Source organism: Rattus norvegicus, chromosome 1 (genome assembly GCF_021556685.1).
Source record: "Rattus norvegicus strain SHRSP/BbbUtx chromosome 1, alternate assembly SHRSP_T2T, whole genome shotgun sequence".
In the NCBI taxonomy this organism is placed as follows: Eukaryota; Metazoa; Chordata; class Mammalia; order Rodentia; family Muridae; genus Rattus; species Rattus norvegicus.
Window position 1 is genome coordinate 179,244,499 of NC_141534.1, and position 235,627 is coordinate 179,480,125.

The window sequence follows — 235,627 nt, forward strand, 5'->3', positions numbered from 1 at the left end:
CACATACACAACATACACACACATACACAACACACACACACACACACACACACACACACACACACATATGCATGCCTGCAATCTAAGACAGGTAGAAGAAGGAGAATTGGAAAATTCTGAGTCATGCTGGGTGTTATGAGAATCCCTTCCCCAGGGAATTGTAAACCACATCTTTCTCCTTTCTCCTAAGACTCCTGTAACTGAAGACCAGCTCACTGAAGTTCTTCATGGAGAAGCAAGGAGTTCACTGGGCTTACTTACAGAGTGGGTGAGTGTTACTGACCAGAGCGCAGATGGTCCCAGAACAGACACACTGGAAACTCTCCACCTGCTAGGGAGACAGCATCCCCATAGCCACATAGATAAAGTGAATCTTCCATAGCCTATACACTTTAGCATTTCCCTAAACTCCCTAAACTAGAGCAGAATTGCATATAGATGTCTGAAATGTGAGGGTGGGTTAAATATCAGGTCTATGGGCACTCCCCCCTCCTTCCGTACGGGAAAGCTCACAGCAGCAGGACACTATTTAAAGATGTCCAGATGGGAAGCAATGTATGGGCACGCGCCTGTACATAGACCTTCACAGGACAGATTCAACTGCTCAAAAATGGGAGTGGTGGGGACGCTGTAAAGTGCTTGCTGAGGAAGCATGAGGACTTCAGTTTGATTCCCAGCACCTGAGTAAAAGTTAGAGATGGTGGAGAGTGCCTGCAATCGGAGTGCTGGGGAGTCAGGAAGAACAGGGGCTGGCTGGACAGACAGTCTGACCAACTCTGTGAGGTCTCAATCAGAGACCCTGTCTCAAAAAATAGTTTATAGAAAAATGAAGGAAGAAGCTCAGTGGAGACTTCTGGCTTCCATACACATGTACACACATGTGTACATGCACACACGCACACACAAGTGCACATACACAAACATTTGTATGTAAATTCATTTTACTCTTAGTGTAATTTGGCCATAAGGACAACTTGGTATTGTATCCTAAGCAGTAATCCAGATCCTTCAAAAACTCCTTGCAAATACTGATTTTAATGACCATTCAGACGTCTTACCCTTTCTTAGTAATGCATTATTTCTACACTATTTCTAATCATTTAGAGTGTTTCTAGTTTTTCCATTAACTCTGAAAAAGCATTGTTATGAGTTTACGGATTTTGTGTGTGTGTGTGTGTGTGTGTGTGTGTGTGTGTGTGTGTGTGTGTGTGTGTTTAATGATGCCCTTAACATGGATTACTTGGTTCAAGATAAGAAAAACACCTTCCTTGTAGTTTATTGAGTTTAATGTACATGATGTATAAAACCCACCCTTTGTAAGTACAGAGTCCGATGATTGTTAAAATAAGTCCATGGCCTGGAGAGACGGCTCAGTGGTTGGGAGCAAGACTGTTCTTGCACACCATTGGAATTTGGTTCCCAGCACCCACATCAGGTGGCTCACAGCTGCCAGTCACTCAAGCTCCAGGGGATCTACTGCCCTCTTCTGTCCTTCATGAGCACTGCAGACACACACATAATTTAAAACAACAATAATGTCTTAAGGCTACGCTGCCATTTCTGGATTTTAGAATATTTTTATCCACCACACACTCTTTAACCCAGGGTAACTATAAATCTACTTTCTGTCACTAGAAGTGCGTGTGTGTGTGTGTGTGTGTGTGTGTGTGTGTGTGTGTATCAAATGGTGATATATACACATATATATCACCAGTCAGTATCTCTGCTGGTTTAGCAATCAACATTTGAATATTCAGAGACAACCTTCACACACTGTACCCCAACAGATTTGAAAGAAAAGGCCCCATAGGGAGTAGTACTAATAGGAAGTGTGGCCCCATAGGGAGCAGTACTAATAGGAAGTGTGGCCCCTTTGGGAGTAGAACTAATAGGAAGTGTGACCCCATAGGAAGTAGTACTAATAGGAAGTGTGGCCCCATAGGAAGTAGTACTAATAGGAAGTGTGGCCTTGCTGGCGGATGTCTGGCTTTGTTGGAGGAAGCTCATCACTAAGGGGTGGGGTTTGAGATTTTGGATGCTCAAACTAAGCCCAGTGAGGCATTCATTTTCTGTTGCTTGAGGATCCAGACAGAACTCTCAGCTACCTCCCACAGCACCATGTCTGTCTGCATTCTGCCATTGTCCATGCCATGATGACAATGAACTAAACCTCTGAACTGTAAGGCAGCCTCAATTAAATGTCTTCCTTTATAAGAGTTTCTGTGGTCGTGGCGTCTCTTCACAGCAGTAAAAGCCCTAAGACCTCCCCTAAACAGTGTTGAATACAAATGTGGTCCAGAGGCTGAAGAGAGGACTCAGTAGTTTAAGTGCTTGCTAATACATGCTTGAGGACTGGGGTTCAAATTCCCAGTCTTCACATAAATGCCAAATGGGTGTGCAGCCTACCCATAATTCCAGCTGGCCGGCTGGGCTACCCATAGTAGGAGACTCTGGGCTGACTGAGAGCCTTTGGCTTGTTGAATAAGAATGATCAAGGATATTCCAAACATCAACCTCAGGTCTTCATATGCATAGGCACACACGTGCCCACTCACCCCCACACACGTGTGCTCAAATGCATGCAAACATTAGTACTACTTCCTATACACAGTACATAATCAGCACACATCAGATTACATAGTAAAATGGAAAAAGAGAGGAAAAATGAGTGTAGTCCAGTTCCTTGACTCCTGGCATGGAGTGACCACCCTGAGCCCTGCTCAGAGTTCTGAAGGCAGCAGTGGAGGCAGGGCGTTGGAGGATGTCTGTCCTAGCAGAGCCTGGGTAGTAGACAAGCAACCAGGCCTTTCCCTCCAGAGAAGCTGACATTGTTTGCAAACCTGGAAGTCACTTGGTTCTTGGCTCCAGAGCAGGTCTGACATCAATCTCTCAATCTCCAGGCCACTTTTAGATGCAAGGCTGCTGGTGCAGGGACTTTACGAGAACAGGACTGCCTGGCTGTGAAATCACTGGCATTTCATGGAGTGAGGGAAGATTTTACAAGCACTGTGCTGAGCTGGGCTCTGAATACGGGCCAGGCAGTTATGTAACCAGCCTGGGAGGTATAGCGCATGTGGGGCGGGGAGACAGGTGGAAAGAAGGGGGGGCCTTTGGTCTCTGTGATCAGGGAGCTCTCTGGTCCCATTCAAACACCACAGGGGGTGGACCATTCAACCATAAACTCCACAGGCTTCCTGAAAGTTGTTAATGACGTATCTCATTTTTCATGAGTGTGTGTCCATGTGTGTGTACAATGTGCATATATGTGTATATGCCTGTCTCTCTGTGTTTTCACATGCGTGTCATGCAAATGCTCTGTCTGTCTGTCTGTCCCCTCATTCGTCACTACCAGAATGCAAGCTTCCTAACAGTGGGAGCTAAACCTGCACGCCGATTTTCATACAAATAGAGCAGAGGGCGACTTGTAAGGTGCTGAGCTCCCTGCTTCTGGAAATATCCAAACATCCATTCACTCAACCAATTGTGACAATTTGACCTTTGCACCTACCCCGGTCTCCTAAGTTCACTGGCAGCCTTGGTGTCCTGATGTTAAACTTTACACATGGACTCAGTTGAGTAAGGATGCATGCACACATCTGGGGTGGGGCAAAGAGCCATCTGGGACAGCTCACACTAGGTCCAGGTGGCCTGGCTGTTGGCTCTGCCTTGGGGTCAGCTGCTTTGACCTCCAGGTGGCCATCCCATAGTGTTCCCACTTGGGGGGGGCTGTCTGTGTACAAGCCCATCCCTCCTGTCCTCAGAATCCCCCAAGGATCTGAAAGCAGGGCCATGTGCTGTTCAGGACAAGTGTCCCATGTCTTTGAGCTGTCTCTTGTGTGTCATCGCCATCCTAGTCACTGTCCTCAGAAGGGTGCTAGTGAGTCACTGTGCCCTAAGTGAGTGACGTCTTAGAAACCTCAGTGAGTCTTGGCAGTTTGTAGGTTTTGACACATTGTAGCAAATGTTTAGGTCATGTTTCCCATTTAGACTTTTTAGCTAGAAAAAGAGTCAATTAATTAACAAAAGAGAAACACTTACCCACCCACCCCACCCCTGTTTATTTATTTATTTTTGAGACAGGCTTTCCTTTTGCTTATCAGTCTGTCCTGGGACTTAATTCATAACCCAGGCTAGCCTAAGACTTACCAATCAATCCTCTTAAAAATAATCATGACATGGTGATATCACACACACACACACACACACACACACACACACACACACACACACACACACACCAGAGCTATGCCTGCTGACCCACGAGAGGATCAGGAGTTTTAGGTCGTCCTCTACCACATAGCAAGTTCAAGGCTAGTGTGAACTTCATGAGACCCTGTCCTAAGGGTGAGAGAGACACACACTGGATGTGACAAGCAGTTTCTTGGAGATCCATTTTCTGTCACTGCCCACCCCCAGGATCCAGGACTCTGGCTACGATTGTCAACTCTGTTCATGTGATCCTCACAGAGACAAAATTTTATTTGGAGGCATTTGTTCCTACTGTTCACACACACCTATAATCTGAGTACTTGGAGACAAAGGAAGGAGGGTCTCACATCTGAAGGCAACCTGAGGTACATGTATCCTATACTCAATAATCAGACTCCTCATGGGCACATTTGAGGACCCCAAAGTACGGGTTTCTCAATCCTCCCCAAGTTTTGAGTCCCAGTTTGAGTACCTACCTCTCAGTGCCTTGGTTTACCCACTTTTCCCAGCATGTTTGCACAAGAACTAACCTGGTAGGCTCATAACAGCCACTGTTGAATAAACAATGAGAGGTTCAGGCTGTCCCTCAGACCCTGGTGCTGGTCCAGAAGGTATGTGTCATGGAGCCTGTGAAATTTGAGGACCAAAGGCCCAGTAAACACAGAGCACCTTGTCCCCTGCCATCCTGGAGCGCACGCCCTGTACCTTGGCTTCCCAACTCCTTGAGATGTCGCACCTACTCCCGGCCAAGGTCAGTGGTTTCACTCTGTAACATTTATAACCGTGACTGTGGCAATGAGGACCATAGCACCTCTGTGATCTGGTCTATTTCAGTCAGAGTAGAGTCAGGAGGGGGGCATCTGACTGTTGTGGCTCATAAGCCCAAAGGTTGGGCTCTCAGCAGGTGTCTGCGTACGTGGCCACTTGGGATCTTACCCCAGTTCTCTGCAAACGTCCAAAGACTGCGTGCTCTTTGGACTAACTTTCCTACCACCACTAAAACTCAACTCCTTATTTATAAACTGGGGGGTTAACACCTGCTGCTACATGGGGCTATTGTTTTAAATGAACTATATCCGAAGGGTCCTACTCCATGCTTGGTACAAAACAAGGTTGTTGCAAATGAGACTGTCCTGCCGCCTCTACTGGAATGGCAGATGTGTGAGGTGGTCTGGGTGGGACTCCCTTGCTACCCAATCCTTGTATACATCCTCATCTGTACCTAGAACATCAGATTCAAGCCAGCATCCCCTTCAGTGCTCTGTGCACTAGGACCAGGGAGCAGGCTCTGTTCTCTGATGGCAATCACAGGAAGCCTCACTATTGTTCTAACCAGGCATGTGGTCATCTATGCCAGGCTTCTGAAATTTTTCTCACCCTAAGCTCCGTACTTCTAAGAAACTTTTACATGACCCCAGGTGTGTAGTGTTCTAAGACAGAGGGGCCAGTCAAACATTTGTTACTGATAACAAATCATGACGGACGTTATTTTAAAGCAATCCTTTGGGAGCTGGAATATGGCCCAGTGGGTGGAGTGCTTTGCCAGCATGCACAAAGCTCGTGGGTTGAACCCGGAGCCACATAAACTGTGCCTGGTGGCACATCCCTGCAGTCTGGCACTTGGGACCTGGATACCTAAGAATCAAATGTTCAAATTCATTCTCGGTTGTATAGCAAGTTGGCGGCCAGCCTGGACTACATGAAAGACTCTATCTCAAAATCTAAAACAAAACAAAAACCCAAACCCAATAATTCTTTAGTACTTAGCATATACTTTTAACCATAAAAAGAAGAAAGAAAACTTGCATACTAATGAAGTGGATAAACTTAATTGTTTTTCCATAAGAACTTCAATACTGAGGATCGGATGCTGCAAAATCCCAGCAGCTTTAACATTGTTTTAAAAAGTTAATCAGACAGCGAGGGGAACACCCATAGAGAAGGGGGAGGGGGAGGGGTTAGGGGGATGTTGGCCCGGAAACCGGGAAAGGGAATAACAATTGAAATGTAAATAAAAAATACCCAAGTTAATAAAGATGAAAAAAAAAGAATACCTTGGACTTATCAAATATTCAATTAATATTCATTGAAAAAAGTTAATATTTTGAGTTGATTTTTTAATCAGTGCTGAGAATACTGCTTCACATAAATATATAGTGCCAAATGGCTCAAGGATGTTTAGAGACATTTCAGAAACTGTCAGAAATTCTGCTCTAATCTCAAACTAACATTTATGAACCATTTTTTGTTAATTAATTAATTTTAATGAACCTCAAGCCAGCAACTCAACCTGAAGTTCTAAATATTTATTGTTATTATCTTAAATTATTTGTGTTGTGTGTACGGACAGACATGTGAGTAATGCCCATAGAGACTAGAGGCATTGGATACCTGAAATCTGGAGTCACGGATGGTTGTGAGTTGCTGTGTGGGTGCTGGGATTGAAACTCACGCCTGCTGGAAAAACAAATTCAAGATGCAACTTTTAAAATCAAACATCTTTTAAAAAAAAGATTTATTTAATATATGTGCGTATACTGTTGCTATCGTCGGACACACCAGAAGAGGGCATCAGATCTCATTACAGATGGTTATAGCCACCATGTGGTTCCTGGGAATTGAACTCAGGACCTCTACTGAGCCATCTCTCCAGCCCCAAATACCTTAATATGAGTACCAAAGACACACTAATTTAACATTTACATGCTTAGGCATGATGGTAGGAAAAGATTTAAAGCCTTTGTTTTTCATAATTAAACCAACACATTTTTTACAAGAGTGGAAGACTGCACAGTAAAATCCTGCCATCCATAACATGCAGTCGTCTCAGAAGTGAGCCAGTCTACAGGCAGTATCTGTTGACACTGTGTGGTCTGACAGCATGGACACTGCAAACGTGCGTGTTTGCACACCCAGAACCAAGGCTGCAGCAAAATCTGCCGGAAACATGGAGTTTATTATTATGTGCATAATTTTGAATCATATCTGATCATAGCGCACACAGAAACCTTACACTACTGTCAATTTTTTGTGACCCACACGTGTTGCAATTCACAATTTAAGAAGCTGGGATCTAGATAAATGTTCAGACATTTAGTTGTAGGGACGAATTTGGAAACTTGGCTACAGGTTTCTAAGACCACGGCATCTTTCTGCCTAACTGGGTCCACTTCCCTCTCCCTCAGTGTCTCTCCTCTTTCTCCTCTTCCTCTTTTGTAGTACTGAGATCAAACCCCGGGCAGGGATTTAACACATGCAAGTCAACCATTATACCCCCGAGTCACACGCCTATAGTCCCAGCAAGCACGTGGGAGACAGAGGGATTGAATCTCTTTATTGGATTTAGAATCACCTAGGAGATACATCTCTGGAAGTTTCCCAGAATGACGTAACTAAACATGAGAGATCCTTCCTGAATGTCGGTGTGGTGGTACCATCACGTGGGCTGGGGTTCCAGGCAGAATAAAAGGAAGGAAAAGAGGAAAAGAACTGAGCACTAGCATTTTTCTCTCTCCCTCTCCCTCTCCCTCTCTTTCTCCCCCATTTCCCATCCTGGCTGCTGACCTGAGCTTCATCTCCATGCCTTCCCCTACATGATGGACTGTATCCCTTCCAACCAAGAACCAAAGCAACTCTTCTTTAAGTTGTTCTTGTGGTTCTCTTGTCAAAACAATGATGTTTATTCAAAAAATAGTTCTGGAAGCAAAGAAGTTCGATATCTAACAAGGACCTTTTTTGCATTATAACATGGCAGGAGACACTAGGCAGGAGAAAGGGAAGTAGTGGGAGATGAATTCAGCCTTTGGATGGACCTCTCTTGGACATTCATGGATACAGCCTGTGTTAGTGATTTCAACGAGGGCAGAGTCCTTGCAAGTTAATTACTTCCAAAGGATGCTACCCTCAGCATGGTGGCATTGGGGGGTATCCTATTCTGGCTAATCTTTGCTTGTCGACTTGACCCAGACCTGAGCTCCTTGGGAAGGGGAACCTCAGTTGAGGAATTGCCTCCACCAGATTGGTCTATGGGGGAATTTTCCTGATGAATGATTGCTGTGGGAGGACCCAGCTCACTGTGGATGGTGCTACCCATGAGCCGGTTGTCCTGGGTTGTAAACAAGAACAAGCTGAGCAATCCTTGAAAAGCAGCCCTGTGAGCGCTTTCTTGGTGGGCTCTGCTCCAGTTGCTGCCCCTGGGTTTCTACTTTGAGTTCCTGCCTTGGCTTCCCTCACTGAAGAACTGAAACTTGTAAATGAAATAAAGCTTCCTTCCCCTGGCTACCTTTGGTCGCTGTTTCATCGCAGGAACAGTGAAGCAAACTAGGGCAGCTCTCAAGCCATTAACTTTGGGGACACATTCAAATCAAGGAAAGTCACATGGTCAAGCCTGGAAGAAGGATGGAGAAATAGACTGGATTCACCAACCAGCCATTCAGGAGTGGAGCGGGGTGGGAACCCTGGCAGTTTTCTGAAACAGTGGCTCAGAAAGGTTCCTGAGGCACTCACTCTCTGCCCTCCTTGGTGAAGCTTTGACCCTAGGCTCTTAAGGGGCAGATTAGTTACTTTCTTATGGCTGGGGCAAAATGTCTGACAAGAGAAAGCTGAGGAAGGAAGGTCTCGTTTTGCCTCACAGTTGCAGGATACATTCCATCGTGGTGGGGAAGTCATGGCGACAGGGGTGTGAGATGACATGTCGCATTATGTCCCCAGTCAGTAGGCAGAGAGGTGAATGCTGGTACTCAGCCCATGGTCTCCTTTATATTCAGTCTAGGCCCACAGCCTAAGGGATGGTGCTGCCCACATGTAGGGTGCTAGGTCTTCCCACTCCAGTTTAACCAATACAGAAACTCCTTCTTGGGCACTCCCAGAGGTATATCTCCTAGGTGATTCTGAATCCTGTCAGGTTGATAATCAGAATTAACATTAAGATTAGCACAGCTGGACTTGAGCAACTCACAGAGCTACCTAGGCGTTCCTACAGCTCCATGGCAAGGTCTGGGCAAAAGCCTTGGAATTGTAAGCACTATTTCCTAGTGCTGCTGCAACCAACTTGGGCACACTTGGTGGTCTAAAGTCACTGAAATGTACCTTCCACACTTTAGATGATTAGACGTTCTTCCTCCTGGCCTCTGGTATGGCTTGCTGGCTGCACTTAGCCTATCTTGGGTGCTGCCCCAAATTCTTCTGTTATCCCAATTCTGTCTTCAAGTGATGTCTTGTGACATTACACTCACATCTACCTTATGTACTTCTGTCTGCTTCTCAGTGTCCCCTTTTCATAAGGATACCAGATATACTAAGTCTCCCCTTAATGACCTCAGTTCAACTAGATGCCTTTGTAAACTCCTTAGTTATTAATATAGTTGTGCTCTATGTTACCTACCTTTCCAGTTGTTGTGATGAAACAATGAACAAGAAGCAGCTTATGAATGGGCTGGGTCTGGGGGTTAGCTTATAGTTCAAGGGTACAGAGTCCACAATGGCAGGAGCATGAAGCAAGAACCCCGTTGTGTCCTTAGTTAGGAAGCAAAGACATTGCAGATAGGAAGTGCCCCCAATGTCCCCCTTCCTCCAGCAAGGCTCCATTTCCTAAAGGTTCTACAGCTTTCCAAAACAGCAGCACCTGCTAGGGTCCATGTCTCCAAATACATGAGCCTAGGGGCTACATTTCACATTCAAACCACAACGCTCTCCAAAGTACTAGTAGTTAGGATGCTGATATATCATTTTGGGAGAACTCAATTTAGCCCATAACCCTATCTTAGAATACTGCTCTTTTGAGATGAGCTAGATGTTAGAGGAAGCTACAATGGCCCCTAAAAACCCTCAAAAGGGTGGATACATAGGAAAATAGATAGATAGATAGATAGATAGATAGATAGATAGATAGATAGATAGATAGATAGATGAGTAAAGGTATGGATAGGTGAGTGAATCAATATGTGAATGGATGGATGGATGGATGGATGGATGGATGGATGGATGGATGGATGGATGGGCAGATGGATAGAAGGATACATGGGTGGGTGAATGGATGGATGGATGGATAACCTGGTAGATGAATAGATGTGTGAGTAAATGGATGAGTGAGTAAATGAACGTAGAACCCAGTGTTAGCTTTGCAGTGAGGCTGAAGTACAATTTTAGCTGTGGAAGTCATGAAGGATACCCAACACTTGTGTCTTCAACTCATGGCAGTTCCTCAAGGAGACAAATGCTAATCCCTTGGGAAGTTTTGACTACCTATGACATCTCGTCTGAGAATGCAGCACCATTAAAAAAGCCCAGTCAGCTAATACAGAAGCTTACCAAGGAGGCACACACTATCACTCTTTGTACACACAAACCATCATCACTAGGGTAACCACAGGCAGCAGCATGTTACCTAGTAACAATGCCTCCCTCCTCCCACATCACTCTTCCTTCTGATGCTAGGTACTCTGGGGACCTCATTGCCTTTTACGGTAGCTGTGGGTGGGATGATCGGAGTTCCTGGGTGGGGGACAGTTCTACTCTTAGAACTGAGTGGGTTTGCCACTCTATAATATCATTTGTTTTCTTTTGATGCTGGTGAGGACTGGCCACCATTTAGACCAGGCACTGAGTCCTCTGCCTGATTTCTTTTAAGGAGTTGGGGGAACAGGATGAAAGGGAGGTTCACAGAGCCTCTGAAAGGTCCAGAGTTTAAAATCTGGTTAGAGATTAATGCCCATATATCTTTGGAAGATTGTCAGTTATTTCTGTTTGGTTTCATACTCTGGGATAAGGGACTAAGGTTCATATTTTACATATCAAAGTCGACCTGGCGTGCAGGTTCTCCCAGCACCCCTCAGGACCTATCTGGCATACCCTGTCCCCAACCCTGAACTCTCTGGCCCAGGGACTGCTCTGCTCTTCCCCCAGAGGCTCTTCCCTATATAGTCCAGACATTTTGGTCTCTCCCTCTCCCTCTCCCTCTCCCTCTCCCTCTCCCTCTCCCTCTCCCTCTCCCAAACCCTCTCCCTCTCCCAAACCCTCTCCCTCTCCCAAACCCTCCCCTCCCTCCCCTCCCCTCTCTCTCTCTGCAAGAGTGCCTTTTCTCTCTTTCCCTCCCCCCTGCCCCACATGGTGACTCCCCTGACCTCCATCCTTGGGGACAGTGAACTCACCAGAGAGCGACTTCTCAATAAACCTGCATATATATAACCTATTTGGCTTGAATTGGCTCATTTCACCTAGCACCAGAAGCAGATAACATGATGGGGTCTCTAAAGAAAGAGACCAGAGTCTACACAGCAGAAGAAGGGGTCTTGAGTGTGGGGGAGATTTCACAGTGTAAGCCCTTAGCATGGCTCTTTGACTTCCAGGCAGGAGGCAGGGAAGGGGGTCAGGGAATGGGGCAGGGAGTAGGATGTATAACCACTAATATCTGCTTCTCCTAGAAACTCACTTCCCAGGTGAGAGATTCCGACCCTGGGGAGTCTGCTAGTTGGAGAGTCACAAAACAGTCTTAGTAGGAGGCCTGTTTGTATCTGGGGGGGGGGAAGGAGAGGAGAGGAGAGGAGAGGAGAGGAGAGGAGAGGAGAGGAGAGGAGAGGAGAGGAGAGGAGAGAAGAGAAGAGAAGAGAAGAGAAGAGAAGAGAAGAGAAGAGAAGAGAAGAGAAGAGAAGAGAAGAAGAGAAAGAAAAGGCTGTGGCCTCAGCTAGATTCTAGCTTCATATTTTCACATTCTTACCTTCCTGACTTAGGCTGGACTTGGCCAATTTTGTCAGGGAGAAGAGAGCTGAAATTTGGCTTCTCATGGTGTAATAATCCCAGGTCACAGCTCCTCTCAAGGAGACCTTCCCCTGACTCCCAGCAACCATTTCTTCCCTCAGCCCCTCTTGCCTCATCATCTTTATGTAGACAATACTACACTGCGTGGTCAGGCCTCAGTAAACAGTTCTTCACGAACGCTCCCAGGCCATCCAAGATGAGCTCTGTTGCTTTGTCCTGGGTCCCTCAATGACTCAGCTCTCCTAATCAAACCCTTCTGTGGTTTCCACTGGCTTTGAAAATGAAGTCCATGTTGAAGACCTTGGGAAGGAGGTCTCTCTCTCATCGTGCAGCCCCATCTGGCCTCGCCTCCACCCCCTACTCCCACCTCCATCCCAGACTTGCCACTGGCTAAGGCTCACTGTATAACTGACCCCTAACAAGCTTCTTACCTTTGTTCTCAGAAATTCCTATTCCTCACACTCTCCCTCTCTCCCTTCCTCAGCCTCAAGCATGGATGGCCATGTTCTAAGGCCTCATATAGAGATGCTAATGGTCTGTCTGGTACAGGGTCCTCAGACCAGTACCTACCTGGTAACTATGGGACAAATGAGCAATCCCCAGTAGAGGTTGAGCAAGAATTTCTGAGAGCCTTGCACTTCCCTCCAAGGTCAATGTCCCTCAGAGGTGTGTTTAGATGTGGCTGAATGCCTTTTAGTTTATTTTTCTTTTTAAATATTATTTTATTTCATCTTGAGTCAAGGTCTCTGTGGAGGTTTGAATGAGAAACGTCCCCACCAGCTTGGGTATTCAAACACTCTGGTATCCAGTTGGTGGTGTTATTTGGAGAGGTCTTGGCGATGTAGCCTTGCTGGGGGAACTGCCTCAGGCAGGCTCTGAGAGTTTAAACCCTTCTTCACTTCCCATTTGCTCTCTCTGCTCCACACCTTCGGGTGAGGATGTAAGCATACTGACCATTACGTCTGCTGGCGCAATTTCCCACCATGATGGACTCTTCTCTCTCTGAAACTATACGCCCAAGTAAACATTTCATGCCATAAGTTGCTTTGGTATTTTGTTACCACAACAGCAAAGTAACTCTTACAGTCTTTCTTTCTTTCTTAAGATGTATTTATTTTATCTATAGGAGTACACTGTAGCTGTCGTCAGACACACCAGAAGAGGGCATCGAATCCCATTACAGATGGTTGTGAGCCACCATGTGGTTGGTGGGAATTGAACTTAGGGCCTGTGGAAGAGCACTCAGTGCTCTTAACTGCTGAGCCATCTCTCCAGCTCCTACTACAGTCCTTTCATGTGACTCTGGCTGACTTGGAACCTACCCAGGTAGAGGAAAGTGGCCTTGAACTTGCAGCAATCCCCCTGCCTCTGGTATTACGGGTTTTCAAGGACACTACCATGCCCGGTCTGTATATTTAAGCAAAAGGCTTTGATGCTAATGCCACCCTCTGGCTTGTAGTTTTCTGTCTTGAGTTTTGGGATGAAGAGAAGAGTGAGTTCTGAACTCTGAGTTATGTAACCCTGATCAAAGCTAGGGCAGGAACACAGGCATGGTCCCCATCAGCAGCTCTGATGACTCCTGGGTGAGTCACTGTTGGAAAAACAGAGCAGAGAGAGATAGTCTATGTAATCAAGAAGAAATCCTTTCCCCTGGGGCATTCTCCCTAGTAAATAGTTCCCCGCCAGGAGCCTTTGTGATCCTTTACCCAGCTGCTGAACTGCTGGAGGCTGGGGACTGCCTGGAGCTTTACCTGAGGGGAAGGGGCTAGCAGGCTTGGGGGGTACTTCTCAGGGCCCCCCTTGTTCAGGGGGAACAGCCAGCCAGTTGTCTCTCCCATCCTCCTTTGCTCTTATGTCGGGCAGCTGAAAAAGAAGTTTCTAGAAGAAACTCAGCCCTAGTGGGTCCATGTAGGAGAGCAGCTAAGAGAGGGGGTTTGGTGTTTTTCTATAAGGACGGGGAGGAGGGAGGAGGAAGAGGGAGGAGGAGAAGGGGAGGAGGAAGAAGGAGGAGCTTGACTAAAGGTATCTTTCTCAGATGTTCTTTTTTTTTCTTTTCTCAAAATCCTTCATCGCAGCCCTAAGGAGAGAGTTTGTGCTGGGTGCTCACACCCCTTCTCCCCAATTTCCCAGTCCCCTGGGACCCTGTCTCCTGGTCCTGAGCCCTGGCTGAAGCAAACTTATTCTTGACTAAGCCTGACTCAGCCACCCCTGATGGCGTCTTCTGGGCTCGTGCCCTTCCCGGGATGTAATCGTGTATGCTCTGTGGGCAGACAGTCTGTAACAAATTTCCTAGGATGGAAACCAAATGAATATAAAAATAGTTGGGCCAGATTGCTGGCATGCGCAGTGGCTCAGGAGTAGCCTGCGTACGTCTGGGCCAAGCCAGTGCTCGGCAAACAGGAGTAGCCTGCGCATGTCTGGGCCAAGCCAGTGCTCGGCAAACAGGAGTAGCCTGCGCACGTCTGGGCCAAGCCAGTGCTCGGCAAATGAGGCTCATACCCACTCTCTTCCATCTTGCCTACTTCAAGGCACCCATTTCCAGGTCAGCCCAAATGGGAGCAGAGGGGGATGTGAGCCAGGGCACCCCTCTCAGAAGCTCTCTCTGAGTATGCATTGCCAGAAAAACCGCCTGGTACAGATCAGCCGCTCTCTGACCGCCTGGCCTACCTGAGGTTGGTGTCAGAGGCCAAAGTTCCGAAGGAGACGGCTTGGACTGAATTATCTCGGTAGCTCCCAGAAGCTTGGTCCAAGCGACAAGTCCCTTTTTGGGGGGACTGGGGAGTGGTAAAGCCAATCTGGAATGAGTTTAGTCTCTGGAATGCTGGCCACCTGAAGATGTGCTTCTCAACTAGACTGTTCCCCCTTCCTGCCCCTCCTCTATCCCTGTAGGACTGAGAGTTAGAAACCTACACTCCCCCTCCTTCACCAGGGATTGCTGAAGGTAGGTCAGTCAAGAAGGCCAGAAAATGTGGGTGGCTGTGATGGGTAATGTTGATGGTCAGCTTTCCAGAATATTGAATTGAAGAGACAACCCCCTGGGTGTGTCGTCTGTAAGGGGCTTTTCTGGATTCAGTTGATTGAGGTGAGAAGACGCCACCCTAATGTCGGAGGGCACCACCAGAACTCCATTAGTCATCTCCTTGCTTCCTGACTGCAGATGTGATGTGCTCAATCAGCTGGCTCCCCCTATCATGATGGCTCGAGCCAGAATAAAAATAAACGGACCCCGTTTTCAAGTTGATTTTGTCAAGCATTTTGTCACAACAAGAAAAGTAACCAACACAGTGGCCTTTCGGAGAGTCTTGGTGATGGATAGCTTGACACATGGTCCAGGGTATTCGTTCCAGGCCAGAGTCAGCAGGAGCAAAGGCACAGGAAAGCAAAGGGTTTTGAGGTGGAGTTTGTCAAACCCTGGCCCAAGTCTCCTCTTCCTCCCTGGGTGCAGGAGCTGCTCATGAACCTGTGGGCACAAAAAGTCAGCTAGGCAGGGAGCTTCCATCAAATGCAACCAGTTCGATCCTGGCACCAGCCGTGCATGGGGAGGTCTGAGTATGAGGGCTTTGTTTGTTTGTTTGTTTGCTTGTTTGCTTGCTTTGCACAGACTAAATTAAAGGCAAGGATGGGACATGTGGGAAGGATCCCGGGCACTGCTGCAGCAGGAAGTCTCAGTGGTGAGGCAGTGGAATCACCGTATATGGCTTGAGAGGAAATCCTCAGCAAAGATGCAAATAGGTCATCAAGTAATAGCAAAAGTATGCGGCTGAATGGAGGTACTCTGCAGCCTCTGCGGCTGAGCAAACTCCAGGACCAAGAGGTCCACAGACGATGGGACACTGGAGACCCCGCCTTGCGCCCCCCCCCAGCCAGCGTCTAACCCCCTCTTCCTATCTCCCCATTGGGATCTGCCCCTCCAGCATCCCCTTGTTCCCAGTGGCTTGAGATCAGGCAGGGACAGGAGATTGTTGGAGGCTCTTGCTGGTGACTAACGCCGTACTTGAACAGGAAACAGACTGCGAAAGACTTAGGAGACGCTATAATTAGCTCATGTCCTAAAAACACTCACTTGGGAAGAAATGGAATTAACACACCGGGAGGAGGAGATGCAGCTCCCAAGCGAGCCCTGAGTGCATCACTGTGCTTTCCTCTCAGGCAGCACCCCGGCCGCACTGAGGGCACCCAGCTCTGCTCCCACAGTCCACCACCAGGCCCTGCTTGCTGCCAATAAGGTGTCCTGGACGGTCTGTGTCTCTGGTTAACCCAGCTTCATCGGGAGCATGGTATGTTATGATATGCACGAAGGGCTGAGATTCAGAGCTCTAGAGTGTGAAGGCTCGTACTTGGGGCTATTATGGAGTGTATGTAAAAATGTCCTCATAGGCTCATGTGCTTGAGCACCTGGTCCCCAGGTTTTGGGAGACTGTGGAACCATAGGGACCATGGCTTAGAAGGAGGAAGTGGATCTTTAGTGGCTTCCCATATCCTTCAGCAGTTTCTCTTCTCAACTTCGTGTCTTTGGTCATATATTTTATATATGCTTGTGTGTGTGTGTGTGTGTGTGTGTGTGTGTGTGTAGTGGATCCACCCACTACAGCCTGAGAAACCTACCAGTGGCCACATCCTTAAGGAAGATTGATTCACATTACTGTGGCAAAATATCTGGGGTGGGGGGAACCAACTTGAGTGGGGGTGGGACTGTATTTTGGCTCACGGTTTGAGGGTATACAGTCCATTACCGTGGGAAAGTGTGCAGATGGCCCGTGGTAACAGAACGTGTGGCAGCCGCTTTGCACCATGTAGCGCGAACTGTAGAGCATGTACAGAAACCTTCATTTAACCCTTAAGGCCCCCTGCCCAGAGGCCTGCGGCCTCCACCTGGATAGTTTCCCCAGCAACTATCAACCGCTAATAGCTCTTCAGTAAGGTGTGGGGCCTGGGGAACTCTGGCTGGTTCGATCCTGTGCAGGCAATGACAGCAACTGCAAGTTCACAAGTACAGTTGCCATGTCAGGTCCAGATGGCAGCATAAGCAGAGCTCCTCCCCATCCTCTTCTGTGATGTTTCCTGAGCCTCCAGGCACGGGTAAGGGGGTAGGGCTGAGTTGATATAGACGTCTCATTTGGCACTCAGCACTCTTGTTAAGTATTTAATCACAATAACAAGAAAAACATTAATATCCTAGAGAAGTGCAAAACAGAGGTGGTGATACTTTAAAAATATCCCTTATGATCGCCTCAGTTTCCCCTATGTGCCAGGCTGCAGTGATCCTAATAGCCTGAATCCAGTGATGGAGGGGAGAGCAAGTCAGGAGAATTGGCCTTGGATTACAGGCGGCTTGGGGTTATAGTACTTGCCAGGACACTCAGTCCCTTGGTCCCTTAGAGTGGACCTTTGTAAGACTACTGTCTTTCTGTGTTTTGCTTTTTTGTTTGAGATGTTGATCTGGTCTGCTGAGCTTCAAATCTTTATTTTTTCAAAGCCTTACTGCTTGTTTTCAAAGAAAAGCCCAAGAAAGAAAGGGAAAATAGATCTATCCTGAATCGGGTGGGGGACCCACATTTCCTGTCGATTATACAAAGCACCCATTCCCTACAGTGTCCTGAGGCTCCACAGAGCACTGTTCAGAGACCACAGACCTAGAGTCCTGACCCTTAGGGCTGCCACCCAAAACTCTTTCTCATGGTCCTTTTACTTCCTCCACACAAAAATAGTTGCTAACATTGTGAAAAGCAGTGACTATTCCTGGATTGGCGTTGTCCAGAAATGTCAATCAACGCAGAAGGACGATTCCTGTCTCTCAAGCCCCTGCCAGCATCTTAACAGCCCCGAATCTGTGTGATGAACAGCATGCAGACTACACTTAGTTCTCCCTCTCCCCAGCAGCTGCCTCCTCTGCCATGTGATCGTGCAGCACCTCTGTTAAGGGACAGGTGCCATTCCCTACCCGGTGAATGTGAGCGGGCATGGGGATTTGCTCCAGACAGTGTTTAGTGGAAGTGGTGGAGCAAGCTCCAGGTAGGCCTTCCTGTCCTCCTCCTCCTCTTCCTCCTTCTTGCCCTTCTTCCCCCAACCCCACATTCCTGCTACTGCCATCAGAACAGTTGTTTCCTTTGTGCATGACTTACCCATGCTGATAAATGGACTAATGGTTGTGAGTGATTTGATTGTCATACATGAAGCATGCAGAAAACATCTCTGCCCTTCCCCCTCCAACCCATAACTAGCTTTTCAGGGAATACCAGAGGACAAGGGGATGATTTTTCCAATATTCCTAACACAAAACAGAACATTCTAGGTTACCCTGCTGAGGACAGAGCTACATAAAGCAGAGGTATGTCTGGAGAGGCTACCCCAGACCGGCCATCCCCAGTTCACCTGCCAGCTGCCTGCAGAAGCGTCAGTCACTAGACTCCTATAGGATCATTAATGATGGCTTCTCTGAGGCCTGTGCTTTGAGGAGTCTACTCCAGCGCTCTATTTCTGAGTTACAAACCGCCCACTGCTGAGTACTTTATACTAACTGCAATCTGAATGTGCAATGTCCTTTACAGACTCATGGGCTCAAAGGCTTGGTCCTCTCCCTGGCAGTGTCGATGTGAGAGGAAGGATCCCCTTGAGGCAGTAGACCTCTGGACTGACAGCCTCAGGTTCTCTGGCCTGTAATCTGATCCCTGTACCAAGCAGTAGCTACAAGCTCCTGATACCATGGGCCACTTTTTCTCCACCATGATGGACTGAATACTCTTAAACTGCAAGCCAAATAAAGGCCCTCCTTCCTTAAGCGGTTTCCATCGGATACTTTGTCATAGTGATGAGATAAGTGACTAATGCAATACTCAAATACAGCTGGGGGTGGGGTAGCTCAGTTGGCAGGGCACTGCCTAGGATAATAGTGTTAAATGTCAAATATAGGATCACCTTGGGTTAGTGTCTGATTAGGTTTATGGGAGATTACAATGAGGCATTAATTGAGGTATGAAGTTCTGCCGGATCTGTAGGAATGTCGAGCGTTGCCTACCAAGGGCAGAATGGAAGAGATGGCCACCTGGTATATATGAACTCCTATCTTTTACTCCTCTTTGCCTGGATTGCTCCTACCCACAAATTCCCTAACTTTTAAGGCCTCTTTGGTATGGCTGGGAGGAAATGCAGTTGCCTGGCTTCAGAAGTAAATGGATACAATCCTGTCAGCCAAGCCCTCTGCCAAAACCAGAGTGAGAAAAATCAGATTATCAACATGCTTGATCCTTGTCTAGTGAGGAGGATGAAGGTTGTCTATCTGCCAGCCCCAGCCAAGCCCATCTACAGGAGCTGGAAGGTTTTCAACCATCTTGTTTAGCTTCTCAGTCTCATGTACCAGTGACACCAGGTTGGCCCCAGCAGGAGTCGCCCCAGCAGGGTTGTGGGAAGAAGATCAGTGGTTGTTGCCCAATTCCAGACAAAGTTCCCCTTTGGGCCAGCACCGGAATATCCTCTCTAGCCACAGCTCAGTCTGGCAACCAGACTTCTGCCTCAGTTCTCATGGTGTCTTAGTCACTGTTGGGGGTGGGTGGGACAGAGAGAGACAGAGACAGAGACAGAGAGACAGAGACAGAAACAGACAGAGAGCTGGTATGGGCTTTTGAAACCCCAGAATCTATGCCCAGTGACATAGTTCCTCCAACAAGGCCACACACCTCCTCATCCTTCTAGTCATGTCAAGTAGTGCCACTCCCTGGTGACTAAGCATTCAAATATGTGAGCCTACAGGGACCATTTTTACTTAAACTACTGCACATGGTTTTTCCTGCAAGGATGGAGCTCCCTGGATCTCATTCGGCTGAGACCCCAAGGTCATACTACCTTCCTTTATCCTTTGCCCTTATTCAGGCCAGACCTGGTTCTGAATCCAAAACCACTTCCCGGTTTCAAACAGGAAGTTCTCTCAGAAGTGAGATGCCCCTGCCCACCTGGGGGCAAGCATGCTTGCCAAATGTCAGAGCCTCTTCCTGTCAGAGCTACTGCCAAGAAACTTGCCAGGTCCTGAAGGCAGGGAGCTAACTCTCCTGAGAGCCAGAAGCCTCATATTCCTGTTCTGACTGGCCTTTAGCTGGGGAGTTCTAATGGGAAACTGTCAGATACCACCCGTATTGACTTGGTTTTTGTCTTGCTTTGGCACCAAATCCTGTCTGCCCTGTTTCCTATGGAGGGGCAAATGAGTGAATTTTAATTATGCTGGTATATCACAGAGCTTGGGGGAGAGCTGGCTTCTTGGAACTCCTCTGGCAGCTATCAGAAGAGGAAGGCGTCTAGGGGCCGAGGCAGGAGGGAGGGAAGTGAAGTCATAGGGCCAGAGGCTTCCTTCCTGGCTGAGGTAACACCTCCGTATGTATGTCCTGTAGTAAGCAGCTTACCTGACCCTCCAAGCTCAGGAATAACAGTCCCTCCTGCAGGGGCCTCCTCACACCCAGCTCTACCCTGGGCACAGGCTCCCCTTCTTGTCTCATCCATCCACTAAGCAAATATGACCTTTGAACAAGGCTGCAAACTCATCAAGGTGAAGGGAATTGTGTGTACCCTGGCATAGGCTTGCTAGAGAGTACTTAAGCAGAATAGACCACCCCAAGTGCTGCCTGCAGGAATCCTGGAAAAGAGTGCTTATTTATTTATTTATGTATTTATTTATGTATTTATTTATGTATTTATTTATTATGTTTACCAATCCCCACTCTTTAGCTCTAGCTTTTTCTTTGGTCTTGAACCTAGGCCCTCTGCCAGGCTGACAGGGGGGGTCACAGGGTTGCTGTGTTTTTTTCTGTTCCCACCACAAAGCTTAGAGGCCTCCAAGGTCATTGGTCTTGGGATTCTCCCCTGTACCCATCGGGCCTCGAAGAATCCCGTCTACCTTTAGGGAGGATCCTTAGCTGAAAGTGGCTGTGGTTGTCCTCCTCCTTTTCCTCTCCTCCTTCCTTCTTCTTCCTCTTCCTCTTCCTCCTCCTCCTCCTCCCCTTCCGACTCTCCTCCCTTCTCCTCCTCCTCTGCCTCTTCTGCTTCCTCTTCCTTTTCTTCCTTTTCTTCCTCTTCCTTCCTCTTCACCCTGCTCCCCATGACACACAAGACTACCCTGGATAGACAACACTGTGGAATCCGTGACCACAGACCAGTCTGTAGACTCTGGGAAAGAGGAAATCACCTTTTCTCTGACAGGCCTGGGGCTTCCAATTCCCACCGCCTCCTCCTCTCCTTTCCTCCTATCTCCTAGTCTGTCAATGTCCTCAGTCCCCTTTCTTCCTTTCTCTGTCTTTCTTGTCCCTCTTTCTTCTCCTTCACTCTCTCTCCCTCCTTCCCTCTCTTTCATAACAAGCAGCAACTGGCTAGGTGCCATGGTCACAGGTCTGTAGATTCTGGTCACAATCCTATCAGAGACAAGCTATGCTTGTGGGGTTGAGATGCTTCGGCACCCTGAGCCCGTGTTCTCATGCACAAGGTGGGAACCCCCTGCCCTGCTTCTAGGCAGAGGATTCAGACGGTTGGGATCCCTTCAGCACTGCGCCCAGGGCTCAGCAGGAGGATGCTCTGCAGTGTTCGTGAACTCTGTGTGGGATATGGCAAGTGTCCTTCATGTGCTGAGTACAAAAGGAACAGCAATGGGCCCAGCAGAAGACTCTAAACAAACTCCGGGTGCCATCTCTGTCATAATATATGACAATTAATTTTCCATAAGCATAAGAGGAGACATAAATAGTTTCCCCAGCAAAGCTTGCAAGGGCAGATTTTAAGGGCTGCATGTTGAAATTAGAGACATACAGTGGCTTTGAGAAACCAACCCCGCATCCTGTGTGAAGATTTCTTTACATATCTCGTAGGGGTTGTCAGATTGCCATGACACTTCTGTTTCTTCCCAGAAAGCAACCTTTAAAATTGGAGGTGACCTTTTTATGTCTGTAAGGCAAGGCAGGCTTTGAGCTACACAGGCCTAAGAAGCCCCTGAAAGCCCACACATGGGGTGGCCATAATGTCCCAGCAAGCATGAATCCACTTAGCAAGACTGTGGCTGTGTGGAAGGATGGTCTTCCAAGGCAGATTAGTTCTGACTGATCAGGGGCTGTCTACAGCGTCTGGATGGCCAGGAAACTGAGAGGTGTGGGGCAGGAAGAAGACACTGTGGTGAGTAGGAGAATCTACCATAGGAGGTGTTAGGACCTGGAGCAGGGAGCGTTCCGGGTCTGTGTCATCTCTGATTAGCTGACATCGGCCATGACTGTGAGCAGCCTGTCTCCCTTCCTGCAGGAAGTTCTCAGACTTCGCCACTGGGGTTCCTGTGGGAGGATGCTCAGGCTCATTACCAGATCCTGAACGGCTGGGGAGCTGGATCCGGTTCCCAGATGGCAAGGCTCTGTGTGCCATCCAGAGAGACCCTCTCTCAAACATGTGAATGCGAATCGGAGATTCTATAAGCCTTTACAAGCGGATGCTAAAATCCACAGGGAAGGTAAGAAGGGCGAAGGAAGGGCTTATGTGACTTTGAAGAACAAGGACAGGCTGACACTGACAGCCACCAAGACTTGCTACCAAGGCCCCAATGTTGAAGGTTTAGTGCAGACATAGACAGTAGATAACGAGATAGAACAAAGAGCCCAGAGGTGAGTCTGGAGCTCACCTGTCTGGACGACAGCAAGAGGCAAAGCAAGGTGTAGTTCCATGCACAGCGCATGAATATATGAAGTTTAAAGGTTCGATGTGTTCTACAACACATTGCTTATGGTGGATACTTTCTTTTGCAGAGAAGATGCTAACACCACACCAGTCTGACAAATATCTAGTTGGAAGGAAAGGCATGAGGGCCTCTAGGGCTCAGAGTATGGACTGATGGGTGGTGTTCATGCCTAGTGGTTTAATTTAATTTTATTTTGGGTTTTGAGACAGGATCTCAACCTGGCCCAGGTTGGTCTTGAACTCCTGATTCTTCTGCCTCAGGCTCCTGCATGCTGGGATTACAGGCATGTGCCACCATGACAGGTGTGCTTCTGTCTTCACAGAGGAAAAAGAAAAGTGTGTGAAGTGAATGTCACAAAGTATCACAGTCATGAAGCTGTGGGCAGCACACGAGTTGTGGCTACTTTGTTGCCTTCTGTTAGGAATATTGGAAAAATCATCCCCTTGGCCTCTGGTATTCCCTGAGAAGCTGGTTATGGGCTGGAGGGCGAAGGGCAGAGATGTTTTCTGCACGCCTCATGTATGACAATCAAATCACTACAATCATTAGTCCATTTATCACCATGGGTAAGTCATGCACGAAGAAAACAAACATCATTAAGGTCTGTTCTTCCCCAATGTAAGAAACAGGCAAATGGCCACACTGTGAGAGATGTACTTGAAAGCCTTAAGGGTTTTCTTCTGCTCAGTGTGTGTGTGGGAATGAGGCAAGCATGGGGTTGGGCCTTGAAGAGTGACTAGGACTTTGCAATGAGATAAGAGAGTGGTGTTGTGTAAAGGCCTAGAATATGAGCAGAGCCGGGACATTGTGAGGATGGAGGGCAGCCTGCAGCTTGACTCGTGCTTCAGAGGGAACGTCTGGCGGTAGAAAATGCTTGAGGGCAGGAAGACTGGTGACTTAAGTGAGAGGCAATTAGAACACTGCCTGTAGCTGAGAGCAGTTTGGGGCTCTGCATCTGTGGTTTCTATGTCACAGATTCAACCAATTTGCCATGGAATGTATAACATATGAGATATTATATGTTGTACACAATATCTGTATTTTGGCTGGCTATTCTGAGGGAGCTGAAGCAGTGACTCAGCAGTTCTTGCTTCTTTTGCAGAGGACCAGAATTCTGTTCCCAGCACCTTTGTCAGGCACACATGTGCATATAAACATGCACTTAATTAAAAATGTTTAAAACAATTTTCTCAAATAATAAAGTCCCCCTCCCCCATCATTATTTCCCAAAGAATACAGTAGATCAGTGAGTTCTGGGTTCAGTGAGAGCCCTGTTTCAAAAGGTATGGTGGAGAGCCACAAGGAAGACACCATTGATGATATACGGTCTTGTTCATGTACAGGCATGCACGCACACAAGCACACACACACACACACACACACACACACACACACACACACACACACACACACACACCAGGGCTCAGGAGGTAGAGGAAAGAGAATCAGGCAGGACTTTAAGCTCCATCCTTAGCTACATGGTGAGTTTGAGACCAGCCTTGGTTACATGAAACTCCATCTCAAAAAGCCACAATAACTATAGCGAGAGGGCATGCGTAGGTTATAGGCAAACATATCCCGGTTTTACATAAGACACTTGGGCATCCTCCGCAGATTCGGGCACCCGAGGGACCCCTGGCCATGGAACTGTGGGATGTTTGTATTCTTCTGCAAAGCTGCACATTCGCACACAGGGACAAGGTCTCGGTTAGGCTTGCTTCATCTCTGTTGGGTTTCCTTTAATCAAGCTGTGTTTATCTGCCCGATGTACCCACAGGCCTCCCTGTCTGCTGGAAGAGCTCAATAAATACATGTTGGTGGCCGGGCAAGGAGGGAGGCAAGAAGCAGACAGAGTCAAAGCCGGAGAGAGGAGGGATTTCTGGAGAACAGTGGTAATGCTGGCTACTAGCTTGCTCAGCACCTCACCATCTAGGAAGGGAAAGGCCCCGCAGGCTACCCAGCCTGCTGACAAGTGTGTGAGCAGGCGTACTTCTAATGAAAGGAGCTCACAGGTGTAGGCCTGTTGCACTGAGTGAGCCCTGTCATGAGGTGTTGGTGTTGCATGGTGCCACAGGACTGCCAACCCAGCTCTCAGAAGATTGCTTTGTGTTCCAGCCTGGCCTGGACTACCTAGCAAGATCCTCTCTTTACAAAAAAAAAAAAAAAAAAAAAAAAAAAAAAAAAAAAAAAGTGGTGTTATTTATAAAGAAGTGTTTTCCTTTCTCCCAGGGCAAAAAGACCTCGCATAAAATAAAAACAAGTTCTCTCTTTGATGAATAAGACAAAACAATAAGCGCAGCTGGTGGCGCTCCAGCTGACAGGCTCTGTTCAGGTGGCGGAGAGCACCTGCCCGCCCCGTTGGCTCTGTGGGAGGGGCAGGGCCTGCAGAAGCCCCGGGGCTTTACAAGTCTTTGCTCTGCGTCCCTGAGTCAACCCCAGTCACCAACCACAATTCACTTCAGTTAATAAACTGGGCCCAAAGCAAACAGGCCCCCAGGAGTGCTCAGAGGTGAACACATGGCAGTCCACAGCCTCCGTGGTCCGAGGCTCCTCCTGCCTCCTCTCCTCCTTCCTCGCCGGGCAGTCTCTGTTGACTCTCCTGTTCTTCTCAATTCAGCCTCTTTCTGGGCCGGTTCTTTCTTCCTCCATCTGACCACACTTGAGGAAGGTGGTGGAAAATCTAAGACACCAATCCCCACCTACCCCTCCCCCACACACTCCCCGCTCTGTTTTTCTTTCCTTCCGTGTCCCCTTCCATCAAGGGAGAGAGAGCAGAGCCATCATCCCCATGCTGGCTCACTTCCTGGTCACCTATGAGACAATTCAGTGAGCCCAAGAGTGTCAGACTCATCTCTAGGAATTAATGTGCAGAGATATTGACATCATTGCATTTGATGGGTTGGATAGTCTGATTTATGAGCTCCTGCTAACTCCATTGCCATTAGATTTCACAGAGGAGGGGAGAGAAGTAATGGGAAGCTGAGTATTTGCAGAGGCTGCCCCTCTCTTGTTCCTGGATTTTTTTTTTTTAAATGCCTCTCTTATACCTGGTACCCATGACAAAGGACCCTGAAAGAAAAGTTGTTCAAGAACATGATGTGGCCCCATCTCTTATGTGGGTGCTCAGCAGCTCACACTGTTCTGGGTTCTGTCATGGACACGGCAGGGAAGGTTGAGCATCTGCTTTTCCAATACTGATAGTGCAACAGTGGGGTGGGGCTGAAAAGGGAGGGGAGTGAAGGAGCCCAGAGGAAGCAGCACACTTGGCTTGGAGCAGGGGCTCCCTAACTCTGCTGTGCACTAGAATCTCCTATAGTGGCCATTCCTGTGACCTCAGGACTTGGGAGGGACAATCTGGAGCCCAAGGTTTTTCTTGACTACACCATCAGTTCAAAGCTAGTCTGAGTTATGATTATTCTTTTATTTGCTGATGCTTGGCCCATTCCCAGACCTATGGATCGATTGACATTGGGAACTCTAATACTCAATAAAACTCGGGAGAGATCAGCTTCAATACTAATAATAAGTAGCAGTTTGGTTTGCAAGTGGCACAAAGCCAGTCAAGCCTGGTTTCACGCAGCTGTAATCCTCACAGCTGGAAGTCTGAGGCAGAAGGATCAGTGCAAGTGTGAGGGCAGCCTGGGCTACTTGGCTAGACACTGTCTCACCCTCTCAAAGCAACTAGACAATCTCATCTACATTTTCTTAAGTATAAAAGAAATCAGGGAAGGGGTGCTATACATTGTATCACATTTAAACAACAAAGGGGGGGGGTGGTTATAGCTCTGCGTAGAAGGGCCTTGAGAGGCTCTGGAGAGACAGCCCAGCGTTGAACAGCACCGGCTGCTCTTCCGGAGGACCCAGGTTCAATGCCCAGCATCCACATGGCAACTCACAACCATATATAACTGGAGGATTTAGTGTTACCTTCTGGCCTCTATAGGCATGCTGTGTATATGGTACACATACATTCAGGCAAAACACCCATTACGCTAAAAACAAATAATATTTCTTAAAAAAAAAAAAACTAATCTGTGAGGGTGAAGGGAGGCTTGCTTTTTCTCTAGGTCGCTACAGCTCTGGCTCACCATGTTTACAGAAAGTCATAGTCTTGTTCTCTCTGTCTTCCTTCTTTACAGCTAGTGCAAGGAGGCCTAGAGTCCTCGGAGCTCAGACAGAGCCAGAACAACTTCACAGGCTCTGACTCGGTCTGAGTCGATCCCTGCAAGAACTGGAAATGGCTGATTGGCTTAGCCCTGGACCAGGACTATTTTCCAGTGGGCATACACATTTAAATAGACCCACACCATCAGCTTTTATCATATGATTTTATGTACATTAATGTTTTACTTACATGTGTGTCTGTGTGAGGGAGTCAGATCCCCTGAAACTGGAGACACAGACAATGGTGAGCTGCCATGTGGGTGCTGGGAATTGAACCTGGGTCCTCTGGAGAACAGCCAAGTAGTTAGTCTTAACTGCTGAGACTGCCTCTCTCTCTCTCTCTCTCTCTCTCTCTCTCTCTCTCTCACACACACACACACACACACACACACACACACACACACAAAATAAAGACAGTCTCATAGTCTCATATAGGTCAGTCTGGCCTCCAATTTACTATAGCACAGGTGAGCCACGAACTCCCGACCACCTTGCCCCTTACTGCTGAGATTAGAGGGATGTGCCACCGTATCCAATCACATTTGCATTTTAAGGTATAATTTCTTAAAACTAAAACATTACCTTTACCTATGTATTTGTTTATTTGTTTTGTTAAGAGGGTAGAGTGCTTACCCCAGGATGTGAGTGGAGGTCAGAGGACAACTTTTAGGAGTCGGTTCCCTCCTTCTACCCTGTGACTCCTGGGGCCATAACCCAGCTCGGCAGCAAGAGCCTTAGCCACTGCGCCATCTGCCCAGCCCTTAAGGTGTAATCCCTGTATCTGGAGAGATGTCTCGCAGGTAAGAGCGCTGGCTGCTTTCAGAGTGGTCCAGGTCAGTCTCCAGCACCCTCTCCCTGCCACAGGTCATAACTGTTCTGTAATCCCAGCCCTTGAGGATTCAACACCTTCTTCTGGCCCTTTGAGGCATTGTGTGCATGTGGTGCACAGACATCCACACAGGCAGAATAACCAGACACATAAAATAAAAATGTAAAAAGATGTAAGTCTTGACAGTTATGGGGAGGTCTTTTAGGGGAGAGATCCTGGGGAATCAAGACCATGGAAATTGAGGTAGGTAAGCAGGAAGGAGTGTTTTGGAGATTATAGTAGATAAGGTTTATTATCCTAATAGAAAGAACAAGTTAGTAAAAGAGAGGATCCACAGGCGACTGAAAGCTTGAATTTGTAATCAAGTAGATACTAGTCAACCCAATTTATATATGTCAACTCTGAAATCTTGTCTCAGTGTATGTCTGTACCTAACTGGACAAACTGGGTACTTAATAGAGACAAGAATTATACTCAAATCTCTGGAGGCTGAGCTGTCCAAGATCAAGTGCCGGCATCTTGCCTTTATCCTGAGGCAGAAGGTGAGAGGGCAAGATGGAGCAGAAGGGGCTGAACATACTTGTGTAACACCTACCCTTGAGGTTACAAACCCATTTCTGTGACAGAGACATCAGTCGGATTGTAACTTAATCACCTTCAGCAGGTCCTCAAACCTTCAAACTACTGCACAGAGGCTTAACCTTGCCACACTACCAATTTGGGAAGACATTTAAAACATCTAGAAGTCTTAAGATTAGCAGGGGTGATGTGCAATCCAGAGACCCTGGGGAAGGGTTGGAAGTCACCAGAGTCCAGACAACGGAGGAAGCAGAGGCCAGGGGTGTGGTCCCTGAAGGAAAGAATTCGGAAACGGGATTCCTACAGCCAGGAGCCTGGGTGGACATGGGAGAGAGAGGGTGGAGGAAGACCAGTCTTACAGCACAAGGAAACAAAGAGAGGGGGGCAGGAGCTGGAACTAGAAGATGGGTTTAGCTCCTAGGAAGAAGTCTCACTTCAGCAAGAACTAGGCTATAGGATTTCTAGTGAGCAGGATGGAGAATGCAGAGGACGTTTCGTGGAAGACGTTGAGCTAGGTGTGGTGATGCACCCTTGGCTATATAGCAAGCTCAAGGTCAGTCCCGGCTGCCTGAGACTTGTTAGAAAACCAAGAAGTTGGCTGGTGAGAGTCGGGGTAGTCAGTCTCCAAAGGAAGTATGAGAAACAATTTCTTCATGTTCGGTTTTTAGTTTTGTTGTTATTTTCCGGTTTGTTTTCTTTTTAAAGCTTGATTTTGTTGTCTTCATGAGATTAAAGCTACCGGCCAAAACAAAGATGGAGAGAAAAGATGAGGGTAAAAGGTAGTGATTTTCCATACACCGGGAAAGCAGATGTCCAGATGTCAGAGGCTCGGAGGAAGTGGGCAGGGGAGTGACTGCTCCCTGGGGGCGGGGCTTCCTGCTGGAGTGATAAAATGTTCAGGAACTAGATAAGAGTTCTGAAAGTTGCGGGACCTCAAAGATTTATGATGTGCTCCTGGGTTTTGCACTTTGAAATGGGTGGATTATTTTAAAATATATATTTAATCATGCTCACAGAAATAGTGGCCCTCCATGCCCCATACTCTGTGAATTTTACATCTTTCATATAAGCTGATATCCACACCCTTAGACAGGGTACCATACCCATTTTACGGGACTAGATCATGCAACCGGATTTAAGATTTCAACTCAAGCTGATTTAACCCAAACTTGGAACCACTTTTTCATATCGTGTGTCTACATTTCATAGATACCTGTACTGATAATGTGAATTGACTCGTATCCACTGATGACATTTTTCAGTTTGGGTCGCTGTAACACATAATACCTGTCATTTATTTTGGTTTACTGCTTTTTGAAGTTTTAATCTGTGGTTTGTTGGTCCTGTTGATTTTTGTCATGTAGCTAGGGTAGCATTTTGAGGCTGTCCTATATGGTGGAGGAAGCTGTTTATTTCAAAGACGTCAGGAGACGGGGAGGAGGGGAAAGGGGAGGGGGAGGGGGAGAAGGAGAGATTTTCCGCCTACTCTTAAAGTTCTGCCAACTCCTAACAGCACCTTTAACGTGAAGGCCTCTGAGGAACAAACTATAAATCCAAATTATAACAACTAAACTATTATGGTCCAAATATCTGGGTGATAAACACATCTACCCTTTTTTCTTTGAGACAAGGTCTCCAGTAGCACAGGCTGCCCTTAAACGTGACTGTGTGGCTGAGGATGACTTGAACTTCCAAGTCCTGGGATTAAGATACACACCAGTAGGCCTGGGTTATGTGGTGCTGAGAATTGAGCCCAGGGCTTCATGCATGCATGCTAGGCAAGCACTCTACCAACTGGCCGGTACACAGAGCCCAGCATCTAAACGTGTCTTTGTCATTGTTGTTATTTGCTGGTTTGCTTTTTGAGACAGGGTCTCACTGTGTAGTTTTAGGTGGCAAGGAACTCACAGTATAGACCAGCCTGGCCTTGAACACAGAGAGATCTACCTACCTCCACCTCCTGAGCGCTATGATTAAAGATACGTTTTACACACACACATATTGGGGACAGCTGTGATTCTAAAAGTTACTAGAATGTTCAGATTTAACATGTGGAGGGAAAGGAGGCTGACTCCTTATAGAGTGGAAGAACATAGCCAGGTGACAAGGAATCTTCTCTAGGTGGTGACCTACAGCACAGTCTGAGAGGGAGTGACAGCAGTCACTGGGTAGGGAGGAGGAAGGGCTGTGGAGGGGAAGGTAACACCAAGCAGACATCTTAGATCTGGCAGGGATGGGACCAGTGAGCACCTGGCTAGATCCTAGAGGCCTGCTCTAAAAGCCAACTCTTTCCCGATTCCCACGCTGTTTGGCTTCCGGACTCCATTTCTCTCTCACTGACCAGAGAGAATCCCTTTGGCATGAACTTGCTTTGCTCCAAAGGACAGCCACAGTCTTGTTGGAAGACAGCCCCTTTCCACCAAGTCCCTTATCTTTGCTCTCCGATCCCCTGACGGCTGGCCACACACCTGGGGCAGCCATTACTTCTTTGTGACTTTTATTTCCTCCCGGTTGGAGGGTGCTGCTGCTGAATGCTGATGGACCCGCGGAGAATGATTTACATCTACCCAAAGTAAGGAACTGCCTGTGCGCGGAAGTCAGGTCAGGCATTTGAGGCTTTACTTAGCCTGCACTCCTGCTGGAGGGCTAGACCGACCTGACCTGCCATTCCCCCTTCTCTATGGGGGTCGGGGAAGAAGGGAGGTGGGTTCCATTTGAGAGCCTAGCCTACTGTTATGTTTTGAATACATTATGTCTCCTGTCTCCTGTGTGCGCTTGTGTTTGTCACATGGTCTCTAGTTGGTGGTGCTGTTTTGAAAGGCTGTGGAACCTTGAGAAGGTGGAGTCTTACTGGAGGTAGTGGGCCACTGGGGCCCGACTTCCTGTCTACTCTTTGCTTCCTGATTGTGGCTGTTATGTGACCATCTGTGTACCCACAACTCTGCGGCCATCCCTTCCATCCCATGACGCATTGTACCCCTTCTTAAACCATGACCCCAAATAATTAGCCTTCCTTCTTCAAGTTGTTTTTGTAAGTTTTTGTCACAGCAGCAGCAGCAGCAGCAGCAGCAACAACAACAACAACAACAACAACAACAACAACAACAACAACAACAACAACAACAGCAACTGAATTTCCCACTCCCTTTATCTGCCTATCTCTCCCTTGCCCCACGTTGAAGAACTTCTGGGCCCTGAGCATGCGCAGCAAGCATTCTGCTACAGCGCTAAGTCTTAGGCAGAGGCGTGGACTTTTCTAGATGAAAACCCAGCTCTGTGAGGAATCGCTTGGAATGGACGCCTCCTGCAGGTCTCGCTGATCTGATACAAAGAGGGGGCAGCCCCTCCTGAACGCCCAGGGTCCGGGCTGTCCTAGAGAGTCCCTTGCTATCTAAGCTGCTCCGGAAGAAAGATGACGAGCAAAGCAACCAGGCAAGAACTTACTGCAGTTTAAAAATATTTATCCGTTACAAAATTCACCAAAGGCTTATCTGGGGTGCTGGTGTGTGGGTGGAATGGGAATGTAGAACGGATCGTAGAGGAGGGTGTCAGGGTGACATGACTTTTTGAGATATCAGAAACACACAGTTATTTCTGATAGACCGTGCAGGCCAGAGTTGTGGGTAGAATCCAGGGTGTTAGAGAATCAGCGTATGGGGGCTACAAAGACCTCACTCAGAGGCTTATTTACTTCCGGTTCTGGGGTTTGAACCAAGGGCATTATGCACGCCAGACAAACACTATCTTTGAGCCACATCTGTAGTTCTCTTATTTGTTTGTTTATTTATTTATTTATTTACTTACTTATTTACTTATTTACTTACTTATTTGCCTTTCAGAAAACCAGTTTTTTAGGGCAGTGAGTGGGCCACACAAACCATAGAAGCCACGGTAAGAAGTTGTTTCCTCAGTGTAGTCCTCCACTAAACATGTAGCCATCTACTGCGTGTGGGTTTCTGTTTAAGCAATGTTCACCTAACTTCTGGCCACTGGGGTGACCGTGGTAAATGCTCTACTGTGACTCCTTCAGGAGGTCTGATTTTAGGAGCTCAGATGAGCTGTGTGAGAGACAGATTTCTGAGGCTGTGAGGAGAACAGCTGAGAATGATGATAAGAAAGGAAGGTTTGTTTGGACTCACGGTTTCCACTCAGAGCTGATTGGCTTTGTTGCTTTGAGGCTGTGGCTGCATATCACATCATGGTAGAAGTGGCCCAGGGGCCTGTTCATGGCAGCTGAGAAGCAAAGAAAATAAGAAAGGATTTGGCCATGGTGACTCGTTTCTGTAATCCTAGCAGAGGGAAAGATGGGGCAGGAAGATTACCATAAGTTTGGGGCCAATCTGGGATACATTGCTCTGGGTACAGTGAGACCTTGTCTCACACACACACACACACACACACACACACACACACACACGTACATATACTCACATACTAAACCCCAAAACAGAAATGACTCAATTGACCAGTGCTCACCTTGCAAGGCCCGGCACCTGAGTAAGATCCTTAGCGTCCATATAAAGAAAGTTGTGCACTGAGGGAGGCTCAGGGTTCTCAAACAAATGTGAAGCCCTGCACTCAGACCCCCACAACCCACATACAGCCGGACACAGGAGCACACCTTTATGGTGCAGCAGTCCTACAGTGAGATGGGAAGCAGGAGGACCAGCTGACCTGGCATAGCCATTAGCGAACAAGAAACCTTGTCTCAAACAATGTAGAAGGCTGGGATGGGCACCGGAAGTTATCCCCCGACTTCCTCAGTGCTGTGGCACCTGCAGCTACATTTACTCACACACACCACACACACACACACACACACACACCACACATACAAACTCTCATGCACACTCAGATGCACACCACATGCACTCTTGCATGCACACTCACAAGCACATTCAGAGATTTAAAAAAGTGCACAACACTGGAGCACAGGCTTGACAGTGAGACACTTGGGTCACTCCTCTGTTGTGTGCTGGCTCCAAGGAGCTGTCAGGTAGGAGCTCCATTTCTACATATATGCTGTGGGACAGATGTGTAATGGACAGACAGACAGATAGAATGTGAGTCTCCTTGGTGGACCAGAATAGAGAAGGGGGTTCTTCTTGGCCCATTTAGCTGCTGTGTGGACAGTTGGGTAGCACTGCTGAGAGCTCTCTCCAGGTTCTACTCAGCTCCTGCAGTACATTCTGGAATGGGCATCAGCTATTTCAACAACTGAAGCCCAGCGCACCGTGAGGGTCCCCGAGTTTGGTAGTCTGATTCCATTTCTTGTGTCTCTGGGGACCACGATGGTGTCATTGGATTTTACAGCTGACTTTGAAGATCTGTGTTGAAGTCAACCATGACAGCACATGCCTGTACTCCTAGCTCTTGAGAGGTAGAGGTGGGGGATCCAGTGTTAAGGCCATCCTTGGCTCTGTAGTCAGTTTGAGGCCAGCCTGGACTACAGGAGAGCAAACAAATAACTGAAACAAAACCACCAAAAAAGCCCAAAATACACAAGCTGGGGGGTGGGGTGATATCTTCAGTCTTTGGGCCTGAGGCTGGACTATTTGTGAGGCCCTTTGTTCTCCCAGCTCCTGTGCACACCCACACTGCCTTTGTCTGTCACAGTTGGAGTGGCACTTTCTGCTTATAGCAGAACCTCTTGACTGCCCCAGCGCTGACTTTGTCACATGTGCATATATCCCCCAAAGTGTTGTGGGGTTCCCAAGAATAATCCTGACTGGAAACCCCCAGACACGCTCCTCTTTTTCCCCGCATTGTCAGCAAAGTCTCCCTGAAGGTGTGCTGGGCCCGATGGGTCCCTGATGACCTTGAATTCTGGTACTTATATCTAGGAACAGTGGTGAGGCTGTAGCCTGTGGGCTGATAGAGGCTTGGACAAGTTGCCATGATTTTGTTTCTCATACACTGGCGTGTATGCCCGAGGGAGGCACCGCTGCTCCCACTTCCTGGCTTAGAAAGTCCCCTGAAGATAGCTAGCTGTCAAGGCAGCCTGGGGCCCATCAGCCTCTTTTCATCACTTGACAAGGTCACTGGGCTCCTCTTCCCCCGAAAGCCAGGGCACTTTGATGTCAGCTCTGGAGAAAGCCTGGGAACCACACACTCACAGTGTCACCCCTGCTGGGGAAATACTTGAAAGCAAGGGGAAGACCCCAGAGTGTGTTGTGTGGAAAATATCCCTGGGAGGGGGATTCTCTAGGCTCCACATCCACCTTGTTTCTAGCATACTGGGAGGCTGGCCGTGGGGGAGGCAGTCCTGGTCTCTCTGCAGCCCCCTTTCGAAGTGGTCAGGTGGATGCTGATAATGACAGGGCCACCAGCTGGGGCTGCTTTGAGATGAGGATATTTTTAGGGCTGAATCTGGGTCTTCCTTCTCTCCCTCCCTCTGATGCTAAGTAGCCATCTGTATCTCCCAGGCAACCTCCTTAAGCTGCATCCTAGAAAAGCAGGATGGGGAAGTGACTAATGTTAAGTACAGAGCATGGGGCTGCTGCATCATTCATTCACCCATTCATTCATTCACTCACTTATTCATTCCTTCATTCACTCCTTCATTCGTCTGTTAAGAAATGAGCCAGGTACTATTTTCCCCTAACACAATATAAGGCTTTCTTTGAAGCAGAGTCATATGTACCCCCAATCCAGCTGGCCACCCTATACTGAAGGCTTTGAGTTCTGAGTTTTGACACACCTATCCCCAGTCTTCCAAAAGCCACAAGACTTACCTAATTCCTTTACTCAGTCAGCCCCATCAAAGCCCAGCTTGCCCTATCTCAGAGTTAAAATTCATTCCACCACACCCACCTAGCAAGAGTTTCTTGGCAGAGCCCCCATGAGATCAAAGCTTGGTGGGCAGCAGAAGAGAGGTGCAAAGGATGCTGGGAAGTATTGGTAAATTCTTATTTTTGAGCGGTCAGAACTTCTGCCCTAGTCCAGACCTGTGGTACATGCACAGGATCGCCACATTTGGGAGGATGAGGCAAGATAATTGTTGAGTTTGGAGACCAGTCTGGAGTACACACTAAAATCTCGTCTCGAGAACCTTCTACCACTGCTAAACTCAGTTGGCCTGCAGGGCTCCTGACCCTGTCAGGCTTGCTTTGATCTGAAGGCAGAATGTTGTGCTATGTGAGACCATGAGGCTGAACAAAAAATACTGCAGGATTTGCTTCCCATGCAGTCACCCGTGTCTGATCAGTCACCTGCTACAGAGTGACAGCAGCAGGTTGAATGAATGACTCTCCTCCGTCTCTATGTCCACACTGCCTAGCCTGGGCTCAGGCAAATAGCTATGAGCCTTGTCCGCTGAAGTGAAGCTTCCTATATTACATTCCTACATAAAAGGCAGGGACAGTCATTCCTCTCTCCCTGACAGCAGCCAAATGTGAGCTCTACAGTACGCTCAGATCACTTGGCAGTTCTTTGAGAGAACTTACCTGTCTAGGGTCTCCAGAAGCCCAGAAATGGCTATAGAGGCCCCACACCAGGGTTGTATATGTTGACTTGGAATCAGTTCTGGGCTTAAATACAGACGCATTAATATGCACATGGTCTTGGTAAATGACTCTTCATTACAGATCTCAGTTTCCCCTGTCTGTGAAAGGGGATGATGATATTGAAAAGATCTATCTCTAGATCTGGGTTTAAATGAGATGGTTCATGGAACATGTTCATTGGTGGTGTCATGGTTGGAGTCCCACCAGAGCCAAGTACTACCCCTGTTAGAGTCAGTGATGAGTTTTGCAGGCTGAGTAGGGTCGAGTGCTGGGGCTAAAACTCATCCGCAGAAGTGGAGTGAATTCTAAAGATGCTAAGAGACAAACTTGGAGAAACCCCAAGAGCTAAGTCGGAGCAGTAAAGAGTATAGAGAAAGAAACAAACAAAAACCAAAAACGGGCCCCAGGTTTGGGGGTGGAGGAATTGCTGCCCACACTTGCCTGGCCAAGGGGTGTGCTCTCCAAAGGGTGGTACCCCAGGGAATTCTAGCAGCCTGGAGTCACGGTACTGTTTGCCTTTGCCACCCATGCCTGCTTGCTCCCCGCCCCCCCCGGGCAGCTCAGTTCCAAGAACATTTATGGACTCTGCATTGGACCAAGCTGGATGATGAGCTTTGGGCCCCAGGTGTGAGTCAGCCCACTTGAATCTTATTTTCCTGGTCTCTGCTGTCACGGTGTCCGTATGAATTTCTCAGGACTTCCAGGCCTGAACCATTCATTCATACTTTTCTCTGAAACTGTGAGAGGCACTCATGAAAGCGATCTGAAACAGAGGCTAGCCATCCGACAGCCAAAAAAAAAGAGAAAATGCGACGGATGGACCCAGATAAAGTGGTTGGTCTGCGTCACCACCCCATTTCCTCTAGCTTTAGCACAAGCAAGGTCAGTTCAAGAGAGAACCCAAGCAAGGAAGACTGCAAGCAGAAAAGCAAGAAGGGAGGGCTCAAGAAGACCAAGCAGTCCTAGAAGTCCTTCGATGCTCCTTCCAGTCCAAAAGTGGACAGTGAGGCTGGCTTTCCAGATGCCTAGGCCAAGCTTCTTGAGGCCCAGCCTTCCCTCTCCCTTGACACCAGAACACCAAGGCCCGGTGTTCGTCTCGCAGCAGCCCAGGGCTGGGTCTTCGACCTGTGGCCAGGGTGGGAGCGGCTAGGGTAGGGCTTCAGCCCACGTGCGTCCGAGGCTGCAGTGGTGACAGCCGTCCCCAGCCCGGTCTAACTGGGAGGGTGTTGGGGTGGGTTCCGCGCTGCACGACCATTGGCTGTGCGTCTTCGGCCTGGGGCGGGGCCTCGTCTTCGGACGCCCTGTCATTGGCTGAGCCTTAGGTGGGGGCGTGCCCCAATCGGGTCCTCCGCAGCTCGCAGAACCACAGGCACCCGGCCGGCTCAGCCTGCGCCGGGCCGCCTCGCTAGCTCCGGGCTCGGCAGGCGGCCCGCGGGGTCCCGAATCTCTGCGCCCTCAGACAGGGGCCAAGCAAGGCAGGCGCTGACCTGAAGCCCGGAGGCCCGCGAGACCTTCGGTAAGACCGAGTGGGAGTGGGCTCCGGGGTGCGCAGGAGCGGGTGGGGACAATACCAGTCCCTCCGGGCTGGACTCTGCTCCCTGCTGGACGCCCGGGAGGGTCAGGTGCGGCAGTTCCGTCCGGGACCTCAGACCCACCTGCGGGGCGCGCCGTGGGCTCTCCACCAATCAAAGCTGTCATTCTAACCCCAGAAAACCTAACACACAAGCGCAGAGTAGGCGCCCTTAGGCAGCAGGGTCGCCTGTCATCGTTCAGAGGAACGTCCCCAAACTTTGCTCCGTGTGATCTGGGCTCCCGTACCTTTCCCATCCTATAACAGAGAGCCTTGCTTATCTTTATTTTATTATTATATTTTTCTGCCTCCCTTCTTCTCCTCCCTCCTTGATAACAGGAAGTTGGGCCAAATGTCAGTGGCCTGGCCAGTGGCGGGCTGGAACACGGGCTGGTTGCTTGGACGGTGGTGACGCTCTGAGGGGCCCGCGCTGCTGTCCCCTCTGTCCCCTGCGATCCCTGGCAGCCTGTGCGGGTCCCCGCCCAGGAGCACCCCACCCTGGCGTCCTGCCCTGTCACTGGCTGGCTGGCTCTGGGTTGGTAGGGGGAGGGGGGGTCTCCCTTGCAGCCTCTGCCTGCTGCAGCTGTCCGGAGAGGGCGGGGTTAATTTATCCCAGGCCAGCCTCAGTCTCAGCCTCACCCTCACCGGCAGAGCTGGGAAGGGCTTGTACTGGACCGGGAAGAGGCGTGTTGAAACCAGAGTTCTCTCGTGTCTCCTTCCACATTGTTTATTCTGGGCCTGGGTTTCTAAAGCGGAAAGAGCTTTCGTTTGCAAGGCCTTTCGCTGTCCACTGTGTCTTACTTAGATGGTTTAGTGGGAGGATAAAGTCAGTAGCCGTTATGGACAGACCCGGAGAGGAAAAAAGCCAGAGGCTAATTGGCCTTCCGCATTTGCCTCCCTGAGTTCTCTGGCACCTGTGTCCTCTGCGCGCCAGCAACCTCTGCGGGGGCAGTGGACCTAACAAGTGGGCCACCAGGATAGCCCCTGTTCATGTCCCAGGGATTTTAAAGGCGATCAGGGCTGCCTTCTTCGGGTACAGAGAAGAGGGCATAGGTTGGATCCCAGTGGTTACTCTCCAAAAAGCTTGAGTTGTGTCCTCTCTGTTTCAGGGACCCGGAAAGCAGTCCTGGCTCTAAGCCTGCTTCCCACCAGTTGCCCTGTGGCTGTGGGAAGGAGCTCTGTGTGCATGTGTCTTGAGGCCCTGGCTTTTGGGAGATTCTGGGGATCACAGGAGTTTGCAAAGCGCCAGGTGCTTGAACAGCACAGCAAACTGCTCCTCACTGTGGAGTCCAATGTGGAGGGGCTCTGGCAGTGTTCTTTGTGGTAGAGAGGGACTGACTGCGCTGCTGCTTCAGAGGAAAGCCTCCGTTGGCTTTACCTCTGCGGTCCGGGCTTTTCCAGTAATCTCGAACTGAATTCATTGCAATAACTTTGACCCTCAGGAACTCCAGTCTTGTTCTGTCTGCAGTAGGGGTGGGACAGGCTTTGGTATATGTTTCTTTTGTTTGCTGGGTGACAGAAACCCACAGTTTGAACAGCCCCATTCCTAGGAGCTGCAGAGAACAGCCCCAATCCTTCCATCTTGTGATGGGGGAGGGGTCTCTCCACCATGTCCACACCTCTCTCTGTGTGTTTGCCTTTCAGGTGTGGGCCTGACTCTGCTCACTCTCCACAGCTGGCTGGTAGAGTTCTGCCTTACTGGTCAAGGACTTGACTGGGCTAACCCAGCCTGGGTTGAACATGGCTAACCCAAGTCTGTGGAGTGCTAACACTCCCTGTCCTTTAAAGAGCCTGAAAGAACATCCTGAGACTGCTCATTTTTTACCCACATTAGCCCTCTGTAGTAGTTGGTGCCACACCCATTTTATGGATGAGAGAACTGAGTCACAGAGATATTGCTACTGGCCACAGCAGACTTTTAGAGTCTCACGATGATTTCATCTTCTAGGTGTGGGTATGTGGTAATGCCAGCCTCGAGGAGGCAGAAGCAGGCGGATTGCTGAAAGTTGGAGGCCAAACTGGTATACATAATGAGCTCTAGGTCAGCTACAACTGTCTCAAAAAACAAAACCAATGAGGCAGTGGTGGTGTATGCCTTTAATCCCGGCACTTGGGAGGCAGAGGCAGGAGGATCTCTGTGAGTTTGAGGCCAGTCTGGTCTATGGAGCAAGTTCCAGGACAGCCAGGGCTACACAGAGAAACCCTGTCTCCAACTATCCTCCCTAAACAAAACAAAACAAACAAAAACCAACTAACCAAATATATAAATATAAATACATAATATGTTATATTTATAAATGTACATATAATTATTATATGTAAATATAATTTTCTCAGAAAACTAGGATAGTGTAATGAGCTCTGCCTGCACCTTCCCCAGCTTCCCCTGTTGTTAAAATGATGTCGGGCTATGCTAACTTGGCTTTCTCTTTTACTTTTCTCTCTGTTCTCTTTTGTTTTAAACTTCCATTTATTCTTGTTTGTTTTTCTATGTGTGTATATGTATAGGCATGTGTGACACAGTTCCTGTGCAGAGGTTAGAGGACAGTTTGGGGGAGAAGGTTCTTTCCATCAAGTATGTGGGTCCCTGAAATTGAACCCAGGTCAGTGGACTTGGCAGCAAGCACCTTTACCTGCTGAGCCCTTTTGCTGGCCCCTTGGATGTTTCTTTCTGGAGTATTTTAAAGCTGATTTCTGGTGCCATTGTTTATGTCATATTTTTCTCTACACCGCCCAGCATGCGTCACTTAAAAAGAGCATTGCCTTGTAAAACTACGGTCATTACTGCACAGGACAGAGACGGCAATATCATATAGTGTCACCTGTCCACATCGAGATAGGCACACAGGCCAGCTTGTCAGGAGTGACATCTCCAATGTGGGAGTGAGGACCCACATACATTCTGTATTGGGTCACCAGTGCCTTGCTGCCTGTTATGAACTGGAGAAGGCCCCCTCCTCTCCATGAGCAACTAACCTCTGTTTCAAGAGCTTGTCTCTCCTGGGAGCACAGCGAGCCCCTGGAGACTGGAGTCTACTTCAGTCCCTCTCTGAATCCTCAGGAACAAAGCCTGCACACAGCAGACACACAGCAGAGGCTTGGCGAGCATCTGCTCAGTGGCACAGCAGCCACTCAAAGGGCGTGTTCTGAATGAGGGGACTGTCAGGGGCTCGTGTGACTGGTGCGTTTGGAATGATGGCTCGCTTGTGCACGTGCGGCTGTCAGAGTGGTGAACGTCAGTCCATAAGCATCCTGAAATCATAGGAGAATTATTTACAACGCTCATCCTCGCCACTCTGGTCTGTGGTGTGGAGCCCAGATGGCCACGTGTGTGCCCTCAGCCGCAGCTGGCCTTGCACATCACACGTGGCTGACAGCTACTGAGGTCATTCTGTTCAGGCTTTGAGTTTAGTTCCATTGAGACCAAGTTGTAACTCTGACAGTGGGCCAGGTAGAGAACAGGGCTCACCCGCCCCTACCCCTTACTCTTACCCTGTCCCTTCTTTGAGCAATACCTCTCTGTGAAGACTTAAATTTTTCCTTTCGTTACCTTAATTTTTTTTTCTTTAGCTTTTCTAAGAAAAGGTCTTATGTAGCTCAGGCTGGACTTGAACTCAGTATATAGTGACAATGGTCTCAAACTCCTGAACTCTCCTGCCTCTACTTCCCAAGTGCAGGACTGCAAATGTGTACCACTGTGTACAGCTAATATAAACCATTTTTCCGGCAACTGTAACAACATTCTAATGCTCCGGTTGTGACAGTATTTGAGTTGGTATTTTTCCTTTCTGATTACTTCTTAGGGTCTTGGGTTGCATGGTTTTTACACTGGAGACGATAGCCTGAGCCCTCCCATGCATGTTAGTCAAGCATTCAACTTCTGGGCCACACTCCCTGCCCGCTCATGTTTTTAATCTTAAGAGAGGGCCACACTAAGTTGCCCAGGAAGGCTTTGAACTTAAGTTCCTCCCGTCTCCCAGAGAGCTGGGATTGTAGGTGTGTACTCCTGGGTGTGATATTACTCTTCGCTTTTGTCTCCCTCAATTGTTTATAGTAAAAATTTTTCATGATTGGAAATCCACATTATATTCTCTTTAGAAACCTGACCCCCCAACTACATGGGCACCTGTAGGCAAGCTTAAGTACCTGTAGGCAAGCGAGAACTTTTCACACGTATTGGCTACGGCTATGTATATTGACAGTGCTTCAGAGCTACTGGGATTCTGAAATTTGCTCAGATCGTAGTATTGTTTGTATAGCAGGTTCACTTTGTTTCTCTGGAGGCTGAGCCACCAGAGATGGCAGAAGAGCAGGCAGGCCTGAGCTCCAGGCTCTAACGGCCTGTGCTGCCTCTTGGGCAAATCCTTAAGGACAAACACCTATGCGGCTCATGCTAGGGGACCCTGGCCTTCCCACACTAGCACCTGCCCCAGGCGTAGAGCACATGCCTGGTCCCTGATGACACGACTCCCCTTCTAAGACATTGATCCTCTGTTTGCTGGTGACCAAAATTAAACTGTCTGGAGTGACGGTGACAGGGCCCCTCTGGTCTTTAACTGCTGCTGCAGCCCGATTTGGGATGCTCCCTGTCAGATCTTGAAGACTCATCCTCCCCAAGTACACAACACACAGTCTTTTGTGGTACCAAGTGGCCTGCTTTCTTCCATTCTCTTGCTGTGTCCCTGTGTACATATCTGAGCATTGCTGTAGGCATCATGGGAAAGATTCCCTGACTCAATGAGTGTGCAGGCCACTGTATCCACAAGGTTAGTACTGTGGTTGTCATGTCGGTGATTTTAGGGGTTTCGTTTTGTCTTGTTTTTATAGGGTCTCATTATGTAGCTCTGTATGGCCTGAAACCATATAGACTAGGATGGCTTCATTCACAGACATCTGCCTGCCTGTGCCTTCCAAGCGATGAGATTAAAGACCTTTGCTACAACTCCAGGCTTGTTTTTATTTTAAAGACAGGGTCTTATGTAGCCCAGGCTGGCCTCAGACTTATTTTGTATAGGTGAATGAACTTGAGTTTGTGATTTCCCCTGCCTTCATGTAATCCCTGAGTACTAGGATTATAGATAAGCACAGTGGCCATTTTATACAGTGCTGGGGTTCCCACTCAAGGAGTTTTCTGTTAGGGGCAAGCACATTCCCAACTGAGCACAACCCAGTCTCTTAGCATGTTCTTTGTGTGAATTAATGTTTCTACCCAGGACTGTATTCCTTCCTCCCGAGGTCTCCACCTCTCTGTAGCATTCCTCCTGTAGCTTGCCTACCTTTCTTTCAGGGCATAGAAATTCTACAGCAGAACCTTTCCTGGGCAACCGGGTATGTCCAGAGCTCATGTCCTTTCAGCTGACTGCAAGAGCTGAACAGCAAGGAGCTAGTCAGTTGTTGCTGGCCCCTGCCTGCTAGAGCCACAGGTTAGTGGAACATTCTCAGGCCCAAGTTTCGGACACACCCAGCCTGGAAGCTCAGCACATGCCAGAAACAGGAGTGAGTGTCTAGAACACTGTGTCCTGGACTCACCACCTTCATATCACAGTGCTGAGCCGTGGAGATCGCTTCTTTGCTCACAGATAAATGCTGGCCTTGGCTATTCGTGTGAGCCCTGGGAGCCAGGCACAGGAGGAGCAGGGGAGGAGGATGACACGCATGGAGAAGAGTTACTCAGATCTTTCAGTCCCTAGAGAGAGCTGCTTCCTGGGGCACAGTAGACCTGGGTCTGTGGGGATCTGGCTGCTGACTCCTATGTTGGGTACCCACTCATCCTAAGGTGCCATGCGAAGTATTCATGGGGTTGATAGCTCCATGGATGGGAACAGCTGGACCTGTCCTAGTTGGATGCAAAGATGGTAACAGGCAAGAATTTCTTCCTGAAGGAAGTGGGGGTCTGACAGCCAAGGGAGAAGGTAAACAGCATGGAGGGGCACACGTGCATGTATCACTCTAACACATGCACATGGATTCACTGTACTCTCCCTCTACACACACACACACACACACATACACACACACACACACACACACACACACACACACACACTGAGAGACAGAGAAGGGGGCACAGTACTTGCCCCAACACACATGTGTAGATGCATGGTTCTCACCTCCACACACAAGGATGTGTGGCATTCCCCATCACAAACATACAGACATATAGAACTACACCACATGCACACGTCGATACAATGCACCATAAAACACTCACTCCATACAAAAGCAACTGGTGAAAACCCAAGCCATGTTTCTTCCCTCAGCCTTCATCCTTGGGCTCTCTTCTCACAATGGTGGTTGCTATTCCAAGCCACCTGCGGACATGGTGTGGGCACATTCCTCTGCTACCTGCCTTGCTTTTCCTTCTAGGAAGTGGCCAGAATGAACCAGAGGGTCCACAGGATCTCGGAGACTCAGTAATGAATTATCCAAAACTCAACGATAGCCTTCTCCATGTATTTCAGCGCTGCTTCTTGTCAGAATCCTCGTTGGGGGTTTGGGACATGTAGGCACTGAGGATAAGCATCAGGAACAAGTTCTCCATGCAGATGATAGAGGCAAAAACGAGCAAACAGACAAACCAAGCATGCTAAGACAGACATGGGTTCGAATCCTAGCCATGTGGCCTTGTAAAGTTCATTAACCCCATCTAAGCCTTTAAAGAAGAGTCACCTTGAGATTTTAACTTGATCTCGAGACTGATAGATGAAATTAAAATATTTACAAAGCCCCCTGCACAGGCCTGCATTCCAACACCTCTCTCGTTTCAATGGTCAATTTCCACAATGAACATCATGAATGGGTCCCTCCAGAAGCCCCCTCTAGGTGTCTGTAAAAGTCAGCTACTTCTTCATTTTCCCCCACACTGAGAACTCCTTCCGTCTGTCTGCCTCCTGCTCCTGTGGCACCCCCTCCATCCCACCCAGCCTCTCAGCACCCCATCCTCTGCCCTTCACTCTCCACAACCTCCTCCTCACTTCCGTCCCTTCTTCCCTGGCGAGCAGTAGCTTCCTGGAGAAGGCTCCTTGTTTATGGTTGCTCCCTGGGATGTTTATGCTGCCTCTCTTCTAGAGCTCCTAGCAGATGTCTGTTTATTGCTGAAACTTCATCTTCAGCCAGAGAGGAACAGCTTTTTTTTTTCAGATCTCTAATTGTGGTGGCTGTACAATACAGCTTAGATTGCCTCCAAGTCTAGTTCCTCATTGCTCTCCAGCTCTACCCATTATGAAACTCTTCAGATGCAGGCAGAGAGGCCTTATATGTCCCGATTTCAGAGCGGCGTTTAAATTTAGCATCCAGTTGTAATCCGTTAGAAAGGTAGGCTAGGGGAGTGAGGGCAACCAACAGTTTGTCTTCTCTCCTGGCTCCGACAGATGGTATGAATGAGAGGAGCATTTTTGGTATCCATAGCAACAGCAGCCCTCCCTCACGACCCCTCTTGCCACCTGCAGGACTGAGCAAGCAGTCTCAGGCTGTTTTGAGATTAGCTGGCAGTTCAGGATTTCTCTTTCCCTTTGGACCCCAGTGAGGCTTGAGGTGCTCAGGGAAGGGCAACTGGGGTGGCTTTAGATGATTCTGACCTCTCTGCTGGAGGAAGAAGAGAGAGAACATGAGTCACAAAGCCCGTGGGATGTCAAGTTGGAAGGGCCCTATCATGTCTTGGTTATGAAGTCCTCAGTCTGCCTTGAGTTTACATGCTTAGAATAAGAGGCTCAGACGATCTGTTATTATTTTTTTATTTTTACTTTTTTGAGGAGGACCTTATCATGTAGCAGAGATGGGCCTTAGCTTGCAATTCCTTGCCTCAGCCTTCTGACTGCTGAAATTTCAGGCATTCACCCAAGCCCCAGCCTTCATTAAGGAAAGTCTTTTTAAGGATAGTCTTGACCTTGAGATCGTTTTATACCAGAACACATTTCCAGAGCCTTGGGGACAGAATTTCTACCTTTGTTTTCTTGGTCTGTGATACAAAACCAGATTTTATTCTGTGTTTGTTTTTTGTTTGTTTTTGTTTTTGTTTGTTTGAGACAGGGTCTCATATGTAGGCTTGGCTATCCTGGGACTCATTATATAGAACAGGATGACCTTGAACTCACAGAGATCCAACTTCCTCTGTATCCCAAGTGCTGGGATTAAAGGTATATACGACTGACTATACCCAGCTCACAAACCCGGATTTTAACCAAGAAGGACAACTATCCATGGGGATTTGTTTGTCTCCAGTTGGCTATTGGCTGAACCTCGAGAGAATACACCGACACAAGCCAGTTGGGAGTCACAGAGGGGGACTATAAATAGGTGCTGGGGTGGCTACCAACAGCTGGGGGCTCAGGCTTCTTAGTGCCCAGCACAGCGTGCAGTTGTTGTGCTGGGGCCCAGATCTGGTTGCTCTTCTGCCTGGAGTGAGGTATGCAGGACCAGCTTTCTCGATGCTGCCTGCACACTGGGATTGGGTATGGAATGCACAAAGTGGGGGCCAACCAGGGAACTTCTTGGAAGAGGAAGGGGTAGGGCCAGCTTGTTAGTCACAAAGCACCTCAGAGGATGACTAGGATGTCCTCAACAGAAATGAGGAGAGGCAAGAGCACACAGGCGTGTGGACAGGTGGCATGTGTAGGACGTAAGCAAACCCAACAGGCAGGAGGAGGCCACCAGAGGAGACTGGGCACCTAAGCCTTGGACCAGGTAAATTTAGGAAGCTTGGGCCTCTCACCAAGGACTTAGTGCTAACTAAATGGCTACCCTTTGTCAACATGGAGGGGTGCCCTAAAAATGGAGTAGAGCAATTAGAGCAAGGCCCCAAGACAGGCTTCCTCTGTGCCCTGGCTTTTGTCTCTTACTGTTCTTTGTGGTTATAGGGTCTGTGCATGCAATCCCATCTTTCCAAGTACAGTGACCCATTATGAAACCCCCTGGCTAGGGTTGCAGAATATGGACCACCCATTTTTTCCTGCAGCTTGTATTTTGTAGGGAAACAAACAAACAACAAAAGACCTGCTCCCTTACACCCTTCCTTCCCTTCTTCCAGGCCATTTTTAGGAGAGGAAATGTGGACATAGAGGGACCTGACCCCAGAAACAGACCAGGAGGCTCCTGCTTGCCTGTGGTAAGTCAAAGCAGTGAAGCTGGGGTGGATTGGAGGCTGAGGGACACCCTCTTCCAAAGGAGCAGCCTTCTCTACAGAAAGAGTCGTTTCTGTAGGGCTCAGAAGCTCGCAGAGCCCAGCATCTTGTCTGAAATGCTGCCTACTCTCCTGCTTTCCTGGCCTCACAGCACCAGAGTCTCCTTTCCTGCCATCTTGGCCTGGCAAGGAGGTGAAGGCTGACCCCAATCTCCACCAGCTTGGTGGGCGGGCAGCATGGTAACTCGCTGTGTTTACAGCTTGGACATTTGAGCAGGCCTGCTGGCACCTGTCTCTCATATATGTCTTGGGGACATCTTGGGTTTATTTTGGAATAAATTGTGCCTGCCAGCTGTACGTGGAAAGAATTGAATACTTATTGGCTCTTTTGAGGGGGCTGAATACTCTCTTCACTTCCTCCTTCCTTCCTCTGCCTACCCCCTCTCCTTCCTCACCATTTCACTCCCATCCTCCACCTTCTTCCCTCCTTCTCCCCAGTCCCTCCTTCTTCCTTAGCCTCAGTTGTCCCGGTGGGAGCCAGGTTGGCTCATCCATCACTCAGGACATCTGATCTGCCATTTGAGACCTCTGATGCACCGTCTACCAGAGGCAGGCTGTCACAGGCAGAATTGGATTTTCAGTTAGGTTTAGTGACACCATTACCCTCACAGAATGCGTGTGAGGATTAAACAGGGCAGTGGGCTCAGCAGTACCCAATGCACAAGTCAGGCCATCCTTCTGCCCGCTCTTGAGTTGGTCCAAGGAATCTTGGAGCACAGATGGGATTAGAGTTTCTCTTGCCTTCAAACCTTCCATTTGGATTGTTCCCTAAGTGACTTTTGCCATTAAGCGGTGGCCCTTTAAAGAGTGTTTCAGTTGGCACTACCATAGACAATAAAGAGCTGTGGGAAGCTTGCCTTCTTGGTGACACCACTGGACTCAGAGCTGTAGGGTGAGGAGAGTCCCAATGTCACTGGGGACTTTATTCATTCCCTTATCTGCTGATACTTAAATATTACTCTAATGGGCATTAGACAAATGTCTTTATATTACTCCTGAATTTTGCTTGTTTAGGTTTTTTTTGAGAGTAAGAATCTCATTCTGTGCTCTTTGAGGGTTAAGATCTCATTGGGTTCCAGGCTGGCATGGAACTCAAACCCTCTGCAGTACGAATGCCTCAAACTCATTCACTATGCACACCAGGCTGGCCTCGATCCTCCCACCCCAGCCTCCTGCATGCCGAGGCGTGTACCACCATAGCTCGCTTATTTCAGATTCTTCTTGCGCGCACACAAATAGAGAGTAAAAACGGTTACGGCATTGCTGAACCTTTTCCACACTCATGATCTAGCTCTTCAGAATCTCATTTGGCCCTGCTGTAGTCAGAATTAACTGTCAACTTGACACAGCCTGGAATCACCTGAAAAAGCTCTCAGTTGGGTAATTGTCTCTCTCAGGTTGACATGCAGGCATGTTGGCGAAAGATTGCCTTGACTGTGAATTGAATAATTGTGTTGGCTAATTTTTTAGATTACGTTTTTATTTATTTATCTCTGTGTAGTACGGAGGTAGGAGCGCCTACCATAGAGCACATATGTAGATCAGAGGGCAACCTGCAAGCGTTGGTCCTCTCTCTACCATGTAGGTCCCAGGGATTGAACTCAGGTTGTCAGGCTTAGTAGCAGATGCCTTTACCCCATGGGCCCTTTCACTGTTACCCATTCTGGTTAAATTAGGACTTGGTCTTGTTTTTCTTGAGACAGGGTCCCAATATGCAGCACAGGGTGTTTTGAACCAGCAGTCCCGAGTGTTGGGATGCAAGCATGTACTGCCTTAAATGCTGGCAGCCTTGCTCATTTCAGCTTTACACACCATGATCACAGCATCCCCCATGCAGGGTCACCTCCATGCAGGGTTATCAGAGAGCCCTCTGGTGTGGTACTACAGAGCATCCTTTAGGGGACCTCACACTTAAGCCAGCTTGCTTTGAGAACATGGATTCAAATCCCCTGTTGGCTCCAACCTTTGCCTACCTATAACAAGGTACCTAGGTAGCCAGATGAGATCTGACTCTTGCAGCTCTCCCTGTTCTTTGACATCGAATGACCCCAAATCCCATAGGGCTACAGAACAACCTTCAGGTCTGGGCTGCCTCTCAGATACAAAGGCCACTAGGCCACTAGGCACCTCTTCTGAGGATGTGTGTGCAGTGCTCTAGGCTAGAGGTTTTCTGGCCTGGAGGACTTGAAGTCATTACAAAGTTCAGACATCCTTTAAAAACAAAATGGGGCTGGAGATACCAGTCAGTGTTAAAGTGTTACCCTCACATGCACACAGCCCCTACACTGAAGATCTGAAAATGATAACCAACGATAAGAAAAGCACATAAAACCAAACCAAGCCCATGTGGTCTAAGTGCCCCGTGTCACCTCAGGGTAGATTCATGTGTCTGCCTTCTTTGTCTCTCTCCCACTTCTCAGTCTGGAGGCTGGACTCACATCTCTGAGACTTATGAGTCACTTGACTCCTCAGTCTAGGTCCTGGAGCCTTTTCTCCCCGAGCTGTTAGGAAGGTCTGTTTTCCTCACATCTCATATATCAACTTCCCTTCTCTGGTGCACAAATTTCACAGGAAGTGGTTGTTTTCCCTCCACACATCCAGTGTCCTGGTCATCACTGGCTTTGCTGTTGCTGTGAGAACTAGGGAAATAGGCCAGTCCTGATACCATGGAAGTTGCCCCCCTCTTCGGAAGATGAAGGTCTCAGAGAGGCTAGGTAGCCCTGGTCAATGGCCACTGGGGTTCACTCACCTCTCAGGACTGCCAGCTTTCTCTGTCAGCTGCTTCCATGGCAGCAGTTGGCTTGAGGCTTCTACCTGAGGCAGCTTTTTGCCTCAGTCCTGTCACATGTGAACTCTGTGTCCCAAAGTCTTTCCTCGTGAAGATCAGTTCTCCTTCTGCCCTAGTGCAAATCCATCTTGTGTAAGGCTAAAGTGGCCCCAGCAGTGTGTGGAGTCAGCTGTCAGTTACCTAAGGGAATGGTGATTTCAGTTTGCAAATGTCAGGGGGCAGCTCAAAGCAGTTTACCTCTTCGATTGGTACCTGAGCCGAGGACCAAGAGAAGGGAAAATGTCTTTGAGGGGTTTCCAGGGTTTTGGACTTGAGAATTTGGTGAGTATATTTTTCTTTCCTTCCCAAAGTGTCAGGTAATCTGGGAGTATGATTGGCTAATTAGAGTTTATGAGGCTATGTGGAAAGAGTGTGGCTTATAAATCTGAGTCAGGCTTCTGTTGACTCCTGCTCACCTGGCCTCAGCTGCTCAGGTGCACAGCGGTCGCTCCAGCCTTCTGCCCTTGCAGAGGCCGGCAGAACGATCATTCTGAATCCCAGTGTCCAGCCCAGGCCCCACACAACATCTTTAAGACATGACTTCCTCCATCCCACCTGACTCTCATCTCCTCTGAAGAGCAGAAGTAACTGGAAAACAGGTTTTGGTGGCTCGCACTTGTACTCCCAGCACTGGGGGAGCAGGGTGGGGGTAGGGTGTGGTAGGAGGATCCCTGGGAGTTCAAATCTAGCTTGTGTTATGGCGTGAGTTCCAGCCCAGTCTGGGCTATAATGTGAGATCCTGTCTGAAAAAGGAAAAGTCACTGGAGGTTCTGCCAGTCCTTGTGATGTGGGTTGGCTGAGAACTGGTACTCAGCAAGCCGAGGCCCCAGTTTTGGTTTCAGACGTGCGTCACCTCACTTCCATCCTCGTGGTTCCTCTGTTGGACTCCGGTTTCTGAAGGAATCAGCACTCGGAACCCCTGGTTTGCCAGAAAGAACCAGACACTTAACTTTTCCAGACCCGTGGTGCTTTGCAAACCATCTAGGTGGGTCCTATCCAGGGGCCTTTGAAGACACAGGTCCACAGCTGCCTATGCAGATAAGCAAGCAGCAGCTAGGCTGGGAGGAGAGGTGCAGGGTGTGGGGAGAGGCCAGGCCAGGGAGAGGCTGATGAGAAGATGGCTTGTTTACATTGGGAGGTGAATTGAGAAACATTTATGGAGTACCTACTATGTGCCTGTTCCTCGTGCTATGAGGACATTGGAATCCACCAGGCTTGGCAACTCTTCCCAGAAGGTCTACAGTGCCAGGAAAACAAGACACACGTGTGTGTGTGTAAACAAGTGCGTGGCAGCAGGGGATTTAAGAAACCTCAGCTCAGTCACCAGGAAGTTCATGACTAGTCCAGATGACAGGGGGAAGGCCTAGGTGTCAGGAATGTTTTCTCTGGGCTGGGAAGACCTGGAAAGTTCCCTAGGAGAGGAGAAGGCGGCAGTGGTGTTTGATGTGGATCTTGAGGGGTAGGCGGAATGCAGATGGCAAGTGGGAGGAAGCAAGCAGAGAGCATCTCTCCCTCTGTGCATGCTGGAGGATGGGGAAAGAGCCAGTGGGATGGTGGAATAAGCAGAGATTCTGAGTGGGTGAGTGACTTTGGACATATGTGGAGGATCTTCTATTTAAGACAGGGCAGGATACCCAGAGACCTCTAGGGCCCAGTAAGACAAGCCAGACATAGTTTAGTGTCCACCTATTCCAATCTCGGCCACTCCATAGTGCTGGGGAGCAGGAGGGCAGGAGGCTTGCTAGCTACACTTTACCATCGCTCCTCTGGGATTTGACATTTTCATTCTGTTTTGTTTTAGACAAGTTGCATGTGTTTAAGCTGGCCTTGAACTTTGCTATATAGCCAAGGATAACCTTGAGCTCCTGATCTTCATGCCTCTGCCTTCTGAGTACTAGGATTACAGGCACACACCGCTGTACCTGCCTTTATACATTTGCTCAGGATCAAACCCAGGGCTTCATGCAAGCTAGACAAGCATTTCTTCTACCACCTGAGCAAATGCCCAGCCCTCCCAAGACATTCTAAAGTCTGTTCAGTCATTCTACCCGTATTTACAAGATGGCTCTATTCTTCTAAAACAAGCCAGCCACTGCTCTAAGCTCTGGGTTTACAACAAAGGAAAAAAATAGCAGGACAAAGCAGTACCCCATCTCACAGCTCCTGGAGCTCTTATCCAAGGAGAGAAACAACAAAAGGTCAGTACAAAAGGATGAGTCGTCCAACAGATGCCCCTTAACATACTGGGGTCTGGCTCTAGGCAGTGAGGACCCATGAGTGTCTACAAGCAGAAGGGTACCAAGAAGAAGTTGGGTGTTGTGTGCACACCTGTAACACCAGCACCTGGGAGGCTGAGGTAATACTGCTGTGTATTCAAAGCCACATGAGCTACACAGTGAATTCTGGGTCAGCTTGGGTTATAGGCTGTCTCAAAAACAAACAAACAAACAAAAAGCTAGTAACAACTGTTATTAAAGTACATGAGCCGTGCAAGAGGCTGAGGCAGGAGAATTACAGTAACTTAAAGACCAGTCTGGGCTATGTCTAGATTTGGGCTATGTCTAAATTCAATTTTCCCAAACACTTAAGATGAAAAGAAGTGACTAGGATGTCCCTACTCATCCCAGGAGGCCTTGGGACATCATTTCAGATTGGCCACACCCGATGAATCATATCATAGCCCTTTCCTAGGGAAGGTGGGGAGGGGGTAGACTACCTGCATGCCTTAATGAAGTCTTGAGTTTTGCTTCCCACCCTTTGCTCTCTGGCCCTGTCATTCTCAGACCAAGCACACACTAAAAGCTTGGCCTAAATTGATCATTGGCTGCCCTATTTCCCTTCTGTGCTCTGATGTTGGGGCTGGAACTAGGCACTTAGGGCCCAGTGAGGAGTAGAGACAGTGGGGCCTAGAGATAGTTTTGGGGAACCTTGCAGTTGGAGAAGGAGGGGGCAGGAAGGGGCCTAGGCTTCACTGAGGAGGAGGAGGAGGAAGAAGAGGAAGAGGAGGAAGAGGATGAGGAGGAAGAAGAGGAGGGCCATGGGAGTGTGATGCCCAGAGGATGCTGGGGACTGAAGCAGAGACAATGGGGATGTTTCCTTCTTGGGGAAAAATAGGTAATTACGTTGTTGTCAAAAATGTGGCTAAGCCAGCCTTTAAAATGGTGCTATGGCCCACGGACCCTCAGCAGGAAAGTTCACTCGATGGAAGGGTCCTGAAGAAATGCTTGCAGCAAGAAGAACACCCTCCACCCCTGACTGGGAGGAATCCAAGCCTCCAGCTTCGCTCGAGCCTGCCTCCCTCCCTCCCTTCTCCCTAGCAGCCTTGAACACTGGGGCTTAGACACTCCTTCCATACATGCGGCAATCTTTTAGATTCTCGGCTTGGGCTTGAGCCCACGCCTGGCAGGTCAGCAGAGCAGTGCAGACTGGAAGCTCAAACACCCCCGCTATGGAGTTTTCATCTTGCCATGGGAGAAGAAGCTGCTGGGTTTGAAGTGCACGTGCTTCTGAACACACTCCATAATTTACTAAAGAACAGGTCATGAGGGGCCTCCAGTCTCTAGGTGACAGAGATCCCACTAGAATTGTTCCCAGGGGAGAAGCTCAGATGCTTTCCACCCCGAGGTGAACACCCTACTTCCTAACCTCCACGCTCGCCTGCCTTACTAGCATTCACAGCCCCACTACTTGCAGTGTCCCTGTTTCAGCTTTTTGCCTTGGCTCTGCAATACTTCCCTTTCCCATCCTCCTCCTCCTCCTCCCAGGCTTGGCTCCAGCATTGCCTACTTCAGAGAGACTCTTTACTCTCCTTTCTACCCATTCTCCATCTGGCCTTCATGGTGGGAGCCAGCAGTCCCAGGTTCAGAACTCAGCAGCTTCTGGAGTAGAGCATTTCCCAGGGTTAAGTTTTTTGCCATATCCCAGGTTGTCAGGCAGAGGCTGGGACTCTAGTGGAGCGTGCCTGAGCAGGGCTCATGTTCTCCCCCTTCTAAGGTATGTGACTTAGTATAGATGCTTTTGTTTTCTTGGTCTCTCTGTCCTCATGTGGAGAGAGCATATGGTGCGGGCTCACATGTTGGAAGCATTGGATGGAATGATTTGCGAACAGTGCTGTCTGTCCAGTTCCAGCCTCGCTGGAAAGGGCTGACATATGGCAGCCTTCATCTTAGCGTGTTAGTTGTTGCCGTTTGCTTATGAGCTGTCTCCCACAGGGCTCTATGTTTGAACACTTGGGTACCCAGATGGACAACCTTTTGGACAGGAGGTCTAGCTGGCAGACCTTGTAGGCAGTAGGGACCGTGACTGAGGGGTCTAGGCCAAACCTACTTCTGCTTCTTGATCTGCCAAGATGTAATAAGCTATAAATCAACATCCTGCCACCACTGATGGACTCCCAGCTGCCATGCTTTCCCCGCCATGATGGACTAGTTTCTTCAAACTGTGAGCCAAAATAAATCCTTCCCTCCTTCCGTTGCCTCTGTCAGGAAATCTAGTCACAGCGGGGAGAAGAGCAGCCAAGAGTTAGCTCTCACTCCAGCCTTATAAATAGACACCATCCCCCTGCAAAGGGCACCACTTGACTCAGAGCCGATGTCCCTTATGGCCTCACTATAGGGCACCTTCCTCCTGCTCCCTCTTCTTCCTGAGCCTCAGCCCCAGCTTGGCCTCCCTGCTTCCTCCTCCAATACCAGACAGTGCTATGACCCTGTCACCAGTTCTCACCAGCCAGCAGGAGTGAACCAAGTCAGGTCATGAGGAAAGAGAAGCCAGTTTCTTTGACTGTTTGAGTGGCAGAGAGAAATAAGGAAAAGGATGGAATACTTACCTGGGGGATCCTTGTCATGGGGTAGCTAACACCCCCTCTGGCTGTCAGGCAGGTTGTAAGCTGTGCATATCCTCTGGGGCTTTGGTGACCCCCAAGCCTGGCTCACAGGGTAGACCCCGCCCACTGCTTGCCTTTTACCAATTGCTATGTCAGGAGAATTTCACATCATTCCAGACAGTAGCTTTCAATTTCATTCGTCCGCAAATGTTGGAAGTTTCCACCTCTGCCTCTGGCTTTGTCCCCTTTTGTGCCAGGCAATGTTAATGTCTGGACTGGCCTTCCCCAACTGGTTGTCTGGGTTACCCCTGTACACTAGGGTGCTAGGCTTTCTGAGAACTGGGAGGCTGGCAGCTAGCGTGCTTGTCCAGGAAGCTAAGGCTGCAGGAGAGGGGCTAGTGTGGCTTGGTCTTTGTTTTTGCTGTTAATCTAGATATCTTATTATTCTTGGCAACTTTAAAAACTCACCTGAAGGGGTATATAAGTGGTGAATAAAGCTACAGGAGACTCTCACTCTTCTTTCTCACTCTCACTCTTCCTTCCCATCTCCCCCCCCCCCCCTCTCTCTCTTCCTCTCTTCCTCTCTTCCTCTCCTGGCTTGACACGATTAAAAAAAAAAAAACTCACCTGAAGGTAGAGCTTCCTTTCCTGGGGAGAGTTAAGAGACCACTAGAAGGCTTGGGTCAGTCTATCTAAAAATAGAAAAGTAGATTATCTTTGGGTGCTGGCCTGGAAGGTAATGAAACAATGAGACCAAGCAAAGATAACTTTGTTGAGCTCAATGCCAGGCACTGCAGTCTCTCTACCTGGTAAGTCAGACTCTCCTGGGACAGACAACGAAGAACAAAAACAAACGCCCAACTCCCCATGGGATCCTCACAGGTGTGCTTCATCATGTAGTCCCCCGAGACTTACATAGAGCTCTGGGAGATTAAAATCTTTCTGTGAATGTTCAGGGGTGTGTGTGTGTGCGCATGTGCACGCACTCATGTATGCATGAATGCTTGTGTAAAAGTCTTGGGTCATTCCTCAGGAGCCATCCATCTTGTGTTTTGAGATATGATCTCTCACTGGCCTGGGGCTTGCCAAGTAAGTGAGGTTCATTGTCCAGCGAACCCCAGGATCTGCCTGTCTCTGTTCCCACAATACTGGATTACAAGTCCATGGCACTATGTCTGATTTGCATGTGGGTGCTGGGGTCAAACTCATGGGTCCTTGTGGTTTGGTGGCAAACACTGAAGCCACTGAACTATCTCATCAGCTTCCGAAATTAAAAATTCTTAGGTGGAGAGAAGGTGCCTTGCCCTGAAGCACACCTGGGTAGCTGAAGCTACCTACCTCTTCTGTGCCTTCAGTCAGTCACTTCCTCTGGAGGGGTGCCACTTCCTGTGCCAGCTGGTCAGGGAAGAAAGAACACAGCAGGACCACTGTGTCCTCCAGCCATTCTGAGCTCAGGAATTAGTGTCAGCAGAAATGATCTGTGAGAGGAGACCCCAGGCAGGGGCATTAGAATGAAAACAAGACCTGGGGAGGCGGAGGCAGGAGCCCTGAGGTTGGTGAGTTTGGCTGTTGATCAATGTAAGCCTCAGTCCTTTCGTCTGGAAATGGGGCTAAATGATCAGGTGACTGTCCAGACAGCAGTGCAGGCTGGGTAAGGTCCTAGAAATCAGGCAAGTTTTCCAAGGCAGTAGTTTTTCTTCCCTTCCTCCCCTTTTCTCCTCTTTCTTCCTCCTCCAAAGATCTATATTGAATAGCTATTTTAATTTTGAAGGATGGGGTACCACTTTGAATTCAGTGAAAATCACCTCTAGCTTCCTTTTGTCTTTCTCTCCTACTTTCCAAATGCTTATGGCAAAATCTGAGGCTGGGTTGTTGCCAGGGTCTGTGGGACCAGGCTGTTTGGTCTTGTTCTAGCAGCTTCTTATATCCTGAGGGTACTAATCCAGGGGCTTGCAGTGCTCACCTCTCTCTGCTGCATACAGACCCTTGCTGCCTTTGTTTGCTTTGCCCCGGCTGCCTGGGTCTTGCTGTGGTTGGACAGCTAGCTCTCCTTCCTGGGCAGATCCGGTAGTGATAAAGCAGCCATCTGTTCAGGGATGTTGTTTGTCAGGATTCTCTGTTTAAGGAACAGGCACTTACATAAAGAGGGAGTATGGTGGAAGATACCAGAAGAGGCTCTGAAGGATCTGGCCCCAGGAGGAGGATAGCTGACTGACAGCCTTCATGGGCCATTGTCCCCTTTCTAGAGGCTCCCTACCTACAGGCAGCTCTCAGGTTAACCCACCCAGCCTAAGGGGTGACTTGACCTAGGGAGAACCAGACCTCCCTTGCTCAGGCTTTTCAGAGAAGACTGCATATATACCCAGCCTGCACCTTGGGCTGAGGGATGGGAGATGGGTGGACTCTGTTATAGGAAGATAAGGAAGAACACCAAGTCAGTCTTTACCTCCTGCGTAGTGACAGCTGCTATTCTAAGGTAACTCTCACGTAACTCTTATTCTGTAGTGTTGGCCAACTTTCATGGGCCATGAGACTGAGGCATAAAGGTTAAGTAGTTTGCCCAAGAATGCCTCCTCCTCTTCTAGAAGGATCGTCAGGAAGAGGGCTCCAGGTGTGTCCCTTACCACCAACTCTAAGGAGGCTACGCCTTCTCCAATCACGTGCTGAGAACTAGTGTTGGGCTAAGTTCTTTACCACATTATCTCACTTAACCTTCAGACTGTCTTTATAGAGTGGGTATTAGAATTAAGTTAATTATAAATTAAAAAAAGTTTTTTGAGACAAAGACTCATGGATCCTAGCCTGGCCTCAAAGTGACTATGTAGCTGAAGATGACCTTGAACTTTCGAGGCTCCTTCGTCTACTTCCCAAGTGCTGGGATTACAGGCACACCCCATTACTCCTGGTTCTGTGTGGTGCAGTGCTTGGGGTCAGGTGTCAGGGAAGCACACTCCAACTGAGGTGCATTCTCAGCCCGTAGCATCAGTTTAGCTCAGAAGCTCAGAGACTGCTTTCCCAGGAACCACTAACTATGTAACAGTGAAGAAACCATACTACTGTAGAGCCGCAGATGTTGACTGGGAAAACGTTAAATGAAGGCATTTCTCTTGCTCAGCTGGAAGCTCTGGCTGCCTGAGGTAAATCCCACAGTTGGCTCAAAAGCCAAGCCTTTGTCCTCTGCCCAGCAGGCTGGGGTGTGGAATCTTCAGTTTTTACATGCTGGCCTTGAACCTGCCTTGTTGTCTCTAACTAAACTCACACCAAGCGGCTCCTGAGCCAGCCATGTTCCCGTACATCCACGCTCTAAATTCATACACTCCCCACCCCCCTTTTTTTAATGCTACCTTGCATGTGCCAAGCAAACGACTCCCCTCTTGAGCCACACCCCCAGCCTTTATTCAGCAAGTTGTTGCTGAGTGCCTGGAGCATTCCAGGCCTCGTCTAAGTTCACAGAGTCCTCAGGGAAGACCCTGATTCTATGCAGCTACATGTGGAGGGCATCAGAGAGGAAGACCGTAGAGTTCCTTTCCCTTGGGCTTCTCAAGCTCTTGGGTTCCACGGGGACACATGTACCACCAAATCAGGTCCACAGGGAACCAGAAGCCCCCTGCTTCTTAGATTTTGCCTGGCATGATGTCAAGTTCCCGGGAGATGGCATTTCTTCATTCTGACTGATCACAAAGGGAGGCTTTGTCAAGGAACGAGTATGGGCCTGGGCTTAGGGTGCTCCACCATGGATCCTAGGATTACTGTGGTTAGCACTAGTTGGAACTTTGGTTCAAGCACATGACAGAGTTCTAGCTCTTTCCAGGGTAGGTGGGAGGATTTGCCAATGCAGAACATAGTAACCAGCCAGAGCAAAGCCTGTTCCACAGGTAATTCCATGACTAGTCTATTAACAGTCATCTGTGTCTTTAAAGCCAGTGAGGCATTTCCAGTTGGAAAGGGAATCACTGGTTATGTTAAGCTCTTTATTGTATAGCTAGAGAAACCTAGGCCCCTGGTAGCAGTGGAGTCTGAGACCGTTCGGTCAGGTATGATATATAGAACATGTTTGGCTGTTGGTCAGAATGTAGACTGGTTGGTCTTTTGAGTGGCTAGATAACAGTGTGCAGAGGCCTCTGGGAATCTGACTAATGTTGTTCTGACCCAGCCATGTTCAACTTCCTGCCGCTGTGTAGGTAACCCAAGCAGACCTTCAGAGAGCCCCTTATGTCCCTGCTGTTCTTGGTATATCTTGTGAGCTCTAGGGAGCAGGATGTGATACCAGGCTTCTTAAACTCTGGTTAAGCTGACAGTAGACTTCCAAATTCAAGATGTCTAACACTCCTACCTACTGTTCCTGGAAGCTTCCCTTGAGAAGCAGGCTAGATGTGGTGAGGCCCCTGCCTGCTCTGACTTCTCCAGTGAGGCATTAGTACCAAGCCTACAGCTCAGGCTGATAAAATGTAGCCAAGGCAGGCTAGCCTGTTCGTCAATTGGCACAGGCCCTGAGGGCTCTGGGCATGGCAATGGGGATGATGATGGACGGGTGTTGACTCCTAGTCAGGTGACTGCTCTCAGAACTTGCCAGCCTCAGAGCTGCATCAGGCTTTCATGTTCAAGGTACCCTAGCTTGGTTGGAAGGACCCTAAATGTTAAGCATGTCAGCCTGGGCTTGAGGCCTACCATGTTATAACAGGGCCAAGACAGGTGCTACCCAAACCTTGAGGCCTCAGCCTCTAGTCTGTGTGGAGCTGCTAGGATAAAGCGTGTCTGGTCCTGGTGTTGCTGACTCTGTATGTGGCCAGCACTCAAATAGTGAATTTCCTCTCATAAGTGGTGTGAGCAACTAGACAGGGGATCCTTCCTCCTCATATTCTAAACATGCCTTTTATGTACTAGAGAGAATATCCATGCATGAGGGAAGGGTAGCAGGTCCTTCGCTTCTCCAAAGCATAGACAGATCCCTGGTAGATCTCAGATTTCACATCTGTGTCTGTTTCATCCTCTTAAAGTCTCTGAGACATTTTGATTTTCTTTGAATGTGAAAATAAATCACTAGAAATATTTTATAACTCTGAGCTCTTTCTTCCAACCAGGTGTGGAAACATTTCCACAGCAACAATTAGAATGTAACCAAATCTTGTGGGTGGTCACCGGAAGCCAATGTAATCATTTGGTTAGGAAACAGCCGTGCTCAGCTGGCTTGCTTCTGTAGCTTTCTCGCTGATTTATCCTCTGGGGACCTTTCCCCCCTTATTCAAGGGACAGATTATACATTGGCGACCTGCTAAGTGTTATACCAGTTGGACTTGCTGTCATTCTGTCTTGAGCTTAGAAGTTCTGGCACTTTCTCAGTAGACTAAAGCAAACTTAGTGTAAAGATAATATGAAGCCCCAGGGTGATCCTCCTTGGAGACATACCTGACTGACCATCTTGTGGGCCTTTCCCCTCGCCACCCATACCACTTCTAACTGTCCTGCCTCATTTTCCACCCCTTCTCCATCCCTAACTCCATCCCCAACTCCATCCCCATGGTTCTGAAGCAGTTCACCAAGTCTAAGACATGTTGTTCCCCTAAGAAGCTTTCTTTGCCTCCCAGGAGGGGCTGGTAAAACTCCTCTTCCCATGGTGCTTTGTGGGTTCCTTAGACATACCAGTATGCTGTCTGTACTTGTCTCTCACCTACTGGCTGAGGAAGACTTTTGTGCAAGAAACCACCATGCAACCTTCCTGTCTGAGCAGAACACAGCTCCAGCCCAGGGAAGCTGGGTAGTACATACTCACTGGCTCAAGGATCTGAACCCTGAGTTCATTTAGGGCTTATGATCCCTGAAGTTCTGTCACACAGTACTCCACATGAAAAACGGTTGTATTACATTCCCTTGTTTGTGGCCATGTCTGATGTGACAGATCTCAAACTTTCAGGGCACTTGCCCCAGGTCATACACACATTAAGACCAGACCTCCGGTCTGTGTCCAGGGCTCATCTGGCTTCTCTAATATAAACCTTTATCATGAGAGAGGTTATTTAGAATAAACCCCTCATTATCAAGTGAATAAACTGAGGCCCAGCCTGAAAAGAGTTTCTGCAGGTTGTAAGACTAGCCAGTATAGAGTGGGGAACTGGACCATAGGCTATGGACAAGCATTAAGGCCTTTCATCTGCTCCCTGTTTTCTTCTCCTTTGCCTCTCTTTTGTGAACTCCACTTTGAGAACATTTTGAGGCCTGTTGTCTGCCTTTGTTGGCACTCGCCCGGGGCCCTGAGCTGGAGGGACACGGGAATATGAGCTGCCTTTCTCATAGGAACATTCAAGAATTGGATTTTGTTGAGGGAGGGGGGAGGGTAGGGGTCAGGGAGGAACAGCAGGGTCCATGTGACCACTGGTGACATGTTGGTGCATTCAGAGCCGGCTTGGTGGGCACACAGGGGATAGTATGAGGGGTGGATTGGACTCAGAGGAAGGCTTCTTTAGAGTTCTGATTTGTGAGTATTAGGCACAGATCCAGGCAAAGAGGTCCAGTCGATCAGTGTGTGCCAGCCTGAGATACCTCCCGCTACACACAAACACTATATCCACGGAGGAGTGTTGGCAGCGAGCAGTGAATTCCAGCATTGTCTGAAGCAAGTGTGGGATGAGGCATGTATGCCTTTCTGGCCAGCTCACTCCTCTTATGAGCCCATGAATTGTCTTGTTTTGTTTCTGAGTGATCATGTGCTCTCTCCCCACATTGCATTGTGGGTCTCTCCTGGCTCATTCATTCAGTCCTGGCTTGACACAGGGCCAGGCAAGCTCAAATGTGAACTCCACCCGTAAGCTCTGCCTCCAATTCCAAGTTGAAACATACAATTTGCCCAAATTACAGAGAATGTGATGTTGGCCAAATAGTTACCTTGAGTCGTTTCTCAAAACATTCCCAGATTACACATTTCTTCAGGGCAGGGAAAGTGTGTGGTGTTACATGATTATGGCTTAAATTCCTAGTTCACATTGCACTTTGCCATTTACAAAGACCATGCCATCTTCCCCATCAGGCAGGTGAATTTACCCCCCATTGTCCAGATGAGAAACTTGTATTAGGCAGGCAGCAACCTGCCCAGGCAGCATCATTTGAGGGCTGAACTGGGGCACCGCTCAGAACTCTATGATCTCTCTTCTCTGTTGAACTCCAGCCATAGCTAAATCCTAGAGGGTCTGGAAGGGCCATTTAGCCATAAATGGATTTTCTTGGACAATCAACAAGTCATTTCCCCACGAAATGTTTGGGTTTCTTGCTGCAGTGGAGTAACCAGTGAGCTCCCTTCTCGCCCAGCCTCACCCCCAGGAACTGGGTCATGGTTTTGAATAATTGATTCCTTGACCTTGCTCTTCTCTGGAGCGTCCTCCTGTTGCCAAGCAGCTCTCTCACGCCCCGTTTTGTTGGTTGTCCTAAACCCTGAGCTGGCCTTGAAATTGCCCATTCGTGATGTTCTCGATCAAAACAGGTCAGATCTCGAGTAGGTTAATTTGCCATCATAGCTATCCCCTCCTCCTACCCCATCCCACTCTTTTTCTAGACCTCGAGACCAGGAAAAGGAGATAGTGAGGGTTTCTTATCTATTTGGGTCTGTGGAGGGACAAAGAGGCCCAACTCTTTCTCACACTGACTTCTGATCTCCTCATGATTTTGTGATGAGTGCTGGAGAATAAACAAACAAAAGAAAGAAAGAAAGAAAGAAAGAAAGAAAGAAAGAAAGAAAGAAAGGCAGAAGGAAAGAAGGAAAGAAAGAAAAGAAAACCGTGGAAAGATAACTCAGTAGACAAAGGTGGTGCTACTAAGCCTGATGATGGTCTGTGTTCCACCCCCAGAAGCCACATGGTGTCGGGAGAGAACAGGCTCTCACAAATTGCCATTTGACCTCCACAAGTATGCTATGATGTATGTACATGTGCATACACACACATACACAGAGTTAAGTAAATATACGTGTATACACACACACACACACACACACACACACACACACACACACACACATTGGCAACACGGTCTCACTATGTATCCCTGGCTGGCCTAGAACTTGTCTTATAGTCCAGGCTAGCATCAAACTCACAAAGAACCACCTGTATCTGCCTCCTAAGTGCCAGAATTAAATGTGTGTGTCAAATGTCTGACATGTAATTTTTCAAGAGAAAAGAGAACCACGGGGAGTCAGGAAGGAATCCATGAAGTGGGGAAGCAGTTATAACATCTCCTGGGCCACTTATTCTCTGAGTGGCACTTGGGTTGCATTTCTCAGCATCTGTAGCAGATCTGCTGACCTCATTAGACTTTTGAGGTCAACAGAGTTGAATGGAAAGAACAGTAGGCTGAGATCCAGAGATCCACCCGTGATCCGCTGGTCCCAGCTTAGTTACAGGACTTTGGGCAAGTCAGGCTGCTTCTTCTGTCTTGGCTTCTTAGGCAGGAAATGACAGACATGTAGGGTGTGGGGGATATCTTAAAAGAGCCTCCTAGGCTTCAGTGGTCCCTCAGTGCCCACTCTTATACTGTCTTCTTGCTCTACTTTCTCTTCTTCCTCCCCCTTCCTCCTCCCCTCCCTCTTCCCTCACCCCTTCCCCCCCTCCTCCTATGAGGATTGTTTGTAAGAAATTCTCTCCTGGCCTATGTAGCTCTGCCTTGTCTCTGGGCTCCACCCAAGGTTATGTCTAAGCTCAGATAAGAGCAGCCTGTTACTGCTCTGGTCTCCTGCCAGGCTCCACGGAGGACTGTAACTTGGAAGTGATGCTGGAGCTCTAAGGAGAGAGACTGATCAGTAAACAGGCATGGGACTGGAAGGAGATGCTTTCAATGTCCTAGGTTCCCAGACTCTGCTGTTATTGAATAGAGGTTAATAACTATGTGGACCTGGTGGCTCAGGCCTGTGGTCTCAGCTGCTCAGGAGCCTGAGTGAGGCCTGATGAGGCTACAATAAATTCAAAGCCACTCTAGGCAATTTAGTGAGAACATATCTCAATAAAAAGTAAGAAGAGGTCTGGGATATAGAATCATGGTACTTTCCTGGCATGGGCAAGGGTCCTAGATTCAAACCCCATGATGACCACCACTAAATAAAAAAAAGTACATTCCAAGTGACCAGACCTTGTGGCCATGGCTTGGGGGGGCATTTTGTAACAGTAAAAGTAGAGACATTTGGTAAATAGGACATAGCCTAGCTAGAAAGCTAATGGAAGGGAAAAGACTTGGGAGGGGGAACCTATCATTAGGATATGCAGTTGTGTAGAGATTCACGATAGAAAGAAATTACAGATCAGATCGTCTAACACAACTTTCACTTTTGTGAATATGGAACCCAAGACCTGGGGACAAGACTGAAACAATCCCAAGAAACCAGCCATTGGCAGGACAGAGAGGGGAGGGATATCTCCATGTCTCCCCGAATAGCTTTTCCCAAAGCCACATTCCTTTCTCACATGAGTTCGTACTCTGTGCCTGCCATCTACTTGTCTCTTTGACCCTGAACTCGACTGTGTAAGGTGTTAGTAGGGCCCCACCTTGTTGTTTATTGAGACCTAATAAAGCTTGGGCACAGCAGTGTGGAGAGGTGGAACTGCTTCGGGTCTGTTGACTTGTACTCCGTACCTGACGATGCTGAGTCAGCAGGAGTCCGTTTTACAATGTGTCTTGGGGTGCAAGGTCGATTTTGAAGACAGGAAGTGAAGGGAATGCCCAGCTTCAGCCCTTGTGGCCTCTTGTGGGTTAGTCATTCAGATAACTACTGCTTGGCTTGTGAGGCAGCCTTGTTCTGGGGCAGGACTGAATACAACATGCACAGGCTCACGGAGGGACTCTTGGAGTGAGAAGTGGGTGCCTGTTCCACTGCTGTGATGGTCTCTGTGAGCCAGGCAGCAGTATCTCACTCTCCTGAGGACTCCTCTTGCCCCTTCAGCTCTGACTAAGTGAGGATAGAGGGCAGGAGTGGAAGATTCTGTGCTGTGCTCCTTTAGTTGGGTGAGCCCTGGGTTCACATGCAGCCCCTTGCCTTTCCCTCCCTCCCAAGAAGATTGGAGGATGAATAGCAAACTGTGGGGCAGAGCCGGCAGAGGGTTGTCCAAGAAAGGGTACAGCAGGAAGGATCGCATTCTGAATTTTAGAACTGAAGAGGGCTGTAAGCATGTTTTCTCTTCAGCAGAAAGCGCACAGAGTGGAACGTCACCTGAGCCATCTAGAACTAGATGGTCAAAATGCTACAGTGGGAGACCCTGGAGACCAGTGTCAACTTTCCAGATGTGACGTCTCCATGCATCTGCAGTTTAGACTCAGGCAGTTGTGTTTGTTTTCTACTTTTTGGCTCTGTTGCAGCAGTGAGGGTGGTTATTGGTAAAGGAAGGACAGTGAGGTAGGACAGCCCATATTAAAGGTTCATATTTAAAATGTCTTGGGTTCCTTGTGCCAAATAAATTGAGAGCAAACATCCTTGTGAGTTCATGGCAGACAGTCCCTCCCAGGACTGCCACATTCCAGACAGGGTGTCATTCCACAGGAGTTGGGGCACGGGTGAGAAAACTATTTTTTTTACACAAAGGCCAATAAAAACATACCATCATTTATAAGGCAAAATTACCCAGGAAGCAGATTATTGGTCATAAGGACAAGCTAGAAATTAAAGAAAAATCTAGATCCTTCAAATGGAGAGAGGCAAGAGGATAAGGAGTCCTCCAAGAATTCTTCCCTCTGGCTTGGATCTCCCCTCTCAATATCTTGCTGAGGTCTGCCTCCTGGGAACCAATTTTAGAGACTAACATTTGAACCCTTGTGGAGTGATTTGGAGTCTAAGGCTTTCATGGCTTCCTTCCAAGGGGTGCATTGTTGCCCCTGGACTTTTGTTTTTACTTTCTTTGCAGTTCCTGGGATTGAACCCCAGAACCCAAGGCCTTGAACATGCCATTCGAGTCCTCTGAGCTATAACCCCTGCCCTTGGTGGCTTTAAAGTGGAATCTCACTGGATAGTTCAAGATGTCCTTGGACTTGCCTTCTTCCTGATGCAGCTTGAGATCTTGAACACAAGCAGCTAGACTTAGCTCAGTAGCCCCGAGGTCCACGTCTTGATGAGGAAGCTGAGCGTTGCTTCTGATACTCACTACTTATTTTAGTGTGTGTGTCTTTCAGAGCATGAACCCAAATACCAAGGACGGAGGTTAGCACCTTCTCAGAGCCAACACAAATGCATTAGTCTCCTACCAGGGAAAATCCATCCTTGGTCCCACCTCTGTGGTCCCTTTCCCTGAGGTTGTGGTGGAGTTTGGGGGTCACTGAGAGCTACTTCAGCCCAGCAAATGTCAAGACATTTGCTAAGTTTGGTTCATTTACCCTAGCACCTCCAAGCTCAGGAGATGTGGCCTCTGGATGCCCCCAAAGAGTCAGTCAGGATCCCAAGATTGTTGTCACCCCCTCCTTCACAGTCTGTTGCTCTTAGCAACCAGCCTTGTAGCTACTTGACTTTCAAACTCAAGTACTTAGGCATGGGAGGATGCAAAAAAATCTCCTCCAGACTCAGGTCCCAGTGAGAGGATTGCAGGCAGGCATTCTACCCTGTCTGATGATAAAGCCTTTCTATTTTAGTTTATACAACCTAATTGACTTTGTAAGTCTTTGAAGAAAATAGTTCTGTGACTTCTCTTCCCCTATCCAGAAAAGGAGAGGGTCACTGTTGCCTTTGTCTGTCTGTCTCTGTCTCTGTCTCCCTCTCTCTGTATTTCTCTGTCTCTCTTCCTCTCTCAGTCCCCTCTCCTGATCAGACCTTCCTAATGCCTGCTAACCACAGCAAGCACATTTCCCACAGGCAGGGTGCTCCTCAGCCTTGGTGGAGGGAAAGAGAACTTTCTCGGAGCTGAGCAGCCTCATCTCTTTGTGTGTGATTGGCTTGCTTTCCTGGGATTGTGGGTGGGACCTGTGAACACACTAGTACAAACATCATCACCAGTGTTTTTAGAATGGATTGATGTGCATATGAATGAATGTATAAGTTAGTTGACGGGTAGAGAGATGGATGAATGAGTGTATGGATGGATGGATGGATGGATGGATGTGTGAATGGGTATATGGATGAATGTGTAGTTAGTAAGATGGATGAATGAATGAATGAATGAATGAGTGAATGAATGAGGGTATGGATAAATGTATGGTTAGATGCATAAGTGGATGATTGAAGGTATGGGTGGATGAGCAGCAAAGGTCTCTTTCTTCCAACAGAAGCATAAAGGAAGTGAATAGGTCCAGACCAAGTTCTGCCTACCTGCTATCTAGGATTCAGCATATACTTCAGAAGAAAGCCATTTGGTTTTGGAGGAAAGAAAGTTATATGAAAAGCTATTTCCTAGAAAGTAGAAGGGCAGGGCAGGACAGGGCAGCTAAGGCTTGAGCCATAACACCTCAAGACCTGTTTCCAGGACTTAAAGCAAACGTCAATCACAGTTCCATGGCTCTGGAATAGCTGGCCACAGCAGAAGTAGGTTAGAGTCTGTTCTGGTGGCTGTTTCTGCTTGTTCAACCCACAAGATGAGATTCCCTACTGCTGGACACATGTCACAGGAACCTCCCTATGGAGTGCTTGCTTTGTCCATTGGCTGACATAGAGGATTTCACACTGACACCCTAGATCCTGCCCTTCCAATATACTGACATGGTTTAAGCCACCCCAGAGTCCCTTCTGACTCAGAAAGGGACCACCCCTCTGTGCAGATGGCCTCCTCTGCTCATAAAGGCTGAATGATGTGCATGGGCCCCATAGAAAGATGAGAAGGAATGTGCGGCCAGCTGCATAGCTACCTGGGCAGACATTGGATGGAAGGATCAGACAGGTGCTGCCCCTATCCCTGGGCCTCAGCATGCTCACAGAGGCCACCTGACTGCTAAGAGCCAGGTATTTATATCATTAGTTACATCAACCATGGTGTCAGCAGCAAAGCCATGGACTCGTGCATCAGAAAATCACGCTGAAAGGGAAGTGTGCAAGCCAAATTTAAAAAATGTAGAGATAGAAATAGTACCATTCATCCTGATTTTACTGGGAAATATCTATTCATTCATAAACAAGCCAGCTACTTATGGAGGCAATAATGACCCTGAAACTGAGATTTCAAAGATAAGAAATTGGGACAACTCATCAGTGGGCAAATCAGGAAACAAAAGGAAAGAAAGAACGGCATGGGGAGCTTGGCCACTCGAGTTCTGAAGATTGGTACAGTACCCCGGGGCACTCAGAAGTGAAGTAGTCACTCTGGGAAGAGGAAAGACACGGAGGGCATCTACCTTTCCCTCAAGGTGTTTCCACATCAGTCACTCAGGCCAGATGAACACGCAGAGGCGCAATGAATTCTGGGGTAAAGGAAGACCCAGCATCTTGGTCTCTGCCTAGTGTGACACTGTTTCTGGTGTGTCCTGTTCTCCTGGTAGCCTACTGTGGTTCTAGTACTGTCTAGGTTCTCAGTAAGGGAGGTGGGTGGAACTCTGGCTGCTGGCCTTCAACCCTAGCTGGTCAGCAGGATTCCTGAGAGAGTTAAAAGCATTTCATCTCAGGGACCTCAGCCTCTGAGACTCTGTTTGGGAGTGGCCTCTGATGCTAATTTTGGGTCATTTGTGCCATCACCCAGCCTTGGTGACTCTGGCACAGAGTCCAGGAGGTAGAAGAATGCAGAGGAAAGAAGGGGGAGTAGATCAGGGAACTTTTGCCTCTGAATGCTCCAGCTCTCTCTCCTCAGCCAGCTGGGCCCTTCGTCCCTCAGCTCTGTGGTCATGCATCATGGTGGCCACCTTTGTGGTAGCTCTTAACTATGTGGCTTCCACAGGACAAGGTGCCTCGTAGATCTATAACCAGTGCCATGGGTACTGCAGGGCAGGAAAAGACGGGCAAGCGGAGGCCTGATGGGGATACTGACTAGGCTGCAGCAGGTGAGACGAGGGACTTCAGGAACCAAGCCTGAGGAAGAAGAAGGTACTACATAATGGTAGTGGTGCTGGGCAGAACACGGGGAGCCACCAAAGGTGTGGGGACTCCCAGCTCCTTTCCAAACAGTCAGACTCTACGCCGTCATATACTCTGAAAGTCATGGGAAGCTTCTGACTTGATTTTTCTCTTTACAGTTTTTATCAAGCATCTAGTACTGCCAGAGGCACAGATGCGAGGCACTGAAACAGGCAGCCTCTGGCCTCAATAGATCAATGCAATCATGTGTGGGAAACATCCCTGTGAAACTCCACAGTGTGGGGTAGGTGGAAGAGGAGGGCAAAATAGTCTTCAAAGAACAGTGTAGCTAAAAATACCACCTGGCCAGGGATCTTTGTGCTTTATCCTCATGGTGCCCAGCAGTGCTGGGCTGTTATTATCCCCATTTTATGGATGAGAAAACTGAGGTTCAAAGAGATTAAGCAACCCATGCTGGCTCAGACACCTAGTAAATGGCGACTTAGGATTTGCCACCAGTCTGCCTGACTCCGGAGTTCCTACTGTAACCCATGATGCTCCATTGCCTCTGCTGGTGAGTTAGTTGCTTTTCTCGTTGCTTTGACCAAATGCCTGATGAGGAGCTAGTTAAGGGAAGAGAGGTTCGAGTTGGCTCACAGTTCAAGGGAATACAGTTTATCATGTTGGTGGTGGGGGCATGGTGATGGGTGTCTCTGTGGCTATGGGAACTTAGAGCAGCTGCTGTCATATCAGTGGACCAGAATACAGAGGGATAGAGGAGGACGTGGGAGCCAGGCTATGAACCTGAAGTTCTTTTTACCCACTATGACTCACTTTCTCCAGCTAGACCCAATTCCTTAACAATGCCACTCACAGGAGGCTCAATGTTCAAACACAAGCCTCTGGAGGAATTTTACATCTAAGCTGTAACAACTAGGATTTACCCAGTGACCAAGAGTGGGGATGAAAACTGCAGACAGAGGGGGCTGCACCCACAGGACCTGAGGGTAGGGGCAAAGAGGACTCCCTTATGTTAGGGAACAGGGCCTGGGGACTGATGTGGGCTGAAACCACAGGGACAGGAGCTGGACCAAGCTGCCGGGCTTCGTACAGCTCTACTAGATGTTAGCGTTCACCCTGTTCATCTTTACAGCTGAAACTTGTAAGGCAGCAAAGCATCATGGGTTGGGATATGCAACAAACAGCAACAGCTAAGTCTTACGTGTTTCTGATAGGTCTCTCCAGCAACTGTGTGTGATCTGGGCTGGGGGCTTGGTGGAAGGTGAATCTAGACACAGAGAAGGTATTGATGAGGGAGACGTTGAGGGTTTCGGTGAGTGGATGGGAACCTGAGCCCTGGGTAAGGACAGGGGCTGTGAACAGGAGCTACTGAAGAGGCAGGACTCAGCTAGCCAGCTCTGCAGAACGAGGGGGAAAGAGCTAAGCCCATTGACTCAAAGCTTGTGGCACCAGGGTCCGGTGTAGAAGGGAGACAGGTGCAGGTGAACTTAAGGCAAATAGGCCACACTAGAGGTTTCTATAATGTAAGCAGGAGACACAGCTCTCACTAGTGAGTCACCAGGGTGCAGCCATTATTAGCAGGATCCTGGAGGGCAAGGGTCAGAACTTTCTCTTTCAGGGGCAGTCGTGGGAGAGGACTTTACCAAAGATGGAAATCACACAGAGACCAGCAAGATAAGGCTGGATGAGTGGCCTTAGAAACAGAGAGTGGGTGGTGACAGGGGGCTTGGTGCGCGTGGGGTGTAAGCAGAAATCAGAATGTGTGGGGGATGGGTAATGGGGACATGAGGAAGTGATCTTGAAAGGGAACAGTGGCTGTGAGGCAAAAAGGGGAGAATATAATTTGGCCTCTCCAGGAAAAGAAAGGTTAGATCTAACAGTGATTGAGTTTGGCCATAATTAGTCTTAGTATAAATTCACAGATCAGAAGGCAACCCAGAGCACCGTGCAGTGAATCTTTGGAGGAGGGGGGGGATTCGGTGAGGAGGCATGTTCTTCTAAATCGGGGAGCTTGGTAGGATAGACCATCCGATGCCGAGAATCAGTGAATGGGCAGAGGAAGCCTGGCTCTGTGGTCACCCTGACAGTTCTAAGTGCGGTGCTGCACACTGTAAACAGGTGTGGGTGCCTGCCCCTCTTCTCCAGCATCCATGCACCTTCAAACGAGGACGGGCTTCTCATTCCCAGGGCCTAACTTCAGCAAGCCAAGTGTACAAAGTATCCACCAGACACAGAAGGCTGCCCCATGCCCTTGAAAAAATGCCTGGTGGGGACAGCCACTCCCAAGCCTGGTGTCTACACTGACGTGTACCAGGCATGACAGGGAAACCAGACACTGCAAGAAGTCTCTTAATTTTCACAGGAATTCATTGTTGTTTGTGACTCAGAGAACCCCCCCTTTCATTTGATCCAGTCACACAGACTAGTAGTTCAGAACTTGGGAGTCAGGAGTTGGGGGAATCATTGAAAGTAAAGGAATGAACTGGGTTGTCTGCCTTAGCACCCTGCTGGACGCCATTTTCAAATGGGGAAAGGACATGGGTTTTTAAGAGAGAGAGTAGGAAGGCTTGTTTCTGGGGTTCAAACAACTTTTTCAAGATATCAGGTCCTGATACAAGGTTAGATATAAAATGGCAGAATAGATTGTTATTGAAAGTTGACCTATATATTAGTTATTTTCTTTTAAAATATTTTAATTATATCAATTTTAACTTTAAATATATTTGTATCTATATTTAATAGTCATTTTAATATTAAATATATTTATATAGTATATAAAAATTCTATATATTTTCTTTCCTCTTTCCAACTCCTCTCATGCTTCCTCCCACTAACCCATCCCATGCCCCTCCTCCCTCTCAAATTGATGGTCTCTTTTTCTTGATGGTTATTGTGCATACAAATATGCATAAATATAAAAATACAACTCGCTGAGTCCATTTGATATTGCTTGTGTGTCTGTGACTTTAGGACTGGCCACTTGTTCTTCGGGGACCAGTTAGGGGGCTCATCCCTGGAGAATGCTAATTCCTCCTCCCTCCACAGTCATCGGCTGCCTGTAGTTCTTATGTGTCTGGATGAGATCCTGTGAAGTTTCCTCCTTCCACAGTAGCATGTCTATTGGTGTTGTTGTTGTTCAGGTCTTCAGCTTCCCTATCATTTCTAAGAGACACAGCCTCAGAGCGGACTTCTTGGTTCTCTGGCTCTTGCAATCTTCCCACCCTGTTTTCCAAGACGCTCCCTGAACCTTAGGTGTAAGAGTTGTGTCGTAGATGTATACAACATCATGGCTAGGCAGACCATAATCAGTTGATCTCTGCATTTTGACTTGTGGTTTTCTGTGATGGTCTCTGTCTGCTGCAAGGAGAAGCTTCTTTGATGAGGAGTGAGAGCTGTACTTATCTGTGGATATAAGGATACGTTTTAGAATGTAGTTAGGAATTATGTTGATTATGTGAAGTGGTGGTGGTAGGTTCCTCCTAAGAGCCATGCCCTCACTAGCCCCAGAGAGTAGGCTAGATTTCTAGTACCTGGCATAATTTCCCTCATATTGAGCTGGCCTTATGTCCCATTGCAGAGCTGTTGGTTACTGCCAAAACAGAGGTGTCACTATTGCACTTCTAGGGATATTTTACCATATGGATTATAATTGTGGTTCACAGGCAAATTAGCTATTTTAATATCTCTGTGACAAGAAGTACCTAGCAAAAACAAGAGAGGGGAGATTCATTTTGTCTCGTGATCTCAAAAGTTCTTTTAAAAATAATTTATTTTATTTACATATGCACTGGTGGGTTTTGTTTTGTTTTTACCTGCCTCACACATGCGTGTCTATGTGAAGGTGTCAGATGTTGGAGTTGCGAGCTGCCGTGTGGGTGCTAGGAATTGAACCCAGATCTTCTGGAAGAGTATTCGGTGCCCTTAACTGCTATGTCATCTCTCCATCCCCCTCAAAAGGTGTTTATCATAGCTTATACCTGAGAAGTGGAGAGACAGAGTGGTGATGAAAGACTTAGTATATAGTGGTGAGAACATGTGGAATGGTGTTCAGGGGACCAGGAAGCAGAAAAAGCAGGATCAGAGTCTGGGAGTAACCTTCAAAGACTCACCCTTAGTGACTTACATCTATCAACTGGGCCCTTAGTTCTTCGGTGTTCTACAGAATCCTAAAATAGCACACTTAAGGAACAAGCACTCAAGCCACAAGCCAGTGGGAACACTTCAGATTCAAAGCATGCCAGCACATGGTGGCATAAAGGGGGTGTAGGTTCCCACATAACCAGCATTCTTGTTGGAGGGAATGCTTGCGCGTGACACAGGCCAAATTTAACATGCCCACGGACATCTATGGTGTTTATTCAGGGATTATTTTCTGCCTGACAGACAAACCCCTATATTTAATGACTTCAATTTTACAAGTTTGGTTTGATTGTTTGTTTGTTTGTTTGTTTGTCTGTTTTTTTTATATACATGTAAAGGCTAAAACATAGTCTTTGTCATAGGGTTTTTTTTTTTCCTCAAGTGGGCATCCAAATGGAGCTGACTTCTTTCTCTCTATGGCTTTAAACTACCTACCATGTAGTTCCCAGAGCTGTGGTGCTCTGGGAGAGAAAGAAAGGCAAACAGGATCTTGGGATAAAGTGGTGGCACTTATGGGTCAGTCCTCAAAGTGTTGTAAGTCCCTCCTGCTCATGCTCCTTAAGGGTATACCTGGTCACCACCCTTCTCACAGCTGCAAGGAACAGCCCAGAAGGAAGGAGCCACCAGGCTGGAGATCAACTAGCTTATCTCTACCATGCCCACCATCACTAAATTCACCTCTCAACTGAATGTGTATGGATGTGTTAGTCACCGTCCTCTTGATTCTTGGTTGAGATCTCCTTACCCCAGATCCTGGCGTATTAGAACAGATGAAGAAAGGATGTGTGGAAACACCATGGAGCATCGTACATCCCAGGTCTACAGGAAAGCCAGTCTTTGACTTGGTGGGCAAGGTAGTCTGTGTGCCTGTGGCTCTACATGCTTTGTGTAAGAGCATTATTGGAATGGTGCCTAAGAACATGCTTTTGAACTTGACTATGGGGCCTCCAATGAAAGCTTGCCGACTTAGGCCCTGTGACCTTCAGTAAGCTGCTGACTTTCAATCCTTTGAAAAATGGGCTTGAGTGTCTAACAATGCCATAGTGTGTTACAATAATTAACTACTTCAATACACATGGAAGCTGCTACACATTGCCTGTGACTTCACCGATGCTCATTAAATGTCAACAATCGTCTTCTCAGAGAGTGGACACTCTTTCATTCCTGTGCTATAGACAGTGTAGAGAGGGCCTTGCGCTGGGTGCTAGAAGCACATGTCATTGTGGTAACTGACTGCAGTCAGGATGGATATGGGGTACTGTGGAAACTGTGGAAGGGTCCCAACCCATTGGGGATGGGGTGGATGTGTCTGAAGGAGAAGAGGCTAGGAGGACAAGAATTACAGCTTGAAGATGTGCTCAGGGCTGCTGCCCACCCAAGAATGGCAAAGTCTGGCATATGATGGAGCCCCCTGTCTTATGAATGAGAAGATTCTTTGCATGACAATTGGATTCTAATGAATCAAGAGGACCCAGAGGTAGTATCTCTAAAGTGGTTGTTAGTCCATGAAAAATTTGCTGATCCTTGATCAAGGGACAGAGCTGTGATAACATAGCTAGTGTTTGCACGCACTGAAAACTGTGTACACTGCTGGGTTGATCCAGCTGCATCTCCAAGTTGCTTTCAGGGATTCTACTCATGGGTGCACAGAGGAGAAGCCCCTATACAGGCACCACAGGGACTAGGAGATTAAACTGGGGTTCTATGTGGTGGTTTTGGAAACTAAACAAAGGATCCTAAGCCTCATTTCCCCTGAATTATTGAAAATTTCAGAAATACCAAATGGGAGGAAGTATGTTAGCAAGAGATCCTGTGGAAGAGAGGCAAAAGATAACAATGGGAGTTTGGTACAGCTGAGCTTCTTGGGCTCAGATAAGATGTGAAGGGAAGAATGAGCGAAACCTAGATAACATAGAAAAACAAGTTTAAAACCATAGCACCTCGCCAAATAAAATCAGTGTATTTCCTCCATTGGTGTAATGGTTTATTTTGTTTGCTATGGTTTAAAACAATAGACTTCCCTGTAAATGACACCACCCATTCTCTACCCTGGCCTCGGGTACCTCCACTCTTGGGTGGTGGTCTTTGTGGTTTTGTTTTGTATGGTCTTTATTGTTCATTGTTTCTGTGATGAAACATGTGTAACATCAAACTTACCATTCTAACTGTGTTTAAGTGTATAGTTCAGTGGTACAGAGGACATTCACATTGTGGTCCAGCTGTCACCATCATCCGTTCACAGAGCATTCTACACCAAAATGCTGTGTCTTCTTAAGAGCTTTAGCTCTCTTCTCCCTCAGACCCTGGAAACCTCTGTTCTGTTCTAGTTTGGTTGTTTTTTGTTTTTTGTTTTTTGTTTTTTGTTTTTTGTTTTTGTTTGAGACAGGGTCTTGATTTGTAGTCTAGGTAGACCTTGAAACATGATCCTCCTGCCTCAGCCTCTTGAGTGCTGGGATTATGGTTTATAGACATGCCCCACTATACTTAATTCCATTCAACTCTCTCTCTCTGAACTTTCTTGCCACAGGTAGCATCTACTGTCTATCTAAGGCTTCCATGGTAAATTCACTGCCAGGGTCTTGTAGACACACACCAGATGTTCTGTGGAGAGATGGTTTTATTGTGTACCTGCTCCAGACATAGCTTCCTTTGTGGTTGCTTTTTAGGTTTTCTTGAAGGCCTTGTTAGGTAGCCTAGCCTTGTCTCCAAGCACGGTTCTCCCTTGTCAGCCTTCCAGCTGCTGGGATTAACGGCATGGCCTGTTCTGCCCAGCCCATTCTCCACCTTGAGACACACAAGCAAGCCTTTGGGAAACTAGATGGTTGAGTTCACAGTTTTCCTGGGTGATCCCAGTGTATGGTCACCAGCCCACAGACCTGCAGAACAGCACGCCAAGTGTTGGTAGCACAGGTGGACTCTGTGCTGTGGGATGTCTGTTATTTGGCTGACCAAATATAGGTTCCATTGAGGGAGATCACATCAGATGTGAACTGCATCCTCATTTCGATTCCATGCTACCATGGAAGTTCATGACCCTTTGGGTTTTTACTGTTGTTGATGCTATTGTTAGTTTTTAGATTATTTGAGAAAGTGTCCCCTTATATAGCTCCATCTGATCTAGAACTCCCCCTATGTAGCTGAGGCTGGCTTTGAACTTGTGACAACCTCCTCCCTCAGCCTCTGAAGTATAGTCATTGCAGGTAGGAACTACCATGCCTGGCTAAGGATGTGACCCTTTGGAAGGGGCCCTGCCACACTGGCCTTAGAGGCTCTGTGGTCCAGGAAGTAGTTGTGCGGGGAGGGAACTTACTTTGTTGGGATTTGAGCCTCACTAGTCCTTTCACAAGCAGAGCTTCGTGTAGGACTGCATTTTCTTTTCTGGTGATCCAGGTGGGCACTGATGGCTGAGACCTGATAAATACCCAGAGCTGAGCAAAGCTGGGGAAAGCAAGGTGCAGGAGGCCACCCTTATGCTAAACAAGACAGACAAGGGAAAGGTATTCCTGGATCAACAGGAGGGATTTACTTGAGCTGTACATGTGTTACATAGAAAAGTTGGGAACTAGATAGACTCACTAATCTTTCCTTGTTCAGGATGCTGTAACTCAGAAAGCTGTGCTCGAGCACATCATGGGCTACACAATTTAACCAGTGTAATTAGGGTCTGGTTAGAAAGACATGAGCAAGAACACATGCTATTTCTGTTACATGGCATCCATCCATGGTGACAGAGACTGTGGGTGACACTATGAAATGGGGCTGGGCTCCTCTCACAGCCTGCTCTGTATCTGCCCATGTGGCTCTGATGAGACTACTTATCCTGGAACCTCCATTTTCCCTGTCAATCACAGAGACTGACGATATGGCTGTAAAGGGCTTTGGGTAGCATTAAGCACCCCAGCAGGGCTGAGGCCAAGAGGCAGGCAGTGATTGAAGCTTAATCCTCCTCACTTGGGGATTTTCTTAGGAGGCCCTAAAAAGAGGTTTAGCGGTACTGGCTGGAGATGGGGGGATAGAGTCAGAAATTCTTATGGAATAATATATCGCACACACACATAAATACCCATAGATACACACACTCACAGAGACACACAAACACATGTTAAATAGTTACCACAAATGACAAAGTTATAGTTACATTATACAGACATGGACATGTTTGAGATGAGTGAGTAAGGAGAGAGAGAGAGAGAGAGAGAGAGAGAGAGAGAGAGAGAGAGAGAGAGAGAATATGAGAATGAATCTCCAGGCTTATTGCCAGGACTCTTGGGTGAAGGCACCTGACAGGCAGCAACCTCAGATAATTCTGACCAGTTGTTCCTTCTTCTTGCCACCTCCTGGTGTATAGTTATCTCCTGATACAGGACATAGGTAGTAAGACCCTGGAAGGTGTGGACTGGGGACTGACTCCATGGGTCATCCTGGTGCCTGGCATTGTGTATGGCTCAAGAGAGTAGTGGCTGGAAGCCAGGGAGTGGTAAAGTGTCAGGCTACTTCAAACCTGACCACAGGCACCACTGAAGAGGGAGGAAGGGGGCTAAAGACCCAGAACAAGTACGTGGCTGAGATCATGGGGCAGGAGTGGGAAGGGAAGGGCAAGACCTCAGTGGACTGGAATGTCCTCTGGTGCTCACCCAGGGCAAGGGGTGACAGGTTACCCCAGCCCCATTGCAGCTTTGGGTCTGGTTGGTAATGTCACAGCACATCTCTGTGTGTCTTTTCCATTATCCCTTCCTCAAGAGGTTCCTGGCAGGGTTAGTAGTAAGGGCTTCTGCCTCCTGTGAGTGAGCTCTAGGTGGAGATCAGGGAGCAAAGAGAGCTTTGGCTAGACAGTGCCTCTCTCTGGGGCAGACAGATCTCTGAGGCCAGGGTGCAGGTGGGAGGCCTAGGAGGTGATGCACATCCTCCTGCGGAAGTCACTAAGACTGAGATTGCCTGATGGACACAGAGCACAGAACACAGAGACATGAATGCCCTACCCCTTTCTATCCCGATTCCTTCCCTTACCCCCAGAACTGGAGTTGAACCCAGGCCCTCACTCGTGCTAGAATACTCTTTCACTGAGCTAGCTCCCCAGTCCTCTTTTCACCTGAAGACAGGGTCTTAGTAAACTTCCCAAGGTGGCCATGAACTAACTCTATAGCCCAGGTAGACTTCAAAACTGCCACCCTCTTGCCCTAGCCTCTTGAGTACCTAGACGCGTAGGCCTGCACTGACAGGTCTGGCTCTGAGTTGCTCCTGGTTCATGTTGGCGCATCGTACCCTGAGAGATGGAGGTCCAGACAGGAAGTTAAGGTTTCAGGCAAGCTGTGGACTAGGGCTTTATTCTTGCTGGGCTCCACAGAAGCCTAGCCCAGAGGGGAGTGTTTCTCTGGCTGGCTTTTGCTTCAGCTTAGAGATTTAGGTAGCTGTGGCTGATTTTCGACAGTGTTCAAGGTGAAGTGAATGGGTTGGTGGGCTTTTCCTATCTACACTGAGTATAGGACTGCACCCCCTTCGTTGCTGAGACACACCCCCTCCCAGACTCCTTGCTGCAGCAGAACTGAGAGATGGGAAGGGCAGGTTGGCATGAAATGACACGAGGGTTTTGTTCTTAGGTTGCAGTGACCTGAAACAGATCTTGTGTGTGGGGCCCGAAGGTACAGTAGAGGGTTGAGTGTCTCTCCTGGATGTGGCTACCCATGTCGCTCCCCAGGCCTCCATAAGTTTTCAGGAGCACCACCTTTTCCCCCAAGACATTGCCATACTGGAATACCAACCATGAGTTGGGCGGTGAGGCTCAGAGGACACACAGGGAGTGAAGTTCTAAGTATGAGCACACAGGCCACCCTGGGCTCAGGAGTCCCCGTCACCTATATTGAAAGGGTGCTCAGGGTCTCTGTGCAACCTTGACCTTGTCTCCCAGGAGCTGTAAGTTGAGTCCATCACTATACTGTCACCTGCAATCCAGGGCTCTGAATGTTCATTTTCGATGGTCAGAAGCAGGGGAGGGAATGTCTCTGTGACTCATAAAGTCACACAGGCAGGAAAACCACAAATAAGGGGCTCAGTCATCAAAGTCCAAACTCCTTCAGGCTATTCTTGGCGACGACACATCGCATCTTGTTTCTTCCCAGAAAATGCAAAACCCTGCATATTTCTAGCTAGTCGGTTCTATTTCTATTACGTCTCAGACTCTAGAGAGGCAACCTCTGGGCAGTGGTTAGAAAGGCAGACAACCAAGAACCAGCTACCAGGGAGCTTCTGACTGATGTATTCTTCTTGTTTTTGAGACTCTGCGGTCTCGTGGAGTCCAGGCCGACCTGGAACTCACTCGGTAGCTGAGGGTTACCTTGGACTCCTGCCTAATTGCTCTGCCTCTACCAGGAAAGCACTGGGATTATAGGCTTGGGCCACCGTGCTCAGCACAGCTCTGCTCACAGTTCTAACCTTTGTCGTTTGGAGCTGGGAAGAGTATTCTTCAAAAGACATGAACCCCCAAGTCTCCAAGAAGTGGAAGCTTAAAGCTCAGACTCACTGTGTCCCTGACCAGCGCTGCCTGTATGCACTCTGTGCTGTCAGAACTCGCCAGGTGAGAGTCCCCCTTGACATGTGGGGAACTTAGAACTCACAGATTTGCTGGTTTGTTCAGGACTATATGGCTAAGAAGCGAGCTCAGACCTAAATCTTCTGAACTGTTTTAGAGTTTTTGTTTGTTTTTGTCTAAGATAGGCTCTTCCTATGTAGCCCAGGCTGGCCTAACACATGTGACATACTTCTGCCTCCCAAGAGCTGATATTACTAGGATGTGCTTTGTCCTATAGTTTTAAGGTATATGTAAGTTCTTAGCATAGGAAAATAGTCTAGCAGGGTTCGGGATTTTGGGGTTTTTTGTTTTTGTTTTGGTTTTGGTTTTTTGTTTGTTTTGTTTTTGTTTGGTCAGTTGCAGGATTCAAACCTGGGCACACTAGGCAAATGCTTTGGGAAGCCAGTGTAAGCCAGGACCTATGCTTCTTTTGAGTTGATATTTGAGCTATTGAAAGACTGGTGCTAATTACAAGGCCAGCAAATACTACTAAGGACATCCCAAACCTGATTGCTCTTCTCTCTTGTAACTCTGTGTTGTGAGAAGTATCATCTATCTCCATTTTACAGATGAGAAAACTGAGGTGACCAACTAAAATGACTTGTCTGGTATCATACAGTTAGCAAGCCCTGGTTTCCCTGACTAAATAAATGATCTGATGTTCCCACAAAGATGGCCACCCACCATGTGACAATGCCGTCTTGAACTGGCGTGGCTTGGCAATGTGGTCCTTTAAGAAGTGAAGACTGTTTAGATCTGGGGGGGCATGTTCAAGCTGGAACAGTGAGATGCATGTCCAAGGCCAAACTTAACTCCTCCATGGGCTCTTTACCGCCCTTTTCCTTACCCTAGATAAGAGCCAGTTCTGGGAACTCTCACACCCCCAGACCCTCAGCGCAGCCTTTGCTTGTCCCACACTGCAGTACAGGATTTAAGTGGTTTCAGGAGGAGACAAGTTCTTCCAGTTTGTAAATTGGCGTCTGGGAGACAGATCTGACTTGATACTTGCCAACGGCATGCACTTTTAGATTTTAGACGGAAGCCGGGAGTGAGAAGTGGATTTGGGTGCAATAGGCATTACATGAATTATATACCTCAACACACGTGCCCAGGACTTCCTGGGCCTGAGTGGCTTGTGTGAGGCCATGTGGCAGTGAGGGGGGCTTTGTACCCTTGCTCCCGTAGCCCCAAGGTTACCCCGTCTCATCCTCAGGCAAGATTGTGGGCTTGCACTAGAACCTTGGGAGCATTGCTTGTCTTCCTGCTCCCCTCCACCCTCCTCCGTCAGTGGCACGCCGCTCCGCTTCCAAAGATAGAGAGTCTGGGAATGCATGCACGCTGGGACGAGGATGAGTCCTGCTTTCTGTCGGTGCTTTCTGGGTGGCAAGTGAGACATGTAGAGAACGATGAGACATGGGAGGCCACCGTGTTGGTGCCCGAGATGCCAAGCAAGTGCTGGGGATCTTAGAGGAGCTGAGGGAGCACAAGAGAAGGAATTCGTGACTCCTCCAAACCAGGCGGGGCACTAGTGTTGCCAGCCCTCACCACCTCTGTATCTTCTTGGGTGGCATGGATCAGGGTAGCCGGGTGGGCCCTCCTGAAGAATAGGCCTGGTCAGTGCGTACAAACTGGTGAGACCTCGCACAGGCATGGGGGTTAATCTCCATGTGAGACAGGGCCAGGCACAGTGGACACTCTCAGGGGAGCAGTAGGGAGGACGGGCTCCCACATGAGACTTGGCCTGGAGGGGATACTCCATGATGTGTCTCAGAACCCCTACCCTGCCATTTTTGCTAAAAGCTTGCACTGCTAATGCCTTGACTTTGCTGTTGATGTAACTGTACCCCCTCTTTCCAGACTCATGCCTCTGAACGGTGTCTCCATGGCCCATGATGCCCACTCCCCTATCTGTCCTAGAACCCTTCTCCTTCTCATAATAGAGGCTATTCGGCATCTCCTGGGGACTTCTCCAAGCCAAACAGGACACCCGCTTCTCTGAGCACTCCCACACTCTTTGTCCAAACGATACAAGTGCTCTTCTGTCCACTGTTCTGTCCTCTTCCTCAGATGGGGTCTCTGTACCAACCATCACTGTTCCCAGCACCCAGGGTAATGCTGACACCAGTGAAAGCACCAGAAACTGTTGTGGATGAATCAGAGATTAAGAGGAAAGATACACAGCCTCCTGACCGCTTTGGGTATTTTGAAACCAACCTCCAATCCAGATGTGCCCTCCATAAATGATCCCATCTGGGGAGTGTGAAGCTGCCCGGGGGCCTTGTACTCTGTGCTTTGTCCAGTCTCCCATTGCCAGGCTCCTCAGAGCCCGGACAGATTGGCTAGCCCATACCCCCCATGCTGGCTGACCTTCCCGAACTCTCCATTCATCTTGAGGACAAAAAATAGCTTTGCTTTAGGGAAGTGGCTTTTTTTCATTTTCATCCCTTTGAAGTTGAAATGATTTTCCTAAGAAATGCTTAAGGTTAGAATGGTGGGGAGAGAGAAAGAGAGAGAGAGAGAGAGAGAGAGAGAGAGAGAGAGAGAGTAAGCCTGCCTCAAATCCAAGCAAGCTATTTCAGTGATGTGAATGAACACCCCATTGAGTTTCTCCCTTGCATCAACCTAAGCCCTTGTTTAAACAGCTCCCTGCTTGGTCTTACACAGGATGGGCTCCTTTTGCTAGTGAGAAGGCCATGCAAGTCTGTCTTCTGGTTATCTGACTGAGGAAGATGGTGTGTTTCCGGCAGATTCCAGAAACACGAGTTTTGAGCGGTTGCCTTTTGCCACCTGTATAGGGGAAAGTCCTAACCCAGGGTAATCAGTAAAGATGATGGAGGAGCCTGGAGGAAGATGGGCCATGGGATTTTTGTTTTTTGTTTTAATCTGTGCACTGACATACTTATAGCTATGTAGAATCCATGTTAATCAATCCTCAGCACCAAGAATGGTAGGTTTACCACAGGGCATAAATCCTTTCCGGCCTTTTCCTTTTCTTACTCACTGTTTCCAGAGCCATCTGACTTGTAGCATGATTGCCTAGCTCCTGTTGACATTCTCCGGAGTATACTTATATAGCTTTGTGCAATCTGCAGTTCTCCGGCCAAGAACAGGAGTGGGGGCTGGGGGAAAGGTTGCCAGCAAGGCGGCATGCCAGGCTAGAAGGTACTTTGGATCATCTCCAAATATGGTTCATGTGGAGTGGTGAGCATGAGGGATGGAGTTCTGCCCTTTTGCCCCTTAAAGAATATAAGGCTCACCTGTCAATGGCTTCCTTTGCAGGTGTAATACTTAGCCTTCCCTTTATGCTGACTCCTGCTGATCCCTCCACACCACTGTTCCACACAGCTCCTGAACCATGGGAGAGAATGAAGATGAGAAGCAGGCACAGGCCAGCCAGGTCTTCGAGAACTTTGTACAAGCTACCACATGCAAAGGGACCCTCCAGGCCTTCAACATCCTTACCTGCCTCCTGGACCTAGATCCGCTGGACCATAGAAACTTCTACACCCAGCTCAAGTCCAAGGTGAACACCTGGAAGGCCAAAGCTCTGTGGCACAAACTGGATAAGCGTGGCTCCCACAAGGAGTACAAGCGAGGAAAAGCCTGCTCGAACACTAAGGTAAAGGGGACCCTGTGGACATTCCTCACCCCTGTGGGACAGGGAACCATTGTTCTTGCCACGTTGAGGTTCTTAGTAGATATCTAGATGCGCCTGTGGGTGTCGTATTGTGGTTCTCAGGGGAAGGTTCCCTTTCTCTGGAAGGACTGCACTGAAGCCAGTCCTATTGTCCTGGAGCACAGCTACCGCATGGTACCATTCCCAAAGGAGGGAACCCAAGCAAAATGGAGGGAGTGAAGCCAATGTTACCATCCTACTTCCTACGTTTTCCATCTCTACAACCCTGCTTGCCACCTGTGGGCCCGGCTGTTTATTGAGCAACTTCTGTATACAAGGTATCTTTTGTCTGCGAGCCCACTGAACAACTTCTGTATACAAGGTATCTTTTGTCTGCCAGCCCACTGAACACCTGCAGCAACTGTTTGACCTGGGTTCAGACTTCTAGAAGGCTGGCTCTATGTGATTCGCAGCTCAGGCACAGAGTTACCTAAGCAGTGTCATTTACGTGGTTCTCTCTGCCGGCAGCAATGTTTTGGAAAGACTCCCATCCATTTTTGTTGTGTGAGGAGTGGGAAGGGGTGGGTGCACTTTGCCTGTGTGTGCAGATGAGGAGGCCAGGCGTCAACTTCAGGCATCTTCTTCTACTGCTCTCCACATTAGTCTTCTAAGGCAGGATCTTCCCCTGTGCCTAGAGCTTGGCATCTCAGCTAGACTGGACAGCCTAGGATCCCCCGCCTCCGTCCCCTCAGTGCTGGTCTTACAGGTTTCTGCCTCCATGCCTAGATTTTATATGGGTGCTGGGAGTTGGAGCTCAGACCCTCTGTTCATGCAGCAAGCTTTGTATTTGCCAAACCTTGTCCCCAGCTGACTCCCTGATAGGGAGAGTTAGGTCATCGAGATAGTTCTCTGGTCTCTTAACATTGCCTTCCCTCAGGATCCACGTCCCCGCTCAGGAGCACACCTGTAGTTAATTCTCCATATACTGGCTGTGTCCCCTGTGGTCTATGGTTGGCAACATCAGTGAAGCTGGGGCCCAGAGCATCACACCTCTGACATCTCTGACATTCCAGCACCTGACAGGCTTCTAGAGCTGATCCTCGCTGGCCCTGGAGAACTATTGCTGGTCCAGGTCCAGGCTGTATGTTTAGGTTAATGTTGAATGCACAGCATTTAGACCTCTCAGGAGGTGGTTCAGCGGAGCCCATGGAATTCTCTGCTGCGCCAATCCCAGAACAAGAGGATTGAACTCTCCATGGCAATGGAGCCTGTTATGTTTCTGTTTTGGTGATGGGGAGTGGCTGAGGCCACCGTGGGATACGGCTGTTTTCCATTGCCCCAGGGAGGCAGCTGCCAAGCTCCTGAGCCCAGTGCACCAGTGTGTAGAGGACAGAGAGGGTTCCAACTGTACTAAACCATGTGCACTTCAGCTCTGAGAAGCAGAGCTGTCCCCTTCCCCGCCCCCATTCTGGTCCAATATCTTGCTGTGCTCTAGCCTGGTATCTAGAGGATACCAGGCTGGCAAAGAAAAAGGGAGAAGACAGATGCCCTTCGTGCCACTCCCACCAATGCCTCTCTTCAGAGTTGTGATTTCCTGCTTCATGGCTTCCTGGGAATTGGGCCAGGGTAGCATCAGAGTTACCTTTTAGTCACTGTATATGGTGGCTTTTAAAAAACAGTGACCCTGTGTATGGCCCCTGAGCCCCACAAGAAAGTCATAAGGAGGGCACTATAGAAGTTGTGTGGTCACTATTCGACAAACTCTCTCTCATGGACAATCTTTAAAACTGTTATCCGAGGCTGCTTTTAACTCATGGCCATTCTCTTACTTCAGTGCTAAGATTACAGTTGTCTAGCAGAGATGTTTGATTAAGAAGTGACATTGCCTGGGTGGCTGATCAAAGGTGAGCCTTCTGAGGGAGTCATCCAGCATGGCATGAGAGGAACACTGGTCAGCATGGCGTCATTTGTTTTGAGACAGGGTCTCCTGTAGCCCAGGCTGGCCAAGCCTACTATGTATAGCCTGGAACTGCTGGTCCATCTGCGTCCCTGTCCTCATGGCTAAGCGTACTGGCATGCACTGCCATGGCTGGCCCTGGAAATCAGCAGCCAGAGAGTGGCCTAACTTGTCGGGCCAGTCCTATTTTATAAGCTCTAATGGCCTGAAGCAGCAGAGTCCCCACACCTTGTGTCTGTCAGATCACTGTGGGTACTTGAGATACAAAGGGAACGAGGACATCTTTAGTTCATGGTGCTCCATAGGAACGACTCAGAGCTCGAGGAATTGTCGTCCTGGTTTGTGAGGAGAAACAGAGGCTTTCCGCTTTGGGAGAGCTCATCTTATAAAAGCTGCCTGTGCTGAGGAGTGGAAGGGTCAGGAAATGCCCTGGCCATCTAGACTAAGACTCCGAGAGCTTGGAGACCCAACTCCAACCCATTAAGCCAGCAGGGAAAGCACTCAGTCATGGAGAGAGGATGGTCCACCACGTGTCTTTTCCATTCTCTCCCCTCCATCCACATTGGATGTTTTGCTCCATTCCCCTATACTGTGATTGGGGTTTCTCTCCCCTTGAGATGTCTGAGTCCTATCTCCACAGGCCTGTGATCCAAAAGACACATCTTTCTCTTGCTGTTCAATAGTGAGTTTTTGACTGGCCCGCCTCTGAATTTATAATGGTCCAATCCTGAAAAGCTGGTTACTGTAATCAGCCCTGCCAAGCATCACATGGTTGACATGAAGGTGGGGCGGTTTCCCAGGACTGTGGGAGTGCAGACAAACACAGGTGTTTTCCACTTTTACTGGTTACTTTATTTCTGCTTAGGCCCTCCCATACCAAACTCATGCATGGGTGATGGGTTCTCAGCTCTAAGAGGCCGTGCTGCTGTTCTTCTCATGAATCAAGCCAAGCCACAAGGGATGGGTCCCACCTGCCCTCCTACGTGACAGACACTGACTTGTTCACACAGAGTGTTTGTTTTCTTTGACATAATAGTTTATGCTTAGCATCATCCAGATAAGAAATACTAGACCTTAGCAAATATGTGGTTGATCATAAATGCTACTCCAGATAATGCAGGTGTGTTGAATGCTGGGCTTAATTAAAGTTCCCAGTTAGCCACAGGCGTGAGTGGGAACAAATGCAATTTGTCTGGACCTCTTCTCTGTATTGAGAGGAACATAATCCAATACCATCTGGAGTTGATCGGGACTAGCCTTCCCAACTCCTGGTCCTAAGCACTGTGATTGCTTCCAAATCTCTAGCTACACAGGTCAGCATGTGCTGGTGACAGTGGCAGAGGGGCCAGGATCTACTAGGAGGAGAAGAGCTTCAGTGGAGAATGACCTAACAGGTCTCCAGAGCACTGACACAGCATGCATTGCATAATTTAACCTGAGATCGTTGTTTATGACCTATTAATATTTATGAGGGTTTCATTAGGCACTCCATAATTCGCTTCCTGGGTGTGGCTCTGGATAAAAATGGGGTGAGCCAAGGCTCAAACCAAATGAACTCTACTGAGATTGACACCACCTTGGCACTAGTGCCACACCTGGCTCAGATGTGACATTCAGGTGGGTAGGTCATATGTCAGGACCAGAGGAGCTTGCAATATTTAATTTGGTATGGAGTTGTCACACCGCCAAATCCATGCACTTATGTAATGCTAGGAGCAACTTAAGAGAATAGTATTCTCTTCAGCTGGCCCAGGAGATAGGGAGGGAAGTAGGATGGGCAGCTGGGAGCCACGGCTGTCTTGGGGAAGCCAGTGAGTAGCAGGCTAGGGTTTGGGCTCTGTTGGTTTGCCCCAGCCGCAGGTGTTTGTAGCTAGACCCACAGTAAAAAGGGTAAAGAAGGTATTAGTCTACCTTCTACAACGCGTTTGCAGCCAGCCTGAGCTACACAAGACACTGTCAAACAAACAAACAAAAAAACACTGCAGGTTAGATGCTGGGATGGGTCAGTGGATAAAGACTTGCACGAAAGCCTGGGGACCTGAGTTCAATCCCTGAAACATACATGGAAGTGGAAGAAGCTTCCAAAAGGTATCTTTTGACCTCCACACACATTCCACAGCATGCATCCTCCTACACACAATAATAATAATAATAATAATAATAATAATAATAACTTTAAATTATATAAAAAAGAAGAGTTCTCAAGTTATGTGTGATTGCCCATGCCTGTAATCCTAGTACTAGGGAGGTGGAGACAGGAGGACCAGGAATTCAGGGAATACATGAGATTTTGTCAGTAAAGAAAAAGTTCTCACCCGAGCTTTTTATAATGGAGATAGGAGTGTAATTACTTCCTTATTCCCGTACATGTTTAATAATTCACAGGATGAGTGTTACTGAGCTAATACTATGCAGCAAAGGCTTATCTAGATAGCCATCAATCTTTCCATGGTTCCCTGGGCTGCTTTACAGTCTCTGCTGTTCTTGGTCGAATGAGATTAGCAGTGTATCTACTTCATAGAGGAACCGTTAGGGTTAAATACAGACTTCCTGTGGAGTCCTTGAGTGCTGCCTGCTGCATAGTTAATGCTCAGCAAACACCAAGCCATCCCAATCACTAAGAATGCAAGTGCTGGGAGAGAGGTTTGCACCCCAGTATGCAGGAATACAGGAAAACAACGGGCTAACTGTCTGGGGGCTGGGGTGGTCTGGAAATGCTTCTCAAAAGAGGGCAAATGGTTTGGGTGTTTGCCACATAAGTAGGAGTCTGTCTTGTAGAACAGGAGAAAGGCAATATAGAAAGAGACATTGGCTGTGTAATGGAAAAGAAAGGGGGAGGGCACGGGAGGGTGGATGGATGGATGGACAGATGGATGGGCAGACAGACAGATGGATGAGAGGAAGAGGTGGGGGAAAGAGCCTCCTGCTTTGAGGGCCATGCTGCAAGGAAAGGGTCCTGAAGTCAAAGACAGGCCCTAGAAGGACCATGGGCAGAGGACCTGCACCTCAACCTCCGTGGACTGGACTCCCCACCTCCCAGTCCAGAGCTCCTTCTAGCACCTTCCTGGGTTGCCTGTGAAAATAGGTTATCATTGCAGACCAGCATGTATTGTCCACCTTGCATAAAAACTCACTGGCAGAACATGACTCATGCAGACTCCTGTTCCTGTCAGAGATTGGGGGAGGAGGGTGGGAGGGACCTCAAGCTGGGCTGACACACCATATCCTGTCCTCCCCCGTGCGACCCTTAACCATGGCTGCCTCAGCACCACCTCCCCATGTAGATCCCACGCGCTGGTTCTCACGCATGACCTAGCTTGCTGTGTAGCCCCTGCACTGCCTTGGTGAAGTCACTGGGGAGGCCTGCAGCTGAGAGTTGGGGAGGGAGTTGGGAGTGGAAAGGGTAAAATTGGGAGCACCCAGTTGCTATCTCCTGCTTGGATAAGCCTATCAGACATTCCAGATGTCTGAAGTCATGCTGTGGGGCTGCAGCAGGTCAAGTGCCTCTTTGCCTAATATGGACAGGTACAGGCAGCTGGTAAGGCAGAGGTGGCTCTGGCTCAGGGCTGTGAAGTGCTGAACTCTGGGCAAGGACTAGTTGAGGCAAATTCTGGATCTGCCCACTCACCTGGCCAGAGCTCACTGAGCCTGCTACTGCAACCCTGTGCTAACTGCTACACCTCACCTATCTCAATAAAGCACTTGAGGTCTGCCCGTGGTCACCTCCTGACAACATTTTATTGAGAGGAAAACTCCTTCTCTTTGCACTAGCTTCATACAAAGTTAGTAATCTGGGCCCACTTGTGACTTATTTTGTGGAGACGCAGTCAGCCCTATGTATTCCTAAGTTTTCTATCTATGGATTCAACCAACCATGGATCAAAAATACTTAAAAATAAGTTTGTCTGTCTTGATGGATTTTTTTTCCTTGTCTGCCCTGAGATGACACAATAAAAACCATTTACATAACATTTTGCATGTTATTGGTATTGTTATAAGTGATCTATAGTTAGCTTGAAGTGCATAGAAGATCTGCACAGGTTATGTGCAAACACTATCATCGTTTTATTCAAGAGACTTAAACATCACAGAGTTTGGTGTCTGTGGGGAAAACAATAGAGGTTTATTAGAACCCCAGAGATACTGAGTAATTACTGCATTTAAATATACTTGTTTGTTTGTTTTTTAAAGAAAAAGCTAACTGAGCTGAGAACGTAGCTCAGTAGTGCTTGCCTAGCATTCATGAAACCCTGGGTTCCATCCTTTACCCTTCCTTTAGTGAGGCATGCTGACCTTTAATCCCAGCACTAGGGAGGGAGAGGCTCAACTAGTTTACATAGAGAGTTCTAGGCCAACCAGGGCTAGGTGGTGAAACCCTGCCTCAAAAAAGAAAGGCAAGCGTGTTGAAGTTGGTAAACAGCCTTTTCCTGAAGCTATCCCTTGTGAGCTGTGGTATCCCCAAGGCTGCATGAGGAATTTTTAGATGCCATCCCAACTTCCTTTTGCTTGTTTATGGCAGCACCTGTCCTACATTTGCCTCTGAGCATCTCTCTCGTGTGGGGTGGGGACAGTGATTGCAGCCAGCATCTGAGACTCATGGAGCTCCCAGGGAGTGTGGGAAATCAGCCAATCGATAGGTCTGCAAGGCTGGAGAGCAGCCTTCCTTTACCATGGAGAAAAACAAACTCTTGTTGCAGTCTCTGGCCCACCCAGGGTTGTACAAAGCCCTAGGGAGCCTCTGGTCAGATTATCCAAATAAACGGATGTCTGGGTAGGGCGGAAGGCAGGAATGGAAGGTTGAAAGCTACCCACATAGAAAGAGCTGCCTGGCTTCTGTCTGTCCTGCTTTTTGAGACCCTTTTCGCCGTCATTGTCATTGTTGTTGTCATTGTTGTTGCTGTTGTTGTTGTTGTTGTTAATCTGAGAAAAGTCCCAGTGAGGATCCAGTGTTGATGGTGTAGCAGAGGCCAGAGGTTTCTAACCAGACCAATGACTCATAATGAACATTTGCAAGAAAAGCTGTTTGGGGCAACAAGGTATACTGTGTGACACACTGTGACACAGCGTGGCTTCCTCAATGAGATTTTTTTGTTTGTTTTCTTTGGGGGGGGTCTCAAGGGCAGAGGGTGACTATGGAGGGAGGGGGAGATGAGTGGGATTGGGATGCATGGTGTGAAATTCACAAAGAAGCAATTAAAATAAGGAAGGAAGGAAGAAAAGGAAGGAAGGAAGGAATGAAGGTCGGACAGACGGATGGGTATTTTCCATAGCAAGGAATTTTGAATTTTGAATTTTGAATTTTCCAGGGCAAGCTACACGGAAGTACATCAGGCTCAACTTCAAGTTGTCCTCTGTTGCTGAGTCAGCAAGGACTGTGTTCAGCTGCAAGTAGCCGTAAGCAACCACAAATAGCCATGGGGCCTCAAAGAAAAGGCTCGTGTTTTTTAAAGCAGGAATTCAGGGCAGAGGTGGCCACTGAAGGATCAGTTGTCAGTCTCTAGGCCATGCTGTCTGAGAGAGCTATGATGTGAGCCACAGTGAACAGTACAAGAAAGTGGAGGAACAACGTAGACACTTTATTTTATGTGAAGGAGTATTTGCTTGCACGTATGTCTGAGTGCCACACCCAAGGAGTCCAGGAGACGGCGTCAGATTCCCATGGAACTGGAGTTCCAGGCATTTGGTTTTTTTTTTTTTTTTTTTTTTTTTGGTTCTTTTTTTCGGAGCTGGGGACCAACCGAACCCAGGGCCTTGTGCTTCCTAGGTAAGCACTCTACCACTGAGCTAAATCCCCAGCCCCAGTTCCAGGCATTTGTGATCTGCCATGTTGGTGCTAGAAACTGAGCTTGAATGATCTGGGAAAACAGCAAATGTTCATAACCTCTAAGTACTCTCCAGACTGGTGAAACGACTTTAAACACACCACACCCTGGCATTCTGTAGAGGAAAGACGTCATTCTGAGGACCCTTTCTAGGGGACAGCTATTTATTTAATCCAAGGAGAGAAAGTCCTGGAAGGTTCACTATCCCTTCTATTCTTGTATCCACTTTGCTGGCACCACTCTTGGTTTGCCCCCTCCCACAGATCTCTCGACCATCTTCAAATCTGTGTATTTATTTGTTTAGTCACCCGTGGGCTTCACTACGGTCTGTCTGACTGTGGGCTTGGAGCTATCTCCTGCAGTCAGGTAGGCTCAGACGTAGGTCTACCAGTAAAGACAGCGATCGCCCCATCTCCTAGGTCTCCCAGGATTAATAGTCCGTAGCTCAGCTCAGGGAAAGAGTAGGACCCGGGAGCCTCCCACCACTTTGACTTATTCTTGCTGGGCGTCCTTTGTAGTCTGAGTGTAGGTAGCCTTAGCTATTGTGACAGTGATAATTCTGCTTGTTTGTGCCTGGAGACAGGTATTTCACAGCTCAGCCTATCACCTGGCTCTTACAGACTTCCTGCCCCCTTCCTCTGCAATGTTTCCTGAGCCTTAGACAGGGAAGTATAAATATTTTGTTTAGGATTGGGCCTGTAGCCATCACGTGTAGTTTCTGTACTCGAAAGAGGCTTCTTGTGGAACTGGAACAATAGCACTGAGTGATGTAACCCAGGCCTGGGGGAGAGCGTGTCCTCTCTCATATGCAGATCCTAGCGTGACTCTTCTGTTACGTCTGTTTAACATGACCATCTGTAGACACTAGAAAACTGGGGTGTTTAAATGTGGTAAAATATATGTGTGACCTCAACCATTTTAAGGGTCCAATTCCATGACATGAATTGAGCAGTTACTCAACCGTCTGTATGCCTGTCTGTTTTGAGACAGGATCTCACATAGTTCAGGTTAGCTTCAGACTCATGATGTATCCTGGGCTGGCCTTGAACTCCTAAACCTCCTGCCTGCATCTCTAGAGTTCTGAGGTTATAGAACTCACCCACTCACTCAGCACCAGGTTCTATTTCTATAAATGTCCAACACTTTAAATAGAAATTCCGTACTCTCTAGCAGTAACCCCTGCTCCACTTGCCCTGCCCTGCCTCTGGAATTTTTCCTGATTGGGGTGTTTCAGAGAAGGGAATTATGCATTTGCCATTTTGTGTTTGGCCATTTCAGTCAGCTTGATTTCAAGACCATCACGTGACAGCACACATCCAAAGTCCTTTTTTTTTCTTTTTTCTTTCTTTCTTTTTTTTTCTTTCATTCTAATCAAAGCTTTGATTTAGCCCAAACACATCTGAAGTGTTATTGTTTTAGCAACCAATAACTATGGCATTTACTTATAATGTATTTTGCATTCTTTAGTATCAAGTCATGGAATAGCTGATAATTTTACCCTTACAGGACTTCTCAATTCAGACGCCAACTATTAGTTAGAATCCTTGCTATAGGGAGGTGGGGAAGACCTGGAAGGGAAATGACAGAGGAGAAACTGTGGTCAGAATACATTGAATGGAAATAACTTTATTTTCAACAGAGAACGGAAAAAGAAAGAAATTCTTGCTAAAGATGGGCCAGAGAGTATGAATACCGTAAGGAACTGGGCCTTTTTATTCAATGAGTTGAAAAGTCACAGGGGACTTCTGGGTACAGGGTCACCAGATCTGATTTCCTCCTGGAAGAACTTGTGACATCCTAGGGGTACTAGAGACAGACAGGAGTAGACTACGGTAACCCCTGACCCAGAGTTAACCTTGATGCACCTGAGAGCTTCACAGTGACCCTATTCTTGTGTCCCAGGGAGCAGCTTGCTTAAACAGCTTGCCTGCAGGTCAGGGAAACGAGGGAATATCTCAGCCATGTCACCTGTGTGCTACTGATAGATGGCCTATTTAGCACAAAGGTCACCTCAGCTGGTTGGTTACAAAGCAAGGCCTCCCTCAGCAGCCAGTTCCTCTTTCCTGCAGCAGCAGTGAGAAAAGGCTCCGAGACTGCTCTGACCCCCAACTCTCCACTGACTTTCCCTGCCCACTCCTGCCAGATCGGAAATGTGCACATTGGTCCTCTGCTCCCACAGTGCCTGCAAGAGAGTCTTTAAGGCAATGTATTCTAAGACCAGCCCTTACGTTCAGCATCTGGACCAGCAGATAGCAGGCCTGGGAAAGCCATTAATCTTTTGTCCTCAGAGACTGTGTCCAACCACATCCACACTCGCTGACCCTCCTTCTGTGGTTTCAGGCCAACAATTCTTAGGTGGAAAAATGTAGCCTATTGTCTTGAGGAAAGGTGCTAAAATGATGGAATGCTTTCTTTGTACAGGATGCCGAGAGTCCATGGGTGGGGCCAGGGCTCCATGCTGTTAGAAAACCATATCCCGACTCTGCTTTTTTATTTTTCTTAATTAATTCTCTAATCAGAAAAGGTGTTGTGGTCACTGGGCTCAGATGACATATATGAGGTTTTCGGTTTTTTTTTCACTTATGAAACTGTTTTGGCCCTTGGAGCATACTCTGCTTCAACCTGACTTCCAGAGTCTGTGAGCACCCATGTTCCAGTTGGCTGGTGGCTGTGTTGTTCCTTAAATATAATGCCTAGGGTCTTGGGATTCTAGGTATCTGCCCGCTGGCCTCCTGCCCTCTCCCTATGCCCAGCCTCTCACCTCCCATGCAGTCCCATCAATGTGAAGAAGCCAATGCTTCTGAGATGGGGCCAAGACAAGAAACATTGATCATGTGTTCAGTATCTTAAATCCCATGGGCAAGATGCTGGCCGTGGACTGCTGAGGTGAGAGGGCCTAGAGAGGAAGGCATGCTCAGACCTCCACTGAATAGTACACCTGGGATGCTCCCAAGTCTTCGATGAGGTATCAGAGTGGCTGTGGAACCATGGCTGAGAGCATGGCCTATAGGGTCATAGCAGCCTAGGTTCATAGCCTGCTATGGTCCCTGGCTTTTTGTTTTAGGTTTATAATAGCACCCACCTTACAGGGGTCTGGGAAGCTGGGATAAATTAATATATTTAAGTATCTAGGAACAGTGCCCAATCTGAGCTACAATTATGGTGTTTGTCATGTTTCTGGATAGCAGGGTTCATTGTTGTGGGTCCCCCACCCCCTGCCGCTGCCTGAGGGCTACTTTGTGATTACTTCTCTGTTAGGAGTTAAGGGGAAGTGTCTGTCTCTGGGCAGGATGTATAAGTAAAGCCCTAACACAGGACATCCCTACAGAGGTAGCAGCACTACCTCACTAAAGTTCAAGTTCAGGGGGTACCTGAGGAGGTTCCCTTTCTTTAGGATGCCTGGCTCTAGGGTGTCCCATAGTGTCATCTCTTAGGAAATGTCTAGCTGGCACTGGTGTTTGTGAATGAATTGCCTAGGCTTTCCTGAGAGGTCTCCATAGATTGACAACATTGTATTTAGCTAAGCCTTATGCCTTTCTTTGTTTCCACTGACATAAAAGTACGTTGGGGTCCATGCTACCTGCTGGGTAAGGAGCACTGGGTAAGTTTATCTTAGATGTGAATAACAGCAGAGGCAATTTGATTATTCTGGGCTCTCCAGTTTCGAAATCCTTGTCAAGGGTCACTGGATGTTACGTGCTCACAACCTCTGGAGTTCTGGATCTCTAGGTCTAGGGGAGTTTGTATCTCAGGAGAGAAAGAAGCAAAGATCTCATGTTCTGAAAGGTTTGACTGCCAGGGTACCTCCCCATCTATCTGCTCTGCCTAAATTCCCAGTTTCTGCGGGTATTTTGTTTTGTTTGTCTTAAAGTAACCATTAAATTTTATTCAACGGGGACAATAATTCCTTGGATGATGGATGGTCAGGTGAATGAGGCTGGATAGATGGATGGGCAGATGGATGTAAGGCCGGACAGATAGATAGGTTGGCAGATGGGTAGTTGGATAGGTGGATGGGTGGGTACGTGGGAAAGGATGGATGAATAGACAGATGTATGAGATGATGATGGGAGGATAGGTAGAGATGGATGGATTTATGGCAGATAGACTTGTGGAGTGTGTGTGCGCGTATGTGTGTATGTATGTGTGTATGTATGATGGATGGATGGAGACTTCACTGTCACAGATACTAGTAATAAGCAGTAACTGTTGAGATAAAACCCATTCCTTCTGTTTAATGCTAGAGGGAACAGTAAAGAAATGTTCTCCCTCTTGGCTGATCTGGAGTTGCCTTCCCATGATTGAGCATCTTGGTTTGTATCCCTTCTAGTCCAAGCTGTTCCAGCTGTCACCTGCTGTGCTGGTTGGGGCTGAAAAGGGAGCTCCCCATCATGTGTTAGGCGAGCATTTCATAGGTAGGAAGGCTGCGGCTCAGTGCCTGAAGTAGAGGGAACACTGTAGCTTACAGTTCTTAGCTGGGCGTTTGGTTCTAGCTCTTGGGGTCTCTGGCCTATGCTGTACTCCTCTACACATAAAGTAAAAAGGAGGAGAATCTCAGGGTTCCGGAGGAAACCCACACAGCACCATTCTACTCTATTGTACTTCCCATAAATAACTCAATCAAGCACCAGCCCCAAGCACAGCCTGTTGCTCCATTTATTTTTCCCAAATGCTGCAGAACCTTTGAAATCTTGTACCCTTTTCACACACCAGATACCTTCTTAGCACCCAGTAGGTACTTAGCAGTGGGGTCCCGGAACTAGTTAATTGGTCTAGCTTCCTCGTTGGGCTATCTGGCCCCTGCTGCTGTCAGAGCTCTCTTTCCCCTGACTTGGGGTGGTAGAAGCCATCCATAGAGCCCATAGAGACTTTGGTTTATAAGATTAACTGGGGTCTACACCATTCCTGGAAACCTCGGAAGTGGCAAAGGTTTCCTCAGTGTTTTTAAGAAGTGGGTTTCAAAAAGCAAACAAAACAACCCAGACTAGCCTTCATAGGGTAGGAGAAGGGGGTCAGATGTGGCTCTGGGACTTGTTTTTTTTTTTTGTTGTTGTTGTTGTTGTTGTTTTCTTTTGGCTTAGTTGAAAACATACTAGACTCTTTAAGTGAGCTTTAAACCCTTCGAAAGTAGGTCTGTGGCTTTTTTTGTTTTTGTTTGTTTTAAAGATAACAGTCAGTTCTGTGCACTACAAGTAAATCTAATAACACTCATTTGTAAGAAACAGGGTGTGGGCTGGCAAGGCAGTTTGGTGGCCCTTGCTGCCAAGCTCGATGACCTGAGTTCGATTCCTAGGACCCACATTGCAAAGAGAACTGACTCCCTGCAAACTGTCCTGTGACTGCATTGTGTATGATATGCACACCTGTTACCATATGTCTCTCTCTCATACATACATACAAATAAATATAATAAAACACTTTTCAAGGAGCAGGATGGGAGGGTAATCTGGCTGTGACAAATGTCACTTATTGATTCCTGGAGTTGACCCACTTGTGAAAAGCATTGTAACTTACAAAGCCCTTCCGCATGCTTTGGATTTATTTGTGCAGCAAAAATTACCGGTGGTGATGAGGCTGTGTCTTTTGGAGTGCCAGTAGGGGAGTTCTCCTTGGGAGTCTGAGTGGTCTGACGAGCAGATGGGAACCTTCCTGTGCTGCTGCTAATGGAGGAACCTTTCCCCCTGCTTTGCTCTCTTTTACTCAAGCCAAGAGAGGGCCCTGCTTCTTGTGGGTGGGGAGACTCCTCTCTCTCCTTCTGCATTCCCTTCCTCCCCAGCACTGGGGACAAAGCCAAGGGCCTCATACCTGATCTCTCAGTTACACCTCCAGCTTCTTCCCATTAGGACATTACTACTTCATTCTATTCCCATGGAGTGCTGGGGTTTTATGTTTGGTTGATTTTGGTTTCTGTTGCTCTGTTTGTAAAGGTTGCTCTGCTTGGATTCATGAAACAATTACATAATCAAGGGGAAACATCTCTATGGATAGTCTCTGAATCATGTGCTTCAGTGATTACGTTCTGGCTGGTGCCCTTGCTAAGGGTATAGTCTAGTCCCATCTATACTGGACCACAGTGTACCTTTCTTCCCTGGGACAGAAACAAAGTAACTGAGTGAAAAATAGAGGCAAGGCCCTGGCAGCCTCCATCTTCCCTGTAAAGCTGAGTTGATCATGGAGAGTGGTCCCGGAGCCTAAAAGGGCAGGGGTGACTCAGCTGCTCCTGGTGCTCTTGGAGGCGTGGTGACACATGATTTTGAAGACGGGCTTTCTGCACTTCCTTTGGCAAGAGTCAGCCTTGTTTTGCCACTGTTAGTAGAGAGGCCTGGGTGCTCCCTGTCATGATCGTATTGTCAGTGTGTGTGCTGGGGTACACTGTGTGAGGGTATGTCTGTGTATTCGATTGTTAATTCTGTACCAGCAGAGAATTAATACTGTCAGGATCTTGGGGTTGTTATCTCTGGTCTCATATTTTGTAAATATTTCTTCTTCCTCACTTACCTGCAACAGTCTGGAATTGTATCTGATTGGCTTTAATAAAGAGCTGATGGCCAATACCAGGACAGGAAGTAGAGGGTGAATCTTCTAGGCGGAGAGAGGGATGCTGGGATAATTGACAGATGGAAGATTTAGCCAGACAACATGGAGGTGAGCAGACAGACCAGGGCAGAGCAGATGTGGACCAGAGTGGAGCCGAGAGGTAGACCTGGCCACATGCTGGGACATCGTACCAGGATTACATAGGTTAGAGTGGTCTGGAGACTGCCTAGCAAAAGGCCTAAACCTTAAATACTAATAAGCCTCTGTGTCACTATTGACATTGCTGGTAGGTCTGAGAGTCCTGCTATAAGGATGTGTAGTTCCCCCACTCCCACCAGAGGCCTGGGGCTGATTCCCTGTGGGGGCTCCCATTGTCTACAAGGTTTAAACTTCCTGAAACCCCTGACTAGGCTCTATCTGATTTCTCCATCTTCTTTTAACTTCTCCCATGAGACCACATTTAACTGCATCTCATGCTGTAGGTGTGCTTGAGACAGGATCTCAATGTATAGATCAAGCTATTCTCAAACTGGTGATTCTCCTGCCTCAGCTTTCCCAGGTGTTGGAATTACAGGTGCTGTGTCACCACGCCTCCGTGAGTACAGTACCTTGGCACTTGACAGAGTTAAACCAAGTCCATACTACACCCCACTTCCTTCTTCCTCCCACCTCCTCAGATGTGCTCTAGATCTGCAGTCTCAGCTCATAGCCCCACCACGCCCACTCTGAGACTTTGTGGTTTGACTTCCTCAGCCTTCCCTTTGGCCCCACTTTTATGCATTTGGCCTCTTTAGGTCACGTCTCCTCCAGCTCCTGCGTTCCTTCCCACTCAGTGAAGACCGGTCCTGGGCGTGCAAGGTTGGTGAGCTGTTTTGCTTAGGTGCTTGCGCTCCCTTCGCTGAATTGTGAGGAAATGTGGACAGGAAACATGACTTGTGCATTTCTGTTTCCCTGGCACCCAATGGGAGAGGATAGCCTTGAAGAAAGCTGATCTGAGCATGAGTAGAATGAATGAGGGATGCACTTTTCTTCTTTCCTGATGGACAGAATCAGGTGTGTGGCTGGTCGCATCTAAAAGTCTTATTTTCTTTTCATAGTTCAGGAGAGCTTGAACTATGTCCTCACCTACTTGTCAATCCTATACTTGGTTTCAGCTGGAGAACTTTGCCTATCTGTGCAAGATATCTGCAGCAATGTCAGAACAGACCCAGAGCTCGGAAGTCCTCCATTCTCCACATGGGCACTCTCCACATATCCAAGGGGACACCAAGGTCTGCCCCAGAGACCAGGTTCTCTGACTGCTCAGGCATGGCATTTGTGAAAGAATTCCAGACAATTGCCAGTAGGCTGTGAGACGCCTTCCAGATACGTGCCCTTCAAGGTATTCTCAGATAGAAAAGAGAACGTTTTGTGGCAGGCTGTAGGTGAGTCTCACATGATAATCATTCGCAGTAAGGAAGGACGGTGCATGATTAAAACCTCCTGATGTCTACACACTATGATCTAGTTACAGTTTCAAAAGCATTTTAATTATAAAGCACTTTATGGTGTAAGTTGACCTCCTTGGAATTATTGAGAACTTCTGAGTACATTTCTTTGCTGCTTTTGTAGTAGCCACAATGTTGGTCAAGATTACATTCCTTGTAGGGGCCTGAGTTCTCTGTCTGGGGAAAGATGTGTAAAAAGCTCACAGCACCCCTCTTGCCTGTAATGTCTCCTCTTTCTTTGTTGGGAAAGGTGTCTATATGCAGATACTCTGGGACTAGCCAGCTAGAACTAAGGATGATTGACCTTGCAAACAACTGCTTTCTGTGGCTTGGGTACCAGATTTGTGCATCCCACCCCCAGACAACAGATTCAGATGCATCAAGTGGGCAATGGCTTTGCCCTTGGAAACCTGAGGATTTGCTGACACCTCTCATTGGCTTTGAGACACCTTAATTTGTTTTTCTTAGCTAAGCCTAGTTAGTACATTTATAAAAAGTACTATACTACACCCCACACACACACACACACATACACACACACTTTATTGTATCTTTGATTCCTTCTACTCTCTCAGCCGAGGCTATGCCCTGAAACCAATCTTTAACAAGCCTACATTTTACTGGGTGGTAATATCTCTCAGCCTATTTGTTTTGCCACACATCTCTGCCCCTCAGCCTTTCCTGTGGCCAATAATCTGTGTTCAGACTAAACTGACAAATTATGCAAGAGTACTGGTGGGTATCTTTGCCCCGGAGTGGGACAGATCTAGGTTGAAACTTAGTCCTACTCTTTCTCAGATAAACATCTTGAAGTGGTTTGCCCTTACCTGCAGTGACCTCACTGAAGCAAGGAGATGACACAGTGCACGCCTCCTCAGTGAGCTCTGCCTCACCAAATAAGATAGCTGGGATCTTTATCTAATAAGATGGGATCCCTGGATCGTTGTAAATCCTGGCCATTGTACTTCGCTTAGCCTCAGCATCCATGAAAGCTCTGATTTGATTTGACTCATTTACTCAATAGGCAGATATATATGGGTCTGTGCTGTAGATCAAAGAGAATCTCAGTCCTCGGGGACACACCCATGAATTGAATAGAGAAGAAGGACTCTGGTATTTGTAAAGCATGTATTCTCTGGGAAGAGACATGGAGAGAAATGGTCAACAGAAACAAACAAAGCTGATGTAGAGTTGTGATAAGCACTGAGAACAGGAAAGAAAGGAGGAGAAAGAGCGAGAAAATTATGGAAAAGAAAAGAAAAGAAAAACAAAGACAGAAAGGGGAAAGCAGCAGGGTCATGGAGTGGAGGTGGGGTGGGAAGGAAACTTGGACCATTATGAAGCTTGGAATAAGAATGAAGAATGACCCATGCAGGAGAACCAGCAGGGAAGTCTTGTAATTCAGGTTTTATAGATGGCCGCTGAGCTCTCTTAAACACCTTCTTAAACCTCCCAGGGACTCACTGAATATGGAAGCCGGCAATCAGGGTTCAGAACAAAAGTATAAAATCTTACTAACTGGCCCTTTATAGAAAGTAAATAAATGTGCTGGCCCTGACATGAGGTCCCTCACAGCTCAGTCAGTGAACATAGCCACAGGTCAGGACACCAGGCAACTCCCTGAAACAAGAGTAATCACTCACCCTGTAACCCACTGTGTGTTCAGGCTCCACCTGAGAGCCATTGCTATCCTGGTGATGCACTGAACTGCCTGTTCTATGCAATGAAGACTGCTTCCAGCCTGCTGGGCCCACTATGTCCATGTCCCCAAATGAGATAGCCCAACCGTCTTAGGAGGTCAAAATGCTACTTTCATACAACAGCTCCTTTCCAGGAAGAAAGAACCGAGGAGACGGGCCCTCCTTTCTAGTATCGTTACATGGTGGGCACAGTGTGCCATCAAGGTGTCTTAATGAACAGTCCTGTACAGCATTCCCTCCATGCACATAGCAACTGCATGTGGTAGGATCCACCCTTATCCAGAGACGGACAGCCTGTGTAATGAGCTGTGTGCTCAAAGCCACAGAGTGGCCAGTGCCCTGCCTGCTTCACTTCTCTGCCCTGCCTGCCGTTTCTGGGGTGTTCCATTCCGCATACGTGCCTGAGTGAAGCATGAAACCCCTGGTGCTGCAACCTTATCACCTCCGGCTTGGGCAGAGGAGGGGGTGAGGAAGAGAGGCACATTCTAGCAGAGGGTTCCTGTCACCTCCTCCTAGCCACCTGCTGGGGCTCTGGGTGGGTGGGAGTGTGGACTAACTGTTGTCTGGCAGAGCTGGTCCTGTGTTCCTTGGCTTCCTTTCTACACTAGCTACAAGGACAGCTGCTGGGCATGGTAATCTCCCTTTGCTGACCTCAGGGTTGGTGACAGAGGAAAGCTTGACCTTGTCTCATACACATCTATTACCTTCCTGGCCTTTCTGATGACAGCCTGGGACAAAATTGCTGTCTATGGACAGAATTATTCTTACCCATGGCCATGGGGGTCATGGGTTGCAATGGCACCAGTAGAGGACTCATGTCTCCACAAGGGAGATAAAAGACGCCAAACTGACCCTACATCTTTGAGGCAGGTGGCAGCAAGGGAAAAGTCTGATAAAGCATCAGAAGGACCAGGGGATAAGTCCTGAGCTGCCCACCATCAGTTGTGTAGCTGTGTCGTCTTTTTGTTTGTTTGTTGAGATATTAGGTTTCTCTGTGTAGCTATGGCTGCCCTGAAACATATTCTGTCGACCAGGCTGGCCTTGAACTCAAGAGATTGGCCTGGCTCTACCTCCCTAGTGCCTCCACTCCTCGCCTAGCTGTGTCATCACAGGTGAGTTTGTGCTTCAGAGCTGAACTGCCCACATTCAAATGGCAGTTCCTTTGTTTCCTGTGTGCTGTGGCCTTGAGCCCATGCTTAGCCGTATTGTGCATTGGTTCCCTAAGTTCCAGTGGCTGTGAGGTCTGATATGACTGAGACCCAGTTATATCTCTCTACTGTAAAGTAGGACTGGGGGGACCTTGTTCATCCTGGCTCCATAGCGGCTCCTGTAAAACCTACGTGAGGGAATATACTTCAGGCAGGCTCTGCAGCAGGCGTGTCAGGCACTTAGACAGGCCTCTCTTGACCTCAAGTGGTTCCCAGGCTGTGGCACCTGTTGAGTGGAAATACTTGTCACTAGGTAGATTGACAGCTGCCATTTGAAGCCCTGGCTGGAATTCTTCCCACTGGGCAAGAACTGGGTGGCACTGCTCAGCCTGTGTTCAGCTTTTAACACTGGATTAGTGACCTATGTTGTTGGCTCCATCAAGAAACCACCAAGTCTGGCAGGCAAGGAGCATCCAGCCGTTGCTATAATTTTCCTGCCAGAACTTGAGGCTGTCCACTGCTCTCCCAGCCACTAAACTAGGCTGGCCCCAAGGGGCGTTGTCTCGCTGAAGGCCCCTTGGGTACTATTCCTCTCCCAGCATTTTGGCACTGCTTGATGTTTGTAGACCTTATCACCTCATAATTCCATTTCAAAAATGTGTCTGGTAGAAACACTTAAGTATGAAATCAATATCAACAAGCACATTCATTGCAGGGCTGCGGTGGGAGAGCTAAGATTAAGCCATAAGAATCTCGAGGATGCCAGAGCCTGGCTCTGACTGACTGAGTGCCAGCCCTCTCCTGACTTGACTGTTGTAAAACCTTCCAGGATCCTGCCTTGCTTCTTGTGTGTTTCCATTGGCTTTGTTTTTCCAAAGTTACTTTAGGCTGGACTCCTGTGAGTCACAGGAGAAAGTCGTTCCCTCAGGGAGGAGGGAAGAGGTGAAGTACTCCCCTTCATGGCCAATGAAGAGAGACAAGCTGGGTGTATTCATCATGGTTCTCCAGAGACAGAACCAGTGAGACATATATAGGCAGGACTACTGCAGGCAATGTCCCTTCCTCTTTTCTAGTGACTTCTGAACACCTGGTGCCAGGCTCATGAGAGACGTATCCTCTGAGAAGTCTGCAGGGGGATGGGCTTGAAAAATCACTCAAATGTACCACACCGCAGTACCATAGAGACTGTGAACTCCTGGTCCTCCACCTTCCTCTCTAGGGCAGTACTGCACACACACAGGCTAACTGCATGCTCCGGGACCAGGTGCAAGGTTAAGTGTATGGTTTATGGATTGTGGCTAAACAAGTGACCTTGGTTAAGTATGATCTGTGCACAGTGGTTAGATGCATGGTCTTTGCACTGTGGTTTAAATATGTGGGCTGTGCATCCTGGTTAGATACATGGTCACGGGACCAGAGGCCTGGGTTCATGTTCAGCTCTACTTCTCAGCAGCCATAGCTGCAAAACATTGTCAGTATTGGACTGTGTGATGTGAACATGGGCTTAGCATGGGAAGGTCTTAGCAGGTGGCTAAAATTCAGTTATTATTAAACTATGGGAACCCCTTAATAATCTACTAAAAAAGGATGGTAAAATGGACTGATATTTCTGGATTCTGCACCGTGCATGAAGCTCTGCTTTCCCCTCTTGTGGATTCTTACTTTTTTGGGGCGTCTTAGCATTGGTTGTGTCTTACACTATCTTAGAGACTTGTTTCCCTCATTCCTCCTCGATAAATGTGACATTCTTGTGACATCCCAGTTTGGATCTTGGAAGAACCTATGACTTCTCTCCTGAAGGGAGGAAAGGCATCCAGCCAGGGCCTGCGCTTGGTTAGGAGTCCCTTGCTGATGACCCTAAACACTGAACTCCCGACCAAATGGTTGAAGTTTCACAGAGCTTCGCAGAAGAAAGCCCACTGACAGGAAATGATTAAGTAAAGCAGAGGATGTGAGGTAAAGAGATGGCTCAGTGGTTAGGAGCACTGGCTGCTCTTCTAGAGGCCCTGAGTTCAAATCCCAGCAACCACATGGTGGCTCACAACCATCTATAATGGGGCCTGATACCCTCTTCTGGTGCGTCTGAAGACAGCGACAGTGTTTCATATACACAAAATTAATCTAAAAGAGCAAGGGACTCAGGTTCAATCTCAGCACCCAAGTTAAACAAACAAAAAACAAAACAAGCAGGAGTGGTTGTGGTTCATTTGTAATCCCTGCATGAGAGAAGTAGTGAGAGAATTCCTGGGATTTACTGGCCAGCTAAGCTAGGCAAGCCTGAGTGCCCCAAGTCCTAGTGAAAAGACATTGTCTAAAAGAAGACAAACCAGAAAATAAAGTAGATAGTCCTGAAGAACAGTACCTGAAATATTGACCTGCATGAGGAAGTCATAGATCTAGTCAAGATTAAGTTTGAGGCATAGCTTTATAGATACACACACACACACACACACACGATGTGAATTTCAGTCTGCGTAAAACATACCTTGAAAATATCTGATCAAGAGAAGTAAATGATTTAATATTTAGAAGGTGGGGGGTTGCTGTAGATGCCTTGGTGATTAAGAGAACTGGATGCTCGTCCAGAGGACCCAGGTTCAGTTCCCAGCAGCCACATGGCGGCTCACAACTGTCTGTAACTCCAGTTCCAAGGATAAAATGCCTTCTCTGGCTCCATGATCACAGGAACACGTGTGTGTACAAATATATATGCAGGCAAAAGACTCAGACACAAACAGTAAAGTTAAAACACTTAAATCTTGAATAAATATTGACATCTGACCTCTTGCCCTGAAGTAGACTCTGCAGTTGAGATGCACCATGTCTACCTGGTTTCAACTTCTCTGCCTCTCTCAGTCCCCAATGCTAGACCTGTCCAGGCCCCCCACTGGTCCACAGCCATCTCCCTCTTTCTCAGTCTTGCTATTTCTCCTGCCTCTCTAATTCCCCCAGCTCAGTTCTCCTCTGCTATGTGGCCCTTCCTTGGCCAGCGTCACCAGTCTGTGCCCCCTCCAACCTCTCTGAACATTCTTTGTATCTGCTCTTCTCTATTCCCAACTGTGCTTTCTCAGTTTCCCTAGGCAAAGGACACAAGTCCACAACCCTCAGAGCCGTCTCACAAATCCCCACACATCTCAGGTGATCAGAAGAGAATCCATGATCTCGCTCCCAGTAAACACTGCCCCTGACCTGGAAAAAGTAATAGTAGTGTGGTGACCTTGAGCCTGACCTCTGATACCAGAGGTCACATTTTCACCCTTGTTCTACAACCAGGATCTAGTTATTCACTCTTTCCACTGGCTGTGGGCACACCTCATCAGCAGGCAGCGTGGGCCGCTCCAGATCTTACTCTAGTTTTAGTGCTGCTGTTGACAATGCTCTCCTCGGCAGGGACACATGTGAGTGCCACAGCTGACTTCCTCTGCTAGCAGGGCCTGGGCTAAGGTAGCACTTATGCCCTGGCTTCAGGGAACTTCTACTTTAGGTGGGAAGATGCCACAAGGTCTGAATAGTGCCACAGGGGCAAGGACTGTGCTTACAACTTCCAGACCGGAGCCAGCTTGAGCACACTCATAAGGCTAAGGGAAGAGTGTGTGCAAGTGAAACTCCTGGACGCTGTTGATGAGAGGAAGAGGAGGGTACTGGGATACCCCAGCCAGGGGCAAGGGAAAGAGGGAAACAGTATTTCTCTTGGAGGAGGTATTTCTTGAGGGGAGCATGGTGATAGGAGGAAGCTAATGTGGTCACTAAGTGGAGTATAAGAGTTAATTGATTTGAATGAGATACAAGAGAGAGAGTTGGGGCTAAGGATGCCATTCTGTTGGTAGAGCGTTCGTCTAGGGTACATGAAGTCCTAGGTCCAATCCTTAGCACTGTCTAAACCGGGTACGGAGGCACATGTCTCCGATCCCAGAGCTCGGTAGGGGTGGAGGCAGGAGAATCTGAATCTCAAGGTCATCTTTGAACTGTACATCGAATTCAATTTCAGATTGGGCTACAGGAAGCCAGGGTGGTGTAGGAGGGCAGAAGTAGTCAGAGAGCTGGATGGGGCAGGGTTCCACCAATCAAATGAGTTTTAGCACCTTGCCAAAAATGGAGTGTGAAGTGTCTGTGAAGAACCTTCCTTGGCCAGGCCTTCCAAGGACTCCTTGGTGGGCACATCTCCCATGAGGTCCCCTCTTTATTGCTGTGCAAAATGAGGCTATAGACTCCTCCAACCTCCACCGTGAGCCACCTCCCTGTAAGCATAAAGCAGATGCCTAGGCTTCAAACACTTTCCACCCTACAATATGAGCAGGTCGGTTTTGCCATGGGCTTCCTGCCTGGATTCAGGTAAGTCTCTTGTCCTAACAGCCAGAGGCTGTGAAGCCACCCTGGGGAGTACAGTGGCAAGACTGGCATCAGAGCTCTACTCAAGAGAGCCAGAATGCCTGGATGACTACTGTTACCAGGGAGACCTAGCAAGCCACCAGCTCACCATAGAATTTCTGTGCTACCTGACTGGAAACGGTGGCGCTGAGGCACCTGCAGGGGTGGCTTCTCAGGGCCTGGGAACGTCCACCTGGGGAAGCACATGAAGCTTAGTTGGCCCTGTCCTCCTCTGCAGAGAGGCCCTGTGAACCCAGTTGAACTCTGGCTGCATTCATGTGTCCTCAGTGAAGGGAAGGAAGGAAGGAAATGGTCTCCCTCCATTCTCACCATGAAGTTCCTGATAACTTCAGCTTTGTACTCTCAAAGCAAGCCATTGAGAGCACAGGCCTGGGTTCAAATCCAGATGTGATGGTTTACTTGTTACATGACCTTGAGAAGAATTTCTTATCTTCTTTGTCTCCCTTTTTTAACCCCTTCAAAGCTGATGGGCGGAATACTTACAAATGAAAATGTCCTCAGACCCTGCCTTTAGCCCTGGTCATACTGCTCACGTAAGGAGGCATCAAGCGAGTGTGTGTGTGTGTGTGTGTGTGTGTGTGTGTGCGCGCGCGTGTGTGCGTGTGTGGGTACGGGTGTTAACAGGTATATATCCCTATGTCTTTGAAGGCCAGCATGAGTGTCTTGTACTAACACTTTGTACTTTATTCCTTTGGGTCTCTCCTTGGGCCTGGAGCTAGAGCTTACAGTCATCAGGCTCCAGTGACCCTCCTGTCTCTGCCCCACCCCCAACAGTGCTGGGGTCACAGGTGTGTGCCTAGCTATACCAAGATTTTTGGGTTGTTTTTTTAAAATGGGTGCTGAGGATTTGAACTCAGACCCTCATGTGTGCACAGCAAGTGCTCTTCTCTGCCGAGCCATCTCTCCAGCTCTGTTTTACTTTTCCATGCCTCCATTTTCCCACCTCCAAGGTGGGTGTGATGCTAACATTTCCAAAAGGTGATTACAAAGATGAAGTACAAGAAGTGGTTGGGGAGGTGGCTAGCAGTAGGGAGTGTGGCAGAGTGCTTGTGAGTGTTAAACTTCATTTCAGCCAGGGCCAAGGCAGTGGTCAGCAGGCTATGAATGGCAGACCCCTGCCTGCAGGTCATTTCCATGGTTACATAGCACCTCACCATAGCCTTGGCCCACATTGCACCCAAGGAGAAGGGAGGCAGGAAGCAGAGACAGAAACAAAGACTGAAGACTGCTGAGCCCTAGCCTAGCCCTGGCTCCACTCAGTGACTCTTGTACTTTCCGTACTGGGTCCCACCATCTTCGTTTATGGGATGGGAAGAGGGCTAGTTTGAAGGTGCACTGTGGCATTGAGAAATTAGTAATTGAATTGGGGTGATGGTTCAGTGTATGAAGTACTTGCCATGCAATGTACAACCCGGAGTTCAGATCTCCAGAAGCTACATATGTGCTGGCTAGGTGTGGCAGCCTGTCCGTAATCTAAGCTCAGAGGCAGGGATCTACAGACCAAGCTGGCTAGCTAGCTAGACTAACCTGGATCTGAGCTCTGTGCTCACTTAAATAATATCGAAGTGACTCTAGGTATCAACTTCACAACTTCAGGCACACACACATGTGCACACATGTGTAACCATGGCTACACTTGTGAACATACATACACACTCATGCATACCACGCAAATACATACATGCCAAAAAAGGCAGGCAGAGTTGGAGAGATTCCCTGCACCCACAGGGCAGGCCACTGTCTGTAACTCCAGTTCCAAACGATCCAACAACCTTTTCTGTCCTCCATAGGCACTTGCACACAAAGCAGTCATATATGTCATATATATGTATAATAAAAATTTTTTAAAGAGTCATGCTTTCAGGGTCCCTCTGAAGTGCAGCAAGAGTTCTCTGTGAGCCTCCACTCCCATTTCTGTCTTGGCTAGGTATACTAACTGTGGTCCCCCACCCCACTCCTTGATAAACAGTGTTTTTCCATGTGGTGTTTGTCTCTTGTTGAGAATGTGCAGGTCTGAACTCGTCTAAGCTTATCTTCACAGTGGATTTCCTGCTGGTGGTAGCTCTGCCTGCTCCCCAACGAGCAATAATTCGCATGGCCCTAGTGCACAGATAATACCGCCGTCCATGATGTAGGTGGCCTTGGCAGCCCCCTGCTCCTTCTGCCTGGGTGGGAAGCTGCAAACATTAACCCTGGCTGGCACGCGCCCAACATCCCTCTCACGGTCAGAAAGCCAGAACAGAGTTGGCGTGGAGTGGGTGGGAAGCCCATTCATCCATCAGCTACGTGTTGGGCCTCCTGTGCGTACCAGGCAGTGGATGCGTTCCAGGCTCACAGATAACACAGAGCACGGGGCAGTGCTTGAGGCCCAGCCAACGATAACATGAGAGCTTTGTTCTGGGGCAGCAGGAAGGAGTGAGCCAGAGGGACCATAGGAGGAAAGTGTGCAGTCTGGCTTAGGAAGGCCTTTGGGCTGTGTGTGTGTGTGTGTGTGTGTGTGTGTGTGTGTGTGTGTGTGTGTTCATGGGGGCGTGGTATGTGTACATGTTTGCTCATATGTGTGTGCTGGCCAGAGGACAGCCTTGAATGTCACTCTTTAGGAGATGCTTACCTGGTCTATTGAGACAGGGTCTCTTTCCTGCTAGTGGTAGATCTGCCGGCTCCTCCGTGAGCAATAATTCAATCACCCCATCACAAAGATGATACTGACATCCATGAAGTAGGGGACCTCAGCAGACTCCTGCTCCTACTGTCTGGGTGGGAAGCTGCAAACATTGACCCTGGCCTGAGACTCATCATCTTCACTGGGCTGAGGAGTCAGTGAGCCTCAGGGATCCACCTGTCTCTACCTCCCCAGAGCTGGATGACTGATGTGCACCTCTTCTCTCTGTTTTTTTGGGTTTCTTTTAAACATGGGTTCTGTCAGTGAGCATGGGTTCTGCTGTTTGTGCAGTAAGCATATTACTGTATGAGGCTTAGTTTTAACCAAAAGCTCTATTTATTGAAAGTCTGTTCTCAGTGGTAGTTGCTGGCTGGTTCTGTGAAAAGGGAGAGGCCTTTGCCTCTGTGTTCAGTTTGCTAAGCCGCACCTGTCCAGAGCATCCACTGGCCACGGGCATCCCGGGAAGCCAGGGCTGCTCCTCTGCCCAGACACGTGGCTGTGCCTTTTTTGGCCCCTTGTCAGAATACCAAGTCCCTGTTCTGAGCATAACTAGCATAGTCCAAGGAGGAACTGTCCTGCCTCCACAACCCCAGCCAACAGGCCCTTGTGCCAGCCTGGCTTTTCTCCCCTGATATAACTAAGCCCATCGGCATTTGCTTTGATTAAGAGTACGGTATGATTGGTCTCTCTGAGATTTCAGGCCCCAAACATGTAACAGATCTTAGGATGATGGGAAAGCCAAGCATTCACTGATAGAAACCCAGATGCCGCCAAGAGGACTGGACATGAGACCTGGCTAATATTTGCACAGTATGTACAACAGCCCCTGACTGGAGGAGAGGAGATTTCCTGCCTTGTCTGGAGACCACAAAAGGGTCAGGCCTGGTGAACAAAAACTGCGGAAGGCCTCTGTCCCCTTGCTGCCCTTCTTCACCCTACATGCTCTGGCTGGCCCAGCCTTGGCTGTGGAGTTACACAGCTCACCAACAGGAAACATGCAGTAACTGCAAAGACATGTAATTCATCCAGACCTCGCCCCAGAGCAAACCTCACAAGCGTGGGGTTTGGAGCAGGCTCTGAAATGACCGTCATTGTCTGGCTATGTGGAGCAAGAAGCTGTATGGAGAGTGAGATAAAGTGTGGATTGGGGCTGAGGAAGCTGGTTGTCTCCAGGCACCTCTGTCCAGAGAGGAAGCCAGCACCCCTCCCCCACTCCCCCCCCCCACTCCCCAAAGTCTCTGGGAGTGAGTCAAATCTCATCAGTGACTTCATTTCCTCTAACTGGGTGTCTACAAACTCGTTCGATGGTTCCAGCCAGTAAACTACACTGTCTGTAGTGTGGGAGCTTCTGATACGCTTGATGGAGTCTTCCTCTGGGACCTTGGCAGCCTAAGGGAGTGAGACAGCCAGAGGATGGAGTATTTGCTCAAGAAGGGGGATGTGTTTTTAAGATAACATTTAATCCCAAGTTGAGGGAAGTTTCCAGATGTCTCAGCAACGTCCGACAGTGAGTGAGGAGCGGGCGATGGTCTCCTCATTTGTTGCCCTGCTGAACAGTTTCACCTATTCCTATATACCTACCCTCCCATCCCCCACCTCCTCCAGCCACCCACACCCTCACCTGTGAACTCCTGCCTCTGCTGGACGACTGCCATGCTCTCCGGTCTTATGCAACACTGAGACTATGCATAAAATTCGATATTTGTGGGCTTATCTAGGTCACCATGTGTCCCCCTCTTCTGTCCTAACAGACTGAGTCCTTCCGGAAAAAGGATATGATCTTCTTCAACATGCGGCATGACTTGGCATGGACCTTGTACAAGTTCCTGTTTAACTCTTCTTTACCCATGGCCCCAGTGCCAATAAGACCTTCTTAAATAAGCACATTTAAGACCGTCAGCATCTGGTGCAGACCAACTCTTCTCTTTTCCTCCTTCACCCCTCTTTCTCTCAGAATGGGCTCCATCAGCTGCTTTTCTTTTTATTTCTAACAAACCAGAAGCAGTACTGCCCAGTAGGCTTGGGAGGGAGACCATCAAGGTTTAGATCCTGGGGTCACTTGAATAATGTGGGGAACAATCAAGGAAGACTCCTGATGTCAACCTGGCATCACACATGCATATCTGCACTCATACATACAAACATATATATGCACCCATGATATCACACATTTAATATAGCTTGCTTATCTATCAATTAAAAATTGAAGTTTGGGCTGATGTGAAAAAAAATCCTTCCCTTGCTGATCATGGAGAGATTTTCAATTCTCCTGAGAATATATACCCAGGATTGGGACAGCTGGCTAATATGGTACCTGTATGTTTACCTGTTAAAGGAATTGCTGTAACAAACCATTAAAAATCATTTGCACTAGCAATATGTGAGTTTTGAATATTTCCATCTCTTGATTCATATACCCCATCAAATTAGAGCCTTTACTAGTACTGAGGGAGTAACCATTCATCATGGTTTAGTTTTGCATTTTTCTGATTGCTGATAGTGCTGGGACCTTTTTTTTTTTACATCTATTTTCTGATTCCTTGTATATATTTATTGGGGGGGAATAAATACTATTTAATTTTTTCTCTAGGGTTTAGTTAGGTATTTTAATTTATTTTTCATTCTAAGCTGTTAAGATTTTATGCACATTAGATATAAGTATGTTATCAGAACTTACCAGTTATGTAGCTTGCAAATATTTTCTCCCATCAGTGCCTGTCTTTTCCCTTTCTTCCTTTCCTTTGGTAGGCTGGGGATGGGTTGGGGTTGGAAGCTGAGACAGGCTAACCTGGGCTCACAGACATACACCACCATGATTGTATTCTTTTTCACTGTTTTGACCGTAATTCCTTTTGAAACATCCGTTTTATCTTAAGATTTATTTTTATTTGTATTGGGAGCCATCGGTATTAAGATGCATGATGGGCTAGAAGAGGGTGTCAGATCCCTGGGCTGGGTGGCTGTGGGCCACCCATCATGAATGCTGGGAATGAAACTTGGGGCTTCTAGGAGGACAGAGACTGCTCTTGGTCACGGAGTCATCTCTCCAGGCTCAGCACCAGAGTTTTTAGTCTTGATTAAGTCCAGTTTGTCAGTATTTTCTTTTGTTGTTTGGTTTTTGGTCCCAAGGAATGATTGGCTGGCCTACGGCCACAGGAATGATGCTCCATACACTTTCATAGAAGCACATTCCTCTCTTATTATGCACGTGTTAAATGGTGCGGAGGCCAGAACCTGCACATACTAGGCCAACTCCCTATAGCTGCCCCACACACCTCTAGCCCAGTATACTTTCCAAAGGGCGATCCTATTGACAACAGACCTATGAGGAAAAGCAGCACGTTACAGACCCAGTTCAGGAAAGGACAGTAAGAGGTGGCATACCAGGGCTGGGATCAGATTTGGTCCAGCCTCGCCTAGAACCACCTGTGCCTCTTACCGTGCCTTCTCCCACAATCCCTTTGCCTGTTCTCCCTGGGTTTGGACAGTGTCTTGTCTATGATGGGCCTACAGGGAAGACATAGTGGGCGGATAAATGACCGGTCCTGGCAGATACCCGGTGTGATGTGGCTGGTGAGGTGGGACCTCCGTGACAGCACTGCCTGTACCATCAAAGTTTCTCTCCTTTCCCTCCACAGTGTCTCATCGTCGGAGGAGGACCATGTGGCCTGCGCACTGCCATTGAACTCGCCTACCTGGGAGCCAAGGTGGTTGTGGTGGAGAAGAGGGACACCTTCTCCCGGAACAATGTGTTGCACCTCTGGCCTTTCACTATCCATGACCTTCGGGGCCTGGGGGCCAAGAAGTTTTATGGGAAATTCTGTGCTGGCTCCATCGACCACATCAGTGAGTGGGGCTCAGGGTGGGGTGCTTCAGGGGGATCCAGGTCTCACTGTTCATAGACCCATCTTGCCACATCTAGGAGTCCCAGATGGTCCTTTGACATCCAACTCTCGGGCATTGTCTGGAGGACTGTGTGTTACTTACTTTCTTGGTCGGAGGCTAAATTCTTCATAGGGATCAACTTGAGGAGACGTTTCTCTGAGCATACGATTCAAAAGGATACAGACCCTCATGGCAGGAAAGTAAAAAAGGCAAACAGTTTCATGACTGCTAGCTCATATCTGGGCAGATCCAGAAATGGAGAGAAGCCCAGCAGAATGGCCGGGCTGGAGACTTCAAGCTCTCCCTCCTCCTCCTGTAATCCACGTCTTCCAGCCAGGCCACATCTCTTACAGGTCATACAGTCTCCCAAAACTGCTACCACTGGATGGAGATCAAATGTCAAGCACATGATCCCATGAGGACATTTCTCATTCAGACCATGATGGTCTGCTTTGTGACTTATTCTGGGCTCTGTGTTAAGTCCCATTGGTCGCGGACCCTAGCATGCACTGCTTGCCAAAATACCTGTCTCCGGGGCCTAAGTGCCTGACACGTAATAGATAAAACAATAAACGTCTGTCGAGTGAATGAATGAAATACAGAGCCCAGAGGCAAGTAGCAGAGACTGTGTGCTTGGGGAGCTCACTAGATTTTGTCAGTAATAAAATATGCTTTAATAGAGTGAGTCACACTCCCAGGAGGAATTTGAAAGAGAGAATTCACCAAACTTGTAACAGGGCCAGATGGTTGAGACCTCCTTGTGCAGAGGCATTTGCGCATTGCACTGCTCGAATGGCAAAGCAGGGCAGGTGGAAGATCTGAGGAGTGATGTCATCGGATGTGTAGTCTCTGACGGATCGCTTGCCAGTGTTCCTTAGAGCTCTGACAAGAGAAAAGGCAACATAATGTGACTTCAGGGAGGTTGGGAACAGAAGTTGGGAATGTAGCATCTGAAGATGCTGGCCAGCCTCTACATGCCTGTGTCTAGCACAGCTCCTGTTCTGCTGTGGGTCACTTGTGGAATCTTGAGGCTTTGGGGGAGGCCACCTCCTTCCTCCTCTCAGCCTCACAGGGAAAAGGTCTCCAGCCATCATACATACGACAGTCAAACTTGCAAAAGTCAGACAGACCACGGGGAGGGGGGGGGGATTCAAGTGTTTGACTGATTTAAATATAAACCCTGTCTCTTTTATTTCCTCCTGATTTGGCTCAAACTCCTTACTTTCTTTAGACATCAATTTTATCTCTTACAAAACAGTATTAAAATTCTGTCCCCTTGAATTGCTAAGGTTACATGGGATCAGATTTGTAGCATGCTAATGCCATATCTGTTGTATAGTAAATACTAAAGTACTTTTTGTGTCCATTGGTATATAGTAAGCAGGCTGCTATGTGTGGCCCTCAGACCCAAAAGAACCCCCACACTTTTCCATGGAGGTGCATGAGGGGGGATCCCAAAAAGCCATGTCTATGTGAGACCAGAATTGATGGGAAGTGAGTGGGGTGTGGGTGTAGGACTGGCGAGTTATCACCCACTAAGGGTTTAATTCATCCAGACACAAAAGAATTTACCAGCAGCAGCCCCAGAGTTTATTCCCTCTTTGGGATGAGAAAATTCCAGGAGTTCAACGGAAAGAAATTTGCATTTGCCCAGAAAGCCACAGCATGAACTGGCCAGATGCTCTGTCCCACCCAGAGGTCTGTCAGTGAGGATATGGAAATGAAGGCTTTGAGCACGGTACTAAGGTGTGGCATCCCAAGGGCAGCTCTGGGAGAATGAAGGTGGGGGAACTCATAGAGCTCCTACTGTGTACTGGAAGCCAGAAACCTTGATACTCTGAGGTGTGTCCAAGCCTACCCTGGAAGAACTGTCTTCTCAGGGGCTTTCGGTCTAGGTTCTGTAAGCCCAGCTGCCTGGCATCAGTCTGTCGCTGTCCCCTCAGGTTCAGCAATGCTCAGCAGTTTTCTGTTTGACCTGTGTGAGGACTCTCCACTCCCTACCGCTGTTCTTCCAGCCTTAGGCTCTTAGCAGTTGCCTGTGTCCCGTGCCTGAGCGAGAGAAGCCACTGACCTGCCCATTACACACTCATCTCCCTCCTTAGCATCCCAGGGCGGAAGCACCTAGCCATCCCTTCCAACTCTGCTCCCGCTTCGATTTCTTCTCCCCCAGTCTCCACCCTGATCCTCACCCTGGACCTTGCCCTCTTAGAGACCCCATTATTACTCCTTAGCTCAAAGGATTTGTTCTAGAACAGAAAGTGTGGGCTGTGCATCCACTCATACTCCTCTGGTGGTTGCCTACTTCCTTTCTGTCACCACACCAAAGAGATTTCTACCCAGAAGTTTCCTGGCCTCTTGTGGCCTCTATTGTCCTCAGTCTCCCTAGGGAATCCAATGTTCCCAGTTACTCCTCTCTTGCAGTCCCAGCGTAGGCCCCATCACTCTGTTCATCTGCTTCCTCCATTAGAGAGCATGTGCCCATCTTCCTGTGCCTAAGAGGACGCCTGCCACATTGATGGACTCAACGACTATTAAATACCCAGGAATACAGAGAAGCCCAAAGCAAGTTTAAAGCTTTTTACTGTGCAGGAAAATGCTTGGAGGGGTGCCCCTTTGTGCTGAGTAGAGAGGAACAAACAAGGTTGCACTTGCTGGTGGCATTTGAAATGGTAAAAAGCAGAGAGCACTGAGCCCAGTTGGTGGGGAGAATTCCCTGCTTTTCCCCTTACCACTGGAGAGGGAGGAACTCTAGGCATTGACCTTATCCATGAGCCTCTCCCTGTGGTTCTTGACTCCCACTATCTCCTTCTCTCTCTATCTTCACCTCAGCAGATCCAGAGTCTGGTTCAACGAACATGTAGGAAAGACTGACAGATCTCTAGTTAGAGCAGCACAGTGCAGAGCTGCCAGGTTGGACAGAACGTCGCCCATGGTCCACTTTTTGCTTCTGCGTGGCCTTGAGCAGTCCCTTGACTTTATCAAGTCTCAGCAGCTCCTCCATTAAATGAGAATAAGAAGGGTCCCTGAGGGCCACTGTATGAGAGAAATGAAAGCCTTGTCACCTCTGGTACAAACTCAGCCAAGGCGGCTACGTAGAGACAGAGCGGACAGAGCGCTATGCTCTGGGCTCTCTGGGCCACACCCATCCGGTACTTTCACACAGGTGCTGCTTATGCATACTCCTGACTGTTCTCTCCCTTCTTTCCTTCCTCACAGGTATCCGACAACTGCAGCTCATCCTGTTCAAGGTGGCCCTGATGCTGGGAGTGGAAATCCATGTGAATGTGGAGTTTGTGAGGGTCCGAGAGCCTCCTAAAGACCAAGAAAATCGAAGTACAGTATGGTTTTCTCTCTCTGCCCTGAGGGCGGATATTCCGATGGGAAGCTACACCATGTGGTGGCTCGCCGAGGCTATCTTTGCAAGTTATTTTTGCTGGGAGCTGCTTGGCACACTGCCACTGACAAATACTTTACCTTTTTTGACCATTTCTGTGGCTTTGGGCTTATTTTTCAGCTCCCAACAAGGGTGGGGGTGACGGTGGAATTATTACCCTACCATGAAGCCTATAATTTGGTTAGCCAGTCCCTAGGAAGAGGCAACTTTGACAAATGATGTCCAGTCAGTAACAGGGAGGAAGACGAATCTGGCAGTGTGATAAGGTTCACACATACTCCAGTGCACACACGGGTAGTTACACCTGCTGTACCCTCAAAATACCTTTAAGTACAGTAAAGAGACCGAGGTATCTAGAACAGTTGTACAATAAAGCTTTTAGATAGGTCTTGGTATATATACATCATCTTATTTAGAGTTTTATTGCTGTGAAAAGACACCATAACCATTTTGTTTGTTTTGGGCGGGGGCGGGGTGTTTGTTTTTTGTTTGGTTTGGTTTGTTTTCAAGACAGGGTTTCTCTGTGTAGCCAGAGGCTGTCCTGAAACTCTGTAGACCAGGCTGGCCTCAAACTCATAGAGATTCACCTGCCTCTGCCTTCCAAGTGTCAAGATTAAAGTGTGCACCACCACTGCCCAGAGACCATGGCTATTCTTATATAGGAAAACATTTAACTCAGGTGGCTTATGGTTCGAAGGTTTAGTCTGTTATCATCATGGCAGGAAGCACAGTGGCATGCAGACAGAAAGGGTGCTGGAGAGGTAGACAGAGCCACTAGGCCTGGCTTGAACTTCTGAAACCTCAAAGCCTACCCCCTAGTGATGCATTTTCTCCAACAAGGCCACACCTCCTAATAGTCCCATTTTCATTCAAACCACCACTGTGTGTGTGTGTGTGTATGTGTGTGTGTGTGTTATTCCTGTGGTAGTCTTATGTAGCCCAAGCTGGCTTCAAACTTGCTATGTTGCCAAGGATGACTCTTGAACTTCTGAATGCTGGAATTACAGGAGCTGCCATACCCAGTAGTGTTTTATTAAATTTTAATTTATAGATCATAAGATGCTTTTATCTAGGCAGATTCTTGATAATATTTTTCTTTTATTGTTTATTAAAATCATGATATTTTAGCCGAACATGATGGGGCACACCTATGATCCCAGCACTGAGGCAAGATGGTTCTGCTTCCAAGGCTAGCCTGGGCTACATACTGATAACCCATTTAGAAAACAAAAACTAGAGGAAAGGAAAATAAATTCTGATCTCTTTCATACACCATAACCATGGGGCTTGGCCATCAAGGCTTTATATCTTGTTAGAATTGCTTTCTGCCTTTGAAATGCTAAGTTATGAGGCAGCGTGAGCTGAAGACTTCGCAGTTTCCCATGGAGAGTATGCCCGTGACTTTTCCTGGCCTCCTCCCCGTATATTTAACAACTCAGGGAGACTTTCCCTGCTTTCGTAGTAAGGAATTATCATTTGGGGCATTCAGAGAATTATTATTCAGAGAAATATTATCAAGAATCTGCCTAGATAAAAGCATCTTATGATCTATAAATTAATAGAATATTATTAGGGGCATGTGCACCCCTAAGGGTTGGAACACGTCCACAGGATAGTTGGTCCTAATGCTGAGGGCGCAGTCAGGTTTTCCTGGAGAGTGTGTGTATATAAACAGCAGACCATTGGAGCAAGAAACAGAAATGTAAAGTACTCCACCCCACCCCACCGGCATCTCACACGCTCTCTGGGATGAGTAGCCATTGAATTAGGGCAAATATGGGTGAATCTGATGAGCTATAAACACAGGGCATGGGAGATGGGCTTGGATGGGATTCTGCTGAAGGTCAGCGTCCTAGCAAAGGTTAATCATACTAGGCACAGGGCTGGCTGTGCCTCCCTTTCTCTTGGCTTTGTTCTGCAGTACACGGACACAAAAATCTGAGGTTACCAAAGAGAGCTCTCCATATGTGCCTGGCCTGCAGCCTGGGAGCCACATGCTACCCAGGTTAATTATGACTGGGCCAAACTGGAAATAGTATGCTCAATCCAAATATTATGAGAGGGGGTTTTTGCCATTAAAAAAAAAAACCTCCATTGCACGGTTTTCAACCATGAACATTGTACACAACATCATCTGTCACAGTGTCCAAAAGCTAGATACGTCTGGTGCCTGGGCCTTTCTTCAGGAGGCTCCACTGGGTCAATATCCGTTTCTCATGGCCAACAGGGAGGGGTAGTATCTCTCTCTCAGCCTGCCTCTGTCAGCTCATCTACTCTCTCTCCCCTGGTAGAGATTGGATGGCGGGCAGAGTTCCTCCCTGCAGACCACGCCCTGTCTAACTTTGAGTTTGATGTCATCATCGGTGCAGATGGCCACAGGAACACGCTAGAAGGTGAGGATTCTTCTTTTGGGGCTGAGAGATAACGAGGGGAACCAGAGAAGGAAGATGAAGGTGGCAGATGCTTCAGCTGAGCGTGTGAGGGCAGACATTCCACTCTCTCCTGGGAATAAGGGGAGCGGAACCCTTTCAGAGCATCAAGGCAAGGGTATGGGGGAGGGCTTATCTGTGAAAATGCTTTCTAAAGGGGGATACTGTGGGGAAAGTCAACACAAACTCACCGAGCTGCTGTGTTAGCCAAAGTGCACTCTCATCTGACTTCATCTAAGGCAAACATCTCAAGATTTTAATGGCATCCATTCATGTTCAAGGACTCTACCAACCAACAGAGGAACCCTCTTTCTTCATAACTCTTAAGCACACCCACAGTTAGGCAAAGTGTCAGGATTCAAAACCATGCTTCTCTAAGTCCAGCAGGCAGGCTCCACTCATTCACACTGAAATCATTGTCTGAGACCAAGGGTGATGAACCACATGTCACCAGTGCTGGTGTCTTTCTGAGTTTGCCCCTGTCAAGGGTCACAGGTTGCAAACACATAGCTGGGGAAACTCATTCTCTGAGGACAGCATGCACATACTGATCTCAGGAAATGCTGAATGTGTGGTCCTCCAACTCAGGCCTCTTCTGTCTTTGAGACTCTGCCCTGTCTCTACTCACCCCACCTTCATGCCTACACCCATCTTCTCCCAGCAGTATCTGACAAGACACTTCGAAGCTGCTAAAATGAACACTTGCATGGTTTATGGGATTGTTCTGGTGGTTTGGGAGAAATATTAGTGTGGCTATTTGAAAGCCCAGGGTCTATGCTTAGCCTTCTATCGGTTGGACCCTCCCAGATCAATGAAATGCTCACATGCACACATGCACACATGCACACTTTCAGGCCAATCTCATGGGGTCTACTCATCAGTTGAGATGCCCTAGGTTTGTGTCAAGACAAAACCAGCCAGCATACATACGAGGTACCAGCCACTGGGAACAGGTGTACTGGTTTCCTTTGCGAGGTTTTGGTATTGCTTGACTTAATGGAAATATCATCATCATCTCTGTCTTTGCCTTTACAGAGCTTCTCCCTCGGTGTGTATATGTGTCCACTTTTCCCTGAGAATAAAGGCATCAGCCATGTTATGGAGGCTCTGCTCCAGTAGACCTCATCTTAACTAAGCACATCTATAATGACCCCACCTCCAAAAGGGTCACATACAGAGACACCAAGGGTTAAGACTTCATCAGTGGGAGGATGGCAATGCAATATGACCTATAACAACAAAGATGCAAAGAAAATGTGTACCATCCTTGTCTTATGAGAGTTCAGTCAAATCCTATTTTTCAAAAGAAGATTTTCTTTTCCATTTAAAATGCTAACAAAATCATTTGGATCACGTAGGACCCCAGTGTGGAAGGACCTTCCTTCAGAGTGTGTTCAGTGACGTACCCAGCTTGTCTACAGAGGGCTGAGCTCTGTGGTAGCCTGCTGCACAGATTAGTTTGGCCACTGGTCTGTGGCTATGGAAGCAGGGCGCGTGGTTCAGTATAGAAAGAACAGAGCCTCACTGACTTCAAAATGCCTCTTGTAGACACAGGCCTGGTGCCTGCCTGCCCCAGAGCCCCTGTCCCCATTGTCTGTGGAGCACTGAGAAGAGTGTTCTCAGCAATGCTGTCTGAGTGCCCACCTGATCTAGGGAACCACTTACCCTTTCCCTTCTGCAGGGTTCAGGAGGAAAGAGTTCCGAGGGAAACTGGCCATTGCCATCACTGCCAACTTCATAAACAGGAATAGCACAGCTGAGGCCAAGGTGGAGGAGATCAGTGGCGTGGCCTTCATCTTCAACCAGAAGTTCTTCCAGGACCTGAAGGAAGAAACAGGTGAGAGCCTCCTCGTCTCTAAACCAGTGTGTGTGTGCGTGTGTGCGTGTGTGCGTGTGTCTGTGTGTGTATGTGTGTGTATGTGTGTGTATGTGTGTATGTATGTGTGTGTATGTGTGTATGTATGTGTGTATGTGTGTATGTATGTGTGTGTATGTGAGTCTGTGTGTGTGTATGTCTGTGTGTGTATGTGTATATCTGTGTGTGTATATGTGTGTGTCTGTGTGTGCATGTATGTGTGTGTATGTGTATATCTGTGTATGTATGTGTGTGTGTGTCTGTGTGTGTATGTATGTATGTATATCGTGTGTCTGTATGTATGTATATATATGTGTGTCTGTGTGTATGTATGTATGTGTGTATGTGTATGTCTGTGTGTGTGTCTGTGTATGTGTATATCTGTGTGTATGTGTGTGTATGTGTGTATGTATGTGTGTGTATGTGTATGTCTGTGTATGTGTGTATGTCTGTGTGTGTATGTGTATATCTGTGTGTGTATATGTTGTGTCTGTGTATATCTGTGTGTGTATGTATGTGTGTGTATGTGTATATCTGTGTGTATGTGTGTGTGTCTGTGTGTATGTATGTGTGTATGTGTATATCTGTGTGTGTATATCTGTGTGTGTATGTGTGTGTGTGTGTGTATCTGAGTGTGTGTGTGAGGGTATATGAGCATGTGCATGTGTGAGTGTATATGTGTGTATATTTGAGTATATGTTTGAGTATATCTGAGCATGTTGTATGTGTGTATCTGTGAGTGTACATGTATGTGTGTGAGCTTGCATGTGTGCATACATGTGTAGTAACCAGAGGACAACCTATAGCATCATTCTTCAGATGGTGTCCACTTTTTTTTTTTTGCTGTTGTTGAGTAAAGCCCTCTCGTTGGCATAATACTTGACAAGTAAGCTAGGTTAAGTGCCCTGGGAACCCAGGGATCTGTCTCAGCCCTCCTCAGCACTAGGGTTACAATACCATGCATGCCTGCCTTCCCCTACGCATGGATTCTGGGGATCAAATTCCATTCTGCAATACTTGCAGATCATGCATTTTTTTTCTGACTAAGCCATCTGCCTAGTCCCTTGCCCAAGATTTCTGAACTGTTCACAGGCCTGCTGGCTTCTAAGGGTTGCTGGAACTAGAGAAAGGGAACAAAGCTTCCTCTCCATACAGTAAATGTCCAGAGGCCCTTTAAGGACAAGAGGGAGTCTTGAGAGAATGTTCTAGGTGTTTGTGTAGAAATAGATAATAGACTTTGCTGAGAGATAGTGGCCTTGAACTCAGTGTCTGTCATGTGTCGGTGCTCAATATTGTGGAGTACAAAGTCAATGTTAGCCCCACCCCTCCTGGAGTTTCCCCTACCCAAAGAGGGATAAAGCGATATAACACAGGATATTCAGGAAAGCTGTGCCCAAGGTCAGCATGAGAAGCTGGAGAGCCTCTGAGGAGGGAGCTTATAATCTGAGAGGAGAACCTGAAGAATCCAGGTGCTTTGTGCAGCACATCAGCTGGCCCTCCCTATGAAACAAAACAAGGACCCCACCCTCACCCACCCCACCATGCTCTGGCTGTGGTTGTCACCTAACCACAGATATTCTTTTGAATACATGCTATATTCCAAATACTGGGTGTACAGTCCGAGGCAGATCAGCAAGCCAAGACTTATATCCTATGTGGCCAGATAGCCAGTAAATGATCAACATGTGCTCATGAGAGTAGAGGAGAAACAAAGAAGAACTGACTTTTTTATAACCTGACTAAAAATGTACATTGTTCCTTGAAAAGCCAGTGCAATGATAGTGTTCAATTAAGCCTCACCAGGCATGAGGCACTTGCTTGTAATCCCAGCACTTGGAAGGTGGAGGCAGGAAGATCAAGGCTAGGACCAGCTACACAGTCACTTTGAGGCCAGCCTTAAACATAGGAGATCCTGTCTATAAAAGAAGTGAAAGGGGCTGGAGAGATGGCTCAGTGGTTAAGGGCACCGACTGCTCTTCCCGAGGTCCTGAGTTCAAATCCCAGCAACCACATGGTGGCTCACAACCATCTGTAATGAGATCTGATGCCCTCTTCTGGTGTGTCTGAAGACAGCTACAGTGTACTCATATATATAATAAATAAATAAAATATTTTAAAAAAAAAAAAAAGAAGTGAAAGCCATCAGTACTCTCTGCCCAACCTGTACTGGTGTATTGACACCTTCCCTCAGAGCCAGCTACACGCTAATTTCACGTGACTCCAGTTCTAATCAATGTATCCCTTCTGTTTCCTCCTCCTCCTCCTCCTCCTCCTCCTCCCCTTCCTCCTCCTCCCCTCCTCCTTTTCCTTCCCCTTCCTCTTCTTCCTCTTCCTCTTCCTCCTCCCCTTCCTCCACTTCCCTTTCCTCCTCTCCCTCCTCTCCTTCCTCTCCTCATCCTCCTTTTCTTAGCACATTTTAAATATCACCCATGTTTCTCATTCAGTATCATATCTTAAATATAGTCATGATGGTAGGTTTGGGGAACTGTGGCATCTCTTGGCACCCAAGCCTGAGGACTGTGGAAGACCATGTGGCTCTGGTATTGCCTCTGAGATGGGAATGGTTGTCTTTATTCGAGGGGCCAGACAGGAGAGGGAAATCGAAGGGTCATGTTTCATGATACATGGAAATGATATTGTTTAGTGCCCTTCAGCAAGGGCTTTGGTTTCACAGCACAGCCACAGACATGCATTCACATTGCTGTCTATGGCCAGTTCCACTATGAGTGTTTGGAACAGAGGAAGACACACATGTTCGTTTAGAGCCTTGGCCTCTGACCCCCACCTTCTGGGAATTTCCTGTTAGGGTAGCGCTCTCCATGGAATCATTTCCTCTAAGGCTCAGCCTAGGAACCAGCCGAGTTGCTGAGCCAGGCTCTGCTTCTTACAGGCCACAGTGGTATTCGCCATCTTACGTCCCTCTGAGTCTCCACAATTTATTATTACAAGTTTTAATAGTTCCTTTCCAGAGTATAATATCCTTTGAATGATTTAATACTTAACTCTCCAGCCCTTCCTTCCCCTTAGAAAGAAAGAAAATAAATACGCAGACCATCAAATAGGGGTTACAACAGGACATTGCGTGCTTCTCCAAAGGTTTCACGAGCTTCCTTTAAACTTGGCTGTTGTTGCCACTGTAAGTCATTGTCTCACATCAGTGACAGCAATAAATTTCCTTTGAATCTCTTGGGGGCCCTCTGCATGCATGGCTGTTTCCTATTTTACTGTAATAAGGGTGTTGCTATGGTTACACAGCACACCTTGTGTGGATGCTTTGAGGTCACCGTGTGCTGTTACTTCCCTTCACATAAGCTGAGCCAGAGGGTCTTGAGCTCTAGTAAACACACAGGGAGCTTAAGACTCGGAGTGCTGGCCCTACACCAGGTTCTTAGGTGAAGCCAGTGTCTCTGGCTGAGCTTCCCTGCATCCCCTTGAGAACACATTGTTGAGTGATCATCTTGTAGCATGATTTTAAATGCAGAAACCTAATGTAGGAATGATTTGCTGTCCATGGAAAGAACAAAAAATGAGATCTGGGCCTGGGGAGATGGCTCCATTGAGGACGTGAATTCAATTCCCAGAACCCACATAAAACCGTTGGGCCTGGTGGTTTATGTTTGTAATCCCAGCTCTAGGGTGTAGAGACAGGAGCATCCCTTAGGCTTACTGGCTGGCCAGTCCTGTTGATGAGCTTTGGTTAGTGATAGCTCCTGTCTCAAGAAGGTAAGGACCTAAAAGATGATACTGTTGGTTGTTTTCTGGCCTATACACAGGCACATGCACACACACATACACGCACACGCACGCACACACACACACACACACACACACACACACACACACACCATGATGCCCTTAGGCCTCTAACCCCCTAATGTTGTTCCATTGACCTGGGTTTTCTCTTGCAAGCTAGAACATGGTAGAGATGCTCTGTGGGGCACACAGTAGATGGGGCCTGAAGCATGCACTTGGGTTCAAAGTTGGTTTTTGCTTAACATCCATGGTCTTGTCCAGTTTCCCATAACATGTTCTGCCTAGACTTAACTTAGGAATTCTAGGCACCTGTGGTTTTTGTATGTTGTTTGGTTGTGTTGTTTTTAAATGTGTCTTTGTGTAACCATAAAAGCTAGCTGCTTTGACCTGGGTGACTTCTAGTCTTCTCTTCTGCCTTCCAACAGCCTGGTATGTCTTTATTATTTATCTTATATGCATCTTCTGCATATACATAATGAGACCTGGAATGGAGCAAGGTGCAGATTGGTAAACTGAGTCTGAATGTCTCTCCTTTCAGGGATCGATCTTGAGAACATTGTTTACTACAAGGACAGTACCCACTACTTTGTCATGACAGCCAAGAAGCAGAGCCTGCTGGACAAAGGCGTCATCCTAAATGTATGTACCTGTGGGCTGTGATTTCTTACCTGTCTTCCCTTGGGCAACAGGGACTGGCAGCATCTGGGGATGTGGGAGAAGACACTGCCTGTCAGGGGCTATGCAAGGGGGTGAGGGAGCCTGTCTGCCACCTTCCTTGCCTTTGTCACTGTGTGACTTCCCAACCACACAGATATGTTTCAAACATGTGGTGAGAGACCTTGTGTCCAGAATATGACCAGCTGAATCTTTCCCTTCCTCAAATGTCATTCATTTGGCCCTATGCCTTCATTAAGGAGGTCACATTAACTTAGAGATGAGGACTCCTTGTCCTTGTGGAATATAGAGATGCTATCACTTAGGACTCTCATGCCCTGTCCCCTTTGCCATGGGGAGCACTTACCATTTGAACTGTCAGTGATGAGCAGAGACACAGCTCTGCTCTGAGCTCACTCAGGATGGTGGCCAAGATGTTGGGTTTTTTTTTCCCCTGAACCTCAATCTTATATCTACAAAGTGGACTGATTCCTGTCTGAAGAGGGTTCTTGAGACATGACTGTGTAGAGGGTGGGGATACCTGAGGGATTGTGTACACACACACACACACACACACACACACACACACACACACACACTCGCGTATTTAGGCACGGACATACATCATGCATCATGTTTAGTACATGGCCTGGTTGTTAGTGATTTTCAAGACTCTTCCACACCCTGCCTTGTTTGGATACTTGTTCTTCTGTCCTCTTTCACTCTGTGACTTTGTTTCTTGTTTAATTTATTTGTTTTTGTTCTGAGCTAGTTAATGTCTTGCTGTGTAGCCCAGGCTATCGTCAAACTCTCCTTCCTCTCGCCTCAGCCTTCTGTGCTCTGAGGCTGCAGGCATGAGCCCCAGGCTGAGCATACATTGTCAAATATAAAGAGAGGACAAGGTGGCACTAGAGAGGTGACTTAGAGCTTAAGAGCCCTTGTTGTTCCTCTAGAGGACCCAAATTTGGTTACTGTCACCTACATCAGGTGACTCCAACCTACTATAACTCCAGTTTCAGGAGATCATGTCCTCTTCTGATCTCCACAGGCACCGCATGGGTATGGCATGTGCTTACACAGACACATACATATGGAGGGATAAAAATGGGTGAGGAGGTAGAGAGGAGGGGCTTTGGTCAGGCGTCATCCTTCTAGAGCTCCCGTGATCATAGCTCCAAGATAACGATCCCACAGCCCCAGGTCAACTGCCTCCAGGTCCTGCCTGGCCTGGAACCATTCATTGCTGCTTGCCAGAGTACAGTATGCCTATCTTCTTGCCAGCTTGTACTGGCATCTGGCCTGGAAGCATGAGTAACTCAGGCCTCCCCTGTGCCTCTACTGAGAGCATGGGTTGTGGGCAGAAGCTGTGGGTGGGCCAGGTGAAACTAGCCTAACCCACCCTCACACATACCAGCTGTTATGAGCACCGGGCTTCCAAGCCTGCCAGCTCATAGCTGGCTGGTCAGTCTGGTGTGCGGTGCCCTCTTTTTCTCTCGGGGGGGAAGTGGCTTCTTCAGTCTTCTAGTGGGCGAATGCTGGGTACAGTTATGCGGGGGTGGCATACAACTTTCCAAAATAGAGCATTTGACATCATAGCTCCCCAGGAAATGCAAACAGAAGCTAACTCCAGTTATAGAGGCAGTCAAATGTCTCGAGACCTCCCATACAGGCACCTTACGTGGGTCCAGTTAGCATCTCATAGTACACCACCATTCATGGCATTATGAATCAGTAGGGGCAAGCAGTATCACGTCCCATGAGCCTGGCACAGCATGGGGCATTTCGTGTGTGCACTTTCACTCCAGCTTTAAGGAGGAGAACTTGTAATTACGCTCCTGTGAATGAGAAAATGGAGACTCAGAATCAGGCTACACAACATGCCCAGATTCCAGCTGCGATAGGGTCCCACCTACGCCAGGCTGGCCTTGAGCTCATTTTGTAGCTGAGGACGACCTTGAATTCCTGATCCTTTTGCCTCCATCTCCCACACGCTGAACTTATGGGTGTGCACTAGCACTCCCAGTTTTAATCAGTGCTGGAGACTGAACCCCATTTTTCATGCACACTGGGGAGCACACTATCAGTGGAATTTTACCCTTTGCCTCACCTTTGGGAAAGGTGGCCTTTAAGTTTCTCTGCCGAAGATGAGCAGAATAGACATTGGAGATCTTCTAGTCTTCTCTCTTCGCCCTCTGACAGTCTTTGGCTGCATCACTGGCATGAATTCCTCATTGTCCAAGCCCAGGTGCCCTTACTCCAGCAAAGGAGCAAGACAGTGCCCACTTTCACAGCCAAGCCACCAGTGTCCCCAGCATCACAGAAAAGTGAACGACCGAGTCTGGATAGGAATTCAGAGAGTGACATGGCACACACACCCTTTTTTTCTGGTCTTGTTTGACCACTAACCACAGCATATCTGGACCCCAATAGCGTAACCCCATCCATTAGTAAATCACACTTACTGGCTTGTTCCTTTGTCTCTTAATTGTACTTGAAGCTGTTGCCAGAACCAGTCATGCGTGGTGTGCTCCCTGTTTGCTGGAGACGCCATTATCAAGTACACTCACTGTTCATTACGGTTCCCAGTGTCCTCTGTCTAAATTCCCACACGAGATAGAGTTTTCAGCACTCGGTGCCAGGAAACACTTGCCTCCTCTGAGGAACTGCTGTACCTCGTTTTCCGATAAGGAAAGCTCATATCACATTTCCCCTTTGCCTTGGATGCCAGGAAGCCTGAAGCCAAACTGGTGCCTAATCACAACGGCGCTAACTGCCATGACTACACTATGTGTTCATTTCCTGGGCGCTGGTTTTCTAGTTTGGGTTCCCATGTGTGCAAGTGTGTGTGAGTGTGTGTGTGTGAGTGTGTGTGTGTGTGTGTGTGTGTGTTTATGCACACACTTCCTGTGGACATGTATGCACATATGTGCATGTCTGTTGAAGTCAGATGTCAGCTTCCAGAGTGATTCCTCGGGAGCCATCAACCTGTTTTCTGAGACAAGGTCTCTCACTGGTCAGAAACTCACGGGTCAGGCTAGGCAGGCTGGCAAAGGTCTCCAGGGATCCTCCTGTCTGTGCCTTCCCAGCACTGAGATTATAATCACACTCTGTTCTGCCTGGCTTCTTACGTACGTTCTGGGGTTTGAACTTAAGACCCCATATTTGCACAGCAAATGCTTCACAGACTGGTTCATCTCCCAGACCCTCTATTTATGTTTCAAGGAGCCTCGCTACTCTAAGACCCTTCCCCATGGCCCTCGGCCTTTGGAGAGGAGGGGGTTTGATGTATGTTTTCATCTCCTCAGGACTACATCGACACAGAGATGCTGCTGTGTGCCGAGAATGTGAACCAGGACAACCTGCTCTCCTATGCCAGAGAAGCCGCTGATTTTGCCACCAATTACCAGCTGCCATCCTTAGACTTTGCCATAAATCACAACGGGCAGCCTGACGTGGCCATGTTCGACTTCACCTCCATGTATGCCTCGGAGAACGCAGCCCTGATGCGTGAGCGCCAGGCACACCAGCTGCTTGTGGCCCTTGTAGGCGACAGCCTGCTTGAGGTACTACCTGACCTCAGAGCCCTTCACTCATGTTGCAATTCAGATCCATGGGTCTGCACTCAGTCTCACAGGCTCTGCCACCAACATCCCAGGGAAGGGCAGGCTCTCAGACAAAGGGCAAGCCCCTACCAAGGCCATCCTGGCCTGCGACCCAGCCCTTTTGGCTGAATTTTGAGATTTGCCAGCTCACTTGTAGAGGAAGCCTTTTCTCCCTTCCCCGGCTTCTTCTGGGCTGCTTCTAAACTGAAGAACAAAATAGCCAGCCCCGATCTGGAGCCCAAGGCTGTTTTTCCTCAGAACATACAGAACCCCCTAAGCATGTCTGGGACCTGTTAACCCATGTGGGTGGCCCTAAGGGGCTTTTCAGTATAGAGATCTTCCAGAGTGTGAGGGAGGCTGGGGGCTGGGGGATGCAGCGCAGGAGATTTTCAAAGTGCCATGATTGAAGCCATGGCTTTCCCTCTCGCCCCCATAAATTCAAGAATCCTTAGATAGGTAGCCATTTTGGGGTTAGCATCCCATCTTAATATGAAATGGACAGTGTCTGCAAAATTCTCCAGGGCCAAGAGTCGGATTGTAAACCCTGCTTTTGGTTCATCATGGGCAAGCTTGACCAGATAAGTCCACGGTCACCCTAATTGTGGCCTGTCACTGCTATCCTTGTCTCCCTCCCAACCCCCACTTCCTCATACTCCTCTAGTGGCAGGCCCCAGCATTTTCCAGCCACAAAGCTTTTGCCCCCTCTTACTAAAGGGAAGATGAGAATCCCACCCACGCTTTACAATGATCATAAGGGCCACACTGTCACGAAGCATCCCCTGGTTCCCTTCTCTCTCTTCCAGGTAGCCCAGGGAGCTTCGCTACATGTGGGGCCATTATACCCTTCATGTTTTTGTTATAATCACCCATGATTCTGGCGAGCTGTGGGCAGTAGAGTTCTGCCCACACCCTGGCTCAGAGCTGGCAATCTTCCAGTGCCGGATAGCATAGGAGAGAAGACTGGGAGTCATTAGAGTCTATGAGAATTTTACATGTGTTCTTTTACAGCCGTTTTGGCCCATGGGCACAGGCTGCGCCCGAGGCTTCCTGGCAGCCTTTGACACGGCATGGATGGTAAAGAGCTGGGACCAGGGCACCCCTCCCCTGGAGGTGCTAGCTGAAAGGTGAGTCTTAAAGGTAGAGCTCATAGCTGGCCGCAGCAGCCCCAGGAAAGAATAGAGCCAGGCTGGCTGTCCTGCAGCTTTGAGCTTACCCGCCTTCCCTTGTGTGGCCTGATATGATCTGAGGGTCTCCAAGGACACTCTGTGTCACAATCCATTTCCTTCTCTGAGTTTCTCTGTGTCCGGTGTCTTAGGACCTGGAGAGTAGAGACAGATCTTGACATGGCTAGTTCTAAATTGTGCCTCTATGACTTTTCTTATCCACACAAGGCCCAAGAGGTTTGTTTAAGGAAGTCTTCAAGGACATTGCACAGTGTCCTGTCCTGAATAAGGGTTCTGTGACTTAACAGGTCTCTCCTACAGTTGAGGTCCTGGCTGTCTCCCAGGTCCTTGCTCTGGCCATGAACAGATGGCTGACTTGGGAGAGTTAGTACTGATATGGGAGACAGGCTTTTGATGGCCTTGGCTGTGGATCACTATGACCACAGGGGCAAGCCGCAGTAGCAGCATGGCTGGGCAGAGGCTTTAGCTGAACCAGAAATGCTGGCCCTATACTTCTGCCTCCTCCTGCCTGGTAAGGGAGACCACATCCCCGCCACTTGGATACTTTGCCTCTCTCCCCGTCTTTGTCTCTCCCCACATTTTGTAGCTCTCGGGAGTGTGTCAGACATTGCAGGGGAGGACTATACAAACATACCCAGGGAGACCAGGGAAGAGGGGTGTGTAGGAGCAAGGGCCCGCGCTGGCAAGAGCCACCCCTGACCTCTGGGCTCTGACTCCCGGCAGAGAGAGTCTTTACCGGCTGTTACCTCAGACAACCCCTGAGAACATCAACAAAAATTTTGAGCAGTACACATTGGACCCAGCCACACGGTACCCAAACCTCAACGTGCACTGTGTCAGGCCTCACCAGGTAAGCGCACTCCCAAGTCTGCCTCAAGCCCCTGTGGTGACCTGACAGGAAAAGTAATAGACTCACAAACTGTCACATTCCTGGAGCTGTGGCCCCCAAAGCATGCTAGCCCAGGGGTGGAGCCCATTCTTTTCCCCAGAAGATGCAGGGGTTCAACAGAGGCAGCACTCCTTATAGCCTATAGGAGGGAGCTAGACCACACGTGCTGCACACCTCTGTGTGTATTTGCATGTTTGCCTATGCTTTCGTGTGTTAATTTGCTACTGTACAAATGTGACACTGATTATGTCTGTGTCAAAAATAATCCACTTTCCTAGATAGCTCCTTACCATGCTCGGGCCTAGACTTCATTTATTCTGGGGATTTTATCTACCCAAACCTTACCTTCTTCAACTAACAGGACAGAGATTAGCGCAGGTTCTTATTAGCTAGTTAGAATTCACTGTCAGTTCTCCCACATTTGGGAGGACAGTTCAGGCCTGTGGTGTGTGCTGCAAGCCATGTCAGCCAACCCCAGAAGGAAGTAATAACAGGGGATCTGGAGCGCGGGACACAGGATCCGGGAACTGGTGGGCAGACTCGAGTTCTTCTACTCATAGGTGAAGCATTTGTACATCACTAAGGAGATGGACCGCTTCCCTCTCGAGAGATGGGGCTCAGTGAGGAGATCTGCCAGCCTCTCCAGGCGGGGTGAGTTGCCCTTCTGGGACCCTGAGACAAGCAGAGCAAGAGATGAAGCTTGCTCAGACCCCCCAGCCCGCTTGGCTCTGCCCCATTACCTGTGTGACCTTAACAGCTGCCTCTCCTCTTTGTCCTTCAGCGTCCACATCTGTAAGAGCAATGGTGAGACAGGATTATCAGAGTTAGGGCATGCAGTCAGCTGCCGAGCACGTAGCAGAGGAAAGCCCACTGTAGGCAGCTCCATCGAGCTGGTTTTCCTTTGCCTCTTGTTTCTGGAGTGAGATCCTGTCTCCCCAACTAGACCACAGACAGATTCCTGAGCTTTTACCCTTCTTGTGATCTTCCTAATCCTGACACACACTGGCTGCAGAGGTAGGGGAGGGATGGTTCAATGAGTAGCTCCCCAGTAGCCAGCTTCTCTCAGGCCCCTCCCCTGTCCTACCCAGGGACACTCCAGCTACCTCTGTCTGCCCAGCCTCTCCCTCCCTTCCCTGCACACACCGCATGCCCAGCTGCTATAAAACACTGTTTATAGTTTTACAACTTTTCCTGTTGCACAACTGTTTTACAACTGTTACACAACTGTTTTTATAACGTGTACAGATACTGTTTTACTTTTACACAAGCATGGCAGGGTCTCCACATTCTTTGCCGTCACTCCTTCCTGTTTTCCTGGAATGCCTCTGTCTGATTAATTTCTAGACTTTCTTCTATAGCCAGCTCAAATACACATCCCCAGACACTTTCTTTAGAGAGGTCTCCTTCCTGGGCTAGCTTGCAACAAACTTGGTCATGAGCTCCTCTACCCATGACAACCCCAAGTCATTGGTGTCACCCAGGGAATGCAGGGTCTATGTTCTTAGTCTCTAACCCTGGACCCTGCCATTGTCCCTAGGGACAGTGCTGTTAGACAGTGTGCTTCCAGTTGACCCAGGCCCTGTACAGTGGCCATCAGGGTTACATTTATATTATCCACTCTTCCGGGTTCCCAGCCCTAATGGCAGTGAGAGTGATTGATGGTCAGACTGAACTATCTCACCACCTGTATCTTTCCCACAGAGTCAGACATCCGGCCTAACAAGCTCTTAACCTGGTGCCAGCAGCAGACCAAGGGTTACCAGCATGTCAGAGTCACTGACCTGACCACATCCTGGCGCAGCGGCTTGGCCCTGTGTGCCATCATCCACAGCTTCCGGCCAGAGCTGATGTGAGTGTGGACCCTCAACACAAGGGACCCCAGCCTTCTCTGGGTGGAAAGTCCCCCAACCCAGCTCAGTATTTCTCTCTGCAAGTTTCTATTTGGGTTGTTTTCTAAAACTTGTTTTTCATTCTCATTTGGACAGCAACATGTTTGCCAGGTGTCCCTAGTGCATGACACTCAGCACAGGATTAGTGGTTATCTCTCTCCACTTGGCCCCCAACCCTAATAGCCACACTTTGGAAACTTGAGCCTGTTTCAAAGCCCCACCCACAAGAAAGGAAGTAGAAGAGAGACCTAACTCAACCAAAGAAGCATTTTTCTGATACCCATATTCATCAGATTATTTATGGAATCTTCTAGATTGTGTGTTGGCAAGATGGCAGGGTCAACTGGAAGGTGAAATGGCATTCCAGAAACCCTTTCGTGTTGTCCAAAGAACAATACTTATTGACACAGGGAGCAGCACAGACTCCCACAGACTCTTCCTAAAGCACTGGCGAGAACATACCAAAGCCATCTGCAGTAAGGAGATGGGAATCTCGCCTCTACATGATATGTATGATTTGATTGGTTTGAGAAACCTTCTGTTACTATAGCAATTAAAATGAATAAGAGAAGTAATTAAGATAACTCTTACATTTTCCAAAGAGCTAAATCATTTCAGCCCAGTCAGTGGTATGATCACGGTCCATGTTTGATTCAGTTCCTTCATGAGCGAGGCATGTTCCTGGGCTTGAGGTTGGGGCTCCATTGGGCTGGAAGAGTCGTCACCCCACTGTGCTTCTTATGAGCAAGTCATCCTAACTCACCATGAACTTTACCTGATGTTGATCCTCCAGCAACTTCGACTCTCTGAATGAGAATGACGTTGTGGAGAACAACCAACTGGCATTTGATGTGGCCAAGCGTGAGTTTGGGATCCTGCCTGTGACCACGGGCAAAGAGATGGCATCTACCCAGGAGCCCGACAAGCTCAGCATGGTCATGTACCTCTCCAAGTTCTATGAGCTCTTCCGGGGTACTCCCCTGAGACCCATGGGTAAGCATGGAGACTTGTCTAGTAGCTAGTGTTTTCTCTGTCCTCCAGCCCAAGTCTGCCTCCACTCTGCAGCTACCAGACACAGAGACCAAACAAGGGTGACCCCTGAAGAAATATAGTGATCATCCCACACCCTTCAACCACTTAAAGCTTTATAAAGGCTAGGGTGAGGGGATTCTTTTCAAAGAGCCTTGATACAATGGCACCCACAGGTTACATCGCCACCACCTGGTCTTGGATGCCAACACCAACATTGCTTTTACTTCTCAACAGATTCCCGGCGTAAAAACTACGGAGAAAATGCTGACTTTGGCTTGGGCAAAACATTCTTTCAGAATAACTATCTCAACCTCACATTGCCCAGAAAGAGAACCCCACGGGTAAGTTCCAGGCCGGTATTCTGTTACAGGAAGGAGAATCTCATGTCCAGGTCTGTTTATGTTGACAAACTACATACATCAGGACTCCAGAGATATACACATAGCTTAGCAGGTGCATGTCTTAAGAGTGAACTCAGTTAGCTCTACCCCCTGGACAGTAAGTCGAAGCTCATTTTTATGTCATTAGACAGTTCAGATCAGGGGTATGACGAACATTGGTTAATGGGAAGGGTACATATATTCTATATTCTCACACTTCTACTCATTAAATTAATTTGTTCATTCATCATGCACCACTAGCTTTAAGGCTGTGGCTTTTAGTCATTTTGATGATGAGAGCAATTACACAGATGTGAATAATGTGGGGTTCTTGTCCTTGAGTCCAGTCCTAGTTTGCTTCTCTGTTGTCACGATTAAACACTAACCAGACCGACATGGGGGAGGAGAGGGTTTGTTTGGTTTACACTTCCACATGTTACAGTCCATCATCAAAGGACACCAGAGCAGACGCTCAGGGCAGGAATCTGGAGGCAGGAACTGAAGACGCCATGGAGGAGGGCTCACTCTCCATCACTTGCCTGCTTTCTTATACAACCCAGATCCGCTTGCTCTGCGGTGGTACTGTCCTCAGCAGGCTGGGCCCTCCAACCTCAGTCATCAGTCAAGAGAATGCCCCACAGACTTGTCAACATTCAGCCAGTCTGACGGAGACATTTTCTCAGTTGGAATTCCCTCCGTGGGGTGACTCTACTTTGTGCCAAATTGGCAAAAGCTTAACCAGCACAAGCCCAGGGTGGAATGAGGCTCTAGAACTTTCCAGATTTATAACACCCTTAGTGACTATGGCTTTTGTTTTTACAGTGTTCCCAGACAAGAGGGTAAATGCTTGTTCTATTTCCTAAGCAGTTAAGTCCAAAAAAAAAAAAAAAATCAGTATTTTTCAAGATGTCTGACAGATATCACTGAGTGTCCTGCCATTCCTCTGGGTTCACGATGGACTCATAGGATACTTAGCTATACAGTTTGGGGACCACATGTCTAAAGAATGATTATCATGGGGTTGGGGATTTAGCTCAGTGGTAGAGCGCTTGCCTAGGAAGCGCAAGGCCCTGGGTTCGGTCCCCAGCTCCGAAAAATAGAACCAAAAAAAAAAAAAAAAAAAGAATGATTATCATTTTATTCATGATATCCAACTTGTGGCCTGAAGGTAGGAGTGTACCCCAGGGTAGCTATGAATGTAATCTAACACAAAATTGTGAACTTAATTCAAACTTAAATAAGACTTTTTTTGAGACAGAGTCTCACTATATAGAACAAGCTGACCTCAAACTCACAGACATCCACCTGCCTCTGCCCACCTCTACTGAGATTAAAAGTATACATTATCATACCTTGCTAATGGCAATTTTTTGCAACTCAATTATGCATTTCTTGAGTGTGAAATTTGCATATGGGAGCAGAGTGTCATAGTCACACGAAATAAACATGTGCATGTTGTCACAGCCTACAAGCCATGGGTTGGACGCCTCTGAATTCAATGTATGGTGTTAGACAATTTGCATCTTCTGGTGTGGTTCAGAGAAGCCAAAAGTCTGATACTCTTAATTTCAACCATCTTGCATCTCCATGGGGGATAGAATGTTCACATGTAGATACAAGCCAGGGACCACAGAGACCAGGTGAGGCCTTGGGGTCACACATGTTTTATTGCTGAGTTATACTTTATTGCTTTGTCTCCTGCACTCTACTTGTTCGTTTATGAAGGCCTTTGTTGTGTATCTAGGCATGGAGCATGCTGAAGTGATGTTAGTTGGGAGGCAATGAGAAGCTGAGTCCCATAGATGACGCTAAGAACCATACATGCATACATGTGACTCCACCTCTGCTATGCCACACAGATATTGATACAACAGACATGTACCCCGCCAGCATGGGAGCTTGTGGAATCGGGGAATACAAATTTAGGTTAGGCCATGCCTGGACCATTCTATCTCATAGCCCATCTGCCCCATGATGCCTGCAACCTTGATGAGGGCATCTGTATTCAGCATTCCCTGCTATGTCTCCCTGATGTCTCAGCTTCCAGAGAAACATCCTAACCTTTCCGTCTGTCCAGTCCATCCACAGTGCTACATCTTATTCCTCAAAGACTTCACTGGGCCCTGCTGAGTCGGTCTTAACAATCTCTCTCCCTCCAGGTTTCACTTTTAGGATTCAATTCTCCTTTCTTCTCTCCTTGTATCTTACGGACAACATTCAAATCTCAGTCAGACATGCCAATTCCAAGCAGACTAGAAGGCATTTTCCCCATTAGGGACTTACTTTGAGGAAGAGTACTTCAATCAGGGTTGCTAAACAATAAAGATTGGGTGGTTCATGCCTGGAAAAAGAAGACTAGGAATGATGTTTCCTCTAGAAGTCTTTGGACCACTTGTACAGTCTGCCCCTGATCCTGGTCATCATCTAAACACTTCCTACTATATGATGAAAGTTCTTGGGAGTTCCTAAACTTTTGTCACTTTGCAAGTAGGTGGCATCTGAACCCACATTTTCAGCCTCTTGCCTTTCCTGTACTCACACAGATCCGCACATACTCCTGCACATCTGTGCTCCTTTGGACTCTCCTAGACCTTCTACTCCTGGGTGATGACTACTTTTATGGACACTACAGTCAGTCATTGTCCTTGTTAAATTGTTTGCACATGAGGATACCTCTAGTTTCTTTCATCTTGAGCTCATTTCTTGTGAGACCTAACAAAATCATCACATACTCTAGAATGCCCATTCCAAAGACCAGCTAGCTAGCCCAGAGATTTTCCATGTTTGCTAGGTCCTGATCTGCCAGCACTTGGCCCTGGTAGGGGTGAATTTCATATAGCATGACTCTTCTGTGTGTGGTCAGAGTGGTCCAGATGCAGCTGCTCTAACACCTTGTTCTTTCTGCACAGATCTTTTTCAGAGGGCCAAGAGAGCTTTAAAAGGTGCTTCTTCTATCTATCTAGTCTGCTCACCACCCATCTATCTACCTACTCATCTGTCCATCAATCCATTCACCCATCCACTTATCCATCTACCCATCCATCTACCCGCCCATCCATCTGTCTACCTGCATATTTATCACTCTATTCACCCGTCCTTTCTCCTATCCATCCACTCACCCACCCACTTCTCCACCTACTCATTCAGGCATGCATGCATGCATCCATCCATCCATCCACCTAAACATCTATCCATCAGTCCATTCACCCACCCACCTATCCATCAACCAATCCACCCAACCAACCATCTATGTACCCAACCTCCCAACCATGTATCCATTCATCTATGCATACACAAACCCATCCATTTATCCACCCATAATGCACCAACCCATGTACTACCAATCCACCCATCTACATATTTTTGGAGGAAGATTGGGAACATGGTGTGCTTATAATGTAATGAGTAGCGAAACTTGGATTTGGAGATATTAAATTTTAGAAAGTTATATAGGTACTATCAAAGTAAGAACTAGAGGGTTGGGGATTTAGCTCAGTGGTAGAGCGCTTGCCTAGGAAGCGCAAGGCCCTGGGTTTGGTCCCCAGCTCTGAAAAAAAGAACCAAAAAAAAAAAGTAAGAACTAGAACTCAGATATTTAAATTTTTGTTGCTAATAGTACTAACACTTGTGCAGCAAATTTCTACTTTAAGAAGCATTTTACATCCTGTGATTTCACCAACCTTCCTGATAGCTTCTGAGTAGACAGTGTAAGACTCTTTCTTATAGGTGAGGAAACAAAGGCCAAATTAGGTAGGTGACTTTCTGATGGCCTCTAGACATGGAGCAGCACCTGTGAGTCCATGATTCCTTGAAGAATATGCTTTCTTACTAGTGTCACTGGTCCTCATTTTAAATATCATAGCTGACACTCAACTCAGCGAGGCCATTACCTACAATGACCAATCCTCCTTCCTGTGAGCCAGGGTTAGGCTAGACCAGCTAACTAAATATAAAGGTTGTTTGAGTTGAGTCAAACAACTCAGGATGTGTGGGGACATGGCTGTCCTCTGCTAGTCACATTAATAACCTGACTAACAGATACATGCCACAGGTTATTTTTTAAAGAGGGAGGTCATTTGGTTTAATAAATGGCTTTTGGCACATCAGCTTTTTCAAACCCTTGAAAAATCATGATAAGAAAGGGTTCCTAGGGTGAAAGAGCTGGAAAATTAATAGGAAGAGAAAGTAAGTCATTTGTTTATTCTCATGTTCTCTCCGCCTGGCCATGAGAAATATTTGCCTTTTCCTTATGCTTCTGGTTCTTTGTCAAGCATAATAAAGTCCATAGTGATTAGAGGCTTTTGGTAAAAGGTAATTTTATTTGTTCTTTGGTAATTTCATATATGTATGTAATTTATTTTTATCGAATCCACCCCCATTCCCACAGAAGCCCCTCCTCTTCCCAACCAGTCCCCTCCGACTGTCATGTGTGTGTCTGTGTTCACATTTGTGTTCATGTTCATATCCCACTGAGTTTAATCAGGCTCGTTTGCAGGAGCATGGGTGGGGGTTATTTAGTGGAGCATGGCAACATACCAGTTGCTACAGCACTGAAGAAAAGGGCTCTGGGTTAGAGGCCTTGGCTTCTGGTGAGAAACATAAATAGATCTCTACATTTTAATTTTTCTTTTGTCTCTGCCTACATCTCAGTAGCATTTTTCCAATGGAGAAAGTAAGCATTGTTTGGACGTACACACTGCTAACCTTCCCTTGCAGGCAGCATTTTATTTCCCAGAGTCCTCGTGACGGCATCGAAGAAGCAGAGGTTGCCCCCTTGTACTCCATTTATTCTCCCAGAAGATCTGGGATCTTTTTAGGAGCTGCTGACTGGGCCCGCCACCGTGGAGTGCATTGTGTGAGCCCATAGGTCACATGTCTGGATGGGGTCTAGCCAGGCTCCCGTTGTGTGAATAGACCCACCCTAGGCTGAGAAGTATAAAAGAGAGAGTCGCATGCATTGCTCTTTGTGAGAAAAGCCAAGTCCTCATTGAAAGTGGAAACAAAAATACAAAGAGAACTCTAAGATTATGCACCGAGCATTCTTGTTGATGGGACATTCTGTACTTTCACAGCTCCGGTCTCTGGGCCTAAGTGGCATTCACAGTCGGTGGAGCCGGGAGCCCAAACAGCCTGAGTCTCTAAAACCCAATATTGTTGAAAATAAGGTCATCTGTTTCTCTTGGTGTTTGCCCAAGCATTTAGACTGAGATTATTTCCATTCACAAAATAGTGATTTATGAGAAGCTGAAGGAAATGTTGAAGGGAGGCGGGGCCCTCTGATCTGTTGTTTGATGGTGCCCTGGTCAAATTTTTAAACAAATTTCCATGACTAAACTATGGTTGTTTTTTTAATGGAGTTGGTGAACATGGCAGTTGTGTGCGTGCACATGCGTGTGTGTGTGTGTGTGTCTGTGTGTGTGTGTGTGTGTGTGTCTGCATGTGTGTGCGAGTTCGTGTCCGTGTGAGGGTGTTTACTACACTTGAGTGATGCCTAGTAGACTCAGTGCTGAGACTGCTATTTCAGAATAGCCAAGCCTAAAACAACCCTTCTGGGGCCAAGCCACGCTAAGGCCTGGATGGGTATTATGCCTAGGTGTACGGCGAACCTAGAGCACTTCTTCCTACACGGATGGTGTTTGAAAGGCTGGGATGTGGCTATGCCATGGAGGAAGTCAGAGTGTAGGAGAATCCATGTAGACTGATACATGCTCTGTGGGTCCGACTCCAGACTCCCCGGGAGAAAGTCCAAGCCACTGGAAGCTGACAGTTAAGATATTTATCCTTAGGAAGTAGACCTAATCCGGGATCAAAGATTCATGTTAAGAAGTTACTATGTTCAGCCTCCACCCCTATCCAAGGCCACAGTGACAGCTCAGTCCTTACAGCTCTCCTCATGCGTCTAGGCCAGTTTCCTAGGCCTTGGTTGATTGTTCAGAGCAGGGAGTGAGCTATGAGATGTTATCTGGCCAGCTGGGTAATATCTGTGAAAGGGAGTGTGTCAATGAAGTGTTACAGTGTGCGGGGGAGTCAGCAAATCTGAATTGGCCTTGGCAAACTGGACATTTGATCTCTAGTCCTCAGGTCAGATCTAATGTTTATTTGAAATGAATTAAATCATATAATGGTACCTGGATTGCAGGTTTAATTTGACACCAAAGCCCTGGAACTCCTAAGAATGTTCCTTGCAGGTAAACCTGTCCAGTGTCTTCATGGGAGGTCCAGGTAGCATAGGAAGTCTGGTGGTTTCCACAAGACAGTTCACACAAAAGCTATCACCCAGCCAGGCCTGGCTCTGACCTTAGGCACATGATTAACCCCCCTCTGAGCCAAAAGCCACTGGGATAGAGAAGAGGCCTACCCTGCCTGTGTCACAGGGATTCTGGAGATGGAGTAGAAACACTCTCCACTGTGCCTGACTGTAACCCCATGCCAGCACTTGTTGATATGGGGCCATCTTTCTCCATGTCTACCGTTAGGCTGACAGCTGTTTCCAAACAAGCATGCATCCTTCTGTGCTTCCAGTTCAAACACTGTCCACGGCCCGGAGCTCACCATGTTTTCTTGGCCATTGCAGGTAGACGCCCAGACTGAAGAGAATGACGTGAACAAGAGGAGGCGGCAAGGCTTCAACAACCTGGAAGAGGTCTGTGTGCTCGGGCTCAGCTCATTCAAAGGTCCATGTCCTGAGGACCAGTGGCTTGGGTGTGCTTGGCTATGTCACTAGCCCGAGTCCTGTTTAGTTTTTTTCTCTTGTGAGCCACCGGGATCCAGGCTCAGTTTGATAGAAAAGCAAAGTCAGTGTTCTGATCCCCACTTTGCTTCTTCCTAACTGTGTAACCTTGACAATGAAGCCTCCCTGGGATGAGGGGTATGTCTGTCAAATGTGCTGATACAGCCAAACTGCTTGATACTTTGCAGGGCTTGTAAGTTTATAAGATGATCTATATACTATAGCTAATTAATATTGAATTTTTAATTACACTAAGTAGGAAAGAGATACCAGCAGGCCCTCTGCATTTTTTACTGCCTTTTGGACTTGGAGTCTTAAGACAAATGCTGTGTGCTCTCGAGCGCCACCATCTGGCGAAAGGAGAAAATTGTAGGAGACTGTGTGTCAAAGTCTAGAACTTGTCTCTGAAAAATGTTAGCCTAAAGTGGGCGCAAAGAAATAATTTACAGAGACATAAGATATGCACTTCATTAATTTGTCCCTGTGTGTGCACATTTTGGAGGCTAATCATGTACCTTGTGTGCATGCGAAGGCCAGAGATTGATGTCAAGCATCTTTTCCTGTTTGCTTTCCACCTTATTTTTCTGAGACAGGGTCTTACAATGAAGTGATGTCTTCTCCATCCAGCCCATGAGCCCCAGGGATCAGCCTGCCTCACTTCCCAGTGCCATAGCTGTGGCTGTATACCACTGCACCCAGCTTTCCGTGTGGGTGTTGGGGGGACCTAAAGTCTTCATGTTTGTGTGCCAGTCGCTGTCAGCGAAGCCATCTCCCCAGCCCTGGGCTTCATTCTCAAAAGCCATCCTAATTCTGCAAAAGGAAGCATGCATATGTCAAGGGGGCGGAGGTGCCAGCTTTAGCTAGCCTGCTGGCTAATGTTAAAGATGACTCAGAGGCACATGGGACAGTTTGTAAACTTCACTGATGCTTGACTCACTGGACTCATAAAAGACATGCCCCTTCTGTGTGGTTGAAGAGGCTTTATTGCTGTATTTTGTAAAACTTTATTCTTCATGGCTCAGACCTGTCCCACCTCCCGGCAAGTGAGCTGTCAGTCAAGCCAGCAGCCCACCCTGATAGAGCCCAGCTGCCCACTCTTTACCTCATTTTCTGATAACACCTGATAAGGTCATTACATCTTGCAACGTGAACATGTTCACTGTCCCCCTCTGAGCTGTTCCCAGAGCTTTTGGGGGTGATCCCATCAAGAACTGTGGCTTCAGGGAAGAGGAGAATGGCTGAGAAGTTAAGAAAGCTCACTGCTCTTCCAGAGACTCAAGTGTAGTTCCCAGTACCTACAAAAGATAGCTCTCAACTGCCTAAAACTGTAGCACCAGGGGATCCAATGCCCTCTCCAGGCCTCCACAGCCACACATGCGCATGTCTGTCTGTCTGTCTGTCTGTCTGTCTGTCTGTCTCTCTCTCTCTCTCTCTCTCTCTCTCTCTCTCACACACACACACACACACACACACACACACACACACACACACGATTTTTTAAAAATAAAAATGAAGGAAAAATACAGGCCCTGGACTCAACAAGTCAAATCTGGTTTTCAGAAATATTATTGGGGCAGCAGTGAGTTGTCCTGGCTGACTGATTTTGTGCAAACAGTGTTCACTCAGTACCTCCTCCCCCTTGAGCCTACATTCATGTGCAAGCCACACTTCATGCACTAAAGCAACGCCCCATTTTGTGTTTGTCCAATGCTTGGCCAAGCCATGCATACACAACTCTGCTCCCCCATCCCAGGCTATTTCTCTCTGGGACCTTGTTTCCCAGTCAACTTTAGCTTGTGTCTTCTCATGTGTTTCTTCTGAATGAGTGCGTCTTTACCGCCTCCAGAACACTGTTCCAGTGGGGAAGACTCACTGCCTCAGTGAGATGCCGACCACCCTCACTTGGCGAAGTCCCCCTCCCTGTGTTCTAAGGTGTGTGGGCAAAGATTCCACGGAACAGGAAAAGACATTAGGAAATGCTAGAAAACTTCAAATGTTATTAATTAGCAGATGAATGAGAAGGAACTCGGTTTTATAAACCATCATAGTGAGGTCTTCATCATCCCTCACAGTCTGGTCACCATCATGAATTCTCATAGGATGGGTGTGAAGCTCCCCTCGCCCCTGTGCCATGAAACCACAGAACCTCCAGTGCAGGCTACATGTGAGAACACGTCAGACCAACACAGAGTCAGGATCCTTTATAAAATAACCACCAAGTGCCCTTCAGAAGCATAAGAGTCTGGGAAGGCAGAGAATGCCAGAGATTGGAGGAGACGCAGGAGGCAAGATGACTAAATGTGTGGGATCCTGGATTCGAGCCTAGAACTAAAGATGGGTGGGAACGGAAAAGCTGACTTAATCCAAACAGAGCCCCTGGTCCAGATCACAGCGTTAAGCCAGCGTCCACTCCCCTGCTCTGATAACAGTGCTGAGGTTATTCCTGAAGCTATATCAAAGGCAGCAGGGAAGGGTGCTCAAGAGAAAGCCGTGCTTCTTTGTACCCTCTGTGTAAATCTAAAGTTATTTCTGAGTTGTTTTTTATTTAAAGGTTAGAGTGGGAAAAGGAGTACAGAGAAGTAGAGAAAAATGCCTTAAAGCTTGTGCTTATGATAATCCAGCTCTCTCTCTCTCCCTCCCTCTCTCTCTCTCTCTCTCTCTCTCTCTCTCACACACACACACACACACACACACACACACACACACACACACACACACACATTTCTCTATTTCTCTCCACTTCTCAGCCAAACGATGCATTTTAGAAACTGTTTTATGTAACACCTCTCTTTAAGAACTGATTTTTTTTTTGCAAGAACCTCTTGAAGTGGGACATCCTTCCCATTTAGTAGATGGGGCAAATTCAGAGACCTAAAGCACCAGGGTCCCAGGGCTGGAGGGAAAGAGTCTGAATTCCAACTTTTAACTACTGGGCTCCCAAGCTGGCCATGCCCCCTCTTTAGACACACACACTGTGCTATGAGCATCCGTTCTAGGGCACACCCCTGTTGCCTGGACTCCTGGAGGATCCTATTCTCTGATGGTGCCTGGATTCCAATGTGCTGCCTTGATCTTTGCAGCTGCCAGCCTTCTCCAGCCGGAGCTTGGGCTCCAGCCAAGAGTATGCTAAAGAAAGTGGCAATCAGAACAAAGTCAAGTACATGGCCAATCAGCTGCTAGCCAAGTTTGAGGAGAACACTCGGAACCCTTCAGCCTTGAAACAGGTAAGGCTATCACATGGTCGCCAGACCTACCCCCTGGTGGCAGAATCTTTCCAGCTAGAGTTGCCTGAAGCTCACCATCTGGATCTGACCAAAAAAACAATAAATAAATAAATAAATAAATAAATACCCTTCAGCCTCCTGGTAACAGATGTTTCCATGGGAGCAGGTAGCAGTTCTTTTCCACTTTGGAGTCATACTGTCCTGCTAGAGCATTTAGTCCTTCTCCATTGTGGATACCTCAACAAGGAAGTGGGTTGGCATTCCGGTAAAAACCAATTTACATAACCAGGCCCCTGGATTAGACCCATGAGCCACAGTTTGCTGGTTCTCATTTTGCAGTAATTAAATGCGCTTTCTATTTTGGTCCTGCACTCAAACCATGATTTGTAGCCAATGTGAGATGGGACAACGGAATTGAGAGACTGTGTGGGAGAGCACTGCCCCAGTCCATGGTGAAGTGAGGCACCCCAGCCAGAGGCACTGACTAAGATAACAAGGACTTGACCAACCTCCTCAGTGTTCCCTCCCCGTGCCCCAGCAGGCTCTGACAGGGTGCTGTGCCTGACCAGGGCAGCCTGTTGCTGTGCCTCAGACTGCTGAGTCCTCTGTGACTCACTTACCTGAGGTCTGTGCTCACAGCTTGGCTGCTCTCTTCACTTGCCTTGTGTATACGTTGTCATATTATGATATGTTGTCATTACTACAAAACTCTGGGGTCAGATTCCCTTTGTGTGCGGAGGACACCAATTCCATGACAGAAATTAGCTCACTTTGTGGAGGACAGTCTCTTCATTAATGGCTCCTTGGTCTTGGGATGAACCACACTTCTCCTGAATACTTCCCAGGAAGTAGCTTTGTTACAAAAGGGCAATTTCCGTGAGTCCTGTCTGTCTACGCACGGTTTCAACAGTCCCTTCTGGAGGCCTGACTAGTATTAGGGAGGCCTCTGTCCATTTGGCCTGGACATTGCTGTCCTGGAGTGGGCAAGACGCTCTCTGTTTCTGGGAGGACTCTACTGGACACCCTAGCATGGTGTAGGCTGGCAATGATGGCCCAGAGCCCTGTGTTTGAGCCAAAAGCAAGGCCTGTGGGATTCACACGTTGTCCCAGAGCAAGGAACTACAGGACTTGTCCATCCACATGCTTGCAGAGCTAGGGATCCAGTTTCCCAGTTGGGCCAGGCTTGCAGGAACCTAGCCAGCCCCATCTCTGCTCCTCCACACTGTACCTCCTCCTCCCTGTTTCTCCGGTCCTCCCTCCACATGCCTGAGTCTCACTTGCCTTTTCTTTCCTGTCTCCTGGGGCTGCCTCTGCGGACCTGCCTTTCTACTCTCAGGACTGCCCCCGGGTCTCAGGCATGGGTAAGCCTGTCCTGTGCTCTGCCTCTCGCCCTCCTGGTACCTCTCACTGCCCCAAGCTGGAGGAGTCCACTCCCAGGCTTCCACCTCCTCTAAAAAGGCAGGTAGGGTTCTTTCCAGTGGATAGTATTTCAGTAAAGCATATGGGGGGGGGGGTTTGAGCTGAGGGGTGGGATCCTTGGCTCCCTCTAGCCCCCAAATATGAATGAATGGGAAATCCCTACACTACCCTTATGGATAAGATCACTGTCCTTATGGATAAAAACCTAGGGCCACCTGACGTATATGCCACTGGTCCCTCAGACTGTCACAGGTGTTCCTCAGCCATCCACACTCACTCTTGATGCTGTTGCTTCACGGGTTGGGAGTGGGGAGAGTAAGCAACTCCATATGGCACTTTGGGGAATCCTCTTGTCATGACTTAGTACAGAGAGCTAGTGAATACGCTGGCTTTCAAGTTGTTGAAAAAGTAATAGTAGAGTGGAATCAGGGGGCCTCATGGGGACACCCACTGAAGGGATGAGGCTGAGGCATGATAATAGCCTTTCCAGATGTTTGAGCAGCCAGAGCCTGCTTGGATAAACTATGGCATGTCCCATCACTGGCTTTGGAATCTAGACAGGGTCAGGATGAGGACCCATAAATCCCAGGGTCATCTGGTCAGCACTGGGTATTGGGTGCTGCTCTCATAGCAAAGGAGAGAGCAGTCGGTGCAGGTCTAATGTAGCAACTGTGTGTCTGTGTGCTTACCAGCCCTTTGAGGATAAGAAACCCTCATGTATGCACAGATAAATCGCAGTTTCTAAAGGGACAGGCCAGACCATCCTTAAGACATCCTAGGCAGCTCAGAATATGAATCTCATGGAAACAGGGGTTATAGAAGTTTGTCTGGGGGGCTCTTAAGCCCAGTACTGCTTATTGGGTATTGGGGTACCAATACAAGTGCAGAAGCTCCTCCCCTACCCAGGCTACTCTGGGACCTTTCTCAAGGTGGCACCTGCTGCTGTGCCCTCTGTCTCTGGTCCTCATGGCAGATCCTCATGGAGGTGGGGCCTATAATGGGAAGAAAGCTGACGTCCCCCTCTCTCTCAGTTCTCCTCCACGGTGGCAACAGGACAGGTGCTCAGAGAACTCAATCAAGTACCTGCTAGTGGCGAGTGCCCCGGCAGACCCTGGAGAGCCAGGGCCAAGTCAGACCTGCAACTGGGTGGGGCTGAAAATCTCGCCACCCTGCCTCCCACCTGCCAAGGGGCACTGGCCCTGTCCGGGGTGCTGCGGCGGCTGCAGCAAGTAGAAGAAAAGGTCCTTCAGGTGACCGTCCTCTCTGTCTGCCACATCCATGTCCCATCCTACCTGCTCCTCACCCCACCCGCAGTGGGTCCCTTCCCTTCTGGTTCCCTGCCTGTCTTCTGTCTTCTGTCTCCTGTGTGTGAGGAGACAAACCTGACTCGCTCCTTCCCCTCTGCCTTGGAGGCAACCCTCATGACCCCTGTCACTATCCTTCTCCTTTCTCACCTTGACTGCAGAAGAGGGCTCAGAACTTGGCTAACAGGGAATTTCACACAAAGAACATTAAAGAGAAGGCAGCTCACCTGGCCTCCATGTTTGGACACGGGGATTTACCACAGGTAAACCAGGGACTTTCTGCGTCTTCAGGAACCAGGGCTGGGGGGTCTAACCAGGTAGCCATGGACCAGTCAAGAAGAAGCTTTTCTATAGCTCAAGAAGAAATTCACTTTTAAAGCCACTGGTGAATTTGAGCTTGTATCTAAGAGACCCAAATGCATAGTTTTTAGATAGTTGACACATTACAACAAAGGAAAATGGAGACAGGAAAATAAGCCCAAGTCAAAAGAAACCATTAACCAGCAAAAACATGACCTTTAAGATCCTAGTAGGGCTGAGTATAGTGACACATGCCTTTAATCCCAGCACTCAGGAGGCAAAGGCAGATAGATCCCTTTGAGTTTGAGGCTAGCCTGGTATTTACCGGAAGGTCCAGGTCAGCCAGAGCTGTACAGTGAAACCTTGAGTCAAAACAAAGTAACATTAAATCAAAGGGAGCAGCCCTAAAAAGTGTATCCAGTCTTTTGACTTTGGGATATGGTGCTGTCATGCGCAGATGTGCCTGCTCGTACTGTTAGTTATCCTGGGATGCACGTGGCATGTGGATACATTGTGTGCTTAGATCATTTCTAAGTAGACTTTGAGCTTCCTGAGAGTCGCTGCAAGTAGGGACTGCTTGGCTTTAAGAGCCTTAAAGGTGAAAGTGAGCCAGATGCTTGGGCATTACAGCTCATCCCTCCCAATCAGGGAGGCACCAAATGGTGAGCCCAAGCTATGCCTCAAGCTCAGCTCTCAAAGCAGGGATGCTAAGCTAATGCAAGAAATTTTGCCTGGAAGTACAGCTTCCTCCAGACTGCCTACTGGTTTAGAAACCGGTAGAAAAAGAAGGTGTTTGCATAGCAGGAACTGAAAGCTTAGTAGTGAAGCCCCGGAGGTGGGGTGGGAGTATACTTGTGAAATCCTCCTTCTTCAGCAAGCTGTCTCTAGAACACATCTCGGCCAGCTTCTCCCAGCCTCCTCTTGTGACTCCAGTGACATGCACAGAGGGATGCTCTGCACTGAGTTCATTGCCAAGGTTCTAGCAGCCTCCAGCAGGCCAGCAAGTATGTGCCTACAGCTGCAGAAGCCCCGGCTGTGGCAGTCTGCCCTGGCTGGCTCAGGCTTCTCCCCTCCTAAGCCTGCAGCTGCTCCCTCATACCAAACTCTATGAGGGCTTCTCATGAGCACTGCAGTCTGGGGCAGCTCTGGGCAGGAGCAGAATGGGTCTCCTCGGGGTTTTTCAGGGAGCTGGAACTGAAGCAGAATGTAGTTCAGTCAGGAGCCACACAATCCTGCTTGGCTCCAAAGACACACTTCTGTCATCCTGAGACACAGGCCTCAGTGTCTGCTCCTCCATGGGTTTGTCAAAGGCACGACTGGTACACCTGCCACAGCTATAATCCTATCTTTATTCTGTCTCTGTTCCATTCAGGATAAACTCCTGTCTAAGCGTGTGCCTCACGCTCATCCGCCATCTCCTCCCTCTTGCCTCCCGTCTCCTGATCCAGCTGCTGCTCCCTCTCCACCCGCCGCCGACTCTGTTTCTCCTGCCAGAAAGGTAGTCTCCCTGGATCATCGCCTCCCCACCCCTGCATGTTCTGAGTTGTTCTCGGGCTCCATCTGGCCGGCACAGCCAAACATCTGGAGCTAGGCTTGGCTGGGATGGAAGTTGGTTAGACACTGTACAAAAGCCCTAGATCCAGCTTGGGCTTTGTGTTAGCATATACGTATAGCTCCAGCCTACACTGTGAGCGTCGCTCTCACACATAAAACATTCGTCAGGGACTCATGCCAGGCCCTGCCCAGGCACTGAGAAAATAAAGAGAAGCTTGGGACCCCTTGCTGTCAACTGAACAGAGACACCCCTCCCATCTTAAGCATAACCACACATTTAATATGTGGAGTTTCTGATATTATAGTACGCCTGACCTAAGCAAATGAAAATTTGACACAGTAAACTTAATACAGTACTATTCATGAACTTTGTAAGATGTATGTATACTGGACAAGATTATAGGAACAGAAAGAAGTCTGCGGAGAGTTGAGAGGTGTGATAGAAGATCTGTGTGGAAGGTTCCACAGGAATAGTTTTCTACACGGAGGTGTGGAGCTAGGGTATGGTAGGAAGTAGCCAGTGTGTGTAGAGGTAGGCAGACATGGCTGACATGAAATGAGAGGGCAGGATGTCTGATGTCACCAGCTTTGTGGTGACAGTGTGTGAGGATGTGTGGAGGGTAGCACATGGCACGGTCAGCATGTTTGATCTTCTGACTGGGCTACAGGGAGCTCCTGAAAGATCCACCCTATGTTCTCGAAGGATGGTTTAGGTGGCAATACAGAAGCTAGACAGCTCAGCGGGAGAGAGGCGGGAGCTAGCTGTGGCTCAGTGGAGAGCAAACTGTTCTGTGAACAAAGTTAGTTTGGATCCAGGGCACATTTTGAACCTCCAGGGATGAGCCAAACTGTTCCACTGAACCCACAGTCTGTTGTTGGCCTGTCTCCCGCAGAGGTCAGCGTGCAGGACTGAAGGTCCCTGACTCCTTGTTTGCTTCTGTGCTGTTGAGCTGATATACCTCCGGCTTCGTACCGTTGTCTCAGCAAACGACTCCAAGTTGTCCCTTGTTTTGTAACAGAGTTCTGTTCCCACTGACACCCGAAACATCTGTAGGGAGATATGTGTGGGAAGAATCTCCAAAGAAAGATGAAATCTTATTACCCGGCTGCCCTTGGGTTCCCCCTAGGGGCATAAAGCTCTGCCAAAGACCAGGAGGAGATGACACGGACACTCCTATTTCCAGTGTCACTAAACAGTCACGGTCACGGTGCCAACACAGCTGCCCCTAGGCAGTGTCAGTGCATCCGTCAGCTGTGCCTCTAAGCCCCCTGGCCTATCAGGGCCTCCACTCTCCCCACTCCCAATGTAAAGGGAGATCCGGGCTTACAGTGTGGTGAGCTACATGAGTGGACACAGGCATTTTTGCCAGCACCATCAGCAAGGTCTCAGGATAGACTTTCTGTCAAGGAAACATCACCTCCACCCTTGATCTTGATGGAATGACAGGGGTGAAGAGTGAAAGCACAGGCCAGGCGGTGACTCCAGTAGTCAGCCAGAGCCACTTTGAGTCTCAGTGCCTAGCCCCTCTTCTATTCCCTGGGCCCTTCAAAGCTGATCTTGGCAAAGCCCTACCCCTCTTTGTCCCTGATTTTCATCTACCCTCAAGAAGTTCTCTCTACCTTCTAAGTGATAGCAAGAGATAGAACCTGGGTCTGACAGACTCTTGTCACTAGTAAGCTTATCCCTGTCACACCATCACAGAGCCCCTTCCAAGGTCTTTCTCAGCAGGCTCTTGGGCAATTTTTAACTGAAGTCTCTCACTAAGCTACTGAGTGAACCTTCATTCACTCAACAAGTATTTATTAAACTCAAGTTGGATACTTAGGCTCTTGGCGTCTGTATCAATGAATCAGTTAAGTTCCTACACTAAAGAGGCTTGCTGTAGTAGGAGGAAAGCCAATAGTAATGTGATGTATAAATAAGTCATATACGTCACAAGGTAAGATGATAACTGCTGTGGGAGAGTTACAGCACTAGCAGGAGCCTAGGGCGCTGGAGACACGGAACAATATGAAGTGGAATGAACAAGAAGGGCCGCCCTGTGTCTGTGAGAACTGAGCAGAGGCAGAGGCAGATGAGAAGAGAAAGGTTTAAGGAGAATCCTGGGGTCCATGGTTCTCAATCGCAATCCAATGATCTCTCTGACCCAGATGGATGCAGCCTTGTCAGACCTACCAGCCCACAAACTCTGTCCATGGGAAGCTCCGTGTCTGGGGATGGAGAGACTAAATGAGATTGGCTTTGAGATGGTCCCGCCTCTGGAGCTTTGTCCCTCGTTTCTGTGGGCTTAAACTTCTGCCTTTCCATCTCCTGGGCCAACCCCAGCTATCCATCATGAAATAGATGTGTAATTCAGATGTTTTTGTTGTTTGATTAGTTTGGGGGGGTTGTTTGTTTGTTATGTTGTTGTTTTGTTTTGTTTTTGAGGGAGAAGAAGAAAGCCATCTAAAAGCCAGAATTCCAAACTACATGTGCTCCAGTCTCACTGGACCTTACCTGCTGAGGACCTCTAGGTGGCCAGCACTAGTGAGGTTCCTCCCAAAGTCATTTGTACTATGTCAGTACACATGTCCACGTGTGTCTGTATGAGTGTGTGCTGTTTGTGGGTGCCTGTAGAAAAAAGGCACTAGATTCCCTGAGCCTGGAGTAAAAAATGGTTGTGAGTTACCTGACATAGGTACTGGGAACTAAACTCGGGTCCTCTGGAAGAGTAAGGCATCCAACCTCAGAGTCACCTCTCCACCCCTATCCAGGGTCTTTCAGGAGGCTTCCACAACCCTACCAGCTTGGGAGCATCTCCCCATTTCAGAGTTGGGGAAACTAAAGCTCACAGAGGTTATGGTCAAAGGTCATGTGAGATGATGCACTGCCCCAAATAACCAACCTTCTGTGTCTCATTCTAATGAATTCACTGAAAAATAGTTTGAATGCAAAAAGAACAGCAAGTACTGAAAAATATTCAAATTCTTAAAAATTATAAGACTATTGGAAGTTATGTAAGCGCTGCAAAAACAGTCCCAGGGTAGTCTAAAATTTCTCATTTTTTAATTTTTTTTTGGTTAAATCACCAGATTGTCCAGTTTCACATTTACATAAATTCTTCCTAGACAGTTCACCACGTTCCCTTCATCCATCCCCTAGCCCCACAAACACATGTGGCTGGCTATTCAGTGTATGTGAATCTCATGCTAAGAATGTGTGGCTCTTCTGCTGTGTTTACCCCACGATGAATTCTCTCCAAGTCTCTGCATTTCCCTTGCTCAGAAGACAGGCCACCTGGTAACTCCCCAGAAGGTGAAAATGCAGTTCCCAGGCAGAGGCTGGGTTACAGTCTCCTCTCACTGAGTCAAGGCTGTCTTCCTCCTGTCAAGAAACAGAGAGAAGGAGCTAGAGAGATGGCTCAGTTAAGAGGACCTGGGTTCAGTTCTTAATACCCTGGTAGCTCACAACCATCTGTAACTCCAATTCCAGGGGATCTGATACTCTCTTCTGGTATCCAAGAGCATCAGGCAAGTACATAGTGCACAGACATGCAGGCAGGCAAACCCTCATACACATAGAATAGATAAATCTAAAATAATTTTTAGGAGATAACCCCCAATCTTTAGAGTAATCCTCACGTTCATGCTGGTCCTGACTAGCTTTCAAGAGCTCTCTCATCCCTTGAGGCAAGTCTCCATCCTTTGAGTTCCTTGCAACCTCTGTAAGTCCTTTTTATGGCTCAGTGATCTGGGATGGTTCCCACCAGGTGGGAAGGGCAGACAGAAGGGAAGACCCACTGCCAACCTAGTTAGCTCAGAATGAAAAGCCTGGGTGTGGTCTTCATTTTGGACATTACTGTCTCCCAGCTCCCCACCCAGCTGCTGGGTGACTTGCACAGCTGATTAGAATAACCTGAATAGGCTGTGACTACCTCAGTGTGTTTGGGGGACACTCCCAGTACCCTCAAAGTCCTCTGCAAGCTTCAGTGATTTTTCCCTAAGACAGGATTGCTTAGAAGTTCAGTGGCATAAAGTGCTTATTAGCTAAGTAACTAATGAGGTCTCATTAGAGACTTGGATTTCTAGTCTCAGACAAGACAGGCTAAATCTCAGCTCCATCAAGAGGCAGGTACAGGCCGTGGATGTTTCAGCCTCCCTCACCTCCTTTCTGGGAGAGCGATATGGAGCCAGTTCACATCATAGGAGGCTGGGCAGGCAGTGCATGGGAGAAAGCTAGTCTCCCAGCCCTCTTTATTTTTCAAGCAAGCCTTGTGTTTTACCTCTCTATCTGAGGGGTGGAGTTGGGGGTCCTACCAGAGGATGAAATGTCAGACAAACAATGGCTTATTGTGTGGACCCAACACACCTGAACTTTCCTGGAAGAATAAGCCAGATTTCTTGGCTAGCGCAGGTTCCTAAAAGTAGGAAGAGACTATGTCAAAGCAAAATTCTTATTTTCCCCAGACTAGACCTGTGGGCAGGGCAGGGTGGGGCAGGGACGTGCCTGCCCTGGCAGCAGCTGCTTGCAGGTCAAGTCATGGAGGCTTTGCACAGGCTCCTCGGAGGCTTCAAGCGACACTAGAAATATCAGAACCCCTGGCCACCAGCAGCCTGAAGCCACATTCCTTATAGTCACCACCGCCCCCAAACCCTCCTCATATTGAGTAACTATCCCAAACTGCTCTCAATGGTTCTGCTTCTAGAATGGCCAAAGGTGTGAGGGCCTCTCCAGTCTTTTTTTCCTGCCTGCTTAGCTTCCTTTCTGTTCACCCCAAGATCCCTGCTTTGTCAGGGACCTGAAGAGTTAACTTCAGATGCTGGGGTACAGTAGTAACTCTGCTCCAGGAGGGGATCCATGCTTTAGTTCCCTGAACTTCCTGCTTTGTTCTCGTCTGGTAACACCAGATTAGACTTGGCCTCCAAGAGCAGGCTTGGGTTTGGATGGAAGGTGTGGTTTTATCACAGAAGACTCATTACTTGAGGCAACTGTTACAAGTGTCCTGCCAGACTAAATGGCTGCTCCTTCTGGCCACTCCTCTCAGAGGTTGAATTTGGAAGGCAGCAATGTCTTGCCTCCCTTGTGTCCTGGGGATCACAAGCAGTACTTCTGGCCTCTTGGGCTATGCATCGCTCACCTCTAGACTAAACCTTCCCAGTGTGGTCTGTCAGAGCTCCTTAGGAAGGGGGTTGGCTGGGCCTGCATGTGGGATTATCCCATCCCCTATTTGAGCTGTTCAGTGATGCTGGTCTGTAGCCATCCCTCCAAAGGAGCTGTCTTCCTGGATGCTGCTGAGCACATTATGGGGCAGGGCTAAGATCTATCCATTCTAGACCGGTTCTAAGGTGTGGCATAAAGCAATGAGCTTCCAGGCTTGGTTCATTCACTAGGAAAATGTAGATTGTTGCATCTTGAAATAAAATAAAAAATAAAAATAAAAGACCCATTAACAGCAAACACTGACCTCCAAACCCTGGAGAACCATTGTCTATGGTTCTGTTGTTGGTTTTGTTTGGTTATTTGGTTGGTTGGTTGGTTGGTTGGTTGGTTGGTTGGTTGGTTGGTTGGCTGGTTGGTTTGATTTGGTTTGGTTTGGTTTGGCTTGGCTTGGTTTTCTGAGTTGGGGGCAGGACCTCACTCTATAGTCCAGACTGGTCTAGATCATACTATATCACTTAGGCTGGCCTCAAATTCATAGCAATTCTCCTGCCTCTGCTTCCTGAGTGTTGAGAATCCAGACATGTGTCACTGTGCCCTGGCTCTATCTCTGTGATTTGACAGCCCTACATAACTCAGAGGAGGAGAAATGGGCATTTTATTCCTTTTGCTACCACCAGCTTTTGGTGTCTTTCCTTCTGTCCATTTCCATCACTCTGGCATCTTCTCCTGGTGATCTGGTTTACCTCCGGAAACTCTGGGGTTCCACTTTCCTATGGGCAGGAGCCCTTTACCACCTTGCCCTATGTTCCTGCTGGGTGCTAACTGCCTTTCCTTTTATCTGTTCCCTTGCCTCCTTGCCTCTGCTATTGGCTAGCTGACAGTAGGGAAAGTATCCAGCGGAATAGGGGCTGCAGCTGAAGTTCTGGTCAATCTGTACTTGAATGATCACAGACCTAAGACACAGGCCACCTCTCCAGACCTGGTAAGGAAATGCACTGTCAGCCTCAACCTGAAGATATTTGCCCAGCCTCCCTGGGCAAGAGTGTGGGAAAACTGAAAGGGAACGATTCTCAGAGAACAAGAGGTTGTTAAAAGTCTGCTGGATCCAGCAGAGGTTGGAGGAAGCCACATTTCCTCAAAGACTAACTTCCCTTGGGTCCCTGTGGTTGATTTTCCAAGTGAGGCATGCGCCCTGCTATCCATGGCTTTCAGGATCCATTCAGCACCAGGCTCTGCAGGGATGTTGGACAAGTGCCCTACCTTCAGTGTTTAGTGTCAACCTAAGCAGCCCTGGGAACTGAGACATGAGTAACAGGGCGAGTGTGTCTTCCCTCTGGCTCTCTCCCTCCTCGATCTAGGTGGCATATTGCTATCAGCAACACTGGTCACTGGTCAGAGTTGATTTGCTTTTCTTTGGACAGGGATGGGGTGGGGGGACTGGCCTGGCAGGTGCTGGTTGCAAGTCAAGTCATGGGGGCTTTGCACAGGCTGAGGAGGCCCAGCACCAGTCTGCTCCAGCTCTTCCCTCCCCCATTTCGAGTAAGGAGGGAACTATAAGACAGCACAAACACCCCTTTCCTGCACTCTCTTGAATGGATTTGAGGTGACACGCAGTCCTCACTCGATCCCCATCATTCTTGGTGCCCCCCGATCACTCATATCCCTGATCACTGCAGGGGGCAAAGGCATATAGCACACCCTGTCTCGGCTGCTCTTCCTATTGCCGTGATGAGGTACCCTGACAAACACAGTTTCAGGGAGGTTTATTCAGCTCACAGTTCAAGGCACAGTCACGCAGGAACTTGAAGCAGCTGGACATGCTGCATCCCCAGTCAGGAAGTAGAGAGAGGTCGACTCAAGCTTACTGCTCTTCTATCAATAGAGTGTGAGCTCCTAGCCAGAGAATGGTACCACTCACAGTGGGTGGGTCTTCCCACTCAGGAACTCATCAAGGTAATCCACCATAAGCATACAGAGAAGCCCATCTCCCAGGTGATACTAAAGTCTATAAAGGAGACGACTAGAACTGACTATCACACTGTCATACCTAGTGACACTTGTCCTCTAGGGCTCAAGAAAGTAACACTAGATAGACATATCCGGGCAAGTTGTTCGCTCATTTAGATCAGCCCGGGAAGAAGCCCTGCAGGACTGGAGGCCGTGTGGGGAGGGTCCCACTGTACCATGTTCTTCTTTGTAGTGACATAAGCTGCAGCCAAGAGCCCAGAAGTCCCTGTGATTTTTTTTTCTTTTTAAAGAATTTCAACAAGCCTAGGCCTGGCCTTTGAAGACTTATTCAGCCCCAGCACTTTGCTCTTTCTCCTGCCCACAGGAATCCCTGCGAAAGGCGGAATTCCCCCTGAGCCTGGGTGGCAGGGACACCTGCTACTTTTGTAAGAAGCGCGTGTACGTGATGGAGCGACTGAGCGCCGAGGGCCACTTTTTCCACCGAGAGTGCTTCCGATGCAGCGTCTGCGCAGCCATCCTACGTGTGGCTGCCTATGCCTTTGACTGTGATGAAGGTAACCCTGGGGGCCAGGAAAGCGCTGGCCTCTGGCCTTGGTCTCAGATGTGGCATTGTTCTGGTGAGTGGTGGGTGGCGGCTCTAGGACACCCAGCACTTACCAACAGGAACACACTGCTTAGGGAAACTGGGAGATGCTACCACAGAGAACTGAAGCCTTCGGCACCCACAATGCAGAGGGCACGATGATACCTGCTGTCTGCCGAGGGCTCTCTCTCTCATTCAGCCCCACCACTTCACATGGCACCTGTGAGGCCAAGATATTTAAACCCGATAAACCGTGTGACATGCCCAGCATTAATGGTGTAATAAGAACTTCATGAATGATGGTATTCTAATAAAGCAGGCGGGGTGGGAGATTGCTCCGTAAGTTAAGTGCTTGTCTTGCAGCCATGAGGGCTTTAGTCCAGTCCCCAGAACCTGTGTTCTGTTTAAATGAGCAGGTGTGGCAGTGCACACCTTTAATCCCAGTACTGGAAAGGCAGAGTCAGGTTGGTCTCTGAAGTTTGAGGCCAGCCTAGGTTACATACTGAGATTCTGCCTCAAAACAAATGAATAGAACAGAAAGAAAAAGAGAAGCAATGTATGCTGGTGCATGCTCATAATCCCAGCACTGGGGAGACGAGTGAATCCTCAGGACTCTAGCTGGTCAGCCTAGCCTACTCCATGTGTTCCAGGGAGAAACCCTTCCTCAGAACAAAAGCAGGAAACCAAGGTAAATGGTACTTGAAGAACTATAGCTGAGGTTATGGCCTAATCTACACACACACATAACTACCCACACACATATGTATACCTACCTGCACATATCCAAAAATATGAATTATAAAATTGGCCTTAATATTAGCACCTCTTTGGGTAAGTGGCCTACCAGAGCTCATCAGCAAAGACAATATATTCACTGTACAGAGAGATCACTTTTTTAAAAAAGATTTGTATTTTATGTGTATGAGTGCACTTTCTGCATGTATACATGCGTGCCAGAAGAAAACATCAGATCCCATTACAGATGGCTGTGAGCCACTGTGTGGTAGCTGGGAATTGAACTCAGGACCTCTGGAGGAGCAGCCAATGCTCTTAACTGCTGAGCCATCCCACCAGCCCCAAGAGATTACTTTCAATCCTTAAGCCTTTGATTTTATATTGTCATATACAATATAGGACAATAGGACACAGTGCTTCTAATTGTGAATCTTAAAACTATCCTACATGCCTTTCATCCCAGCACTCGCTAGGCAGAGGAGGGCAGATTTCTGAGTTCAAGGCCAGCCAGGTCTACAGAATGAGTTCCAGGGCGGCCAAGGACACACAGAGAGACCCTGTCTCAAAATAAAAATAAATGAACAAACAAACAAAAACTATCCTTGCTGGGGTGAATTTAGACAGTAGCACCTACTCACCACATGATCTTGGGGCTGTTAAAGTCTTGGTCCCTCAGCCTCCTCATATGAAAAATGAGGATAATGATAGGACCAGTATGGACATTGTACACCAGTGATCCCAGCACTCAAGAGGCAGGGACAGTAAGAGTCTGAGTTCCAGATCAGCTGGGACACATATAGAGACTGCCTCAGAAGAACAAAATGAAGAGATAACAGTTCCTAGCTAGTAAGAATGTGGGGGCTGATGAGTTAAGTTATATAAAGTATTTATTAGGTCCTCCCACTGTTATTATTATTACTGTGTTTTTACCATCGCCATTGTTACTGTTGTAGAAGTAGGCAGGAAGGCTATTCTAGAAGGTACCCAGTGGTCCCAGGCAGTGCCATTTTACCCAGCATGCACTCTGCCTGAGTCTTTTCTCTCATTCCTGGCTGGCTGTCCTGACCCTCAAGATTCTGGAAATACTGAGGGTCTGATTGATACTTGAGGAGCTACCTAGTTATTTCCCTGACAGCCGACCTTGTGAAGAAGTCTGACTTTTGTCTGTATCGTGAGTTACCTGGTGGCTTTAGCCCCACTCAGAGGTTCCCCATTGCTGGCTCCACCTATCTTGGAGCCACTGTAGGGCAGGTGGATAAGCCCCTGCGCATGTCTGAACCGTGCTGGGTTGATTTCCAAGGTTGTTGTATTCCAACTGGACGAGGATAGACGTTTGTTCCAATGGTTGTCTGTAGAGAAAAACTGCATGTGCATGTATGTGTGTATATTTTCTCACAGGCAAATTTTACTGCAAGCTCCATTTTGCTCACTGTAAAACCAGCAGCAAACAGCGGAAGAGACGGGCAGAGCTGAATCAGCAAAGAGAGGTATGTTGGTCTCAACAGTGCTGGGCGAGCAGGGGCAATCCCTCCCCCTTGATGAAGTCTCTAAAGACAGCCTCAGAGTTAGACAGACTTCTTTAGCCCCAAAGGGAGGTAGCTTTAGGGAAATGGGAAAGTAAATAAAAATAAAGGCAGTAAAGTTACCTATGACCACTTACCTTGGGAAAACGCCAGTTGACCTTATGGTAATTGTTCAAGACTACTGGCATTTGGAACACTGACATTGTACTGTCTCTCCCCCAAGATCTTTCCCTGTGTGAATAGATCCCACCTCTCTAGCTTTCTAGGTTTCTTCGTCTTCACTGAAAGTTTATCAAGAACAGGTTGCTGAGACTCTTCCTTCTTAACTTTTTCCCATTTTAGTGTATGTATGATGAGTGGGTTTTCTACACATATGTCTCTGGACTACATGTGTGCCTCGTGCCCATGGAGGCCAAAAGAGGATGTCAGGTCCCCAGGGACTGGGGTTACAGACAGTCATGAGCCATCATGGGGGTGCTGGGAATCAAACCCAGATCCTCTGGAAGAGCAGCCGGTGTTTTTAACCACTGAGCCATCTCTTCAGCTCCTGTGTAATTTCAGCACTTGGGAGACAGAAGCCGGGGCATTTGAACTTGAAGCAAGCCTCGTCTACATATGAACTTTAAGATCTGTCTAAGCAACTTAGCCATACTCTAACTCAACGAGGAGTGGGGATGGGTCAGGGAAGGAATTGGAGAGCAGTAGGGAGCTGACATTTCAGAGGTAAGACCTTATTTTTTAAGTGAGACAGGATCTATCTATGTAAACCTGACTGGTCTGGAACTCAATCGTTACCCCTGGCTGGCCTCCAAGTCATTGAGATCTACCTGCCTCTGCCTCCTGAATGCTGTGATCAAAGGGGTGTGCCACCACGCCTTGCTTAGGAGTATAATTTCTAATGCTATTAAAATATTGTATTTTATGCATAGTCAGTAATCTCTTTCAGTAGTTCCATCCTGTTGGACTTTTATGCCGTTTAATATTATCTCTCAAAGATTTCTACAGTGAATGTATTTGCATACAAATCCTAATCCCTGTTTGTAATTATTTCTGGACTATGTATCAGTACAAGAGATGTGCAAGCCAATGGGCATGCATATTTCGAAGGCTAGAGAATGGCATGGTGAGTTTGCCCCCCTTAAAAACAAGCAAGGCCCACATTCAACACCAAGAACCGGAGCTCAGTCTGCTTGGCTGGAGGCAGCCTCCTCAGGCTCACTGACTAACTGTCCTTGCTCTGCTGTCTTCCTCAGGAGGAAGGGACATGGCCGGAGCAGGAAGCAGCTCGGAGAGATGTTCCAGCAGAAAGCTCTTGTGCAGTGGCGGCCATCAGCACGCCAGAAGGCAGCCCCCCAGGTATCTCCACCTCCTTCTTTAGGAAGGCACTCAGCTGGCCTCTCAGGCTGACAAGAGGCCTGCTCAACCTGCCCCAGAGCCTGCTTAGGTGGATGCAGGGACTCCTGCAGGCTGCGGGCCACCATGTGAGGGACAATGCTCACAACTACTGCTTCATGTTTGAGCTCCTGAGCCTGGGGCTGCTGCTGCTCTGGGCTTTCTCCGAGGTCCTGGCTGCCATGTACAGGGAGTCTGAGGAATCCCTGGAGAGCATCCGCAGCTGGCTGCTCAGGTTTGTCCCAGTGAAGCTGCAGTGAGCTGCGGGCTGCCCCACAGTGCCCTAACATTTCCAGTGTAGACTGCGATGTTTGTAGTTTGCTCAGGCTCTGGCCAGCATCTGTAACCAATTAGCTCCAAGCCAAAGAGTCCCACGTCGGCCACTTCCGCCTGTTTGACAGGATTGAGCATCTATTCCTGGTGCTAGGGCCAGGGACAACATGAAGGATTTTTGTATGTGTTTGTTCTTTTTAACAGCTTTGTGTTGTTTCTTTCTTTCTTTTTTTTTTTCAAACCAAAGTGAGCCATATTGCTGGGTTTACATTTCAATTTTTAACTTTTCATACGCCAAAAAAGAAAGCACTATTTTTCTACAAGGATCAATATTTCTAACCGTTTCAACCATTATGGCCAGTTTTACGAGGCCCTTGAGCTTGGCAGTGTGTTGAGACTCATTGCTGCCAGCAAAGTTAATGAGCTGGGACTAGAGTCACAAAGGAGAGGGTACCGTCATGTGATCAATGCCTTTTGGTTTACTCATCCAGATGCCACCTGGTCACAGTGCATGCTGAGTTTGTTTGTTTCAAAAATGCAGATATGTAAAAACATAAAGAGGTCAACAGAAGTTAAGCACAGGAGCAAAATAAACCAAAAGTGGTCAAAGTGCACGGCAGAGTGTCAATGCTGTCCGTCCTCAGGATGGGAGAGAGGTACCCTGCTCGTACGTTTTGAAATCAAAAAGGAGCCTAGAGGCTTTCCCTCTTGCCCACCAAACCATAGCCAATGGCATAGAACTACAGGGTTGCCGTGCGGCAAGCAGATAGTCTCCTCCCACTAATGGGTGCTGCAGGGAGAGCCTCTCGGCACTTGACCCTGAATAGCTATGTCAGGCTGATGTAATGCTGAGGGCAAACTATTTCAGATGGCGTCATTTTCACCAACCCCAGCTGCAGGCTGAGCCAAAGCCCTTCAGGTCCGCCATGGTTCAGCTTCCTCTCCCCTAGGTTCTTTGAACCGGGTACTTGCCTCTGGGAAGCATGGCCTTGATCAGTGCTGGTGGCATCCTGGTGCTTAGTCACGTGCATGTTTCCTCAACACAGTCTGAAAACCTTTTCCCAGTGCCCCAGACAAAGAATAGCATCTGGTCTTTGGGTGACTCCAAGCCCACGGTGTTTTCCCCTCTGGAAAGAGCCTTCAGCTGTCCCCACCCTGTCTATGATGCTTAGCTTCAGAAGCAGGCTGAGCAACTGGAGGGCTACTAAGGGCCTTCTAGGTACTTCTCATGTCTACAGTCACTGGGTGCAAGACAGCTATTTAGAGCATCCACCAGTAGCATACACTCTCAGGACTAGGAAGGTCTGGTTAAAGACCTTGAAAGCTTTGGCGTAAGCTTTCTGCAGGGAGGGGAAAGAAGGGTGCCTTTCTAGACTCTGCCCTGAAGATATGGGAAAGACAGGCATGGCTATGGCCAAGTGTGTGGGAACCAGCACCTCTGACCTTGTTGGAACTGTTGCCTGTGTGGTGACGTACACTGTACGTGCCCCGAGTATAGCTGGGGTGTTAATGGCCAAGCATGATGGGAGGAGCCCTTGAGTCCTATTATGTTTCATTATGTCACATGAATTCTCAAGGTCATGTTATAGTGATTTTTCTCTAGTTCAGGGTGGGCTGGGATACTTTGTGGAATGCTCTGGGAAGCCAGAGTGAACTCTCCAAAAACAAAAAAAGAAAAGAATTCATTTATAGCCACACAGAGGCTGTTTTGCATTACTCTGGTAGACAGGGTGTGTCTACACAGGGCTGAGACATCTGTATATTCTGAGACCTTAACCTTCCTGGTGGGTAACAGCAGGGGCAGGTCCTGGGAGACAGATACTCTGGAGATGAATTTGCTTCGAGGATGAGTATGAGATCCCAGAGAAAACTGGGGACAGAGGGGCTCATGGGGAGAGAAGGTCCTGGGAACATTTGCAGACAAGCATGGAGTTCTGTTTCTATGCAGACCCTGGGCATCTACTCTTGGAAATGACTAGCTGGTCGCCACCAGGAAGGTTGGTCCCTCCTAGGCAGGCAGTCCTTTGTGAGGGACAATGGTTGCTCTGTTCCTCACCTCCAGTGTTCTTTCCTATGTGATTTGGATTTGTTTTAGGCCCTCGCTAAGTCCTCCTTTCTGTCTTTCTCTTTCCAATCTCACTTTGCGGCCGCCAGTACGTTTCAGCCTTCCAGTCCTTCACCCACTTCTTGGCTGACACTTCTGCTCTAAGGTGACTGATTTTCTTGGCAATTTTCACAGAGAGGTACTAACCCCTAACCCGCTTTCTGCACCCCATTCTCTGCGTCGGTCGTAGTGGTTCTGCTAACTGTGAGTGTCTTGCCTACTAACAGACTCCTTAGAGGCATGGGTGGTAAACAGCATGGGGAGGGGTGTCAGCTTGAAAGCTATGTTCTGCCTCCCCTTCTTTGGAGCCTAGCCAGCAGCCTGGGTCCACAACAAGTGCATGCCCCGTGCCCCTTCTCCTCTGGACTATGGGCTGGCCTCTATGCATGTTTTCTCTATTGCATTTTCAAAGACTTTGATCTTTATAGAAGGGTTCACCACGTTTGTGAGACAATACTGAGGGCTCTTGTCACCTTTGAAAACACTTCTATTTAGTAACCTCTGAAAAAAAGACACGTCTAGGAGTACCTTCTTCAGCCCATCCTAATACAAAGATTACTAATTCCTTTGACCAGGACCGTAAGTGACTCACTTTGGTGAGGATTTACAAGCATACTTGTTCCCAGACTCCTAGGCCAGCGTGACCAATGCTCTGTGCTGTGAATATAATAGCAAACCCTTCCCCTGGTTCAGCATAGTTAGTCGTAGGGGTTTGCTATGCCTTTCACGTACCTCTAGGCTCTTAAGTCCCTACTGTTTCACAAGCTTTAATCAGAGCAGTAGTGGTCACAGGAGAAGGGCTGGCTTCCAGAAGTAGCCCAGGTCAGCCACTGTCAGTCTCTGGAAAGGGCATAGTGTCTCTGCTCATTTACCTGGAGCAGCACGACAGTCGCATGCACCTACAGGAAGCAGTCACCACAGAGAGCAGATGTGAGTCCAGCCCCACATTTTCAGACTGCAGCCAGAGTCCTTCTCACGTCACACGCAGCCAGAGCTACGCTGCTCTTCAGCTTCCACCCGGTCCTGGGTCCTGCATGCTGCACTTGCTTGCTATGTTGGCGCAGAGCCCAGCCAGTACAAAGCCCTCTCCTCTCCTCTTTTCTTCTCTTCCAGCATTCCCCTCTCTAAAATGTCAACCAAAGAGAGCCTCCCCTCCCCCGCACCCCACCCCTGCTCTCAGCCTCTTTAGACAGTCTCCTCTCCATCTCGTGGCATGTCTGTGACCCTAGAGAATTCATTTACAGTGCCATACGGAACCCTGTATTTTACACACACAGCAAGCGATGTTTAGGTTTATTTATGATACTTGATGCTGTAAATGAAAATAAATATGGTTCTTTATAAAACCCACCGTTTCCTCTCTTCTTTGCCGTGGAAGCTTCTAAAATCTCAAACACGGGCACCGGTTTAGGGGAGCTGACCTCCCCTAAACTGCTGGTGGGGCTTGCACTTGTGGTGACCCGGGACTCTCTGGGGCTATGCCAGGGCAATCTGAAATATTACCCAAGGGTAATATTTGGAAAAATATCACCAATACTCCGGTGCCAGGCTTTGGGGTCTCTTCCTGAAATGTGTGGTACTTTGGTGTTCTAGACTCTGGGCAGAGGAGGAGAGAGCCAGTGTGACCTTAGGAACAAACTGGGTTGCCATGGCTCTGAGCGCTTTACCAAAAGCCCCACCTGTTTGGGTTCTTATAGAGAAAAAAAAAATGAGTCTTTTCATGGTTCTCACTGGTCCACCCAAGTGATGGGAGGAAAATAAGGAGGAAGGAGTGGGTGTCAGTCTCCGGAAGACAGTGAACCAGCAGGGGCACTCATGGAAGCCCTGTGGTATGAGGCTCCACCCACCTGGCCACTCTGAGCATAGCGCCCTGCAGGCTCTGCCTGACCACTCTGTGTAGGGGAAGGACTTGGAGTCCCCATTGACTACCCTGGACAGTGCCAGATCTCTACAGGGAGGAGCTTCTGCCATTTCCAGACTGGATGTGGTTGGGTTTTCAATATGGCAGGAAAAAGCCCTCTGTGAACTATAAGGGTCCTGGCTTCTCCCAGAGAGCACTTCTGGGACTCCAGGCTCCAGCTCAGCTGCTGATGCCCGAGTCTGCCTTCAGGCCCACCTCAGATTATGACCCAGGGTCCCTATCTCCTCTTCCATTCAAGGAAGACTATTGGAGACTAAAAATCAGGTAGAGGGATGAACAGATGATCAATCCCTTTGCCTATGTAACATTTGGTGCCCACATCATCATTCTAGACCCAGGAGACATAGCAGAGGGCCCCAAAAGCCCTTGCACCTTCCTGATGTTTAATAGTATGTGCCTCAGTGTGTTTTGATTCTGATTCATCTAATCTACACTCTTGTTCATTCATATATTTACCTAATTTTGCTGATCACCTACTGTGTGCTAGGAAATCCAGCTAATCTTGAAAGTCTTGAAGCCTCGTGTTAGGTCTCTGATAAAGTCCTCTAAGTAAATAAGCTTAATTATCTGTTTGGGTCGGCTTTTTCAGACCTGCTCAGAGAGTGTCTTGGTTTGATTTGGCCTGACTACTATATCCTACATAATTGGTATTTGGTAGAATATTTTTTAATCTAAAAACACTGAAGACTTAAATTTTTTGTGATGGGGGAGATCAAATCCAGGACTTTGGTAGGCAAATACTCTACCACTGAGCTACCTCCCCGACCCTAAGACTTAATATTACTAAGGTGGTCTAATAGAATTAAATGTAAGTTCCTATACAAGTCAGGCAATGTGACTATCCTGCAATGCCCATACTAGGGAAGTGCAGGCAGGAGGATCAGGAGTTCAAAGTCATCCTCAGCTACATAACAAGTTCAAGAAAAACCTTGGCTATGTGAGGCCCTGTGTCAAGAAAATAACCTCTCCCCACCCCAAAAGAAGTTCCTAACAGGGCAAATTTGTGCAATATATGTGCTATAATTAAATATTTGTTAGATCGGGAGGTAGTGATTCTGCATTACAGAACTGTTAACAAAAACAAATTCATGTAGGAGAAACATGAAACAAATTTGACCATTTGCATTTTAAATATTTTTAAATTGTGTGTGTGTGTGTGTATGTAAGGGGGGACAGGGAGAGGGACAGGGAGAGGGAGAGAGAGAGAGAGAGAGAGAGAGAGAGAGAGAGAGAGAGAGAGAGAGAGAATGGGTTTATACACATAAGTACAGTGCCCTTGGGTGACAGAGAGGGTATTGGATCCCCTGGAGTTGGAGCTAAAGGTGGTTGTAAGATGCCAGATGTGAATGCTGGGAACCGAACTCGGGTCTTCTTGAAGAGAAATAGGCACTGTTTATAACTGACCCATCTCTCCAGTTCCAAATATCTACATTTTTAAAACAGCATGAATTCTAGGCTGGTCTGGTCTACATAGTAAGTTCCAAGACAGCCAGGGATGTGTAGAGAGACCCTGTCTCAAAACACCAATCAATCAATCAGTCAGTCAGTCAATAAGTGTCATATAGTTAGAAAAATTAAAATATAATTAGGCAGTCGGACTAGAGAAAAAATCTGACTTAAACATGGAAATTCATTGTATTTAAAGAGTTTACTGAAAGTGGGTTTTCCAGGCACCTCCCACAGCGACGCTGATCAAGTTAATCTTTACTGAGCAATGGCCCAAGGATAAATGAGTAGCAGCTATGAACAAATAACCACCATTTAGACAGATTCAAGAAGTAGACACTAAAGGAGAAAAAGGAAGCATTTGGGGAAATGCCCTCCCTTGTCTCTCAAAGAAACATAAATGAATCATGTTATTCTACCTAGGTGATTTTAAGGGGAAATATCAGCTTAGGATTGACCGTAGGGACAGTTTATTTCTTGAAAGGCAATATAGCCACCAAGGTTCCATATCAAAAGGCTCCATACCTTTGACGCAGATATGAAAGAGGATCTTAAGAAAGATCACTGGTGCTAGACAGGTGAGTTAGAGTGATACCCTCCACTATGAGGGAGCAGAGAGTACCAAGGTCCAAAATAGGTTCCCAAAATCCCAGTTTTGACCCCTGGAATTTCATTCCCTCTGTGTCCCAGAGTGAGGTTCTTCTGTGCACCAGGAGCTAACGAAGCCTCTGGCACTGAGTCTTGGAAAGGTGGAATCAATTAGCCAGCCCAGGTCAGTGCCTGGAACTGTGCACTTGGGCTGCTCTGCTGAGCTCTGGATAGCACCTCTCTGGAGGGACTGCTCCTGGAAAAACTTCCTTCCAGCATAGATAAGCTGAGGCTCTGGATACCCTACAAGCTGGATGGACGCTGGTCAGAGGCCCCAGATGTGCTGGAGGCACCATCATCTTTTCTCTCTTGTACTCTCATTCCCAGCCTCTTAAGGCAACCATCTATTTCCCCTCAGACATAGGTCTCAGCTCCAGAGTCCTGCCTCCTGAGTCCTGTCAAAGGCATTGTGTGGGGCGTTCCAGAGCTTCAACTAAGAGGAAACACAGAGACCCTGTCTGTGTTGCTAACTGCCTCTCCCCAATGCCCCATGACTTCCTGGACATCCCTTAGGCATCTCCAACACCAATGTTTTCACAAAACCATCTCCTGTTAACCGTCTCCCTCAGCAAAAGACAGCAAAGCGCAGTCTCTCCTTACTCATCTCAAAAGCCTGGTGCCTGAGCCTGCTTTATCCTGGGCCCACACCTGGTCCATCCAGAATCTGCTCTGAGGACGGAAGCGTTTGTTCAGGCTGGGAAGGTCTTGCTGGGGTCAAGCCATAGTTCATGACAGAGCCCTAAGGAAGCAGAACGTAGACGCTGTGTGCCATCCCTACACAATGCTTCCATTTCGTGCCTCCCTTGCTTCCTGAGGGTTGTCATCCTTGCATAAATTGTGTGGCAAAGCAGGTTTGGGTGCCCACACCCCCCCCCAAACACCAGAGGGATGCACCTGAGTTGACAGCTGTTCCCATGATAATTTTGACACCAAGGTCACATTCAGCAGTGTGTCTCAAGGCCACCCATTCTCTCTCCCCTCCTGTCTCCAGCATAGGAATCCAGGTGACACTTGGACATAATAAGTAGAGTGGGAAATGTCCCACCATTGTGATCTGGGATCTGGGTGAGCCTAAGAAGTTGACTGCTGTCTCTGATCCTTTAAGCCCATGTGAGGCTTTAGCAAAGGGTACACCTCGATGGGACAGCCAGCCTCTCAACTGTGTGGCAGCCCAGAAGTGCTGTCAGGTCTGTCCCATCAACCCACATCAGGCCCAGCCAGCTGTAGACTCCATCATGGATCTGTGGCAATGCCTACCACCCCCTCTGTCCCAAGAGTGCTGGGAGGAGATTGTTGCCTCACACTAGCCCAAGAAAGAGGCTAAACCCCCAAGACTGCCTCCCTTCCTGCCTCCCTAAATTGCTGTCAAAGGTAGAGAACCACCTTCCAGAACTTCCAGCTATCCCTACCCATCTTGTTACCAGAGTTGATAGGGACAAAGCCTGGACTCTAGGGTCCTAACAAACCAGGCTCAGCCACTTGTCCTCAATAGGCCAATTAAGCACTCAAGAAAAACAGAGAAAGCTGTGACTATATTAGGAAAAAATACAGACACCAAGTGAGCTACCACCATTCACCTCACCCCAACCCTGTACTCCTACCCCCATGGCCAACACACGCTGAAGTCCATCTCTGAGGTCTTCATGGAGATCTAAGTTTAAATAGAGGTCAACTAGAAATAGAAAACTAAGTAATGATGTCAGAGGTGTGGCCCTGCCTACGGCGGTCAGGGCGGCAGTCTCTCTGGCGTGGTAATCTCAGAGGTGTCATCACTGTGTGGAGTCTCTTTCCATGAGACAAACACCAGGCTTTCCTTCCCTCAGCATGAGATTCTAGGGAAATTCCAGTTTCGTGGGATCCATTGTCTCCGTAGCGTAGTTAAAGGGAAGGGCACATATGTCTCTTTGAGAATGTCTTCACGTCTGCCAGCACACTACAAAGACTCTCTGAGAAACGTAGACATGGGTCCTGGCTGAAGCCAAAGCTGGAAGCTGAACTGGCTGGACACAGTGCCTGTTAGTGACAGGACGGGTGGAAAAGAGAACCATAGCCCAACTATAGCCCCTACCCTGCAGCCGGGACACAACTGCCCAGCTTGATTGCTGCTGCTGGGAGCCTACACAGCCATAAGGAAAACATTGTGCTCCACCCCTCATCCCAATGAAAGGGCTCTCATGCCCTAAAGGAGCCTGCTCTGGGGACTGGTGTCTGATCTTGGGATGCATGTGAAGCTGGCATTTCCTTGGTGTCTGGGTCAAGATTCGGGATGAAGGGTCTGGGATGGGAATAGCACATGCCACTGAGGCCCACGGGATAAAGTTTAACCTAGTTCCTTTCTTCTCTGGGCAGAGGAATGCCTTCTATCAGGGAGGGTGTGCTAGCCCTTTCTTGTTTGATTAGCTGAATGTGTATCTCTTTGCTTCGGCTTTGACTGGGACCAGAGAGGGCTCTAAGTAACACTGTCTGTCATGGTTTCCTTCAGCAGAAGGTGGAACTGTACACTCGTGCACGCATGCGCACACACACACACACACACACACACACACACACAGGGTCTGTGACACCTGGGGAAAGCACAGCAAGGCAGGGAGAACGACTTCATGGTGAAGAGTACACCAGAGAGAGGCTCAGGGCTACCCATCCATGCGTTCATCTCTGAGCATCCCTGGATGCTCTGCTCCCATTACAATACTGCGATGAGTCCTCTCTAAAGGGCCTGAAGTAGCCACAGTCTTTGAACACGTGTCCTGTTGAGGACTAACAGTGCCAGGGACAAATCTTCCTCCCTGAGCAGTTGTAACACCCCTGGAAATGTACTGAAGAGCTGTCTGCTCAAGCTCTCTGTCACCCTGCTGATGCCTCGTGCCTTATCTCTCCATCACTGATCATAGTCCACCTGGGGACAATGGCTGGGGGGCCATTCTGCATAGCAGTGTAGACCCCTGCCTGTCTGTGGTAGCATGTATGCTCTGTCATCCCCAACTCTGCCTATGCTATAGAGGTCTAGCCCCTGCAAACTACATCCTCCAGGGTACCTTGAACTAGCTTCCCATTAGGTTTGAAACCTGGTGGAAGGGTGGTATGGGACCAGGAGAGGAACCAAGGTATTATTCCTGACACCCTAACCCCTAATATAATAGCCTTGGCTTCTGAGAGTTGGTAAGGCTGGCCCTTTACTTTGTCCAGCACCATCATGTCTCCTTGCCTGCCTTGCCCCTCTGCAGAGCTCTTTGACTGGAGCTCTATATTCTTAACGGTATCCTCATTGCTTTAATTCCCTCCACATGTTTCATTTTCAACTTCTGTCCATGACTGGGGTATGGGGAGTGGCACCCAGGGGAATTTCTTCAAGCCCTGAACCAAAATCCATGCCGGTAGTCGGGACCTTGAACGCATCTCTCAAATCTCAGTGTGTGTGGTCTCTTCCGCTTTCTCTTCATGAGTCTGGGGGTTGCTAGATGACTCTATAAGCTGAATGTCTAAGGGTGGGCTCCAGGTTTGTCTGACTGTCTTTCTGTCTGTCTGTCTGTCTGTGTACCCTCCACCAAGGATCCAGGCTGATAGGGCAGCAGCCATTAGAAACAAGCTTTTACAATAGGAACATGAGTGTCAACTCAACCTGGCAAGGCCACTCAGAGCCTTGGGTGACAAATCTCCACTGGTCTGAGGCAGACAAGCATCACGTTGCTGGGACAGAGGTATGTTCTGCCAACTGTCAGAAGGACTACAAAATCCAAGACAGTGTGTGACTCTGTCCAAACAAATGGTTCTGTCATGTTCACAGACATAGAGCCCAGCAACATGTGACCATCTGTGGGGGTCTGAGCCTCTCCGTGTTCCCATTATCTCAGCAAGAAAATGGGGGGTCCCAAAATGCTTTGCTTGAAGGATTATATAAGTGTGACAGACATAGTACAAGTCCCAGTACTCAAAGTATTCCTGGCATATATTAGGGGCCCAATAAAAGCCACCACTGCTCTTATTACAACCATCATATAGACACTAGCAAAACCAAAACCACTACCATCATCACCAAAACTACCACCATTACCACAAATGCCACCCAAACCATAATTACCATCAAAGCCACCATTATTATCACCACCATCAGCAAAACCATCACTATCATCACAACAACAATCACAACCATGACTATCATCTTTAGCAAAGTAGCCAGTGATATTCCCCAGACACCTTCCGTCCCAGTTGTACTAGCATAAACGCATCGGTGTGCGTGCACACAAGTAAGTTTGCACATACTGAGGGTTAGACTAAGAGCCAGCAGACTGGGTCTGCCTGTACTCACGTTGTATTTGACCTAGTGTTTTAAAACGTCATAGAAAGCTCAGAACTTCTTGACTTGTCTTTACGGGCAGGAAATACAGATACCTCTTTCAGAAAGAGTATGTGTAAAGAGAAGAGAGACTTGGAGGGAAGCATGAAGAACATAGGACTGAGCTGGAACAATGGAGAGACAGGGAAGGAAAGGGCCCCTTAAAGTAGAGAAGGGTGGAAGTCAAAGGTCAGGGGAGAACCTCAAAAACAATGTTGTGCATTCCACTCAGCAAGCAGTTTCCAGGGAATTTTCTGGGAGTAGGAAGGTAAAGGGGTAAAGGTCTCATCAGAATCGTAGGAGATTCATAAGGGGTCAAAGAAAGCTTGCTTGGCTCTTCCAAGACTGGCCAGAAATGAGAGGCGAGTGAACAGGCTGGAGGTAGAACCTTCTGTATATTAAGTACAGGTGGTACCAATCCAGTAGGCAAAGTCAAGAACACAGGAAAGGAAACAGGCGGCCATATTGGGGGCGAGAAGTGAGGGGGAGCCCAGTCCAGCCTGAGGTTTAATTCTAGAGAGGAAATTGGATGACTGCTTCCCTGTGACAGGAGACAGCTCACCAACCAGTCACTGGCTGGACTGGAGCTGGGCTCATGCACTCATCCACTCCACAAGCAAAACAAACCATTTCATTACCACGTCCTAGTCCGAAGGAGACAACAAACAAAGTAAAAAGGAAATTAAACAGCTTATTAGAAGGCGAGGTTGACTCTGAGGGATAATAAAGGGGAGAGAGTGTGTAGCAGAACAATTCAACACTAAGAAGTGACAACTGGCCAAAGCTTGCAGGGAGTGAAGTCCAGGGATAGCGCTCATCAAGATAAGCACTGCACACAAGGTCGGGGAGAGCAGATTCAAGGGCAACATGAGGGATGGAGACGGTGCCTCTCTGAAGACCTGGGGAACAGCACAGTCGTAACACAGCAGGAATAGAGCAAGCCAAGGGACAGCATTGGGAGATAAGGACACCAAGGCCATGGAGCTAAATTAAACAGGACTCGTCCTCTTAACTGCAGAGTAAAAAATGAGAGACCTCTTGGGGATTTTGAGCAGGGATAGCATCCTCCAACTTACATTTTTATGTGTCGATTCTGTTGAAAGGTGGGACTCAGCAGGAAAGGGATGGGGGTCCAGCTGGAGACAACTTTTTTATATCATCTGGGCAAGATGTGGTGGAGACAGGGAAATGGCAGCAAAGAGACTTCATGCCTGGTGCCTTTGAAGAAAGAACCATCAGCATGGTAGAGGGCTTTGTGACAGATGAAAGGTAGGGTGGTATTGAGGATGCCACTATGGTGCCAACCTAATCACCTAGACGCCATTCCTGGCATATTTGAAGCACACACTTGTAGAAGGCTTTGTGAAGGGTGAGGGTGTATCAAAGATGCCATTATGGTGCCAACCTTAGCTTCTGGAAGCCCCAGACTGATCTGGGCGCAGTGATGAGTGGAGCAGCTGTTAGAGAGTCAAGATGAAGGGTTCACTTTGGACTTATTGCATGTGCTGTGTCTGCTAGACACCCACATGGAGATGTCAACAACAGAAGACACACGTCTAGATGCAGGGGAAGCAGCAAGGCTGCAGATGCAGATCTGGGAACCCTCTCTGCTAGGCTCATTGAGAATCATGGGAGAAGGTGAAACCAGAGGCTGAGTATAGACAGGACCAGCACAAGGGAGCAAGAAGCTGGGCAGAGCTGTCTGGGAGCTGAGAGGGTCCTTTTCTAGAAGGACTTGACAGGCTGGGTCAAAAGGTCAAAAAGATGAGAGCTAAAGAACTTAGAGATGACGCAGTGGGTAAAGAGTTTGCCATAGAAGCACGAGGACCTGAGTTTAGGTCCACAGAAACCCACAGAGAGGCCAGGTAAGACAAGTGGCCCTCTGTAGTTACAGCCTCAGAAGATGGTGATGGGCAACCTCCAAGCACTGGCTCGCAAGACCAGCCATAGCTCTGAACTCTGCGTTTGAGGGCAAGATCCTGCCTTAATGAATGAGGTGTAGAGCATCAAGGATGAGGCTAGATATCGACCTCAGGCCTCCATATGCACATATGCACACACATGTGCACACACGCACGCACACACACACACACACGCATATACCTATACACATCTAAAACCATCAATGCATACATGTGTATACACCACACACATGTACACACACACACACACGCACACATGCGCGTGTGCACATACACACACACACATACCTATACACATCTAAAACCATCTCTGCATACATGTGTATACACCACACACACACACGCACACATGCGCGTGTGCACATACACACACACATACCTATACACATCTAAAACCATCTCTGCATACATGTGTATACACCACACACACACACATGCGAACACACACACATACCTATACACATCTAAAACCATCTATGTATACATGTGTATACACCACACACACACACATGCACACACACACACACATACCTATACACATCTAAAACCATCTATGCATACATGTGTATACACCACACACACACACACACACACACACACACACACACGGAAACATTTGGGGATAGGTTTGTTTGTTTTTTTGTTATTGTTTGGGTTTTGGTTTTGATTTGAAACAGGCTCTCACTGCATAGCTCTGGCTGGCCTGGAACTCACTATGTTGACCAGGCTGGCCTCGAAAACTCACAGAGATCCTCTCTGTCTGCCTCCAGTGTGCTGGAATTAAAGGTGTACACTACCATGCCTGGGTGGAAACAAGTTTTTAAGGTGACATATCAGATGACACACCTGAGTTTAACAACACCTTGGCAGAGGCAGTTTGAACCAAGCAATCCAGGGAGCTTACAACGGATTCTGGGAGTGTCTCAGCATTTTCTCCAGATTAAATGAGATGGTGGATGTATTTATGTCTTGCACACATCAGGAGTGCCCTAAGCACTGGGGCATTTGCTGGGCTGAGAGGTGGCCCTCGGCAATGGCACAGAGGATGGGAAGCTCTATCCTTGAACATCTATCTGAGTGGACCAGCATCCTTCCCAGACACTTAGAAGAACCAGTGCCCTGAAAGGGACCATTTATTCTGCTATCTCTATAGGCCCTATTCTCTTGGCAGATGAGCCCATCTCTCCTAAGAAGCCAAAGAGTGTCCCTGAGCCCAACTCCAGACCCATGGAAGTTGAAGCCACCTCTCCTCGGCCGTCTGAATGGACTTCAGTAAGGATCGGCCCAGGGCAGGATGGGCAGGATGTGCTGGCTGTACGGGTCCTAGTCACCAGTGAGGACAGCAGGTATGCCCAGATTGCTGAAGGATGAAGACAGCAACAAGGTGGGATGGGGCAGGCTGCTTCTGGGTCTGCTTCTCTCTCTACTGGGAACTCCTGGCCAAAGGGACTCTCTGAGCCTGTTTCCTCATCTGTTTATGGGACCCTAATAATGGCTTGCCTCTGAAGGAGCTCTAAGACTCAGTGACACATGCCAATACTGGTTGGTGCACAGCAAATCCATTAAGGCTGTATTGTACAGTCACTGTTTTCTCAGAGCAGGGAAAGGCCCTGGCTCTACTATCTTCCCCCAGGAGTCCACAGCCATGCACTAAGGGCTGCAGATGAGTGACACCTGTCACAGGGAGGGGCTCTGGGGCCCTCCCATGCTAAGATGTGGTACATGATGATAGAGAGACCAAGAAGGGTAGAGGGGAGAATACAGTTCTTATGCACCCAGTATACGATCCACACCAACTGTGGCTATGAGAAGAGCAGCCTTCGGGCTTTTCCAGCCCCCACATACACTGAGTGCATTCGGAAAAGCAGCCAACAGTATGAACTGTTTATTAATGCCTGGACTCTGAGTGTGTAACTGTGACTCACTCATACACCAGGTGAGGTCTTTGCTATCAGACACCTTCACTACCTGGGTGTTTACCAGGAAACAAGGAAACATTAAACAAGAAAAACACCACATATGTGTCAGGCACAGGAGTAGTCGAGGTATGTTATAAACAGGGTTGGGATGGCTACCTTAGACTGGATGCCCAAGAAAGGTATCTGTCAGTTACTGAGTCCCACAGTGATTGAGGGCCAAAGCGTCCCCAAAGCAAGTGGGCTACTCTCTTTCTTCACATGTGGGCTGGAGCTAAATGGTGTCTGAGACAGTGCTGGCCATGCTGGTCTCACACAGATGGGTCTAGCTGAATCTAGCTGGCTGTCCGCTAGAGCAGTGGGAATGGTACACAAACAGAATGGACGGTCAATGTAGCCAGAATCTGGAAAGGGGTGAAGGAGGGGGTTATACTGGGGACCTGTGGTGTAGTTCAGTGTTAGAGCACTTACAAAGCATGTGCCAGACCTGGGCTCAATCCCCAGCACGGGGCGAGGGGAGGAAGGAGGGAGGGAGGGAGGGAAGGAAGGAAGGCTGGTTGATTGGTTATGAAGAAGGTAAGGAATTTATATTTTATTCATGGAACAATTGAAAGAGTTGAGTTCTAAATGACACATCATTAACAATTTTTAGATATCTGCAGCCTTTGGTGTGGAGAGCAGACACGACAGGGTAGGGGAGAGTGAAGGCAAGGAGACCTGGTGGGAGGCTGGGGGCCCCTGGAGGGGGCACAGGATAGAGCCACAGTAATGGATTTACTGATAGGTTAAACAGAGAAAGAGAACGCCAGGCTGTCTCCCCAGTCTTGACTTGAATTACTGAATGAATGGTACAGATGTTTCTAGAGGCATCTGAGGGCAAAGAAGGGATGGGTAGTGCGAAGTCTTTGTGCAGCACTCTGTGCTGGACCCACTGGGTTTGACTGGGGTGGGCCTCTAAACTGCCACTGAGTTCACAGTTGGGCATTGAGTCTACAGTTTCTGAGAAGCCCCCTTCTCTACAACTTAAACGCCTGCACTTTTTCTTTCCTGCATGCCCGTCAACACCGCCATGCTGACTGAGGAAAGCCACGTGTCCATTCTGCGGCTTAGGAACTCGGTCCCTAGAGATGCATTTGTTTGGCCCCAGGAGCTAAGCAGCAGAGCTCTGGTTGACCTTTGTTTCAGTTGTGGGTTTCGTCTCGTTTAGGGCAGAGTCTCCTGTGGCCCAGGGTGGCTTTGAACTCACTGTATAGCTAAGACTTGTTTTCGAATCTTGATGCCCCTGCCTCGACCTCCAAAGTGTTGAAATTACAGATGCCTGCCACCACGCTCAGTTTAGGATGTGCGAGGACTGAGGCCAGGGCATTGTGTGTACAAGGCAGATTCTCCTCCAACTTCCCTCCATCCCCAGCCCTGAAGCCATGGCTTGGGAGGAAGGAAGGTCAGAACAGCCTTCATTAAGGTGACTCAGGAGGCCTGGGGTGGGAACTTCCTTCTGTTCTGTCCAACACTGTAGCCTGCTGGGACTGTCAAGGCCAAGTGCCCCAGCCTGGGAGCCTCCTGGAAATGTCTTCCCACACTCTGGGGGGCTGGGGTACACTGTATGACAAGACTTTTTCTGGAGAGATGCAACACACATGTCTAGTCACCCCAGGTAGGGAACCCAAAAGTCCAACTTGGTGAACCAGGAGTTTTATTGGTGCTACTTACAGGAATATGGGTGAGGGGTTACTTTAGGAGCAGAAATGACTCAAAGACAGCTCACCCCAGTGTGGGTGACAACTCACAAAGCTGGGGGCCTGGAGTGTGCTGCACAGCCTGAATGCAGCTCAGCCTGGAGAGTGTCTTTTCCAGGCACCTTTGTTGATCTGAACCTCTCCTGGGGCAGCTTGGCTGGTTTCTGCTCCTTCCCAGTAGACTGGTGTCAAGAGCCTTTTTTTTTTTCCAGTTAAGCTTTTCTGAGTTGTCTTGGCTGCTTCTCTCTCTCTCTCTCTCTCTCTCTCTCTCTCTCTCTCTCTCTCTCTCTCTCTCTCTCTCTCTCTCTCTCTGTCTGATCTGTCTGGGACTCTTAGCTTTTATTGCTTACTCTGGTAAGGAGGGGTCTAGTGAATCTGATCAGATTCAGGAACTTCCTGTAGCTACTTTGAGTTATAACTTTCCTGCTTAAGGAGTTTCCTTGCAGGATGGAATATTTCAGAATTGGAGAAAACTGTCACACAAGTGTGAGATAAAAGGGTGGCAAAGGAGCGTTCTCCTGGGGGCTCTTAGGAAAGGATCTGTCTCAAGCCTCTCCCTGGCCTGTAGATGGCATCTTTGGTTTACAATGGCAGTCATCTTCTATGTACATTTATGTCCCAGTTTCTTCTTAAAGGGCACCGGTCATAGGATTAGGGCCCACCGAAATGACCTCATTTTAACTCAGTCACCTCTTTAATGGTCCTCCCTCTAAAAGCAGTCATGTGCTGAGGAACTGAGGGTTGCCCTTTCAACATAGAAATCTAAGGGGATATAATTAAGGACATGACAGAGCTAAGTCTGGGTCCAAGCACAGAGGTAGCTGAGCTGACATCTTTGCTCCAGGCCCTGAGGACTGTCAAAGGGGCTGATGACTAGGAGGTGGGACATGGGGGGCAGGGGGATGAGCTTCTGAGTCACCCTCCTCTTCCTTCTTCCAGCTCTGATACAGAATCCGACTCTGGCAGCATCATAGGCCCCTGCACAGAGGCCTGTGAAGAGAGACCCCGCCTTCCAGAATCCCCACCTCTATCACAGCCTCTAACCCGGCACATCTCCCTGCGGGAGACCCTGACCCAACCAGTCTCTCTACTACTACACCACAAGGAGCCACAAGCTGTGCCTGGTGAGTAAATGGCCCACCAGGCTTCATTCAGGGACACAGAGAAGAAGCACGGACCCTCAAATCCCAGGGGATGGAATCTTTGCTAAATGAAGAAGTACACACAAGGGGAGTGGTGGGGACCAGACCTGGACTCTGTCTCCAGAAGCTTCAGATTCACAAACATGTAGTAGTTCTGGGCCGCCATTGGCTGTCGTAGGTAAGGACCTCCAGGTCTCCTTTGCCTGGAACAGCCACTCTGTGTCTCAGGGGCCCCTCCAGCGTCCCATAGTTTCTGAAAATAGGAGCATGGGCCTGGTTGCTATGTGACCCTAAGTAACTCAGTCTCCTAGAACCAGCTGAGCATGCACCTCTCAGGGTGGTACAGGAAATATTACTTGGGGTGTGGGGGTGGGGTGAGATGCACCTAAAGTTGATCTACAAGGAAATGAAGGTAACTTTTTCTGGGCCTCCTGTACAAATGCCTCCTCTCCATGTCTAGGCTGACTTGAAAGGTGAGTAGCATGTAGCTTATTCTGCCGGATATGCTGTGGTCTCTAGCCAGTGAGCAATGTGGCCAGGGCTGGTGACCCTACTCACTAAGCTCAGGCCTAAGAACCTGTCTTTAGTAACCCAGCTCTTGGCTCAGCAATGTGTGAGCAAATCAGGATGACCTCTGACTTCCTGGGGACCCTGGCAGGGCCTGGGGAGAAACATGGCAATAGAAATCCGCCACCCTAAATAACCTGTGAGAGCTGGTGGTCAGTTTGTCCTGCACTGCCCTCTGGTGGCCAAGAGCAGAACCTCCAGCTCTTTCTCTCACCAATGTGGGATTTCCCAGAAGACCAAGCCTAGGAAGCCCTGGGCCAAAATAAACAAACACAGAAACTTGTAGAGACATTTCCCAGCCTTGGAAACTCCGAATTTAACCTTCAATGTGAGCCTTTAAGAACTAGGAAGTGGTCAGGCACAGTATGTGGCTAACGCCTGTAATCCTAGAACTCAAGAGAGGATTGCCACGTGTTTGAAGCCAGACCAACCTGGGCTTCAAGAGCAAGGCCCTAGCTCAAAAACAAAAACAAAACAAAACAAACAAACAAACAAAAAAGAAACACTGTCTTAATCATAACGCTGACAGAAGGGAAGTCTCCCTGCTGTTCACCCTTTTCTCTGCTTTTCCTCTCTCCTCAGAGGGACTTTAAGCACTTCTCCCAGAAGCTGTAAATCGGAATTATGAGTTTGTCTGTATGAAAAAATAAAGCTTATAGATGCAGAATGGCAAAGCCAGTTTAGGAGGTAAAGACTCTAAACAGCCAGTGTGACAAAGGAAACCCAGCGACAGTTATTCTCACTGGGGGAGCGTTAAGGCTCATCGGTTAGTAGGTGTGTGCTGACACAGCTTTGCTCAATGCTTGTCTGAGTTTGTGTCTCGGCTGCCGTGATAAAAATGCTGACCAAAAACAGCATGGGGAGGAAAGGGTTTATTTGGCTTATAGGTTTTCATCTATAAATGAGAGAAGGCAAGGCAGAGACTCAAGACTGGAACCTGGAGGCAGGAACACTGTTCCATGGAGGAACACTGTTTACTGGCCTTCTTCCCCTGGCTTACTCAGCTATCTTTCATATACAGCCCAGGCCTGCCTGCCTAAGGATGTCGCTGCCCACAGTAGGCTGGGTTCTCCTACATCAATTAGCAATTGAAAAAATACCCCACAAACCAATTTGATAGGGATGGGGAGAGATTCCCTTTTTCCAGATATGTCTAGGTTTCGGTCAAGTTTGCAAAAACTCTAACCAGCACAATGCTTAACTCTGCATAAAGCTTCTGTTTGTCAAATAAATGATGTTGAGAGATGTCATGTCCTTAACAATAGCTACCCATGTCTGGTTTTTTGGCCCCTGTACTGGCAGGGAAGGGCATGCCAAGACCTGACTCTGTGAAGCACGGATTGGCCCTCAGAACCTAGAGAGTTTGGTCTTGACAGTAGAATAAAGTCAACTTTATTCTGCAATGGATTACTGAGCAGATAGGAAAGTGGGTAGATCATTTGACTTCCATCTGCCTGTTGATTCCGTCCTTAACAGTCATGATGATGGTTGACAGACAAGCCCTAGTGCAGATGTAACATTTCTTATATAGATGCTGCAGAACAGATACGACATGTCCCTCCTCTACCCTCAACCCCTGCCGAATGCCCACGTGTTGCAGGCTTGGTCACTAGCTCTTGATGGTTAATTAAATCATGAGTATTGCTAATTTTAGTGGATTAACTTGTCAATGAGGCCATAGCTGAGTGTGGGGCCTGGCTGGGGCAAGGAGGTCACTGTGTATCTCTCATGGCACATCTTAGCCCCACTCTATGATGCTCTGAGGTACTACAGCCAACACAGACTGAACTCTCTAAAACTCTGATGGCTAGTAAGTCTCTCCTTTAAAGTCTGCAGTGCCATTTGTCACAGTGATATATGCCCATCACTTTCCCAAACAGCACAGGGCAAACCTCACTAGTGGATCTCATGGAGGTTCACCAGCTAAGATGCTCACTGTGTCACTGCCTCCCGATGGATTCAGGGGAACCTGGGTAAGAGCCAGGTATTGTTTTTAAGATTCCTGATATATATAGCTACAATCACAGCAGTGTTATCCACGACAACCCCAAGAAGAGACAAACCCTCTCTCCATCTTTCTAGGTATATTTTTTTTTATTTGGTTGTCTCCAGTTTTACTCCACTGTGGTTTTTTTTTCTTATAAAATAAAACATTTAATTGGGGCTGGCTTCCAATCTCAGAGGTTCAGTCCATCATCATCATCATCATCATCATCATCATCATCATCATCATCATGCCAGGAGGCCTGGCAGTGTCCAGGCAGACATGGTGCTCTGGAAGGAGCTGAGTATTCTACATCTTGCTCCACAGGCAGCAGCCAGAGACCCTCTTCTACAGGCAGGAAGGAGGAGGGTCTCTTCCTCATTGGGTGAAGCTTGAGTGTAGGTCCTCAAAGCCCACCCCCACAGTGATGCACTTCCTCCAACAAGGCCACGCCTCCTAGTAATGCCACTTCCCACAGGTAAAGCATATTCAAACCCCCACATTCCACTCCCTGGGCTCCACAGTCTTGTTCAAACACATGAGTTTATGGGGGCCATACCTACTCATACCATGATACAAAATACATTTAGTCTGACTTCAAAGGTCCCCATAATCTATGGCAGTCTCAACAATGTTAAAAGTTCAAAGTTGGTTTCACCCTTTTATAACACATGAGTAAATGTAAGAAGATAATGGCTTTGATGGTCCTTCTCCCATCAGGACATTTTACCATAGCTTAACAAGAAAGTCCCAGGACCGCCTTCCATGCCCTCCAAGTTCTTCAGCCTAGAACCTTCCCAAGATGAGGGTGTGAAGCAACGTAAGCCCTTGCATCACAGAAACTAGAAAACACTCCCTCATTAAACCTTCTGTGTCTTGGTCGGCTTTCCAGTGCTGGGGTGGGGGTGGGGATGCTGAGATATACAACTTACAGGGAGGCAAGACTCTGGCATGCTGTGGCAGGATGTCAGCCTCTGGCCTCTTGGCCCAGTTGCCTTTGAGCCTGTGGTGGGGCAAATACCACAGTGAAGAAGACAGCTCACCTGATGACATCTCAGAACTGAAGAGAAAACCTGAGAGGAGCCAAGACCCTCACGTTCCTTCAAAGCTCCAAGCCCCGTGACCCAGCTTCAATGCACTAGACCCCACCTCCTAAAGCTCCTGCTCCTCCCCCAAACCACAGGCTAGGGACCAAGCATTCAACACGCGAGCCCTTTGAGGACACTTAAACTCCAAAACACAAGAACCCAGTTCAGTGGTTTATATAAACCTTAAACAAAAGGCCCTCTGTGGGCTTAGAGCAAGACCAAGTGTCTGCATTGGCAGAAGACTCTCAAGTGCTTCGATGCAGGTCCGCATGCCTGTGCTTTGGGGCATCACAGCGGGGCAGCTTCCTGGCATGCCTGAATGATGTCACTCCAGCACATGGCCAAGCGACTAAGCGGATATATCTAATTCATGAAGTGTGTGGCCAGAACCCAGTATGATTAAGGAGGGCAATCTGTCCCCAAGTTGTTCCAGACTAAACAAATCGGTATGCTTCATCTCTGAGCCATCATTTGACAGCAGTTATAGGGAGGGAAGAACATTGCTAGTGTGTAACAGTGAAATCAGACCAAAGGTATCTGTCTAAACGCCTGCCCTCTAAACCTTTCCCCAAAGCAAGTTGTGCACCGTGGGCTCCAAAGCGCTCCTTGAAAATAATACAGAATAGGGCTAGAGAGATAGCTCAGAAGTTAAGAGCACTTGCTACACTGCATAGGATCCAGGTTCAGTTCCCAACACCCACATAGTGGCTCACAACTGCCTGTAACTCCACCTCCATGGAATATGGCACATCTTTTGGCCTCTGAGGGCATCGGGCATGCACATGGTACACAGACACACATACAAGCAAATACTCATACAGATTTAAAAACACAAACAAAAAACCCTACATGCAAAGTTTATTGGTACACACAGAGAGCAAGCTAGAGAGAAGCAAACCAGCCGTGCTTTGTGCTGTTTGACACTGCTCAATAAACCATTGCTGTAAAAGCTATTTGGAAATTCCTTTTGCCTGGTGTGGGTGAGCATTCTTGTAATCCCAGTACTTGGTAAGCAGAGGGAGAAGGGCTGCTGCTAGCCTGGGGTCTTCCTGGTCTGAACAGCAAGATACAGGCCAGCCAATGCTACACAGTGAGACCATATCAAACACTAAGGAAGAAATATAAAAAGAGAGGGGGTAGAGGAGGAGAGACAGACAGACAGACACAGACAGATGATTCTTTTACTAAAAAGTGCAGGATCCAGAAGGAGCAGAGTAAGACCCAGAGGACCAGGGTATTTTCAATGAGATTGTCTCTCCGAGTCACGTCAAATGCTGCCCATGAAGTCTCACCCAACATGACCACATACACCTAAGCTAAGCGTGTGGCCTCAACCCAACACAAAGAACTATCGTCAACTAAGGCATGCTAAGAGTGGGAAGAACATGTGAACTTATCGTCCAATAGTACATGGTCAACCCTGAAAACACGCATATGAGTAACATACAAACAGCAGGTTATCTTTAGGAGTGTGTGTGTGTGTGTGTGTGTGTGTGTGTGTGTGTGTGTGTAACAACAATTAATGGAAAAACTGAGGCCATGAATTTGAAAGAGAGCACGGAAAGGAATACAGGAAGGTCCAGAGGGAGGAATGATATAATTATATTATAATATTAAATTTCAGAGAAAAATACTGCCCCTACTTGGACCCACAGGGTATACAGAACAAGGTAAACCCGAAGATCTTTCTGCTTGAATTTGCTTCTGTCTTTGTCCAAGCTTTGGGCCAGACCCCTGCATGTCAACACTTCAAAAGCGTCTGTGTCAAACCAAGTGATGCCTGCCCCATCTCACCCACCCACTGAGGCTGAAGGCATAAACAGTGATCCTGGCTTTGTCCTTAGCCTTTATAACATCCTGTTCCTGCCCCCCCCCAAAGCAGCTGGCAAGTTTCCAATCACTGTCCTAACCTACACTCACCCCTTAGATCCTAGAGCAGCAGAGCAAGGCAAACAGGTCACCGTGATGAGATCACACACAGCCCACCCCCAGCAGCCATGATCATTGGAAGGGTGGGGTCTGTCCTCTCAAGCTCTAAGATGCTTCTAGTCACTGTGCAGAGCCAGAACAGAGCACTGATTAACCAGACCACAGCTGGACTTTGTCCTCTTGCCTTCTGACCTAGATCTTTGTCTATTAAACCCAGAGCTCATATCAGTGCTCCAAAGACGGGCTCCAGTGCTTGCTTTGTATATCCTTAGAGATGTTTAAAACCCTTCCCTGTGCTTTCACCATGGCGTCTGCTCACTTTCGCTGGGGCAAGCTTGACATCTGGGTAAAATACTATGTCCAGGACAAACTTAGGAAAGGATGGGTTTATTTGGGCTTACAGTTCCAGAGGGATGAGAGTCCAGCATGGCACAGAGGCATGGTGGCCAGAGCAAACAGCTGAAGAGTGCACCTTAACACATCCTAAAGCAAACAGGAAGGAGGGCGAAGCTATATATTCTCAGAGTACAGCCCTCTCTGTGACACGCTTCCTCAAACAAGGCCACTAACTGGCCACTGAACATTCAAATACCTGGGCTATAGGTGCATGTCTCAACCCAAGCATCCCAGAACCCATGGAATCAGGCCTCTGACCTAGGGCTCAGGTTACATTATGACCTCACTATGGCAAAAGTGTGCCTGAGTGCCCTATTACCACCAACGGGGCATCTGAGCCACCAGTTCCACTGACCCACAGAGTTTAAAGCAGAGATCTGGAGGAGCTGAAGGACCTTGTCCTGAGTAAGGAAACCCAGGTAGTGTCTGACATGGCAGTGCTAGGGGTCAGCTCACAGGGTGGGGGATGTTTAGGTGAAGTGAGAGAAAATTCACTGGTGAGGCATTGGATCCAAAGAGTTCTGTGTTCAAACCTTCCCAGTTCATTCTCCTACATCCAGACCCCTCCCAGGGGTCTCTTTTCTCCCCTGTACCTCCTAGTTCTACCCTTCTGCCCCTCACATGTGCACCCACACCCCTCCTTTCTCTGTGACGGAAGCACAGGGCCCGCGCATGAGAGCCCAGCACAGAACAGGATACAGCTGGATCCCACACCTGTCCTCAGGTTCGGAGGGGCCACTGCCTATGCTCAAGGCCCAGCCAGGCAGAGGGGAAACACACAAGGCCCTGCGAGAATGCTTCTGCCGGAACCAAACTTTCAGGAGTCGGTTCTCACTTTCTACTTTATTGAGGCAGGGTCTCTCCTGATGCTTCTATGCAATGCACTGCAGCCCGGGGGGAGGGGGCTGCGAGAGACACCACCGATCCTCCCATCTCACTGTAGGATTGCGGCCACTGTAGGATGCGGAGATGCATTGCCTCTACAGCCAGGCTTTTTTTTTTAAGATAGTAATCTAATTACATTTCTCCTTTCCTGCCCTCCCTCCAACCCCCCCTATAGAGCCCTCCCCCCTCTCCTTCAAATCCATGGCCTCTTTTTTCATTAATTGCATACATATAAGAATTTGATTATACAGATATATTCTAAAATATAGCCTGTTCTGTTTATGTAGTGATACTTGTATGTGTTTCCAGGCCTGACCAGTTAGCCTAGACAGCTAATTGATGCGCTCTTCCCTGAGGAGGCTCGCCCTTCCCACTCCCAGCATTGAATCTGAGTTTCAGGGATCAAACTCAGGTTACCTGCTGAACCATCCACCCAGCCTCCTGTATAATCATTTGATGAAGAATGAATGGGTGAGTGAGTGAGTGAATGAATGAATGAATGAATGAATGAATGATGAAGGGATGAGACGTACACTATGATAACAAGTGTCTCAGTCCACACTAAGCGTTTGCCTGCTAACTTAGTGCATAAGCCATGGGAGACAAATTCCTCTCCTACACAATTAATAGTCTCTTACTCCCTCCCATCTTCTCTGCCCCATTCTGTTTTCCACCACAGGTCTGCAGCGGGCCTACAGCCTCCAGTCTCCAAGCAAATACCAGAACTGGAGGAGAAAATTCCAGTCCAGTGAGTCATGGGCAGGGGGAGGGGTGGGGTAAGGGCAGTGGCGCTCATTCCTTACATGGTGTCTTCTCTTGCCTAGCCTGGGATCTGAGGGCAAGAGAACCTGTAAGCTTGATTTGATTTCCACTGCTGACTGGAGTCACTGCCAAGGGATTTGGGACTTCTCCATCTCTCTCTCTAACCTGAAATCCTTAGGATTCTATTATTTCACCGGACCAGAGCTGTAGCAGAGATGAGCTCCAAGTTTGAAATGAGAAAGGGGAAATTGAGAGCTAGGTGCTTGGTTATGTCCCAGGAACTGGACTAGATCCTTCCGCATTTTGGTTCTATGTCATTGTGACCAAGGCAAGAAGATAGCAGTTTGCATTAGAATATGAATGTAAACACATGAGTGTGAAGAGAGAGAGAGAGAGAGAGAGAGAGAGAGAGAGAGAGAGAAACAGAGAGGGAGAAAGAGAGACACAGTGAGAGACAGAGAGAGAGAAAGAGAGACAGAGACAGACAGAGAGACAGATTCTTTCTTCTCCAGATCTTGGCCTGGGTGAGTTTCAAAGCCCCCCCAAGAGTTATGGTGACCATGCACACACAGCCACACAGCAAACAGAATTCCTCCAGAACCCTTGAGTGAGAAGCTGAGGCTCCATCCTGCTCTGAGCCCATCACCCCCTTCTGCCTCCCCTAGTCCGCAAGTTCCCTCTCAAACCTGACCCAACATGGCCTTGGGCTTCTGCTCTCCCTCCTTCTGGTTCTCTCTCCTTCTGAATCAGCATGATTCCTGGCCAGTGAGTCATTTCCCACCATCCCCCAGACTCACCACCTCTCCTGTGTCTCCCTGGGCTAAGGGCCACCTTTGGAGCTAGAGCAGGCCTGCATACCTGGGAACAAGCTAAGATGACACCTGAATCATCCGAGCTACCCTGGGTGGCTGGCGAATGTGAAAGGACAAAGGGAACTAAGGTCTCCGAGCACTAGGGTTCCTCTCAGGCCAGTCTTCCTGGGTGCTGAGGCCATCCCAACGGTCCTGAGCATCACCAGTGTCAGGGGGCTCAGTCTGTCCTCAGCCAGTTCCCAGCATGGCGTGAAGTAGGAGGTTGGCAAACAGCGGGGACAGGGGTTCTAGAAAAACAAGACCGACTTCTAGTACTCAGCAGTGGGCTTGGGGCCACACCTGGAGAACATAGGGTGTGAACCTTAACAATAATGCTAGATGCAGACAGGGCTGAGCCTGTTGTTTCTGTGGCCTGTCAATGTCTGGTCCAAAAGAGTTCTTGTTTATGTGTGAGAGGGAGGAAGAAAGGGAGGGAGAAAGAAAGGGAGAAAGGGAGGAAGTTTGGAAACTGGTTGGATTAGGCCCAGGGAAACAGCATATGGGTTCAGGCTTGCAGGATGCTGCCCCTAGAGGGCGCTCCAAGACTTTGAGAAGATGGAGTCCTTCATACTAGGAAGAGTAGTACCTAGAATCCCAATCATGTCAACCCCGAAAGACAAGAACCCCTATGCCCAAGAAAGGTTTATCAGTCAATAGGATATAGAACATAGGCATCCCTTCTAATTGAGCATGCTTAGAGTGAATGTCACCAACAGGGGAAAAGGCCATCATTGCCCCCCCCCCCAAAAAAAAAAAAAGGTCACACAAGGAATTGCCTCAGGGGGCACTTTAGCACAAAAGAACCTGAGAGCCAGCAGTACTCAGATCCTATGCCCTACAGAGGACAGAGAAGCCTGGCTGAGCCATCTCCGAGTTCCCCAGCAAGCATGGGAGAAGAGGATAGAGGTAGACAAGTTCCCAAGCCAAGAATTAGAGAAACCCTGGCTGCGGTGGGTGTCCCATTGCCTCTGAAGCAGACCAAGGTTCTAGTAGTATCTGCCAGATAGTTTGTGTGCAAGAGGAGGGAAACGGATGTGGTCTGCAGGATGGTGGGCACTTTTGGGAAGGACACTGGAAGTGAGTGAGTTGCTTGTGTGAATGAACTGGAGTCTTGGGGGTCCCTCTCCCATCTTTTAGAGGAGCTTGAAGACAACACCAGGCTCACAGGAGACATTTTGCATCTCTCAGGTCCTTGATGGTCTCTTTCTCCTCTGGAGTCATGTCTGGCCCTTGGGCAATGCCTCATTTGCCAAGCCCTCCACAAGCTGACTTTAAGATAATGTACAAGGACCTTGCAACCAGAGGCCTCACAGCAAAGGTGGAACCTGGGCTAAAGGGAAGGAGAGGAGAGTGGCTTCTACACCACGATCTTATAGATCCCAAGACTTTTCTGTCTGGCTCAAGGTGTCCCTGACTCTGTGTCACAAGGTCCCCTGTGACTCCTCAGAGGAACAAAGGGACAGTTTGTGGAGCTGAGAGGACTTTGGAGGCTACTTAAGGAGCCTGATTCAGCGGATGGCAGGGAGAGGAGATTGAGGGGGCGAGAAAGAGGGGGAGAAGGAATTTGGCAGGAATTTAGTAACTGGAGGCAGGAAGCAAGACAACGGCTCACTCACAAGTTTTGCCTTTTTAGGCTAGACCCATTATGTTGTGGGCTGGGATGGGGTGTGGGTAATGGGCTGGAGGCCAGCGCCTCCCCTGTGTCAGTTCCTGGCAGCTGATGGCCTTTCTCCCAGGGTCTCCCTCTTACACACCTCCACAGCAGCCACGTTCCCTGGTTATCTTTTCCCTCAGAAACATTCTGGGACAAGGGTGGGGTACCCTATGGCTACAGCAGTCATCTTTTCAGAGCCCATGCCTGGTATGCACTACCTAACATGTTAATCTCTGTGCGAAAAGAGAAAAAAGCACACTGAAGTCCACCAATGCCTCCCCTAGCCCCCAAAAGATGTAGGAAACTCTTTCTAAGTGGAGGTGACTTAGGCTTGGCTTTTCTTTTAGATCTGTGTCCCCAGAGATCCCTGACCCTGTGCCATTAAAGTTTCTCACATTTTCTCAGAGTAGCAAAAGCATAGTTTGAGTACCTGAGCAGGTTCCTGTCTCTCAGCCTAGAGCTTTGAGGGAAACTGAGGCCCGGGAATTGTGTTGAACTAAGAGACGAGCTGGAACCTGTTGGTTGGACACACCATAGGGAAATCTGAATGGGCCACCTGAGCCAGGCAAGGCAGGGAGTTGGGGTACTGCGTGAGACACACAGTCCCAGGATGTACCTAAGGAATGTCGGTCACAAAGGCTTGTCATAGCCTGAGGATGAAGCACCGAGTATATGAAAGGCTGTGCTTTTTCTGAATCCAGCTGAATACAAGTTATCTGAAAGGCTCTATCCTGGAGATAAAATATTTGCTCTTGCAGATTTAAGGAGGTTGCCAAGTTGGAAGAGAAGAGAGACAGGAAGTGTCAGTGTACATGGGCCTAAATGACCTCCCTGATGTACTGTCAGAATCCTGCTCTTACAGGACAAGATGACTTCAGCTGCCCATAGTTCAGAATTGCGCTACTCCCTAGAGGCCAGCCACCCTCTTTTCTCACACATCTCTGAAGCGACACATTACTTCCTACCTGTTCCCTGAGCCACAGAAGTGTGGCAAGGACCCACTAATTCTGTATGATTTGTACTGTTGATATGGGTAGGACCTCCCTCCCCTGGGTCCCCATAAAAATTTCAAGCTAACTACCTTGTCTGAGAGCCCTTTAGGGGCTGTCTTCATGTGAGGGAAAGAGCCCATTTCATTAGGACCAAACCATCTGCCCTGTCCATGCCCACAGCTAATGGTCTGACATCTCATGGCAAGAAACTTAACATGGTTTATTGACAGAGAGATTTAGTGCAATCTCAGCTCCTGCCCACCATGGCTTCAGGGAAGCGTTAGCAGTAAATGTTGGTCTCCAAGAAGCACTCTGTGGGTTGTGCTCTCATCTCCTGGGGACGATCTCACAGAAGGCTGAACCGCTAGCTTGCAGAGCCCTGCTGCCAAGTCCCAAGCCATGGCCACTAGGAGCCTCTGAGTCCATCCCCAGCGTCTCCCTTCCTAAAACTGAGGATCCATCCACAACCTCCTCTTTTTATGCTAAAAACAAGGTAACAATGGAATATGTCATTTCCTTCCTAGATTCAACACCCATGAACCAAAGAGCACTGTCGCCTCCAAAGGAGCCTCCTCCTTCATCTTCGTCGTCTTCACCTTCCCTGCCATCTTCATTTTCTTCAGCTAGTGTACCTGGGCACACTACAGATGATTCCTCCTCTCCTCAGGTAAGTGCAGACCAGGCCCCTGCACAGGAGACAGGAAAGCCAACTGGCCACACACCTCATTAAATCAGGGGTTCTCAACCTTCCTGATGCCATGAGCCTTTAATGCAGTCCCTCATGTCATGGTGACCCCCAACCATAAAATTATTTCCTTGCTACTTCATAACTGTAATTCTGCTACTGTAATGAATCTAATGTAAATTCCTGTGTTTTCTGTTGGTCTTAGGTGACCCCTGTAAAAGGGTTGGTTGACCCTCCTAAGGGGTTGTGACCCACAGGTTGAGAACCACTGTTTGAGAGCTTTGAATGGTCTTTGATTAGAATATATTTAAGGGACTTCAGGTGGATGCCAGCAAGTTCCAGACACTTTCTAAAGCTTTCTTCTCACTTTGAGTATCTCAGAGTGGGAGAAGGAAGGCAGGTGGTGTGTGCTTTGACACTCACCTTCCCCATAGAAACAAAGGCAAGGAGCTTTAAGTAACCAGTATTTCTGTCCATTCCCCACAGGTGCCAGCATACAACCTCCACTCCCCACAGATCTCCAGAGACGATGTCAGCCCCACTCCAATCTACCTCAGACGTGCCAGGGCTCAAGGAATTACGAAGGAAATCCCCCTCTATCTGCCTCATAGCCCCATGCTGGAGAGCATGGAACACTGCCTGGTTAGCCCTGATGGAGAAGAACTCAGAAGCCCTGAGGAGATCTCGGCTTCAGACTGCTGCCAGAAAGCACTGGCTCTTGGAAACAGCGAAAGCACACACAAAGATTCCTACCCCGTTTCAGGGAAGGACCCGTATTTGCCCAATCAAATGCTAGCTCTTGGTGCCGCAGGGAACACAGGAGACTTGAGTGAGGAATCCAGGATGGGACAGACAGGTGGAGCAGAGCTGTCCAAAGAAAGGAAGTTGGGCTTGAAGAAATTAGTCCTCACTGAGGAGCAGAAGACCATGTTGCTAGACTGGAATGACTACACCCAGGAGCACAAGGCTGGGGAGCGGCTCGCGCAGGAAAAGGCTGAGAATGGCAGAGGCAATAGCCTGAAGCCAATCTGCTCTTCTACCCTCTCTCAGGCGGTGAAAGAGAAATTGCTATCCCAGAAAAAAGCCCTGGGGGAGACACGTACCCCAGCTGCCAAGGCACCCCGGGAACGAGAAGTTCCTCCACCCAAGTCCCCCTTAAGGCTCATAGCAAACGCCATCTTTAGGTCTCTGCTCCCCAGTTCTGAAGCTGGAAAAAAGACAAGCTCTAAACCAGAGGCCAAAACTTTGCCTAGGGGTCAGCCGCATGCTTTCACTCGTTCCTTTAGCTTCCGGAAACTGGGTTCCAGTAAAGATGGGGACCAGCAGTCTCCAGGGAGACACGTGGCCAAGAAGGCTTCAGCCTTCTTCTCTCTGGCTTCTCCAACATCTAAGGCTGCCCAGGCCTCAGACCTTAGCCCTCCCAACCCCATCCTCCGAAGCCGGAGTTTGCCCAATCGTCCATCCAAGATGTTCTTTGCAACCACATCCCTACCACCCAGCAGCAAGGTTGAAGATGTCCCCACCCTCCTAGAGAAAGTGAGTTTGCAGGATGCCGCTCAAGGTCCAAAGAAAGGAGCCTCACATATTTCTCCCCTTGGCCTCAAAGATAAATCCTTTGAGAGTTTTCTCCAGGAATGCAAAGAAAGAAAGGACATTGGGGACTTCTTTAATAGCCCCAAGGAGAAGGGGCCACCAGGGAACAGAGTCCCATCCTTGGAGAAGCTGGTGCAGCCTGTTGACAGCACCTCCATGGGGCAGGTGGCACATCCTTCTTCCACAGGGCAAGATGCACGTAAGTGACTTTTCTAGTAGTCTAGTCTAGAGTGCGTGCTGGGCAGTAAGTGGTCTCACTGCATTAACAGACACTGCACTTGGTTTACTTCTCCAGTTCCTTCTGAGAAAGGTATGAGGCATTGGTACTGGTGAGAAGGCTCAGCTGGTCTCAAGGCTCTTGCTGCCAGGCCTGATGACCTGAGTTCCATCCCCAGGACCCACAGGGTGGAAAGAGAAAGCCTACTCTCCCCAGTTGTCCTGTGACTGCCACCTGTGTATCTCCCTCCCCCAATACACACACACACACACACACACACACACACACACACACACACACACACACACATAAATAAATATATATATATATATATAAATGCAATTGAAAGTTTAAGGAATCTTGAAATTTTTATAAAATAAATCTGAAAAAAATGAAATTATAGAGTTAAATTAATAATCCTACCTAGTAATCAGTTCCTTCTGTATGACTATGTGAACATTTTTACTGAGATGTATATACAATTGTATATTTTTTTAAAAATCAACTTTGTATTCTAGGTGTTATACAAATGACCAGGGTCTATATAAATGTGATTTGAAAGAATGTTCTATTTTATGACAATGTTGTCATTTAGTGAACCCTCATTTGACTGTTTAACTTATAAGTATATATGCAATATAATATTTTTATATGTACAAATATTTGTAGGTGACTGTATTTATACCATATGGATGGTGCTGGCTGGACAATTTTACACATGTTCTGTTTTCTTTGAATTACTAACCACTTTTCTGTATGTTTGATTACCAATGAAAATAGAGACTTTTATATATAAATCTGGTGGTTGTTAATTATTTAATTAATATATCAAAGAGTCAGGGTAATCAAACAGTATGGAAATATTTAACCAAAGGCAGAGCGTGCTATGCTTTTGCACCTTGCCAAAATTTAGTGTGTTTCTTTAAGACTAGTTTAAGCACATACATGGCCTTTCTCTTTTGTTAGTAGTTTAAGCACATACATGGCCTTTCTCTTTTGTTAGTGGGGTATATGACTATGTGGGGCATGTGCATGTATGTGGATGTGGGCATCCATGTACAATCAAGGCTAGAAGAGGTTGCTGGGTATCCTGGTCTATCACTCCATGGAGACAGGGTTTCTTACTGAGCCTGGATCTAGGCTGGAAGCCAGTGAGCCCCATGATCCTCCTGTGCACTCCCCTACAGTGCCAGCATTGCAGGAGTGGGGTTTAACCCAGGTGCTCACATTTGCACAGCACCCACGAGCTGTCTCCCCAGACAGTGACTTCGTCTGTTGCTGAATCTTCATTCGGTTGCTTCAAACAAATTGTCATCCTTTTATTTTCAGTTTTTGAAAATTCTGGTTTTCTTTATGTTTTTACCTCTTAAAATTTTTTTAACTCTGATGGGAAAATCAGTTTCCAAGCAATTGATTGTTTATCTTCTTTGCATTCTAATCAAACATCTGTGTAAATTAAAGAGAGAACCTATTTGCAGCTGAGTTTGGAATAAGTACAGGTAACTTGAGATATAAGGATTCTTCTAAAATCACACCATAAAATTTCATTTATTATACATATATTTAATTTTTAGATTTATTCATTTTTATTTTATGCATATGCATGTTTTGCCTACATGTATGTCTGTATATATGTATGCCTGGTGCCCACAGAGGCCAGAAGGAGCTGTCTGGTCCCCTGGGACTGGAGCTATAAATGGTTGTGAGCCATTGTGTGGGTGCTGGGAATCAAACCTGGATCCTCTGTAAGAGCAACAAATGTTCTTAAGTGGGCCATCTCTCTACAACCACGTAATAGATTTTTAAGAGATAATACACTTATCTGAGTTAAAACCGAAGGGTGTATGGTTGGGTACAGCAGTGCACGCCTGTGATCCTTACACTCATGAGTCTGAAGCAAAAAGAGTATGAGTTTGAGGCAAGCCTGGGCTACATAGTGAGACTTTATTTAAAAAAAAAATAAAGAAAAGTGTAGCTGGGAACCCAATCTATTTTCATAAACATGAATTTATCCATTTGATTAGAAAGCTTCTGCATACCTAAAAAAAAAAAAACTGTTAACAGTAAAAAGGCAAAGAAAACCTTTGCCAACTATTCATTGGAGATTCATAAGCAGAATCAAGAACTCAAAACATTAAATGACAAACAACAGATAATCTAAACCAATAAATGGGCAAATGAACTGAACAGACAGATAAATGTCCAGTGAGCACATCAAAAATGTTCAACACAGGGGTTGGGGATTTAGCTCAGTGGTAGAGCGCTTGTCTAGCAAGCGCAAGGCCCTGGGTTTGGTCCCCAGCTCCGAAAAAAAAAAGAAAAAGAAAAAGAAAAAGAAATGTTCAACACATTTAACCATCGGGGAAATGCAATCAAAGATAAGATTCCTTCTCACCTTGGTCAGTAGGGCTGTCATCAGAGCCACCAAGGGAACTCCAAATGCTGGCCAAAGAGGATGGAGTGGGGACAAACACGAGAGATCGTCTGTACTATTAACGGGATTATAAATTAGCTCAGCTCCCAGGGGACTTGATATGAAGGTCCCTTAAACAGTAGAATGGGAGCTACCTTAAGATCCAGGCGTACCACACCTACTTACACACCCAAAACAATCAACGTCAACACACCATAGCCCTGTGCACACGCACACACCGCAGCGTTATTCAGAACAGCCAGGTTAGAGAGTCAGCCTGGTGTCCATCAACAGGAGCTATCTGAGTGCCATATACCTGGAGTCTGCACTTGGGCTGGAGAACTGTGAGGCTGAGACCAGCTTGGGCTGCACTAAGACCCTGTCTCAAAAGCCAAACCAAACCAGTGGGACACACACGCGCACGCACGCACGCACCAAACACACAACAGCTGAATAAAGAAAACGTAGTATCCATACCCAATGGAGTGGGGAGGTTGTTTTTGTTCTGCGGGATTTTGTTGTTGAGTGAAGTGTGTTGGGTTTCAGTTGTTCAGTCATGGCCTGGCTGCAAAGATGGCTCAGGGGTTAAGAGCACTGGCTGCGGGGCTGGGAGATGGCTCAGTGGTTAAGAGCACTGGCTGCTCTTCCAGAGGTTCTGCATTCAGTTCCAGCACCCGTGTGGTGCTATGAAGGATCTGATGCCCTGTTCTGGCATTCCAGCGTGCATGCAGCAGAGCATCCATGCATAATATAAATAAAGGTAAAAAGCATCTTTTTAAAGATTTGTTTATTTAATGTATATGAGTACACTGTATCAGACACCTCAGAAGAGGGCATCAGATCCCATTATAGATAGTTGTGAGCCACCATGTGGATGCTGGGAATTGAACTCAGGACCTCTGGAAGAGCAGTCAGTGCTCTTAACTGCGAGCCATCTCTCCAGCCCTAAAACAAATCTTAAAAACATTTTTAAAAAAACGCTCATAGTAGGACCTCTTACACTAGTTTGATTATTTTCTCAGTCACTAAGAGGAGAGTTAACGCTCCTAAGTAGAGTTGTTTCAACTGTCTTTATATTGTTAACTTTAGGATCAAAATGTCTTTCTTTCCTATTATCTTATTCTCTCTTTCTCCCCCCTCCCGTGTGTGTGTGTGTGTGTGTGTGTGTGTGTGTGTGTGTGTGTGTGTGTGAAATGTATGATTGTGTATGTGAATGTGGGCCTGTGAGTGCCATGGCAAGCAAGTGGAGATCAAAGAATTAGGGGTTGGTCCTCATCTTTTACCTTGTTTAGAACAGGGTCACCTTTTGGGATTTTACCCTATTTTATGTGTGTGGGTGTTTTGCCTGCCTGTATGTATATGGACCAAGTACATGCAGTACCCAAAAAGGGTGTCAGATCCTGTGGAACTGGAGTTACAGACAGTTGTGAGCTGCTATCAGGGTGCTAAAAACTGAACCCAAGTCCTCTGGGAGAGCAGCCAACCCTTAACTGCTGAGTTGTCTCTCCAGCCCTAGGGTCTCTGTTTTGTTTTGCTCCTCATGCTGTGTACACCAGGCTAGCTGGCCTTCAAACCTCCAGGGATTCTCCTGTTTCTGCCTCCCATCTCACAGTAGGAGTGCTGGGATTACAGATGTATATACCTGTCTTTATGTGAGTTCTGGGGATACAAACTTAGCTTCTCATGCCTGCTGTGTTCACTGAGCTCTCCTGACAGGGAGCACACAGTTGTCAGAGCAGAGCCTAGCCAGGCAGTGGGGGTTGGAGGCCGATGTTTTCACCCTGTCAACAACAGGAAAGAAGCGGAGTAACTGAGCCCGAAACAGTGCCCACAGTGGCCCTCTTCATCCAAGTAGGCTCCACCGCCTAGAGGTTCCAAAGCACCTTTGAATCAACTGTACAAACACCAGGACCTATGGGGTACCTTTTCCATTCAAACACTAACAGTCACCATACTATATAATAGATCTCTTAATATTGATTCTATTGAACTGAAATTTCATATCCTTTGAACATCTCCCCAGCCCCCATCATCACCTGCTAGTTCTGGTGACCTGCATTTGACTAGATTCTCCACTTCTATGAGTGAGTTTCTGTAATCTCCTTCATATAGCTCCATGTGACTATACAGAAATGCTTCTGACTGGAGCGGAGAATGTGGCTTCACAACAGAACTCAAGCTAAACATGTATAATTCCCTGGGCTTAATTCTCAGCACCAAACTGAAAGGAGGGAGGGAGGGAGGGAGGAGGAGGGAGGGAGGGGAAGTAAAGGGAAGAGGAGGAGAGAGAACAAAATGGAAGGAAGAAAGAAGTTAACCATAGTAATGTTAATTTTATATACTACTAGTTTATTAAGTGCATTAGTTCTCAGTGTTGATAGCATACTTTCTACTTAATCAACATCTTTACGATATTTAAAATACTTGACTGGTAATTGCACTGTATCAGTCATTTCTTGGTCCGTTTTTATTGATGAATTTTTCTCTTGCTTATCAGACTAATCTATCTCTCTCTATCTATCTCTCTCTCTCTCTCTCTCTCTCTCTCTCTCTCTCTCTGTTTACCAGCTGATAGACTTCATGGATTATATTGAAAAGTGTCTGGGTTTCATTTTTTTAATGGTAAACGATGAATAAAGCATGTTTGAAGAGCAGTAGAATAATGTTAGAATCACTGTTCCTTCCAAGGCTTATCTTCTTAGGCGTGTCTGTGATAAGGGCTACTCTACCACTATCCCGGGTAATAAAGTGAAAGTTCCCTGTGATCTCTACTAGCACCCAAGCATGTGTGCTCCTCAAAGGACAATCTGAACCTTGCCCCTCTGTGAAAGCGTTAGGGCAGTGGTTCTCAACCTGTGGGTCATGACCCCCTCGTCAGCCCTCTATCTTCAAAAACATTTGCATTGCGATTCATAGCAGTAGCAACATTATGCTGAGGAAGTAGCAATGAAATAATTTTACAGTTGAGGTCCCCACAACATGAGGAACAGTATTGAAGGGTCACAGCATCGGGAAGGTTGAGAACCAGTGCCGTAGAGACTGTACAGCCTGCACTGTCTCTGCAGTTACATCCCCAACCCAGTCGGTTCTTTTCTGCACTGTTGGATTCCTGTTAAGCCATAGAAGCACTTTCATGCTGCTTTATAAAGTTCTTATTCCAAGAATTTCCTCCTCTCCAGGCCTCCATCCCACACGGTGCTGCTGCCTCTGGCCCACCAAACTCTGAACTGACTTTCCACTCAGTGAACCTACTATGTGCTGTTTGGGTTTTTCCTCTCTGTCTGTGGCTAGGAAAGGACCTCAGGGCAGAAAGTATCTGTGGCTGTTGGACCTCCTATGTGGGCTTCTACTCTTATCTTTTACATTCTTGTCTGCTGCCTGCTGGTTAATATCTGGGAAAAGATGCTTCACGTGTTTTGTCCTGAACTCTACGGCTTTGTGGTGGGAGGTCAATTCCAAAATCAATCGCTCTAACAAAGAATAGTGGAGCAATGCTGCAAAACACCTTAAAATTACAAACGAAAAGTGAACTTCAGAGTAGTGGGCACTCAAATGACAGAGGAGAGGAGAGGTGGCATGAAACTGTGAGGTCGCAGGGATACATTACGGTTAGCATCCATGGTTTGCTTTTTGAAATTAGAAAACGGTTCAACTCTGCACTTAACATGTCTCCCACAAGTAAAGGTCAGTCAGTCAGTTTTAGTAACATGAAAGTGTTAGTTGAGTCAATGATAAAATGAAGGTGGTGAAAACAGTTATGATGCTAAATGTTCACTGGGCATAGAACCACCTAGGAGACACACCTTTGGGTCACCTGCAAGGATGTTTCTAGAGAGGATTAGCATGAAGACCTACCCTAAACATGGGCTATCAGTGGACTGAGTTATCGCTATCAGGCTGAATAAAAGGGGGCTAACGAGGAGGGCGTGGCAGCGCTCATCTCTCTCTGCTCCCCGAAACACTCAGAGGTGAGGGAGCAGCCTTCCACCAACATGCCTTCCTCGCTACGATGGACGTATCTTCAAGCTGTGAGCCAAAATAACCCTTCCCTCAAACTGCTTTTCTTCCTTTTTGTCTTTTCTTTTCTTTCTTTCTTACTTTCTTCCTTCCTTTCTTTCTTTCTTACTTTTTTTTTGAAACTGTCTCAGCTGGACTGACTTCAAACTCCACTCCCTGTAGCCAAAATGACCTTGAACTTGTGGCCCCCCTGCCCAGTCTCTCAAGGGCAGTGCTGGGAATCTAATGCAGAGCCTCCCGCATGCTAAGCAAGTGCTCTGTCAGCCGGTCTCCGGCCTTAAGCGGCTCGGCATCAGATATGTGGGCACAGCAATGAGAAAAGTAGTGAACAAAGCATTCTAGCCATTCCCAACAGCTACCTCGAGTACACCAGGTATTATCCAGGGCTTGGACTGATTGTCTTCGCTCTCCCACAGCAGTTCTGCACGCAGGAATCATGACAGTAGTGTGTAAAGTCGGCTCCTCAAGCTCCTACACTCTGAGCACTCAGTGGCTCTCCCTCTCCGCTGCGCCGCCCCTCTCTGGTAATTTAGTGCCTAGAAGCGGGTGCATCTCTGCCCAGAGAGAGCCCGGCCTCCTCCTGCAATGATGCCCCTCTCTGATGCTGTCTTTACCTGAGCTTTCCCATCTGGCAAATTAAAATGGAAAACAGCAAACTCCCTCCCCTGAGAGGCTGGGTTGTTCTCTGCATGTTTTGTATTATTTTGCTCTGAATAACAGCGTATGTAAATGTGTTGCTGGAGGTTAAAATTACCCTTATTTTGTAACACTTGGCTGCTCCCACTGGGGTGAATAGTTGAAAATTATAGGGAGGCTGGAGAGGATGTTAGCTGACTTGGAATTACTTCCCTCCTTTCTCCCCACCCACTCCACAGTTCTGTGCAGACACGAGCTGCCACTGTAGCATCCCTTCCCATCGCTAAGTTCTAGCTGGTTCTGCTGTGCAGTGAGCAGTACCGGGTTAATCCCGGTATTAGCATAGACTCCATCAGGTGTATGTGCAGGGCCAGATGTTCTTGCTGGGAAAACTGAAAAGTCTCCCTTGGCACCTGGAAGCCCCACCACACCTGGTTCCCAGCCACATGACAAAAAGGTGTTTGGTCAACATGGGCGTGTTCCGGTCCCGGCCCATCTAGTCCATGTTTGGAGCTTGGCACGGCTCCCCAGCTCTGGCTTCCCCATGGGCCCTGCTTTGTTGGGCCGTCCCTATCTTAAACTGCTTTTTCCTGGCATTTGAATCATCCCTTCCATGATGTGATAATATCTGCAAGTTGGGAAAATAAAAGTGGCATTTGTTTAGCCATAATTAATGAAATATTTATGTTGCATGAGGCTATGTGATAAAATCCTTAGGCTTAGGGTCCTTTTGCTTCTGATTACATTTGGGATTTTTTTTCTATGACCAGACATTCTGACGCCAGCTCTTTTACACTGAGCAGATGTCATGTAGTAAAAATGGGTGCCAGATGCTGTGAGCCGCAGAAGGGCGATTTGTTTAAGAGCTGGCTCTGACTTTTTTTTTTTTTTTTTTGCATTCAATTACTCTGTAGAACAAACCTCACCCCAATCGGTTAGGTAACTCAGCTAACTTCAGATATGCATTTTCATAATAGATTTCGGATTCAAAAGCAGCGTGAGCAAGGATCCTGCCCCAGGAAAGGGTGTTTAAGGACTTTCTCGATTTCTGCATAATACCTTGTTTTGTTTTGTTTTGCTTTGCTTTGTTTTGAATGTGAGAAGAGTGCTGCAGAGCTCTTGGCGGGGATCCAGAAATGTAATTAACGTGGAGGGCCAACTTTTCAGTGGCCCTGAGGTACTGCTTTCCCAAGCTCCTGGCAGGTGCAGTGAGGGGTGGGCAGCAGGAAGCGAATGGGGTGAGGGAGGAGAGAGGCAGCTGTGAGGACTCAAGCAGGAAAAGAAGGCAGCAGTTTGGTGAGTTCTCTGGTTCTTGTTTCAGGCCCTGGAGCTCCAGTGACAGAGGACACCTCTTCTCCTACCTCGTCCTCTGCAGAGGAAGATGTTGAGACTCAGCTTTCCTCAAGGTTAAAGGTAACATCGCTTGCAACACCATACAGTGACATAGCTGGCTGGTGCTCCTTCCCCATCCAGGTTTCAGAGCCAATGTGGGCTCCAGCTGCAGGAGTCCTCGTGAGGATCAGGCCACATTGCATCTGACAAGTACCCTCCTTTATATCTGGAAGCCCCCAAGATTTGTCTTCTTAAAGACAAAAACCTCAGCGTCCCACATGGAGGAAGAGGGAAAAATAAGGCATATTGACTTGAAACCATTTGGCAAATGCAGTGCTCAAAGTGGGTTTAATATGTGGTCCAATAAGCAAACCATTGAAAAATTTCAACAAGCAGATGTGTATTTCCCCCAAGGGAAGCACAACTTCATTTAAGAAGCACTAGAGGCAGATTGCATGGAAAATGTTATGTTTATTCTATTCAGGGCTATGAAACGAAGCATGCAGATGCACAGAGATGTGGACGAACCAACACACCTACTGTGCACGGAGCAACCTGCATTCCACCCCCTTAGTGGACGTTACTATGTCTAGAGAGCACTTTCCAAATCTCTCATACCAAGGCAGAGAAAACACCGTGTCATGTGTCTGTAGATGTGTCTGTATATCTAATACACAGAGACATGTTTGTCACAGAAGCCCACTGTGTTTTTTTTTTCAAGCATGGAGCTGGAGCTTGTCCCCTAGGACTAGAAGGGATGGAGTGCAGAGTGCCTGGTCCTCACATGCTTCTGGGTAGACCGAGGAGTAGCTCACTGCTCTGCTGCTGTTTATATTTTTGGAGCAGAGAGGATCTAGTGAGGGAAGGGGAGAACCAAATTTATTCATGCATACTCAACTTTTCCATATCTTCCAAGGGAAGCTTTGGCTTCAGTTTAAGTCAAAGGGTGGCAGAGTGGGGGAGGGGGATCTCCAACTCCCTAAGGTGCATGTGAGCAAATGAGTGTGCATACACACACTCACACACACATACACACACACACACATACAGAGAGAGGCAGAGACAGAAAGAGACAGAGAGAGACAGAGACAGAGAGAGACAGAAAGAGACAGAGAGACAGAGACAGAGACGGGGAGGGGGGAGACAGGAGGGCAGAAATTTTTTTTTAATGTGCACTTCTTGAGTTAATGGACGCCTCACAAGAAATGAATTGCATGGGAACTATGTTACCTTGATTTCTGGGGGTTTCTTACTGCCCCTTATCCCCTCAAATGACCCTGGGTTAATTCTATATTCAAATGAGACAGATCCCAGCCTCCCCTTGACTTTACTCTCATGGAGAAAGAATAGGCTACCACTGGCCTATGCATGTAGCAAGGCCATAGTATCCCCCCAGAGAACCTCAGAGCCAGCTCCTTGTCATCTTGCTGGCCTAGCACAGGGCTAGTTGTCACTTCAAAGTGCCAGGTTACGGTAAAGCATGACCGTATCATTTCCTTCTGATGGGCCCTGCTCTTCCAGAAAGCCTTCAACTGGGAAGGAAGGTGTTTGGTGTCTAGGCTCTCTGTCTTTGGTTGCATGCAGATGTGTCCCCAAAGGTCACAACAGAGCCTGCTCAGATGAACCCATGCACAGGAACATGGAGGCAGGATGCCTGAGATAGGAGACTTATGGCAGCTGACCCTTGGTTCTTCCCTCTTCCTGTGCTAGAGAAGCCCTTAGCTTCTTTCCTTGACTTTCGGCAACATCACTGTGGAGCGGAAAGGAAAAAGAACCCATGTATAAGGGTACCTGAGTATTTGCTAGAACGTGCTTTAAATAGAGGATAATAAATTATTTTCTAGCCCCAACCTTGGGTTCTGTTCTGCACGCTCGCACGCACGCATATACACGTGTACATTGAGGATCAAGCCAGGACCTCGCACGTGCTCAGCAAGCAATCTCTGCCACTGAGCTGAACCCCGTGAGGAGGGGTTGGCTTCTGGAAGTCTTTGAGGCACTGATGTGGTCCACCCCTCTCCAGATGTCCTGGTTTGCTGTGATGAACACCATGACCAAAAACAAGTTGGGGAGGAAAGGGTTTGTTTCAGCTTAGGGCTTACCGTCTATCGTGAAAGACAGTTGGGACAAGAACTAAAAGCACCAACCTGGAGGCAGGAACTGATGCAGAGGCCAGGGAGGAACACTGCTTACTGGTTTGCTCAACCTGCTTTCTTATACAATCCAGTACTGACTGCCCAGGAGTGGCACTGCCTGCAGTGAGCTGGGCCTTATACTGTGTCAATCATCAATCAAGAAAAAGTCTTCCAGACTCCCCTGCAGGGGATCTGTGGAAGTATTTCCTCAATTGAGGTTTCCTCTTCCCAGATGTCCCATCATGTATCTAGTCGACCAAAAATTAATCAAAACACCGGAATTTGCATTCAGTTGTCTCTATTTTGAGGAAAATGACACTTCTATAGGCCACCATGGAGTCGGGGTCTTGATTGCCTAGTCTATGGTATAAGGAAAAGTGTTATTGCCTGTGGGGAAATACTTACCTGGGCTCCGTTTGTAGCTCCGCCCATTACTAGTTGTTTTAATTCAGGCAGGTTGTCTCTCTGGATTTCAATGTCCATATCTGTAGAGATGTACCATCTGAGGAATAAGGGAGACACCATGAAATGATTAGCTCATTTTCTGGCACACCACACTCTGCGCATGCTAGAGTTTACAACATGGGGTCATGTGATAGACGCAGCTGAGATGCTTGTAAAATAAACAACCCAGATCTCCATGTGGGCTGAGTGAGATCAGCTCAGGGCAGAAAGTACTCACAAGAGCCAGCGCCTCTCACCCTGGTCCAGACTTCCTCTAAAGGTCCTCGCTGATTCATAGAGGGGCCCCCATGCTAAAGGCCACAACCTGAGCAGTCCACCTGGGAGTCATCCCCAGAAATGAAGATGAGAGAGCCATGTTGGGACGTAAAAGCCAAGGTTTTCTCCCAAAGATCTAAGGGATTCTAAAAGTTCTAGAAGAACAAATTCCATCCCTGAGATGGAGCATTTGGGAGGCAAAAGCAGGTAGATCACGGAGTTCAAAAATAGCCTGGTCCACGTAGCAAGTTCCAGGTCAGTCAGGGCTATAATGTGAAACCGTGTCTCAATAAGGATGATTCTGTTGCTGCTGCTGCTGCTGCTGCTGCTGCTGCTGCTGCTGCTGCTGCTGTTGCTGCTGGGATGGTGGTGGTGGTGGGATGGTAGTGGCAATTTTGATGCAAAAGTTAAGTTCATTTTTTATTCACAGCTTAACTCCAATGCCACATGTGGATAGGGACGTTCACGTTTCACATGGCACAGACACAAGTCATTCTCATCTCCACAGAGAGTCCCTTTGGTTGCCTTCATGCTCGAAGCGCAGCAGTGGCTTGGACCCATGTGCAGAGAGGGCAGAAGGCTATGATGAGGGTTGGTAAACTTTAACCCCTTTTTCTTAGTCATGGTGTTTCTTCTCTGTTGGTTTGTATAGGAGAAGATACCAAGAAGGAGGAGGAAGCTGGAGAAGCAGATGGTTAAGCAAGAAGAATTGAAAAGACTCCATAAGGCTCAGGTCAGGAAGCAAATATGGGTGGGAGTCCCAGGGCATGGGTGGGAGTCCCAGGGCATGGGTGGGAGTCGGGCATGGGTGGGAGTCCCAGGGTATGGGTGGGAGTCCCAGGGCATGGGTGGGAGTCCCAGGGCATGGGTGGGAGTCCCAGGGTATGGGTGGGAGTCCCAGGGCATGGGTGGGAGTCCCAGGGCATGGGTGGGAAAGTCTTTCAGGAGTCATCCTTCACTGTAGAGATAGGTCCAAGACAAGCCTCCTCCCTTCTCTGAGAACCAGGCGTGTGACAATTCTGAAACTCCTGGCCCAATCCCCACTAGGGCTCTGGCATGAGGAGCCCATCCGAGTCACCTTTCCATCCACAGGTTTGCATCCTGCAAAGTGAGGCTAGCACATGGCCTTGGCTATCTTTGTGAGTTCCTATTCCCCAAAGCAGTGACCTCAGTTTGTCCTCAGTGAGGACAGAAGTCATTGCCAGCTCCTTGACCATCTCTGCTGAGCTGACAGCTGCTGGGCTCTGACTCCATCGCAGAATTAGTAGTTGAAAGCCTAAGTACCTGAAACTTCCTAACTTGATGATTTACTTCAAGCATTTCTGCCCACACTGTTCGGTCTATCACAGATGAATAAAATGAAGCAGGTGCTATAAACATTGTCCCTCTCTGCTAGGGACTCAGAGTCTGATCTGAGGGACAGAGGCCCATTAGCATATAAGGACTTAGAACAACCACACCTGTTAATCTATGCAACATTCTATTACTTTCACCACTGCGCCCCTTAGCCAGTTTTGTCTCCTCTGTGGCTGTCCTTTGCACATCCACAGATGTGCTCTGTGGCTCATCCTCCAGAGCTGGGAGCTTCAGCATCTCTGCCAAGTGAATCAGGGCAATAACAGCTCAGGTGACTGCCAGTGGCAGGCTCAGCCCCCCTCTTATGCCTTCACACCTACAGAACCCCCTCACGACATGTGCTCTTGGTCTTACAGGCCATCCAGAGACAACTAGAGGAGGTGGAAGAGCGGCAGAGGACGTCAGAGATCCAGGGTGTGAGGCTGGAGAAGGTGCTGAGAGGAGAAACAGGTAGAGCTGGCAGGTCCACCTCTGAGGGTATAGGTGTGGATCTAGAGTCTGAGAGCAGCACTGTACTTACATGGTGGGGCAGACCAGGGGCATGCATCACCTGCAGGGGAAAGTCAACGCAAACAAATGGCATGAAGCCTACTGCCTTATGCTTTCAAAAAAAAAGATTTCTTTTTATTTTATGTGTATTGGTGTTTTGCCCGCATGTTTGTCTGTGCACCATTGAGTGCAATGCCCACAGAGGCCAGAAGAGGACCTCTTCCCTGGAGCTGGAATTACAGATGGTTGTTAGGGACCATGTGGATCCTAGGAATTGAACTCTTGTCCTTTGGAAGAGCAGCAACTGCTCTTAAGTGATCAGTCAGTTCTCCAGTCCCATACGTCACACTTTATACATGAAACTGCTGGTTTGGTCTGAAATTCCCCCTGGGCATCCTCTGGTACTTTCTCTCTGCAAGAATGATCTTTGAAACTCAGAGGTTGTGAAAAATCCAGGAGGAATACTTGTTACGAAGTTCAAGCAATATGTGTTAGGAGGTAAAGCCCAGAGTTCAAACCCTGGTTTCTAAGGGAATGGCTCACTGGGTAAAGTGCTTGCTGTGCAAGCATGAGGACCTGGGTACAAGTCCCCAGCATCCATGTAAAAATCTGGACACAGCAGCACATATCTATAATACTAGTTCTGGTGAGGCTGAGGCAGGATGATCCCAGGAACTTGCTGGTCAACTAGTGTAGCTAAAATAATAACCTCCAGGTTCAATGAGAGATCTTGACTCAAAAAATGAAGTGGAAAATGAGCTAGGAAGAGACACATCAACTACTTCTGGCTTCCATATGCATGACCACCCAAGTACAGGAGCACCCACCCACACACACACACACACACACAATTTCTGATAAAAGCCCTGGGCCAGTTCCTACAGGGGAGCAGAAGCCAGAACACAATGTGTTCCTTTTCTTACTGGATCACACATAGATTTCCTTCTGCTGAGCCTGCGGTGGATCAACTGGAGCAGACTCCTTTTGCTACAACGATGACTGTTCATTACAGCTTGGATGGAGTCACTGATGTCTCTCAAGCCCCGCTTAGGAATTCTGGTGGAGTGAACTACCCTTGTTTGGTGTTTTGTATAATAATATCCCAAATCAAGGAAGCTCTAGTGTTCATCTTTAGGAGCCTCTTGTGGTAGAGAGGCGCCTGGAAGTGAAAAGAAGAAGCCAGCAGAGGGGGCGTGTCTGACGTGCTGTTACTAAAACACTGCAGATATGGGGCACAGTGGGAATCGTGACTTGCACATGTCCCAGAGCCTGTGCTGGGCCAGGGAGGTCACTCAGCTGGTAAAGTGCTTGTGGAGCAGGTGTGAAAACCTGAGTTTGGTCCCCAGAACTCACCAGGTGTGGTGGCTCACACTTACAATCTCAGACGGAGGCAAATGGAGACAATCAAATCCCTGGGACTCACTGACCAGCCAGCCCAGCTTAACTGTCCATTTCCAGGCTCAGAAACCAAGGTAGACAGCACCTGAGCACCTGAGGAATGAGGTCCTACACACACACACACACACACACACACACACACACACACACACATACACACACATACACACACACACACACACACACACACACACACACACACACACACACGGGGAGGCAAGGGGAAGGGGAAGAGAGATACATTGTTTCCCCTTGAATAAACATAAACTCTGTATTTAAATATGAAGACTGAGTAGCAAAGGGAGGTGACTCCGCTGGTACAGTGCTTGCCTAGGGCTCTTATTGAGGACTGGGATTTCATGCAAGCTGTTTTGGGTGGGCATTAGTCCTTAGAAAATGATTGACTCAACCTCTTAGATCCCTCACCAGAAAAATGAGCTAACCCTCAGAGTGCTGGGTCATTTTGAGAATTCAAGTGCCAGTGGCATCTGTCCAAGGCTTTCATACATATAGACAGCCAACAAACGCTACCCAATATTCTACAGAACATTCTTGTTCACACAAGACGCTTTAAAGGAAATACCCACCATCACTGTAATCTTTGCTGTCAGAAACTTTAAATTATAAGCAGCAAATGTTTAAAGCTTGTTCTGAACATATCCTCCAGTCTCCAAAAGGGAAGCTATTTGGAGTCATACCTACAGAAACAAGATCAGCTTTTAATGCTGTCAAAGGTGAACCGGGCCAGCCAAAAGATGGATTCTGTTCATTCCCTTTCTATCCCCAGTAAACTAATTACCCCACTGGATGCCCTTGTGAAGGTGACAGATAGAAACCAACAAGGGGCTAGCAACAAAAAAAAAAAAAAAAAAAAAGAGTCAGGTCAGAGAGACCAGCCTCAGAGGAAACCAAGAAGAAGTTTTGTAAACCAGGCCATCAAAAGAAGACTCACTAACTTACTGTTGGTACAATCAATGGTCATATTCCTCCGTGGCTCCATAATCTATGTAGTCCCTTGAAGAGATTGCCCTGCTACTCAGTGAATGACCGATGCTTTATTGGGTTAAGTTGTATTTGAGCTGGCCTCTGCTGCTCCCATCCAAGTGATTTAATGAGAATTATTTAATAGGTATTATTAGGATAATTAGACAATGATCACAGTTAGGCAATAATATTGAGCGATCAAGGTTATGAATAACCAAATTTAGAGGCAGGCCTGCAAACAAGGAGTAGGCTGCAGCAGTCAGGCGAGGCCCCTCTATAATGACTGGGCCATCCTGAAAGGGTCTTTTGTGCCCGGGAGTTATTCATCAGGCCCATTAAATTAGAGGACTGTGCAGGGGTACAGGGTTGGGGGGTGCAGGCCAAGGGCCCTGGCGTCTGAGTGAAATGAGCTCTTTATTGTCTTGACAACAATTTCGGCTTTCTTTTAATTTTTTTGTTCTCCAATAGTCAAAAACAAAATGCCCCACCCTATGCTGGGTCCCGCCACCCCACTCTGTTCAGGAAAAGGAAACAAAGTGAAGCAGAGGGCGAACCATCCACCCAGATGTCAAATCAAGACGCACAGGATGTCTGTGCGGGTGGTGGCTATCTTGGCAAAGGCAGCACAGAACACCTATGGTCCCCTGTGCCCAAGTCACACACACACACACACACACACACACACACACACACACACACACACACACACAGGGACCTGGATGCCCTGCATCCCACCACCTGTGAACAGTCAGACCTGACTTTGTCACCTACTTGGACTTGTCTGGGTTGAGACACTAGACAGTATTAAATGCTAGAATCACAGTATGCCCCTGCAAGAGACGACCATGAAAATCTAGATAGTCTGGTGGAGTCTGGGCTTTCTTTCTGGAAACAGGCAAAATCAAATGCAAAAGAAGTGGGGCCTCGAAGGATGAAAGGTTTATTCCCAGGGAGGTGGGTGAGCAAGGTCTGTCTCCCACAGCCTTACTTCAGCCAGCAGTTTCTCCTTCACAAGATTAGCAAAGACAATGAGATGCTGGAGGCTGCCAGCAGAGGGCAGCAGCACATACATTATGAATGATTCAATGGCCCTCCCAGCAAAGAAAAGTAATTTGTCTGCTACTCTGTGGTTTTCAGCTTTGCTGCTGAGGAACCCAAGAAATCCCAATGTCCTGCTTTATGTGCCAGTAAAGGATTCTGGAGAGAGCACAGGGATGAGTCAGGTGCATTCTGCAGTTTTTATTCTATCAAATTTTCCCATCTGTAAAATGGGACTAATAAACCCTCCTCCTAGACAGAGGAAAGAGGAAATGATAGGGGTGGCGCAGAGGGAAGATGAGGACCAGAGTTCAATCTCCACACTCTCATAAAATCCTTGATGTAGCAGCCCAATTCTGGTGCTGGGGAGGTAGAGACAAGAGGCTTTGGAGCTGGCTGACCAGTCGTTCATCCATGTTAGTGAGCTCCAAGTCCCAGTACACACACAGACACACACACACACAGACACACAGACACACAGACACACACAGACACACAGACACACAGAGAGAGAGAGAGACACAGAGAGAGAGACACACACACACAGAGAGAGAGAGAGAGAGAGAGAGAGAGAGAGAGATCACTTAAGCAAAGCACTTGATAAATGATCTTGTCGCTCCCTTCAAAAGGATGAATTCTTCTCTTTCCTTTTGAGTTTTTCTCCATCTTTATAAAACCCTGTCAGGTGGCCGTTCTTCTCATAGCTTGAGTCCATCTGTTTACCCATTCATTCACATTTATAACTAACTCCTCCAAATGAATTTAGGCTGATTTCCACATGCATATAACCCACAAATTTCACATGCTTATTCCTCTAGGAATCTTAAAGGAAGTCATGCTTAGTGCCTCAAGCCTGTAATCCTCTCAGGGGGCTGAGGCAGGAGGATGAGAAGTTCAAGGCCAGCCTAGGCCACATGGTAAACCTGTCTCACAAAGGAGGGAAAAGAGAAGGGGTAGGGGAAAGAAGAGGAATAATTTCAATGTAGCTTTTGAAATTTTTTATTATACCGATGTACTTATAAATTTCATGTACGTGGCTTCTTAGGATCAAGTTTGTCAGGCTTGGGGCAAGTGACATCTCACCAGCTGGCCTGCTGGGTTTTTTTTTTTTAAAGATATGTGTGTGTGTGTGTGTGTGTGTGTGTGTGTGTGTGTGTGTGTGTGTGTGTGTATGTGTGTACAGGTACCTGTTGAGGTCAAAAGAGAGAATTAGATTTGCTGGGGCTGAAGTCATAGGCATTGTGAGTTTTCGGTCCTCAAACAGCAACCTACCTACCTAGCGAACTCTCCAGCGCCCAGTGTAGAATCTTATTATCACTCCCAGCACAACAGCAACTGACTGAAACAGACCAACAAAGAAGACAAGTCTGGTGTGGAGAGCTGCCTGTTTGACAGCCCGCCATCATTTGCGAATGGGGTCTGGGGAGCAGATGTCCTTTAGATAATTTCTGTGAGTCTCTGAATGGAAAAGCAGCGAGTCCAACAGTGCACTCCTTGCCAGCCATCCCACGTGGCCAATCGCTCTGCTTCCAGGGAGCAGATCAAGGGAGGAATGAGATCTCCACGACTGCCCAGTACAGGTGCAGCCAAAGGTAATGTTAACCCTGTCTCCAAATAGAATATTGTCAGAAAAGAACCGGACCCTTAAAGAGGCTTTTCAGGAGTCACTCGAATCCAAAATTACCAAAGCAAGGAGAGAGTTTGGCCTGATTTTCCCCAAATCTATAGAAGCCGTTGCTGAAGCCCAATGCTTGTTCTTTACACTGCAAACAGCAGGAGCAGCACGGTGGCACAAGAGGCCCGTCCCCAGGCCCCAGAGTGTGACACAGTACAGTCCAATAACTCACCAAAGCTAGTGCCACAGCTAGGGAGCCCAGGATAAAGAGCACAGCAGCCGTTACATCAAGCAGTAAAAGAGTGGGTTTACAGTCAGTGCAGTGAGAGCTTCTGACCTGTGCACCATCCTCCTCTTGTAAAGTCACAGGAGAGGCCCAGGCTTAAGATGATTAAACCTTGTGCTTTGCCCACTTGGCAAAGACACACACACACACACACACACACACACACACACACACACACACGCTGACACTGCACAGAAGACAGTCTCATTCGCAAATGTCAGTAACCACGTGTTACATGTCCTCTCTGTTCCCAGCTTCAGTGGCTACCCTGAAGACACAGATGTATCAGATTTAATGGCCCATGGTCCACAGGAGTCCAAGGACAGCTAGAAATGCAGCCCAGCACGAATCATAAACTTACACTTCGAGGTTGTTTGTTTGTTTGTTGGGTCTCTCACGTGTGTAGTTGTCTGGTGTAAACTTTGTAAATAGCAACATCCTGTCACAATGTCAAGAGGCTGGTCACTGACCTCTTTGAGGGCTGTGTTGAGAGGCTAGAGATAATCTTCTGAAGTTGACTGTTCAAAATAAAACCAGTAAGTACAGGAGAAATGATCAGGCCAGACAACGATACGACAGAGGTTCAAAAGATAAAATAATTCAACAAACATGAATCCAACTGATTGAAAAGTGAGACAATCAAGTGTGGTTTTTTTATAACCACAAAGCTAAAAATTAAGTGAGGAAAACCTCATGATGTTTTCAATATATAAGCAAAGATCATCTGTAAAACCTTAATACCCATGGCCAAGTGAGCTGGCTCGGGGGTTTAATAGACTTGCCACCAAGTTTTGTTCTGACAATCTGAGTTTTGTTCCCAGGACCCTCATGGTGGAAGGAGAAAACTGACTTCCTCAAAAAAAAAAAGAAGTCTTTAAGCAATAGAGCTTAGTCCCCAAACCCTACAACAAACACCTGTGGGGCATCATTGCAATATGCAAGGAGCTGTGGGGGACAGCTATACTCTAAGCTCTGGGGCCTGAGGCCAAGAGAGACTTCTGTAAAGCCATCCCCTGTGAACTGAGCCAAGAGCTCATGAGAAGTCAGAGGACGCGGGTTGACATGTAACGCAATTAGCAAAGCACTTGCCTACCATGTATAAACAAAAACCAGGGTATAAAAGGCAGGACGGAAACCACAGGCCATCTGAGGAAGATGCCCCACACAGTGCGTGGAGGGTTCTGCCACAGTCACTCTAATGCCAGCAAGCATCAGTGAGTACATCCACAGTATTACCAAAACTGCAGTGAATGTAAATTAGGACAGATCCTAAGGAAGAAAAACAAACAAACAAACAAAACAAAGCAACAACAAAACAGAACTGGACTTGGAGAAACCACATGCCCATCCACACTCAGGGGAATGGCAGTACCTGGAGAGGAAAATACACACAAAACAGCATGGCTTTAAACAGATGGTGCATATTTTTTGTTATTTTTGCATTCAGAAAGCAAACAACTGAATACTGTGTGCATACTCACCCAGGTAAGCAAAGACTAGGGTACACCAGGCTTGGTCACTTGAATTTGATTGGAGGGTCACTGTATTTCAGTGGAGACTGACATAATTTGCTTTGTGGTTTTGAGAGCACTCTTGGGCAAAACTAGCTCAATATAAATGACAACTAAGAAGTTGGCTTGTGTAAACCTTTAGTTTGCTTGACTGATTGGTTGGTTGGTTTTTTTCAGACAAAAATCTCATATAGCCCAGGCTGGCTTTGAACCTGTGATCCTCTTGCTTCCGTCTCCCAAGTGCTGGGAGGCCAGCATGCCCAGACAAAGTGTTGATTTCACTATGGCAAGTGGAATGGTTCTACTGTGTCTAAGAAGAACCATGACAAGAGTTCAGGGGCAAAAAAGCTTGACCCAAGCAGGGGATAAGAGGAAGAGTTAGACAACTGAACTGTCCTAGTCATGGCCAGAAGCCATCTTGCCTTCTGGTCATAGCCCTCTAGCTGGAGCCTGGTCAGGAGTCACTGCTCTGTGGAGGAAGGGCTTTGGCTGTGACAGCTGAAGCCACTGGAATAATGGTAGACATGGGAAAGCAAAGAACCTGGACAGGCACCATACATTCACCTCTTTGTAGATGGTCCCTGCCACTGTGGGCTTTTCCATTGTATGAGTGAGGAGTCGGGGGGGCGGGGGTGTCAGTAAGGGGCTGCTGCTGCTGCTGCTGCTGCTGCTGGTTTCAAGTTGTTAGAAGACAGTTTTGTGTTCTGTTTTGTTTTAAAGATGAATAGAAACTAACCCTTATGAAGCTGTCCACCTAGACACAGGGAGACGGACTGAGGAGTATTTAGTTCACTAAAGTGTTGTTATGTCAGAGCCCTGTGCTCAGCCTTTCTCAGGCATCATCTCCTTTAGCATCCCTAACCAACACACGAGGTGACCTGAAGAATATCACAAGCCGGATTGACCCGGAAGTCCATGCCCTTTCCATTCTATTATACCCACAGTGGGAATACGCTCTGAGCTTCACGGGACCCACAAGGGCAGAATGTGATAGGGGACAATCGGTAAGTGGAAACTGTGGGATGAACACTTCAGTGCACTATTAGAATTAAGAAAGCCAGATCTCCCTGTATCTGACACTTTGAGAAAGCAGGTTTCCCGGGATCTTAGTTACTCTCCTGTGATCAAATACCGTGACAAAATGAACATAAGCATTTATAGTTTCAGAGGGATTGAGTGCATCACGTCGGGGAAAGTACGTGTGTTGAAAAGGAGTGACAGCAAAGAGGTGAAGGCAGGGTGGCTGGTCACATCAGATCTGCATTCAGGAAGCAGAGAGTAAACAGGAAGTGGAGTCAGGCTATAAAGCCTCACGGCCTGCCCCCAGTGACCGGCCTCCTCCAGCCAGCCTTGACCTCCAAAAGGTTCTACAACCTCTCAAAACATCTAGAGGCCATGTGTTCAGCTACATGAGCCTCTGAGGGACATTTTATGTTCCAACCATAACACCTGTAAACCTTTATGAGAAGCTGTACCTACAAATTTCCCCCAAAGAGATTTTGTCTACTAAAGAGCAGAAGGCTTTAAAAAAAAAAAACTGAACCAAAGCCAACAAGATCACCAACTAGTCTGCTGATAAAGGAAAATTAAGTGACTCAGTTCATCTTGTGTTTGCTCCACCCGTGTCAGGGGAAGTTGCTGTGACATCGACGAAATGTCTCCACCACGACAAGAGTTTCAGAAGGGCACATACATGGAAGCAGGGACATAGGGACAAATCATCCAGGATACAAATCTAACTAGATTGGGTGGGTCTGGGTAGCAGAGCGACTGAATTTGAAAAACAAAACGGAAAGATTCTCTGCAAACAGTAAAATAGTACTGTAAAGCTGTTTCTTTTGGATTGGGGACAAGGAAGGGGAAGCCCAGGGCTGGCGGCAGATGGCATCGTGTTAGACGATAAGGAGGAACAGCATTTCCAACTCGCAGCTTTTCTGTTTTCTCTATCGTGGAAAATGGTTCTTAATATAAAAACATTAAACAAACATCTAGAAGAAATTGACTCTGGATAGATGATAAGATGGAAAAGCTGTGAATTTAGATTCTTTTTTAAAGAATTTACTATTTTTAAATTGTGTATGCACCTGTGTGTGTGTGTGTGTGTGTGTGTGTGTGTGTGTGTGTGTGTGTGTGTGTGTATGTGTGTGTAGAGGTGCCCCACAGAAGAAAGGTTAAGAGTATGTACTACTCTTGCAGAAGACAGGAGTTCCTTTCCTGTCTTCACTACTAAAACTAAAACTAAAACTCCAACAGCAGGGCATTCAAGCCCCTCTTCAAGACCCCTAGGGCACCCACACTCATATGTACTCAACTAGGCAGAGATGGCTTTTATAAAAGAAACTTGTCAGTTGGGTAAAGTACTCAAAAGATTTCCCTATAACCGAAAAACATCAGGGTGGTATTTAATTTCTTTTAGTTAGTTAATTGGTTAGTTGCTAATTTTCTGGGACAGGGTCTTGCTAAATAGCCCAGATGAGCCTGGAACTTACTGTGTTGGCTTTGAACTCACAGCAATCTTCCTTCCTCAGCCTTCCATGTGCTGAGATATCAGGTGTCCCTCTCCATACTCAGCTTAGCTAGGTGGTATTTAAATCGATGCATACGAAGTCTTGAACCAAGTTTAAGAAAGGGTTTACAACATAAAACAAGGAGCTCCAGTCCACCATCAATACTGTGGAAAGATCGAGTTCCTTTGAGAGTGAATATGAACTTCGGTGACCAGGGCTTTTAAAAAACATGTGTATAACGCTGGATCACAGAACAAAGGTGAGAGAGTCTCCCCACCTCTATATTTCCAGAAGGTTATGGTACCATGAAAGGCAGCCTGGTTCCTGGTTGAGCTAAGGCTAGAAACCCTGGTGACACTGAAGAGACAGTAGGCATTTCACCTGACTCCCCGATACCCTTGTCACTAGCTCCAGCCCTCCATAGATTTGTGGCCATCAGTCACGTAAGTGCAACGCCCCAAGCCCCTCCACACGTAGAGGATGTGACCACAAGTCACGTAGGCTCAAGACAGAGCCCCATTCTAACGAGGTACCTAAAGGACTGGAGGCTTAGCCAATAAGCTTTCCCTCCCAGACACTCCTCCCTGCAAAAGATATTTAATCTCAGACCCACCCTGAGAAGTGGGGTATGGTTTTACTCATCCACTTTCCACCATGACAATAAACATCTTAAAACCATAGACTGATTCTTTATATCGGGATCTGCCCTGGGGGAGCCATATAAAAGGCCTTGGCCTACAGAGCTGCCTTCTAATCTCCAGTAGAAGGCCTCCCTGCTCTCCCAGCCATGGCCGCCACCACCACCAAGCCTTCAGCCTACACTCATCAAGCCAGAGACTTTCCCCATGCGACCAGCAGAAGTTTCCCACTCTTTTCCCCCGCCTGGATCTCGCCCTCTGGCCTCCACTTCATTCTCAATTCTTCTACCCCAGCCTCACCACAGGGCTGGGGATCCCCCCCCAAGTCAGCTCCAGCAGTCCCTCGCCTCAGACCATACTTCACCATCCCTGGAGCGGTGTCCCAGGGCTGCCCTACAGCCTGACACCCACCCAGGGACAGCGTAGCACAGTCAAACTTCTCACCTGGCTCCCCAGTGGCCATGCCCTGTGGTGGAGCAGACGCAGGACCCCCACCTAACCCTACAGAAGGTTGCTTTGCTGTGATTTGAGTTGATCTGGTCACAAAGATTAACGGACAGTATTATTATTCAGTAGATACACAGAACTTTCTCTCGAATGTCTTGAGATAGCTAATATAATAATCACTCAACCCCTGACTTTGGTATAAGCCAAATCAATAGAATACTTTTGCAGATCTTGAATCAGGGGTTGGAGAGAGGTCTCGGTAACTAAAAGCACTGGCTACTCTTCCAGAGAACCCAAGTTTGACCCCTGATACCACACAGAAACTCACAAGTGTCTGTAACTCCAGTTCCAGAGGATCTGTGAGCCTCCTCTGGCCTTTGTGGGCACCAGGCATGCCCATTGTACCCCATTATGCATCTGTTCAATGAAGGGGAGTATCTATGCTGTACTAATATAGGACTACAAATCTATCTCTTGTGGGATTCAATCCTAATTGTATTTTTTTCATCATTTGGCTTTTCTTGGGGGGGGGATCAAAATGCCAATCACCAGCCTTTGATCAAAAGTGGTGTGAGCATCCCTGGCCTGGGAAGGGACCACACACCACCTGGGCATGTGTTATGAGTTTGGTTTGCAGAGGGGTGAAGAGGATGAGCAAAGGTCACAGCAGGCAGCTAGGGCTTCTCTGACGCAGAATCACACATCAGTTTCATGGACACACGAGGAGGCAGGAGATGAGTCCTTTGTAGTAAGAACATTAGTCATCACGGGCATGCAACTTTGGAATTGAAGTAGTCGTGCCCTCCATGCCCAGAAGGACTCCCCCAGAGCAGGCACAGGTGGGTTTCATTTTATGCCCATAACCTTGAGGCATCCACAGGGTGCCAGGAACTGCTTCCCTGCTGAGCCCTGCTTGCCATAAACATGGCCCGCTAAAGTGGCTCGGAAGCAGTTTGATCATGGGGCGAGAAATGCCAATCTAACCCATTTGCCATTGATTTCTTAAGCAGATTCAGGGACACAGGACGAAGCCCAGCTTTTGCAGGAATGGTTTAAGCTGGTTCTGGAGAAGAATAAATTAATGCGATATGAGTCGGAGCTACTGATCATGTAAGTAAGGCAACACAGATAACAGGGAGTGCTAACAGTCTGGTAGCAGGAGCGGGTGGCTCACCGTCCTTGGCTGGAGTCCCAGGGTTTTTCTTCTTTGTGCATACAGAACAGTGATTGAGGCAAATTGGTATTTTGTGTCTTGCATATCATGCTGGCATTAGTGGAAAGACTCTTTAGTTGTCTGCTCTCTCTGCAGAGTTCAGTGGCTAAAATAGATTTCAGAAGCAGGTCAGGAACTAGAAGGCAGCCAGTCCATTCTTGTGCCCCAGTCTCTCTCTCTCTCTCTCTCTCTCTCTCTCTCTCTCTCTCTCTCTCTCTCTCTCTCTCTCTCTCTCATATTCTCATACACACACACACGTACACACACACACACACACACACACACACACATGCACACACACACACCATCAGTGGGGAATCTGCACTTGGCCCCTCTGTGTGAACCAAGGGGAATCTGCCTGACCACTTCCTGATTTTGACAAAAGAAGGGTTGAACCCTGGCTGTCTTCCATCTGTCTGTGTGTCTTCTTGTAGAAAGGGCTGGTGACCTAGTCAGATGGTCGGAAAGAAGATCGTGACTCATCACACAGTTCTGCACCAGAAAACGGGCACTATATCTACTATCATTCTGGAGAAAGAGAAAATAGCATTGGGTATAAGCCACTAAGCTCTAGAATTACACTGGGTGTTTTCATTTTTACTCTACCCCTGAAAGGTCATCTGGGGACTTCAGAGATGGTCACTCTTCCCTGTCTGCATTCTGAACCAGGTGAGAAGTAGGCAAGCCATTCAAATATTACATTCATTATTAATAGTGATTAATGGCTGAGGATAAGACCCTAGGCAGGCTGACTAACTAGTTTCTTAGTTACTATCAAGTATGTGAGTCACAGCAATAGGAATGCCATCCCTTAGTCTGGGAGTGAGAAGTCCACATGAAGGTGGTGAGGGAGCCTCATTCTCCCAGATGCTCTCACAGAGACTCCTTCTTTCCTCTTCATCTTGTGGCTCTGGCCATTCCTTGGTGATGGCTCTGTCACTATAGCATCTTATGTCTCCACCCAGCCTTCTCTGTGTACCTGTGTCTCTTCCATGTCTCTCTTAGAAAGTCTTCTCTCATTGGGCTTTCAGTTCAATAAGATAATCCAAACGTGACCATCTTGAGGTCCCTAACCTTGTCGGCTAAGACCGCCTTTTAAGAAACATAACATTCACCACTTTCAGGGCTCCGGATGTGGACATGCCTTTCCTATTCAACCCATTGCAGTAGCCAAGTCTCAGAATTGGTTATGTTTACCTAATGAAAGAAGGAAGTGGACCCATTTAATCCTTAGGGGAAAGGCTTTCTCCTAGACCTTGGTCTCAAGGGTCGGGGATTGGGGGAGTGATATCCCCAGAGGCTATTTAACAGTGACCAGGAAGATGTGTTTGGTTGTCACATGTGAGGCTCTGACTGATAAACTAAGGAATAGAAGCCAAGGATGTTAAGCTTTCTCCCTGTGATACACAGGGCAGCCCCTCCTCCCACCACACAAGGAACCAGCAGCCTAAAGGATTAATGGTGTCAGCACTATGAAATCTTACCAAGGTCCAAGGCAAAGCCCAAGCACGAGAACACATGCTTGCTGAAGATAGGCTGATCCTGGGAGAGAAGGGAAAAGCGAGGTGAACGTGCCTCATCCTGAGAGTTGGGACGGGTTAGAGGAGGAGGCCAGAGTTACACTCACTACTCCACATCCACATGGAAGGGAAAGCCAGGCCTGGGGAAAGGGGCTCCTCTGTAGCGGCCATTTGCCTCTAGACTACTGTCCAGCTGATGAATATAATAAGCCTCAGAAGAATTGAGAAGCGTGTCCATATCTGCCTGACCACAGAGTCCTTATATGTGCCATATAGGCTGCATTGGGGCTAGGTCTGCATTATAAAATCCTCCCAAGAGATCATCAAGAACATCTCCTCTTTATAGCAGGAATGCATCTGTGTTTTATAGAAACAGGCCATAGCCAGGCATGGAGATGCAAGTCTAGAATCGAAGCACTTTGGAGATTGGGGGAGCTGCAGAGAAGTGAACACAAGGTGTGATAGCAAAAAGAAAGCCCATTAAGGGTTCCATGACAGAGACAAGAGTCTGGCTTGGGGAGGAGGCGGGTAGCTATGGCTGCAAGCCAGAGCCAGCAGTTCCCCTAGAGAATATACCAGCCAAGGGAAGTACTTCTCCTCCATAAGAAGTCAATAGGACAACCAGGGTATGTGCACTGGACAGAGGCATATTGGAGGATAGGTTTGGTTGGAGAATGATCTGTATGAACAAGGAGAGATGTCTTAGATTGACGTGTCCAGTCAGACTCCTTGGGATACGAAGTTAGAACAGAATGAGTGGTCCGTGGGATTCCTTGAAGATGACACCTGTGAAGGGTAAAGAACAGGAGATGGGTAGAGGTAGAGTCTTGGGCCCCTACCCCAGTTCTGATATTTTATTTAAAAAAAAAAGCACAGAGGAGGAGGAAGGAGACTTGGGCAGGAGGAGTAATGTAGCACTGGGTCTCAGCCAAGGCACAGGAACATTAGAGTGGAGACAACCCATCAGAGAGCTGGCAACCATGCCAGCTCTCACATCTCTATGATGCTCAGCCATTGGCTGTGAGCCACCCAGGAACAACAGGGCTGCTTCTATAGTGGCCTCCATGTCACTAAGCTTCCCACAGAGAATTCTCCCTGCCATCTGAACTGCCATCATCTCTGAGCTCCTACAGAGGTCCCAGAGATGGTCAGTGTCAGTAATAAGGCAGAACTTTAGTCCAAACAGAAGTAAAAGTGGTATCAGGGCTGGAGATGTAGCTTAGCTGGTAGAGTACTTGCCTAGCATGCACCAAGCCCTGGGTTCAACCCCCAGCACTGCAGATGTAATGGCACAAGTACCAGCACTGTGTGTTAGAATAAAGGTGTGTGTATGGGGGGGGGGTTGTCAGGAAGAGCAGAAGTTCAAGGTCATTCTTGGTGACAGCAAATCTGAGGCTAGCCTGCACTACATGAAGCCCTATCTCAAAAACAAAGAAGCAAAATAAGAAAACGAATGGCAACAAGAGGGAAGAGAAAATCCCAACAGGATGAATGGAGGGAGCCATTCCTGATCCTTGGCCTCATTTTGGCCCAGGAGCAGTGGCCCTAGCCCCCTCTTCTCCCTCACCATCTAGTTTCTGTGAGGGAGCTGTGCCTGTCAAGATCTTGGGGGACACTCGGTGCTTCTCCTCTCAACCCTTTTCTTTCCCTAGTCTTGAGGATCATGTGACCCAAACTATCACCTCTTGACATTACCACATCTATCTAGGTCCTCATTTCTCTGATGACGTCCAAAGTGGCCTTGGGAGTCCCCCCCCCCAACAATGCATGGGCCAGCATCTGGTGATCAGCATAGCAGGAAATGACCGGAGCATCTCCAGGCTCCAAAGTCAAGTCCCCAGCTGACCTTCCAAGAGAACTCAGCTCCATTCTGTGCTCTGCTATTCCCCATAGAGTCAAATCCTAAAGAACAGTTTGATGGCCTTCAACCTCTCTCTAGTTGCCTCATCATCTCTCAAAACCAGCACATTTCAGCCATCTTTCTGGACACCTCTGGTGGTCCCAACGGTAGCAGGACCTTCTGTTTAGACACACTGAAAGATGCCAATTTTAATGGGAGAAAAGACTGTGCTGGTCACTGTCGACGGGTACCTCCATTCGTGTTTCCACACAGCCCCCTGTTAATGGCTGGAACATTCTCTTGTACACAGGGCCCAAGAACTAGAACTAGAAGATCATCAGAGCAGACTGGAGCAGAAACTACGACAGAAAATGCTCAAGGATGGTGAGTATGGGGTACGTTTGGGGTCCCTGCTGAAGACACACACACCTCACAAGGGAGCAAGTCATGCTATAGATAGGAGTGAAGAACCCATCCCACCTTGCACAGCCACCAGCCTGAGAACCAGGGGTAGACGCAAAGCCAGCCTGATCCTTGTCCACCCTGAGGGCCCAGCAGTTGCCATCACTCACTTGTGAGGGTCACATTTCCTTCATCCCATGTGTTGATAGGAACAAAGCAATTTAATTCTTAAGTTTATTTTTATTAAGGCTGAGTCTTGCATATCCCGAGCTGGCCTTCTTGCCTCTATATATTCATTACCTTTCTCATGGCTGTGACCAAATGCCTGAAGAAGGTTCTTCTGTCTCACAGTTTGAGGGGATACAGTCCATCATGGCCGGAAGGCATGGTGGCTGCGTCTGTGGTGGGAGGAACATCAGCACACATCTACTTTTAGCAGACTAAGGAAACAGAGATCTGACAAGAAGCAGGGCAGAGTTGTAAACCTCACCTCTCCTGACAGTGACCCAGCATCTCGTTAAGGCCCTGCGTCCCGAAAGACCAGAAAACCTTCCAGAGCAATGCTCCTAGGTAGGGATCAAATATTGAACTGCATGAGCCTGTGAGAGAAATTCTCATATTAAAACCACACAGCTCAGCCTCCCGTCTGCTGGGGTTCCAGGCATGCACCACCATGCCCAGCAAGCCCAGTATCTGTGCATTTACTTAGTTAACCCTTCAGTTAGCAAACATTTATTGAGAAGGCAGTGCAGGTGGGCACATGGCACAGGCCAGCCCTTCCTCACTGAGTGTTTGTGAGCTCGGTAGGAAGCTCAGTCATCACAGTTCAGGATGACTAAAAAGTTGTTGAGGGTAACAGAGGGAGTCAGGCTTGGCTCTGTTAGACACTAGAAATGGCAGTAAGAGTATTCCCTGCTGTGATGGGCTGGGACTGTGACGGGGAGTTGTGTCTGAGACAGCTGTCCCACCAGAGCTTTATGAATTCATTGACTCCAGCCAGAAGAGCAGTCAGTCACTCTGGTGTGCCTGTGAGTTTGTGGGCCAGGTCTATGATATTCATTCTCTCTCTCTCTCTCTCTCTCTCTCTCTCTCTCTCTCTCTCTCCCTCTCTCCCTCCCTCCCTCCCTCCCTCCCTCCGTCCTTCCCTCCCTCCCTCCCCCTGCCCCATTTTGGTTTTTGGAGACAGGGTTTCTCTGTGCAGCCCTGGCTGTCCTGAACTCACTCTGTAGAACAGGCTGGCCTTGAACTTGGAGATCCACATACTTCTGCCCCCTGAGAGCTGGGATTTAAAGGTGTGCACACCCACTGCCCTGCTGATAATGACTCCCTTACCCTGACATCTTTCATGTCTAGCGGAGCAAGGATAGTTCTAGATCTCACAAAACCAGCCTTACCCCAGCCTTACTGGGGTGCTAGGCTCTGGACATGCCCATTGCATATCAGACATCTTCATTCTGGGTTAAGTATTTTATTCCCAGTTTAAGATTTGAAAACCAAGTCTCGGTGAACAGAAATAATGAACTCAAGGTAAAGGTTGGGCTCTGATTTAACAGGAGACCACAAAATCATCTCCCACTCATGGAAGTGATTTACAGCCCCTCCCCTCCAAATTCAAAGTCTCTCTCTGTAGCTAAGGCTGTCCTTAAACTGCAGCCCTCCTCAGCCTCCCGACTGAGGCTACAGGAATGCACCACCAAACCCAGCTCAGACTATTTCTTTCTTTTTAAAAAGAAATACATTTTTATTTATTTACGCAGAGGGGTGGGAACACGTGTGTCACAGCACATACATGGAATTCAGAGGACAATTTGTGGGAGTCATTTCCCTCCTTCCACTATGTGGGGCCTTGAATTCAAGCCATTAGGCTTGGTAGCAAGCATCTTTATCTACTGAGCCACTTCTACTTCTAAAAAACCTACAAGGCCACACCTTATAGCCCTATTAGGAAAGGCATACGAGCTAGCCATAGTGGTGCATGCTGTAATCCCAGCAGCAAAGAACAAGAGAGACCTTGCTTAGAACATGGTGGAAGGTGAGAGCCAACTCCTGCAAGTTGTCCTTAGACCTCCATATGCACGTCATAGTAGTGCATGCCTGTAATCCCAGTTCATTGGAGGGAGAAGCAGGACAGTCAAGAGTTCAAGACCAGTCTTTGCTATCTGCCAAGTTTGAGGCCAGCCTGGGTTACAGGAGATTGTGCACACACATGCACACATACACACATATGTGGGATGTTTAAAACAAAGCAAAAGGTACAATGTATCATTATATACAAAGGACAGAAGTGTTGGCATAGGCAATTGCTCTCACTGCCCCTGATGGCAGTCTGATTCGCTGTGGCTCAGATGTGCTTAGGGAAAAAAACATTCTTCTGTTCAGTTTTTTTCCTTGGAAGGGAGGAAGGTTGAAGCTTGACAAGGTGTGGCTTGTTAATCTTTCTCTCAAGTGCCTGCTCCCTACACACACACACACACACACACACACACACACACACACACATACACACACACACACACACACACACACACACACACACACAAGGTGAAATCTGACCTGACTCCCACACAAAGCATCTACTTTTCTCTGTGACTTTTTGAGAAGCTCCTTGGTGTTAGATTCACTTCCTTGTAATCACAGGACACAACAAACCCAGAACCATTGTGAACTCCTACGCTAAGAACTCCCTTGGCCCCAATCTTATCCGAGCATTGATTTTTTTTTTCTTCTTTTCTTTAGAGGGCCAGAAAGATGAGAATGATCTAAAGGAGGAGCAAGAAATATTCAAGGAGATGATGCAGGTGATTGAGCAAAGAAACAAGCTTGTGGATTCCCTAGAGGAACAGCGCATCAAAGAAAGAACCCAGGATCAACACTTTGAAAACTTTGTTCTCTCCAGAGGCTGTCAGCTCAGCAGGACTTGAGGTGCCCTTCCCTGCTGAAGCCAGAAAGCCAAGAACACAACGAGTTCCCACCCAAGCACCGAATTTAGACCCCACTACTTAAGAAATAATAAAGATAATAATAACGCCTCTCATATGAGCATATGGTGGTTCACATCTGAGAAAAACTGAGGCAGGAGGAATGCTGTGAGTTCCAGGATAGTCTTGGTTATACAAAGAGACCCTGTTTCAAAAAGCAAACATCCCTTTTATGCCTTAGACCTGTTGTAGATCCCCAATTTTTTTCCCCAAAGACTATAATGGAGCCATGAGAAGGCCCTCAAACTTGCCAGTCCCTGAGAGTCAGTCCTGATAGTGGAGGTGTTCTAGGCAGACACGAGCATTGTCTTCTCCCCGGAAAATCGTTTTCTTTGTTCATTGAGTTACATGTTTTAAGACTTTTAAGAAATGCCTTTTCATTAATACTACCATATTTGTCTTTTTTGCATGGCTGACCAGCTTCCAAATGTCAGGGCACAGCAGCGGCAGTTTAAAGATTAGCTTAATATTTAAATTGTGTTTCCAGAGAAAGCAGAGAAACCCTGAGATTACTGATTAAATAAAGCCAATAACTCATATAGCAGGTGTTAATTCAATCCAGGGTGAATTTAATTTACCAGGTATATTTATAAGCCTTAATATAATATACATAAGCAACGAGGGTTGAACAAAAACATTTGAGCCTTAATTTAATTCTTTTTTTGAAAAAGAAAGAAAGGAAATAAAACTTTAAATTCATGCCAGCAGGGTTCTTGGTTTTCACCAAATCTGCTGCTTCAAGAAGCCTGTTGTTCCCAGAGTGCTCTGCTTCCTACCCTGAACCATAATAAGTGCTTTCAGGGAATGAATGGGTTTGAAGTGCTTTTTTGAGTGAGGAGGTTGGTGGTGGCAGAAGGGAAGCTTTCACTTGTTGATAAAACATGACATGTCTACTAAAAACAAACAAAGCGTGCCACCAGGGGAAGGGGCTTCGCCAAGCTCACCTGTGCTCATCGTAAGTGTGCACGATCCCTTTGAGACAAAGACAAACCACTTCTGATTTCCAGTGAAGGCAGTGGTGCCCCACTTATCTAACTCCAAATTGAATCTCGTGTGTGTGTGTGTGTGTGTGTGTGTGTGTGTGTGTGAGAGAGAGAGAGAGAGAGAGAGAGACAGACAGAAAGACAGACAGAGACAGACAGACAGAGACAGACAGACAGAGACAGACAGACACAGAGACACAAAGAGACACAAAGACACAGAAACAGATTTAAAATGTACAAAACACAGCCGTGGATGGCTCGAGCATGCCAACGTGTTGAGTATCCCAGGGCACACGGGATGAAAGACGACAGGATTTAGAGTGGTGATATATAGATCTTGTCTGACCCCCAGTTACCCAGTGTTTTCAGAAGTAGTTAGTACAACCCTCTGTGGGACACTAAGGCCCTAATGGTTGCCTTTATTCCTTTCTCTTTCTTTTTCCCCCTTTGTAATTTTTATTTTCTAGAATCAAATCTTCTAGTGCATCTCGAATCCACTGTGAGAGGACAGTGTTGGCATTCTCTTATCTATCTACTTACCTACAAAACCTAGCTCCTGGCTCGTTATTTTTATTTTCGGGTTTGGTGGACATGGGTCATGTGATTTCTCATCACTCTGATTCTCACAGGTTGTCATTTGGAGATGACACGGTAATACATGATATTACATGGTAATATCAAAACAAAGATATTACCATGTAAGCAACATTCTGCCTCAATGTTTGGGGCAGTGATTTGCAGAGTAATAAACATGTATGGGGGGCTGGAGAGATGGCTCAGTGGTTAAGAGCACCGACTGCTCTTCCATAGGTCCTGAGTTCAATTCCCAGCAACCACATGGTGGCTCACAACCATCTGTAATGAGACCCGACGCCCTCCTCTGGTGTGTCTGAAGACAGCGACAGTGTACTCATATACATTAAATAAATTAAAAAAAAAACATGTATAGGGATCATGAAAGTCATATTTTTTTTGGCCTGGTGGCACACACCTTTGATCCCAGCACTCAGGAGGCAGAGGCAGGTGGATCTCTTTGAGTCTCAAGAACAGCCTGATTTGTATAATAAGTTTCAGTCCGCCAGGGTTACACAGAAAGACCTCCCCCCCCAAATAATGTTCAGCTCCCACTCATTGAGAAAAATAATGGATACTCAGAGATGAATCATTCTGGAAAAGATATATACAGTTTCCATTCTCCCAACTTGATGAAAGTGTACTGTTTGATGCCTGTATTTAACAGACGGTATGTAAGTTTATGGTGCCTAAGTTGTCCCTGTGAAAAAGAACTGACTTGTTTAACTGGTTATAAAAAGGATTCTCTCAAGATGGCCAGAAGAGGGTGGATTTTTTTTTACCCAATTGATAAGATATAATTGCCCACCTAAACATACAGAGCCCAGTACCATCCATCCTTTAAGAACATTAATAACAGTCTGTAAATACACAGAGCAGAATTTAAAATCAGCTTCCATTTTCTCTCTGCCTCGACTAAGAGGGTGGATTTTGGTCCTGTTGTTGGGTTATTACACTGTGGCTGCAGAACTATGTAAGAGGACTTGCCTCCTTACATTAGAGAATGTTCTAGACTCTCAATGTACAGGGCACATCTTGAAGACATTTGTTTTTATTTTTGTTTGTTGTGATGTGTGTGTGTGTGTGTGTGTGTGTGTGTGCGCCCATGTGCAACAAAGCAGGAAAGTAAAAGGATTCTGTACTACAGAAGAGCTCGAGGGTAGAAAGTGGAGAAGAACTGACTTCAAGCTCCAGCCTTGGGCCGTATTTCAGACTCCCACAGCTCTGAAATCAAGCCAGACAGGTTTTGATAGTCACAAGCTCAGAATTTTATCCAAGCTGGATCAGGACTTGTTCTTAAGTGTGGCCTCCCTAGCCATCTACCTATTGATCTACTTATTCAACATTCTCTGAATGCCTGTGGGGTGCTGGATGCTAGGCTGCCGCCAGGAAAAGAGGCTGGCTGTTTCTTCCATCTCCAAAGATATACATGAGTCAGGAAAACACTGCCATCCCCAAGGAAAAGCATAAAAAAATAATTTTTTTAAAAAATTTCATCTACTCTCCTCAGTATAAGGACTTCTCTCTCCAACCACTGTAGTCTGGAAATAAAAATAAATTCGTGTTACTAAAGCTGTGAAAAATCCTATCAGGTTGTAGCGCTTTCTTTAGACCTCCTCGTTGGCAGCGTCAGGCTGCTCAGAATCAATCAATGCTGAACTCCAGCATGTTAATTACCACTGAGAAAGGAAGTGGCAGGTGGTGCCAGCTCTGATGAGCTGCGATGCAGTTGATGTTTTCCGCATTTGGGAGTGGGAGGGGTGTGGGTGGCAAATGACAATTCCGTGATGTCTCTCTTCCCAAGGCATCAGACTGATAAGCTTCTCCTTCCAAACTGAAAATGGCAGCATGCCCCACCCAGGTGGCTGATCGGAGAAACCACCTCAGCAGGGCAGAGATGGCTGGGGCCAGCTGGCTCCACCCACCGCTCGGAGGGAGAAGAGTGGCGGGCGGCTGAGTGAGGGGCAGATGCAATCTGGGGACTGATTGTCCTCAGAAGTTTCACGTGGGGCAGAGCCTCCTATTTCACCTGCCCTTGATGCTCTCACCTCAATGCTGACACGCTTGTAAACGATTAATCCGCTGCGACTCTCGGTGGCTATTCATGTTGATGGAAACGTGTTATGTGTGCAGGGCTCCAAATACCGAAATGAACCCTCAGATAAATGGCTTTGTGTCTCAGGAATCAGAGCATATTCATGTGGGCTCGCCCGGCCCCTCCGAGGGCAGCGTTCATTTCATCTTTTTCTTCTCGGTGAGAGAGTCTGGACAAAGCCCTGATTTCACGTAGGAGTCTGGGAATTATCACGGGACCTCTCATTACACTAGGCACCTGGAGGGATTTACCTGCTGGGCCTCTGGTTGGATTCCACTGAGAGAAGTGAGGGGAGCTCAGCTCAGGTGTGCTCACAACAAAGAAAGCTATTTTTAATGCCACTGTAGGGGAGGGGTGAGAGGCCACCCTCCTCTCATCTTTTTGCCCAGAGAAAGCTGGTTTTGAATTTCACTTATTCGCCAGGGACACACCCTTCTGCACAGAGCTGGCTGCTTCCTTCCACTCACAGCCTTTGAGGATCAAGTTTGTTTTGCCTCCATTCTTCACCTCAGCACATGTTAATGTATAGAATATCAGTTATACTGCACCCCGATGGCCGCATCAGGAAACCAACCATCCAGTCCCAAGGGCACTCCACTCATGCCCCCTGCTGCGTCATGGCAAAGCTTTGTCTCATCTACCCTTTGAAAGGATTTTCTTCCTTCACTGGCTGTCAGTGGCAAATGCCCACAGGCACCAGCGCTTTGTAAGCACTGACCTATAAGGTGAAGAGGCAGAGAGTCACCTTGGAGGAGCTTGGCTGGTGCTGTTTGGAGATTTTCGGGGACTCGGCCACCTTCTCAGTCAATGGTCCTGAGTTGCAGACAAACTCTGCCTTTCTGTATGTGTTAGCTACAGATCCTGAACTAGCATCCTGAGCCTTCAGGAGCAGGCTGGGTAATTGGGCTCACTCCCTCTCTCAGATCATTTTTTCAGAAGAGGGAGGAGTAGGGGGAGGAGTAGGGGAATGGAGAGAAAGAAAAGCAAAAGCCATGGCAACACAGCTCACCAGGGAAGGCCCTGGACCCACCCCCACTATCATGACAGACAGCCATTCAGCTTGTCCCACCTGTTGGGTGCTATCAGCTTCACCTGTGTTTGATCCTGTCCACTCCTGGGAAATGCAGTACTTAAGCCAAGCAGTAACTGAATTTTCAGGGGAAGAGCCTGAGACACAAAGAGGCTCAGGCTCTCAACTAATCGTCATTGTTCAGGTCTAAACAACCTGACCCAGCTGTGGCCTCAGGAGTCTAGGGCCTAGACCTCCAGGTTACACAGCACCCCACCCTGCCTCCTGCCCCTGTTACCTGCACTTTCCCTAGTTTGGGTGGGAACCCATCACCAGCCCTCACAAACAGCATATGAGCACACATCCTGTCAAGGTAAATCTGGGAACACAGAGCGAGCTGCCACTTGAAGCCAGTATTTCATGCTTCCCTCAGCCCAGCATGCTCCCTGGGGTACTGCATAAATCACGAACTCACTTAAAATGTGATGCCATATCTACTGCTGCTGTTTTGTTTGGAACTGAACTGTGCTGCTCTCTAGTGTGGACTTTGTAGAGGACGATGTCATGTTGCTATGTCCCTCCCTTAGGCTAGGGGGATGACTCTTATTTATCTCACATGCTGATGGAGCTATGGATCTGGGTTAGGATGCAGGTGTCATGGAATCATACCCCAGCCCTAACCTGGCATGGTGGTCCATACCCGTGGTCCACCTGGGAGGTGGAGACAAGAGGATCAGGAGTTCAGGGTAAGTCTCGGTCATGAGTTCCAGACCAGCCTGGATGCATAAGGCCCTGTCTCCAAAAAAAAGTATGTGTGGTCTGAGAGGGGTGCTGAAGGGGTGGCTCAGTGGGCAAGAGCGCTTGCTGTGCAAACATGAAGACCTGGGTTTGTATTCCCAGCACCCATGTAAAAGAGCTGGGGGGAGGGGGAGGAGCACCATAGAGAGCCAGGCATGGCTATACTTGTGGGCTTCACATTCAGTGACAGATCCTGTCTCAAGGGAATGAGGCTGACAGAGTTAGAGGGAGACACGGTGGCATCTCAGAGTGAATGGATAGCTGCATGCCCTTCCCCCACGCAACACAATGATAAATACACATATTCTAAAGAGAGGAGCATATCCTGGTGCTAAAGAGCACAGAGGGATGGGGAAGGAGAGGAACTGAGAGAGGCTTGGGGTCCGAGGGTGAGGAGAGGAGGCTCTTGCAGGCTTTTAGGAGACTTTGTAGAGGATCAGGACATCCTAGAAGATACTTGGCACTGGAGAAGCCCTGCTGGTCCTGTGTGACACTGGAGCCAACAGCCTGGTGCTGGGCAGTGCTGGCCCATGGCTTCAGTCCCTTCCCCATCCTAGAAGACTAGACAATATGTCCACACTAATTTAAATGTGTGCACAGATATATGCGAGTGTGGCTCTGGTATAAACAAGACCTTAGTAGAATAATTTTCAAACAGTCCAGCACCTCAAAAACTATATCCGTTCTAAGCACAGCTCCCAGGGGAGAGACCGCTAAGTTAGGATTCCAGCTAAGTCTTGATTCCAGCTCAGCAATGCTCACTGGATGCCCCAGAAACTTGGTGTGTCCTTGCTGTCTCCATCTGTGACACAGGTCTGGCCCTCCCACCTGCCTCCGTCAAGGGTTCCTGCTGCATATAGTCATTTGTTTTTAAATGGGAACAGCAGGGCTGGAGAGACAGCTCAGAGGTTAAGGACACTTGCTACTTTTGCAGAGGATCTGGGTTTGATTCTCAGCACCCACATGGGGGCTCACAACCATCTGTAACTCCAGTTCTAGGGGATCTGATGGCCTCTTCTGGCCTCCATGGGTGCCTGGCATGTACATGGTTCGAAGACATACATGCACAAAACACTCATCTACATAAAATATAGATAAATCTCAAATTAAACACAGTTTAAAAAATAAGAATGACAAACATTTAACTTCGTAATCGGATTCAGAGTCTCACGTCAGAAGGGATAGTTTTCTGTAGGGGAAACATAGGCAGATGCCAGGTCAGGTGGTACATTCCTTCCAGAACTGTCCCCTGAATAATGGTTTGCGTATGAACTGCTCTGGGGTCATCTCTGGCCTGGTCTCTGATGTCCAGCTACCCAGCCCCTTCTTCGTCTGACTGCCATCGATGCTTTGAGCCCACCCATCAGGATTTTCAAAAAAAAAAAAAAAAAGGCCACCTGCACATTTAGTTCCACCTCATACCCTTCTGGCTTTCCTCCATGAAAGGAAGTGTCCCTGCTTTCGGTAGCTTTAGCATCTCCCCAGCAAACCCTACATCAGGCATTCTTCTCTCTTTCTGTCCACGCAAGTCCAGAGATGGGGTGTAAAAGAAAGCAGTTACTATCATAACTTCCTGCTTCCAAGTCACACTGACCAGGGAAAGGACAGAGGAGAGGGGATAACAGATAGGCCACAGTGTGAGACCCTATTATACAACAAACCAAAAGAGACAAGTTCTTGTCTTGTGACAGATCACGTGCCGACAATATCGTAATATCCCCCAGGCTCTGTGTGTTCTTGCTTACCACACTGGCCTGACAGTGACCCACACCTGCATCCTTTTTGTAGTTAAAAGCTTGGGGCCTGTGCTTGAATCCTAGCACTGGGAAGGTTGAGACAGGTAAGCCCCTGACTCACTGGCCAGCCAGCCTAGCCAAACTGACAACTCCAGACCAAGGAGAGCCACTGTCTCAAAAACAACAACAAAACCAAAGTGGGTTACACTGTCCTCTGGCTTCCACACACTCCAACGCACACGTGCATGTGAACCGTGGTAAGATTTTCCTTCCAGGGGAGAAGTAAACATCTACCCACTCAGTGACAGACGAAAGTATTATTCCACCAAAGTTCACCTGGGCAACCGCTGAGTTCACTGGGCTTCTTTAGACAGCGGGAGTATGGGAGACTCAAAGCAGCCACACGGTAAAGTCTGTACCCAGGATGGATGACGGCTCCCCATAGCTGCAGAGAGAAGTCCTCTTTCCAGTACCTTCCCAGCATATACACTCTAGCTCTTCCTCAGACCCAGAGGCTGTGAGCCTTGAGGCCAAAGTACAAACAAATGGCTGAGAAGAGTGGCTGGGCTGTTAGGTGAGGGACCAATGACAGCCCCCAGCCCTCCTAGCAAGGAATGTCGACAACCCACAGGCCCAGATGTGATGGGTTCTTGAAAGGACCTGATCTGAAGATGGCCACTGTTTGACTTGGAGGACCAGGTTCTATAACACATTTACTCACACTTTTGCAATTACACGTGCGTAAACACACACACACACACACACACACACACACACACACACACACGCCAGCGTAGCTGCTGCTACTGTTCTTAGGCTGTTCTCTGGTCATCTGCTGGATGACTCTTAGCTACTGATTTTTAGAGATTTGCTTCTGTAGCTGAAAGTCAGCTATTGTACTCGGGCGGGGGGGGGGGTGTTTCCCTCTGTCCGTCTGTCTGTCTGCAGTTTATTGCATTGTAAGATTCCTGAAGGAAGGCTATGTGCACTATCTGTTTCAAGAACTGGGACTCAAGAACACAAAGCTCATCCGTGTAACCCTCCAAGACATCCTACCTATGGCAGGTAGGTTTTATTATATTTATTTATATGAGTGCTCTATCTGCAGGTCAGAAGAGGGCATCAGATCCCATTACAGATAGTTGTGAGCCACCATGCGGTTGCTGGGAATTGAACTCAGGACCTCTGGAAGACTAGCTAGTGCTCCTAACCGCTGAGCCATCTTTCCAGCCCCCACTGCTGTACACCTTTAATCCCAGCACTTGGGAGGCAGAGGCAAGTGGATTTCTGTGAGTTAGAGGCAAATGGGTTTACATAGTGAGTTCTAGGCTAGTCAGGGTTACACAGTAAGACCCTGTCTTGTCCCCAAATGTGTTTGAGGTCCCCCATTCTCTTGCCTGCTTCCTATGCTCACTGGCAAACCATCAAAGGCCAGCAGTACAATCCCAGATTCCTTAAGTGTGCTCAGCAAAGTGTTTTATAACCACCCAACAACTCCAGAATATGCCTGTGTTCAGATCTTTCTTTTCCCAAAAGGACATTGGTCTTCCTGAATTAGGTACCTGTATGTGCCTGCACTTATCTAGCCAAGCTTACCTTATATGACTGGTGAAAAAAATTAAAGAAGGCTCTGGTTGGAGGTGGTCATAGAAAGACTAAGGCTGTGACAATTTTATTGAGAGCAATTAGACTTTTATACCCTTATCAGAAACAGAATATAGTGACAATTGCCAGGATCAACACAGTTGTTTTCTTGAATGCTAGAATGATGTTTGAAAGCTATACAGGGTGCACAAGAATAGTGTGTAAGACCAACTGTCCTGTCGAGCTCCCATGCTTCCTTGGCCTCTAAAGGAACATACAGAGAAACACAGAGCTGTCTGAATGTGTCACTGCCTGGGAGAGTGCCTTGGCTCCTCAGGAACCAAGTGAAAGGCTCACAATGCCTCAGGAGCCATGGACTCTAACCTGTGACACACACCTCTCAAAGGTGACTAGGCCAGGCCAACTTCACAGCTCCTTGCAGGTACTCATTATGCTTCAGATGATTGCCAGTAGACTGCTCTTCAGAGACCTCTGCTAAGACCCCAGGGTCCCTAAGGAAGATGTGTAGATGGTCCCTTATGTAAGAACTGTGTTCCGCCCCTTCATGCTCCTCAGAGTTTCTCATATCACAGACATGACTTCCATCCTGAAAACACACCTCCTTATCCATGACCAAAGAGGTTTCCAAAGTACTCTGGCAGGCTCCTCTGGCCCCTTTCCACGTTAACAATTCTGGTTACAGATTAAGACCCGGAGCTCTTGTGAAATGCTCAACCCAGTCTACAGTCACATGACACTTAGGTGTGTATTAGTTTCCTGGGACTGCTAACACAAAAGATCAAGAACTGGCTGACTTAGATCAATAGATATCAACTTTTCTTGGGGGTAGAGGCTGGAAGTCCAAAACCCAGGTGTGTATTAAGCCAAGGTGCCTAAGATTCTAAGTCAGGACCTTTCTATGCCTCTGCCAAGCACTCCTCGGCTCATGGCCTCCTTCTGATCATGCCCCCTCTGTGCTTGCCTGTGTTCAGATGCTCTCATATCCTAAACATATCAGCCTTCCTGGATTGGTTAGCCACCATACTTAAGGGTACATGCTCACTGGCAGGATGGCCTTCAAAGACCACCACTAGTACTTTAGACCTCATAAAGAGTTTGAGGTCATTCCGAATGTGTCTTCACTAATCCTGTTTCCAAGTAGGGTCCCACTCTGAGGGACACTGTTCAGTCTGTAACATCCACTTATAGGGAGAAACTTCCCCAGGCATAAGCCTTTTGAGTTTTATTATAGTCTGTTTTATGATGGCTAGCTAGCCTCCACCCTTATTAAAGGAATGTGATGTTTTTAAAAGGAACATGGTAAAACACAAGGAAAACACTGGAGAAGTAAAGATGACAGCTATGTGACAAGAAGAGATTACACACACAGTTTATGAACTCTGTCTGAACTGAGCTCCGAGATGCCAACTTTCTCTCCATTATCTTAATGCTTAGCTACTCTTCAAGTGTTTTCCCAATGGTTATGCTACATGAGTCTCCATTTGTCAAACTCTAATGTCAAGTGTCTAATGTCTTTTACTTCTTCACAAGGAGTGGCTGGACCTGAAGACATTCCATACTGCTTACTCGCCTTGCAAGGGGAAGGCTTCTTTTGTATATTTTCATTTGATTTACATATTTTTAAACATTATAAACCCTAAAAAGACTTCTTGTTATTCTGTGTTGTTAGTATGTTTTCAGACATGGGCATAGCTTACTCTTTTCTTTTTATTTATTACTATATCTTAAATTTTAACTATTGTGAGGGGCAGGTGGGTGGGCACAAGCCTCATGGGGCACGTGTTGAAGAGTAAAGGACCTATTACTATGTGGAGGCCAAGGACTGGACTTAGGTCATCGCACTTGGCAGCAATCACCTTTACCCTCTAAGCCTGGTTTATGCTCTTAGCCATCTGTACTGGCTGGTTCTGTGTGTCAACTTGACACAAGCTTGGAGTTATCACAGAGAGAGGAGCCTCCCTTGAGGAAATGCCTCCATGAGATCCATCTGTAAGGCATTTTCTCAATTACTGATCAAGGGAGGGGGTCCATTTTGAGTGGTGCTATCCCTGGGCTGGTAGTCTAGGGTTCTATAAGAAAGCAGTCTGGGCAAGGCAGGGGAAACAATCCAGTAAGCAGCACTCCTCCATGGCCTCTGCATCAGTTCCTGCCTCCATGTTCCTGCTCTGTGTGTGTTCCAGGCCTGACCTCCTTTGGTGATGAACAGCAATGTGGAAGTGTAAGCTGAATAAACCCTTTCCGCCCCAACTTGTTTCTTGGTCATGATGTTTTGTGCAGCAATAGAAACCCTGATTAAGATACCGTCTAATCACCAACTTTCATTTTGGGGAGAGGTGGTCTTGCTATATATCGCTAGAGAGCCTGGAATTTGCTGTATAGTCCACGTTGCTCTCAAACCTGTGGTGACCTCCTGCTCTGCTTGTGGAGTGCTGATATTACAGAAGACCCACTGAACTCTTTCCGACTCCTCCATGTGTCCTTCATCTCCTCTCTTTGAAACTCACTGAATCAAGTTAATTCTACCTGGATGCGCATGGGTGTGGACATCCACTGGGCTATGGGCAAGCTGTCAGGGGCCATAGCCCTGAAGAAAACGGACTGTCCCTTCTCAGAAACTATCAACTTTCAATAGCTCCTCAGCTAGGGGTGGGGCTTATGACTCCTCCCCCTTTGAGCTGGAGTAGTGGCTGCTTGGTCTTTGCAGGTCCTGTGCAGACAACCAAGCTACTATTAGCTCATTAGCACAGCAGCCCAATCGTGTGAGGAAAAACTGTTTGACTTTAGTCCTCTCAGACCTCTGGCTGGTACTGTGATGTTCCCTGGGCCTTGGGAGGAGGGAGTTTGGCCAACATCCCTTTGTTCCTCATCTTTCTTGTCATTATCTTTCCATCTGGGGTGATCAGGGATATAAAAGCAAAAAACAACATAAAAGAAAAGTTGGCATTCCTTCTGTACATTCTATTTTACACTCTATTGACAAATTCTCTCTCTCTCTCTCTCACACACACACACACACACACACACACACACACACACACACCTCACATGTTTAGAAATGTCTTTACTTTTTTTTTTCATCTGCTAGAGCAGACACAGTTCTAGAGTTTTAGACCAATCTCTGTCCCGTGTTTTGGTGCCACCCAGAACTTTTCTCTACTTATTTTGGGGAGGGTGGCCACTCTAAGCTTCCCGGCTGTCTTCCTGAAAGTGCTGGGTGTCCTAGAGACCATGCTACCTTCAGGTTCACCCCTCTGGGATTCCCCACTGTTCCTGTAATCCTGTAGTTTCTGAACTCCAGAATTCTTTCCTCTCCTCCCCAGTCATGGATTATGGGTGTGCACCACTGTAGCTGGCTGAATTGGTTTTATGACGACGAGATGGAGTCATTGAAAGATTCAAGAATGTCATGTAACATACACAAGCATCTTTCTGCAGAGTAGCAATCTTAACCAAGTCCTGTCCCAACCACTACATGAACCCTAACAGCTGGATGTCGGGGCTGTTGAAGGAAGAGGACAAGACTGAACAGAGCATTGCAGAGAGAAGCACAAGGCAAGAAATATGACCTCCTCTTTAAAAAGGCCTGGTGACAGTTTAGAACCTGTGGATCTTTGAGTGAATGGGCCACTCAGAGGCCTAGAGAGCAGGCCCACAGAAAAGGCTCCTATAGAACACAGAGGGCCATGGCTTCATTTAAAACGTTAACCAGGCTAAGAAGATGGCTTGGTAGATAAAAGAGCCTAAGTGCAGGAACCTGAGTTCAAATTCTCAGCACCCACATAAAACCTGGGACTCTGAGGCAAGAGAGATGGTTTAGCAGAGAACTGCCTACTTTTCCAGAGGACCTGGGTTTGATTCCCAGCACCCACATGGCAGCTTACAACTCTCTATAACTCTAGTTCCAACTCCCTCTTCTGGACTCGAAGGTCACCAGGCATGCACAATAGTGCATATATATATATACATATATATGTGTATATATGTATATATATGTACATATATGTGTATGTATATATACATACAAACATACATACTGTTGTTGTAAAAATATAAAATAAAAAAGTAATGGTTGTCTTTTACCCCGCTCGGTCCGCACCGCAGTGTCCCAAGATATCTGCTAGATGTCTTGGCGGACACACATCTCAGCCGTACACTTTCTTACATTCAAACCCTCACATAAAAGAACACACAACACAATAATCTTTGACCCAGTTGGTAAGATATAATTGCCCACTTAAACATACAAAGCTTGGTGCCATCCATCCCTTGAGAACATTAATAACAACCTGTAAATACACAAAGCAGAATCTTAACGTCACCTGCCATGGCTTCTCCCCTCTCTCCCTCCTCTGTCTCCTCTCTCTCTTCTAGTCTCCTCCTCTTCCTTCAAACTTCTCTCCCGCCCATCCTTCCTTCTCCTCCAATGACAGGCCTCCTTCTATCCTGTACCTGTCCCTCACCTGTACTTTACAAATTCAATGGGGAGGTGGTTCTGGTGAAGTCACCTGAGTTCTGAGTATGTGACTAGGCAGCTGTCCTTGGGGCAGTGGAATTAGCATCAAAATACAGTAACTTCAGGGCAAACCACAACAACATACATGCACACATGTGGGCATACATACATGTATACATACATGCATGTACATACCACAACATTTTTTTTTAAAGCTGAGTGTGGTCATGTGCACCAGGTTCAGTCAGAGACCATCTTCAAGAGAACAAAGTTGAGTGACAAAGCAGTAGACCTCTGCGGGTGGGGATGGCAACAGACTATTTCCTTTCCAAATTGCCAAGCCTCACCAATCGTAGACATTCCCTCATGATCCTTAGCCAAATTTACACCCACATGCCCCACACTGAGAAGTCTGTCTCCATCCAGATTCAGAAAGCTTATCAGCATCCACATCTTATCCTACTCTGCCAAGGCAGAGCCCTCTCATCAGTGTATGAGCTCAGCTTTGCTAGCTGCAGAGCTGGTTCGGTGTTCTGGGAAGCGGCATTTAACCAAAGAATCAGCCTTCCTTTAAGCTTTGCTAAGTGACTTCAAAGTATAAAAAAACCCATAAAATTTTCCAAGAGGGTTGTATATAGAGAAGTGCATACCTGGACAACTTAAAAATGGCCACCTTGAGGGTGCTGTGTTTAGGACATCTTCTCTGCACACAGAAAATTATCAGCAATTCATGAGAGACTCGCAGGATGTAAGTAGCCTTAAATACCCAACACCAACATGTGGAGCCCTTATGTCAACATTACCTAATGTGAGGTTTTTACCATCCGTACTCTTTAGTTTCACCTCACATTAACTGAGTCGGAATCTCTGGAGATGGTGGCAGTGGTGTGTGTGTGTGTGTGTGTGTGTGTGTGTGTGTGTGTGTAGAAATCA

General features: G+C 47.8%; 1 protein-coding gene and 1 long non-coding RNA gene across 47 annotated transcripts; one reads left to right on the plus strand and one right to left on the minus strand.

Moving 5' to 3' along the window:
* Positions 1–37,091: 37,091 nt before the first annotated feature.
* Positions 37,092–221,498, plus strand: Mical2 (microtubule associated monooxygenase, calponin and LIM domain containing 2). 46 transcript variants are annotated; one of them, XM_087576883.1, is made up of 36 exons: positions 37,119–37,250; positions 46,330–46,407; positions 82,067–82,406; positions 111,744–111,951; positions 115,207–115,323; positions 117,676–117,777; positions 119,495–119,650; positions 123,960–124,060; positions 127,381–127,638; positions 128,686–128,801; positions 129,585–129,711; positions 130,311–130,401; positions 131,452–131,599; positions 132,433–132,632; positions 132,906–133,012; positions 139,626–139,694; positions 142,862–143,005; positions 144,342–144,467; positions 145,456–145,674; positions 145,890–145,991; positions 147,401–147,526; positions 153,597–153,704; positions 155,055–155,244; positions 157,407–157,495; positions 158,785–158,887; positions 172,724–172,916; positions 176,162–176,346; positions 183,893–183,961; positions 187,997–188,139; positions 188,644–189,949; positions 198,355–198,446; positions 201,873–201,953; positions 202,933–203,026; positions 214,497–214,599; positions 218,373–218,446; positions 221,201–221,498. In XM_087576883.1, the coding sequence occupies exons 3-36, from the start codon at positions 82,143–82,145 to the stop codon at positions 221,383–221,385; spliced, it is 5,796 nt and encodes a 1,931-aa protein (XP_087433009.1). In that variant the 5' UTR covers positions 37,119–37,250; positions 46,330–46,407; positions 82,067–82,142; the 3' UTR covers positions 221,386–221,498.
* On the minus strand, positions 47,945–55,026 carry LOC147996929 (uncharacterized). The gene is made up of 3 exons (XR_015652359.1): positions 54,938–55,026; positions 54,759–54,823; positions 47,945–50,228 (listed from the first exon to the last, which is right to left on the minus strand). It is a non-coding gene; the product is annotated as an uncharacterized LOC147996929 (long non-coding RNA).
* Positions 221,499–235,627: the final 14,129 nt, after the last annotated feature.

Bases quoted from the DNA above. Each gene is read 5' to 3' on its own strand.
- Mical2 (XM_087576883.1), top strand. From the start codon at position 82,143: ATGGGAGAGAATGAAGATGAGAAGCAGGCACAGGCCAGCCAGGTCTTC. The intron at 133,013-139,625 runs GTAAGTTCCAGG...TGGCCATTGCAG, and splicing joins CCAGAAAGAGAACCCCACGG to GTAGACGCCCAGACTGAAGA. The intron at 188,140-188,643 runs GTAAGTGCAGAC...CATTCCCCACAG, and splicing joins ATGATTCCTCCTCTCCTCAG to GTGCCAGCATACAACCTCCA.